Raw genomic sequence first — 288358 nt, 5'->3', positions numbered from 1 at the left:
GTTCTGATCCCCCTGCTATCTAACTACTAGAGGCCCTAGGCATGGAAACTTGGCTTTGGGACCAGACCCAGCCACCTCCAAGACCAAGGGCTGTCAGGGAGAGCTGAGCAGAAGGCAGGGCTGGCCCCCTCACCTTCTCTGTGTTTACCTTTTGAACTTTTATTGTGAGCTTATCTTTAAAGGGGAAAAATATTCCATAAACTTAAAATAGGCAAGACTTAATTAATAGCATGCTTTGTTCTTCTGATCCTTATCTATATAGGAAGAAACACCCCTTTTCAGTTTTGTGGGTCAAGGTGAAATTGCCCCTGGGGGCTTCCAAACAGCTCCTCCATTTTCTACTTTTTTTGAACTGTGGGACCCTTTGGCTTTTCCCTCCCTGGGGTGGAAAGGTTTTTCCCAACTCCTTAGCCTGAAGATTTCACCAAGGCCTTTTCTATTTACCAAACTACCAGTGTCACATGTTATAATTATTTCTTCTTAAATGATTCACAGCTACTATGCATTGAAGACCTACTCCATTAAGGGCTCCTAACACCCTTACGTGGTGGATCTTATTTCCACTTTACAGATGAGGAAACAGGCCCAAAGAGGAGAAATGACTTTCCCAAGGCTGCATAGCTCTAAGAAGTTGAGCTAGGCTTTGAATCAAGGGGTCCATGCCTCCATACACCCATGACTAATATTTATTGAGTACTTAGCTCTGGGCTCAAGGGTCCCATGATGCTAGCTTCTAAAACATGTCCTTATTTTCCTTGTTTAAAACATTTCTTTTTACTTCTTACAGTCCTACATGGCATGTATAATTATTCTCTCCATTTCACAGATGAGGAAACTGAGTCTCAGAGAGGTGAATTCATTTACCCAAAGTCACACAGCAATTAATGGTGGAGCTGTGATTTGCACCAATCTGTGTCTGATAGGTAGCCTGGCTCAGAGGAAAAGGAGTAGATTAGAAGCCAAAAAAGCCACAGCTTTTGCCTCTTCATTGTGTGGGCAATTCATCTAACCCTTCTGAACTTCATTTTCTTATCTGCATAATGGGGACATTCTATTTTCCCAACTTCTTGAGGTGAGAATCAAATGGCTGGGAAACAATGGTTCTTGAGAACCTGCTCTCTCAGGGCCTGAGTTTATGCCTTATGCCAGTTTTGGATGGAATTATGGTGAATTTTATCTTTGTAAAATTCTCTTCTGAGTTTTCCACAAAACATTTATCTTTCTTCCACAAACAGAGAAAAATAATTTAGGTACATTTTTAAACCATCTCATTTAATCCTTGCAACAACTATGAGATGGATGATCTTATTTGCACTTTAGGAGAGAAGTGATTAGAGAGAAAAGGAGTAACAGAGCTGGGGAGCCACTAAGAAAGAACCTGAACCCAGTTCTGTCTGACTCTCAAATCTCCATTCCTGTCACTCCATGGAGGCAGATCCTCCACCCTGAGAAGGTTCTGGAGGGTTTGAAGTAGGGTTTTTTTAGATGGACTTTATATTTTAGAGCAGTTTTAGGTTCACAGCAAAGCTGAGTAGAAAGCTTCAATACACAGAGTTCCCATATTACCACGTCCCCACTCCCCCGACCCCTACACCGCTGTCCCGCCATCAACATCCCCACCAGAGTGGTACATTTGTTACAATTGATGAACCTACATTGACATGCCATTATCACCCAAAGTCCAGTTTATACTAAGGTTCACTCTTAGTGTTGTACATTCTACGGCTTTGGACAAAAGTATAATGACATGTATCCACCACTATAATATCACACAGAGTAGTTTCGCTGCCCTAGAAATTCTCTGTGTTCTACCTATTCATCCCCCCACCCCCTGCAATAACCCCTGGCAACCGCTGATCTTAGTGTCTCCATAGTTTTGCTGCATATAGTTGGCGTCATACAGTATGTAGCCTTTTCAGATGGGCTTCTTTCACTTAGTATTATGCTTTTAAGATTCTTCCTTGTCTTTTCATGGTTTGATAGCTTATTTCTTTTTTAGCACTGAATAATATTAGACTATCCCATTGTCTGGATGTACCATCGTTTATTTATCCATTCACCTATTGAAGCGCATCTTGGTTGCCTCCTAGTTTTGGCAGTTATGAACAAAGCTGCTGTCAACATCCGTGTGCAGGTTTTTGTGTGGACGTGGGTATTCACTTCCTTTGGATAAATACACAGGAGTTTGATTGCTGGATCTCATGGTAAGAGTATGTTGAGTTTAGTAAGAAGCTGCCAGACTGTTTTCCAAAGTGGCTGACCATTCCCACCAGCAATGAATGAGAGTTTCTGCTCCTCTGAAGACTTGAAGTAATTTTTGGAGAAAACCAGCCCCAGCTGAAGGAGGTGGGGATGCAGCCACTCTGAGGGTCCTTGGGCTCTCAAATGGGGCTGACCTTCCACAGCAGGCAGGAGACACTGGAGGCTGGAGAGAAATGGCCTGGGCCCAGTGCCACCAGGGAACTGACACCCTTGCTTTCCTAGAGCTCACACTCTCTGCTGTGTGGACAGCCAGCCTTGAGAGCAGGCCTGGGGCTATTTGGGGACTCCTCTAGGTCAGTGACTTTTTTTTTTTTTGGCCACACCACGTGATCTTAGTTCCCTGACCAGAGAGCAAACCCATGCCCCTTGCAGTGGAAGCACGGAGTCCTAACCACTGGACTGCCAGGGAATTCCCTAGGTCAGGGACTTTGGATGTAATCCTGCCTTGGGGTCAGGACCTCCAGTCTGGCTTGGCAGCTGCAACCCTAATCCTTTTGTCTCCTGCCCCCACTGCCATCCCAGCCCTGAGTCCCACTCCTGATAACCCTTCAGCTGCTAGAAACTTGACTCCCTCCGCCCTAGTCAAGTCGCCTTGCCCCCAGGAGACTGCCCCTGAGCCAGAATCTCTCAGATGAGACCCCATTCTGTAGCAACCAACTTCTGCTTGCAGGAGCAACGCCCATCATTTGAAAACTGCTGGCCCCCATCCCTGCGGGCTTGTTTCCTCTATTATATACATGGGGATAGTAGGCTATGGGGCTTTCAAACACTGTAAGAATCTCATGAGATAAGAGAAAGAGCTTGAATTGCAGGGCCCAATTCTTCTGTTAGGAAATACCCTGTTAAATGGTACCACCAATTTCACCTGCCCCAGGGTGAGGGGGTGCTGCCTACAGAAGACATTGTCACCCTTAAGGGGCACAGAGTCTTCCAGCAGAAAGGAGTTTGAGGAGGCTGCAACCTCAGTGATTATACTTATCATGAGCTCTGGGCATTCCTAAAAAAGCCTAACTCTGGCAGTCTGTCACAGTGCAGGTGGGGTTACATTGCAGAAAGCAAAAACTCAGGGACCCTTTCATTCCAGGATAACGACTGGTTGAGTGCTTGGCTTGTGGCAGCCACTATTCTAATGTCTATTCTATTCTAACGTACATCGCCTTCTCCCCTCTCTCCTCCACCCACCTCCTTCTCTTCCTCTTCTTCCCTCTTCTTTTTGGTAACAGTTTTATTTAGATATAATTCACATACCATGCAATTCATCTATTTAACATGTACAAATCAGTGGTTTTTAGTATATTCACAGAATTGTGCAATCATACCATAATTGATTTTAGATATTTTCATTACCCCAAAAGGACACCCTATACCTTTTAGTTATCACGCCCCAATCTCCCTGCTTCCCCAGCCCCAGACAAACCATAAGCTACTTTCTGTCTCTATAGATTTGCCTATTCTGGACATTTTATATAAATGCAATAATAGACTTTGTGGCCTTTTTTTTTCTGGCTTCTTTCACTCAGTACAATGTTTTCAAGGTTCATCCATGTTGTAGTCTGTAGCAGTACTTTGTTACTTTTTCTGGCTGAATAGTCTATTGTATAGATATACCACATTTTAAAAACCCATTCATTAGTTGATGGGCATCTGGGTTACTTCTACTTTTTGGCCATTATGAATAATGCTGCTATGAACATTCATGTACAAGTGTCTGTGTGAACATATGTTTTTATTTCTCTTGGGTGAAATGGAGTGAAATTGCTGAGTCAAATGGTTGCATTACCTTCTCTAATTCTCACATCTACCCTTTGAAGTAGAAACTATTATTATGTCACAGTTGAGGAAACTTGAAACTCAGAGAGGTTGCCCAAGACCACATGGTGAGTGAATGGTGGAGCAGGGTTTGGAACCCAGGAAGTCTAACTCAGATCCCATGCTCATCCCGCCTCCAGGGTATCAGAACTTTTGTTTTACCTAAGAGGTAGCCTAATCGACAAGCATCTGAACCTCAAAAGCAGGGCCAGGCCCCTCGGTACAAGGATAGCCCAGCAAGGCATGGACTCTGAAGGGCCTAGTTTGGGGGAGGGGGGCTAGCCAGTTATCTTGTTTACCTCCTGGGGTGACCAAGGATCTAGGAGACTGGGAGAAGGCTTAAGGTTAGGGTTTCTGGGTCCTTTTCAAAAGTTTAATCGTTTCTGTGATAGTGCGTCCTAGACTAGACTGCCTTGAGGATAAACATGAGCTCCTGGAAGCAGTGTAGTAAATGGCCAGAACATAGGCTTTACAGGAGGGAGGAAGTCTCCATCACCTCTTTGTGCCTGTGTTTCCCCATTTGCACCACGCCCCTGCACTGAGGGCTCTTCAAGCTCTGACTTGTCAGGTTCCTCCAAAGATGACAGGTTTCAGAGGAAAGTAGGATTCGACACTCTAGGGCAGGGCCCCAAAGAGGCCTTGGGAGGGGAAACAAGTCTGTGGGAGGAAGCAAGTCCAGATTCTTGCAAAACAGGGGGAAAAAAGTGGGACCAGTAGAGGATACTACAGAAATTGTCTCTGTGGGAATCTGCTCTTGGGGTCTGGGGAAGGAATTCGGGTGCATTTAAATTCCCCACCTACACTCCTTTTCCGTACCTCACTTTGTTCCTTTATAGCATTCCTCATTGTTCTAACTAAATAATTGAGTCAGGACTGTGATTCTCATGCGAGATCCTGGGTGTAGTTTTGTTCACTGCTGCCCAAAACTAATTGCCTGCCAGGTAGTAGGCAGGGTTGTCAGATAAAATGCAAAAAAGCCCAGTTTAATTTGAATTTTAGACAAGCAATAAATTATTTTTAGTATGAGTATGTTCCATTTATTTGAAATTCAAATTTAACTGGGCTTCCTGTATTTTATCTGCTAAATCTGACAACCCTAGTAGTAGGGTCTTGATAAATAATGTGGAACAAATGGATAAATGGAGTTTTGCCTTGGCTCCGCCCTAAACTTGCGGTTTGACCGTTTGGGCAACGCTCCTCCCCTCTCTGGGCCTCAGTTTCTCTGAGAAGTGGGAGTTCGGGCAGCGACCACAGCGCAGGGATCGCCAAGGCAGGAGAGCGCTGGGTGAACTGCCAAAGAGCAGGGAGGAAGCTAGGGTCATGCCTGTACGGGACAGCCTGGACCTCCATACTGGGTACCTCCAAGTCCTTGCCGGAGCCGGCAAAGCCCCAGCCCCTCCCCTCCAAAGCTGGGGCCTGCCCTAGGCTGTCGCCATGGAGATATGGGTAGCCTGGAGCCCCTCCCCCCAAGCCACGCGTTTCCGCTGCGTTGGAGCCTTCTGATTGGGCGGCCGTCTGGACGCTACCACCAGCCCAGAGCCCGCTAAGGGGTGGGGGCGGGATCTTCGTGAGAACCTTGCCCTGAAAACCTGTGCCTGTGGCCTCTCTAGAGGAGGATGGGTTCTCTTCTCACGCGGGGAGAAAGGCCGAGTCTCAGGTCGGAAGAGTGATCATTGCTTCTCCTACTAGAGCGTATGCTCATGCTTCTCCCTGAGAAAGAAAGGGGGCGGGAAAGTCGGCAGCGCCCCCTAGGGAGCCTATTCGGTCCCCAAAACCTGGAACACCGGAAGTGCTGGCGACGTGTCAGTGCGCCCTATTCTAAACCTTCCCCGCTAGGCCCCCTTTCCTATTCAGCTGTGGGATTCCGGGGCCGCCTGGGCGCTTCCACCTCGCCACTTCCGCATTGAACCGCCGCTTCAACCCAACTCTGCGCGCGCTCCCTCACGTGCCTTGGTGGTTGGGCCAGCTCCTGGGAGTAGCCACGCCTTTTCCCGCGCCTGGCAGGCAATGGGCGGGCGCCTCCCGGCGGGGTGGTGGGTAGTTAATGAGGGCCGGGTGCTGATTGGCTGCAGGGTCGTGGCCGGGGCTGGGAGGTGGGGTAGGTTGTTCCTGAGGTGGGAGGTGGCACCCGTGGCTGAGAAGTAGGCCTGAGAGCGACATGTCTCCGGCGGCTGAGGCACAGCGGCCCGTGGCGCTGTTTTTCTGAGTCCGGGGCGGCCTGGCGGGGCTGAGGACAAGGCTCGGCGGAGGCTGCCCCCCGCTGTGGAGGCCGCCATGCTGGGCGCCCGGGCGGTTGAGGGAGCCGCCGTGGCGCTCCTGCGGCTGCTGCTGCTGCTGCTGCTGCTGCTGCCGGCGCTCCGGGGACCGGGGCTCGGCGTGGTGGGCTCGGCTGGGGCCGGGCTGCCCGAGAGCGTGATTTGGGCCGTCAACGCCGGCGGAGAGGCGCATGTGGACGTGCACGGCATCCACTTTCGCAAGGACCCTTTGGAAGGCCGGGTGGGCCGAGGTGAGAGCTCCTCGGCTGAGCCGCCGGATTCCGGGCCTGCCGTGCCCGGCGCAGCGCGCCGAGGGCTGCGGGCCCCGAGCCCCTTCCTCGACCCTGGGGCCACGTCTCTGGAGCGAAGTTTCTCTCTACGGTTTCCTCGGGAACCCGATCAGAGCCCAGAGCCTGGCATTGGCTCGAAGCTACCTAGAGCCGTCGAGGCAGAGAGTTGGCGAGAAGTGATATTTGGACCTCGCATCCTGCATTTCTTAACCCCTCACCTCCACCCAAGCTAGGAGAGTAAAGACGAGGGCGGCCTGTTGCCACTTTGAGGCCTCACGGGTTTTTCGGTTATCGCTGTCCCTGACCCGGAGGTTCTGCTCGCCTTTCAAGTCAGTTTCTGGTATATTCCTGCCGACCCAGAAATGGGCCGCTTTCTTTGCCCTCTCTGCAAGAGCGGGGCTTGATTCTTAGCCAGAATGGAAAGGAGTCTTCGAAGAGGATGGGCCAGGAAAGTTTGATTGTAGCCTCCTCCCCCAACCCCCTTTGGAGCGGGGCATGTGTGTGCATAAAAGTAGAAGCTGCAGGCCCTTTCCAGAGGGCGGTTATGTCGAAACCATACTGCACAGGGGGTGGTGGTGTGTCAGCTGGGTCAGCCAGCGTAAGGTCTGAATATTCCGTCTGCGAGTGCGGAGAACCTACCCTAAGTGGTCCTGAGAGGTGTGATTCCAGCTTATGGGAAAAATGATTTTGACTTAATTGATTGAGCAACAGTAGTTTTGACAGAGCTGCACAGTTCTCAAAGTTAGTGTAAGAACTGCCATGGGAGCTGGTTAAAAATACAAATTCCAGACCTGTAGATTAAACCCAGGTTTCTGCACCCAGGGCTTCTGATGTAGGACATCTGCAGACCACCCTTTGGGAAAATCTGCTCTAGACTCTGTTTCTTCTGTTAGTAGGATTGGAAAACAGGATTAAGAAGGAAGTTCGTCGCTTCATGTGTTGGAAAGAGATTTATGCCGTATGCTGGGTTCAGAGGCTGCCAGATTGGCAATATGCCATCTTCAGAAAAGTAGGAGACAGACTTTCTCACTCTTTTTTCCACAATGCCAGATTTGGCTCTTGCCTTTCCTAAAGGGTTTAACTTAGTTCTTCCAACCAAGTTAATTGCAGTGTCCTGGAGTTTGTTATATTGGGGAGTTTATTGCTTCCATACATGTCACGGTGTTGGGACACAGAGCTGTTTTCTGAAGCACTATGTTTGTCTTCAGTTTAGCTCTGGAATTTATTTAGCCCTGGCATGTAGGTCTCAGTAGCCTGGGTTCAGCTGAGTCAGGGCCCTGGTCTCTAGCAGCTGTAACAGCAGCCAAAGCCAGACTTAATAGCAGGAGGTCATTGCTATCTCCATCCTGGACCCTTCCTCTTTCTTCATGGGTGTGGGCAGGGAGGAAGGACACCGTTTATGGACTTTGCCTCTAGAGATAGCCATGGTGAGACAGTGTGCAGATGGTTCCTTTCACTTAACAGATACCAGGCTTTACATAGGTTACATTATCCTCTTTGGTCCGTTGTGCAGAGGAGGGAGCTAAGACCACACAGGTTTAGTCCCCAGCTACTCCCCTTATTCAGAAATCGTTGTTTTAATTTGCTGGTGCCGGTGGGTTTGGTTTTTTTTTTTGGTCTGGTCAGCACTCAGCCAGGCTCTCTGTCCTTGGGTTATTGACTCATGGTCGCAGTTCCTTTGGAAGAGTTTATTGTAGCAGGTAAAAGTATGCGACTTACCAAATTACCAAAGCTCATGTGTACTGGAGTCCTGTCTCAGACAGACCCTGCCACTCCATAAAGAGGTTCCCTGCTCCACTCTGGCGGTCCATTTGGGTATGAATTGTAGCAGTATTAAGGCGTGGATGGAGAGTAGAGGGCGGTCGTTGGCTTGTAGGCTGTTGTAGCTTGGACCAGCCAGTTGCAACATTGCACTTAGAGGGCTCCTGAGAGTAGCATTTTGTTGGCTTTAGGTCTGGGGCTGAGAAGTGATTTATCTTCCTCTCTCAGAAGGCAGCTCTTTAGTTTCTTTCTGTGTGAAGGAGTCAGCACCACCAAGGGTGGTGCAGCGGTTCCCTCTGCCTGCCCTTCTCTGGCACTGTTTGGGTAAGGGTTGCCAGGTATTTGGAGACCCTTGCCTCCTGCAGCTATTTATAGTAATTGCGGTAGGAGCTGTATGTCTGTCTTTCCCACATGCCTGTGATATTGTTTCCAGCACGCGAGGAAAGTCCATTTTTATGTTGAATGAATTCAGGTATTTGTTGCCAAGTTAATCCAGATAGGAGTTTGGCCTGCTTTTGAACTTGCTGTTTCTCTATAGCGTCTTTGTAGTTCAGCATTCTCGTAACCGTGAGTGGGCCAGGGCACCCAGTGGCTTTTGCTTTCAAAGGCACTTCATAATGTTTATTGAATTTCATTTCTGCCTTGAGGATAGCTAGTGCTCATAGAAGATGCTGACAGCCTGGGAAAGGCTTTTTTCAACCTGTGTGCTTCAGCAGATGGAGGTACAACTACCGAGAGTGATTCAGAAGCGCTCCGTGTGGGATTTTGGTGTGCTGTGCATTCCAGGTTCTTTTTTTTTTTTTTCAGGTTCTTTTTAACTTGCTCTTTCTGGGTTCCTCTTGACTCTGTGGTGGAAAAGACCTGGTTATTTGGCTTGAGGGCATTGAACTTGGCTTGGTTTTAGGAGATATTTCCTCTTCATAGAAGGATGCCCGCTAGTCATTTGTATGACCTTGAAGTATTCGCTTTCCCTCTCTTGAGCCTTCAGTTTTCCTTCATAAAACTTGTCATGCTTTTGAAATCAGTGACACGAGTCTGAAAGTTCTCCTGTCCAGAGTAGGTTAAAGTGTCTCTATCTTTTTCTTTGCTCAATGACCTTTTACATGGAATTAAAAGTGGAGCAGAATGTGGCTCTGGAGGGGAAAAAAGCTGGCCAGGGGCCTGAGCCCATCGGATGACTAATTCTGTAGACCTAACGAAGACCCTTTCCTTTTGGCTGGGGAAGGATTTGGCTTTGGGGAGATAAGAGCTTGAAAAGATAGTGTGAGAGAGACACTGCTACCTCTGATTTGCTTAAGACCAAGGGATTTGCTTAGAATTCTCTTCCTATACTGCCACATAAGGGGCAGACTTTGTTTGCAGGCCCTCCTAGAAGCAGTTCACTGGTAGAGAATTTAGGTAGGTGATACCCCATTTTCAAGGTGAGAAAACACCTAGAGAAGACAACTTGTTCCACATCACATAGTAGGTGGCAGAGCCAGGATTCAAATCCAGGCCCCTCTTACCTTCAAACCTGGGCTGAATTTTTCACGTAGCCTGCTGACTCCATTGTCTAGAGCTAAAAAGCTGGGGACATAGTGTGGGCCCTTTGGTCCCCCTCCTTTGGTTAACTATCTGAACCATGTCGTACCAGCTGCAGTGGTGTGCTGCATGTGTACACTGTATTTCAGAGAAACTTAGCTGTGAATGCATAAAGGCTGGGGTGGGGGCGGAGAAAAAGTCCTTCTTGCTATTGTCTCTTTTGGGACTTGGGCAAAACTTTGCCTGTGGCAAATCTCGTTGGAAAGCCACTTGGGAAAATATTTAAAGGTAATTCCAAGATTGTTAAGTAGTTTTTTGCTCACAGGGCTGAGTTTTCATAGCCGTGGGACTGAGAGTGCCACAGATTACATTACCGTCAGTTTCTCACTTTTTCCATGCTGGAAGGGGGGGAAAATGATTCTGTATACATGCACAACCTTTTCTGTGTCTCTGAAAAGCAAATCTAGTGACTGTTGCAAATTTGTAAGGATCACGGTCTTTGAGGAAGAGGGAGATTCTTAGAACTCAGGTGGAAGAGGACTGGCAATCTTTTAATCTTTACAGGTTTGTGGTCTGAGCCTGGAACAGAGCTGGGGCAGTTGGCAGTACATCCTTTGCAGTGCTACTCAGCCCCCACCTTCTTTGATTTCTTGAGGAGAAATAGGAAGAAAAAAATGTCTGGAGACAAAAGTGCAATGAGTTTCCTGTTCATTGTCTCATCGGTCCATCTGATCTCCTGGCTGCCATTCACTTACAGGAACTGTTAACACTTCTGTTTATTTTTCCGAGGGCTTGACCTTAGCCATTGGATCTTTTAGTTACTCTTTTACCTCCCTTAGAGATAAAAGATCCTCTCCCTTGGAGTTTCAGAAGATAAAGCTCCCGGGATGACCGCTCTCAAACGTCACCCAAAGGATCTAGGTGCCAGATGTCTTCAGAGTCACCATGTGAGATTGGAAGATGGTCTTAAAATCTTAATTCCAAGACTTCTCCAAGGAGGAGGAGAGACTAGGCCCATGTACTGAAATCACTGCTAAGTCTGTGGTTTGGAAAGTATCAATAGATTGATGGAGCCCTGGAAAGCATAGCTAGTCATCTCTGGGGCCGGAGTGTGGAATCTTATATTTGAGGAAAGACCTGGGTATGGTTTGTAACGTGGGGGAAAGAAAAACATGTACAGACCCGTCTCCTACTAAGATTGGGGGCAGGCTGAGGGCAACAGAGGTTTTTGGCTCTTCTAATACCCACCCAAGTAAGAACTTTTTACTATTACTCCACCTTATTCCTTGTCTGTCTGAAACGGGAAAGGTGGCTCCCTCTGGACCTGGGCATCTTAGGCCAGAGGTGCCAATAGGACCGTGGCACATTTTCTTTCCCTGCTAGGGTGGCTCTGGCCCTGTGGAGAGGAGTGCATGGCTTGACTGCTCTGCAGGCACCTCCTTTGTTACCATTTGTTCGTTCAGCGAATCATATTGAGTGCCTACGTATGTGCCAGGGCCTGTGTCAGGTGCTGGGGATATCGTAGGAGCTTGTTTTCCTTTCGGTTTGTCTGGGGAAAAGTTCAAGAGCCTGCGTGAGGTTGAGTTCTATGAGTCTGTGGGAAGTAAGGTGTTTGGACCCAAAGGAAATTAGAGAACATCACATCCTTTTTTTTTTTCTCCGGTACGCGGGCCTCTCACTGTTGTGGCCTCTCTCGTTGCGGAGCACAGGCTCCGGATGCGCAGGCTTAGTGGCCATGGCTCACGGGCCCAGCTGCCCTGCGGCATGTGGGATCTTCCCGGACCAGGGCACGAACCCGTGTCCCCTGCATCGGCAGGCGGACACTCTCAACCACTGCGCCACCAGGGAAGCCCATCACATCCTTTTTTTAATGAACATATTTCTTTTGACCATCCTTGGAACTTTTTGAATGAAATAATTATAAAAAGCAGCCAAAGCTGGTGTCTTAATTTGTAGTAAAGACAATGAAGAATGACTTTCCTAACAGATATCCTGTTTTTTATTTAGACTGAGCTTTTCTGAATGAGAAAAAAACAACATTCTTTGAACTTAATTGTCTTGCGGTGTTCCTGGCCCCTGGTTTTATGAGGTTTCTCTGAAGCTCTCCCTCACCAGGGAGCCCAGCAGCTGTAGCATAGTGCTTTGTTCTAGTAATGAGTTAGACTTGTTCCCTTCCCATCACTCTGGATATAGTTGGGGAAAAGTCATTTTCACATGCTTTCAAAAAGTTCCGCTGTGAGGGTTATGGGAGCTTCTTGGGGTGATTAGTGCTTGGTTTCTTTCATTTTACTCTTCCTTGGTAACGGGTTATCTGATTCTTGCCTTTGTGGCTGGTCTCTTGAGAGCCAGGTGCAATGGAGGTGGCCCCTTCCACTGGGAGGGTTATTAGCATTGCTCTGGAAATGCCTCTGGTGGTTCTGGGGTCTCCACTCTTCTTTTGTGTTCTGCCTCTGACATGGTTTCTCTTTGTCTTTTGTGCCCAGCCTCTGACTATGGCATGAAACTGCCAATTCTGCGTTCCAACCCCGAAGACCAGATCCTGTATCAAACAGAGCGGTACAATGAGGAGACCTTTGGCTACGAAGTGCCCATCAAGGAGGAGGGGGACTATGTACTGGTGTTGAAATTTGCCGAGGTCTACTTTGCACAGTCCCAGCAGAAGGTGAGGCCTGGTCAGGCCCCTGCTGGACCAGTGGGATGTTACCACTTTCGGATAGCCCTCTGCTAAGGGCCAGAGAGTGTGAGACGTGTTCCCAGAAGGGAGGAACAGATGAGCTTTGAGGAAAAGCTGGATTTTTTTTTTTTTTTTTTAAAGGCTGTACCATGCGGCCTGCAGGGTCTCAGTTCTGTGACCAGGGATCAAACCCAGGCCATGGCAGTGAAAGCCCAGGATCCTAACCACTAGGCAGCCAGGGAACTCCCAAAGCTGGATTCCTTTTGCCCAGCTGTGTCCCATTACTACACGACTGAACTTGCCTTGGGATTGGTGACAGAAGGCTACGCCAGAATCCTAGTTCTTGGCCACTAATCCTCTTAAGGCCCTCCTGGTTATAGCCTCTCCCTTCTTGGTTGTCAGCACCTTCTTGTTTTTAGCCCTGTTCTTTTCCTGTCCCTTCCTCTGAATTTCCTTCTTTCCATGTTGAGCTTTTTGTTTGTATTCTTTGTTCCCTACGGCCAGTGTGCGACCTTGACAGTGAAGGAACATGGCTTTGATTTAGCTCAGGTAAAGGACTCTAGCCACCCTGGAGTATATCCAGTCCTGTCATTCCTTGAATTACTTTTGAACTTGAAGCCCAGGCAGGTACCTCATGTCCAACTGGGGAAGGGGTGTGAAGCGGGTGGTTTTGACATTGTCTCCTTTTCTCATCTTGGCAGGTATTTGATGTGCGATTGAATGGCCATGTTGTGGTGAAGGACTTGGATATCTTTGATCGCGTTGGACACAGTACAGCTCATGATGAAATCATCCCGATGAGCATCAGAAAGGGGAAGCTGAGTGTCCAGGGGGAGGTGTCCACCTTCACAGGGAAACTCTACATCGAGTTTGTCAAGGTAACGCTCCTACTCTGCCCTCACAGCTGAGGATGAGCTCAAAAGAATGGGTGCAGGGGGGATGTTTGCTGCTGTGTGGGGTTGACCGCTGTTTCCCATTTCCTAGGGATACTATGACAATCCCAAAGTCTGTGCACTCTACATCATGGCTGGGACAGTGGACGGTAAGTTGTGTTTCTGATCTGCTTTTTGACGTGGTCTGAAGGATATGATTGAGGAAGCCCTTGGGGGGATGGTTTAGCTGATCGCTGTTTTGAAAACACTAATACTTAAAGCCAGATTGTGGGGAACCCAGAGTCCGGTGGCCGGGGGTGAAGTGTAGCATGGTGCTAGCCGTAAGCTTCTGAGTAAGATCTGTGTTCATATCTTGCTGCCGCCAATTAATCAGCGGATTGGTTTTGGACAAAATCCTTTAACCCTACTATAAATTGGGATTAATAATGTTACCCATGGTGTGCCCTGAGCCTTGTAGTCATTTGGAATTGCCTAAAACTCATCCTTATTCTGTTTCTTTGACATCTGTGTCCTGGGGGCAGAAAGAAGAAAAAGGCAGAAGGAAGGGTCCTTGAGTGTTTTGGTGTGCTCCAAGAGAGTGCAGCATTGCTGGGCTGCACTGAGCAAAACTTCATCTATTAATGTCTCCCTGTCCTTGGGATCCAGCCTGAGAGTACATCTCTTTCTCAGGGTTGAGGGTCCTGGCTGCCAGCTTTCCCAGGCTGATTTTTGCAGAGAAAGTTTCTGTCTTAGTGACTTTTCTCCCCCATCCCACCTCTGTACCTTTCCCCACCTCATCCTGGAAGCACCGAGGCTTGCATCCTTTTTTTTTTTTTTTTCCGCATCCTATTGTTTTGACATCCCAGAGGATGTCTTGCCACCAAACTGATTTGTAGCCAGAGTCCCTCAGGAGGGGACAGAAAACAGAGGGGTAGTGTGTGCTGAGAACCCACAACTCTGTGGATCAGCTTTTCCTTGATTGCTGTGTGAATCAAAAGGGAATGTGGGATTGTAGGAGGGAGGAGGAGAGGTTTGAAAAGGTTAATCTTTGGGTGTCGGGTCATTGTCCTTGTCCAGTCTGGTTCTTTCTGGGCTCTGAAGAAGTAGGACAGGAAGGGGAGATAGTGAACCTCTCCATGCTCAGGGCTTTTACTACGTTTTAGTTAAATCTAAAGAAGACAAATGTTTGCGCAGCAATCTGCTCTTCTCTAGGCTGGGAACTGTTTCTGCTCCTTCCTGTGGATCCTGCTTAGGTCACAGGGTCTCTTTACTGTGGCTCATTCACTGCCCTTAAGGGCCTCACGTAAATGCCATGGGTCCTACTTAAAAAGTGTTCTTCTTCTTGTGTCAGATGTACCAAAGCTGCAGCCTCATCCAGGACTGGAGAAGAAAGAAGAGGAGGAGGAGGAGGAAGAATACGATGAAGGGTCTAATCTCAAAAGACAGACCAATAAGAACCGGGTGCAGTCGGGCCCCCGCACGCCCAACCCCTATGCCTCGGACAACAGCAGCCTCATGTTTCCCATCCTGGTGGCCTTCGGAGTCTTCATTCCAACCCTCTTCTGCCTCTGCCGATTGTGAGAACAAATCACCATCCTGAACAGGTGGAGGGGTGTGGGAAAGAAACCAAACATGTTGGTTTGGGTTTCTGTATTTTTTACAGTGATTAACAAAAACAAACAAATGAAACACACACACACACACACACACACACACACACACACAATTAAAGGAGATGAAAAGAGGCGGAGTGAGTAGAGAGCAGCCCTCATCCACCACCTGGTCCTAGACCTGCTCCAGTCCTAGTTCTCTCTTTGTGGTGGCCCCCAGCCGTCTCTTTCCTCTCCAGGGTACAGAGGGTAAACTGGATCCTACCTGGTCCAGGGTGTTCGTCCGTAAACACAGTGGAAAGGACTCTGAACTCAGAGCAGACACGGTTCCTTTTTTTAGGTTAGAAATTAACAGCAGGGAAATGTCATCTTCTTACCTGAGAAGACTAGCGCTGGGAGTTGGGTATGTTCTGAAGTTATGTCCAGATAAGTTTTCAGATGTCCTGGGATTCAAAGTGTGTGTGTGTGTGTGTGTGTGTGTGTGTGTGTGTGTGTGTGAAGGTGTACAATTTGTATGATAAAGATGAAAACGGAAGGGGGATTAAAAAGAAGAAAGAAAAGTAGATACTTCCTTACTTGGAAGCCTTTCTGGTTTTAGCCCAATGATGGTTCCACCTTAAGTGTTTGAGCTTTGTCATTGCTTGTCTCCCTGACATGTGCCAGTTAGAGAACTGTCTGGTATCCGAGACGATTAGTTTATATCAGGTCCTCAAGTTGCCTCTGACTTCTTACCACAAACGAATCATTTTGATTTCAGTGCCTGTTGGGGACTTGATTTCCTCTCTCTCTCTCTTTTTTTCTGAACCTGGCTCATTTGAAATCTCTCTCTCAACCATCCCGCTAAGTTATTGCCAAGAAGGGAAGGAGACATAGGGATTTGGGGTTCCCTCTGCTTGAATGTCTTATCCTCTACCACCTCACCTTACTGGTACCTCCCTCCCTGGATCTCTGAGCCAGCAGCCAGGAGGACCTGACCCAGCAGTTCTTTTATTGGCCCCTTTGTAGGGTCTTGCTGCCAGGGGACAGGGATGCTTTCCAGCCTGCAGCAACAGAACACTTGACCTTAAAAGTCTCTTCTGGTCTTTGGATCAGAAAAGGCTTATGTTAGCGTAACTTAAGAGCAACCTCGGAGACTTGAGCCCTACTAAGTGACTGACCACTGTTGAGAGTATCTAGTACCTGATGTTCATTTATTTCCACATCCTTCCATGTCACGGTTCAACCAGTTTTGGTTTAAGCCTAGAGCTGCCCCAAGGAGCTAGACTGATTGTCTGTATCTGGCCCAGTGACGCCTCTCACTGACCTTAATAGCGTGCCCTTTTTGTCCTTTCATTTCCTTGTCCAAGTCTCAGCCAGGTTCTTGATGTGACGGGGCTGAAAGATTGCCAGTCAGCCATAGTCCTGGCAGCTCTGAAGCCACCCTTAGCCTCTAAGTGTTTGCCTTGAATTCCACGGGAAAATTTCTGCAGGAAGTGAGGCTTCCTTGTTCCTCTCCTTTCTGGTCCCTGTCATCCTTTTCCCAGTTAGGGGAGCAATGAGGGAGGACCCAGCCAAGCTACAAGGAATTTTGTGGATGGAAAGCCACAGGATTAGCTTATGCTTGGGCTGGAGCAGCATAGAATCTCAGGCCAGGCTCATCCTTTTACAATGCGTTTAATTTTGAGTTTGTCTCTTTGGATATGTTTTCCAAGAGCTCCATATATTTGAACTGCTCATTATGTGACAAAGTAAGTAGCCCTTGGGCTCATGTCCTGGGTTTTGGTTCTTAATGAGTTACTCCAAGTCAGCATTTAGTCCTTTGAGAGTCGTAGCCCTTTATTTCAGCTGTGACTTAGGCCTCGATACTTGGGTACTGAGTCAGGCAGCTGGACAGCTGCGGCCTGAAACTATAATCAGAGGAACACTTCTGGAGTGCTTCATGAAGCTCCTGCGTTACAGGATGATGTCCTGAAGCCTTGGTCCTGGGACCACCTGCCTGGGGCAGTGGACATCCTGACTATTAATTGGGCTTCTGACAGGGGCTTCGAGTCCCATTCCGTCACAGCTCTCCAAAGCCGTAGGCTACTGCCAGTAGAGTAAACAGGATGCGGGAGGACTTGCTGCCTCCATTTTGCCTTGTTCATTAGTTTGCCTGGGTCTCTCTGAGGAAGGAGGGCTCCCCGCCTCCTCACCTCAACCCTTCCCTTCGGTGACTCAGAGTCTCAGAAGGAAACCCTGGTTCCTGGGGCCATTTCCTAACGGTACTGTAAGCCAAGCAGCTTTGCTTCTGCCTCTGTTTCCAAGCCCACCCTTTCCCCCTGAGCTCAGGGATAGGGACGGGCACTTTCCTCTTTGGTTGTGCCTGAAAGGAAGGAACATCTTTCTGTGGCTCACAAAAACTAAAGGGGAAGTGAGGAAACAGGAAGAAGTATGGGGGGGGGGGGCTGGGGTAGAGTCCCCTGGAGCCAAGCACACCCAGATCACAGAGCTGCCCAGGGCTGGTTACGGTTGGCTTGTGATGCTGAACTTGAAAGTTTTTGGTTTTTTTTTTGGCTGTTTCAAGATGATATAGGTACATGAAGTTTGGGTTAAAGGGGTGGGGATGGGGTACTCTTTATTTTTATTTTTGTATTGTGTATGTCAAGAATCACTCTGTTGTTCATCTTTTGCTTTTTGCACTGTTTGTCCCCACGTCTGTATCCTGAGCTGGTGCTAGGGGCTGAGAGGCTGCGCTGTAGGGGAGTCTGGGTGGGGTTGGGGAGGTGAGAAGTCACGCCCATTAGGCATGGGGAAGGAGAGGCCTGGGCTCTTCTACTGGATCCATGCTTGTCCTAGGGTTTTAGATCTTCCTGAGCCCAGCTGGCCAAAGCCAAGAGCAGATAGCCAAGGTGAAACTCTTGTTGCCAGAAGTGTGGCTTGGGTTCAGTTTCCGGGTGGACTGGGCAAAGATGTCTGAGGGAGGTGGGCTGAGAGTCTGCAGTGTAGCCCTGATTTGGGTCAGGGACCAACTGGCCTCTAAACAGACTTTTTGGGGGCTTCACTCATTGCTGACGGGAACATCATGCCAGGAAACAACCTTTGGGACCCATGTCCCCTAAACCAGATACATTTTTCTAAAAAAGCCTCCACTATTGAGGAGAAGCTGCTCAGTGTTTACCTTGCATTCTGGTGACTTGAAAGGTGGTTCTTTTTGTGTCAGTGGTGTCAGATTGCAGGAGGACCACAGGGCCTGCAGGCCCACCTGTTGGTTTGAGAGTGTGATCTTGTTTTCTTGTTCCCACTGTTTGCCTAAGAGATACTGGCCTGAAATTGGAGGATCACAGTAGAGGTCACTTAGGCTTGGAAGAGATGGGGTGAAGTTTGAGTTAAGTTTACCGCCCCCTTTCTTTGCCTGGGAACTGTTTAATCCAGTTTTAGAATTGTGATTTGACTTCTTTTCTTTTTGGAGAAGCTTCTGTTTTAAGGAATTTCTCTTCCTCCATATCATGCCTCTGCCCTCTCCTGGGAAGGCCTGGCCATGGCTTCTAAAATCTCAGTTGAACTTCAGAAAACAGCAGCAGTATTTTCCCTTTCCTAGCACTTATATTCCTTTCCCTAGAAATTGGCTCACCTTGGGAAGCACAGGGGGAGAATCAGCAGGTTCTTGACCCTCCCAGGGGATTGGGGAAGGACCCACCCGGTCAGCACAGTGCCTTGTCCTCTCCTGCTCTGAGCCAGGGTGGGCGTTCCCTCTAGATTCAGGTCTGGGCAGGGGGTCTCACAGTCCCTTCCTCCCCCTCCCCTTTGCTGTCTGGCTCTGACCTAATTCAGGTGTCTTCTTGCCTCGAGGAGCCTTAATGGCATCAAGTGGCAACATTAATACTGTCCTCCATGCCTCTCCAAAAGGACCTAGAAGAGCAGGTGAGCTTTCCAGAGTGAGAGACGAATAGATGCTCCTGTTTTCAAAAAACAAGTTGGGGAGGGAGGGTAAGCTTTGGGCCTCCATCCACTGTGGCCCCTGGGGAAGGAGCCTGGGGCGAGGCTAAGTGCTGGTGCAGAAGCAGAACCAGAAACACCCAGGATCAGTTCAGAAACCAGAGAAGAAATCTGCTTTCTTCTATGGGAAGATGTAATTAGGGATCAAATGCTCTAAGAAAATTGCAAAGAAGCCTTCATGTTCAAGCTTAGGAGAGATCAGAGTAATTTTTCCCTTTCAGTCTGAGCTAGGACTCTCTGTATTTATATCTCTCCTGGGGCAAGAGGGCTAGATTTCCTCATTTTGTTACAAGACTAGGTTGGCACCAGTGGGTCCGCTTCCCAGCGAGGGCGGTTTCTTCCCTGTACATGGGTGGCTTGCTGCCGCTGATTTGTCCTTGCCCAGCTGCATTTGGCAAGCTGGCTGTAGGCTGCCAAATCATTTGGATAAGGGCAGATGATTTGGGGCCTGGCTGGGTTGGCAGGAAAAGAGCAGGATGGATCTCTTGGGACGGGTTCCCCCCTCCCCACCCCCCAGGAGTATAAAAACAAGGAGCCAGGATTGTGCTGGCAGCCTGGGAAACAGTAGTGCCTGCTGGAGTTGGCACAGAGGGCCCTGGCACCTCTCGCATCCAGGCAGTCTTGTGAGAGGGGAGCACGTAGCACCAGGAAAAGCAGAACTCCATTCTCACCTCTATTCTGAGCTTCGGGGCTTTATTTCAGTACGAGGAAAAACAACAACAATCTGAAGTGCGCTTTCCGTCCTTTCAAAGGACAACTGTCGGGAAAGGAGGGCTGAGTTGCCAGGTGGGAGGGGAGAGTTGGCAGGGAGAGGCATTATGGCAGAACCAGGAATGAGACATCCTTGACTCCTGTCTTCCCTGGTGTGTCATGATCCAGGGAATGAAGAGAAATTTGACCCTGGATTAGTTCCCTCCTTGGATTTTCCTTCCACCAAATTCTCCCACGCTTGGACCAGCTGCCCATTCACAGCTCAGGGCAGCCTCTTCAACCACTACTGGCCTAACCTGGCTCGTCAGGAAACCAACCCCACCCCTCTAGATCGGGCCTGGCTGCTCTATTCTGTACCCAAGTACTGGACGATAGTGTCAAGTTCTTAGTAGCCCCTGTAGCTCCAACTCTAGATTCCCATCCTCTCCCTGCAGAGGCCAAACCTACTCTCTGTCTGTAGCCACAACACGCATTTCCAGCGACACAGTGAGATGTGATTGAGGGGCTTTGAACCTGGCTGGCCCGGGAAAGCTGTAGGGGTGGATAGAGCTCTTTCCTTCTGGGCTGTCTCCATCTGTCCCTACCCCTTCCATGCCCCACCCTACTCCCACCAAAAAGTAAAAAAATCAGGATGTTTTTCACTGTCCATTGCTTTGTGTTTTAATAAACAATTTGCAGTGACACTCTGTGTTGGGATTGAGTTTGAACTTGATTGCAAAGAAGTGACGTGATGGGGTGGGAAGAGGGAAACCCAGGGGTTCTCTTGGCTGCTAAGGGTTCTTCCGTGATGAGTCTGGGAGCTTTCTTTTCTTTTCACCAGGATGTTTGGTTAAGGGAACGGAGTTTTGTTAAATGCTGCCTGGCCATTTCAACCAGCAGCTCATTCAAGGAAAAATAAACAGTTGTTATGTTTCCACTTTCACTGGAACACCAGGCCATGACACTTTCACTTCCAAGGCACACTGAGCCTGCTGCCTCCCCTCCCGTTTTCCCCTCAGCTTCCACAATAGCCTGTGGACAGACTAAGCCATGGGATGGTTTTCTCTGCTTTTTCCTTTTCTGATGTGTTGTCAGTGTTGACAAGGGAAGGGGCAGAAAGAGCAGGAAGGATTTTTTTTTCCCCTATAATTTATCCATCATGTTTTATAGCTGAGGAACATGAAGCTCAAAAAACTTTAGTAATTTACCCCAGGCTAGTCAGTAAATGATCAAGCCAGGATTCAAACCCAGTCTATTTGTCTGCAAAGCCCATGATCTTTCTAAGGCTATAAGAATAATAATTACAGATATCTTTTATTGAGCCTTTGAAATGGGCCAGGCACAAGGCCAAGCAGTTTTACAGATGTTATCTCTGTTTAATCTTCAACCAACCAGCTGGTACTTTTAAGAGGTGAGGTGACTTGCCGAAGACCACACAGCCAGCAAAAGGCAGAACTGAGGTTTTACACCAGGACTCTTGCTCTTAATCATTATTCTCTGCAGCCTTCCACTCCCCGCCTGATGCCATGTGCTGTGTTTCTCCAAGCAGGAATGGAGGCTGCTGGTTTGGGGAATGGGAGGGAGAGCTTGGCCTACCTCCCTCAGTTATCCCTTGAAGGGCAGAATTCAGTGCTCAGCTCTAAGAATGAAGCCTGTGTGGATGGAGTCTGTTCTCAGGGCCCAAATAAGCCAGGAGGCCCACAGAGCCTCATTCTTAGCTTGAACCCACCCATAACTGGAGTTCTTTACTAATTTAGACTTGGCTGTTACTATTTCAAGTAGCTTCGCATGAGCTGCCAAATGGGGAAGAGACCTGAAGAAGCCCTGCTCTAGGGACTCGCAGGGAGGGAAACTGTCTGACAGAAGATCTTGGGCCAAGTGGGGGGGGTTGGGTTAAACCACTCTTGGGTCCAGATCCTTTTTTTTTTTTTTTTTTTTGGGTCCAGATCTTAATCTCACTAAGGAAATCAGGCTCCCGGTTGGCTGGAGCCGGTGTGTCGGACCTTTCTCCATACTTAGTACCCCATGCCCCTCCACCCCCCATAGAGGAAGAGAGATGAGTTTTTCCAACATTTACTGGAAAGCCTGTTGCCATAGCAATGGTGAGGGGTCAACAGAGGTGAAGCACAGAGGTGTGGAGTGGGCAGGCCTCTGCTCTCTAGCAACCTGAGATGGTAGGCACCTCACCGCGGTACTCTGGCCCAAGAGTCTTAGTTTTGTTTGTTGCTAACCACTTATATTAGTGAAAAATAACCCCACTTAGTTTTTGGCTGGGGCCTTGTCCTAAGACTTCCTCTCCTGGGTTTTCTTACGGCTTCTACTTGACTCCGTCTGTTGCTTCCTCAAGCCTTTGTCCCCAGCTCATTTCCTCTCTGCTCTGACTTGACTGTTCTTTTTGGTCACCGCACTTTTCAATCCAGCTCCATGGCTTCTCCCTGCCCAGGGTGCCTGCCCTCAGCAGAGGGGTCCTGGAGAAAGAGGCCACTTAAATGTATTGTCATAGCGACCATTCATGAAACACTCTCCCTGGCGCCAGCAGAGTGCTTTTCGTTGCTGTTTTCATCTCCTTTTTTAAAAATTTATTTTATTTATTTATTTTTGGCTGTGTTGGGTCTTCGTTGCTGCGCACAGGCTTTCCATAGTTGTGGCGAGCAGGGGCTACTCTTCATTGCGGTGTGTGGGCTTCTCATTGCATTGGCTTCTCTTGTTGCAGAGCACGGGCTCTAGCTGCGTGTGCTTCAGTAGTTGTGACACACGGTCTCAGTAGTTGTGGCTCGTGGGCTCTAGAGCACAGGCTCAGTAGTTGGGGCGTACAGGCTTAGTTGCTCCACAGCATGTGGGATCTTCCTGGACCAGGACTCGCCACCAGGGAAGCCCTCATCTCCTCTTTACAACCCTAGGAAAGACCAGTGACTAGCCTGACTTATAAATAAGAAAACTTAGGCTCACAGGGCATAAATGACCTGCCCAAAGTCACATAACTGGTAGGTGGCAGAGTGAGGACTGGAACTTAGCTCTGTCTAACCGCAAAGCCTGTGCTCTTAACGTCATGATGTACTACTTTTAAGAAGGAACCTTTTGAATGTAGATAACTGAAGAAGCTGGGTGTTGGTTACGTGGAGGTTTATTATATTATTCTTTCTCTAAAAAGAAATTAGCCTTTTAAGACTTAGTGATACAAAGTGCGTAAGTACATTTTAAAAATCGGGGGACTTCCCTGGTGGCACAGTGGTTAAGAATCTGCCTGCCAATGCAGGGGACACGGGTTCAAGCCCTGGTCCAGCAAGATCCCACATGCCACGGAGCAACTAAGCCCGTGTGCCACAACTTCTAAGCTGCGCTCTAGAGCCCATGAGCCACAACTACTGAGCCTGCGTGCTACAACTACTGCAGTCCACGCACCTAGAGCCTATGCTCCGCAACAAGAGAAGCCACCGCAATGAGAAGCCTGCGCACTACAATGAAGAGTAGCCCCTGCTCACTGCAACTAGAGAAAGCCCGCACGCAGCAACGAAGACTCAACACAGCCAAAAACAAACAAATAAATAAATAAATAAAATATTAAAAAAAAATTTATATGGGGTGCAGAATGTGAAAACTCATCTTTCTTAGTCCTACCTCTTTAATCCCTAGAGGATATACAGGTGTATTATCTTTGGTGTATATCTTTCATTTTATATGTATTTATATATATTTATATGTACGTACACACATATTTACATAATATATTTGCACATGTGCAAGTGTGCCTTTAGAATTCCATTAAGGAATTACTGAATCAAACAGTATATGCACGGGACTTTCCTGGCAGTCTAGTGGTTAAGACTGCGCTTCCACTGCAGCGGACTCGGGTTCAATCCCTGGTCAGGGAACTAAGATCCCACATGCTGCGCAGCGCGGCCAAAAACAAAACAAAACAAAAAACGGTATATGCACTTAAAATTTTGAAAGTTCTGCCCTCAGCAAGGCTATGTGAATTTCCACCCACCAGTCTTGTGCTGTACGACTTTGGAATATGCCATGAATCCTTTTTGGAAACAGGTGGGATATAAATAATAAATTAATGCTTTTAAAGAACAGCCCTCAGCCAGGGAGAGAAGTGACTTGGGTACTATGGAAATCACTAGCTCTGTTTCCCAGACCACAAGGCCTGCCTGCAGTCCCAGCCACGACTTGCTGATTCGGTGGATGCCATCTTTAGGGAAGCAGCAGGAAGGAGGACTGAACTTCCCTGGCTCGGCAGAAAAAAGCCCTCTGATGTCCTGCTTACCTTGGCCTCATCAGCTCTGGGCCCCACCTGCCTGGCCTGATTTGAGGCAGACTGCCTGGCAACTCTGGAACTGCTCTGGAAAACAGCCACTGTCACACCTCTTACAGTGAGGAAAATAACCAGCTTAAGGAGAGGGACTTGAAGAGCACCAAGCTGCGGTGAAAGGGAGGCCAGCCTTTCCACTCCAGTCTTCCCACGTCTGGCCCAAGGAGACATTGGGGTTGCTATTTAATGCAGTCAATCTCTATTTTTCTTTTTCCACCCAACAGGGAATTAGTATATGTACTTTTCAGAAAACTTTTTTTTTTAAAGAGCCTTTTGACATACCTTAGAAAGATTTGGTGAGGAGAGACAGAGGCAGATTGGAGGTTATGGCCCTAATTTTTCCTACTGCCTCTTAAAAAGGAATATTTAAGGATTTTTTCCTTTCTTTCTGTGTGTTTTCTATTCTCCTAAAGACATAATCTTTTGCTTTTTAACCACAGTTTATAGGTAGTGATCAGAGAGAGTACAGGCCTCAACTCCCTTATATGGCAGTATTTATTTAAAAATTTTTGAGCAGAAAAAAGTGATCAAGTTTGAGGTGGCTTTTAAATTTTAAGAGATTATAATAAGTCTCCTTTGACTTAAGAGTCTGCCTTCCAGATGCAGATCCTAAGTTAGTTAGTTAGTTTTATTTATTTATTTATTTAAAGGTATACAAGCAGCCCATGATCATATGCTTGTTGTGATAAAATAGTATAGAAGTAGCTCTAAAGAGTGTCAAAAGTGAATATATCCCCCTTTAATCCCTTCCAATTCTCTCCTCCCCCAAGGGAACCTCACTTAACTGTAGTGTATATCCAAACCCCTTCCTGTGTAGTTACAGATAGAAATACTCATATACTTTCAATTTTTTTTTTTTTTTTTTTTTCAGTACGCGGGCCTCTCACTGTTGTGGCCTCTCCCATTGCGGAGCACGGGCTCCAGACACGCAGGCTCAGCGGCCATGGCTCACGGGCCTAGCCACTCTGCGGCATGTGGGATCTTCCTGGACCGGGGCACGAACCCATGTCCCCTGCATTGGCAGGCGGACTCTCAACCACTGCGCCACCAGGGAAGCCCTACTTTCAAATTTTAAACAAATGGGATTATGTGCTTTGCTCCCCCCACCTCAAACTATCTGAGATCTCTCCATACTAGTAAGTAGAGATGGACCTCATTCTTTTTAACAGCTTCATAACATGAATGGGTGCAACTATAACTTGTTGTAATTTTTCAGTTTTACAAATGGTCCTGCAGTAAACATCTTTGTGCATACATGTAGGCTAAGTTCCCGGATGTGGAATTGCAGGTAAACGCGTCAATACGTTTGTTATCATCCCTAAAAAGAGAAAAGCTGGGATCCAGGTAACTCTAGTCCTGTTGCTGAGGACAAATGTTTAGTCAGCAAGTGATTGTGTGAAATGGCTCCATGCTAAACTCCCTTCTTGGTGATTCACAATCAAGTAGCATATTAAGAGTTCTGGAAATTCTTCAGTAACCACTTACTGCTGAGTAGTTTAAAAAGAATTGTTTGCAAAGGGAAATTGCAATGTGCAAATGTGTAATTCTTGTACACATCTTAAAATTTCCCTGAACAGTTTGGGAAGTCTCCCCCCGGGTGGTAATCTCTCAAAGACAGGACAGCATTTAGATAGGAACTGGCCACATACTGTTCCACCAGGCTGGGCAGCTGAGGTGGAGTCAGGTTTGGATTTGGTCCAGGAACCAGGCGAGGCCTGTCAGCCACTCCCAAACCCCTCGGATGAGAGGGATCCAGCAAATCCTGCATAAATCAAGGCTTTGAGGCTGACCAGTGGGGAGACGGGTGGAGTTTCACTTCGGCCTGAGTCTAAGAGGTGACATCAACCTAACACACACACTTTGCATCAGTCAGGCCCAAGCCTCCAACAGAGAAGGGTGTGGATCCAGAACCTCTAGAGAAGGAGCCACTTGGGGTATAAGAGGGCAGTGTCCTCCCCCCTCCCACTCACCTCCTCCAGTCCTTGAAATCATGGTTAATTTCCATGGCTCAGTGCAGATGTCACCCCTGAAGCCTCTCCCCTAGCCCCTAGACCCCTCCTGTGTGCTCTGGTAGCACCTCTGCTTCAGCAATTAGCAGTCTGTTTTGTCTTCTGGTTCATTCATACTTATTGGGCTGATCTAGAGGAAGGGCCACATGATGAATTATGTACTTCACAGTCTTCCCCAACAAAGTGGGAGCTCCTCCGTAGCCCGGTGCTGTTCAGGCCTTCCTTCACTCATTCATTCATTCGATCATCATTGAGCACCTACCATGTGTCAGGCATTAGCTAGACTGCCTGAATACAGTGGTGAATACAGCAGACTCAATCCCTCCCTCTTTCGTATTCTTATATTCCCTGTAGCCCAGCCCAATGTCTAGCCCAAAGCCTGACACAGTACGGTTTAGAAATGGCAATCTAATTGGAAAGCTGCCTTTGCATAGCAAGAACTGTCTTACCTCCTAGACTACAGATGAAAAAACATTTTCTCAAGATGCCTCGTCTACATTTTATGTGATGGAAAGTCATTTGACTGTACGGGATATTTTTTTAGACATTTGGGGTGACCTCGGGGGCCTGATGGAGAATCTGGAGTGCTAAGGTGCCAGCCACCTGGCTGGACCAACGCTGGCGGGAGGGCGCTAGCGACGCGGCCCGCAGGTCCCGCCCCCACAGGCCCGGCCCCGCCCCCGCTCTCCATAGTTACGGCTGCGGAGGCGGCGGCCATCTTGGCGGCGGAGCGATGAGCGGGTCGAATTCTAAGGCTGCGGCCGTGGGGTCGGCGGCTGGGCCCGGGGGGCTGCTGACTGGCAAGGAGGAGAAGAAGAAGGCTGGCGGCGGCGTCCTGAACAGGCTTAAGGCGCGGCGGCAGGCGCCCCACCACGCGGCTGACGACGGCATCGGGGCAGCGGTTACGGAGCAGGAGCTGCTGGCTCTGGATACCATCCGGCCCGAGCACGTCCTGCGCCTCAGCCGGGTCACAGAGAGTAAGTGCGGGGCAGGCCGCGCCCTCCCCTCGCGCCGGTCCCTGGGTCCCTTGTAGCCTAAGCGGAGCCAGCCGGTTGCCGCTCGGCCGGCCCAGGGTGTCCACCTAGGCGCCTCCGGCCGGCCGGGCCGCGCTGCCCACCCTCACCTAGACCTGGTCGGGAGGGGTTCTCGTGGGCTTGACTGCCCTCCTCTGAGTCCGGCCACGCTAGGCTTCCTTGTGGCCCGTCCCCGCTGGGCCCTCAGGCCCGGCCGTTCTCCTCCTCAGCTGGATCTGTTTGGGTGGGGGCCCGCCTTGGCTTAACCGGATCCTCCTGACCCTGGGAAGTGGGCCGCTGCCCCCCAGCCATCAGTGAAGTTCCTGACGAGCTAGGCGCCCTCAACCTGTCTACAGCCAGCTTCTGCCGCCCTCTGCCAGCCCAGACCCCTACCCTAGCTGCTTTCTCTGCCTTTCCCTCCCCTCCGGCCCCTGACAGCCCCGCCCCCTTTCCAGCCTGCCTTGGCCCCCTACCTCTTTGGGTCCCTAGCTTGCCCCTTTGTGTGCAGGTGGACTCCTCCTTCCTCAAATACATTGCCGTGGCATTTCGTGCCGCATTAAAAAAATATTAATAAAGTTTCAGTTCACGTACAAAACCAAAACGTGAATCCTGCTTTTGACACTTGTTCCAGTGAATTAAGAATATGTCAGGGTGTCAGAGATGCATTTCTTGCATAAAATGCAACCGTCCTACACCTTTTCATTGATAGTACGAAGGGTGGGGAGAAATATATAGCTCACCCCCTGTCCTGGTTTTCCTCTTTTCTGTTCTCTTCCAGGCCAACCCCTGACTTGATGCCTTTTTTCTTGCTGCTGTTCCCCGCTAAGAGTTTGCAGTCAGTTGGTTAGACCCTGCTTGCCCAGCCGGCCCTGTCCTCCAGACTTCTAACGTTGAAGCACCAGCACTCCCTTGATGAATTAAAGGCTGCCGTCCTATTATCTGCTGAACTGCTTTAGTCGGCAGCCCAGGGGTGCTCAGGTGTCCCTCAGGGAGATGGAGGCCGCCCCCAGTGATTTGAGGATGACAGTTTGGGGGGATAGGCCTTGGTCCAGCCTGTATGAAAGGGAATTCCCATCTCCTAAAATAGCTTTAATTTGAGTCTGGGTATTTTCATATCCCCATTTTCCATCACTGTTTGGTTTGGGACTGTCCTTTGCATGCCTGAGTATATCTTTAGAAGGTCTTGCTATTCTGTTTCATAGAAACATTGTGAAAAAGCTGCTTCTGTTCTGACCCAGATTTCAGTTGGGGCTCTGAAGGTACGGAAATGCTCACCACCTCACCTTTCTCACCCCATGCTTTCTCCTGATACCAAAGGTGAATTAGGCCACTCTAATGCCTGGCCCTACGCGGCGTTCTAGGAGAGCACTCAGGTCCTGTGTAGGAGCTTAAGCGTGGTGCCATTGCCCAAACACACCTCAGCAGCTTATTGGAGAAAGTCACAAGTCAGCTTGGTGACCTCTGGATTCTTTACTCTTCTTAAAGTCTGTTCCGTTCAGCAGGTTATTTATTGAGTCCCCTCTAAAGGTGCAGAACCAATCTCAGCACTTTTGGGAGTTACAGAATAATCAGTAGCTCTCAAGTTTGCCATCTTATTGGAGAGTCAGCTCGTAAAACATGAAACAGCTAATGCAAACAGGCAGTACAAGATAAAGTGTCAAAGTGAGTTGTGGAGAAGATGCTCTCAGGAGTCATGAGAGAAAGAAATCAATGAAATTGTCTTTGATCAGTACTGTTTTGATTAGTTGATCAGGTTTCTGGGGGCTCTCCTTCACTTTGGCCTCACGCCCTCCACAGCAGATCCGTCCTGCTGCCTGGGTAGGTATGGCCCACCACCTGGTTTTGTGCAGCCCACAAGCTAAGAGTGGTTTTAACCTTTTCAAATGGTTGGAAAAAAAAAAAAATCTTGGGACACATGGTTATATAAAATTTGTATTTCGTGTCTATAAATAGTTTTATTAGAATACAGCCACGACATTCATTTCCATGTTCGTGGCTGCCTTTGTGCTACAGCGACACAGCTGAGTAGTTGTGATAGTGACTGTGTGGCCAAAAGCCTAAATTATTCATGATCTGACCCTTTACAGAAAAAGTTTGCTGATCTGTGCTTTGTGATACGTTCAGCAAACATGCACCATATTAGCCATTAGATCAGCATAAATGTTTTAAAATGGATTTCTAAAAAAAATTCTATCCTGCTGTGATATCCAATGAAAGGTTTATAGGCCATTTTTGAAGTGTTTCCAAAGAAATCCCCTTTTACCATCCCTATTTCTAAAGTGTTACAGTAATCTTTCATCCACACAAGCCCATGCACTTTTTTTCTTTCTTGGATCCCCTAATTCTCTCCACACAACTTTTGCTTATAACATAAAAGGAAGTTTTGGGGTGTATTTTAAGTGAATTGTGTAAGAAAAAAACCTGAGTTTGCTTCAAAACTTGAGAAAGAAATGGTGGATTTGGAGGATTGTTTAACGGCATTGGTCTCTCTCTCATTTTCAGATTATTTGTGTAAACCCGAAGACAACGTCTACAGTATTGATTTCACACGCTTCAAAATTCGAGATTTGGAGACCGGGACAGTGCTTTTTGAGATTGCCAAACCTTGTGTGTCAGGTAGGCCTTAGTATTGCAGTAGTCACTTGACAGTTGGAGCAAAAGGTCTTTCACGCTTGAGTTTTTGTGTGCCATTGCATCCTGTGTCACAGACTCCAGCGGCCTGCTTCCAGCCGCCTCCTGAAGCCTGCCTGTGGGCCTGTTGGCTTGAAGCTGTGCTGAGAGGCTGATGTTTGTTGAGTATCTACTCTGCGCTGGTCACTGTGTTCCACATCTTTCTGTTTACATCAGTTCATGTAATCCTCACACCTCCTTGGGGGGTTATTATCCTTATTTTACAGATAAGGGAACTGAGGCCCAGAATTTCCAGGTGACTTTTCTAAGGTCCTCTGCCCTTTGATCTTACCATGTTTCCTCCACTTAGGAAAGGAATCCTTGAAATTAAACTCCAGTGAGGAAGCCTACCTGAACCTTGAGTCCTGGGGACACTCTGGAAGGGTGATACGGAGGATTCTAGTCCAGATCATGAGGCAGTGTCTTCTCACGCCCTTTCCTTTAAATAGTGTCTCAGATTTCCCAGTAAGTCCTAGTTTGGACTTTAATGTCTGCCATTTTCTGGATGAACAGAAGGCCCAGACCTGTGAACTCATCTACTTGGGACCCCTTAAGGTAGCTTTGAATGGACACTTCCTGTGCTTGTGATGCAGTTCCAGGGTGATTCATTTCTGACCAGGGGACCACATGTAGGTCTTTGGAGCACATCACTGGAAATGGAGCACCCCCTGGAGTTAGTTACTAGAACACCAGCCTAGATAGTCCTTCAGAGTATCAGTCATGGTCTGTGTTGATGACTCTTTTTGCCAAGCTTTTCTCAGCTGATTTGCTATTCAGAAAGAGCCTGTAAATTTGGTAAGACAGCTGTTGGTAACCCAGGTAAGTCAAAAGGCTTTCATGAAAAAGTCTCAGCTCAGGTTAATTATACAGCCAAGGCTAGAGCACTGGTCTCCTCACCCCATCCAGTATTCTTTGTTTTTGAAATTAATTAATTAATTTTTGGGCTGCTTTGGGTCTTTGTTGCTGCACGTGGGCTTTTAGTTGCAGCGAGCAGGGGCTACTCTTCGTTGCGTTGTGCAGGCTTCTCATTGTGGTGGCTTCTCTTGTTGTGGAGCATGGGCTCTAGGCATGCGGGCTTCAGTAGTTGTGGCACATGGGCTCAGTAGATGTGGCTCGCAGGCTCTAGAGTGCGGGCTCGGTAGTTGTGGCGCACGGGCTTAGCTGCTCTGCGGCATGTGGGATCTTCCCGGACCAGAGATCGAACCCGTGTCCCCTGCATTGGCAGGTGGGTTCTTAACCACTGCACCAGCAGAGAAGTCTCACCACCCAGTATTCTTTATGCTGTCATAATCTAGTACTGACCAGGGCATCTAAAGGCTCAAGCTTGTGGGTACTTAAATCTTGTATTGGGAGGGTCAGGGCCAGCCAGCTTCCTGGGCCTGTGCTGTTCGTATCTCTAAGCCACAGGTCCTAGTACTTAAGATGTTCCCAGGACCCCAGGGCTACTTCAGGTGTATGGATTTGCATGAGACTGGGCTCAGAATAGTCATTTCAGTATAAAACTAAATCTCAAGAAGAAGGTCAGCTGCAGATACTGTAAAAATACCTTGATTTACGACCCATCCAGTCTTTACCTTTAAGGATCTTGATTCACTAAGAATATGCACGCACTGATTCAGTGCCCTCCTACAGCACTTGTTCGGATGAGTTCGAATCCCTGAGAAGGTTTGGTCTGATCCTTTTTGAATCCCATTGTTGGAGCCAGGGCTGTGGAGTCTCTGACTTTGAACCCCTACTCAGTCTGGTTGCCCAGCTCCTCTTGGGCTTGTCACAGGCAGAGATGTTTGATGCTAAAAAAGACTCCTCTTTTACTGCACCTATGTTCAGCCTGGAACTGGAAAAAATACCCTTGCTGGATACTGGGTGGCTGTAGCTATTAGAGAGGGAACTAACTCCTTGTTTACATTAGAATGTTCTCTGATTCATTTTACAAATCTTTCATTCCTGGGTTCAGGAGTGGACTAGACCAGAGCCCGTCGTTACTCTTGTGGACCCTCTCTCAGGTCTCACATGTTGGTTCATGGCCCATCTGCTTCACCTTTTCCCAGGTGCTTGGAGTGTTGGGCCTGGTATGGCCTGGAATAGGCATTAGTCCAAGGAAGTGCAGTACCCCAAGGCTATAGGTCAATGTCTTCCATTTAAATAGCACAATTATTTCTAGGGATTTGTCTTTGCTATGTCAGAAATTTTTGCATTTTTTGAAGGTGCCTTTTGAATAGTTTCAACTTTTATAGCCTCATTCTTTTGGTTAGCAGCAAGCACTTTAACTGGGTCAACAGCAGACCTAGTCTGTATAGCAGAGACCACGTCACAGCCACCCAGCTGGTGTTTCAGACTTCACCGTTAGGATATGGCCCAAGGCCCCAGATTATATAAAAGGCAAACAGCTTAGTGTTTAAGAACAGGCCTTGAGTCTGACGGACCCACATCCCTGCTCCCTCCATTTACTACAGGCGTACCTCATTTTATTGTGCTTCACTTTACTGTGCTTCACAGATATTGTGTTCTTTACAAACTGAGGGTTCGTGGCAACCTTTCATTGAATAAGTCTATTGACTCCATTTTTTTCAACAGCATTAAAAAAAATTTTTTTTTATTGAAGTATAGTTGATTTACAGTTTTTTTTTTTTTTAGTGTTGTGTTATTTTCTGGTGTACAGCCAAGTGATTCAGTTATACATATGTATATTTTTTCATATTCTTTTCCATTATGGTTTATTATAGGATATTGAATATAGCAGCACTTTTTTTTTTTTTTTTTTTGCGGTACGCAGGCCTCTCACTGTTGTGGCCTCTCCCGTTGTGGAGCACAGGCTCTGGACGTGCAGGCTCAGCGGGCATGGCTCACAGGCCCAGCTGCTCCACGGCATGTGGGATCCTCCCAGACCGGGGCACAAACCCGCGTCCCCTGCCTCTGCAGGCAGACTCTCAACCATTGCGCCACCGCGGAAGCCCCAGCAGCATTATTTTTAAATTAAGCCGTATGCATTGTTATTTTTGGACATAATGCTATTGCATACTTAATGGATTATAGTAAAGTGTAAACATAACTTTTGTATACACTGGGAAACCAGAAATTTCATGTGACTCTCTTTATCATGGTGGTCTGGAACTGAACCCGCAATCTCTCTGAGGTCTGCCTATATCTGGGTGACTTTGGACACGTTAGCTAATCTCTCTGAGTCTGAGCTTCCTGGTCTTTAAAGTGGAGATAAAATGAAGACAAAATCTACAGGATCACAGGATCCTGTGAAGCGTGCAGCACGGGGCCTGGAATTACAGCATGTGCTCAGTGAGTACTGGCTGCCCTGCCATATCGGTGTCGGTACTGCTGATCGGTCGTGCTCTTTGCCGAGATGGTGATTCAGCTTCTGTGTGCTCTTGCAGACCAGGAGGAGGAGGAGGAGGAGGCGGCGGCGGCGGCAGGCGGAGATGTGGATGTCAGTGCTGGCCGCTTCGTCCGCTATCAGTTCACGCCAGCATTTCTCCGCCTCCGCACCGTGGGCGCCACGTGAGTACCAGCATTTCCTGAAGGGGGGACGTTCTTCTGGTTCAGAGAAGAATGTTCTCCGTTAGGTTTGGGGTTGGCTTTAGAGGAGGGAGGAGGCAAAGTCAGGCTCACAGAGATTTATTCTGCAGGGTGGAGTTCACGGTGGGAGACAAACCTGTGTCAAACTTCCGGATGATCGAACGGCACTATTTCCGGGAACGCCTGCTGAAAAACTTTGACTTTGATTTCGGCTTCTGCATTCCCAGCAGTAGGAACACTTGTGAACATATCTATGAGTTTCCCCAGCTTTCTGAGGATGTCAGTACGTATCCCCTGACTTTCAGAACATCCTGGATTCTTCAGGCTAGAGGAACAGACCTTGAAATGAAATCCATCTAGTCCAACGACCTCATTTGCAGAGAAATAGGGACATGATGCGTCTCTAGTCTTTCGACCTCAGGCTTCTCGTTTCCTATTGCTCCTGTCTCATGTTTCAAACTCTGACTCTGCCTGCATGGGAACACTGAAGGTTTTAATACAGGCCATCCCTTTTAGATGCCTGCTGCGGGGAAGAGAGTGGCTGAGGGAGATAAGAGGAGGCCCCTGACAATCCCTGGGAGTCCAGTTCAATACACGGCCAGTCATGGTTTCACTGTGTTCTAGTCACCGGCTCCTGCTCGGCACTCCTTTTAGCCCTTTGCTTTTTCCCTAATCAGAACTACATGGGAAACTGTGAGCTAAGTAGAATTCTAGTCCTGAGGACTACCTCTTTCTCATTCTCTGCAGGTAGAAGGTTAATTAGATGAAACTGTTAGAATAGATCCAGCAGGCGCTAGGAAGCTGTTAGAGGTTCGGAGCAGAAGGAGTAACGTGAGGGAAGCCGTGTCTGAGGAAGAGTCACCCTGTAGTTCTGGGGAGGAAGAACTGGGGAAGGCGCCGGAGGGAGAAGGCTGGGCCGGGGAGGAGATGGACTGAATGACAGAGGAAGAACAGGCTGTGTATTCCCATGGCTTCGGTCTGGCCCTCTCACATTGGCATCCCCTGTGAGGAATTAGGGAAGGTTGTTCTAGAGCAGTCAGGATGTGAGTGGGATCCTGTGAGTAGTGGTGGAGTTTAGTTGGATTGTTGGCGAAGGTCTACATACACCGACCAATTTTCTCAGAATCCCAGGTCCTTAAAATTGTCATTTTCTGACAGGTATTCTTGACTGGTGCAGCAGTACTGTTCCCAGGTAAAGTGAGGATTGCTGAGGAGTGCGCAGGGCGTTGATGACCGCATCAACTGTTAGGATCCTCGTTTGAAGCCCGCTCCCCAGGCTGGGCTGGGATGTGTAGATGCTTGCGAGAAAAGATTATGTACAGTATTTCAAGTTTTTATCTAAGGCCATGTAACTTTTTCTTCTTGAAGCCAAGTAAGCTAAAAGAGCGTGGGGGTCAGTACTCTGGATATGAACTAAATAACTCTGGCCTGGCTGAGTCCAAAGAACTTGAAACAGTCAGCTCTCCTTTTGAGAACTGTGGTCAGCAACAGCATTTCCTCCAGAGGATTCAGAATAGCATGTGACCGTTGACTCAGAACCAACCAGAGGTAGTGACTTGCAGTTCTCTTGACCCTCCAGTTACGGTTAAAGAGGTCGGGGCAACTGCCAGAACAAACAGAAGATTTAAATCTGGATCCCAAGACAAGCTCACCCTTTGGTGGATTGTTGGCAAGTTAATACCCCGAGCCACCTCTGGAGAAGGCTCCTTGCCCTTTGTGCCCCTACATCCATGCGCATCTGGGATTCCTTTGTTGTCAGGGTTGCCTGCGGGACGTGAGCACAGTGAGGCGCAGCTTTCTGAATTTGGACCAGAGTGTCTAGAGGTGGGGACCAGAAGCACCAAGTCAACAGGCTGCTGTGGTGCCTGTTGGCAAATGGGCGGGCACCTCTCCCTGGGGTTCTGACGGAGCACCAGGCTGGCGATGGCCTCGGAGGGTCAGGTCCAGAGCTGGTTGCATCCTTCTGTTGAAGTGGACAGCATGCTCAGTTTGGGGGCCTCTGTGGTCCCCAGGTCTCCCCAGCTCTCAAGGCCTGGCTCCCTCTGTTCTGACTTCATTATTCTGACAGAGTGTGCTCACATTTTCAGGAAGGGCTGGTTTACGAATTTTAGAGGGAATGCTAAGTTTTATCCCACCTGGCCCATGGGGCAGACTCACACATAAGTCTTTGCTTTTTTCCTTTCCCTGACTTGCAGTTCGTCTGATGATTGAAAATCCCTATGAGACCCGTTCTGACAGCTTCTACTTTGTCGACAACAAGCTGATAATGCACAACAAGGCTGACTATGCCTATAACGGGGGCCAGTAGCTGTGGCAGGAGCGGACGGGGAGGTGCTTTGCTGTGGCCCAAGGTCCTGGTGCACGGAGGTGGCTGAAGCTGCGGTCTGTCAACACACATCTGGAACCTGGCCCCAGGAAGCCGAGGCTGGGGTGGCAGTTTCCTGTGCTCCAAGAGAGGTGCCAAGCAGTGCTGTGTTTCCTTCCCCAGTATTTTTTCTTCCTTTTTTCCCTGCCCCTTAGGTCACGGAGGTACTATAGTAAAACTTAGCATAAGCCTTCTGGAATCCAGATAAAAATAGAAAGTTTATTTTCATGTAGTCATGGCTCCTCTGGGTTGTCCTGTTGAGCCTGGGTCTCTCCAGGCAGAGCTGTGCCGGGGAGAGAAGGCTCTTCTGTAGGTTCAGGGGCGCTGTGGGAAGCTGAGACTCCTCTCTCGCCTGCGGGGTCGCCATCAGCACACTCTGACCTCAGCCTGTGCATCGTCCTAAACCAACTCGGGGGGCAGAGGGAAGGAGTGGTGCCAGGAGTTGAGGCACTGGGGTGGGCAAGGCTGCCAAACTGAAGGATCTGTCTTACGTAGGGGCCGCTTATCTGTCTGACTTCTGGATCCTCAGCCGGTCCTCCTGGGGCTCCACTGAGGTTTCAACCTGGCAGTGCCTTCCTGTTCTCCTTCCAGAGGAAAGATGAGCTTGCTCTGCTTCTCCTGGCTCCTAACTTTTGAGTTTCTCCTGAAATACAATGTGTCAGTTTTGCTCTTGGAACTGTAGTATCTCTGGAGGCCAGAGCAGGCCTTATTGTATTTTGTTTTTTTATTTCTAAGCTTCTTGTGGGGAGGCTTTATAAAATGTCAGTGGCATTCCCAGCATATAGGATGTGTGGCGAGACTTCTGATAGTATCAGTCAGGCTCCCGGGGCTAATCTGGGTCATGTCGTACCTGCTTTTGTACTGAAGTAGTTCCTGGAATCATCCTGGCTGGTCAGACCTAAGTAATGTGTATTCTGGTCCTTTGGAATGGTTTTGGAATGTCTGCCACTTGGAATGGCTTTGGGCGTTGGGAAAGGGGGAAATCAGCTGAGGTGGCCTATCAGAGAGACGTGTTCTCAAAAATCTTCCTCACACATCCCTCAGGCCTCACTGGATGGGCTGTCCGCGCTTCAGCTCCCTACTGTTGTCCGACAGTGCGGGCGATTTAAGTGCTCAGGCCCAACTCCTGACCCTCTGATAAGACTGTTGCTGCGGCCAGGGTTTAGCATTGCTAGAAAGGTCACAGTAGGAAGGGCCCAGGTACGTGGTATCTGTGACCAGAGAGCTGTCTCCCTAGGTGCTTGGGAGAAAGGCCAGGTGGAGCCAGGGAGAGAAGGGCCAGCGCTTTGCCACAGATGCTCCTGTGCTTTCACTGACCGGTGTTGCTCCCTGTTTGCATTCTAGAGCGTGAGTGGCCTTGAACCGTGGTCCAGTGCTTTTTGTCAGGCCAGAGTCTGGGCTGTGTCAGATGCTGGCAACTTCCTCACTGAGAAAACCCTGGTTAGCCCTGTGTGCTGGCACTGCACCTAACCCCCGAGGGAGGAAGAGACCGGGTTCCCTGCAGGGTGGGCTACTCATCCCCAGACCGGTGAATCCCAGAACTGGAGTTGGCTGCAAATCCAGGTGCCTTACGTGTGGCTCCATCCCATACACTGCCGGACAGACATCAGCACTGCCTCTTCACCTTCTGTTTCTCACTGGGGCTCCCTCAACAGATTTGTGTTCACTGAGCTTCGGAATAACCCCTTCTCTCTGTGACAGAACCCAGTCTGGAGAGTTTTTCTACTATTTGATGTTTAATTATTATCTAGGATGTGGTTTCTGGAGCTGCCCAGAACTCTGCTCAGTAGAGTGTGTCTTGGAAATGTGTCCCAGGCAGACCACGTCTTGTAGGCTAGTGGGCTGTCTCTTACCTGCAGTGTTAGCTTTTGCTGGGAAGAGGGCCGAGGAGGCAGGCATTCTGGCTTGAATAGTGCTGTATCCTCTTCCCAAGAGCTTGCTTTAGTCTCACTGGAGACCGTTTTGAGGCCATGCTTGATCTGTGCCCAACAGCACAGGGATTTGCTATCTTCTGCTCCTGAAGGTCTGGTGTTCTGTACCTGGGACTCTGGATTCTTGTGGCTAGCTACTCAGGAAACCTTGAGAAGCATTACCTCTCTGGGGTGTTAGCTAGGGTAAGTCTGAAATTCAAGCTTTTGTACCCGAACTGGGGAGAGAATTGGAAGTCATACCTTCTCTGAAAGTAGCCGAACTCATCAGAAGCTGAATCAGGAGGCCGTGTTGTTAAGGAGTCTGGGCTATTGATAGCAGTTACCTGTGGGCAATAAGATAGGAGGAAAAAACCTACCTGCCTGGGGAGACCATGCCCTCTGTTCAGAGCTGGTACCTGAGAGGAAGCGCCTAAAGGTAACACATTCCAGCAGACTGACAGGCCCAGCTGGCGCCTGGGGGCCTGCTGCCTGCACCCCTCCCTCTCGTGTCTTGCTCCTTCGTGTCCCTTTGGCCTGGAGTCTCCTGGGAGAGTGACTCTCTTTTCCTGTGGAGCTTTTGGGCTAAGATGCCCTTTCAGCTGCTGCAAAGAAGATCCTGGTTTATTTTATTCTATGTTTTAAAGAGTAAACAGAGGAAATAAGTAAAAGTAGTCCTGGGATAAAGTAGGTCATCCTCTCCTCGTGTGTTAGCTCAGAGCTGTCTTGCAAGGAAAGTACTTTTCAGGGCCTTGTCGGCCTTCCTGAAGACCTCACAGTCTTTGGGCCATCCAGTTCTCAAATAGGGGCGGTGATTTGGGGGCGTTGGGGCTATGCAGAGACTGGAGATTCTTGACGTGGCAGTAGCTGGGGGAATCTTCAGCTTGTTTCTTCAGTTGAAGTGGGACTCATTTCCGGAATGGACTTAATAGGCTGTGTCTAATGTACAGATTGGGTGAGTCTTGCTTTAGTGTGTCTTGCCACCCTCGATAGGCTCCCAGGGTACTCTCTTTTTTTTTCTGTAACGTCCCTTCCTTCTGGTGGCCATTGTCACTCTGACGTCAGTGAGGTTGGGGAATGGGGACAGTTCTCAGAATCATAGCACAGACTCGTCTGTGTGTGTGGACCCCTGATGCAGAGGGTGCTGCCGTGCCTGGCCCAATTGTCAGATCACCATGTTTCTCACATTCCGTGTCACAGGACATCTTAGGTACAAGAAGGGTCTGGTGGAGGTGGATTTACCCCTTGTTGCACAAAGGATCATGTAAAGTCACTGAACTTGTGAAAGTCTATTTTTTTCCCCTGTATATCTATTTTTCACAGAATGTAAGAAGCGTTAATGACCTGGTCTGTCCTTCTTCCCCTTTCCCCTTCACCTGAGGTCCTCATTCCAGTTTGTATTGTCTTTGTGTCCAAAGTAAACTAGGTGACTTATTTGTATAAAATGTTATTTTGCCACAAGAGACAGTAATAAAAGAAAGATTTTCACAGTATGCGCGTACCCTCTCTGGTCTCCTGACTGGGCCCCTTGAGTCACGGGGCGGGCAGGTATGGAGTGGGGGTGGGCTCTGAGTTTCTTTACGTGGCCTTTCTGTAAGTATTGGTTTAATGAGTAGAGCTGGTTTCTAGGGTGATTAGGGCACAGTATTGAGCTTTAGGCTTAGTATTTTTTGCTTTACATTTTGATGGAGTTCTTTGAGAATTAAAAATGTATATACATGTTTTTAAAACATGTTCATTAAGGTGTGTTTTAACTATACCTCATTTAAGAGTAAATTCACCTCATTTAAGAGTACAGTTTGGGGCTTCCCTGGTGGCGCAGTGGTTGAGTCCGCCTGCCGATGCAGGGGACACGGGTTCATGCCCCGGTCCGGGAAGGTCCCACATGCCGCAGAGCGGCTGGGCCCGTGAGCCATGGCCGCTGAGCCTGCGCATCCGGAGCCTGTGCTCCGCAACGGGAGAGGCCACAACAGTGAGAGGCCCGTGTACTGCAAAAAAAAAACAAACCAAAAAACAAAAACACCAAAAAAAAAGAGTACAGTTTGATGAGTTCTGACAAATGGATACATGATCACAATCATGATACAGGGGCATTTCCATCACCTCAGAAAGTTCCCTCAAGTGCCTGGTGTTTGCAGCCCGTTCCCTCCCTCTATCCAACCCCTTGCAACCATCTTCTGATTTGTGTCTCTTTTGGAAAACTTGTATACTTTTCATATAAAACTTACATCTATGTTTAAGCTCACAAACAATACAAGTTAAAAATAAGTCTGGTTTAGATGGTCTGTGGCACCTGAAGGCCTATTGGCCTCTGCCCACAAACATCACTCATTTCCCCCTTTCTCCTGCTTCTTGCTCTTTTCTTCCTGGTGCCCAGGTAGAGTGATGAAAGGTGAGGAAACTTCGGAGCATTTGCCAACGACAGTAAAAGTACTGTGGATTTAGAGGCTTTCTTTTGAATGCATTTCTTTTTTTTTTAATTTATTAATGAAGCTGAGATCTTGGCTCCATTAATTTACTTATATTTTAATTAATTAATTAATTATTATTAATTTTTTTTTGCGGTATGCGGGCCTCTCACTGTTTTGGCCTCTCCCGTTGCGGAGCACAGGCTCCGGACGCGCAGGCTCAGCGGCCATGGCTCACGGGCCCAGCCGCTCCGCGGCATGTGGGATCCTCCCGGACCGGGGCACGAACCCCTGTGCCCTGCATCGGCAGGCGGACTCTCAACCACTGCGCCACCAGGGAAGCCCCTGAATGCATTTCTTTTAAGTGCAAGGTAACATTTGAAAGACTTTGCCGCATCTTTTAATAGATCTGCAGGAAGCAGAGCAAGATCTTGAAGGAAGACAGAACTTTTGGCGTGTGGGTCAGTGCTGGGGACAGACGCCTGGCTGAGTTATGTGGGAAGAAAGGCAGCTGTAGAGACTGGGTTCCTGGGGGCGTGTGGGAGGTGTCTGGAGCCTGTGAAGTCTGACTCACACCTGTGCCCATGCAAGACCCTTGGCAGGCAAGTAAAATCGCCGTAGTTTTGGGGGCAGGGTGAAGGCGTCCTGACGGACGCTAAGGACCAGTGCCCCCTGATCCCGGTGGAGGGGTGGGGTGGGGGGCTCTGCCCCCCAGTTGGGAGTGAGACGGTGGGACCACAATGGAACAGGGAAGCAGCAGTGCCACCCCACCTGCACAGCCTCCCAGCAACCCAACTCCCCATGTCTACATAATGAGCACCAGCGCAAGACAAGACCCTTGTCCCTCTTGGCGCTCAGACTTACAGGGGGCTTGATAAGATTTCAGATGCTACGTGCCAGGAATAAATAAAACAACGGGATGGAGAGTGTGTGGGGGGAAACACTGGCCTCCTGCGGTCACGGCAGGCCTCAGCGAGTGAAGGGAAGGAGAGTTCCAGCTGAGGGAACGGTGACTGCAAAGGTTTGGAGGCAGGAACCAGCTACAAGTATTAGAGAAAAGCTGCCCTGTGAGGCTACAGCAAGAGCATGGTGGGCGTGGGGCCGGGGAGGGAGGCGGGGGAAGGCCAGATAGGGCTTTTTAGGCCACAGAATTGGATTTTAGGAGAGATAGGGCCCCCCCCTCGAAGAGCTTTAGGATCGGCCTGAAACCGATTTCGGAGACTTCCCCAAACACCGGACAGTTTGATTTATCTCTTGGGAGGGAGGCGGGGCTCAGGAGGAGCCGAGGCAGGCCCCGCCCCCGGAGAACGAGCGCGCGCCGGCCCCGCCCCGCAGGCCCCGCCCCCCGCCCCGCGCCGGAACCCGCGCTCGCGGTCCGAGGTCGCCTGGAAGAAGCCCAGTGCCATTGCCGGTCTCCGTCCTCCATGGCCGCCACACTGCTCGCCCGGGCCTGCGGCCCCGTCCGCGGAGGTGAGTGCGCTCCGGCCCGGGGCGGGCCGGGCGGGCGTGGGACCCGGAGGCCGATTCTCGCCTGACGCAGGCGGGCTGGCGGTGCCCCTCCGGCAACGCGCGGCCTTTGCTCCAGTTGGGCTGCTCCTTGCGCCTCCTTGGGGCCTGCCAGGCCCCGTGCTAAGTGCTACAGTCAGTATCTCATCCTCCCAGCCCAGGAGCTGAGTACTGCTGTCCTCCACATTTAGAGAAACCTGTGAAGTTAGGATCCTCGCCTAAGGTCACAGAGCTGTGCTCTTACTATTATTGGTGTTATACTGGTGATTGAGTGGGATTGTTGTACAAAGTGTTTAGCAAGCATAGTAAACATTCAGTGCTATTCCCAACAGCAGCGCTATCAACATTTTGGGCCTATAATTTTTTGTCATGGTGTCTGTCCTATACAATGTTTAGCAGTATTCCTGGCCTCTACCCACTCCATACTACCCTTCGGTTGAGACAACCAAAAATGTCTCCAGACATTGCCAGATGTCCCTTGGGGGACAAAGTCATCCGTGGTGGAGAACCACCCAGTTAGTGGATCACTATTATTATTATTATTATTATTACTACGCAAGACCTCTTACGTTCCCCTTCCACTGACTACTCTTCTCATTGGCAGCTCTCCGGCCTCGGGACTGGCGTTGCTTACATACCATCTACCAGTCTGTGGAACTGCCCGAGACACACCAGATGCTTCGTCAGACATGCCGGGACTTTGCTGAGAAGGAGCTCTTTCCCATCGCGGCCCAGGTGGACAAGGAACATCGCTTCCCGGCGGCTCAGGTGAGAGTTTAAGAGTACAGGTACCATCAGCTCCAGGATGATTGGTGACAGTGACATCCAGAGGCACGGAGACTGCAATCAAGGAACCCTAAGTGGGGGGTGGGGGGTGGTCCTGGGACCCAGAATATGCCCTGGAGGTTTCCCTTGTCCAGAATGAGGCCTATAGCCAGGATGTAACTTCTGGAATAACAGTAATAATGGTGGATGGTTGATATGCTTACTACGTACTGGGCGTTGTGTTGATAGTAATAGTTAATGCTTATAAAATGCTGACCACGTGCTCGGCATTGTCCTAAGTTCCGATGGGTTAGCTCACCTGTTTCTTTTCATTTGGCCACACCACGTGGCATGCGGGATCTTAGCTCCCCGACCAGGGAGAGAACCTGCGCCCCCCTGCAGTGGAAGCTCGGATTCTTAACCACTGGACCTCCAGAGAAGTCCCTAGCTTATCTGTTTCTTAAAACTGTCCTATGAGATGAAGGTGCCATTATTACATACCCTTTTGTACAGCTGATGAAACTCAGATTGATGAGAGGATTAAATGTGCCTAAGGTCATGGAGCTAATAAGTTACAGAGCTAAAGTTTGAACCCAAGTCTGTCTTCTGCCGGCTGCTGAGATCCCAGTCAGTCCCCTCCTCCCCGTGCCGTTGTATCACTCCATCTATAATGACAAGTTTGAGATGTTCCTGCTGTCTCCATCCCCTGGCTTGGCAAGATGTCTGGCACACAGTATACTCAATAGATATTTGTTGAGTACATAACTTGTGAAAGAGCCAATCTGTCTGGCCTCTTCTCCACGCCTGTTTTCCAGTCTGAGGAATTCAGGAGTTGTGATCACCATTCACATGCCTCATAGGCTCTGGGGCCACTTTTCCAGCTTAGTGAATGTTGTGTGTTCACAGTGTATCGGGCACTGTGCCTGGACTGTGGGAATACCCAAGGAGCTCAAAGTGGGGTGGGCAAGTGGCATTCTGAGCACCAAAATTAGTTGGGCAACGTTTAGGTGTTAAGCATTGAAATCATGTCATCTCATTTAGTCCTGAGGGCATCCCCAGCTGCACGTCTAATCTCCATTTGGCTTCCTGGAATGCTTGCAAGGATTGTGGGAGATCACATATGTCAAGTTCATGGTGCCTGGTACTTGAAAACCAGAAGCTATTAATACTATTATTATTTTTATTACAGTTGAGAAAATTGAGGCACAGAGAGGTGAAGTGATTTTCCAAGGCATACTGTCTATGGACCAGTAGACCTGGTGTGATTGGCTCCAAAACCCTGCTCCATCCCCTAGCCACGTGCTTGTCCCAGAAGCCCAGCTGGGAAGCCCTGTTCTAATCGGGAATATTATCGTCAAGGGCCTAAACTACCCCTGTATCCTCCATACCGCCACACTCTGGTGCTGCCCTCAGAGCAGTTGTCCAAGACATGGCTGTATATTGGGGCTTTTCTGGCCAAATGACAGACCACTTGATTTATTTTTCCTATATTCCCTCAAATTATAATACTTATTATATTACAGACATAGACTTGCTTTGTGCAAGAAAACTGGCAGTAGAAACAGGCTTTCTACCAACCAACTCTTCACCAGTCCTCTGGCTTTGTAATCTCTTACTTGCTTTATAAGGCGGGGAAGGTTGCAGATTGATCCTGCCACTAAATAGTGGCAGAAATGGATGTGGAAGGAAGAGATCAAAAGCATCAGCTTCCTACCTTCTGACACATTCTGGCACCCGGAGGCTGCACAGTCCAGACTTGCTGATGCATGACCTAGCTCAGAGTAGTGATAGCATTTATTTGGTTTGATCTTGGACAGGTGTTTTCATATCTGTAATCTGGTTAGGTTATCAGGAGTCCTGCTATTATTTCCTTTGTCTAGAGGATGTAGGAGCAGTTGTAGGAATTGCCTGAGGTCTTAGAACTTGGGGAGAACTAGATCTTCTGATCTTGCCCCTGCCCCACACAAACTGGACTCTGTCGTTTTGGTGGCTGATGGGATGCAGAGGTTGCTCAATGTTGCCCTTCGCTAAGGATTGAGGCCGGTTGGCTTTTTGCTTTTATCACTCTCTGTTATTGTGGGTAGTGCTCAGCTCCCCCCATTACAGAAGGGAATCCAGGGCTTAAACAGGCAGAAGGGTCAAAGCAGTAGACACAGGGATAATAGGGCAGGTTGCAAAATTAAAAATAATACCACTAGTGTTTTATTTTTTTTAATTTTTTTAACATCTTTATTAGAGTATAATTGCTTTACAATGGTGTGTTAGTTTCTGCTTTATAACAAAGTGAATCAGCTATACATAAACATATATCCCCATATCTCCTCCCTCTTGCGTCTCCCTTCCTCCCACCCTCCCTATCCCACCCCTCTAGGTGGACACAAAGCACCTAGCTGATCTCCCTGCGCTGTGTGTCCACTAGTGTTTTAAAATGACCATAGTAATAATAACAGGAGTAACTATCATTTGAGGGTTACTGTATTCCAGGTGCTTATCCATTAAATCTTCAACAAAACACCCTGAGGCAGTTACTTCATTGATCTCCAGTCTTCAGATGAGGAAACTGAAGCCAGGGGTTACATTTCTTGGTCAGCAGTCACACAGCTGGGATTGGAGGAGCCAGATGTAGACTCTGAGCTTCCCCCCGACCCCACCGGCCTACAGGAGATGCTTAGTTAGTGATATCTTGTGTTTTCGTTGCTGCGTGCGGTCCTTTCTCTGCTTGCGGTGAGCAGGGGCCACTCTTCATTTGCTGTGCTCAGGCTTCTCATTGCAGTGGCTTCTTGTGGAGCACGGGCTCTAGGCGTGTGGGCTTCAGTACTTGTGGCACGTGGGCTTCAGTAGTTGTGGCACACAGGCTCAGTAGTTGTGGCTCGCAGGTTTCAGTAGTTGTGGCACACAGGCTTCAGTAGTTGTGGCACACGGGCTTCAGTAGTTGTGGCACGTGGGCTCACTAGTTGTGGCTCACAGGCTCTAGAGCGCAGGCTCAGTAGTTGTGGTGCACGGGCTTAGTTGCTCTGTGGCGTGTGGGATCTTCCCAGACCAGGGCTCGAACCTGAGTCCCCTGCATCAGTAGGCGGACTCTTAACCACTGTGCCGCCAGGGAAGTCCCTTATTGAGTAACTTTAATATATCAGGTGCAAAACCTGCTTTTCGTCCTCTTGCCCTATCTCAGATGGTAGTTAACTGCATAGAAACCTCTCAAATCATAGTCCATTTTTCTTCTTCCTCATGTGCACAGACTTCTGTGAATTCCACCCTGGAAGTGTCCCCTGAATGGCACTGCCTCTCACCTCTCCCGGCAAGAATTCATCTCTGTGTTTCAGGAGTGTTCATTCATAATCCCTAATTCTCTGGGTGTGCTTGTCACGGGGTGGTGTGTATCCTGTGTCAACAGTTATTTCCCACAGTTGCCTCCCTGAAGGCCCGTATTGGTCTTGTTCACGCCCCGACCTCCTCGCCCTCCGTAAGTGCTTGGCATTCAGCAGATGTTTGCTGAACTTTATGGACTTGAATTTTATGGTTAAGTCATCCTGAGTGTCCTTATTGTCCCAGCACTTAGCACACACTGACCCAGCGTGGGAACTGGGGAGGTGGCTCCCGTGGCCCCTTCCCCTTGAATAAAGCAACAAATTTTCAACAAGTTAGGGAATTTGATTCTCTAAAAGGAGTCTGGGACTTCCCTGGTGGGAAGTCCCAGACTCCCTGGGACTTTGTCCTGGGACAAATTTGATTTTTTAAACATGTGAGCTTTTAGAAGTGACTTAAAAGCACTATTTTTATATGAAGTGTCCTCTAAATGTGTCCCAAATATGAAGGCAGCAGGTGCTGAAGGCTCACTCTGCTAGGAAAGGGGTCCTTCTCTTTCTCACATTTTCTCTTGGGAGTTTGGAGACCACCAGGCTTGGCCCAGTCAGGGATGCAGGTCTGGACTCCTGGTTCACAGACACAAGGGGCCGAGAGTAACCACCGTGGGTAGCAGCTCTGAGGGGTTCCCCTTGAGGTCGCTCTGAAGGTCAGGCTGCTAGGGGAAAATATTAGGGAGCCTGGCAGCTGTTAGCCAGTTACCATCAACATGCTTAGATCAGGAATGATTTATACAACTGAACATGCGGTCTTTTTGTGTGTGTGTGCTGCTGCTTTTTGTTTTGTTTCTGATTTCTTTTTTTAAAATATAAGTTTATTTATTTATTTATTCATTTTTGGCTGCATTGGGTCTTCGTTGCTGCATGCGGGCTTTCTCTAGTTGTGGCGAGTGGGGGCTACTCTTCGTTGCGGTGCGCGGGCTTCTCATTGCGGTGGCTTCTCTTGTTGCGGAGCACGGGCCCTAGGCATGTGGGCTCAGTAGTTGTGGCTCACGGGCTCTAGAGTGCAGGCTCAGTAGTTGTGGTGCACGGGCTTAGTTGCTCTGCAGCATGTGGGATCTTCTTCCTGGACCAAGGCCCGAACCCGTGTCCCCTGCGCTGGCAGGTGGATTCTTAACCACTGCGCCACCAGGGAAGTCCCTGATTTCTTCTTCTTTTTGATTGTACTGTCTCTCTCTCCACTGCCATTGTCTCCAATTTTTTTTTTTTTTTTTTGTGGCCACACCGTGCGGCATGTGGGATTTTAGTTCCCCAACCAGGAATCCAACCTGTGGCCCCTGCAGTGGAAGCATGGAGTCTTAACCACTGGACTGCCAGGGAAGTCCATGTTTCCAATTTTTTTCTAGAATGTTCCTGCAGCTGGCCATGGCATATTGCCAGAAATCTCGAGATCCACTTCAGAATGAGAAGGGTTGGGGGAAATAGCATGCTAGTGAAGTTGCTTGGGTGCAGTCATTGTGAACTCCTACAGCTTTTTATTCAGACAGAGAGAACTGTCAGGAGAGTCAGAGGACAGTGGTGTGGTGTAGAGACGAGTGCCGGGAGTTCTGGCTTCCCCATCCAGGTGTCCCGGGACTGGCACCATCTGCACGTGAGCCCCCTTCCGTAACAGGAAAATGGGATAATCCTTGTCCTGCCTACACTCCATCTGGGAATTTTGGTTCCCGTTCTGTTTCTTGGGGTGAAATGGCGTCATGGTGTGATCGGCTGATCTGTCGTTTATCCCAGGGTTGTGTACTGGAGATAGAGGCTGAAGAGGGGGTGGGTCTTAGTGTCCAGGGAAGCTGGGTGGCGCGTGTAGGGTGAGACAATTGGGGCTTTTTTTTTTTAGCTCAGTCTCTCTTGCTGTTTGGCCAGAGAAACCACTTCAGCGGGGTTCCTGTCCAGGCCTGAGCATGAATCTTGGGGACCCTGCGTATTTCTGGCACCTGGTAGAATATGACCCTGGCTCCTGACCCAGCACAGGCATTCCCCATAAAACACTATTCCACCCTGGAATAGGTTTGTTGCAGGCCCTAAGTGTGGGTTCAGAAGGGGCTCTGGGACTTCCCTGGCGGTCCAGTGGTTAAGACTCTGCGCTTCCAGTGCAGGGGCATGGGTTTGATCCCTGGTCAGGGGACGAAGATCCCACATTCTGTGCAGTGCAGCCAAAAACCAAAGAAAATTAAAAAAAAAAAGGGGGCTCTGTTCTGAGGCCACGCTTGTGCTGGCACAGGGCTTAGTGAGTCGCCGGGTCGTGTTCAGAGACAACCCTGCCTAAACCACTGTCTACTTTCCACTCCCGCCCCCTCCTTGATTCCCACCAGCTGCAATGATGCAGCTTTTCGAGCAGCATCACCCCCGCTGGCCCCAGGTGCGCGGTGACCACAGAATTTTTTTTAAGCGATTCTCGAAATGACACATCCCTGGGAGCTCTGAGTCCCACTTATCACTGTGTACTAGCTTCCCGTTGCTGTTGTAACAAATTACCACAGACTCAGTGGCTTAGAATAGTACACATTTAGTGTCTGACAGTTCCTGGAGGGCAGAAATCCAAAGTGGGTCTCTCTGGGCTTAAAATCAAGGTGTGGGCAGGCCTGCGTCCCTTCCAGTGGCTTCAGGGGAGAATCACTTCCTTGCCTTTCCCAGCGTCTAGTGGCCGCCTGCATTCCTTGGCTCATGACGCCCACCCCTCCAGCCAGCATCCCAGTCCCTCCAGCCTCTGCTTTCATTGTCCCATCTCCTTCTCTGCCCCTCCTGTCTCCGTCTTTCCCTTACAAGGACCCTGCGATGACATTAGCCCCCCTGGATCATCCAGGGAAGCCCCCCCACCTCACGATCCTTCTCTTAATCTCACCTGCAGAGTCCCTTTTGCCACGTGAGGAAACATATTCACAGGTCCCGGGGGTTAGGACGTGCTCGTCTTTGAGGGGCTGTCATTCTGCCTCCCACGCACTGGCCATCTCCTCCCCTGTGTTACACGGGAGACCCTGAGCACAGTCAGGCCCACCCCAAGCTTAGAGTCTTACAAGAGTTTCCCATGGGAACAACTCAAGGCAGAATCAAACAAGCAGTTTCGTGGAGGGACACAAATCATTATGGAAGTTCAGCAGATTCACCAGTGCCCCTCCTCCCAGACATCACTGTCAAGACAAGAACTTATCAGTCACTTAATGATAATAAATGCCATTCACTTGCTCATCATTGCTAATTCTTAGAGAACTGCCCATCAAAACTACAATGAGGTACCACCTCACACCGGTCAGAATGGCCATCATTAAGAAGTCTATGAATAATAAGTGCTGGAGAGCGTATGGAGAAAAGGGAGCCCTCCTACACTGTTGGTGGGAATGTAAATTGGTGAAGTCACTATGGAGAACAGTATGGAGGTTCCTTAAAAAACTAAAAATAGAGCTACCAGGTGATCCAACAATCCCACTCCTGGGCATATACCCAGACAAAACTATAATTTGAAAAGATACATGTAGCTCTGTGTTCATAGCAGCACTATTTACAATAGCCAAGACATGGAAACAACCTAAATGTCCATCGACCAATGAATAGATAAAGAAGATGTGGTACATATATACAATGGAATACTACTCAGCCATTAAAAAGAATGAAATAATGCCGTTTGCAGCAACATGGATGGACCTAGAGATTATCATACTAAGCGAAGTAAGTCAGAGGAAGACAAATACCATGTGATATCACTTATATGTGGAATCTAAAATACAACACACGTGGGGCTTCCCTGGTGGCGCAGTGGTTGAGAGTCCGCCTGCCGATGCAGGGGACACGGGTTTGTGCCCGGTCCGGGAAGATCCCACATGCCGTGGAGTGGCTGGGCCCGTAAGCCATGGCCACTGAGCCTGCACGTCCGGAGCCTGTGCTCCGCGACGGGAGAGGCCGCAGCAGTGAGAGGCCCGCGTACCGCAAAACAAAAAACAAAAAACAACACACATGAAGCCATCTACAAAACAGAAATAGACTCACAGACATAGAGAACAGACTTGTGGTTGCCAAGGGGAGGGAAGGATTGGGAGTTTGGAATTAGTATATCCAAACTATTATATATAGGATGGATAAACAATAAGGTCCTATTGTATAGCACAGGGAACTATATTCAACATCCTGTGATAAACCATAATGGAAAAGAATATGAAAAAGACTATATAGATGTATAACGGAGTCACTTTGCTGTATAGCAGAAATTAACTCAACATTGTAAATCAGCTATACTTCAATAAAATTTTTTAAACAGTGCCATTCACTGATCACTCACCTCGTGCCAGGTACTGGGCTCAGCATTTTATATATATATTGTCTCAGTTAGTCCTTAAAACAGTTCTATGAAGTAAGTACTGTTTGGGGAAGGGGGGAATCAAACTTATAATCACAGAAGTAATGTTAATTATAGACAAATGAGAAAATATGGCAGACATTCTTACTGATTTGCTTCATTGAAGTCAGCATAGTCTAAGAACACGGTTACAGGATACAAATGACAATGATTTTCTTTTTATGAATTTATTTATATTTTATTTTTGGGCACGTTGTGTCCTCATTGCTGCACGCAGGCTTTCTCTAGTTGCGGTGAGCGGGGGCTACTTTTCGTTGCGGTGCGCAGGCTTCTCATTGTGGTGGCTTCTCTTGTTGTGGAGCACGGGCTCTAGGCGTGTGGGCTTCAGTAGTTGCAGCACGTGGGCTCAGTAGTTGTGGCTCGTGGGCTTCAGAGCACAGGCTCAGTAGTTGTGGTGCACGGGCTTAGTTGCTCCGTGGCATGTGGGATCTTCCTGGACTAGGGATTGAACCCGTGTCCCCTGCATTGGCAGGTGGATTCTTTTTTTTTCTTTTTTATAAATTTATTTATTTTTGGCTATGTTGGGTCTTCGTTGCTGTGCGCGGGCTTTCTCTGATTGTGGCGAGCGGGGGCTACTCTTCGTTGTGGTTCTCGGGCTTCTCATTGTGGTGGCTTCTCTTGTTATGGAGCACAGGCTCTAGGCACGCGGACTTCAGTAGTTGCAGCACGTGGGCTCAGTAGTTGTGGCTCGTGGGCTCTAGAGCGCAGGCTCAGGAGTTGTGGCACACTGGGCTTAGTTGCTCCGCAGCATGTGGGATCTTCCCGGACCAGGGCTCGAACCCATGTGCCCTGCATTGGCAGGTGGATTCTTAACCACTGCGCCACCAGGGAAGTCCTAAAATGATTTTCTAATGAAAAGCAACGGTCCCTCTTCTACCCCAGCCTGCTCCGTAGAGGCCATTGGTTTTAGTTGTTTCTTCTCAAAGCTACGCAGGTTCTGTTGTGGTCCCTGTTTCCCAGGTGGGGAGCAGGCTGACAGAGGGTAAGGAATCTGTCCTAGGAACCTGCTGAAGGGTCTGAGCTGGTTGAGGTCCTGGAGTCAGTGCTGGGTTTCAGTCCCAGCCCCACCACTTACAAGCTCCGCCCCGAACTGGTTGCTTCACCTCCCTGAGCTCCGGTTTCCTCACCTGTGACATGAGGTTGACTCAGCATTGTCCTCACAGAGCTTCGGCGAGACTCAAATTGAAGAGTACACATAAAGCATTTTTCAGTGTTGGGCATTGATAATTAACGATGACCACCACTGGTATTCCAAGTCAAAAATTCCAAGCTTCTTCCCCTTTATTCATTCTTTCACTGGCATTGGAATATAGCAGTGGACAAAACTGCACTGTCTCTGCCCTCGTGGTCACAGAGAGAGACCTTAATCAGAACAAGCACGTGAATAGGTGTGAAATTACAGCTGCGCAAGCACCACTAAGGAGAGGCACAGATGCTGCAGGAGCGTGTGATTAAAGGATTTGACTCAGTGAGGTCAGAGATGGCCATGCAGCAGAAGCGATGCTTGAGCTGAGCCCCAAGGACGGGAGGAGATAATAACTAGTTGATAAAGGGTATCACTGGCAGGAAACAGCATGTGCAAAGGCCCTGTGGTGGGGAGGGGAAGTGTGGTACGTGTGAGGGACTGAAAGAAGGTCTGTGTGGCACTGTGCTGCCCTGCTCTGCTCCCTACCTCAGAGGCCCCTAAAGCCTTCTTGTGCCTTCTGCTTGCTCACTGGTTGTGTCTGTAGACACAGGGTAGAGTTGGGGCGGAATGTGGGGACAGGACGGCTTCAATGAATGGTGCTGTCTTGCAGACTCAGCCTCGGGGGTCCTGGGGTAGGTGGATGTGGCCATGTGACCTGAGTTTCTGCAGGCACTGGCTCAGGGGCAGGAGGGTTGGGGGTGGAGAGGGTGGGCACCGTCCCCTGGCAGCTGCCCTTGCCATGACATCCTTCCCTGGGGCCAGGTGAAGAAGATGGGTGAGCTGGGGCTCATGGCCATGGATGTGCCTGAGGAGTTTGGCGGTGCCGGCCTCGATTACCTGGCCTACGCCATTGCCATGGAGGAGATCAGCCGGGGCTGCGCCTCCACTGGAGTCATCATGAGCGTCAACAACGTGAGTCTCGCGCCTGGGCCCTGGATACACCGGTGGAGGGGAAGCTCCTGTGGGTGGGGGGCAGGCCCTCTGCCACACAGCCCCACATCCGGGGCACAGCCCGACCTTGGCTCCCTGCCCCTGACCACTTCTGGACCTGGTCCCTTGCGTGGGCCTCTGGAGAGAGGAGGCCTGGGGGTGGGTACGCGGGCGGGCAGGTGTTCTGGGCTGGAAGGCCTCCGACCGCTCTGCACTGTCCCCCCAGTCCCTCTACTTGGGGCCTATCCTGAAGTTTGGCTCCAAGGAGCAGAAGAAGCAGTGGGTCACTCCTTTCACCAGTGGTGACAAAATTGGCTGCTTTGCCCTCAGTGAACCAGGTATCACCGTGGGACAGTGGTCTGCCCCTGTCCCCTCCCCTCAGAATCGGGGTGACTCAGGCTGGGGCCGGTGCTGAGCTGGGTCAGCTGCTCGTTGCCTCCCGGGGCAGGAGGGCAGGAGTGAGGGCCTGGGGTGGAGCTCTGGCTGCTGGGATCGCCACAGAGCCCGAGCTCGCCTCGGCTGAGCTGGGAGGGAGGGACTTGGGCCCTGGGGTCCCTTTGGCTTGAAGACACCCAGCTGTCACATCCCCCCCCATCCCCCCACCCCGAGAGCTGTGGGAGCCGGTGCGGCCCTCGAGCCTTCTCTCAGGAGCCAGACCCTGATCCCTTGGACCCGGGTCTGGCTCACCAGCCAGGGGTGAGGCTGGGTTCCGGGTGAGTTGGTGGCGGTGCCCTCGGAGGGCGGAGGCGCCGGTGGACTCTGAGCCTGCGTGTGGGGCAGGGAACGGCAGCGACGCGGGGGCCGCCGCCACCACTGCCTGGGCAGACGGTGACTCGTGGGTCCTGAGTGGCACCAAAGCCTGGATCACCAACTCCTGGGAGGCCTCGGCCGCCGTGGTCTTCGCCAGCACGGACAGGTCCTTGCAGAACAAGGTGGGGACCCCAGAGAGAGGGTCAGTGAGACGTTCAGAGTTTCTAGATCCAAACCTCCTCGGTCCGATGGAGCTGTTCTTGCTCTGGGGCACGTGCCGCTGTCCCTGTCCCTCTCTCTCCCCGGGCGGCGCCTTCCCCAGAGGAGCCGGCAGAGGGCGTCACCGCGAGGTTCTGAGGGAGGTGGAGGGAAGGGACAGGAGCTGGTGGCTGTGGTGGTTTGTGTGAGGGGCGTGGCCTCGAGCAGGTGAAAAAGTCACTGGGCGCATCTGGCCTCCAGGGCATCAGTGCCTTCCTGGTTCCCATGCCAACGCCTGGGCTCACGCTAGGGAAGAAGGAAGACAAGCTGGGCATCCGGGCCTCATCTACTGCCAACCTCATCTTCGAGGACTGTCGCATCCCCAAGGACAACCTGCTGGGGGAACCGGGGATGGGCTTCAAGATTGCCATGGTGAGCCCAGCCGCGGGGGCGGGGGCCCTGGGGCCCTGCTGGCCGGCCACTGACAGGGCGGTCCTCACAGCAAACCCTGGACATGGGCCGCATCGGCATCGCCTCCCAGGCCCTGGGCATCGCCCAGGCTGCCCTCGACTGTGCTGTGAACTACGCCGAGAACCGCACGGCCTTCGGGGCGCCCCTCACCAAGCTGCAGGTCATCCAGGTAACGAGGCACGGTGCCGCGGAGGGAGAGAGTTTTGGCCTTTCCGCTCTGCCTCCCAGATGGCTTTCACCTGCTCCCGTGTCCTCTGCCCTCCTCCCTCCTATCTTGCAGGGAGAGGGGAGGGAGGGCAAACACCGACTGCCGGGGTGGGACTGGGTTGTTGCAGTTCAAGTTGGCGGACATGGCCCTGGCCCTGGAGAGTGCCCGGCTGCTGACCTGGCGCGCTGCGGTGCTGAAGGATAACAAGAGGCCTTTCATCAAGGTGCCCGTGGGGCTGGGGTCTCCCTGGGCACGGCCCAGAGCTTTGGTGGTGGAGGGACTGAGGGAAACATCTGGGCGGGGTCCTGGTTCCTTGGGCCCGTGGGTTTATTGCTACAAGGGGTGGCTCCCCCAGGCCCACCCTGCTGAGGGCCATGTGCTGGGCGCTCCGCCCAAGGTCGAGTTTCTGACGCCACCATCCCCTGTGGTTAGGAGGCCGCAATGGCCAAGCTGGCTGCATCGGAGGCCGCAACTGCCATCACCCACCAGGTGAGTGCCCCCGGTGCCTGGGCGAGGGAGGTCCCAAGGGTTGAGTAGCAGTGAGTGTGCTGGCTGCCCCTCCCCCGGCTGATCCTGTCCTGTTTTTCCCCTCGAGTGGGGGTCTTCTCCTCCTGAGCCCCTCCTTTCCGCCTTAGGCCATGCAGATCCTGGGTGGCATGGGCTACGTGACAGAGATGCCAGCCGAGCGGCACTACCGTGATGCTCGCATCACTGAGATTTATGAAGGCACCAGTGAGATCCAGAGGCTGGTGATCGCCGGGCACCTGCTCAGGAGCTACCGGAGCTGAACCCTCGGTAGGGCCGACAGTGCCCGCCGGGATCCGGGCTGGCCTGAGGACCAGGGGAAAGTGGGCAGGAGCCACGTGGCCTTCCCCCTGACTCGCTGTCAAGGCCTGTGGGGCAGAACGGCGGGGGCCACGCCTCCTCTCGCCAGGGTCCCCAGACCCAGTCTTCTGGGTGGACCTGCCGCCCTCAGCTCTATCCGCCCCAGACTGAGCTGCCTGGGAGAAAGGAAGAGCCGGGCTGTGGTCTGAGGATGCCCGTCCTCAGCTCAGGTTCTTGGCTTTGTTCCCTCTCCACCACCGACTGTGCCTTATTCTCTTCATCTGGAGGCTGGGCCGTGGGAAGGGAGAAATTACCACTTGGGGACTCCCCAGTTCTCTTCTGTGGGCCCTGGCGCTTAGCGTGAGACCCAGCGTCTCCTCTTTCCTCTGAGGTCAGGAGTCTGGAGGAGTGGGGTGCGGTGGGGGCCCGGAATGACCAGGCCTCGAAGCAGAAGTGTTCTCTCAGGCCCTGTAGCCTCGGGGCTGGGTCATTGTGGAAGCTGCCCTGCATCCCATTAACCTGTTCTTTGTAAAGTGTAAATGAGTGCAGGTGGGTGGTCTGATTCGTGCTGTGGGATGATCACCTGTGGGAACTAAGTAATAAAGCATACCTGTCCCCTGACCCTCATGTCCTTGCTTGGGTGCTGCTGGGGAGGGAAAGATGGTCCTTTAATCTGCTTTCCTGCAAACCCCCCCCTCTGTGTGAGTGAGTGAGTGAGTGAGTGAGAGAGAGAGAGAGAGAGAGAGTGTGTGTGTGTGTGTGTGTGTGTGTGTGTGTGTGTGCGCGTGTGCGTGCTTATGTGAAGCCGGCTGCAGCGGGAGGGTCCATTTCCACCCTGGGAGAGCTCCAGCACGAAGCAGGGTTGATGCAGTTCAGGAGAATAAGGGCTTGGGTGTCTAGGAGACCGACTGCTGAGCAGGGAGGGCCAGCCAGGTTAGGGCCGCGGGCGGGCAGGCAGGTGAGTGAGTGCCAGCCTCAGGGCAGGAGGAAGGAGGATGCAGAGGGGCTGGGGGAGAGGAGAGGGGAAGGAGCAAAGCCGAGGAAACGGAGACTTTGAAAGCGTCTGATTTGCTTACTATCTGTTCACTGAGGGCCAGCACTGAGCCTGTAGTGAGAGGGTCCTGTATCGAACCGAACTCAGGTCCACTCGTCCAACGTGCAGGAAAGCCAATCTGCTGACACCAGGTTGTGGTGAAGGAACTACAGTGTTTATTGCAGGCCCCAAGCAACGGAGTGGAGACAAGCCTCAGATCCACTCCAGGTGGTTTCTTAAGGGGAAGAACAGAGAGGCTGAGATTAATCATTTCTGTGATGAATGGTAGTTTCGGGAGTCAGGGTGTCTCTGGTTTAGGGTTCTCTGGCCGGGTGGCCCATGGCTCAGGGGTCTGTGAACTCATCTTGCCCTGGAGAAACACCCTGAGTTTGTGTGGTAATGGTATCTATGATAGCAATTTTAGCACATTAACAACGTTATTGACAACAGCTGTTGTAGTCATCTGACGCTGGTTGATTAGTGTGAAGTTAGCACAGGATTGAGGCCAGAGGGTATAAGAAAGGGGATAAAGTTTTGGATAGAGATTAATCACCAGCTCAGCAAGGGAGTTGGTTTAAGGAGGGCTCGGTTTGGGTCCTGGTGGTGCGGGGCCGGCTTTGGGCCGACGTGCCTCTGCGCGGGGAGCCCATGCTGTTAACCGTTGTGGCGCGGTGTGGAGAGCGGAGCTGCTGGGGGAGAAACGGAACAGAGGGGTGAGGGCGGCGGCAAGAGCCCGCAGACAGTTTCAGAAGAGGTGCGGACAGCCCTCCGCAGAACGGGAAGGGCCGGGAAGCTGACCTGCCACTGCTGTGAGGTCTCTGGAGGGAAGAGGGGACGGGAACCTGACCAGTTGGAGCCACCATCAAGTGGGCGCCCAACCGCGCGGGCTCTCGCGGCGCGCGGGTTCACGTGCAGGGGCGCGGGTGAGGGGCGCCGCGCGGCCGAGGGAGGCAGCCTCCAGCCTCCCCGCGCCAGCGCCGGCCTCGCCCTGGGCCCGCGGGCAGCGCCCCGGCGCCCGAGCAACGACTCCCTCGCCAGCGGCTCTCCGGGCGCACACGCCTCCACGGGCCGCTGTTGGCGGGGCGGGCCTCTCGGGTCTGGGCACCTGGCCCAGGTGTGCGGGGTGGAGGAGCCGGGCCCCGCAGGGCCGACAGGCGCAGCTGCGGCCCGCTTTCCCCCACTGCGCAGGCGGGCGGGGCGCGAGGGGCAACAGGAGAAGGATCCCGCTAACGAGACGCAGAGACCGCTTCCCTGCCGCCCTGGGGTCTGGTGGACGGCGCCGCCTCCTGCTCCAGGTAAGCAACTAGCTCACACCTCTGCGGGGCCCTGGGCTCGGGTGCAAGCCGAGGGTGCGGGGAGCAGGCTGGGATTCCAGGCTTCTCCCCCGGAGCAGCCGCGGTTGACCCATCCCACCTGGGAGGCAGGCGAAGGGCGGCCTCTCCTTGAGTCGCTGACCCCACGAACAGGGGCAGTGGCGTTCAGGTGGCTCCACGACGCCTCCAGCGAGGTAGCCCTGGCTGCTGGCCCAGGTGAGGGTGAGGGGACAGGCACGTGGTTGAAGCTGTCTCTGGGCCTTTCCTCTAGGCAGTGGGGGACGGGGTGGGGGAGGGAGCTTTGAGGCTCAGAGGAGCCCGACCTGAGCCCCAGTCCCAGGTTGGAACGCCAGGCTGGGAACCCAGCTCTCCTGCTCCGGACTCTGGCCCCTCCTGTCTTGGTCGGGCCAGTCTGCCCTACCTGTTGAAAAGCCTCTGGGCCTTGAAGGGCCAGGCGGCCAGCTAGGGCCACAGCGCTTCTCCAGGGCAAAGGGCTGGGCCATCAGAGCCCGCCCGGCCGGGGAACGGGACTGTTTTCCCAGCGGCCGCCCCAGCTGGGCGTCTGCTTAGATGGAGCTGGGAAGAACCTCAGCCTCGGGGTCATAGAGGGCCATACTGTCCTCCATTTCCGCTCAAGGTCCAGTCTGTGCGCTCCAGATCTTCTGGATGCTCTCATGGGTTGGGGGTCTCCCTCTCCTGTGGGGGGACAGGAGGTGGGGAGAGTCAACCACCAACCTTTTGGCTTTGACGGGGAGCAGGCCTTCCTTAGTTGAAGCTTCTCCAGCTCAGAACTGAATGCTGAACTCTGCCCTGGGTCTCCTTGAACTAGAACTATGCAAGTAGGTCGCAGACATCATGTCGCTTTGTGCCCAGTGTGTGTTTCCTACGAATAAGGACAGTCACATTCACTTACACATCAGGGGGACAGTTACCAAAGTTGGGAAGCTTAACCATGGTCTGCAGACGTCACTCACGATTTGCCAGTCCTCTCAATGCCCTTCACGGTGGTTTAAGGTCCAGGATCACACGCTGCATTTAGCTGAGGGGTCTCTTGTTTCTTTCATTCTAGGACGGTTTCTCATACTGAATTTATGGTGACATTGGCAGTTTTAAAGTGTCCAGCTGGTTAATTTTGTAGACTGTCCCTCTGTCCAGCTTTGTCTGATGGTTTCTCTGTGATAAAATGCGTGGTGTGTATTTTTGGGCGACGATAGTGTAGTGAAGTCCCTGTTTTATACCTGACTTCGACTGTTAGTGCTTTATCTTTTTCTTAATTAAGATGAGGTTTATCATCTTTCTAAAATACCAATTTTTAAAAAAATTTATTTTATTTATTTATTTTTGGCTGTGTTGGGTCTTCGTTGCTGCGCACGGGCTTTCTCTAGTTGCGGTGAGCGGGGGCTACTCTTCATTGCGGTGCGCAGGCTTCTCATTGCGGTGGCTTCTCTTCTAAAATACCAATTTTTGACTACTGACATTCAGTATTGTGGTTTTTAAATTAATTTGATAGTTTCCTTCTAATTTTTTTGGATTTAATTTGCTGTTTTTTCCCCCCAGCTTCCTGGGATGAATGTTCATTGGTTTTTTTCAGTCTTTTTTCTAAGGAATGAATTTAAAGTTATGCATTTCTCTCTAAGCATGGTTTTAGCTTCATTTTGTAAATTTCAGTCGATTGTATTTTCATTATTACTCAGTTTTCTGAGTTCCATTATGCTTTCTCCTTTGACTTATCAGTTGTTTCAAAGAGTATTATTTATTTATTTTTGGCTGCGTTGGGTCTTTGTTGCTGTGCACGGGCTTTCTCTAGTTGCAGTGAGCAGGGTCTACTCTTCGTTGTGGAGCACAGGCTTCTCACTGTGGTGGCTTCTCTTGTTGCAGAGCATGGGCTCTAGGCGTGCGGGCTCAGTAGTTGTGGAATGTGGGCTCAGTAGTTGTGGCTCGTGGGCTCTAGAGCGCAGGCTCAGTAGTTGTGGTGCACGGGCTTAGTTGCTCCGCAGCATGTGGGATCTTCCTGGACCAGGGCTCGAACCTGTGTCCCCTGCATTGGCAGGTGGATTCTTAACCACTGCGCCACCAGGGAAGTCCCGAAAGAGTATTATTTTATTAAGACGGGGTTTCTGCAGTATTTTTTGTTATTGATTTTTTAAAAAATAGTGGTAAGATACACATAACATAAAATTTACCATTTTAGATTGGCACAGCATTGTAAGTCTACTTCAATAAAAAAAAGTTATTAAAAAAAAAGATGAACTATCCTGTGCATGATGGCAAAGTGAGCTTTCTAAAATGCAGATCTGATCAGTACACCCACTTGCACACTCTGAATTCCAATTTTAATAAATGACTTGCTCTTCTGCCAAAAAAAGACCATTTTAACCATTTTTCCTAAAAAAAAATAGTACAATTCAGTGGCATTTAGTACATATACAGAGTTGTATAACTATCACTGCTATCTAGTTCCTGAACATTTTCATCACCCCAGAAGGCAACTCTATACCCATTGCTATTGATTTCTTTTTTCTTCTTTTTCTTTTTTTCTTTTTGGCCATGCTATGGTGTGGCATGTGGGATCTTAGTTCCCTGAGCAGGGATCGAACCCATGCCCCCCTGCAGTGGTAGCGGATCCTTAACCACTGGACCGCCAGGGAAGTCCCCCACCGCTATTGATTTTTGCCTTAATTGCATTGTAGTCTCAGAACATTGTCTGCATTATTTAAATTCTTTGAAATTGGTTGAGACTTGCATCATGGCCCCATGTCATTTTCTATAAAAACCGAATATTTTTTAAGAGATTCTTTTTTTCCCCATTGATACACATAGCTCTAGTTCATTTATTTTGATTGCTGTATGGTATTCCATTGTGTAAATATACTGTATTTAGGTAGTTTACAGTTTTTCTCTGTTATAAACCATGGTGCAGTGAACATTCTAGACTGTGTCTCCTTGTTAAAGTGTGAGATCTTCTGAGCATTTAAATGGAAGTGGACTTGTTGGCCTCAGGCTGTTTGTCGCTTCGGCTTTACAGATATTTGCCAGATCTCCACCGTGGTTCCATCAGCACATAGCCTCCTAGCAGGGGAGGAGTGTCCATCCCTTGGTACCATCAGATTTGACCATTTTTCTTCAACCTGATTGTGATTTTAACTTACACCCCTGGTTGCTAGAGGAGTTGCCCATCTTTTCACTGTTGATTGGCCATTCTGGTTCCTGCTGTGAATTGCCATTTATGTCCTTTGTTTCTTCTATGGGTTATTCTTTTCCTTATTGATTTGTAATCGTCCCACGGGCATAGTTTGGCTGCTAATCACTTGCCAGCTGTAGAGTTGCAAAAAGACTCATAGTGTGTGACCTTTCACTTTTTTTTTTTTTTTTTTTTTTGCGGTATGCGGGACTCTCACTGCTGTGGCCTCTCCCGTTGCGGAGCACAGGCTCCGGACGCGCAGGCTCAGCGGCCATGGCTCACGGGCCCAGCCGCTCCGCGGCATGTGGGATCTTCCCGGACCAGGGCACGAACCCGTGTCCCCTGCATCGGCAGGCGGACTCTCAACCACTGCACCACCAGGGAAGCCCGACTTTCACTTTTTAAAGTGGTTTTACATTTTAATGTCCACTTTGAAAATTAAAAAAAAAACTTTCAGAAGTTTTATCTATACTCTGTAAACGTTTCAAGTACACTTTTCATGATAAAAAGTGACAGTCCCCTCCTGGGGGGGTAGTTTGGGTACATCTTTCCGGACCTTTTCCTGTGCATCTGCAAATAGCTCAGTTATGTATTTTTCCCCCAGAAATGGGATGAATGCTCTATGTATTATGCGGCCTTTACATCAAGTGACCTCTCTATACCTCTCCTTAGCAGAAAGATTTCTCCCCCTACACATACATACATACACACACACACACACACACACACACATCCTAGAGTTGCCCAGCACCAGAGAGAGGAGAGGTTGCTCGTGGGCCAGCCAGCTTGTCTATATTCCCGTTTTTAAAAGTTGTAATATATGCATAAGACGAAATTTACCATTTTAACCATTTTTAAGCATACAGTTCAGTGACATTAAGTATATTTGAAACAGGAAGGAAGGGGGCAGGGCACCACCTTCAAAAGAATGACAGAGCCCTTGAAGATATGACATAAACTTGTCAGAATCAATTAGGTCCAAGATGGTGGAAGATTCGACTTCCGGTGGACCCTGAGCCTCATTACGCTCATTGTAATACATTAGCCTGTGCTAAACTACACACCCACTCGTGCCATGACAGTCCCGAGGCCCAGCATAAAAGGCCAAAAAGTGGGCAGTGGTGGTCCAGTTTCTGGACATCTCAACCCCTTCTCCAAAATAGTTGGAATAATCCTCCCACTCATTCGCCTATGAAATTACCCAGCCCATAAAAACTAACCACCCCATATTTTGGGCCCACACTCTGTCTGTGGAGTGTGTTTCTCCCAGGGCAGGTCTTGCCTTTTGAGACAGACCACATTCTGTCTATGAAATGTATATCTCTCTAAATAAATCCACTTCTTACCTATCACTTTGCCTCTTGCTGAATTCCTTCTATGCTGAGACATAAAGAACCTGAGCTTCATTAAGTCCTGAGACCAGGTGTGCGATCCTTTTTTTTTTTTTTGATTGTACGCGGGCCTCTCGCTGTTGTGGCCTCTCTCGCCGTGGAGCACAGGGTCTGGACGCGCAGGCTCAGCGGCCATGGCTCACGGGCCTAGCCGCTCTGAGGCATGTGGGATCTTCCAGGGCCGGGGCACGAACCCGCATCCCTTGCATCGGCAGGCGGACTCTCAACCTCTGCGCCACCAGGGAAGCTCCAGGTGTGCGATCTTAATTAAAAGACAGTGGGTTCACATGCCGTGGGGCAACTAAGCCCATGTGCCACAACTACTGAAGCCCGCGCGCCTAGAGCCTGTGCTCTGCAACAAGAGAAGCCACCGCAATGAGAAGCCCGCGCACTGCAACGAAGAGTAGCCCCCGCTTACTGCAACTAGAGAAAGCCCATGCGCGGCAACGAAGACCCAACGCAGCCAAAAATAAATTAATTAAAATTTAAAAAGGGCAGTGGGTTCAAGTTCCAGCCCATGGGTTCAAATCCCAATCTGGGTTTTGGCTGGGTATGAGATCTGAGTTGTGAGGTTTCATATTCACATTGTTGGGCAACCATCACCACTATCCATCTTCAGAACTCTCTCTTCTTCCCAAACTGAAACTTTGTACCCATTTAACAATAAGTCCCCGTTTCTCCCTCTTCCAGCCCCTGGCAATCACTGTTCTACTCTCTGTCTCTATTAACTTGACTACTTTGGGGACCTCATGTAATCAGATCATACAATATTTGTCCTTTTGTGACTGCCTTATTTCACTTAGCGTAATGTCTTCAGTGTTCACTCATGTTGTAGTGTGTGTCAGAATTGCCTTCCTTTTTGGGGCTAAATAATATTTCATTGTATGGGTAGACCACATTTTGTTCATTCATTCATTGATGGACTTTTGGATTGTTTCTACCTTTTAGCTATTGTGAATAATACTGCTATGAACATGGATTGTATAAATATCTGTTTGACTCCCTACTTTCAGTTCTTTTGGTTGTATACCCAGAAGTGGAACTGCTGGATCATATAGTAATTCTGTTTTTACTTTTTTTGTTGTTTGTTTTTACTTTTTTGAGGAATACTGTTTTCCATAGTGACTACACCATTTTACATTCCTACCAACAATGCACAAGAGCTCCAGTTTCTCTACATCCTTGTCCACACTTGGTATTTTCTGTTTCTTGTTCCTTTGTTTGATGATAGCCATCGAGATGGGTGTGGAGTGGTCTGTCACTGTGGTTTTGATTTGCATTTCCTTAATGACTAAGGATGTTGATCATCTTTCCATGTGCTTATTGCTTTTTTGCATATCTTCTTTGGAGAAATGTCTATTTCAGTTCCTTTGCCTATTTTCCAGTTGGGTTTTTTGTAGTTGAATTGTAGGAGTTCTTTTTATTAATCCCTTATTAGATATGTGATTTGCAAATGTTTTCTCCCTTTCTGTGGGTTGCCTTCTTACTCTGTTGATGGTGTCTTTTGATGTACAAAAGTTTTTAATTTTGATGAAGTCCAATTTGTGTATTCTTTCGTTGCCTGTGCTTTTGGTGTTAAATCCATGAAGTTGTTGCCAAATCCAATGTCATGAAGATTTTTCCCCTATGTTTTCTTCTAAGAGTTTTATGGTGTTGACTCTTACACTTAGGACTTTGATCCATTTGGGGTTAATTTTTGTATCTGGTGTAAGGTTGAGGGTCCAACTTCATTCTTTCACCTGTGGATATTTAGTTTTCCCAGCACCACTGTTGAAAAGACTGCCTTTTCCCCATCGAATGGCTAGTTCCCCCAAAATGGCAAGTGGGGCCACCCTGTTGCCACTCTCTGTTTCAATCAAGAGTCACGTGTCCTTCCTGGCACAGGATGTGACACAGCCAGCGGTTCCCATGATGGTGGATGCCCTCACACAATGCACCTCTTTCATGGCCATGTGCTGTGCTGTGCTGTGTGGGACTCCAGGCCTGTAACTGGCCAGAGCCAGAACCCAACTCAGGTTCGGCTGCTTGTTGCTCAAAAGTCAATGTTCGAGAGACAGGGTTGGTGGGAAAAGATGCTTTATTGAGGAAGCCGGCAACCTGGGGAGATGGGGAACTAGTGTCCCCCAGAACCTTCTCCCCACTGCAAATCGGGAGCAAGAGCTTTTTTTTTTTTTTTTTTCCCTCTCTCGGTACGCGGGACTCTCACTGCTATGGCCTCTCCCGTTGCGGAGCACAGGCTACGTACGCGCAGGCTCAGTGGCCATGGCTCATGGGCCCAGCCGCTCCACGGCATGTGGGATCTTCCCGGACCGGGGCACAAACCCGTGTCGCCTGCATCGGCAGGCGGACTCTCAACCGCTAGGCCACCAGGGAAGCCTGGAGCGAGAGCTTTTAAAGGAAAGCTTCCAGGGTGTGCGGGTGGGGACTGCGTTCAGAACAGCACTGTCAGCTCTGACGATCATCTTGAAATTGGTCATGCGGAGGTCTGGTCAGGGCCATCTTGATTGTTTCTTTGTTTTAATAGAATTATTTATTTATTTTAAAATTTATTTTTGGCTGCATTGGGTCTTTGTTGCTGTGCGTGGGCTTTCTCTAGTTGCAGCGAGCGGGGACTACTCTTCGTTGCGGTGCACAGGCTTCTCATTGCGGTGGCCTCTCTTGTTGTGGAGCACAGGCTCTAGGTGCGTGGGCTTCAGTAGTTGTGTCTCGCGGGCTCTAGAGCGCAGGCTCAGTAGTTGTGGCACACTGGCATTGTTGCTCCGCAGCATGTGGGATATTCCCAGACCAGGGCTTGAACCCGTGTCCCCTGCATTGGCAGGTGGATTCTTAACCACTGTGCCACCAGGGAAGCCCCATCTTGATTGTTTTAAGCTCACTTCGTCTTCAACTCCAGGGTTTGTTTGTTCCCATTTCCTTGAGACCAGTTCCTGGAATTGTGCAAGATGGAGCAACTTATGTCTTGGCTACAGTCTGATCATCATGCAGTTAGCTTTTTCCCTCTCGTGGCGGTTTTAGTATCTGCAAGACCACTCAGGAATGTTCATCAGACACTGTTGTTTATGTATTTCAGGGAGGAACTAAAGATTCTGTGACTCTGTTGTCCTAATCATTAACTGCTTGAGCCTGTTCTTTTCGTGCTGTAATGGGTTGAAACTTTTGGGGACTTTTGGATGGGATGGATGGATTTTGCATGTGGATGGAAGTGAATCTTTTGGGGCCGGAGGGATGACTGTGGCAGGCAGAATAATGGCCTCCCAAAGATGCCCACACCCTAATTCCTGGAATATGATACCTTACCTGAAAAAAGGGATTTTGCAGGTGTGATTAAGGGTATGGACCTTGAGAAGGGGAGAGTCCATACCTCCCCTTGTCCAGGTGGGCCAAATCTAACCACATAAATCCTTAAAGGCAGAGTATCTTTCCAGGCTGCAGGCGGAGGAGGGAGATGTGACTATGGAAGAATGGTCAGAGAGTTGCAGCATCACCGGCTTTGAAGATGGGGGAAGGGGGCCAGTAGCCAAGGAACGTGGGCAGCCTCTAGAAGTTAGAAAAGGCAGGGAAATGGATTGTCCCCTAGAGCCTCCAGAAAGGAACACAGCTCTACTGATGCCATGATTTTAGCCCAGTGAGACTAGTGTCGCACTCTGACCTCCAGAACTGTAGGATGATATTGGGTTGGCCACAGAGTTCGTTCAGGTTTTTTCATAAGCTGTTACGGAAAAACCTGAGTGAACTTTTTGGCCAACCCAATATATTTGTAGTGTCTTAAGCCACTAAGATTGTTGGAGCAGAAATAGAAAAATAATAGAGGCATGGGGACTTCCCTGCTGGCGCAGTGGTTAAGAATCCGCCTGCCAATATGGGGACACAGGTTCGAGCACTGGTCCGGGAAGATTCCACATGCCATGGAGCAACTAAGCCCGTGCGACACAACTACTGAGCCTGCGCTCTAGAGCCCGTGAGCCACAACTACTGAGCCCGTGCGCCTAGAGCCTGTGCACCGCAGTGAAGAGTAGCCCCCACTTGCTGCAACTAGAGAAAGCCCGCGCGCAGCAACAAAGACCCAACACAGCCAATAAATAAAAAATATAGAGGCATCATATTCTCTTAACCATCTCACACCTCCGAGCTCCCCTGACCAGCTCTCCGACCTTACTGGTGTTACAGCAATTGTGTTTTTCCAACTTTGTGCAGTCAGGGGCCAGCCCTGGACTACAGGACAGGTGACCAGTCCAGCTCTGTGGCCACTTCTGCCCCTGTCAACACCAGCCCACAGAAGAGAGCCACCAGTGAGCCGCTCAGCAGTCCTTGCCTCTCTCTCCAGTGATTCCCGATGGCCCTGGAGAGTGGCGTGTCCTCTGGGTCCCCGGAAGAACGTGATCCTCCGGTGGGTCTTCTGGCCAATATGAAATATCCCTTCCAGCACACCTGCTTCACTTAGCCTTTGTAGTCTTCTACTTAGTCACCTCTAATCTTTTCCAGGATGTTAAGAGCTACCAAGCAACCTGTTTGCTCCATTTTCCATCTCCTCCTTGGATGTTAAACCCCGTGTCCCAGGAAAGGGCCCCTACATCCAACCTCACCTTCCAGCCTCCTTGACCGAGTGCCTTCCAAGTCTACCCTAGGACCCCTCTCCCAGCTCCCGCTGGTGCATGCCCACTAGTTCTCTGGCTATGGGGGTGGGCATAATTCTGAAATGGTCCCCAAGGTTCCTGCCCCCCAGTGCATGGGCTCTGAATAGCCCCCTTGAGTGTGAGCAGGACCTGTGAATAGCTGTGGGATGGCACTCCAGTCAGTGGACGAAGGTGAAGGGTTTCTGCAGATGTAATTACGGTCCCAAATCAGTTTATTTTGGATTGATCAAAAGGGAGTTCCTCCTGGGTGGGCCTCACCTAATCAGGCGAGCCCTATAAAAGCTGCTCTAGAGTTCACGGGTGCGCCTCTGCTGCCATGCTGAGGGAGGAGAGCTTGTGAAAGGGCGATATGTCAGGGAACTGCAGGGGCCCCTAGGATCTGAGAGGGACCCCAGCTGTCAGCCAGCAAGGACGCAGGGACCTCAATCGTATAAGCGCAAGAAACTGAATTCTGCCACAACCCCAGGAGCTTGGGAGAGAACTCGGAGTCTCCGATGAGACCGTGGCCACAGCTACATCTTCTCTGCAGCTTTGTGAGACTCTGAGCGGAGGGTCCAGCTAAGCTGTACCCAGACTCCTGAACTGTGGGAACATGACATGATCAGTGGGTTCTTTTCTGAAGCCATTGAGTCCGTGGTAATTTGTTACATGGCAGTAGAAGACTAATACAGGATATAGTCTCTTCCCTTAGCAGGCCCCGTTATGCTGGGATTTAGTCGTAATTAGTGGCCGGGCAGCCTGGAGAGGCGAGGGCAGCTTCTGAGGGGGAACCTGTTGCCTTGTGGGGAAGGGGCTTCCGAAGCATCTTCCAACACAGCAGCAGTGCCAGCTCCCCTACGGGGCTGAGCCCCCTCTGCGTGCCCAGAGTCTGGGGGTGGAGGGTGTGGAATCCACATTCCTGAGGGCATCCATCCAGATGCCTCAGTTTTGAGGACCTTCTCCTCCCCACGCCCCTCGTTTGCATAACAGGTGTGCCTTGGATGAGCATTCAGTCTCTGGAGCTCTGATTCCTTCAATTAGGGCTTTAGCTTGTCATTCAACTGTGTCTGCCCTTTTGCTGCAGGTGTTAAGGGCCTCTTTGTCAGTGACTCAAATTGCAATACGTAAATGGATCAAATCAACACGTTGTCCACCTTAAACTTACACAGTGTTGTATGTCAGTTATATCTCAATTTTTAAAAAAAGATCCTTTTATTTCTACTCTACACCAAGGCCCTCAGGTGCCCCCACTTAGCCATTGACTGCATGTTAACAGCTCAGTTCCTCACTATCTTTCTGCAGGGCATCGGTACAATTATACAATTCTTAATAATATTAATAGTCAGCCCTATTTTTTGTAGGCATTGTCCCCTCAGGTTCCACCCCTGATTTTTTCAAATGCCTGCACCGTTAACACCCACCACAGCATTTCCCTCCACCGTGATATTCCCCAGGTCACAACTGGTGAGATCTTTAGTAATGGAGCCCTGAGTGTGCCAGGATCTATCCATGCCACCTGCCAGCCAGGACTGTATCCTCTTCCCATGCTGGTGGTGGGCAAGACAGTTCCAACGCCCTGTTTTCTCAGATCGCTCCTGGTTCCACTCGTGTTCCTCTGGGTCCTCTGAGAAGCAGAAAACAAGATGGGATTAAACATGCGAGAATTCGTTAAGAGCAACACGTCAGTGATGGGAAATAGGGAGGGAGCCGGCAAAGGCTGTGAGAGTCATTGGACCACAAGTGAAGGAGAGGAGGTTGGATGGAAGCATCCTAGACCTCTGTGCAGTCTAAGGAAACTTCAGCAAAGCCTCCAGGGTCTCCAGCCATCAGGGGAGTCCCATGTTTCCCAGGAATAGGCCTGCTTTAGTGTCCCTGTCGCACTTGGTCATTGACTAGGAATAATGTGTGGGAGGTGAGGTCTTGGTGCAAACCCTACCATGGATTTTCAGGGAGAGCTGCTGAGGCCTTGGTCAGTCGTGTTCCTGGGTGTGGAGGTCTGAGAGGTGCATTTTCACGGCTCCACACCATCTTCATGTCTATCTGTACTTACTTCCCACAGTGTCATTCTGGAACTTAACATCTTTCCTGGGTTAGATTCCTTGTTTCTTAGATTCTGGCTTTTTTTGTTTTATTACCTAGTTTTGGCAGAGTATTTCCTCCTATAATTTCCTGAGAAAAGGGGAATGACAGGCATTTTTAAAAAGACCTTGCAGAAATTCCTTGGTGGTCCAGTGGTTAGGATTCAGCCCTCTCACTGCCAGGAGCCCGGGTTCAATCCCTGGTCGGGGAACTAAGATACCACAAGCCATGTGGCCTGGCCAAAAAAAAAAAAAAAAAAACCTTGTGTATCTTAAATATTTTTATTCTATCCTTTATTAAATCCTTAATAGTTTGGCTGGGTGTAGAACTCTAGTTTGGAATTATATTTCTTCAGAATTTTGAAGGCATCATTGTTTTTTAGCCTCCAGTGCTACCGTTTAGAAGTCCAGAGCCATCCTGATTCTTGAATCTTTATAGGCAACCTGTATTTTCTCTATGAAAGCTTGTAGCATCTTTTCTTTGCTTCCGGTGTTCTGAAACGTTAAGGTGATGTGTGGTCATTTTGGGTGTGGGTGACTTTTTTTTTTTAAATTGATGTATATTTGATTGTGTGTTTCTGGTGTACAACACATTGATTCAGTTATACGTATATGTATGTGTGTATATATTCTTTTTCAGATTCTTTTCCATTCTAGGTAATTATGAAATATTGAATATAGTTCCCTGTGCTGTACAATAGGTCCTTGTTGTTTATTTGTTTTATATAGTGTGTATCTGTTAATTCCAAACTCTTAATTTATCTGCCCCTCTTCTTTGGTAACCGTAAGTTCGTTTTCTGTGTCTGTGAGTCTGTTTCTGTTTTGTAAATAAGTTCATTTGTCATATTTTAGATTCCACATATAAGTGATATCATACGATATTTTTCTCTGACTTAGTACAATATGATAATCTGTAGGTCCATTGATGTTGCTGCAAATAGCATTATTTCATTCTTTATGGCTGAGTAGTATTCCTGTGTGTGTGTGTGTGTGTGTGTGTGTGTAACACACACGCCATCTTTTTTTTCATCCATTTAGCTGGGTATTTGGTGGGCTCTTTCAATCTGGGGATCCATGTTCTCAATTTCTTGGAAAATTACATTATTTCTTTGATCATTTTAGTCTCTTTTGTTTTCTTTCTAAAATTCCTATTATTATTCCTTCTTGATTTTTTCTCTCCTATTTTCTTTGTCTCTCTGTCCTACTCTTTGGGGGTCGTCAATTTCGTCTTCCTATTTTTATTTGTTCATTTGACAAATACGTATCAAACACCTATTTAAAGTGCTGGAGATACAGCAGTGAATAAGATACTGCCCTTGCTGTTTTTAGTTTCTAGTTTTCATGTGTATTTCTAGTCATATTGTGCTTTGGTCAGAGAAAGCAATCAGTTGTTTCCACTTTTCAGAATATGAGACTTTGTGAGGGTGAAATTTATGGTCAGTTTCCACCGATATTCCATGAGAAACTAAAAAGGTTATGTTTTCTATGACAGTAAATAGAGATTAATAAGATTGATCTACTAATATTGATACTTTGATTCAGATTCATTCATGGATTCTCATGTTTATTGCAGCACCTACTATATTTGAGATACCGTGCAAGCCATTGCGGGAGATAGTGGGTGAGCAAAAACAGGATTCCTTTTCTCAGAGTCCTTTATAGGCTAGTGGTGGTGGTGGTGGTGGGGCAAACATTAATCAAGTAATAGCCTAAATGGGATAAGTACTATGCAGGAAAGGAACAGAGTTCTCTGAGAGCATAAGAAATAGCGGCATCTGAGCTAGGCCGGTGGGTCACGGAAGGCTGCCCTGACAAGGTGACAGTTGAGCTGAGATCTGAAGGATGAGTTGGCCTTAGTGAGACAAAGAGCCCCAGAGGTGAGCAGTCCAGGTCTAGGAGATGGCTTGGGCAGATAAATGCCCTGTGGTGGGAGAGAAACATGGTCTTTAATGAATGGAAGGACGTCTGGAGGACAGAGTGACGGAGCTTGGTGTGAGAGGAGCTGGAGAGGCAGGGAGTGCCGTGGTTGGCATGGCCCTGAGGGTCACGTAACGGATTTCTGCCGTATCCTGAGAGCAACAGGAAGCCCTTGGCTCATGGACCCAGAGGAGTGGTACGAGAATGTTTCCATTTTGAAAAGATCACTCTGGCTGTGATGTGCAGAGCAGGTGATGGGAGGTGGAAGGGAAGGTTTGTCAGGGTGAGTTAGGAGGCTCCTGTCATAGTCTAGGGGCAGGATGCTAGTATCTTGGATCAGGGTGGAGACAGAGGTGATGGAGAGAAATGGACAGAGTCCAAGGGCATTCAGGAGGTTAAATGGACAGGAGTCAGCGATCGATTGACTGGTCATGAGGGTACAGGGTCTTGTCCAGCTGCATGGATGGTGGTGTCATTTGTGCAGAAGAGGGACACCATTGTCGGAGGTGGTGCTGGGGAGAGCACAAGACCTGGCTTAGGCATCATGACCTTTTTTCTTTCTACACCCATTCTCCTCCCCCCTTCCCCTGCCGACTTGTGTTGTCCAGGACTGAAAGACATTATTGCAATTCTTCAACCACATTAAAAAAAATTATTTATTTAAATTTATTTATTTTTGGCTGCGTTGGGTCTTCATTGCTGCGCGCGGGCTTTCTCTAGTTGCGGCGAGCGGGGGCTACTCTTTGTTACATTGAGTGGGCTTCTCATTGCGGTGGCTTCTCTTGTGGAGCCCGGGCTCTAGGCGCGCGGGCTTCAGTGGTTGTGGCTCGTGGGCTCAGTAGTTGTGGTGCACGGGCTTAGTTGCTCTGCGGCATGTGGGATCTTCCCAGACCAGGGCTCAAACCCGTGTCCCCTGCATTGGCAGATGGAACCACTGTGCCACCAGGGAAGTCCCTTCAACCACATTTTAATGTCTATCAATTTCTTGTCTTGCATTTCTCTTACAGTTTGATATGTTTGACAGTAAAGTTTCATAACAATGTCAGATTTTAAGATTTCTATTTTTAATTATTGTAGTAGTAACTGAAAACGTTATCATTAAAGATTTGAAATTATGGACGGTCCATATTTATGACCCCCAGCCCCATTCCCCTCTGAAAGTAATGCTGGTTCACAGCTTGAGCTGAATAATGAAATACTGTGTGGATTATGGTCCTCACCTTAAGGAAACGTTTGTTGTGCTTCATACTTCTTAACAAAATTCAGCATTGCTGGATATGACTATCACGTCCTTGTTTTCTTTTCTTGTGTATTTATTTGCTTGGTGTATTTTGCTCAAACTTTTACTTTGGAACTGAGTCACAAATGGTTGGATTTATCTTTTTAGTCAAATATGAACTTTTGCTTCTAATAAATGACTTTATCCCACCTACATTAGTACCAGATTCTTGATCTTAACTTTCCCTTTTTTCATATTTCCCCTTTATTAAGGCTTCCATATTGCTTTCTTTGCTCTTCATCTTTTGCCATAATGTCTTCCCCTGGGTAATTTGGAAAATTAAGGCATTTTTAGTTTTTCTCGTTGCTGTCTTTATTTTTTTTTTTTGCGGTACGTGGGCCTCCCACTGTTGTGGCCTCTCCCGTTGCGGAGCACAGGCTCCGGACGCACAGGCTCAGTGACCATGGCTCACGGGCCTAGCCGCTCCGCAGCATGTGGGATCTTCCTGGACCAGGACATGAACCCGTGTCCCCTGCATCGGCAGGCAGACTCTCAACCACTGCGCCACCAGGGAAGCTCTTTTTAAAATATTTATTTATTTAGGCTGCGCCGGGTCTTAGTTGCTGCCTGTGGGCTCTAGTTCCCCGACCAGGGATCGAACCCGGGCCCCTTGCATTTAGGAGCATGGAGTCTTACCCACTGGACCACCAGGCAAGTCCCTAGTCTGTAGTTTTCTTATTTTGCAGTGTTTTTCTGGTTTTGGTATCAGGGGAAATGCTTCCCCAATAGAGGAAGCATTTCCTTCTCTTCAATTTTCTGGAAGAATTTGTGTAGAATTGGTAATATTTCTTTCTTAAATATTTGTTAGAATTCACCATTGAAGATATCTGGGCCTGGAGTTTCCTTTGTGGGAAGGTTTTTAACTATAAATTCAATTTAATAGATGTAGGGCTATTAAGGTTATCTATTACCTCTTCATTGAGCTTTGGTAGTTTTTTTTTTGTTTTTTTTTTTTTTTTTTTTTTTTTGCGGTACGCAGGCCTCTCACTGCTGTGGCCTCTCCCGTTGCAGAGCACAGGCTCCAGACGCGCAGGCTCCGCGGCATGTGGGATCTTCCTGGACCGGGGCACGAACCCGTGTCCCCTGCATCGGCAGGCAGACTCTCAACCACTGTGCCACTGGGGAAGCCCGAGCTTTGGTAGTTTTTATCTTTCAAGAAATTCAGCCATTTCAGGATGGGGCCAGAGGAGGAGGATGAGGAGGAAAAAAAAAAAAAAAAAGAAATTTGTCCATTTCAATTAAATGCTTGAATTTATTGCCATAAGGTTATCCATAACATTCTATTAATATCCTTTTAATGTCTACAGGATCTCTGGGGAGGGATGTTCCCATTCTCATTCTTGATGTTGGTAATTTGTGTCTCCCCACTGCCCCATCCATTTGGTTAAATTTTTTATGAATTTTATTGAACTTCTCGAAGAATCAGCTTTTGGTTTAACTGATTTCTCTGTTATTTTTCTGTATATGATTTGATTTTTGTGCCTTTATTATTTCCTCTGTGCTTACTTTGGTCTTCATATTCTATTTTCTTAAGATGGAAGCTTAGGTAATTTGAGATTTTTCTTCATTTAAATATGAGCATTTAAAGTATAAATTCTTGGGAATTCCCTGGCAGTCCAATGGTTAGGACTTGGAACATTCACTGCTGGGGCCTGGGTTCAATTCCTGGTCAGGGAAGTAAAAGACTCGCCCAAGCTGCGTGGCGTGGCGAAAAAAAAAAAATCTATATATATAGATATACATACATCTACACACACACAAATTCTAAGCATTGCTTTTGCAGTATCCCACAAGTTTGACATGTCATGTTTCCATTTCTTTCCAAAGTGTTTTTTCTAACTTTTCCTGTGATCTGCACCCCCCCGCTTTGATCCATGGGTTATTTAGAAGTGCATTATTCAGCTTTCAAATATTTGAGGATTTTCTAGATTTTTATTATTACTTTTGTTGTGGTGGAGGACATATTTTGTATTGTTTCAGTCCTTTCTCTTTATTATCTTACAGCTCAGAATATGGTCTCTCTTGGTAAATGTTCTTTGTGCACTTGGAAGGAATATGTATTCTGTTATCGTTGGGTGGAGTCTTCTATAAATGTTAATTAGGTTAAGGAGTTTGTGTTAAATTTTCTATGTCCTTCCTCATTTTCTATTTACTTGGTCTATAAGTTACTGAGGGAGGGATATAGAAACCTCAACTATACTTGTGGATTAGACTATTTTTCCTCTTATTTCTGTCAGTTTTTGCTTCATGTGTTTTGAAGTTCTACGATTAGCTGCATACACATTTAGGATTATTATGTACTTCAGATAAATTAACCACTTTATTATTATGGAATGATCTGCTTTAATAATGTTCCTTGTTCTGAAATCTATTTTGATATTAATGTAGCCACTCCGTCTTTCTAATGGTTGGTGTTAGCATTATATATTTTTTCCATGCTTTTTTTTTTTTTTTTTTTTGCGGTACGCAGGCCTCTCACTGTTGTGGTTTCTCCCGTTGCGGAGCACAGGCTCCGGACGCGCAGGCTCAGCAGCCATGGCTCACGGGCCCAGCCGCTCCGCGGCATGTGGGATCTTCCCAGACCGGGGCACGAACCGGTCTCCCCTGCATCGGCAGGTGGACTCTCAACCACCACCAGGGAAGCCCCTTTCCATCCTTTTAATCTATGTGTCTTTATACTTAAAGTTGGTTTCTCAAAGGTAGTATATAATTGGACCTTGCTTTCAAAATCCCATGAGAATTTCTGCCTTTTAATTGGGGTGTTTATACCATTTACATATAATGCGAATATTTATATGTTTGGTTTTATATCTAGCATCTTGCAATTTGTTTTCTATTCGCCTCATCTATTCTGTTTCCTTTTTTTCTTTCCTTCCTTCTTTTGGATTATTTTTGAGATTCCATTTTATCTCTTCATTGGCTTATTTTCTTATTTTATTGGTTACTCTAGGATTTACAGTATACCTCTTTAACTTAACCAGTTTATTTTCAAATAATATTGTACCACTTCATACGTAATACAAGAATGTTAAAACAGTATATTTGCGTTTCCTCTCTTCCAACCTTTGTGTGATACTGTCATACACTTTACTTCTATATATTATGAACCTCACATCTTACTACTTTTGCTTGAAGCGTCAATTATCTATCTTCCATAAAAATAACTGTATTTCTACTTCAGTAGTTAGGACAAAGGGAAATAAAACAAGTTAATTGTGGAAGATGATAAGGGGAGCATTTCAAGATCTTTAAAGGCTAATTTCTCTAGCACTCTCGTTTAATATTATACTTTATAAGGTCAGTGTGACCTACTGGCATTGGGAAGAAATGCTCATCCCCAAAGACTTACATTATAATCGGACAGAAGCTCCTGTGAATGTTCAAACTCATGATGATATTCCTCAGCCTGCACGTTACCCATTTGCCTGAGGTTCAAGATTAGCTAGCACCACAGGGAGCTGTCCTTCTCATGAATCTCAGCAGTCCAGGGAGATTTGGTTTAGTGTTCATAGGTGATTGTATTGTGTATTCCCTTCAAGGTCCATCCATCTTGTCACAGATGGCAGAATGCCATTCTTTTCTTATAGCCGAGTAGTATTCCATTGTGTGTGTGTGTCGCATTTTTAAATTCATTCACCCATCGATGGGCACAGGTTGTTACAGGCAGATGAACTCAGGAACAGCCAGATGGAAGAGATGCATAGGGCGAGGTATGGGGGAAGGGTACGCATTTTATGCAGTAGTTGTTACAGGTATTTCATCTTTATACACTATATAATACATACAATGTATACCATACAATGTTAAAATTTTTGCTCAGCTATATGTATTAAAGAAATTAAAAGCCTTTTATATTTAATCCACGTATTTACCATTGTCAGTTTTATTAGTTATCTATTGCTGTATAACAAATAACCCCGTACCTTAGTGACTGAACACAGTAAACATTTATCTTCCAGTTTCTGTGAGTCAGGGATTCAGAATCGGCTTAGTTGGGTGATCCTGGCTTGTGGTTTCTTGTGAGATTACAGTCAGAATATTGGCCAGGGCTGCAGTCATTTGAAGGCTTGACTCAGGTTGGAGGATCTGCTTCCAGAATTTCACATCACAGCACATTGATACTGGCCGTTGGCAAGAGACCTACCTCAGTTTCTTACATGTGGACCTCTTCATGCAGCTGCTTGAGTGTCCTCATGACATGGCACCTGACTTCCCCCATTATGAGTGATCCAGGAGAGTAAGATGGAAGTGGCCTTTTTTTGGGTAAGTTCAGATGTAATTATCATACCATAAAATTCACCCTTTTAAAAGTATACAGTTCAGTAGTTTTTTTAGGTATACTCACAAAGTTGTGGGATATTTCATATGATTGAAATGTTTCCCTATATAATGCTCCATTTCTATCTTGTTGCTTTCAGTATTTTCAATTTTTAGTTCCTAGCAGTTTGATTATGAAGTCCCTGGGTAGGGGTTTCTTTACACTTATTCTACTCGTGGTTTGCTGTGATTCTTGAACTTTCCCCTAATTTGGAAATATTCAGCCATTTGTTTTTTCAAAAAAATTTTTTCTGCCCTAATTCTCCCTCTCCTCTCATTCTGGGACTGCAGTTATGTGTATGTTAGATTGATGCTGTCCCACAGATCAACAAGACTGATTATATTTCTATCTTTTATCTTTTTTGCCACATTCAAACTTTTTTAAAATTAATTTTTATTGGAATATAGTTGATTTACAATGTTGTATTAGTTTTTGCTCTACAGCAAAATGAATCAGTTATACATATATCCACTCTTTTTTGGATTCTTTTCCCATATAGGCCATCACAGAGTATTGAGTAGAGTTCCCTGTGCTATACAGTCGGTTCTTACTAGTTATCTATTTTATATATAGTAGTGTGTATATGTCAATCCTAATCTCTCAATTTATCCCTCTCCCCACTTTCCCCCTTGGTGACCGTAAGTTTGTTCTCTACATCTGTGACTCTACAAAACAGAAATTAATAGGTTCATTTGTACCATTTAGATTCTACATGTAAGTGGTATCACATTTGTCTTCCTGTCTTCACTCAGTATGACAACCTCTAGGTCTATCCAGGTCACTGCAAATAGCTTATTTCATTCTTTTTTATGGCTGAGTAATATTCCATTGTATATATGTATCATATCTTCTTTATCCATTCCTCCATCGATAGACATTTAGGTTGCTTCCATGTCCTGGCTATTGTAAATAGTGTCGCAATGAACACTGAGGTACATGTATCTTTTTGAATTATGGTTTTCTCCAGATATATGCCCAGGAGTGGGACTGCTGGCTCATATGGTAGCTCTATTTTTAGGTTTTTTTTAAGGAAACTCCATAGTGGCTGCACCAATTTATATTCCCACCAACAGTGTGGGGGGGTTCCCTTTTCCACACCCTCTCCAGCATTTATTGTTTGTAGATTCTTTAATGATGGCCATTCTGACTGGTGTGAGGTGTGATACCTTGCTGTAGTTTTGATTTGCATTTCTCTAATAATTAGTGATGTTGAGCATCTTTTCATGTGCCTCTTGGCCATCTGTATGTCGTCTTTGGAGAAATGTCTATTTAGATCTTCCACCCATTTTTTGATTGGGTTTTTTTTTTTTTTTGATACTGAGCTGCATGAGCTGTTTGTATATTTTGGAGATTAATCCCTTGTCGTTGCTTTGTTTGCAAATATTTTCTCCCATTCTGTGGGTTGTCTTTTCCTTTTGTTTATCACTTCCTTTGCTGTACAAAAGCTTTTAAGTTTCATTAGGTCCCATTTGTTTATTCTGTCTTCCTCATTTTGGATGCCTATTTGCTGTCTGTAACTATGGACCACCCCAGGTTGAATCTGTTTATCCTCATTCATTTACTATAACTGTTTTCACACTAGAATGGCAGAGACGGGTATTTGTAATGGATCTTTGACCTTTAAAGCCCAAAGTATTTACTATTGATCCTTCACAGAAAAGGTTTACTAATCCTTGCTCTTTTTCTTTTTAATTAATTAATTAATTTATGGCTGTGTTGGGTCTTTGTTTCTGTGCGAGGGCTTTCTCTAGTTGTGGCAAGCGGGGGCCACTCTTCATCGCGGTGCGCAGGCCTCTCACGTTGCAGAGCACAGGCTCCAGACGCGCAGGCTCAGTAATTGTGGCTCACGGGCCCAGTTGCTCTGCAGTGTGTGGGATCTTCCCAGACCAGGGCACGAACCCACGTCCCCTGCATTGGCAGGCAGACTCCCAACCACTGTGCCACCAGGGAAGCCCCCTTGCTCTTTTTCAAGCTTAATGATTCTTTAACCTGTCATCTTCAATGTGCTGTTAATCCCATCTATTAAATTTACTTCAGGTATTGTATTTTTCAGTTCTACATTTTTTATTTGGTTTTGTTACTGTTTCCCTGTTCACAATTCCTATTTGTGCATTTATAATTCTCAGGCATGTTTATAATAGTTGATTTATTATTTTAAAAAATTTTAATTTTTATGGGGGTATAGTTGATTTACAATGTTGTGTTGGTTTCTGCTGTACAGCAAAGTGAATCAGTTATACATATATCCACTCTTTTTTAGGTTCTTTTCCCATTAGAGTATTGAGTTCCCTGTACTATATAGTAGGTTCTTATTAGTTATCTATTTTATATATTGTCGTGTGTGTATGTCAATCCCAATCTCCCAGTTTATCCCTCCCCTACTTGGTAACCATAAGTTTGTTCTCTACATCTATGACTCTATTTCTGTTGTGTAAATAGGTTCATTTGTACCATTTTTCAGGTTCCACATATAACTGGTATCATATGTCTTTCTCTGTCTTACTTCACTCAGTATGACAATCTCTAGGTCCATCCATGTTGCTGCAAATGGATAACAGTTGATTTAAAAATCTTGAGTGTTGGGCTTTCCTGGTTGCACAGTGGTTAAGAATCTGCCTGCCAACACAGGGGACACGGGTTCAAGCCCTGGTCCAGGAAGATCCCACATGCCACAGAGCAACTAAGCCCGTGCGCCACAACTACTGAGCCTGCACTCTAGAGCCCGCGTGCCACAACTACTGAAGCCCACACATCTAGAGCCCGTGCTCCGCAACAAGAGAAGCCACTGCAATGAGAAGCCCGCACACCGCAACAAAGAGTAGCCCCCGCTCGCCACAACTAGAGAAAGCCCGCACACAGCGACAAAGACCCAACGCGGCCAACTAAAAAAAAATTTGTTAATGTTAACATCTGGATCATCTCAAAGTCAGTTCTCATTAATTGCTTTTTCTCTCGTGTATCGATCATTCTCTTGCTTTTTCGTATGTACAGTAATTTTGAATTACATCCTGGATATTGTTAATAGCACACTGTAGAAATTCTGCTGATGACTATTTTTCAAGTAGGCAGTTAACTTGGCTGAACCCAGACTTAAAACTTGGGTTCCTCTTTGGTGAGCAGCAGCTGATATGTCTCTTTAGTTCTTTTAGCTGGCTGCTTGGAGTCTATATATATTTAGGGATCATAGAGTTGGGCATGTGGGACTCACTCTCTTGTTTCTGGGATTTACTCCCTCACAGTGCTGGGATCATTTCGAACCCTTTCCTTTGGCTGGTTATTGAAGGCAGGTTTCTATATAAGTTTTAACTACCCCACAGAGTGCCACTTGGGGCCTGTTACCAGGCAAAAAGCCATAAAAGTGGGAACTTACCCAGTGCAGTTCATTTCCAACTGTCAGCTCCCCTCCGGTTTCTCCTCAGTTTGGTTGCTCTACACTGCCTTAAGGTTGCTTTCTACATTTTGTTGAGAATTTATAGCTGTCATTTGTGGGAGGGTTGGGTGGAATAGGAGTTATTCCATCATTAGCAGAAGCAGAACCTTCTCCATTGCTTTTCAAAAGATATTGTCTGTATTTCATCTATATTTTAAAGTTATTTTTAGTAGGAGGATTGGTTTGAATTACAGTCCACCATTATTGGAGATCAGAACAGCAGTTGACAGTTGTTTTCATGGTTTGTTGTTTTGTTTTAATGACAGCGATGGGAGACGCATCCTTTTAACACTGAAGTCTGTTTGGTCGTCGCTTGCTAGGAGGCATGCGTTCTCGTCCCTGGGTGAGGCAGTAACCCTATTTTAGTGAGTAGTAGTCCATGTTGCTACAGCATTACTGGGAGGGAGGTCTGCACACCCCTCTGGGCAGCAGCCGGGTCACGTAGGGCTCAGGCAAGCAAACTCCAGCTCTTCCCTGCTTCCTAATAGGGTCAGTGGTCCCCCACTTCCAATAGGACGCTGTTTTCACACTCCTCCTCTGTTTAAGGAAGCTTCCCTGCTTTTGTTTAAGCCAAAAAAAAGAAAAACCTTCTGGAATTACCTTTTGAGAATGAACTCAGGCTCTGGAGGCAGGAAGACCTGGGGCAAAATTAGCTGAGCTTGAAACTCCCGGTCTGTAACACTGGTAATAAAATCTGCCCTGCCTATATTGTATCATGAGATTTTACAAGTCTGAGATGACTGCCCACCATTCTGGCCCACAATGTGGAACATACACTGGCCTTGGGAAGAACAGGGCAGAGGTGGCTGTAACAGTCCTCGTCTCCTCTGGGTAGTGGCTAGATTGAAGGCATTTCGGAGTGAGGCGTAGGCCACTGAGCCAGCAGTATTTAATGACCCAGCTGTATATTCTGAGGGTAAGGGCTATCAGCAATTCTGTGATGGGGAGAAATACAGTGGTTAAGGTCACAGGCCAGTGTTTAGGGCTTATTCTGCCACTTACCAGGTGGTGATCTCGGGGGCTGGGTGTGTTCCTCTGTAAAACTGGTGATAGTAGCACCTACCTCAGGGGATTCTTGTGGGCTGTCACTGATGTCCGGTGCGTGGCTATCATTTGCAGTAGCTCTCTCCATCAGACTTCCCCGTGTTTGGTTTGACCCCCTGTCCTAGTCCTCAGGGCTCTCTTTGGATCATGGTTAGGTTCCCTCTCCTTGCTTCACATCCTCCTCAAATTTGCTAAGCCTGGAAGTTGTGTCCTCAGACAAATTATCAAGAGAAATGTTGGGCAGGGCAGGGCTGAGGACAAAGGCAAGGACCTTTGGGATAACAGGGTCATTCAACTAGTTATTAATCTACTTCATCAATGATATTTTGATGCCCCAATTTCCCCACCTTGACCCAGAGAATCTCCCAAATGCTTTGTTGAAGTCTTTTAAGAGTAGACGTCAGGAGAAAAGATAGTCTGTTCAATAAGTGGTGCTGGGAAAACAGCTATAAGTAAAAGAATGAAATGAGAACACTCCCTAACACCATACATAAAAATAAACTCAGAATGACACAACATTGTAAAACAACTATACCTCAATATAAATAAACTCAAAATGGATTGAAGACCTAAATGTAAGGCCAGATACTATAAAACTCTTAAGAGGAAAACACAGGCAGAACACTCTTTGACATAAATCACAGCAAGATCTTTTTCGATCCACTGCCTAGAGTAATAAAAATAAAAACAAAAATAAACAAAATGGGGCCTAATTAAACTTAAAATCTTTTGCACAGCAAAGGAAACCATAAACAAAATGAAAAGACAACCCTCAGACTTGGAGAAAATATTTGTAAACGAAGCAACTGACATGGGATTAATCTCCAAAATATACAAACAGCTCATGCAGCTCACTATCAAAAAAAAACCCCACCACAATAAAAAAAATGGGTGGTAGACCTAAATATACATTTCTCCAAAGAAGACATACAGATGGGCCAAAAAAACACATGAAAAGATGCTCAACATCACTAATTATTAGAGAAATGCAAATCAAAACTATAATGAGGTATTCACACCAGTCAGAATGGCCATCATCAAAAAATCTACAAACAATAATGCTGGAGAGGGTGTGGAGAAAAGGGAACCCTCTTGCACTGTTGGTGGGAATGTAAATTGGTACAGCCACTATGGAGAACAGTATGGAGGTTCCTTAAAAAACTAAAAATAGAGCTACCGTATGACCCAGCAATCCCACTCCTGGGCATGTATTGGAGAAAACCATAATTCAAAAAGATGCACGCACCCTGCTGTTCACTGCAGCACTACTTACAATAGCCAAGTCATGGAAGCAACCTAAATGTCCATCGACGGAGGAATGGATGAAGATGTGATGCGTATATAAATGGAATATAACTCAGCCATAAAAAGGAACGAAATAATGCCATTTGCAGCGACATGGATGGACCTAGAGATTGTCATACAGAGTGAAGTAAGTCAGAAAGACAAATATCATATAATATCGCTTATATGTGGAATCTAGAAAAATGGTACAGATGAACTTATTTGCAGAGCAGAAACAGTCACAGATGTAGAAAACAAACTTACCAAGGAGGGAAGGGGGTGGGTGGGATGAATTGGGAGATTGGAATTGACATATACACACTACTATACATAAAACAGATAACTAATAAGGACCTACTGTATAGCACAGGGAACTCTACTTAATGCTCCATGGTGACCTAAAGATGGGAAGGAAATCTAAAAAAGAGTGGATATATATTTAACTGATTCACTTTGCTGTACAGTAGAAACTAATACAACACTGTAAAGCAACTATACGCCAATAAAAATTAAGAAAAGGAAAACAAAGAGTAGCCTTCACCCTCTACCTAGTCTGGCTCCTGTTCCTCTCCTGTCTTGTGGGCTGACTAGAGCCAAGAGGCTTAGAAAGATGCTGCTCTTTATGTGAAAGCAGGCTGGGAGTTTGGCCCATTGAGTCTTTTGTTCCAAGTGTGTTCAAGACAAGCCTTGAGATTTGAGAATACAGGCCCACAGTGACTGACCGGGTAGCTTTACAGTGTAGCAGTTACCTTTTCCCTCAAAACAAGCAGCAGAGCTGTAAAGTACAATAAAGTAAAAGAGGGCATAGGAAGCGTTTATTATGAAAAAGAAAATCAAAAGTATAGAAAAATAAAATTGTCAACATTGGACCAATGAAAGGTCAACGTTGGTTTGTTTGCAGAATCTGGTTAGAGGTTGATACTCTTGGCTTTAAGCAGCCAAAATATTAAGGATCCATTAGGCAGACTCTGTCCCAGCTGAGTTACTGCAAGAACAAGTCCAGGACCCTCTGCAGGCCCCCTCTGTGTTCTGTAGCCAGAACATTTCATGCTTCTGTTGCGAGCCTTCTGCTCGGACTGGGCTGCAAAATGATTAAGGCCTAAGCTGACCTCCTAAGGAATGGCTCCTAAGGGTCACTCCTGAAACCTGACCAGGGTGACCGGCTGGGCCCTTCCCCAGAGGAGCCGTGGCAGCAGAGGGACTGCCCAGACATCCTAGGACACACAGACCTGGACCACCTCTACTCAGGCTCACTCATCCCCCGCACTCCTTGTGCCAAGCCCTTCAGCGTGTCCAGGAAAATGTCAAGATCCTGGACTGGCCTAGGATGATGGTAGAGACCCTATTATCTATCCAGCAGCCACTCAATTTTGAAAGCCTAGACTAGGACTGAAGAGCCTTCACCCCTCAACAGTGGAAGGATAACTAGTTTCCTCAGTGATGAACTGAAAGTATTACAGAAGCTGTGGTCATTTGAATAAAGAAAGTGTGTGTATCTGTTTAAGTCTGATGTTTTTAATTGTATTTTAACTCCATGAAGACTGGTAAATTGTGGAGTACACGAAAACTCAGTAAACCTGAACAGTGCCTAATATTCACTTAATACTTTAAGTAAGGCGCACCTTTATTCCCATTCCAGATCGGGAAACTAAGGCTCAGAGGGACTCTGTCACCGAAGCAAGGCCCCATGTGGCTGTGAGGGATGTGTGCTGGCGGGTGCCTCGACGCACAGCACCTTGTAGGAGCCATTCTCCTACCTCTCACTGTTGAGAACAGCTTGTATATTCCCTAAGGCTTTAAATACCATTTCTATGCTTTCATCCCAACTTTTTAGCTTTACTCTACTGGCTAGAACAGGACTCACTCTCTTTTCCTTATCTCAGTTTTGGCAGTTAATTGTTCAGGTCAGAAGCCAGAGTCATCTTCTAATCGCCACATTCTGCATCCAATGTGGCACCAAGTTCTGTCTGTTCTTCCCACCCCACCCTAGCCCGGGGCAGCTCTCACGGGAAGGCCTATTGGCAAAACAGCTCAGTGAAGACCAAGGTGAAGGCCAGATGGAGGCAGGGAGACCCAGCAGTAGGTGACATCCAAGGGCGCAGGCCCCGAAAACACCAGTGGCTGCTGAACGGGCCAGGGCAATGGGAGGTGGTAGCAGGGTGTGTTAGGGTGTTTCTCCATTCACAGAGCTCTGGCTGGGGCCGGGGCCCGACCTGCTGACAGCGTTGGGGAGCGCAGCACTGTTTCCACCACTGTCCAGCTGGCAAGACCATGACTCATCTGCAGAGCGCTTCGTCATCTCAGAGGCCAAGGCTGGGCTGCTCCTCCCTGAACTACCAAGTCCTCAATCTCCTCTTTGAAGCCAGGATTCTGCCCTCCCCTTGTAAGCCTGCATAGCTGGGCATGGCTACTGTATACCCGGGGAAAAAACCTAAAATAATCAACCTACAACACTGACCGAAAGTGGGAAGAAATCCACTGTCTCCAATGGAAAAGGTTCAACTACTAGAAGTTAGGTGCACGAGCCTGCTGCACCCAGGAAGATCCAGCGGGCTGAGTGAACTCTCGTTAGAAAGCTGACGTGCAACCTGCCTGCAGGAGCAAGTCTGTGGCAAGGCAGAGGACTGGCCCCCAGAATCCTGAGGCTGGAATGCTGGCAGGCGGCCACCTTGCTGCCCTCCGCCTTTGTCCTCTGGACACCCACTTCCTGTCTTTCATTCCTCACAAGGCAGAAGTCTGCGGCCCACTGCCTGGCAGACCTCCCGACTCTCAGTTCCAACCCGTGTTTCCTCTCCCTAACAGGCTTCCCACTCCTCTGTCTTCCTGGGGTCTAGTGAGAACCCTAGGACGCAGTGGGCACTGGAGGAAGCCCAGGGGCTCCCCTATTTCAGGACCCTTCAGAGCTTCTGTTCACCTGCAAACCAGTGGCAGGATTTACAGGTTCCACCCAACAGGGGACCAACTTTTTGGAACTTAAGAATTTTGACTAGGCAGAATCCAAATGAAAGAAACCATAACTAAGCCTGAGCCTTCCACGTGAATCTTCAATAACTCAAATATCTAAGAGCTCTACATCACAGCAAAGGGATCACTGCTAAAGAGCACCGCATGAAGTTAGAATTTCCACAAAGGACCGCAGGACACTGAGATAAAGCGCCTGCTAGCCAACTGCTGGCTCTAAGTAGTGAGACTTCTGGACTGCACTTGCTGCTGCCTTCAGCTGTCAGGGATGCGTTTGGCTCAGCACTGGCCTGTGTCCCTCAGGAGCACTGGGCTTCACCTGCACCAATGGTACAGGAAAAAAGAGCACTTACAACCCTGCTTCCAACCTTCTCTTGGCCAGGTGCGCCCAGCCCTGTGAATCAGCATTCCCAGCCACGCCTTTGCCATTTACAGCTAAGCCCAGATTCGAGCACAGAAAGCTATGACTGCAGCTCTGTGCTGTGCCGCTGAGTAACCTCGTAGCGGGGGATGCTTGCCACCCCACTTTCCCCACACATCAAGCAAGTTGAAGCAAGGCCTGCGTTAGACCACGAGGGTAGGGATCAGGATGTCTGGTTCTGTTGAAGGAGCACCCAGTGACTAACACAGTTTAAGTGAAACATGACTGAATTACCTCAAATGGATGGCAAAGGGCTTTGAATTCCAAGGAAAAGCTTGGGGAGGAAACAAATTATGGCTTGCCATAGTCAAAAGAAGGACTGGGAAAAATACTGTCCTGGGAGAGACTCCGTACATGAGAAGCTGGATTCCGAACCTGAAGAAGTTAAGAGGCTTGCAGGTAGAAAGCAGTCTGTAAATTGCATAGGAATAGAAATAATTTCTGGATTAAAAAAACCCCAAAAAACCCCTCTTACCTGGCTTATCCCTCTGAGAAGAGGGGAGGGCCCGAGTTTTACTACTAGATTTGCAGCTTTTCAGTACAAACTCCTGTAGCAAGGTTGACACCTGTGTTAGGAGCCCTTGTTCTTGATTTCAGTGACGGAAATTGCCAAAAAAATGGGATTGAGTGAAGGAAGGAGGTTGTCCAGCCCAGTATGCACTGGAAGACCAGAAGCAGAATGGGCTGGTTTCCTTCTGATCCTGTGCTGTCTGACCTGTCTCTGTGGAGAAGAATTACACAGTTGACATTCACATATGTACAAAACTGCTACATTCCAAGGCTCTGACATAAATGTTAGGCTTTACAAAACACAAATGTCTACATACAACACTGGATCTGGTCAGCAGTAGTGTGAGAGCTGCTATGCAGACTCGGCAGATTCTATTTTTAACACTTCATTGGCAAAACTCCCTTCCCTCCATTCTTACAGAGAACTAGTCCTTTTGTTTTTCTTGTGGGTAACATAACTTACCTGCTTAACCAAGGCCTGTGTTGGCATGTTACAAAGGCAATTCAGATAGTAGCCTACCGCCCCCCAGCCCCCTGCAAAGCCCCCCTGCCCCAGTTTCAGTTTGAACTGTTCCTACACAGGGAGCTGTGCAGCTGTCTTATTCAGAAAAGGCATAAGTGGTAATAATAGTCATGGAACATGCTAGGCTTTGGATAAACTTTGCTGCCATATCTCCATTAGCTCAAATTAGAAAGAAGAAAGTTACTGTGAAAAAGTGAGAGTTCCAACATGCAGACTCTTTGGGGGAAGAAGATCCCCAGACCAGGGAGGGAGGGAGGAAGGGGGTCCATGCTGGAACTTTGTCAACATGCCTTGCCTAATGCAAGAAACTTCTTAGATACAAAACCCCAAAACTCAGTATCTGAGAAACCAGGAAAAATAAGACCAAGACATAAGTATATGAAGCAGGGGAGAGAGGGAGGCTGTAGGAGAAACTGAGAGCATGTGCTTTAACTGCACACCCCACCCTCAACCTCTCCCCGTTAGAAGAGCCTAACACTTCCAGAACCGGGCTAATTCTAGCATGTCTCCTGTGTTTAATTTAAAACAAAAGGAACATTTGCAGTTACTCTGCCAAAGTTTCAAGGGCTCTGAAGACTACAACTGGAATCCAAATTACATTCAGGAGTCCTGTATGGGTATTTTCCCCCGAAATCTGCACAAAAGCAATGACAAAAATTTACATTCTTTGTCTGGAATTTAGTTTTGTAATGAAAAGTTAGAAAAATTACAATGACAAACTGCCAGGATATTATTTTTAACTATTATTGGCACTTGCCGTTAATCAGTCATTCTGGAAGATTCCCCCCACCTCCTGCTCTGCTCCCTGTTTAAGCAGCCATTAGCATCCTTGAGGGCTAAGAAAGAAGTACAGCTGCTCAGCAGAGAGTATATGGGTGTACTTCTGGTCTTCACTAAACCCAGAGGCTGTTTTGAGTTCTGTGGACAGCAGAAGCCTCCGTTCTCTGATGTTTGTAGGCTGAACCAGAGCTGCAGGAGACCCCATCTGGAGACAGACAGGGGCTTCCTGAAGTCAATCTCCTGAACAGGCAGAGCAGGTGGGAGGGGACGGGAGCTCCATTTGGTACCAACAACCAAAAGTGAAGATGAGGTAACAAAGGCTAGAAAGGAGTCATTTATTTAAAAAAAAAAAAAAAAACCAACAAAACAACAAAAAACATACAGCCTTCAGCAGGATCTGAAGACATGACGGAGGAGCACACCATCCTTACTGCCACGTGCACCACCTGTGAGTGCCACCCACCGTGACCTCCAGCCATGGGGCCCACAGCGCCCCAGTTTATACACAGGTCACCTGCTTAAGGGAGAGCCCAGGAAACATGGGCCCTTCTCCAACCCCTGCTCTCAGGTGGGCAGGCCAATCCCCGGCTTCTCTCTGCCTCCAAACAACGGGCAATTTCCCCTCAGGCTGTGGACACCACTCCCACTAGTCACTGCTGGGACACTGGGTCTCCAGCCAAGGCCACAGCACACGGGCAGATTTAAGGGTCACAGCAGCTCATTCTTGCCACAATTCCTGGAACGTAGGGCCCATCTCCGGGGGTGTTTGACATTTGTCCCCAAAACCCAGTTGTCACAACAGGTAAACCAAGACTATAATCACAACAGCAAGGACAGGATCGTGTTGCTTTTTTCCTTTTTTTTTCTTAAAGGAGTGAGGGCATGGAAAATACAGCACACCAATGAAACAAAATGCCAAAAAAAAAAATACAAAAAAATAGAAAATAGAAAAATGTATTTACAAGTAGTACATTACTATGATCAGAAAGCACAAAGACACCTGCTGCTATAATACATGCACTGGTTCAAGAAGAAACTATCAAAAACCCTGCAAGGGAGAAGCCTGTAAAAATGAAAAAAGGGCCAAAAAGTTTTAACTTTTCATCCCTAATTTGCTACACTGATCAAAAACCAAATGAGCATCCCCTAAAGTCCATGAGTATATCAGTACAAATACTATACTGTTTTTTAACTGCACGTTCAGTTGTGGAGGGAAAGACAGCCGCTTATCCATATACAAGGAAGCCAGAGTGAACTGCTCTACATGCTAAAAATTACAGCAAGCCCCTGTCTGCTATACAGCATGATCTTAGCAGGTTTTAATTTTTGTTTATTCATATATATCCATGTGCATGTGTGTGTATGTATGTATTAAAAACCGTGCCCTCGTTCACTGCCAACACAACATCTGGGTGGACGTGAACTCATTACAACAAATTCTTACGTGTATGTTGTAAGAAGTCACTCAGTGTCTGTGGATTTAATAAGTCACTTCACACCACAGAAAATATTTAATAAATCCAAAAAACGGAAAGAAGAATATAATGACAGAAGAGTTTCTGTCTCAGTTCTCTGAAACTGAGTCCCCCATAGGAAACTGGTCCCAAAAGTTCTTGAGGGTTCACTGAGGAAACCAGTTCGCTAATGTTTTTCATCCTTTTAGTGTTCAAAGGTATAGAACAACTCCTTGCCCTTGTCAGTTTAAACAGTCACATCTCCGTCCCCCAAAGGTTAACAGTCTGGTGCAGATCCATAAAAACGGGGGAGGGAGGAGTGCTGGGGAAGGCCTGTCACTTCAGGAAGGGCTCCACCTCTCCAACGGCAGGAAGAGAAGGAACCACTCAGGCTCCAGCACCTCGCTCCTGCAAATGCATAATCCGGTCACATGGCAGTCCTTAGACAGGTAGATCTCCAAGTACCAGGCCAGCTCTAAGAGGAAACAAAACCACACGTGGACAGAAAAGGACTGAGAGGCCATTCTGGTCGCTCTCTGTGATCCATCATACTTCCAGGAATCGGGAGCTGCTGGACTTGGAGTGGAATGGCTCAGACCACATCCGCCGTAGGTCACCCTGGGAAAGAAGGAACTTCACTAAGTCACAGATTTCAACTCGAGGCATACATACCTACAAGTCCTTTCTGACTCCTGATCTCAGATCAGATTGCTTCTGTGGAGAATCAAAGAACATTCAAATTTTACTCACTGAAAAGTAACCCCTCATTCTTTGAAGAACTCCTAGAAGGGCTCTTAGGCCCCTTGAGTGGGTAAGGGCTTTTACCAACTCCGCCCTGGTGGCAGTTTATCACTTATGATTCAGATGATCTAGGCAAGATAATGAACCTCTGTGCCTGTTTCGTCATCTGTAAAATGTGGATGATAATATAAATCTTGTAAATCAGATAATGCCCTTAGTTTTTACAATGCATTTCTTAATTATTTCCAAACTTTAATGCAGAGTATTAAAGGGCTATTAGGTGGCAACAGGGTGCTTTTTTTTTTTTTTGCGGTACGCGGGCCTCTCACTGTTGTGGCCTCTCCCGTTGCGAAGCACAGGCTCCAGACGTGCAGGCCCAGCGGCCATGGCTCACGGGCCCAGACGCTCTGCGGCACGTGGGATCTTCCCGGACCGGGGCACGAACCCATGTCCCCTGCATCGGCAGGCGGACTCTCAACCACTGCGCCACCAGGGAGGCCCCAGGGTGCTGTTTTTTAAGAGAAGCAGGAAGTCTCTGTAGCGGGGCTTTAGGGATTTCAGTTAATTAATCCATGACCAGGTGGTAAGGGGTCTACTCATGAGTATTGTCAGCCAATGGCTGTAAGAACCTGGAAGAGGTTGCTACTATCAGGTTAGCAAAAAAAAGCAGGCAAACAAACAAAATCCTCCCCAAACAACAAAAACAAAAAGATCCCGCTCTCAAGATCAAGAGCTTAGGGTCTTAAGCAGAACCACCTCCAGCGAGGAGAATACATACCCAAGTCCAGGGTCAATGCCATGTTATTGCTTTCACTGGTTTATAACTGCCTCTCTCACCTTTAAATAGGCCATCGTGAGGAGTGGCAATAAGGTAAATGGCACCAAATAGAGAAGGGCGGGCTGGGCTGCTCGGTGAATTCGAGATGCCACAGTAGCAGTGAGTAGACCTGCCGGGAGACAGAAACATTCGTGAATAACTCCAAGGGGACAGCCCCGAGAGAGGAGAGCCGCTGTTACCTAGCTGCTGCTTGGCACAGTCCTGAGATTGTACAGCTGTAATGTGACACATTCCATCCAATGGTGGGGAGTGAAATGCCCAGCTTGAGCAGGTAAAGAAACAGGGAGCAGCACAGCTTTCAAAAGCGTAGAATTCTAAGGACCTGTGAGTAGCCCAAGTCCCACTCCATGCCCAGGTCCCTGGTTCCAGGCCTCATTTCAGCCCTGAGTGTGCCTGGTCTCCCTCTGTCTCCTGTGGTATATGATGACAGACTTGGAGGCAGAGACCTGGGTTCAAGTTTCAACTCTGCTGCTTATGACAGCCATATAACCTTGGCTAAGGCCTTTCACGTCTTGAGCCTCAGCCTGCTCATCCGTCAAATGGGGATACCACAGTTGCCCTGCCCCCCTCAGAGCCAGTGGAGTGGAGTGGCAATGAACCCACACCTATGAGAGCACCGTGGACTATGAGGTGCTCCTTCAGTAGGAGGCACAGAGGCAAGAAAGGTGCTCCTTTCCGTTCACTGTCGTAGCTGTTGGAGTACAAACAGGTTACTAGCCCAATTACAACCGTCTCTTCCTGTCTGCCCGAATCAGAGCTGGCTAGAGAAAAGCTGGCCGAGGGAGAGTCCGAGGTCAGAGGTGATGGAAATGTTAGAGCAGATGAAAGGAAGTATCTGTCTAATAAAGTAGGAAATAAACATGACATTCGTTAAACTCAAGCCGAAGATTTCATCGTGTGGTAGGTCTTCTCAACTTTGAGGCCTGACCACACTTTTCCTGCAATGTTCTTCAAACATATTATTGGATAGGGAACTAGGCTGCTGGCCAACACATAGAGCATCTTTCATCTCGTGGGTCAGTTTTTTTCCTTTGTGGTTGTTTATAACAGCAACCAGAGTCACTGCTTTCCTTTCATCTGGCATCTGCAGCTAGAAGACCTGATTTAATTCCAGGGGTTGGAGGACAGCCAGAGAGGGGACTGCATGCAGTCTCTCTGGTTCTCTTACCTACGAAGTATCCAATGAGGGTGCAGTGAAAGTAGGAAACCTTCTGCATGCGTCCGGAGATGTTGGCGGGTCCAGAGGCACTGCAGGAGTCACCGTTGGCTTGCTTTTTGTAGTTGTCGTAACGAAGGACAAAGCACAACAGGAGTCCAGGCATCACGATGTCTCCAATGCCCAACATAGAGAAGTGACTGCCAGTGGAGCTGGAACGTAGTGTCACATGTCAGGGGTGCCGCCTTCTACAACCCCATTTCTCCTCCTGCGCAAAGTCTGTTCACTTTCTAAGAAGTCAAAGAACTTATCTGAACGGTAGATGGCAATCTCTATGGGTTTAACAACACTAGTTTTTAAGAGTTCAGAGATTAAGAGCCACAAGAGTACTGGCGATTGAGGTCTTCAGCCCCACCCTAAGTGCTTCGGGAGAGCACCGCCTAAGTGACTGCTGGAGCCATCTGCTTGAGCGCTGCCACCTCTAGAAATGTCAAGCAGCTCACTATGTGTCACACATTCACTGCTAAGACTTCAAATAAGCACCTACTACTACCAGACATGGGAGATTAAAGCAGCACATTAATTTTTCCAAGATTATAGTTCCAGGAACTGTATAATTTTAGCATTAAGACATTTTTACAAATGTCTTAGAAGTAAAAAAGATCCAGATTCTCCCGTTAATTCCCTCTAGCCAACTTTAAACTATGGTAACAGGGGTAACATAGAGTTGTTTGATAACATTATTCAATATTAAAAAGCTGCACCTGTATCACTTAATGATCAGTCTTTGTAAGTTGATCAGTCTTTGCAAGTTAAGTCAGTATTCTTGACCCCATCTGTAAAATGGAGATGACTCACAACCCTTTTCCAGTCCAGCATCAGAATGCTGATGACAAAGACAGACAAACTGGGGAACAGAGGGGCAGAGGAAGGCAGTGTCCTCACCATCATGAGATGAGGCCGACACGCCAGTCTTACCTGGGGAAGACCAGTTTTCCAGGCAGAGACAGGCGAGGAACATCGCGCCCAACATTGGGCCCCAGGTGGAGCTTCCGGGATAGAACGTCAAGGGGATTGTCAGCCGGCTGTGTGGCCACCTTCACCATGACGTTGCTATTAAAGATGTAGGCAGAGAAAAACACCTGCCGAGGGGAGAGTCACCTTTACCAGAGGGAGCTGGAAGCACCCCGATCTCAGCACCAGCCCTCTTTGTTCTTAAGAGCAGAGTCTCAGTACTGCATCATCAAGCTTTTTAGACGGCACGCTTTGAGGAGAAAGAAAATCTTTGCTCCTGTGTGTACGTGCAGATTTTTTCTCTCCACACCCACAGAGGAAGCCCTTACAGCAGAGCTGCCAGTGCTCCAGGGCAGAGAACCTAGCCTGCCTGCTCCCTTTTCCACCCCGAGAGTCACACGTGTACCCTCTATGGTAACGAGTCTCGACAAACACAGGCACGGAAAGCTGCCTGCTCACCTTTTAACAGGTACAGTGCAGGCCGGAGTGGTCTCAGACAGGAGGTACTCTGGCAAGCAGACTTTGGATATTTAGAGTTAAAAATTTTCCGGAGTGAATGTTCCAATTAAACACAAAGGAGAGCAGCAGCTTTGGGGAAACAGACACTCACCCAAAAGACATCGTAGATTAAAAGCCCTGAGAGAAGCAGGCAGGAGACCTTGAGGCTGGGCAGGCGGACGAAGGCGATCATAGCGACACAGAGACCCATGGCCAGGGCTGGGGAGGAGACAGCAGTCAGTGTGGAGCACAGGCTCAGCTTCTCTCCACAAGCTATTCAGCTCATAAACCTAACAGAGTTTGTAAGTCCCTCAAAAAATCAGGCAGCCCTAAACCCCAGTCTAAGATGTTTACACCTTACTAGTGCAAAGTGCCCACCGTTAGCCAACTGTGACCTGCTCGTATTTGGGGAAATCCCTTTTCTCATGCTATATAGATGGTGCTCAACTAAGACCCAGGGGACTGTTCTGAATGCTAAAGCTCTAAGCCAAGCTCAGTTCCGGCCTCCCAGCTCTCATCTCCTGCCTCCCCCCATTACTTCAGATGCATCGCCCTTGCTCCTTTAAAGCCAATGCACACCCTGGATCACATCTTTTTCACTTACTTAAGGACACTGTTCCAGCCACTCATTTTATGCTCATCCTCCCCACCTGGGTCTAAACTAAACACAACAACTCAGAACTGCTCAATGACAGGATTCTCCATGACTCCACACAATGTCATTCTATCCCTAATCTTCCAAACAAGAAACTCCGGGTTCCTTTTCATCTTATCGTAACCTTCATCACGCACACTCAGGCTGCAACCACCTGGGGTGCTCCTCTTGACTGTCACGGCACACCTCGGTCATGATTCCCATACTTCCTAGTGTGATGTGTGTATCCTTTCCCATTTTCTGTCTCTCTCCCCCACTTACTCTTCACTGCCATTGTCAAAAATCAGTTCACATCATTCCCTGCCTTAAATCACAAGGTCCCCTACTCTCTGAAGAATCAAGTCCGACTGTAAAGGCATAACTCACACAGAATGGCGCTGCACCACACGCGCTTGGCCTCAAGCCTCTTCTTTTGCTCCTATGCCTCCACCTACTCCTTCTCTAAGTTGAGCGATAACCTCTTTCCAATCATGCCCACCAAGTCTCCCCACCGTACTCCATGTTTGAAGAGGCAGCATGCATCCCATCTGACTACTTCAGAGAAGGTTCTTAATACAAGCATGTTGAATGAGAATCACTCCCACCCCCAACTGAACAGTGCCACCAGCCATGTCACATCCCTGAAACACACGCTCAACTATTCATACAGTTTGCCTCTTTTTCTTCATTCATCAGCTTTTGCAAACATACCACACCACTTACTGGTCAAATTCTTTCAAGTCTTCCCAAATTTAAAAGATTAATTTGTAAGATGAAACTGAGTAGATAAAAAATTATAGATTTAGTTCAAAAAACTCTGAAGTACTTTCTTAATATTAATGCTTCTTGGTATAACTCTGAAAACATACTTCATGCCTCGCCCTTTAAAATAACCACATTTATCATTCTGTTTTCAGAAGAACATATTTCAGAATGTTACAGTCACGTGCTAGAAAGCTATCTTTTCTGTTAATAGCAGAAAACAAGTCAAACACACATCAAATACCAATCTGAGAAACAAACAACTAAAAAGCTCAAAGACTCTCTCCATTTTTTTTTTTTTTTTGAGGGAAAACTAAGCTTGGTCACAAGGGCAATGTAACTAGTGTAAACTGGTAAGAGATCCTTGGACAAGTAGATATTGGGAAGTAGCAACAATGACAGAAAACGATATAAAAGTTAAGGCCAGTAAGGGTTTGGGGAGCCTCCCTGAACACTCAATGACAGCACCACTGTAGCTGAGCCGTCCTCAGAGCTGCCAGGGACACAGTGCCTGGAGAGGAGAGGAGCCCCTCAGACGTGGCACTGCCTCCAAAGAGCTCCGTTCCAAGGTCTGGATTAGCTAGCCTCATGGTTGCTTGGAATGGATAACAGGAAAGAGTGTGATCCATACCCATAATCTCTGCTTTCCAAATTCCTCCCTTAAAAAAATTCTTTAGATAGTGTTACAAACAGTATAAAATTGACTTTTGTGTTTCAGCTTCCTTCCCTTCTGAAACACCAAGAAAGGAAAAGGTGAACAGACTTTTTGGAGCAGAGCAGTTAGATAAAATTTCATGAGATTAGTAAAGCAAACTATGAAAATAAGAGAAGTAATAAGGACTGAATGAAAAAAGAGGTGGAGATGGTTACAGGGTCTTAAATAAAAGTCTAACAATGTCTTAAGGGAGAGAACAGAAGAATAATGGCGGACTCTGAGAAATGTCCTTCTATCAAAACAACTATCAAGATGTTTTGATAGTACGTATGAAATATACACAGGAGTTCTGTGACTGTGGTTAGTCACTTCTCAGAACCTGTTTCCTCTTCTGTAAAATAAGAACAATACTAGTACCTACTTCAAAGAGCTGTATTCAGGATTACATGAGAAAGTCCATGTAAAACACCCAGCAGAGTGCCCAGTGCATAAAAAGCACTCAATAAATGTTAGCTATTAGTACCTTTATAAAATGATATAGACATGTATTTATATTATTACACAAAAGAAATCTCTATCATATACAACATATTACATGACATACATTATATATTCCACATATATTTATATATAATATGGATATTATATTACAGTATAATTCCATTTATATTAAGAAAGTATAGTCTACACAAAAATTTGTATTCCAGTTTTCACAGTAGCATTATTCACAATAGCCAAAAAAGTGGAAACAACTGATGAATGGATAAATAAAATTAATGCATCTATACAATTAAACAGTATTTGGCCATAAAAAGGAATGGAGTACTGATACAAGTTACAACATGGATGAACCTTGAAAACATTATGCTGAGTGAAAGAAGGCAGACACAAAAGGTCATATGTAATTTTATTTATGCAAAATGTCCACAAGAGGCAAATTCACAGAGATAGAAAGTAGATTAGTGGATGCCCGGGGCTGGGGTGGGGGGAATGGGGAAGTGACTGCTACTGGGTGTGGGTTTTGGAGGGTGGATGTGAAGATGCCCTAAAACTGATTGTAGGGGACCTCTCTGGTGGCGCAGAGGATAAGACTCCGTGTTCCCAATGTAGGGGGCCCAGGTTCAACTATATCCCACATGCATGCCGCAACTAAGAGTTCACATGCCACAACTGAGGCGCCAGTGAGCCGCAACTAAGACCGAGCGCAACCGAAATACATTTAAAAAACAAACAAACAACAAAACAAACCGGGGACTTCCCTGGGGGCACAGTGGTTAAGAAGCCACCTGCCAATGCACGGGACACGGGTTTGAGCCCTGGTCCAGGAAGATCCCACATGCCGCGGAGCAACTAAGCCCGTGTGCCACAACTACTTAGCCTGTGCTCTAGAGCCCATGAGCCACAACTACTGAGCCCACGTGCCACAACTACTGAAGCCCACGTGCCTAGAGCCTGTGTTCTGCAACAAGGGAAGCCACCGCAATGAGAAGCCTGCGCACTGCAATGAAGAGAAGCCCCCACTCAGCAACGAAGACCAGCCCCTGCTCAGCAACGAAGACCCAATGCAGCCAAAAATAAAAAAAAAATTAAAAAAACAAAAAAAACCCCAAACTGATTGTAGTGTAGGTTGCACAACTCTGCAAATATGCTAAAAACCACCGAATCGTACACTTCATTTTTTAAAATAAGTTAATTAATTAATTAATTAATTTTGGCTGCACTGGGTCTTCATTGCTGCATGCAGGCTTTCTCAAGTTGCAGTGAGTGGGAGCTACTCTTCGTTGCGGTGTGCAGGCTTCTCACTACGGTGGCTTCTCTTTGTTGCAGAGCACGGCCTCTAGGCACACGGGCTTCAGTAGCTGTGGCTCGCGGGCTTCCCTGCTCCATGACATGTGGGATCTTCCTGGACCAGGGCTCGAACAGGAGTCCCCTGCATTGGCAGGCGGATTCTTAACCACTGCACCACCAGGGAAGTCCCCCGAATTGTACACTTTAAATAGGTAAATTGTATGGTATGTGAATTACATCCCCAAAAAGCTGTTATTAAAAAAGATCTTAAGAATGTAGGTAAAAATAATGAAAAATCTGATACATAACGCCATCTGTGGACACCTAATTTTCATGGTAATCAGAGGTACCACTACTAAAACACAGAAAGTAGAGGAAGAGAGGACAAATTTAACCATAAATGATATTAAAATTTCAACTTGTCACATAGTAGTTACTTACCATCCATGAGAAGCCAATGGCCAGTGAGAACCCAGATGAGGACGAGCATGACAGACAGAGAGAATGATAGTAATTCAGCAGCAGTGAAACGCCCACAACAACCAAAGGAAATCCTGGAAAATACACAACATGTATTGGACTAATGGACAATAAATTATATTCAATAATCAAACTCTCCTTTGGTTCTTCATTATCAGAATTTGTGATGGCCAGATTAAAATAGTAGGCAATACCTAGATACCCAGAAATCCAAAATACCCAAATCTCTCTGGAAAAAACTACAGAAAGTTCAAAGGAATTATACTTCTGCATCCATTAGATAATGTACTTTTTATCCCAAGTTATCAACATGGGATGGGTATTGAGAAGTTTAAAGTGATAATATCTTTAGAAAATCTAAATGTAGGGGAAATTCTAATTCTTATGAGGAAAACAAAATGAAGAAAGTCAACAATTCAATTCATTAAGCAAAGATGAATAAAATTAAGATGGTACATCTATGGTTATCACTAATTCCTGGGAAAATCAGCCGCCCCAAGTGACTGATTTCCTAAGTGCATACAGCATTCTCCATTAGCACAGCATTTTGTTTCCATGGAGCAACGGCTTTAGGAGTTAAAGTGTGAACACTGGGATTAAACCCCAGTGGCTGGTATATATTCTAGGTCATCAAAGACAAAAGGCAAAGAATGTTTGAGTCAAGCACTATTTTCATATTCCATTAACTAGTAAAGGAATGAAAACGTTGCTTCAAAAGAAAACTCATCTTTCAATATAATCAAAGCAAGGAAGCATATTACAGTGACTCTGACTTCCTAAGATTTGTTTATATTTCCTCTGCTACGAAAAGGTGCAAAAAGAAGTACTATCTTACAGTTTTAAAAAAATCAAACATTTCACTTTCCAGTCTTCTGGCATTTGTGTGCTTTAGTCAATACCAAAAATTTAGACCCCTAATACTGCTATCAAGTATGAGACAAAAACATACATATACAAGTTTACAATTTAGAGGAAAATCCCAAGTCCTTACTTGTTCTGAGGTGAACAGGGTCTTGTTAAATACTGGCACATCGGGAGAAGAAGAAAAGCAAAAGCTATCGTTGCAAGAACTAGAGAAAGAAAACGTATGGTTAATTTTTTTGTTGTTTATTATTTTACTAAGCATAAGAAAAATGGCATGACTTATGGAAACAATCATTGCCCAGAATACTTTTCTCGACAAGTGCATACAATAGTATTAATTAACTAGAGAAGAAAAGTATCTTTCTTTAGCACCACACAGACAACCTCTTAAAAAAAGATTACCTGATTTGAAGTAGGGGTAGCATTGGTAGGTTTTCTCTTTCTCACCTATCTCAACAAGAAATGATAAACAGCGGGCCAGGGTATGATCTAACAAGTCTAGCATTTTGATGTTTCACACATGTCCATCGTCGCTCAGCTTGAAAACGGTCAGATAGCTGACAGTCGAATTGCTGTGATCAGCTATGAGTGTTTCTATCAGCAGAAACATGGGTAGGGGTTGCCAACGACTACTCTGCCAACTGGACTTTCTGGTAACCTAGCAGACAAGGAGCCACAGCCAAAGCAATTCTGCTCTGGTGCCACAAAGCTCATGAGTTTTCAACCCCTGGCCTTTCATTCAGATTGGGTTGGCAGGTCTGAATGGATGATACAGGTATCAAGTATCTTGCAGGACTGAACTGATGATACAGGTATCAAGTGGTTCAAGGAGGAGTTGGGGGAGAAAAAGCCAGACTTATGAAGAAAAACTTGCACAGTGCAGTGTATAAATCTTAATTTTTGAATGATGATTTTAAAAAAGTTTTAAAAATTTCCTTTCAGCTTAATGTTAAGATCAGATAGAGGAACTCATTTACCTGCTGTACATATTGTAAAAACTACTTGAACTGAGTCAAAGAAGAAGAACATTACTAGGAGAGAGACAGATGCTCCAATTGGAAGGAACAGGGCCTGGGTAGAGTCAATAGTTTGGATACCTGAAAGAGAAAAAGGGACATATCAACGACTTACCTAATAGACACTGTACCCATGTACTTCAGATACATTAACTCATAAAATGCAGACAGTTCTAGGGATTAGTATATAAAATATAGATTATCTAGGCCCTTGGATTCTCTCCTTCCCAGTGAAGACTGTGAGCTCCTTGCTGTCCTCATAGTGCCTTTATTATAGTAGGTGCCCAAGAAATACTTGTTGAATTGACTTACTACCTCCTGGTGCTACCATCTGGATGACAGGGTGCCAAAACAAACAAACAGCAAACAAGAACATTAAGAGGCAGTAAAAATTCATTTTAGTCAATTTGAGTACAGCTGTGGTCCTGTATATATAGGTTTGGTAAGAGAGGTGGTTTAAACCCCCTGACTAAAATAATTTCTCATCATCTGTGGATTTAATGTACTCATGTTCATTCTTTCCCATTGTTGCTAATAGTTGAGGACTGACTTTGGTGGGGGAGGGGGGGAGAACAAGATATATCTGGAAACAGTAAATCAAAAACATTTCTTTGTGGGAACATTTTAAAGAGTAAATAGGAGATAAATGGGGGAACCAGAAGCTCTTGGGATAGAGCAGGATTTAGCACAGTGGTTCTCAAATCTTGGCTGCTCATTAGAATCACCTGGACAGCTTTAAAAAAATCACAGTGCCCGGGCCCAACCCCAGAGCCAACTAAACTGAAATCTCAAGGGTTAGTAGGTCCAGGAAAAACTCCCCACAAGATTTTATTTTGGGGGCTTCCCTGGTGGCACAGTGGTTAAGAATCCACCTGCCAGTGCAGGGGACACAGGTTCGAGCTCTGGTCCGGGAAGATCCCACATGCCGCGGAGCAACTAAGACCGTGCACCACAACTACTGAGCCTGCACCCTAGAGCCTGTGAGCCACAGCTACTGAGCCCACGTGCCACAACTACTGAAGCCTGCACGCTTAGGGCCCATGCTTCCCAACAAGAGAAGCCACCACAATGAGAGGCCCGCACACTGAAACGAAGAATAGTCCCTGCTCGCCAGCTAGAGAAAGCCTGCGCACATCAACGAAGACCCAATGCAGCCAAAAATTAATAAATAAATTAAAAACAAAAACTGCTCATCAGTATTCAAATTTACCTGTCCTCAAGAAAGCTATTTAGGGATTTTTGTGAAATGAATATTAAATATTTCTACAAAACAAAATTGCTTCTTATTGGCTAGGTAGATGAGTCAAATAATTCACTAAGGAATAGGGCAATTCAACTTCAGAAGAGTGAGCCATGTGTCAAGACAAACAGAAATGATCTGGTGAAGAGTCTGACCTGAACTGCAGTCAAACCCATTCATCTTGGCCCATGGATAGGTTTTTTTTTTTTTTTTTTTTTGGGGGGGGACGCGTATCTTAAAGTATCTTATGGGCATTTGTAAGGCAAAACTCTATGAAATCTCTAACTAAATTTCACCTAGGTTTTTTTTTGAGTGCTCTACAATAGTTCAAAGAACTACTTGAGGAAGCTAGATTTCAGATGCCTTTCACAACAGAAAATAATGTTTTCTCAAATAAATGATTATTTGTTATATAAGAAACAAATCTTTTTAAAAAAATCTATAAATCTGAAAATACACACCCACACCCCCCTCCTTCTGTAAAACAAAGCATCATATAGTCTACAGATTAATTATACTGGTTTAAAATATGAGAAGAAAAAAATCAAATGGCTAGAACAAAGACTGTTTACTAAGGCAGGCATATGAGAAGTATTTGTTTATAATCAATCTAAATTTTACGAGTTCAGTCTGCAATTAAAATGCGAAACAGAATACAAAGAACCTTTCTAGAATATTAGATAGACTGCACAGATTTTTGTTTTTTGAAAGCACAGATTTTAAACCAGTAAGTATTAGACGTTATTTCCATTAGTTTTACAGAAGGACTGCCCAAGAGAGTCTATCAAACAGCAATGTCACAGGGCAAGTGAAGCTCCTTTAGTTGCTTACAATATGTTACCAAAAATAATGTACACAACTTTAATACTGCACTTCCTAAAGGTCTGGAAATAATGGTCCTGAAGGGGAAGGAGCTAATTAATTAGAAATTTTAGCCAAACTCCAGTGACAAAACAGAACAGAGCAAAAGCAAAAGAGAGCAGCCATAATTGGGCGGACTTACTCAACTGCAGTGGCTTTACCTTTAAAGGGAAAATCAACGTAAGAAATAGGCATGATGAGGGGATTAAAAATTATGTACAGAGACATTATTTTTTGTATTTAGTGAACAGGTTGCAGAGCAATACACCAATGTAGTACTGATAACTGTTTATGAAAGTTACTGATTTTGCACCTCCATGAGAGAAGCAAGGATGTTTTTTTTAAAACTCATTTCCAGAGCTTATGGGGTTTGCAGTCTAGGTGGGGAGATTAAGATGTGTTTCTCTATTAAGATGTGTTTCTCTATTAATGAAGAGAATTCAACTGTACATCTCCATCAGTCTTCACAGTTCAAATAAATTATAGGGGAAGCCTAGTAAAGAACTTCAAGGTATCAGATAATTGGAGGTGGGGGGGGGTTGTTTTTGTTGTTGTTGTTTAAACCCTCTTAATGCTAATTAGATGAAGGAGTGGTGTGCCAGAAGGGGAAAATTTCTATATAGGTTTCCTGGGGCAGATTCAGGGATAAGATGGGAGTTAGAACAAGGTTAGGGAAAATCAGAGAGGACCTGGAAGGAACTCCCTCCCCTCCACTTTCTAACCGTCTTTACTGTAAAACATACACACATACAGAAAAGTACATGAAACAAAGATGTAGAGTTCACTGAATCATCACATGGCTAATACCACCCAAGAAAGAGAACTTGCCAAGGCCAAAAGTCTTTCTTGTGTCCCTCCCAATCACTGCTCTTTCTCTTTCCCCCAAAGGGAAGTACTATTATATCCTGGCTTTTACGGTACTTTTTATTTGCTTTGTTTTCTACCAAGCATGCATCCTAAAATACTAATATTTATTTTGCCTGTTTCCTGAACTTACTATATACACTGAATTATGTAGTATGTATTTTTTTGTGTCTGGCTTCTTTCACTCAACATTGTTAGAAACATCCACGCTGTTATACATAGCTGTAGTTCATTAATTTTCATGTCTTTTTCACAAATTCCTTGATTCGTATTTTGGGAGTAGGCAACTGCAACTTTTAAAAAACATCTATCTACTTTCTTCTTCATTAATTAGTTTGTAACACTTGGCAAAATCTTAACACTAAAGTCATACCCTCCTTTTCTTAGAACTCCCCCCAATTCTTCTTGTTAATCTTCATTGTTAAGCATTTCAATCTCCTCAGCACCTACGCCATCTCATGTTTCTGTTCATTTTTCTGGCTATTATTATTTCTTTGATTTTTGATGACTGCATCCCGTTTTCCATGCCACCCCTTCAAACTGGAATGATACCATGTTCCATAATCAAGTACTGGCCTTCTCTGCAATGGCCATTTCTTTCATTATGTTTTTCCTGATTATGTGGAAGTGGACTGCATTCTGTCCTGGTCTGTGCTTATCCTTTTTGGTATCCATGGCCCAGATTAGGCACTGAAGAAATAACTTTTGTTGAGGATAATTTTAGCACAACACAAGAGGTAGATTCAAGGAAATTACCATTAAACAACCACCAACTACTCTTTAGATGCTGATTAATAATGAGAAATACAAAACTGATGTTACCAGGTAAATTCCTTCCACTGCACGGACTGACTTAACCATTTATTTGAGGATAAAATGGTACTTAGATACATACTACTGATTTCTTTTAGGTTTATGTGATGCAATGCACAACAGATTTGTAATCTGGTTTAAGTACATCATTTGTATATATGCTATATAACAGGAATTTAAAGGAGTTTCAAGTGTATGTAGTGATTTGGTTTAAACTACTGATAGAAGGTAAGCTGCTGTGTAATAATTTAACCCTAAAATTGGATACTGACACTGGGTTTTACCTGGTTCCTGTGAAGTTACTGGTATGGTATTTTACTTAATATAAGGATCTGTGTCATAAGTTTTTGTGTGTGTGTGTCATAAGTTTAAGAAAAGGCTCATTATATTTAAATGATTCTACTTACTGTATTTGTCATGCCCACTTTACATTGCTGGGGACAATGAAACACATTTAACTCAGTGAAAATTGGGCAAGTATAATTTAGTTGATGGGGTAGAAAATGAAATAGATATTAAGTGATCTCTTTTCAATTTAGTTTCTAAGATCCTCCATCAATATTCTATTAACTTTATGTTAGATCTCCAGTCTTTCCTCCCTATTAGGCAGTGACCTTGATTTGTCCTACAAGTCACTCTTATTCTCCTCCTCTGTGCCTGTATTATATGCTTTTCCCACCTGGAGGAACTTCTCCAGCAATCCAAGTTCACTGTTTCATGTCAAATTCACTTTCTCCAGGAGAGTCCCTTACTAAGTTGACCCACTGTTGCTCACTTTGGCTTGCCTTTCTCTTTTTTCTCTTTGTACATGGATGTCAAAATGACTTCCCTCTGGTGCTTACTCTGATCTATTGATAGTAGATTCTGAGGCTATGGTAAGGGTCCATAAGAAAAAGTACCTGCTCTAGGTATAGTGTGGAAAGTGGTATTTGCTCTGTCTTAGCACTTTATTAACACCTTGGGAAGTATTTTGGCCACACTGCCTGCGTGACAGCTTGAGTACCAGCTCTTGTACTTTCGCATCTTTCAAAATACCCAATAAATGCCAAGCGCATGGTAGGTACCCAATATCAATCTCTTAGTATTATCAAGTCAAGTCTCCTTACTTCTAAATTCAGTTCTCTTTCTATAATAAGCATTACCAATTTTCTAGTACAATTTACATACCATAAAATTTACCCAGTTTAAGTGTGTAATTCAATACTTTTTTTTTTGTAAGTTTACCAAGTGTGAAACCATCACTATAATCTAGTTTTAGAATATCTTCATCACCTCAAGAAGATTCCTCATGCCAGTTTACTGTTAATTCTCCTTCCCATCCCTTGCCCCAAGCAACCACGAATCTGTTTTCTGTCTCTATATAGTTGCCTTTTTGGAAATTTCATATAAATGGACTCATACAATATGTAGTTTTTCTATCTGACTATTTTTACTTAATTTTTTTTTACTTAATTTATTTAGTTAGTTATTTTTGGCTGCGTTGGGTCTTTGTTGCTGCACGCGGGCTTTCTTTTTTCTAGTTGCGGCGAGCAGGGGCTACTCTTCCTTGCACTGCACAGGTCTCTCATTGCGGTGGCTTCTCTTGTTGTGGAGCACGGGCTCTAGGCGCGCGGGCTTCATTAGTTGTGGCACGTGGGCTCAGTAGTTGTGGCTCACAGACTTTAGACCGCAGGCTCAGTAGTTGTGGCACACGGGCTTAGTTGCTCTGCAGCATGTGGGGTCTTCCTGGACCAGGGCTCGAACCCATGTCCCGTGCATTGGCAGGCGGATTCTTAACCACTGCGCCACCAGCGAAGCCCTACTTAACAATTTTTTAAAAAATTAATTTATTTTATTTTTGGTTGCACTGGGTGTTTGCTGCTGCGTGTGGGCTTTCTCTAGTTGCGGTACGCGGTCTTCTCATCGTGGTGGCTTCTCATCTCAGAGCACGGGCTCTAGGCACACAGGCTTCAGTAGTTGTTGCTTGCAGACTTAGTTGCTCCGCGGCACATGGGATCTTCCCGGACCAGGGCTCGAACCTGTGTCCCCTGCGTTGGCAGGCGGATTCTTAACCACTGCGCCACCAGGGAAGCCCTTAACAGTGTTCTGAGGTTCATCTATGTTGGAGCATATTTCAGTAATTAACTTTTTTTAATGCTGAATCGTATTCCATTGTATGGACATACCATCTTTTGTTTATCCATTAACTAGTTTATTGATCTTTCAGTTGCTTCTACTTTTTGGCTATGATGAATAATGCTGCTGAATACTTGCCATATAGCACACTTCTGTTTTTTCAAAGCAAACATTCTTTAAAATCTTAAGTATCAGAAAAGATACAATAGTTTTACAAGTACTTCAAGTAGCTATCTTTAAGAATCACTAAATGAATTTATGATCAACACCTACAAAATTATCAACCTCACCAAAGAATTTAAATGAAGTTATAAGCAGGCAGATACCCATCTATCCTGTTCGTCTTTAAGAAAATAAAGAGGGCTTCCCTGGTGGCGCAGTGGTTGGGAATCTGCCTGCCAATGCAGGGGACACAGGTTCAAGCCCTGGCCCGGGAAGATCCCACATGCCACGGAGCACCTAAGCCCGTGTGCCACAACTACTGAGCCTGTGCTCTAGAGCCCGTGAGCCACAACTACTGAAGCCTGTGTGCCTAGAGCCCACGCTCCGCAACAAGAGAAGCCACCGCAATGAGAAGCCCGCGCACCGCAACAAAGAGTAGCCCCTGCTCGCCACAACGAGAGAAAGCCCGCACACAGCAACGAAGACCCAACGCAGCCAAAAACAATAAATAAAGTAAAATAAATCAATTTATTTAAAAAAAGAAAATAGGGCTTCCCTGGTGACACAGTGGTTGAGAGTCTGCCTGCCGAAGCAGGGGACACGGGTTCGTGCCCCGTTCCGGGAGGATCCCACATGCCGCGGAGCGGCTTGGACCTGTGAGCCATGGCCGCTGAGCCTGCGCTCCGCAGTGGGAAAGGCCACAACAGTGAGAGGCCCGCGTACCGCAAAAAAAAAAAAAAAGAATCTTGGCAGCAAGCTTTTAGGCATGAATTAAAAGCAGTACACAAGAAATCCGTAATTCAGGTTCAGAACATAAGACTTTAACAAATTATACCATACAGATTTAATTTTATTATTATACCAAACATAATCCTTGAACCCAGTAAATTATCTACTGGGGTTATAGAAAGAATCAAATTAAGACAACTACATGTGAAAAGCTAATTGTCATAAAATGCCTTACTATTATTGGTGCTGTTGCCATTGAAAGACCCAGAAGAACTGTTACTGTCTTTCTCCTTATCTTGATTTTCAAAGTCCATATTAAGGGACCTGTGGGAAAAAATTGTATAAGTAAGTTTTAGTTTTACTTAAGCAGCAGACCAGAAAAGTCAGTAATGAGACATACTTTTAAATGCTAAAGCATTAGGAAAGGAAGGAAGATCTGTTTTGAACAGCTCTGCAAAACACTTCTCGATGCCACATTTAAAAAAACAATCTACATTCCTTACAGTGTCAGTTCAAGAGTTTTCTTGACTGCAGGTAAAAGCATTCCATTGTGGCTGAATATTCCAGCCGTATCTCTGTGTACAGCTTTAATTACTTCCTTATGCTAAATACCTAGAAGGAGAAATATTGGGTCAAAAGGCAAGCACAATTTTGAGACTTTTACATACCACACAATTGCTTCCAAAAAGGGTGGCCCAGTTCACTCTCTGAGAACAGTGTATAAGAGCACTTGTTTCTCTACACATTGCCAGCTCTCATTCAACAACACGGATTTGAGTTTTTGCCATATCTGGGAATATCCAAGGTATTGGAGAGACAATAGTGAGTAAAATAGGCTCTCATGGATTTTACATTCGAAGAGGGGGGAAACTGACAATAAACAAGAAAAATAAGTTAAATATAGGGTAAGCTAATGGTAAGAGCTAAGGAGAAAAGGCAGGAAATGGAGAGGGTAGATCTGAAATTTTAAACAGGGTAGGCAAGGGAAGGCCGCACTGGTGTGATTTCTGAGTCAAGACCTGAAGGAAGTAGACACAGTCAATCTGGGGGACTAAAAATGCTGTCTCTGTCCTAATTTAGAATTCTTTAACTATTAAACAATTTTATGTACCTGAGCTTGCCCATTTCTCTTTCTGTGAACTAACTGTTCAAGTCCTTAGCTCACTTTCTACTACTGCGTTCCTTTAAAGTGTTTGTGTGTCCAAAAGAACTTCCTGTGATGGTGGAAATGTTCTGTACCTGCACTGACTTATTTGGTAGATATTAGCCACGTGAACACTTGAAGTGTGGGAGCACAACTGAGGAACTGAATTCTACATTTTATTTCATTTTAATTAATTTAAATTTAAATAATTGGAGAGCTAAAACTATAAAACTTTAGACAATATATTTGTGACCTTGGATTTGGCAGTGGATTCTTACATATGACACCAAACACACAAGTGAAAATTTGATAAACTGGACTTCATCAAAATTAAAACCTTGTGTGCTGCAAAGAACACTTTCAAAAAAATGAAAACACAACCCCAAAGGATGGGAGAAAATACGTGCTATTATGTATCTGATAAGGGCCTTACATTTAGAATACAGAAAGAACTCCTCCAATTCAATAAAAAAAAGACAACCCAATTAAAAAGTGGGCAGACTCTGAATAAATATTTCTCCAAAGAAGATAAACAAATAGCCAATGAGCACATGAAAAGTTCTTTTTTTTGTTTTTTACACATATATACATGTACATGAAATATTTTTATTGTTGTTTTACAAAAACAGGGTCATACTATTCACATTTTCTGCATCTTGCTTTTTTTGTATTTTATTTTACTTACTTTTTTATACAGCAGGTTCTCATTAGTCATCCATTTTATACACATCAGTGTATACATGTCAATCCCAATCTCCCAATTCAGCATACCACCACACTCACCCCCTGCTGCTTTCCCCCCTTGGTGTCCATACGTTTGTCCTCTACATCTGCGTCTCTATTTCTGCCCTGCAAACCAATTCATCTGTACCATTTTTCTAGGTTCCACATATGTATGTTAATATACGATATTTGTTTTCCTCTTTCTGACTTACTTCACTCTGTATGACAGTCTCTAGATTCATCCACGTCTCTACAAATGACCCAATTTCGTTCCTTTTTATGGCTGAGTAATATTCGACTGTATATTGTACCACAACTTCTTTATCCATTCGTCTGTCGATGGGCATTTAGGTTGCTTCCATGACCTGGCTATTGTAAATAGCGCAGCAATGAACATAGGGGTGCATGTGTCTCTTTGAATTATGGTTTTCCCTGGGTATGTGCCCAGTAGCGGGATTGCTGGGTCATATAGTAATTCTATTTTTAGTTTTTTAAGCAACCTCCCTACTGTTCTCCATAGTGGCTGTATCAATTTACATTCCCACCAACAGTGCAAGAGGGTTCCCTTTTCTCCTCCACACCCTCTCCAGCATTTGTTGTTTGTAAATTTTCTGATGATGCCCATTCTAACTGGTGTGAGGTGATACCTCATTTTAGTTTTGATTTACATTTCTCTAATAATTAGTGATGTTGAGCAGTTTTTCATGTGCTTCTTGGCCAGCTGTATGTCCTCTCTTTGGAGAAATGTCTATTTAGGTCTTCCGCCCATTTTTGGATTGGGTTGTTTGTTTTTTTAATATTGAGCTGCATGAGCTGTTTATATATTTTGGAGATTAATCCTTTATCCGTCGATTCATTTGCAAGTATTTTTTCCCATTCTGAGGGTTGTCTTTTTTTTTTTTTTTGGCGGTACGTGGGCCTCTCACTGTTGTGGCCTCTCCCGTTGCGGAGCACAGGCTCCGGACACGCAGGCCCAGCGGCCATGGCTCACGGGCCCAGCCGCTCCGCAGCATGTGGGATCCTCCCGGACAGGGGCACGAACCCGTGTCCCCTGCATCGGCAGGCGGACTCTCAACCACTGCGCCACCAGGGAAGCCCCTGAGGGTTATCTTTTTGTCTTGTTTGTAGTTTCCTTTGCTTTGCAAAAGCTTTTAAGTTTCATTAGGTCCTATTTGTTTATTTTTGTTTTTATTTCCATTACTCTATGAGGTGGATCAGAAAACATCTTGCTGTGATTTATGTTCAAGAGTGTTCTTCCTATGTTTTCCTCAAGAGTTTTATAGTGTCCGGTCTTACATTTAGGTTTCTAATCCATTTTGAGTTTATTTTTGTGTATGGTGTTAGGGAGTGTTCTAATTTCATTCTTTTACATGTAGCTGTCCATTCTTCCCAGCACCACTTATTGAAGAGACTGTCTTTTCTCCATTGTATATCCTTTCCTCCTTCGTCATAGATTAGTTGATCATAGGTGCGTGGGTTTATCTCTGGGCTTTCTATCCTGTTCCATTGATCTACATTTCTGTTTTTGTGCCAGTACCATATTGTCTTGATTACTGTACCTTTGTAGTATAGTCGGAAGTCAGGGAGTCTGATTCCTCCAGCTCTGTTTTTTTCCCTCAAGACTGCTTTGGCTATTCGGGGTCTTTTGTGTCTCCATACAAATTTTAAGATTTTTTATTCTAGTTCTGTAAAAAATGCCATTGGCAATTTGATAGGGATTGCACTGAATCTGTAGATTGCTTGGGGTAGTCTAGTCATTTTCACAATATTGATTCTTCCAATCCAAGAACATGGTATATCTCTACATCTGCTGGTATCATCTTTAATTTCTTTCAACAGTGTCTTATAGTTTTCTGCATACAGGTCTTTTGTCTCCCTAGGTAGGTTTATTCCTAGGTATTTTTTTCTTTTTGTTGCAGTGGTAAATGGGAGTGTTTCCTTAATTTCTTTCAGATATTTCATCATTAGTGTATAGGAATGCAAGAGATTTCTGTGCATTAATTTTGTATCTGCAACTTCACCAAATTCATTGATTAGCTCTAGTAGTTTTCTGATGGCATCTTTAGGATTCTCTATATATAGTATCATGTCATCTGCAAACAGTGACAGTTTTACTTCTTCTTCTCCAAATTGTATTCCTTCTCTTTTTCTTCTCCGATTGCCATGGCTAGGACTTCCAAAACTATGTTGAACAACAGTGGCGAGAGTGGACATCCTTGTCTTGTTCCTGATCTTAGAGGAACTGCTTTCAGTTTTTTACCACTGAGAATGATGTTTGCTGTGGGTTTGTCATATATGGACTTTATTATGTTGAGGTAGGTTCCCTCTATGCCCACTTTCTGGAGAGTTTTTATCATAAATGTGTGTTGAATTTTGTCAAAAGGTTTTTCTGCATCTATTGAGATGATCATATGGTTTTCATTCTTCAATTTGTTAATATGGTGTATCACACTGATTGATTTGCATATACTGAAGAATCCTTGCATCCCTGGGATAAATCCCACTTGATCATGGTGTATGATCCTTTTAATGTGTTGTTGGATTCTGTTTGCTAGTATTTTGTTGAGGATTTTTGCATCAATATTCATCAGTGATATTGGTCTGTAATTTTCTTTTTTTGTAGTATCTTTGTCTGGTTTTGGTGTCAGGGTGATGGTGGCCTCACAGAATGAGTTTGGGAGTGTTCCTTCCTCTGCAATTTTTTGGAAGAGCTTGAGAAGGATGGGTGTTAGCTCTTTTCTAAATGTTAATTCACCTGTGAAGTCATCCGGTCCTGGACTTTTGTTTGTTGGAAGATTTTTAATCACAGTTTCAATTTCATTACTTGTGACTGGTCTGTTCATATTTTCTATTTCTTCCTGGTTCAGTCTTGGAGGGTTATACCTTTCTAAGAATTTGTCCACTTCTTCCAGGTTGTCCATTTTATTGGCACAGAGTTGCTTGTAGTAGTCTCTTAGGATGCTTTGTATTTCTGCGGTGTCTGTTGTAACTTTTCCTTTTTCATTTCTAATTTTATTGATTTGAGTCCTCTCCCTCTTTTTTTTTTTTTTTGCGGTACACAGGGCTCTTACTGTTGTGGCCTCTCCCTTTGCGGAGCACAGGCTCCGGACGCGCAGGCTCAGCGGCCATGGCTCATGAGCCTAGCCGTTCCGTGGCATGTGGGATCTTCCCGGACCGGGGCACGAACCCATGTCCCCTGCATCGGCAGGCGGACTCTCAACCACTGAGCCACCAGGGAAGCCCTTCCTCTTTTTCTTAATGAGTCTGGCTAATGGTTTATCAATTTTGTTTATCTTCTCAAAGAACCAGCTTTTAGTTTTATTGATCTTTGCTATTGTTTTCTTTGTTTCTATTTCATTTATTTCTGCTGTGATCTCTTTCCTTTTGCTAACTTTGGGTTTTGTTTGTTCTTCTTTCTCTAGTTCCTTTATGTGTAAGGTTAGATTGTTTATTCGAGATTTTTCTTGCTTCTTGAGGTAGGCTTGTGTAGCTATAAACTTCCCTCTTAGAACTGCTTTTGCTGCATCCCACAGGTTTTGGATCGTCGTGTTTTCATTGTCATTTGTCTCTAGGTATTTTTTTATTTCCTCTTTGATTTCTTCAGTGATCTCTTGGTTATTTAGTAACGTATTGTTTAGCCTCCATGTGTTTGTGTTTTTTTTTCCCCTTGTAATTGATTTCTAATCTCATAGCACTGTGGTCAGAAAAGATGCTTGATATGATTTCAATTTTCTTAAATTTACTGAGGCTTGATTTGTGACCCAAGATGTGATCTATCCTGGAGAATGTTCCATGCACACTTGAGAAGAAAGTGTAATCTGCTGTTTTTGGATGGAACGTCCTATAAATATCAATTAAATCTATCTGGTCTACTTTGTGTCATTTAAAGCTTGTGTTTCCTTGTTAATTTTCGTTTTGCATGATCTGTCCATTGGTGTAAGTGAGGTGTTAAGGTCCCCCACTATTGTGTTACTATCAATTTCCTATTTTATAGCTGTTAGCAGTTGCCTTATATATTGAGGTGCTCCTATGTTGGGTGCATATATAATTGTTATATCTTCTTGGATTGATCCCTTGATCATTATGTAGTGTTCCTTCTTTGTCTCTTGTAACATTCTTTATTTTAAAGTCTCTTTTATCTGATATGAGTATTGCTACTCCAGCTTTCTTTTGATTTGCATTTGCATGGAATATCTTTTTCCATCCCCTCACTTTCTGTCTAAATGTGTCCCTAGGTCTGAAGTGGGTCTCTTGTAGACAGCATATATATGGGTCATGTTTTTGTATTCATTCAGCAAGCCTGTGTCTTTTGGTTGGAGCATTTAATCCATTCACGTTTAAGGTAATTATCGATATGTATGTTCCTATGACCATTTTCTGAATTGTTTTGGGTTTGTTTTTGTAGGTCCTTTTCTTCTCTTTTGTTTCCCACTTAGAGAAGTTCCTTTAGCATTTGTTGTAGAGCTGGTTTGGTGGTGCTGAATTCTCTAAGCATTTGCTTGTCTGCAAAGCTTTTTTGATTTCTCCATCGAATCTGAATGAGATCCTTGCCGGGTAGAGTAATCTTCGTTGTAGGTTCTTCCCTTTCATCACTTTATCATGCCACTCCCTTCTGGCTTGTAGAGTTTCTGCTGAGAAACTCTGTTAACCTTATGTGAGTTCCCTTGTATGTTGTCATTTTTCCCTTGCTGCTTTCAATAATTTGTCTTTAATTTTTGCCAATTTGATTACTATGTGTCTCAGCGTGTTTCTCCTTGGGTTTATCCTGTATAGGACTCTCTGCGCTTCCTGGACTTGGGTGGCTATTTCCTTTCCCATGTTAGGGAAGTTTTCGACTATAATCTCTTGAAATATTTTCTCGGGTCCTTTCTCTCTTCTCTTTCTGGGACCCCTGTAATGCGAATGTTGTTGTGTTTAATGTTGTCCCAGAGGTCTCTTAGGCTGCCTTCATTCCTTTTCATTCTTTTTTCTTTATTCTGTTCCACAGCAGTGAATTCCACCGTTCTGTCTTCCAGGTCACTTACCTGTTCTTCTGCCTCAGTGATTCTGTTATTGATTTCTTCTAGTGTATTTTTCATTTCAGTTATTGTACTGTTCACCTCTGTATGTTCTTTAATTCTTCTAGATCTTTGTTAAACATTTCTTGCATCTTCTTGATCTTTGCCTCCATTCTTTTTCCAAGGTCCTGGATCATCTTCACCATCATTATTCTGAATATTTTTTTTCTGGAAGGTTGCCTATCTCCACTTCATTCAGTTGTTTTTCTGGGGTTTTATCTTGTTCCTTCATCTGGTACATAGCCCTCTGCCTTTTCATCTTGTCTTTCTGTGAATGTGGGTTTTGTTCCATAGGCTGCAGGATTGTAGTTCTTCTTGCTTGTACTGTCTGCCCTCTGGTGGATGAGGCTATCTAAGAGGCTTGTGCAAGTTTCCTGATGGGAGGGACTGGTGATGAGTAGAGCTGGCTGTTGCTTTGGTGGGCAGAGCTCAGTGAAAAGTTCTTAACAACACTAGTCATCGGGGAAATACAAATGAAAACCACAGTGACGTATCACTTCGTACCCACTAGGATGGCTGTAACCAAAAAGTCAGATAATAACCAAGTGTTAGGAAGGCTGTAAAACTGAGACCATTACACGTTGCTGGTGGGAAATGTAAACTGGTGCAGCCACTTCAGAAAACAGTCTGGCAATTTTCAATTTCTTTAATAAGTATAGGGCTATTTGGGTTACCTATTTCTTCTTTTTTTAAAAATTAATTAATTAATTTTTGGCTGTGTTAGATCTTCATTGCTGTGCACGGGCTTTTCTCTAGTTGCAGCCAGCGGGGGCTACTCTTCGTTGCGGTGTGTGGGCTTCTCATTGCAGTGGCTTCTCTTGTTGTGGAGCACGGGCTCTAGGAGCATGGGCTTCAGTAGTTGTGGCGCACGGGCTTAGTTGCTCCGTGGCATGTGGGATCTTTCCCGACCAGGGCTCGAACCCGTGTCCCCTGAATTGGCAGGCGGATTCTCAACCACTGTGCCACAAGGGTAGCCCTACCTATTTCTTCTTGAGTGAGCTTTGGTAGATTGTACCATTCATAAAAATCTGTCCATTTCACCTAAGTTGTCAAATTTATTGGCATAAAGTTGTTTATAGTAGTCCCTTATTATCCTTTTAATATCTGTAGGCTCTAGTAATATCACCTCTCTTACCCCTGATATTAGGTTTGTGTCTTCTCTTTTTTTCCCCAGATTAGTCTGGCTAGTAGTGGGTTACCAATTTTATTGATTCTTTAAAAAAATCAGCTTTTAGTTTCACTGATTTTTCTCCAGTAGAGGAAATCTATTTGATTTACTTTGGTTTTGATCTTTATTCTTTCCTTTTGTCTACTGAATTGGGTTTCATCTGCTCCTTTTTTCTAGTTTATTAAGAAAGGTAAAAGCTTAGATCATTGATACTTTTTGCTCTATTCTAATCCAGGCATTTGGAGCTACAGTTCCCTAAGTATTGCTTTTGCAGCATTCCATAAATTTGGTGTGTTGTGTTTTCACTTTGTTTTAATTCAAAGTATTTTCTAATTTCCTTCTTGATTTCTTATTTGATACATGGAAGTGTGTTACTTTTGTTTCCAAACATCCGGGAATTTTCCAAAGCTCTTTCTGCTCAATTCAATCGTGATTTGTTAGGAATTAAATGTTTGTGTCCCCCAGAAAGTTCATTTGTTGAAGCCCTAACCCTCAATGTGATGGATGGTATCTGGTGATGGGGCCTTTGGGAGGTAATTTGGCTGAGGTCCTGAGGGAGGGGCCCTCACGATGGGATTAGTATCCTAAGAAGAGAAAGCAGAGAGTTTGCGTGTGCACTCTCGCACTCTCTCCTTCTCTCTCCTGGAGCATGCACACACTGAAGAAAGACCATGTATGTGAGCACACAGTAAGAAGCAGGTCATCTGCAAGCCAGGAAGAGAGTGCTCAACAGAACCCACCCATGCTGGCACCCTGACCTTGGGTTTCCAGCCTCCAGAACTTGAGAAAACAAATTTCTGTTGTTTAAGCCACCCAATCTGTGGTATTTTGTTATGGCAGCCCCAGCTGACTAAAAGAGATCAGAGATCATACTTTGTATGCCTTGAATCCATTTACTGAGAATTTTTTTTTATGTCCCAAAATACATTCTATCTTGGTAAATGTTCCACATGCACTTGAGAAGAATGTGTCTTCCACTGTTGAATGGAGTGTTCTATAAATGTCAATCAGGTCAAGCTGGTTGAGAATATTGTTTAAGCCACTATATCCTTACTGATTTTCTGCCTACTTTGTTCTATCGATTACTGAGAGAGAGGTACTAAAATCTTCAGCTACATTTGTGGATTTGTTTTACTTTTTCCTTGAACTTACATCAGTTTTTGCTGCATGTATTTTGAAAATCTCCTATTAGATGCACAAACATTAAGGATTATTATGTCTTACTGCTTAACTGACCCCTTTATCATTATGAAATATGGGTTTTTGGCTGTGGTAATATTCCTTGCTCTGAAAGTTGCTTTGTCTGAATCAATATAGCCACTCCAGCTTTCTTTTGATGAGTATAAGGTGTATCTTCTCCCAACCTTTTACTTTAAATTTTTTCTGGCTTTATATCTATAGTGTGTTTTTTGTAAGCATCATGTAATTGGATCTTGCTTTTTAATTCAATCTGACGACTGCTGTCTTCTAACTGGAGTTTTTAGACCAGTTTCATTTAATGTGACTATTGTTACGATCAGGTCTGAGACTATCATGTTTGTCCTATCTCTTCTGTTGTTGCTCCCCTTTACCTGCCCTCTTTTGGATTAACACAGTACTTTTTATGATTCTGTATTATTTCCTCTGTTGTCTTATTAGCTGTCTCTGCTCTTTTGTTTTAGTGGCTGTTGTACAGTTTATAGTATACATCTTTAATCAGCACAGCCTACCTTCAAGTTATATGGCAGTACTGCATATATAATATTAAAACCTGATAACAGTGTACATTTATTCCCCCTCAACCTTTGTACTATTATTACCATGCATTTTATTTTTACATGTTATGCTATGAATGCCATACTATATTATTATTTTTGTTCATACAATTATCTTTTAAGGAGTTTTAAATAATAAGGGGGAAAAAACCCTTTTATATTTATCACTGTAGTCACCATTTCTTTTTCTTTTCTTTTTTTTTTTTTTGGCTATGTCCTGCACGGCTTGCAGGATCTTAGTTCCCTGGCCAGGGACTGAACCCAGGCCAGAGCAGTGAAAGCACTGAGCAAGCCCTAACCTCTGGACTGCCAGGGAGCTCCCATGTAGGCGTCATTTCTGGTGATCTTCATTCCTTTGTGTAGACCCAGACTTCCAACTGGTACCACTTTTAATCTGCTTGAAGTACTTCCTTTAACACTTCTTGTGGTGCAAGTTGGTTGGTGAAGAATTCTTTCAGGTTTTGTGTGTCTTAAAACATCTTTATTTTTTCTTTTCTTTTGGAAGATACATTTGCCATAGAATTCTATGTTGACAGTTTTTCTTTCTGTACTTTAAAGCTGTTGTTCCACTGTCTTCTCACTTATATTGTTTTCAGTGAGAAATCGGATTCCCTCCCACCTCCCATCCCCTCACCCCCTCAGCTGCTTTTTGGATTTTTTTAATCACTGGTTTTGAGCAATTTGATTATGATGTGCCTTGGTGTAGTTTTCTTCACGGTTCCTGTGCTATGGGTTTACTGAATCTGTGGGTTATAGTTTTCTTCAAGTTTGGAAAAATTTTGGCCATTCATTCTTCAAGCATTTTTCAGTCCCCCTCTTTCTTCTCTTCCTTTCAAGGATCCCAATTACCATATTAGGCCACTGGAGATTGCTCTTTGATTTCCAATGATAGCTCAATGACACTTTTCATTAAAAAAATTATTTTTTCTTCTCTAATTCTCTTTGGATAGTTTTTATTGCTGTGCCTTCAAGTTCATTAATCTTTTCTTCTGTAATGTCTAACTGCTCTTAATCTAACCCTACGTATTTTTGATCTCAGACATTGTTGTCTTCATGTCCAGAAGTTTGATTTGGGTATTTAAAAATATCTTCTATGTACCTACCTAACTTCTTGTACATATGGAATATATTACCATGGGTCACTATTACACAAAACAGAAATCTGGCTAAATGAGGTTGTGAGGCCCCATATATTTGCTCAAACATGGAAGATACATGCATTCCAGCTTTATAAAATGACATCCTGGACCTAAGTTTAGCAGATCCCAGGCTTCTATGACTGTGGTCTAGTAATGGTTACCCACACTGCATAGCTGACAGCAAACTTAAGCTGTTAAACAGAGCCTCCGTAGAAGACCCTGCCTCCTGAGCTATCCAGGGACCATTGTGAGTTATGGGCCTTTATCCCAACTTACTTGGCAATCTTTATTAACTCTCCAGATATGAAATTGCTTGGCTGGACCTAGAACAGTCTGTTCCATCTTCATAGAAGACTACCCTTCAATGCCCCAACCCCTGCCATCACAACCCTATTGTTATTACTATGCAATAACATACAATATGATATTTATACATCATAATGTTATTACTAGATATTCCATCCAGATTGTATCTTAGCTATCTGCTTAACAAACAGCAAGTCTAGGTTACTGAAATCAATGTTTATATGGTAACAAAAAGATTGAGCTATGGCTGTTCCATCACAGACAACCATTTACCTTACGGAAAAAGCCATCTAAATTATAGCATATTATTTGCTATTTTCAGTTTGTCTTTTCACCAACTATAACTAAACAGGAAAAAGTTACGGGTGTCAGTTGTAGGAGGCAGACAAATTTCCAATTATCGATGCTCATACAGACCTACATTAAGAACCTACTACTAAGAATCCAAGTAGAAGAGATGGTCTTCTGACTATGCAGCCGTGGATTAAAATATTTTTAATAGTTAACCTTTATTGAGCTTATACTTTCAGGCACTATGCTAGGAGCTCTGCAATCAATATTTCTTTTGATTCATAGAATAACTATAATTAAAAATGTGACTGCATTTGGAGACAGAGTCTTCAGAGAGAGAATTAAATTAAAATGGGGTTGTTAAGGTGGACCCTAATCCAATATGACTGCTGTCCTTATAAGAAGAGGAGATTAAGACAGAGAGAGAGACAGATACACTAGACACATGCACACACAGAGAAAAGACCACAGGAAGGGCACCATCTACATGTGAAGATGGTCATCTATAAGCCATTTCAGAATGAAACCAACTCTGCCAATACCTCAGTCTTGGACTTCTAGCCTCCAGAACTGTGAGGAAGTAAATTTCTGCTGTTTAAGTCACCCAGTCTGTGGCACTTTGTTATGGTAGCCCTCGCAAACTATACAGAGATGCTCTATTATTATCCCTATAGTAAGGAAACCAAGGTTCTTATTATACCATTCTGCCTTGGCTGTATCATCTCCCCTTACAAAACAACCAAAGTTCTATATTTTTTATGAAAAAGTAATATATATGATTATTAAAAACTCAAACAATACAGAATGGTACAAAAGACTCCTATAATCGGGACTTCCCTGGTGGCGCAGTGGTTGAGAGTCCGCCTGCCGATGCAGGGGACACGGGTTCGTGCCCCTGTCCGGGAGGATCCCACATGCCGCGGAGCGGCTGGGCCCGTGAGCCATGGCCGCTGGGCCTGCGTGTCCGGAGCCTGTGCTCCGCAACGGGAGAGGCCACAACAGTGAGAGGCCCACGTACCGCCAAAAAAAAAAAAAAAAAAAAAAAGACTCCTATAATCCCTATCTCCAGAGATATATATGTTTGGTATATATTTTGCCTTTTAAAAAAATGAGGATTAATATGTCATCTCACAAGTTAATTTTCATTCAGTAGTATGCCAAGACTACCTTTCCACATCAATACATACAACTCCTTTTCATTTAAAAACAACAAAAAAAGCTAAGACTATTTCTCCTTGGGTTAACTTGATCTGACATTATTTTTGGATGAACTGCATATATCCTGCCTTATTAGAAAGAAACAGTAAGAAAAGCAACCTTTTACAAGCAGATGATATGGTTTGATCTTGATGGGTGGGGTATAACCCGACAACTGAGCCTGCTAGATAAGTAGTGTCAGAAAGAATGACAACTGATCAACATTTTTCAAATTTAAGTTGATGTATAAGTATAAACCCCAGGGTGCGTTTTTTGGTCACTTTGATGTACATTTAACAAGTAGTTTATCACAGACAGTACATCAGGAAGTAGTTTAACATTCTCTGAGTGCTTTAATAAGGTTTTATTGTGGCTGAGATCTGGTTATATTTGCTCCAAATTTTTTTCAGGCTAAAACTAATTCAGTTGTATTGTAAGGAACAGAACTTTAGGAAATCAACTATTAGTATCTTTAGGTACTAGACTGGATTATACAGGGTTTTCTGAGAAAGTCCTAGGCCCATGAGAACTTCCACTGCTTGCTGAGGACAAGGGGAAATATGGGCTTATAGTTAGGCCATTTTACGTTCCTTGGTTGTGATAAAAATGCAAATGTGCTGTAAGAACTGTTAAGACAAAGAGGTCTGTATTCAGCCAGCCACGGAGTACACATCTGGACCGCTGCCCACATTTATCAAGAAATCAATATTCAGGAATAATCAGTTGAAGAATTAATAACCCATTAATTTCTCCAGGTATTGTACAATGTAACATTAGAGTAAGCTAGCAATCTAGACCACAGCTTTCTGTTGCTGGCTGTGTCTCCCCAGTTTTGGCAAAATTGCTTTTGCTGAAATCTATTTTCACAAAATGCTACCAGTTTATATTGAAGGGTACTATAATTCATTCAACAAACAATGAATGCCTATTATGGATGCTGTGAAATTCAATGTTGCATCCTCTTTCTGAGGGTCTTTGGGATAAAGGTCTGTCTGATCTTAAGACCAAGAATAATTGCAATTCACCTGAACAACTGGGTTCTTTTTATTCAAGGATATTGTAAAGTTTTTCTTTCTTTCTACTGAAGGTTGGCTGCTAGAAAGCTTACTGTGGTGTCCGTAGACCACCAGTAGTAAGGGTGCTGGCCAATATGGTATACATTTTTAGACTTATTTTTGGCTCTACTTTGTCTCCACCCATACTTTTCTTTGGCCCCATTTTAATTTACCTTATCTCATCACAACTTGTAAAACTTAATAAATGGTCTGAAATCCTTTTGGACAGGGCAGAGCAAAAATAAACAACTGCAGGAAGCAAAATGGAGCTGAGAACACATTTACTGAAAGTTATACTTGTTCATCTGTTTGAATTCTGATAACGGAGTACAACTGTGAATACTGGAGGAGAAAGGAAAATTTAAATTTTTTATTTTAATATTTTAATTTAAGAGTACCATGTTTTTTGATCATTTCAGTTTTGGAAGCAAGCACAATGAAGGGGGAGAATTCACTTGGTCAAGATAAACACTATATGGCTGAACTTGGCTTTACACTAAATGTGTGTTCCTAGAAAAGTTACAGTGATTTTTATAAATGGAACATTGAAAAAGGAACTGATAAAACTGTTAAATATATCAAGGAACTTATCCATATACATATTTACAATGTACATAACCATTCCCTACATTATCTAATAAATTCAGATCTGTATGTTTTCTTAAAGTAGGACAGGTTATGAGAGGGCAAAAAGAACAATTCAAAAGATAAGCATATCACATCAGTGTGTGATAAACACATCATGACATTCGTGAACTATAGTCAGACTTATTTTGGTTAACCTGATCTAACTTAATTACATGCATTTAGTATGAAGGGCAACACAATCATATGAAGTGCATTTCTTATCATCTCTGCGGTCTTATTAACCTGATGACTTTGTCTTCCTAGAGTAGGTTTGCGTATAAGCAAATAAACTATCCTCACCATTAAAGAAAGCACAGGTAGGTGCTTGCCTTAAAAAAAAGGTAGCAGTTACTCTATAAAAGTTCCATTATTCCTTTATATAGCAACTTCACATATACAAAGATATATGTATTATAATTATATATTATCTATTTGTCTATTGATCATAAAGTATATCTTCCTTTTGATTTCCTTTTACATCTACGTCATTTTTAAAAATTTTAATTTATTTATTTTTGGCTGCATTGGGTCTTCGTTGCTACGTGTGGGCTTTCTCTACTTGTGGCAAGGGGGGGGCTACTCTTCATTGCGGTGCACGGGCTTCTCATTGTGGTGGCTTCTCTAGTTGCGGAGCATGGGCTCTAGGCACGCGGGCTTCAGTAGCTGTGGCACCCCGGCTCAGTAGTTGTGGTTCGCAGGCTCTAGAGCGCAGGCTCAGTAGTTGTGGTGCACGGGCTTAGTTGCTCTGCAGCATGTGGGATCTTCCCAGACCAGGGCTCGAACCCGTGTCCCCTGCATTGGCAGGCGGATTCTAAACCACTGCGCCACCAGGGAAGTCCCTACATCTACTTCCAAACTGTTATTTTTTTGTCTATGATTCCTGATGGGACAGAACTTAAGTGTCCTGACAGTAATAAGCTGCCTAAGAAATTCTAAACCATCCTCACATTGTGATTCTTGGGTCCATATGCCCATCAGGACAGTCCCTTTCTCCTCCTCTCTCCCCTCCATTAATGTTCTCCTGTTGATTTGTCAAAGGCTTTGGGGACATACATATTAGATGAGTAATTATGCTATTTTTTTCCTGAGCAGCTGGAAAGATTAAGGAGAGACAGGTGTCATCTTTAAGTAATATAGGAAGTCCAGCTAGCAAAGCTCAGCCAAGGGATGGCGAACGTTAAGGGTTCCTAAATCAAGGATTTGTTCTGGGCTTTAGAATCTCATTTTGTTTGGCACAGTTTTCCCCTCTGTACTTTGAAATGTGAAAGCCTGGGGGTAAATAATCAGTACAATTCACAAATCTTTTATCCTGTATTTTATGATTTTCTCCATGTCATCCCAGCTCTAAACAAATGGAATAATTTAAATGAGCAAATAATATATTTTTATGGTCCCAAATCAGAGGAGATAAGAACATATTAATATTTGGCTAGGCATTTGGAGGGGCAATAGGGATAGGGCTAAGCAAATTCAAGAAGCATTTTTTTGTGCATGTCCTATATGGAATGGAGCATGAAAGTGAATCATGGAAGCCAAGGGAGGAGAAATTTGCAATAGTAAGTGGTGGTAAACCATCAAGGTTTATCAAGGATGAGGATTGAGGGGAAACTTTTTTGATTTAGCAAAAAGGGAAACTCTGAGAACTTCAGGAGAACTTCAACAGAGTTGTAAAAGTTAAATAACATATCAGTGAATGGGTCCGTAAAATGCTACCAGCAATGAAGAACCAACAACTGAGTGTTAGGTAAGAGTTTATCAAAGTGTGTTGTGTAGGTCACCTGAATGAGGTGCTGGGCCCCCATCCTAAGCCTACTGAACAATCTTCCCCAGGTGATTTTTATGCACAATAAGGTCTGAGAACCACTGATGAAGAAAAAAAATCATCAAAAAGGGGTTTTAAAGAAAGCTTCTCATTCCTTCTGACTTTACTACCAGATCAATTTATTTGCTTCATATTTAAAATTTTATTATTGTTCTCAATAGCCAGCAGCAGTAAAGTACTGCTTGAGTTTGAATCCCAGCTCCATCACTTATTACTTGGGTAAGCTACTTAACATTTCTGGGCCCTAGTTTCCTCATTTATAAAATGGGAATAACAATACCTATCCTGTTGAATTGATGTGAGGATTAGTGAGACTTTATGTAAAACACTTAGCACTGTACTTGGTACATAAATGTTCAGTAAAATGTCAGCTATTTTCTTCATCAGGTTTCTTTAATATAGTCAAGGTCTGAGTAAAAAAAAATTAAAATAGCCAATAAAAATCATACATCTCTACCCAATCCCCTCAGAGTAAGAAACAGAAGTCACTCACAACAATTGAGAGGCATCTAAGCTGGTAGAAGTGGTAGAAGTCAGAGAGCAAGATAGATTGGGAAGCATCATTCAGCACCCTAGGGTACCCAACTGGCTGTGTCTTAATGAAGAACTCCCTTAAGTATTTTCATCAAGGAATCCACAACCAAATAAGTAACAGGTCAGTTCTTCATCTAGCTATCCCTTGTTTACATTAAAGCAAGAATCAAGGAAATTAACCTGATACCAGTTTTACCTCACTGAGTACTGCAATTTTCGTTTTGTTACCACAAAGAGATATTTTTGATAAGAGGCATTCCTAAAAGCCCCCACGTGATCACAGGTCAATGAGTAAAAAGAAACTATCAGCTGAACTACAATATTTGACAAGTTTTGACCTATCAAAACAGTAATTTCAGTATGGTTTGTTTATTAAATACTTAGATGTGAAAATCTGTTGTAAAACTATTTGGTTAAGTACTACTAAAACAATACACTTACAAATCACTCTGGAAAACTTAAAGAGAGAGTGTATTACAAATCAGAATATAGTTAACACTATGCCACTACTGTTATAAATTATAGTTAAAGTACTCATAATTAATGAAATACCAACTTTCAAGGTATGGGTTCACAGAGGTTAAGTTACTTGCCCCAAATTAAACAGTGGCAAGAGCCAAACTAGAACCAATATCAGTCTCTTAACAAATTGTGTCTGCTTTGTGTATCAAGTTTCCATGAAAAATCTGCTTTTCTTAGAGCTTCCCATCTCAAAAATGGCACCATCACTGGGGGTCCAGCTGTTTCAGGCCATAAACCTTGGAGTCAGCCTTGACTCTTCTCTCTCACACGCTATATCCATTCCATCAGCAATCCTGTCCTAAATCCGCTGATATCTCACTCCACCATTATTAGCTTAGTTAAAGCACCATCATTTTTTGCCTATACTAGGGCAGCAGTCTCCCATGTTTCCCTTATTTCACTCTTCCCTCTTACTCAACAATCTATTTCCCATACAGAACCTAGACCAACCTTTCTAAAACACAAACCAGATAATATCACTCCCTGCTCTCAACACGCTGTTGTAGGTTGATTTTTCCAACTGCATATGGAACATTCTCCAGGACACATCATATGCTAGGCCATAAAACAAGTCGCAAATATTTAAAAGGATTGAAGCCATAAAAAGTATGTCTCTGAGCACAGCAGAACTGAGGCTGATGAAATTCTTTTAAATAACAGAGAGAATTTTGACAAATTCCAATTATTAGGAAAGTAAGCCACACACTTAAAAAGAACCCATAGGTCAAGGAAAAAAATCACCAGGAAAAATATCTTGAATTGAATGAAATGAAAATACAACATAACAAAATTTATGGGTTGCAGTTAAAGCAGTGTTTAGAGGGAAATTTGTAGCTTTAAAATGCCTATGTTAAAAAAGAAGAAAGGAGGCTTCCCTGGTGGCACAGTGGTTGAGAGTCCGCCTGCCGATACAGGGGGACATGGGTTTGTGCCCCAGTCTGGGAAGATCCCACATGCTGCGGAGTGGCTGGGCCTGTGAGCCATGGCTGCTGAGCCTGCGCGTCCAGAGCCTGTGCTCTGCAACGGGAGAGGCCACAGCAGTGAGAGGCCCGCGTACCGCAAAAATAAATAAATTTAAAAAAGAAGAAAGGTTTCAAATCAGAAACTTGAGCTTCTACCTTAAGGATTTAGAAAAAGAAGCAAAAATAAACTCAAAGCAAGCCGAAAGAAGGAAATGACAGACTGGAGTGGAAATCAATGAAAAGCGAAAATAGAAAAAAGAAAAATCAATGAAATCAAAAGTTGGTTCTTTGAAAAGATGAACAAAATTGACAAACCTTTAGCTAGACTAACAAAGAAAAAAAATACAGAAAACAAATGACTAAAATAGAAAATGGAAGAGGGAACATCACTACTGACGAACAGAAATTAGGAGGCGAAGGAAGGGGGGAGATGGCGTAAGAGTAAGACGCGGAGATCACCTTCCTCCCCACAGATACAACAGAAATACATCTACACGTGGAACAACTCCTACAGAAAACCTACTGAACGCTGGCAGAAGACCTCAGACTTCCCAAAAGGCAAGAAACTCCTCACGTACCTGGGTAGGACAAAAGAAAAAACAGAGACAAAAGAATAGGGACGGGACCTGCACCAGTGGGAGGGAGCTGTGAAGGAGGAAAAGTTTCCACACACTGGGAAGCCCCTTCGTGGGCGGAGACTGCGGGTGGCGGAGCGGGGAAGCTTCGGAGCCACGGAGGAGAGCGCAGCCACCGGGGTGCAGAGGGCAAAGCGGAGAGATTCCCGCACAGAGGATCGGTGCTGACTGGCACTCACCAGCCCGAGAGGCTTGTCTGCTCACCCGCCAGGGCGGTCGGGGCTGGGAGCTAGGGCTTCCGTCGGAGTGCAGGGAGAGGACTGGGGTTGGCAGCGTGAACACAGCCTGCAGGGGGTTAGTGCACCACGGCTAGCCAGGAGGGAGTCCTGGGAAAAGTCTGGAGCTGCCGAAGAGGCAAGAGACTTTTTCTTCCCTCTTTGTTTCCTGGTGCGCTAGGACAGGGGATTAAGAGCGCTGCTTAAAGGAGCTCCAGAGACGGGCGCGAGCCGCGGCTAACAGTGCGGACCCCAGAGACGGGCATGAGACACTAAGGCTGCTGCTGCTGCCACCAAGAAGCCTGTGTGTGAGCACAGGTCACTATCCACACCTCCCTTCCGGGGAGCCTGTGCAGCCGCCACTGCCAGGTTCCCGGGATCCAGGGACAACTTCCCCGGGAAAACACACGGCGCACCTCAGGCTGGTGCAATGTCCCGCCGGCCTCTGCTGCCGCAGGCTCACCCCGCATCCGCACCCCTCCCTCCCCCAGGTCTGAGTGAGCCAGAGTCCCCTAAGCAGCAGCTCCTTTAACCCCGTCCTGTCTGAGCGAAGAACAGACGCCCTCCGGTGACCTACACGCAGAGGCAGGGCCAAATCCAAAGCTGAGCCAAGGGAGCTGTGCGAACAAAGAAGAGAAAGGGAAATCTCTCCCAGCAACCTCAGAAGCAGAGGATTAAAGTTCCACAATCAACCTGATGTACCCTGCATCTGTGGAATACATGAATAGACAACGAATCATCCCAAATTGAGGAGGTGGACTTTGAGAGCAAGATTTATTATTTTTTCCCTTTTTCCTCTTTTTGTGTGTATGTGTATGCTTCTGTGTGAGATTTTGTCTGTATAGCTTTGCTGTCACCATTTGTCCTAGGGTTCTAGATCTGTTTTTGTTTTTTTTCTTAAAAAATTTTTTTTCTTAATAATTCTTTTTTACTTTAATAACTTTTTAATTTTATCTTAGTTTTTATTTTATCCTGTTTCCTCTTTCTTTCATTTCCTCCTTCCTCCCTCCCTCCCTCCCTTTCTTTCCTTCTACTTTTTTGCCCTTTTATTCTGAGCCGTGTGGATGAAAGGCTCTTGGTGCTGCAGCCAGCAGTCAGTGCTGTGCCTCTGAGGTGGGAGAGCCAACTTCAGGACACTGGTCCACAAGAGACCTCCCAGCTCCACATAATATCAAACGGCAAAAATCTCCCAGAGATCTCCATCTGAACACCAGCACCCAGCTTCACTCAACACCAGCAAGCTACAGTGCTGGACACCCTATGCCAAACAACTAGCAAGACAGGAACACAACCCCACCCATTAGCAGAGAGGCTGCCTAAAATCATAATAAGTCCACAGACACCCCAAAACACACCACCAGACGTGGACCTGCCCACCAGAAAGACAAGATCCAGTCCCCTCCACCAGGAAGCCTACACAACCCATTGAAACAACTTTAGCCACTGAGGACAGACACCAAAAACAACGGGAACTACGAACCTGCAGCCTGCAAAAAGAAGACCCCAAACACAGTAAGATAAGCAAAATGAGGAGACAGAAAAACACACAGCAGATGAAGGAGCAAGATAAAAACCCACCAGACCTAACAAATGAAGAGGAAATAGGCAGTCTACATGAAAAAGAATTCAGAATAATGATAGTAAAGATGATCCAAAATCTTGGAAATAGAATAGAGAAAATGCAAGAAACATTTAACAAGGACCTAGAAGAACTAAAGATGAAACAAGCAATGATGAACAACACAATAAATGAAATTAAAAATTCTCTAGATGGGATCAATAGCAGAATAACTGAGGCAGAAGAACGGATAAGTGACCTGGAAGATTAAATAGTGGAAATAACTTCTGCAGAGCAGAATAAAGAAAAAAGAATGAAAAGAACTGAGGACAGTCTCAGAGACCTCTGGGACAACATTAAACGCACCAACATTCGAATTACAGGGGTTCCAGAAGAAGAAGAGAAAAAGAAAGGGACTGAGAAGATATTTGAAGAGATTATAGTTGAAAACTTCCCTAATATGGGAAAGGAAATAATTCATCAAGTCCAGGAAGCACAGAGAGTCCCATACAGGATAAATCCAAGGAGAAACGCGCCAAGACACATATTAATCAAACTGTCAAAAATTAAATACAAAGAAAACATATTAAAAGCAGCAAGGGAAAAATAACACACAAGGGAATCCCCATAAGGTTAACAGCTGATCTTTCAGCAGAAACTCTGCAAGCCAGAAGGGACTGGCAGGACATATTTAAAGTGATGAAGGAGAAAAACCTACAACCAAGATTACTCTACCCAGCAAGGATCTCATTCAGATTTGATGGAGAAATTAAAACCTTTACAGACAAGCAAAAGCTGAGAGAGTTCAGCACCACCAAACCAGCTTTACAACAAATGCTAAAGGACCTTCTCTAGGCAAGAAACACAAGAGAAGGAAAAGACCTACAATAACAAACCCAAAACAAAATGGGAATAGAACATACATATCGATAATTACCTTAAATGTAAATGAATTAAATGCTCCCACCAAAAGACACAGACTGGCTGAAGGGATACAAAAACAAAACCCATATATATTCTGTCTACAAGAGACCCACTTCAGACCTAGCGACACATACAGACTGAAAGTGAGGGGATGGAAAAAGATATCCCATGCAAATGGAAACCAAAAGAAAGCTGGAGTAGCAATTCTCATATCAGACAAAATAGACTTTAAAATAAAGACTATTAGAAGAGACAAAGAAGGACACTACATAATGATCAAGGGATCGATCCAAGAAGAAGATATAACAATTGTAAATATTTATGCACCCAACATAGGAGCACCTCAATACATAAGGCAAATACTAACAGCCATAGAAGGGGAAATTGACAGTAACACATTCATAGTAGGGGACTTTAACAACCCACTTTCACCAATAGACAGATCATCCAAAATGAAAATAAATAAGGAAACACAAGCTTTAAATGATACATTAAACAAGATGGAGTTAACTGATATTTATAGGACATTCCATCCAAAAACAACAGAAAACACATTCTTCTCAAGTGCTCATGGAACATTCTCCAGGATAGATCATATCTTGGGTCATAAATCAAGCCTTGGTAAATTTAAGAAAATTGAAATTGTATCAAGTATCTTTTCCAACCATGACGCTATGAGACTAGGTATCAATTACAAGAAAAGATCTGTAAAAAAATACAAACACATGGAGGCTAAACAATACACTACTTAATAACGAAGTGATCACTGAAGAAATCAAAGAGAAAATCAAAAAATACCTAGAAACAAATGACAATGGAGACAAGACGACCCAAAACCTATGGGATGCAGCAAAAGCAGTTCTAAGAGGGAAGTTAATAGCAATACAATCCTACCTCAAGAAACAGGAAACATCTTGAATAAACAACCTAACCTTGCACCTAAAGCAATTAGAGAAAGAAGAACAGAAAAACACCAAAGTTAGCAGAAGGAAAGAAATCATAAAGATCATATCAGAAATAAATGAAAAAGAAATGAAGGAAATGAGAGCAAAGATCAATAAAACTAAAAGCTGGTTCTTTGAGAAGATAAACAAAATTGATTAACCATTAGCCAGACTCATCAAGAAAAAAAGGGAGAAGACTCAAATCAACAGAATTAGAAATGAAAAAGGAGAAGTAACAACTGACACTGCAGAAATACAAAAGATCATGCGAGATTACTATAAGCAACTCTATGCCAATAAAATGGACAACCTGGAAGAAATGGACAAATTCTTAGAAATGCACAACCTGCCAAGACTGAATCAGGAAGAAGTAGAAAATATGAACAGACCAATCACAAGCACTGAAATTGAAACTGTGATTAAAAATCTTCCAACAAACAAAAGCCCAGGACCAGATGGCTTCACAGGCGAATTCTATCAAACATTTAGCGAAGAGCTAACATCTATCCTTCTCAAACTCTTCCAAAATATAGCAGAGGGAGGAACACTCCCAAACTCATTCTACGAGGCCACCATCACCCTGATACCAGAACCAGACAAGGATGTCACAAAGAAAGAAAACTACAGGCCAATATCACTGATGAACATAGATGCAAAAATCCTCAACAAAATACTAGCAAACAGAATCCAACAGCACATTAAAAGGATCATATACCATGATCAAGTGGGGTTTATCCTAGGAATGCAAGGATTCTTCAATATATGCAAATCAATCAATGTGATAAACCTTGTTAACAAATTGAAGGAGAAAAACCATATGATCATCTCAATAAATGCAGAAGGAGCTTTTGACAAAATTCAGCATCCATTTATGATAAAAACCCTCCAGAAAGTAGGCATAGAGGGAACTTACCTCAACATAGTGAAGGCCATATATGACAAACCCACAGCCAACATCGTCCTCAATGGTGAAAAACTGAAAGCATTTCCACTAAGATCAGGAACAAGACTCTCACCACTCTTATTCAACATAGTTTTGGAAGTTTTAGCCACATCAATCCGAGAAGAAAAGGAAATAAAAGGAATCCAAATCGGAAAAGAAGAAGTAAAGCTGTCACTGTTTGCAGATGACATGATACTATACATAGAGAATCCTAAAGATGCTACCAGAAAACTACCAGAGCTAATCAATGAATCTGGTAAAGTAGCAGGATACAAAATTAATGCACAGAAATCTCTGGCATTCCTATAAACTAATGATGAAAAATCTGAAAGTGAAATCAAGAAAACACTCCCATTTACCATTGCAACAAAAAGAATAAAATACCTAGGAATAAACCTACCTAAGGAGACAAAAGACCTGTATGCAGAAAATTATAAGACACTGATGAAAGAAATTAAAGATGATATAAGCAGGTGGAGAGATATACCATGTTCTTGGATTGGAAGAATCAACATTGTGAAAATGACTCTACTACCCAAAGCAACCTACAGATTCAATGCAATCCCTATCAAACTACCACTGGCATTTTTCACAGAACTAGAACAAAAAATTTCACAATTTGTATGGAAACACAAAAGACCCCGAATGGCCAAAGCAATCTTGAGAAAGAGAAACGGAGCTGGAGGAATCAGGCTCCCTGACTTCAGACTATACTACAGAACTACAGTAATCAAGACAGTATGTTACTGGTACAAAAACAGAAATATAGATCAATGGAACAAGATAGAAAGCCCAGAGATAAACCCACACACATACAGACACCTTATTTTTGATAAAGGAGGCAGGAATGTACAGTGGAGAAAAGACAGCCTCTTCAATAAGTGGTGCTGGGAAAACTGGACAGCTACATGTAAAGGAATGAAATTAGAACACTCCCTAACACCATACACAAAAATAAACTCAAAATGGATTAAAGACCTAAATGTAAGGCCAGACACTATCAGACTCTTAGAGGAAAACATAGGCAGAACACTCTATGACATAAATCACAGCAAGATCCTTTTTGACCCACCTCCTAGAGAAATGGAAATAAAAACAAAAATAAACAAATGGGACCTAATGAAACTTCAAAGCTTTTGCACAGCAAAGGAAGCCATAAACAAGACCAAAAGATAACCCACAGAATGGGAGAAAATATTTGCAAATGAAGCAACTGACAAAGGATTAATCTCCAAAATTTACAAGCAGCTCATGCAGCTCAATAACAAAAACACAAACAACCCAATCCAAAAATGGGCAGAAGACCTAAATAGACATTTCTCCAAAGAAGATATACAGACTGCCAACAAACACATGAAAGAATGCTCAACATCATTAATCATTAGAGAAATGCAAATCAAAACTACAATGAGATATCATCTCACACCAGTCAGAATAGCCATCATCAAAAAATCTAGAAACAATAAATGCTGGAGAGGGTGTGGAGAAAAGGGAACACTCTTGCACTGCTGGTGGGAATGTGAATTGGTACAGCCACTATGGAGAACAGTATGGAGGTTCCTTAAAAATCTACAAATAGAACTACCATATGACCCAGCAATCCCACTACTGGGCACATACCCTGAGAAAACCAAAATTCAGAAAGAGTCATGTACCAAAATGTTCACTGCAGCTCTATTTACAATAGCTAGGAGATGGAAACACTCTAAGTGCCCATCGTCGGATGAATGGATAAAGAAGATGTGGCACATATATACAATGGAATATTACTCAGCCATAAAAAGAAACGAAATTGAGCTATTTGTAATGAGGTGGATGGACCCAGACTCTGTCATACAGAGTGAAGTAAGTCAGAAAGAGAAAGACAAATACCATATGCTAACACATATATATGGAATTTAAGAAAAAAAAATGTCATGAAGAACTCAAGGGTAAGACAAGAATAAAGACACAGACCTACTAGAGAATGGACTTGAGGATATGGGGAGGGGGAAGGGTAAGCTGTGACAGAGCGAGAGTGGCATGGACATATATACACTACCAAATGTAAAATAGATAGCTAGTGGGAAGCAGACGCATAGCACAGGGAGATCAGCTCGGTGCTTTGTGACCACCTAAAGGGGTGGGATAGGGAGGGTGGGAGGGAGGGAGATGCAAGAGGGAAGAGACATGGGAACATATGTATATGTAGAACTGATTCACTTTGTTATAAAGCAGAAACTAGCACACCACCGTAAAGCAATTATACTCCAATAAAGATGTAAAAAAAAAAAAAAAAGAGGAGGAGAAGGAGGAGGAAAGATTAAAGGCAGTCAATTTTTTTTTCCCAGAAAAAAAAATGTACTTTATCACACACAAAGAATGACAGAAAGCAACGGTAAAATGCTAACATTTGAGGAATCTGGGTAAAGAGTATATGAGAATTTTTTGTACTAATTTTAGAACTTTTATGTCTGAAACTGTTTCAAAATAAATGTTTTAAAGAAATTAAAAATTAAATACGATCAAAAGAAAGCAGGTATAGCAATATTAATGTCAGACAAAATAAAACTCAAAGCAAAAAGCATAAAACAGAAGAAAAAGGGCTACTGGATAATAATTTGAAAATACAGTCTACCAAGATATAATATCATAAACCTTTTTGTACTTAACAAAATAACTTTAAAAATGAATCAACAAAAATGTAAGGGAAAACAGACAAATTCCAATCACTGTTGAATACTTTTAACTATCCTAGAAATTAACAGATAAAATAAAAGGCATTCAGATTTGAAAGGAAGAAGCAAAGCTGTCTTTACTTGCAGGCTGCATTATCCTGCATGTAGGGAACTCCAAGAAATCCATACACAAAAAACTACTAGCACTAATAAATGAGTTCAGCAAAGCTATAGGATACCAGGTTAATATTTTAAAATCATTCATAGTTCTATATACTTAGCAATGAAAAATCTAAAAATAAATCAAGGAAAAATTCCATCAACAATAACATCGAAAATAATAAAATACTTAGGAATAAGTTTAACAGAAGTGGTGCAAACCTTGTACACTGAAAATTACAAAACATTACTAAGAAAAATTAAAGATTATCTAAATAAATGGAGAGACATTCCAGGTCCCTGGATTGAAAGACTCAATATTATTACGATAGCAATTCTCCCCAAACTGTGATCTATAGATACACAATACCTATCAAAATCTCAGAAGAATTTTTGTAGAAACAGACCAGCTGAACCTAAACTTAATATGGAAATACAAAGGATCCATAATAGCCATTATAACCATGTAAATGTAGAGCCATATAAGTGTTATCCATAATAACACTTCTGAAAAAGAAAAGAGCTGTAGGACTTACACTACTATATTTCAACATTTACTATAAAAGCAGTAGCAATTGGACTTCCCTGGTGGCGCACTGGTTAAGAATCCACCTGCCAATGCAGTGGACATGGGCTCGACCCCTGGTCCAGGAAGATCCCACATGCCACGGATCAACTAAGTCTGTATGCCACAACTACTGAGCCTGTGATCTAGAGCCTGCGAGCCACAACTACTGAAGCCCATGCACCTAGAGCCCATGCTCCTCAACAAGAGAAGCCACCGCAATGAGAAGCCTGTGCACCACAACAAAGAGTAGCCCCCACTCACCACAACTAGAGAAAGCCCGCGTGCAGCAATGAGACCCAACACAGCTGAAAATAAATAACTAAAATAAATAAATTTATTAAAAAAATAAAAAAAGAAATGGGGAGTCCCATGACAAATCTTTACACTTATGGAGAACTGATTTTTGACAATGGGTGAAGGACTGTCTTTTCACCAAATGGTGCTGGGACAACTGGATAGTCATATTCATAAAGACGAATTTAGATTTGTACTTCATTTGTATTTCACAAAAATCAACTCAAAATGAATTATAGACTTAAATGTAAAACATAAAAATATAGGAGAAAAACTGTGCTCATGGATAAGGCAAAGAGTTCTCTGGTACACCACCAAAAGCATACTCCACAAGACAAAGAGTTGGTAAGCTGGACTTTATCAAAATAAAATATGTTTACACTTTGAAAGACACTGTTAAGAAAATGAAAAGGCAAGCTAGATACTGGAAGAAAATATCTGCAAATCATGTGACTGAGAGAGAACCTGGATCTAGAATATTTAAAGAACTGTTACAATTTGGTATAAGACAACCCAATTTTATAATGGGCAAAGATCTGAATAGACATTTCACCAAAGAAGAAAAACACATGCCTAACAAGTACATTAAATGATGCTCAACATCTTTTCAACCTGATCTCAGTTATCAGGCAAATGCAATCAAAGCACAATGAGATATTTCATACCCTAGCACTAGAATGGCTATAATAAAAAGATAGTGGGCTTCCCTGGTGGCACAGTGGTTAAGAATCCTCCTGCCAATGCAGGGGACACGGGTTCGAGCCCTGGTCCGGGAAGATCCCACATGCTGCAGAGCAACTAAGCCCATGAGCCACAACTACTGAGGATGCGCTCCAGAGCCCACGAGCCACAACTACTGAGCCCGCATGCCGCAACTACTGAGGCCCATGTGCCTAGAGCCCGTGCTCCACAACAAGAGAAGCCACTGCAGTGAAAAGCCCACGCACCACAATGAAGAGTAGCCCCTGCTTACAGCAACTAGAGAAAGCCCGTGTGCAGCAATGAAGACCCAATGCAGCCAAAAATAATAAATAAAATAAAATTTAAAAATAAAAATAGATAGTAACATGTGTTTTAAAAAGCCCTTACCAGCTACTGAACTGTATGCTTAGAAATGGGTTAAAATATTAAATTTTATGTTATGTATATTTTGCCGCACACACACACAAAGCCTTTACCAATTCTTTAAAAAAAAAAAAAAGATGAATAAAGCAGGAAAAACCAAAGCCAAACCCCCCCAAATCTTCCATCTTTAGATGGCTTCTCTGGTGATTTCTATCAAATATTTAAAAAAGAAGTAACACAATTTCACGTAATCTTTTCCAGAAAACAGAAGAGGAGGAAATACTTGCAAATTTACTTAAAATGAGGTAAATTTAAATGTATAATTAAAGGCATCATGATTTACTTTTTGCAGAAAGTGCATTACTAAAGTATAAAAGACAAAGTATTGGACCACAAGTCTTAAGAACTGGGTTCCAATCCAGATTTTGTTACCAACTAGTTGTATAATCTTTAGCAAGTTACCTCATCTTGTTGGGCCTCGGTTTCCTCATTTGTAAAATAAGGAGAAGTACCAGAGAAATCCTTTCCATCCACATAATATAATTCTATGGTATATTTATTACATAAAATTTTGTTTAAAACTTGCCCAATTCTAAGTTGGTATAACCCTTCTGGAAAACAACATGGCAATATGTAGTAAGAGCCAGTTCATACACTTTGGAGAAGTTTTTCAATTTCTGGATATTTATCTTAGGGATATTTTTCAGCCAAAGCAAAAGAATACATAAAAAGATGGTCACTTTAACAACTCACATGTCCAAAAAGAGTGGAATAAGATAGTAATACAAAGAAATATCAAATTACTAAAAATTAGTATGAAGATAATGAAAAATATTTTTGTTAGATAATAATCAGAATATAAATGATTTAAAATATAAAAATGTACACAGTATATAAGTATGTGCCAAAGAAAATGTCATATGAGCTAATGAAAGGAGTATTAGAGTTGTGAGTCCGAAGGTTTTTTTTTAATCATAAAGAGTTGTTTTTTTTTTTTTTCTTTTTGCGTTACGCGGGCCTCTCACTGTTGTGGCCTCTCCCATCGTGGAGCACAGGCTCTGGACGCGCAGGCTCAGCGGCCATGGCTCACAGGCCCAGCCACTCCGCAGCATGTGGGATCTTCCCAGACTGGGGCATGAACCCATGTCCCCTGCATCGGCAGGCGGACTCTCAACCACTGCGTCACCAGGGAAGCCCTAAAGACTTTTGAAATGTTGAAACATTATATACTCAAAAAGAAAAAAACAAAAACTTGTCCAAAGGATAGAGATACAAAATATCAGGATTATGTTGATGAGGTTCTAAATTGCCCTGGCTTGACTAATGCTTCCTAAGAGTGGTTATGAACCTAGGGCTCCCAGCTGAAGTCTCAATGATTAAAACTTTTATCAACTGATACTGGAATTATCAACAGTATTTTACTTGTCCTACTCAGTGTTGAGATAAAGCCTGGAAGTCTTATGATTTTACCAAATACCCATTAAAATCCAGATATAATACTGGAGAGTTCAAAATCCTTATGCCTGATTATTTCGTTTATCACTGTTGCTCCCTTTCAAGTTCTCAATTTAAAATTTCTCAGGCAGCCTTCATTTTTAAATGTATCAGCCACAAAACTATTTGAGTTATACAACCACCAAATTTCCTCTAAAGTAAGAATAGTGAAAAGAAGGGAGTATCTAGCTTCCTGATTTTCCTTTGTATTTCTATAGCTGTTTGCTAGGATGGGAACTTCGAGAAGGTCAGCAGAGAGAATACTTGGTAAATGCTACCGTGCACAATCCTCATAAAAGTAGGTGGAACCATATGAAATTATTTGTGTAGATCAAAAATTTGACTATCAGCAGTCTCATATGGCTCAACGTAGGTCAGTGCCTTTTTTTTAATTAAGAAAAACTTTATGTCCCCTTTGAGACTCTGTAGAATCACTGTCAAGGACTCTCCTTAACCCTCTCAATGAGTGTATTTACGTGAATCCTTTTTTTCAGAACCAGAATTTAAGCAATTAGTTTTTGCTTGTTTGCATTAAAATGCCAAAGCCATAAGCAAAACCAAGAAGTGTTTTAACAGAAGCCAACCAAAGAATAAATATCAGAATTATCCTATTCAACTCAATTCCTGTCAAAGTCATGTTTTTCCTCACAAAAGCAATAAGTTTTGGTGCCAACATTTTCAGAGCAACGCTTCTTCCACTTCCAACAGAAATCAATCCCATTTTGAGAGCAGCTTACCTGAAACTACCATAGACTATAAGTAGAATGGAAATCAGAAATGTAGACACTTGACTGGAATCCACCAGGGAATAGGCCCTAGAGAAATAAGAGGAAAAAAATTTTAATCACATGGCAGCAAGTCCTCATGGAGTTTACAGTCTGATGGATTTTTATAAACCCCACTAAGTTTTATTTTTGTCTTTAGGAAGGAAAACAGGTATAAATTAGCATTAACAAAATACATAATTAAAACACAGATCTGCTAGCTTAACATAAAGAGTAAACGCATAGCTTCACAGCTATTATTAGTTAACATTCACAGGATGTTAAATGACATTAATGTAAAAAATGCCATCCCCATATGATAGGCAATATGTGCTTCCACTCCCAAGTTAAAAAGTACCAAAACATCTACCAACTCTGTACACTTGAATTATCAATAGTATTTTACTGGTTTTGCTCAGTGATGGAGTAAAGCCTGTGTCTCTCTCCTGGATTCTAGTTTTATTTTTATAACTGCCTATTGGTTCTCTCCATCTAGGTGTCCCACAGAAGGTTCTTTCAAGTCAACACGTCCAAAACTAAAGTCATTAGTCTTCCCTTCATACCCAAATGTCTTAAGGAATGATATCATGATTCCCTCAGCATTCTCGACACCCTGTTCTCTTACTTCCCAAATGTGACGACAGTCAGTAAGTCTCACAACTTCCACTTCTGCAAATACCCTACTTCTCTCAATCCTACTGCCAATTACTTAGCTCCCTTCTATGGCTTGACTATCAGAGATCTTTTTTTGGGGGGGGCGCACATCACTCGGCTTGTGGGATCTTAGTTTCCGGACCAAGGATCGAACCCAGGCCCCCTGCAGTAGAAGCACAGAGTCCCAGGGAATTCCCAGCACCAAGGAATTCCCAATGTTTGCAAGTCTGTCTTCAGGAATTCACCGTTCACACTATCCATTCATGTTATGGATTTTCCTAAAACAAATTTCTCTTCATTTTTTCCCTCAATAAATATTTAATGATGCTTCTGTGCCTGGCACTCTGCTAGCCCCCAGGGACGTAATAAAAACCAAGACTGTCTTTGTCTTCTCCCTGAATGTCTTTTCTAAAGGAATTTAAAAATTAAGTTTTGTTCTAAAGCAACGAAAACAAAAAGTTAACATAAGCAAGTGAATATAATTGTTGAAAATGTTATAAATTTTCAACAAGTACAGGGTACCTTGAGAATGTATAATTCTCAAATCTTAGGATTCTACCTAAGAACTAGGGGTGGGGGGGCTTCCTTAGGGGGGCAGATGAATGAGAGAGATACAAGACTCAACAAAATAGGATTTGGTGATTGTTTATGAGGCTAAGAGAGGATCCCCAGGTTTCTGCTAAGCAGCTGGTGGATGGCTACACCATTTGGCAAAAAAACAGGAGGAGGAGATTTGAAGTTTTGGATGTGCTGAGGAAACAGCTGGCTATCTGGGTCTAGAGTTCAGAAGCAGCTCTAAGCTAAGGATACATATTGGGAGCTCATAACCTTCCACATGGTAATTGAAGCCACGGGTGTGGGTGAGAAGAGGACCCAGGATGAAAGCCTGAAAATTCAGAAATTTAAAGATCAGAAAGAAGGAGGAGCTGCAAAGAAAACAAAATGAAACAAAGAGGAAGAAAACCCAGGATAGCAGGTAACTGATGAAGTGTCTTCAAAGAGAGCAGCAGGATCACATGAGATGCTGCTTGAACTTAAACTGCTCTACCCCTTACCAGCAGTTAGTTTTCATTTGCGTTAATTACTTTTCTGATGTAATTAATTTTAAAGTGAATTACAGTGAGATTCAGCAGCTTTTCATATAATTAAGGGCCAATAGGCATTTTTTTAAAAAAGCAATTTAAAAGTTTTTCAGACTCCTGATCTATAAAATATGAAGGGAGCCTGTTTTTGTGGGGGGGGGGGCACTTTTCTTTTGATGGTGTTTTATTTAAATGACTTAGCTTTTCTATACCTTTCATGTTCTGAAGCATATTGCCATTCCCTAAAAAGTAGATTAAACATTTAAACTTCCCAAACTCAGTGTCTTAAGGTTTGGTACTATTGTTTTTTTCTTTTGCTATAACTCTCAAATCAATGGAGACCCTCCAGAGACATCACTTAAGACTTCTAGAAGTCTGGGTTGAATTTTGGTTAAACCAGCTCTTCCTCCTCCACAGTTTCTCTATGCTGTGCTCTACTCTGTGTGACTAACCATACTTAGTCACTGACTTTCCTCACAATCTGTTTTTCAAGGTGCAGTCTTGGCCATGTGTTAAATACCTTACGAAGAGGCTGATTAGCACTACCTGTTCTCATCTCCATTTTCTGGCGATAAGCATACTACCCACCCACTGCAGAGCAAAATGCATGGTTTCAGAAAAAATGTTCTGATGTTTCATTTAATGGTTTCTTCTATACTGGACCAGTTTATTTTTCAAATAAATCTGTATCAAGAAAATCTGGTTAAAACTGACTCCTAATATAGTTCATGGTATTTTATAATTTACAGTAAAACTTTTAAAAAAGTTTGAACAACTTTGAAAACTACCAAATATCCCATAATTAGAAGTTCTAATTTATTTCACAGTGTTATTTGAAATTTCATATATTTCAACTCAAACTACCATTATGGAAGTTTTACAAAAAGCCTTTTAACAAAAAGAATTTATTATAAACTACAGAACATGGATTAAAATCAAAGGCCAGGGGCTTCCCTGGTGGCGCAGTGGTTGAGAATCCGCCTGCCGATGCAGGGGACACGGGTTCGTGCCCCGGTCCGGGAAGATCCCACATGCCGCGGAGCGGCTGGGCCCGTGAGCCATGGCCGCCGAGCCTGCGCGTCTGGAGCCTGTGCTCCCGAACAGGAGAGGCCACAACAGTGAGAGGCCTGCGTACCACAAACAACAACAACAAAAAATTAAAGGCCAGCAATCTTATTTTACAGCCCCTCTGTATCCTATACTTCAGACTCTACCAAAGCATCAACAGAAATGTATCATCCCTCAGGCCCTCCCATTGAGGTGACTGTTTCCAGAGACGCTGGATTCACGATAAAGAAAGGAGGAATTACTCTACACTCTGAAGTAAAGAATTCTTACAGAAATGCAAAAAGAAACTACATACATGCATTTGAGACATGCTGAAAGCAGGTTAGCCAAACGCACTAAAAACAGACTTGAAGACTGCCAAATAATGTATTAGTATAGGTCAGCTGTTGAGTTGAAACATTTTATATGGTCATTATGAAAACCATTAATTCTTTAACTACATTCCCCCATGTCTTAATAGACAAAGAGCTACCAGAAAGTTCTCTCATATATAAGGTTATATTTCACACCCTAAGATTTTTAGAACCATGATGGATTTTAAGAGCTGCTCTACAGTCAAGCATCTATTTCTAGCTGCTTTACCAGCAAGTGCTTAGACACATCCTGCTAAAAATCATGCCAAACTGAGACACAGAGAGTTCTGTTCTATAACGTGTTCTATGTGTCAGCCTGCCAGCTATACAATGAAAGCATTCTTGTCCACCCAACAAACCAAGCAGCTACTATTCCAACCCTGCACACTGACCTAGAATAGCACTTGGCAAACTTTCTGGTCTTGAGACCATCTATACTCTCAAGGACCCTGAGGGCTTTTTTCCTGTGGGTTACAGCTATTGATATTTACAATACTAGAAATTAAAAGTGAGAAAAAATTTAAATGCTTATTTACTAATTCATTTAAATATAATAAAACCATTACACTAGCACATAAATTACATTTTTAAAGGAAAGGTAACTGTTTTCCAAAACAAAAAATTTAGATGAGGGGCATCCTTCTACATTTTTGCAAACCTCTTTAATTTCTGGCTTAAACAGAAGATAGCCAGATTCTCATAATTCAATGCAGAATTCTCCTGCATTCAATCTGTTGCTGTATGTTACTTTAGTTGAACTTTGTGGGGGGAAAAATATGTGGCCTTACACAGATTTGTAGCTGGAAAAGGGAGGAATATTTCAATAACCTTTTCAGATAACTGAGGATATTCTTCTTTGATACTACACTAAAATTCAACAAGTGGCAATTTCTTAAAGGTTACTTGCAGTGTGGAATCTGAAACTTTATCAGTGAATTTAAAAAAAACTATATTACATTAAAATCCCACGGACTATATTATAGTTGAATGGATCTTTTACCCATGGATGATTTTGTAACATCATGCATTGGTCACCTGGAAGACACTGGTCACTGAGTTATGCAGCTCTTCCAGATGTTGTTACATTTCATTACACAATATCTGAAAAACCACATTTGTTAAACTTTTTTTTAAAATTTTATTTTATTTATTTATTTTTGGCTGCATTGGGTCTTCGTTGCTGTGCATGGGCTTTCTCTAGTTGTGGCGAGCGGGGGCTACTCTTCGTTGCAGTGTGCGGTCTTCTCATTGTGGTGGCTTCTCTTGTTGCGGAGCACAGGCTCTAGGCATGCAGGCTTCAGTAGCTGTGGCACGTGGGCTCAATAGTTGCAGCTCATGGGCTCCAGAGCGCAGGCTCAGTAGTTGTGGCACATGGGCTTAGTTGCTCTGCAGCATGTGGGATCTTCCTGGACCGGGGCTCGAACCCATGCCCCCTGCATTGGCAGGCAGATTCTTAACCACTGAGCCGCCAGGGAAGCCCTGTTAATTTCACTTTTGAGGCTAATGATAATGGGCACAAAATTCCTATTTTCATGCAAATTTTATCACTGGCAAATATAACTTTTTTCCCCCTTGAAGTAACAGGCTCACTTCATTCATTTTTGAGAAACTGTCTGCCACACACCCAAGTGTGAATAACTCCATAGTTTGTCCACTAGTCATCCTTCAAGTAAAAATGGAAGGTTCCAAGAAAGAAGTAGCTAGTTCAGCTAGCATTTTAAATGACTGCACAAGTGTTTTTCTTAAGAAAACCAATGGTATTTTATTATATAGCAGAAGTGCTTAATAAGAACTTTTTAAAAGTTAATTGAAGTATAGTTGACTTACAATATATTGGTTTCAGGTGTACAACATAGTGATTCAGTATTTTTATAGATTACACACCATACAAAGTTATAAAATACTGACTATACTCCCTTTGCTATACATTACATCTCTGTGACTTATTTATAACTGCCGGTTTGTACATCTTAATTCCCTTCACCTATTTCGCCCTTTTCTCCCCTGTGGTAACCACTAGTTTGTTCTCTGTATCTGTTTGTTTTGTTATATTCATTTGTTTGTTTGGTTTTTTAGATGCCACATACAGTATTTGTCTTCCTCTGTCTCACTTATTTTACTAAGCAAAACACCCCCAGCAGGTCCATCCTTGTTGTCACAAATGGCAAGATTTCATTCTTTTTTATGGCTGAGTAATATTCCACAGTGTGTGTGTCTATGCATACATACACATGCCCCCACATCTTCTTTATCCATTCATCTGTCAGTGGGCACTTCGGTTACTTCACGTCTTGGCTATTGTAAATAATGCTGCTATGACATTAGGGTGCATTACCTTGTCGAATTAGTGTTTTTGTTTTCTTCAGATAAATACCCAGAAGTGGAACTGCTGGATCATATGATAGTTCTATTTTTAATTTTTTGAGGAACTTCCATACTGTTTTCCACAGTGGCTGCATCAATTTACATTCCCACTGACAGTGCACAAGGGTTCCTTTTTCGCCACATCCTCACCAACTTGTTATTTCTTGTCTTTTTGATGATAGCCACTCTGACAGGGGTGAGTGATACCTCACTGTGGTTTTGATTTGTATTTTCCTGATGATTAATGACACTGAGCATCTTTTCATGTGCCTGTTGGCCATCTGTATATCTTCTTTGGAAAAGAAGGTCCTCTGCCCATTTTTATTTTTATTTTTTTTATTGGTGGTACGCGGGCCTCTCACTGTTGTGGCCTCTCCCGTTGCGGAGCACAGGCTCTGGACGCGCAGGCTCAGCGGCCATGGCTCACAGGCCCAGCCGCTCTGCGGCATGTGGGATCTTCCCGGACCGGGGCACGAACCCGTGTCCCCTGCATCGGCAGGCAGACTCCCAACCACTGCGCCACCAGGGAAGCCCTCCTCTGCCCATTTTTTAATCGGGGGCAGAGGACTTTCATTTTATTAGAAAAAAACAAGTGCGCTCAAGGATTGAGATTTAATAAAAGCAATTTTCACTGCTTTGCTCTAAGTGAAACTGCCTTTCTTTTTTTTTAAGCAGTGTGTGCATGGTGGTGAAGAATACAATGATTATTAGTTCAAGTGTGGTGCCACTGCGTTGATTCATGTTACAGCAGCACAGCAATGGTTTTTTTAAATGCGCCACTGCTTTTCACTGCAAGAAAAAAAATGTCAAAATGAAAAAGGCAAACAACTTTATTAGCATTATGAAAATAGTATGACCTTGTAGACTCCCTGAAAGGGTCTGAGTAAACCCCAGTGATCCACAGGCCACAATTTGAGAACTGCTGCCTTATACATTTCCCCACAAGCCCTGGCTATATAAACTGCTAGTATTTTCTCACATGCAATTCTAACACATCACAAACCACCAAGTGTAGCTACAATTTTTTTGTGCTTTGCAAAATACTTGGCTTCAAATACAATATGCAGAAAATGACATATTCCAGGCCTAAGAAATGTTACAATCTTTCTCTTCATGGTGGAATATATTGAAACAGAATTTAATTTGTATTTTTATCAAAAATATTGTCTATCATAAGGTCCACAATAATTCTCTTCCACATTTTTTCTTATTTTAAGGGAAAAAAACAAGTATGTATTCTAAGCATAGTAATGGAACAGGTGTCTCATCAAATAAAATTTTAATAAATTAAATCCATGTTTAAGATACAAAAAGACAGACATTTAAGAAGGTTACAATCTAGTAAAGACACACTGTACAAGGCGGCAGAATGTAATGTTTAATAGAGAAACAAAGTGCTATGGGACCTAATCAAACTTATAAGCTTTTGCACAGAAAAGGAAACCATAAATAAAACGAAAAGCTAACCTATGGACTAAGTCCCCAGTACAATCAAGGCAGCTATGAAGCAAACACTGCATTTCTTCCTACAAGAGATTACGCGGTGCAAGCTCAGGAGCAGACGTTGGGTTGCTTTCCAAATGAGGGTGGGATGGGGTTCGGGGAACCTGGAATTTAAATATGACCTGTGTTATAGTAGCTGCTTAAAATTTTTTTAGCTGCCTTTTGATGAATTAAGGTATGGAAGTTTGCTGCTGTTTCCTACGTGAAAAGCTGTATCAGTAATCAGAATAGCAATATTTACCTGCAACAGTATACCTGCAATATGATGCACTATGTATGTACTATGTATGGATGAATCTCAAATGCATTATGCTCAGAGAAAGAAGGCAGACTCAAAACACTACAAATATATCCCATTTATATGACATTCTAGGAAAGACAAAACTAAAGGGAGAAAAAAGAGACTAATTGCCAGGGGTTGGGGGTGGGAGGAGGGATGATTACAAAAGGGCATAAGGGAACTTTGGGGGGCAATGGAAATGTTCTATTTCTTGACTAAGATGGTCGGTCCAAGACTATGTGTGTTGTCAAAATTCACAGAACTCTACTCCTAAAAAGAGTGAATTTTACTGTTTGTAAATTATACCTTAAGAAATCTGACTTTTAGAAAAGTAGGGGGAAAAGGGATGACTGGCTGATGTATTAAGAACATATTCTGACTTCCCTGGCAGTCCAGCGGTTAAGACTTCACCTTCCAATGCAGGGGGTGAGGGTTCGATCCCTGGTTGGGGAGCTAAGATCCCATGTGCCTCGCGGCCAAAAAACCAGAACATAGAACAGAAGCAATGTTGTAACAAATTCAATAAAGACATTAAAAATGGTCCACATCAAAAAAAAATCTTAAAAAAAGAGAACAGATTATAGAAGCAACGTAAGTGTTCAATGACAGATGAATGGATAAAGAAAATGTGGAACATATATATAAAATATATTTCATATAAAAATATATAAAAATAAAATGGACTACTCAGCCATAAAAAAAGAATGAAATTTTGCCATTTGCAACAACATGGATGGACTTGAAGGGTATTATGCTAAGTAAAATAAGTCAGACAGAGAAAGACAAATATTGTATGATACCACTTATATGTGGAATCTAAAAAATACAACTAGTGAATATAACAAAAAAGAAACACAGATATAGAGAACAAACTAGTGGTTAACAGTGGGGAGAGGGAAGGGGAAGAAGGCAGAGGATTAAGAGGTACAAACTACTATGTGTAATGTAACTAAGCTACAAGGATATATAGTACAACACGGAATATAGGAATACAGTCAAAAATTTATACTAATTATAAGTGGAATATAACCTTTAAAACTGTGAATCACTATGTTGTACACCTAAAACTTATGTAATATTATACATCAACTATACTAAATAAGTAAATAAATATCAACCTTGGAGTGGGGGGAAAGAACAGATTATAGTGTGGTAACACAGAAGCAGAGAGAACAGGCTACTGTGATAATTCAGGCACAAGATGACAGATGACAGATGACAGATGATGGCTGGCACTGGGGTAAAAGTCATGGTAACGTTGAGAAGTAATCTGATTCTAGTTATATTTTGAAGATAAAGCTCTGCAGAATTTCCTGATAGATTGACCATGGAGCACGAGAGAAAGAGGAGCAAAGGATGACTACCATGGTTTTAGCCCAATCAAGTGGAAAGATGGAGCCACCACCAACAGAGACGGGAAGGCTACAGATGGAACAAGTGGGGGGCGGGGAGGAAGGGGGTTGGGGAGTGGGGATCAGGAACTCAGTTCTAAGTTCTAGTCTGCTGTAAAATAGAGATTATGCCATTACTTAACTCATAGTTTGTTTCGTTTCAGTAAACATCACTGCATTCTCCATTTCAGTTGGAAGTCCTACTATGCAGACTTTGCTGTGACCCTAGAAGGAAGCCCAGGCATCATATAGTTCTGCTCACTGCAGCTTGATGGGTCTACCAGCTCTCACCCCCAAGTTAAACATGTTCCTCTTTTACAAAAGGGAAAAATGTGTTCACTATCTTTGGCTCCTTTAATCAGGTTCCACTTACACCCCTCTTGAAGAAATTCCTCCATGTTACTATTTCTATATTTCACTCCTTATGTTCAATGTTTATCCCGAAGGAGAGGTTGTATACTTTGGGAATTCATGTCTGAATCACTTATATTTCTGATACAGGTTTTCCTTCCTATTATGGAGTTTTTCATTTCTACTAGTAAAGTGCGTGCTTAATAGAAAAAAAAACAAAACCATTTTGTTCTCATTTCTCCCATCTGTTAGCAGTTCCTCCTAAGTTCTGTAGCTCCTGATCCTTTTTGCGGAGTCTCTCTATTCTCTCCTTTACATTGACTATCATTTTAATCTGAGAGTTGAGAAGAAAGAAAAAGGTACTATACATTCCCACTGAAAGGTTTTCTTCTCTTAAGAGAATGCCAGTGCTGTTTCCTACGGTAGCACTGTCACCTAGAAACCAAAATTCTCAGCTGACATAACATTTCAGGGCTAATCTAATTCCTAGGAAACTACTTGGCACAGTTCAATACACAAGAACCAGCAGTACACTTGCCTTTATACCACCAACAATCTTAACTCTCAAATTGTAAATTCCTAATAGTAATTATAACTCCTTGGCTTTATTGACCATTTAATATGTGTGGGGTGCTGTGCTATGTGCTTTATTTATTTAACAACTTCATTGGAGTACAATTGCTTTACAATGATGTGTTAGTTTCTGCTTTATAACAGAGTGAATCAGCTATACATATACATATATCCCCATATCTCCTCCCTCTTGCGTCTCCCTCCCACCCTCCCTATCCCACCCTCCCTATCCCACCCCTCCAGGTGCTCAAAAAGCACAGCGCTAATCGCCCTGTGCTATGTGGCTGCTTCCCACTAGATATCGATTTTACATTAGGTGGTGTATATATGTCCATGCCACTCTCTCACTTCGTCCCAGCTTACCCTTCCCCCTCCCCGTGTCCTCAAGTCCATTCTCTACATCTGCATCTTTATTCCTGTCCTGCCCCTAGGTTCTTCAGAACCTTTTTTTTTAGATTCCACATATACGTGTTAGCATACGGTATCTGTTTTTCTGACTTACTTGCTGTATGACAGACTCTAGGTGCATCCACCTCACTACAAATGACTCAGTTTCGTTTCTTTTTATAGCTGAGTAATATTCCACTGTATATATGTGCCACATCTTCTTTATCCATTCATCTGTTGATGGACACTTAGGTTGCTTCCATGTCCTGGCTATTGTAAATAGAGCTGCAATGAACATTGTGGTACATGACTCTTTTTGAATTATGGTTTTCTCAGGGTATATGCCCAGTAGTGGGATTGCTGGGTCATATGGTTAGTTTTATTTTTAGTTTTTAGTGATGTTGAGCATCCTTTCATGTGTTTGTTGGCAATCTGTATATGTTCTTTGGAGAAATGTCTATTTAGGTCTTCTGCCCATTTTTGGATTGGGTTGTTTGGTTTTTTTTGATATTGAGCTGCATGAGCTGCTTGTATATTTTGAAGATTAATCCTCTGTCAGTTGCTTCATTTGCAAATATTTTCTCCCATTCTGAGGGTTGTTTTTTCATCTTGTTTTCCTTTGCTGTGCAAAACCTTTTAAGTTTCATTAAGTCCCATTTGTTTATTTTTGTTTTTATTTCCACTTCTCTAGGAGGTGGGTCAAAAGGATCTTGCTGTGATTTATGTCATAGAGTGTTCTGCCTATGTTTTCCTCTAAGAGTCTGATAGTGTCTGGCCTTACATTTAGGTCTTTAATCCATTTTGAGTTTATTTTTGTGTATGGTGTTAGGGAGTGTTCTAATTTCATTCCTTTACATGTAGCTGTCCAGTTTTCCCAGCACCACTTATTGAAGAGGCTGTCTTTTCTCCACTGTACATTCCTGCCTCCTTTATCAAAAATAGGGTGTCTGTATGTGTGTGGGTTTATCTCTGGGCTTTCTATCTTGTTCCATTGATCTGTACTTCTGTTTTTGTACCAGTAACATACTGTCTTGATTACTGTAGTTCTGTAGTATAGTCTGAAGTCCAGGAGCCTGATTTCTCCAGCTCCGTTTTTCTTTCTCAAGATTGCTTTGGCTATTCAGGGTCTTTTGTGTTTCCATACAAATTGTGAAATTTTTTGTTCTAGTTCTGTGAAAAATGCCACTGGTAGTTTGACAGGGATTGCACTGAATCTCTAGACTGCTTTGGGTAGTAGAGTCATTTTCAGAATGTTGATTCTTCCAATCCAAGAACATGGTATATCTCTCCACCTGCTTATATCATCTTTAATTTCTTTTATCAGTGTCTTACAGTTTTCTGCATACATACTTTTGTCTCCTTAGATAGGTTTACTCCTAGGTATTTCATTCTTTTTGTTGCAATGGTAAATGGGAGTGTTTCCTTAATTTCTCCTTCAGATTTTTCATTAGTGTATAGGAATGCAAGAGACTTCTGTGCATTAATTTTGTATCCTGCCACTTTACCAAATTCATTGATTAGCTCTAGCAGTTTTCTGGTAGCATCTTTAGGATTCTCCATGTATAGTATCATGTCATCTGCAAACAGTGACAGCTTTACTTCTTCTTTTCCGATTTGGATTCCTTTTATTTCTTTTTCTTCTCTGATTGATGTGGCTAAAACTTCCAAAACTATGTTGAATAACAGTGGTGAGAGTGGAAAACCTTGTCTTTTTTCTGATCTTAGAGGAAACAGTTTCAGTTTTTCACCATTGAGAACAATGTTGGCTGTGGGTTTGTCATATATGGCCTTCACTATGTTGAGGTAAGTTCCCTCTATGCCTACTTTCTGGAGGGTTTTTATCATAAATGGATGCTGAATTTTGTCAAAAGCTCCTTCTGCATTTATTGAGATGATCATATGGTTTTTCTCCTTCAATCTGCTAACATGGTTTATCACACTGATTGATTTGCATATATTGAAGAATCCTTGCATTCCTAGGATAAACCCCACTTGATCATGGTATATGATCCTTTTAATGTGCTGTTGGATTCTGTTTGCTAGTATTTTGTTGAGGATTTTTACATCTATGTTCATCAGTGATATTGGCCTGTAGTTTTCTTTCTTTGTGACATCCTTGTCTGGTTCTGGTATCAGGGTGATGGTGGCCTCGTAGAATGAGTTTGGGAGTGTTCCTCCCTCTGCTATATTTTGGAAGAGTTTGAGAAGGATAGATGTTAGCTCTTCGCTAAATGTTTGATAGAATTCGCCTGTGAAGCCATCTGGTCCTGGGCTTTTGTCTGTTGGAAGATTTTTATTCACAGTTTCAATTTCAGTGCTTGTGATTGGTCTGTTCATATTTTCTATTTCTTCCTGATTCAGTCTTGGCAGGTTGTGTTTTTCTAAGAATTTGTCCATTTCTTCCAAGTTGTCCATTTTATTGGCATAGAGTTGCTTGTAGTAATCTCTCATGATCTTTTGTATTTCTGCAGTGTCAGTTGTTACTTCTCCTTTTTCATTTCTAATTCTGTTGATTTGAGTCTTCTCCCTTTTTTTCTTCATGCGTCTGGCTAATGGTTAATCAATTTTGTTTATCTTCTCAAAGAACCAGCTTTTAGTTTTATTGGATCTTTGCTATCATTTCTTTCATTTCTTTTTCACTTATTTCTGATCTGATCTTTATGATTTCTTTCCCTGTGCTAACTTTGGGGGGGTTTTGTTCTTCTTTCTCTATTGCTTTAGGTGTAAGGTTAGGTTGTTTGAGATTTTTCTTTTCTTGAGGTAGGATTGTATTGCTATTAACTTCCCTCTTAGAACTGCTTTTGCTGCGTCCCATAGGTTTTGAGTCGTCGTATTTTCATTGTCATTTGTTTCTAGGTATTTTTTTTATTTCCTCTTTGATTTCTTCAGTGATCTCTTGGTTACATAGTAGCGTAGTTTAGCCTCCATGTGTTTGTACTTTTTACAGTTTTTTTCCTGTAACTGATATCTAGTCTCATAGTGTTGTGGTCGGAAAAGATACTTGATAAGATCTCAATTTTCTTAAATTTACCAAGGCTTGATTTGTGACCCAAGGTATGATCTATCCTGGAGAAGGTTGCATGAGCACTGAGAAGAAAGTGTATTCTGTTGTTTCTGGATGGAATGTCCTATAAATATCAATTAAGTCCATCTTGTTAAATGTATCATTTAAAGCTTGTGTTTCCTTATTAATTTTCATTTTGGATGATCTGTCTATTGGTGAAAGTGGGGTGTTAAAGTCTCCTACTATGATTGTGTTACTGTCAATTTCCCCTTTTATGGCTGTTAGCATTTGCCTTATGTATTGAGGTACTCCTATGTTGGATGCATAAATATATACAATTGTTATATCTTCTTCTTGGATTGATCCCTTGATCATCATGTAGTGTCCTTCTTTGTCTCTTCTAATAGTCTTTATTTTAAAGTCTATTTTGTCTGATATGAGAATTGCTACTCCAGCTTTCTTTTGATTTCCATTTGCATGGAATATCTTTTTCCATCCCCTCACTTTCAGTCTGTATGTGTCCCTAGGTCTGAAGTGGGTCTCTTTAGACACTGTATATATGGGTCTTGTTTTTGTATCCATTCAGCCAGTCTATGTCTTTTGGTTGGAGCATTTTATCCATTTATGTTAAAGGTAGTTATCGATATGTATGTTCCTATTACCATTTTCTTAATTGTTTTGGGTTTGTTATTATAGGTCTTTTCCTTCTCTTGTGTTCTTGCCTAGAGAAGTTCCTTTAGCATTTGCTGTAAAGCTGGTTTGGTGGTGCTGAACTCTCTCAGCTTTTGCTTGTCTGTAAAGGTTTTAATTTCTCCGTCATATCTGAATGAGATCCTGGCTGGGTAGAGTAATCTTGGTTGTAGGTTTTTCCCTTTTAACACAGTTTAAATATGTCCTGCCAGTCCCTTCTGGCTTGCAGAGTTTCTGCTGAAAGATCAGCTGTTAACCTTACGGGGATTCCCTTGTATGTTATTTGTTGTTTTTCCCTTGCTGCTTTTAATATTTTTTCTTTAATTTTTGATAGTTTGATTAATATGTTTCTTGGCATGTTTTTCCTTGGATTTATCCTCTATGGGACTCTCTGTGCTTCCTGGACTTGATTAACTATTTCCTTTCCCATATTAGGGAAGTTTTCAACTATAATCTCTTCAAATATTTCCTCATTCCCTTTCTTTTTCTCTTCTTCTGGGACCCCTATAATTCGAATGTTGGTGCGTTTAATGTTGTCCCAGAGTCTCTGAGACTGTCCTCAATTCTTTTCATTCTTTTTTCTTTGTTTTGCTCTAGAGTAGTTATTTCCACTATTTAATCTTCCAGGTCACTTATACGTTCTTCTGCCTCAGTTATTCTGGTCTTGATTCCTTCTACAGAATTTTTAATTTCATTTATCGTGTTGCTCATAATTGCCTGCTTGCTCTTTAGTTCTTCTAGGTCCTTGTTAAATGTTTCTTGTATTTCCTCCATTCTATTTCCAAGATTCTGGATCATCTTTACTATCATTACTCTGAATTCTTTTTCAGGTAGACTGCCTATTTCCTCTTCATTTGTTAGGTCTGGTGGGTTTTTACCTTGCTCCTTTATCTGCTGTGTGTTTCTCTGTCTTCTCATTTTGCTTATCTTACTGTGTTTGGGGTCTCCTTTTTGCAGGCTGCAGTTTCATCGTTCCCATTGTTTTTGGTGTCTGCCTCCAGTGGCTAAGCTTGGTTCAGGGGGTTGTGTAGGCTTCCTGGTGGAGGGGACCAGTGCCTGTGTTCTGGTGCATGAGGCTGGATCTTGTCTTTCTGAAGGCCAGGACCACATCTGGTGGTATGTTTTGGGGTGTCTGTGACCTTATTATGATTTTAGGTAGCCTCTGTGCTAATGGGTGGGGTTGTGTTCCTGTCTTGCTAGTTGTTTGGCATAGGGTGTCCAGCAGTGGAGCTTGCTGGTCATTGAGTGGAGGTGGGTCTTAGCGTTGAGATGGAGTTCTCTGGGAGAGCTTTCGCCATTTGATATTATGTGGTAACAGGAGGTCTCTGGTGGACCACTGTCCTGAACTCGGCTCTCCCACCTCAGAGGCACAGGTCTGACACCTGGCCAGAGCACCAAGACCCTGTCAGCCACACGGCTCAGAAGAAAAGGGAGAAAAAAAAGAAAGAAAGAAAAAAAAAAGAAAAGAAAAGGAAGTTATTAAAATCAAAAAATTTAAAAATCATTAAAAAAAATAAAGAAAGAGAGCAACCAAACCAAAAAACAAATCTACCAATGATATCAAGCACTAAAAACTATACAAAAAAAAAAAAGACAGCCAGAACCCTAGGACAAATGGTAAAAGCAAAGCTATACAGACAAAATCACACAAAGAAGCATACACATACACACTCACAAAAAGAGAAAAAGGAAAAAATATCTATATAAAAAAAAAGTGAGCAACCAAATCAATAAACAAATCTACCAATGATAATAAACTCCAAATACTAAACTAAGATAAACATAAAACCAGAACCAAATTAGATGCAGAAAGCAAACCCCAAGTCCACAGTTGCTCCCAAAGTCCACTGCCTCTATTTTGGGATGATTCGTTGTCTACTCAGGTATTCCAGAGATGCAGCGTACATCAAGTTGATTGCTGAGATTTAATCTGCTGCTCCTGAGGCTGCTGGGAGAGATTTCCCTTTCTCTTCTTTGTTCGCACAGCTCCTGGGGTTCAGCTTTGGATTTGGCCCCACCTCTGTGTGTAGGTGGTCGCCTTTTGCCATCTGTTCTTCGCTCACACAGGATGGGGTTAAAGGAGCAGCTGATTAAGCGGCTCTGGCTCACTCAGGCGGGGGGAGGGAGGGGTACGGAATGCGGGGGGAGCCTGCAGCAGCAGAGGCCAGCTTGACGTTGCAACAGCCTGAGGCATACCATGTGTTCTCCTGGGGAAGCTGTCCCTGGATCACGGGACCCTGGCAGTGGCGGGCTGCACAGGCTCCCAGGAGGGGAGGTGTGGATAGTGACCTGTGCATGCACACAGGCTTCTTGGTGGCTGCAGTAGCAGCCTTAGCGTCTCATGCCCGTCTCTGGGGTCCGCGCTGATAGCCACGGCTCGCGCCCGTCTCTGAATTCTCTCTCCTCACACACCCAGAAACAACATTCTCTTGCCTCTTGGGTAGGTCCAGACTTTTTCCCGGACTCCCTCCCGGCTAGCTGTGGTGCACTAGGCCCCTTCAGGCTGTGTTCACACAGCCAACCCCAGTCCTCTCCCTGAGGTCTGACCTCCGAAGCCTGAGCCTCAACTCCCAGCCCCCACCCATCCCGGCAGGTGAGTAGACAAGCCTCTCAGGCTGGTGAGAGCTGGTTGGCAGCGATCCTCTGTGCAGGAATCTCTCCGCTTTGCCCTCTGCACCCCGGTGGCTGCGCTCTCCTCTGTGACTCCGAAGCTTCCCCCCCTCCGCACCCACACCCCCGCCCCTGTCTCCGCCAGTGAAGGGGCTTCCTAGTGTGTGGAGACCTTTCCTCCTTCACAGCTCCCTCCCACTGGTGCAGGTCCCGTCCCTATTCTTTTGTCTCTGTTTTTTCTTTTTTCTTTTGCCCTACCCAGGTACGTGGGGAGTTTCTTGCCTTTTGGGAAGTCTGAGGTCTTCTGCCAGCGTTCAGTAGGTGTTCTGTAGGAGTTGTTCCACATGTAGATGTATTTCTGATGCATTTGTGGGGAGGAAGGTGATCTCCATGTCTTACTACTCCGTCATCTTGAAGGTCTCCCCTGTGCTATGTGCTTTAAATAAATCAGCCCATTTAATACTCAAAATAATCCTGTGACAAAGTTATCATTACTGTTATTCCTATTTTACACATGCAAAGATAGCATTCAATTTAAGGTAACATTCATAAAAACGGGAGGTATTATGTCAACCTTAGAAATAAAATAAGCAAGCACCAAGTACCTAAAATTTGGTTTGAATGTCCAATATTTAGGCAGTATACTAAGGAGTATGGCATTTAATTAATCCCCAAAGGATCATGAGAGATCGGTTTCTGCCTTATACTATTATTTCCTGGCTCTAACATTAAAAAAAAAAAAAGAAAAAAAAATAGAGGCATGCCCCTCTTAAAGTGGATCATATGAAAATGTCAAGTTGCTCTCATAGCAGTTCAGAGCTCACTATACTATACAGGCAACTTGTTGCCACGCTGTTGTTTAACATTAGATATCTGAACTACAAGGAAGACTCTTTTAAAAGTGTTTGGGACAGATGTTTCACTGAGCCCTTCCGAAGTATAAGGAATGCTTTATGCACTACATCAGCCCTATGGGGATATGGTGATAACTCACAGCTCCTGACCTCAAGATTACAATCTAAGCGGGAAGAGAAAACACACATAAACAACTCTAAATGAACCAGAAAGACAACTAAAATTCAGTAAAAGGAACAGACAGCTACAGGAGAGGAGGAAGAGACTACTTCCAATTGCAGAGTTCAAATTAGCCTCTTCTGAAGACGTGACATTTGAGTTGTTCTTGAAAGATGAGTAGGATCTGGATATGTGGAATCCAACAGGGAGAACATTCACAAGCAAAGGATACAAGACGAATGATGGCATAATGACAAAGAAGTATGGGGTGTGCTAAGTACTTGGAGGTTACTTGGAGCACGGGGACCAGAAAGGAAATAGAGGAAAAGAAGCCTGGTCAGGTTGGTTAGGCTGGGCGCAGACAGGCCTTAAAAAAGGGAGAGAGACTAGGAGAGAGTCTAGACAGGAAGAATATCCGAATCATTTTAAGAGGTAGAAGAGAAGTAGAATGGACAACATTTGGCAGCTGACTTGGTATAGCAGAGCAAGAGAGAAATAGGAGTGAAGCTGGGTAAATAAGAAGGTGGTAGTACAGTAACATAAATAATAAGAGTGTGGTGCAAAGGAGGAGAAACGAATGCATGCGAGAAGGGACAGGGAAGAGAGTTGCTCTTTATATACTGAGCTTCAAGTGATAGAGAGATCTATAAGCGGTGAGATCCACTTTTGTTTTATACAACTAAAGTGGGCTGCAAACGTGGGGCCAGAGCTCAGGATTGAGATTTCATTTTAACATACACACAAATATGAAAGGTGACTGTAAATTTGCACAGCACTGACCTTCAAAGACTCAGAATAAATGTGTCAAGGATCAGACACTTTCACTTATATTCTCCTTTAATCCTAATGAGATAATACTTATTTCACAAGATTACTTATCACCATTTCCTGAAATTTTAATATTTGGCCTATAAATTCTTCCTAGCTAATGAGTTCACTAGTTGTGATTAACATAACCAGTTTATGTTAATCACAATCTGGAATGCAGAAACAAAGGAAACTTCACGAGACTGAGTTTTAAAAGTCTTCAGTTCATAACAGGCAACCAAGCTAGCATGAGAATCTTTCTGTTCATTTTCAGCACAATCACCTGTGCTAACCAATTTCAAGGCAACTGTGCCAACGTTAATAAGGGGGCCACAGAGTAGTGAGAGGGGCTCAGTGGTCCAGAAGTCTTCTCAGTCATCTCCAACAGGGGTTGTGAGTGGGGTGGTGGGTGAGGATCCTGCCCTCTGAAGCACCCTTTGAGAGACTGCCTGAAAGACGGACAGATGGGCCATGACAGCTTCCTCCTGGACACCTAACATTCAGGAGGTGGGAAGCAAAAGAGGACCATGGATGTTGCCTAAGAAGGAGAAGTTAGAAATGTCTACTAAAACAAGGAAAGACATTTTCCCCCATTGTCTATGTCTTGATACTTCTTTCTGCAATTTTAAATTCATTCTCCTTTCCTATCACAGTGAATATGGATCAGCTGAGCTATTCTCACCGTTATGAATGGTATGAAAAGCACTAAATGAAGGTCTTGAACCACTCTGGTTTAACCAAAGATAAAAACAACCTTTGTGCTTCCCTTTCTGTAATTCTATATTTCATTAACAAATAATAAAACAAGTGTTCACCTGTGTGCACCGTGGGTAAAATGTGCCAAAAATACGCAGTAATAAATCTTCCACACCATCACATGGAATCTGATGCATCTTATTAAAAAAGTGTAAGCCTCTAATTACTGAAACCTATGTTTCAGAATCACAATACTTTAGAGATGGAAGAGAACCCATCCACATGCATTTTACAGCTATAGAAAAATGAGGTTCGGGAAACCTATGTTTCAGAATCACAATACTTTTGAGATGGAAGAGAACCCATCCACATTTATTTTTTATTTATTTATTTATTTATTTATTTATTTACTTATGGCTGCATTGGGTCTTCGTTGTTGGGTCTTAGTTGCTGGGCATGGGCTTTCTCTAGTTGCGGCGAGTGGGGGCTACTCTTCATTGCAATGCGCTGCCTTTTTCACTGCGGTAGCTTCTCCTGTTTTTTTTGGCTGTGTTGGGTCTTCGTTGCTGCACAGGCTTCTCATTGCAGTGGCATCTCTTGTTGTGGAGCACAGGCTCTAGGCGCGCGGGCTTCAGTAGTTGTGACACGTGGGCTCAGTGGTTGTGGCTCACGGGCTCCAGAGCGCAGGCTCGGTAGCTGTGGCACACGGGCTTAGTTGCTCCGCGGCATGTGGGATCTTCCCGGACCAGGGCTCAAACCCATGTCCCCTGCATTGGCAGGCAGATTCTTAACCACTGCACCACCAGGGAAGCCCCATCCACATTTATTTTACAGCTATAGAAAAATGAGGTTCGGGCAGCTTACCTAGCTTGCTGTCTGTAACATTCTCTCCTTGTTTTGAACTTCTGTGTTATCACCTTGGTATTACATAACAGCTATTTGTGAACATCTTATTAGCCCCGTGGGACCACAATCTCCTGGAAAATAGGGACCCTGTTCTAACTTTCTTTTAATGATGTCTAACAGAGTGTCCCATGTATAGAGAGTGCATAGTAAATGTCTATGAAATCAGTTACCACTCAGAAAGGAAGGAGGAAAGGAAACTCTCAGCCAAATAACATATTGTTCTAAAGCTCAGAGTGAAAGGTCATTTCTATATTGGCAACCACACTATACCTAATCATCCCCATGATTTATTAAAGGCTCTCTAAGCATGTAGCCCTCACTGAGCACTAGCTCTTGAGTTACCTCTCATTCCACAAATTCTATGAAAGCTCATTCCTTACAATATAATAGATGATCAAGAATTTTTCCGGCAAAGTTCAGAATCTCTAACCTTTAACCCATTCTACTGCCACTCTCAAACAAAACAAAGGAAATGTAACATTTGATAGTCAAAAAAGTCTTAAGAGAAAAATGCTCTTCTGGTTTCAAATCCTTAGCTGAAATGAGTATCTCCTTCCTTCTACAATCTTATTCCCTCTTAAGAGATCTTTTCTATGAAGTTGAAAATATCTTGAAAAACAATATCCTTACACCCTACCTAAAAAAGCTTAATGAAAGGAGGAAAATCTGTACGGTCTCTTAAACTTAGTAATATAGAAAGCTGGAACTATGTATACAAAGCCCCTGCTATTGTAAGATCACGAGAAAACAGCTAGCCTGGGAAAATAAAAGAGAGGTGAACCATTCCTAACATCTTAACAGACACTTCAAGCAACCACTTGTTCTACAAATACCACAGGCCCCTTGGGAATCCTCAGATCTGGTTGCTAACTTGAACTCAGCAACTTGCCTTGCAAAGGAACTGTTCTCTGCACACACCTGCTGCTCCTCCCATCAAGACGCAGAGTCTGTTTCCCCTCTCCCTCGAACCTTGGTTACCCCTGTGATTGCTCCAACCAACAGACTACTACAGGAGTAAGACTGTGCCAGTTCTGGGCCTAGGTCAAAAGAGACTCGGCAGCTTCCATTTGTGCCTTCTTGGAACCCTGAGCTGGCATGTAAAAAAAAGAGAAGTCCAGGCTCTACTGCTAGAAGCAAGAGGCCACGTGGAGAGAGAGGCCCTGGAGGAGGAGCACTTCGACACCCTAACGGAAAGCCAGCACCGAGGCTCCAGACATGCGACGTGAGACTACACTGGATTCTCCAGTCCCAGTAGAGTCCAGCAGATACCACATGGAGCAAAGATAAACAATCCCAACTGAGCCTTGCCCCAACTGCAGATCCACAGACAAATACACATGAGCAAATACACTATTTCTGAAAGGAGAGAATTTAGAAATGGCAGGCAGTGGCTGCCTGTGGTTAGGAATGAGACTGAGAGTGGCAGCTCAGCATGGAGAGGAAGGTGGGTATGGGGTATGCTCATAAAAGGGCAATATGAGGGGTACTTTTAGTGTTAGTCCTGCTCACTACCTTGACTTGGTGGTGGATGCAAACACCCACAGGTGATAAAACTGTACACACCTTAACACACACACGTGCACACACACCCGTGCAAGTAAAATTGGTGAAATCTGAATAAGATCAGTGGATTATATCAATGCCAATATCCTGTGATATTACACTAGAGTTTTGCAAACCTTACCAGTGGGCAAAGGATACACAGCAATCTCTCCATATAACTTTCTTTTCTTTCTTTCTTTTTTTTTTTAACCGCTGCATGCGAATCTACAATTATCTCAATTAAATTTAATGTCAATTAAAAATGGTTATTTTAAGCTATGAGATTTTGAGGTAGGCTGTTATACAGTAATAGATGTGACACAAAGTAGTAATACTTTAATGTAACTAACAGCTCAGCTTCATAAGAGAAGACTTATTGGGTATATAATTAATGTTAACAAGTGCTATTAGTAGTGGTATGGTGCATTATTTTTACCTAGTTTATTTGCATGTGAACAAACAGCTCTCAATTACACACAGTAAAGACACCTCCAACAGGCTAGTTAGAGAGAAATGGGAGGAGACAAAAGCCAGACATGAAAATGTTTAATACTGTCAATAACACACTTTCCCACATTTTAACATCTCTGAAATTGAAGTGTGTTTTACAATTGACAGTATATTTTTTTCTTTTTTAGTGGCACAAAATAATGAGCCATTTTAAATTAGCAGTCTAGGTTAGCTGAAATACATTATATTAAAATATGAGCTTTTTCAAGTAAGTCCAAATATTTATTTAGCTGCATTTTAAAAACAAAACATTTGTGTTTTTTTATATTTGTTTTCTGTATAAGCCTCTATTACCTTGAGTTTTTATTACATATAGTTAAACCTAATCCTAATAAATAAATATGGCCTACAACAGTATTATTCAAAATGTACCTCATGGAAGCTTAGTTTTTCAAAATATCCTTTTCTTGTGGAAAAGAGTTCCATAGTTCAATTAGTAGGGAAAATACTGTCCTAGCCATTAAAACCTAGATTCCTCAAAGTCTACAAAAGCCATTTCTCTGCCAGCACTGGAAACTCTCAAAAAAGACAAAAACAAATTTATAATTCTTTCTATGGGAACTACATACAACGTTCCTGAAATGTTCCTTAGATGACCTAGATGTTTCTAAATATAATTTTAAATGCCTCAACTTTTCACTGCTTCTATATTCTAGCTGTTATGAAAGTCTTGTAACAGCTGATGTAAAAACTGACCAATTAGTAGTTTGCTAAGTTTTAGAGAAAGAATGGGAATAAGAATTGGTTAATAATTTAAGACTGACCACAGGCTGGCATTTCAGGCCCTATTACAATTTACACAAGAGGGGACTTCCCTGGTGGCACAGTGGTTAAGAATCCGCCTGCCAATGCAGGGGACACGGGTTCGAACCCTGGTCTGGGAAAGATCCGACATGCCGCAGAGCAACTAAGCCCGTGCGCCACAACTACTGAGCCTGCGCTCTAGAGCCCATGAGCCACAACTACTGAGCCCACAAACCACAACTACTGAGCCCACAAGCCACAACTACTGAAGTCCACACACCTAGAGCCCGTGCACCGCAACGAAAAGTAGCCCTCTCTCGCCGCAACTAGAGAAAGCCTGCGTGCAGCAATGAAGACCCAACACAGCCAAAAATAAAATAAATTAAAAAAAAAATTTACGCAAGAGGCTAGTATTAAAAATTGCTAAGCAATTTAGCAAGGGTCTTCAGACAGTGAGGTGAGGAATTGAACACGGTACCACCATGGTTGCTTTCTCAGACATAGCAGTAAACAAAGCATCATTTATTAATTTATTGTGAACATTACTAATCATTTTAATCAGATTATTAAAATGTACCCAAGTATATTCTTACATAATCCTAATCTCCTCACTCTACAGAGAAATCTGCTTTTGTCATACATAGTTTTATGCACCTTTATTCCTAGGATAATACCTATGGCTAAGTAGATTATCATTCCCAATTCTTCACTCCATCCTTATTAGAATTATACACCCGTGTTGTGCAACTTTGCAGTCTCCCACTGTGGGAGCAGTATTTTCCTGGCTCCATTGATACTGGGCTTAGCCATATAATTTACTTTGTCTATTAAAACTGGGAGAAAGTTATCAATATGCTAGTTCCCAGATGAAGCCTTAAGAGACAATGCATGTTTCTACTCACCCTTCTTAAACTCCTGCAAATCTATATGAGATCATGTAGCCACATGCCCAGGGAGCCACTGCTTCTCAGCCTAGGCTCCAGAATACAAACTCATGAAAGAGAACTGAACCTGGCCAGAAGTTTAAGCCCAGCCTGGCCTAGACTAGAAAAGCCTCGATCAGCAGAACTACACCAACCTGAATACCCATAAACAAAAATAAATGTTGTTGGTTCTAATTCACTGTGAGGTTTTTGAGGTTGTTACCCAGCAGGGGGAAAAAAAGGCCAACAGAGCTATACAAGGAAAGTTATTAAACTGGATACAATTCACATGATATGCCGAAACTCACCTAATGCTCATCTCATTCTCCTCACTGATGCCCAGAGGGGGATGTTTAAAGCCACCTAATTCCGTATTATTATTATTATTTTTTACTTCTTTACAAGGTATTTTCACACATAAAACCTTTGAGCCTCACAAATCTCTTACAAGATTGATGGAACAGCGGGTATTATCCTCATTTTACAGCTAGAACAATTAAAGCTGAGAGACACTGTTCTGTCAGCCAACTCAACCAGTAATGACAAATCTGTTAATAAAATCAGGAAACCGGGGCTTAGACTTGAGGTATCCTAGGATAGGGGGCAATCAGATGGGCTGGTAGGGCAGTGACAAGACCTGGCTGGGCACAATAAAAACTAGGGCCAGGGCCAGGAAGTAGATTAGAATTGCAGGTGATCAGGCTCTGAGATTCCGGATCCCAGGCAGGAAAGCAACACAGGTCAGGAAACCTAGAAGGGGTCCTCAGCACAGGTGGAGACCACAGCTGTACTTCCGGTCAAGAGCAAGGTGGTAGTTAATACCTAAAAGCCAAATAACACTGTGGTACTCTTTCTACAGTGGGGGTGAAAATAGAACTACCACTACAACACAAAAAAATCAGCACCTAGTCGGTCACTGACATGTGATAACCAAAGTACAACTAGTACTGTGCATCCTATCTTAAGACCGCACTTTACTGTAAATTAGCATTGCTTAATCATTTGTAATCCACCCACTTCTTTGTCCTGTTACTTATTAGAATTAACTGGAAGGGTCATGTAGAAAAGCTGCTTCAGATAAAACTCAAGTTGCACCGGTCACTAAAAGCCCAACCCTTGTATCAAACAAGACTATCGCTGAGCAAAAGTAATAAAAACATTCTTCACTGTCTCTTTAGAATTAAATCTCAGACACAGTGATTATGAATACAGCCCACACTTACCACTTAAAACAAAGGAACCAGTTTTGTTTAACAAAGCTATAAAATACTTTACCAAACAAATACTTAAGAATAAAACGGCATAGACATCCAAAGGATCTGCAGGAGACCCTAGAAAAAGAAAAGGGTTGGTCTTTTGATCAAAGATGGGCTTTCTGAACTCAGTAGGTTATCAGATACAGACTCAGGTGCAGTGAATACGTACTTATTTTTTCCTTATCAGCTCTACAGAAAAAGAGGTGTGACTCTGCAGTGCACACTTGTTGGTATTTTTCCAGCACACATTCCTCCTTCCTTTCCTAACAGAACACTGACATGGATTGTACCCATTCCCGGCTCTAGCTTACTCCAAATCCTGACCAAAGATAAGCACACAACCCAGGATAGATCAACAGGGCGAATAAGATTCAACTGGGCCTTCTGTTTAAGCCACCAGGGAACTCTAAGAGTGAAGGAACAAGTCTTGCCCGAAGCCAGCGCTACCTGGACTTTTCAGTTATTGTTCTAGAAAAGCCTCATTACTGCTTAAGCCATTGGGCTTTCTATTTTATTATTTGCTTCCAAACATTCAACTGATAAAATTTTTAGAGTTACCAAGGAGCAAATGTGAAATGAGAATTAGAGTACCAAAGTACTATACATAAGCTATCATTCCAAGAAAGCGGGCAGACTCGAAAAACCCAATGAGCTACCTTCAACTCACCTTTAATTTAAGTCTTTCTCTTTAAATAACCAAAGATGGAAAATAGTATAATAATACCCCTAGCCCCAGGGTTAAATTATTTTTTCACTATGTAGATACATCTGATAATTTAATTCAATGGACTAGTCGACAACTATATTACTTAACAATAAGATAGACTATAAAATGGAGCAATTCTATTCCCAGGTATATACTCAAGAGAATTGAAAACACATGTTCACACACAGAAAAAACATGTACATAGATATTCACTATCACTCAAAAGTGGAAACAAAGTCCACCACTGAGGAATGGATAAACAAATTGTGGTGAAGGATAATGTGGGCCATAAAATGGAATGAAGTACTGACACATGCTACAACGTGGATGAATCCTGAGAACACTATGCTAAGTGAAAGAAGTCAGACACATAAGGCCACATATTGTATGATTCCAATTACATGACATGTCAGAAGAGGCAAATCAACAGAGACAGAAAGTAGATTAGTGGTTGCTTAGGGCTGGGGTGGGGGACGGGGGATAGGAGAATGGAGAGTGATTGTACATACGAGTTTCTTATGGGGGGAATAAAAGTAAGATCATGATGATGGCGACACAACTAAAAACCACAGAACTGTGTACTATGAAAGGATGAATTTTATGATATGTTAATTACATCTCGATAAAGCTGTTATTTTAAAAAAGAAACAATAAAAGCTTTGAATTGTTCATATATTTATTATCCACTGGTTTTCTCTGCTATGCACTTTTTTTTTTTTTTTTTGCGGTACACGGGCCTCTCACTGTTGTGGCCTCTCCTGTTGCGGAGCACAGGCTCCAGATGCGCAGGCTCAGTGGCCATGGCTCACGGGCCTAGCCACTCCGCGGCATGTGGGATCTTCCCGGACCAGGGCACGAACGCGCGTCCCCTGCATTGGCAGGCGGACTCTCAACCACTGCACCACCAGGGAAGCCCTCTGCTATGCACTTTTAAGTGAAAAGAATACTTATATGCAAAACATCTGGGTTGTCTCCTTCCTGCAACTCAGTTTTTCATTATTATAGATTTCTGAAACCTTCATGTTGTAAGAGGATGGAAAATAAAAGGCTAAGTTACATATTTTCCTTAGAAGAGTGAAAAGAGAAAACTGCCTCAGTTTGTTCCTTCATGTGAATTAGGTTAAATTACTTGACTGTATAAGTCAGAAGTTCTGGAATATGAAACAAAATGTGTTAACTGGGCAAGTCCCAGTCTGTGCTTTATACAATTAGCCCAATGTTACAGAAACAACTACGCTTTGTTATCCAAATCTATTCAGTTTCTGAGTTTGGAAAGTGAAAGGTCAGACACAAGAGTGATAACTGAATTTTCCTTCCGTTAGACAGTCTCAGTACCTGACTACCTCGCAATTACAACTTCTTTCTTCAAAGCAAAATAAGCATCAACATAACTTATCTTTCTCCTATTACTACTAATCAATAGCCTGAATCACAGAACTACTGGCTTGCACATTTAAATGTGCACCAGTACTGTTAGGGATTTAAGGCAAAATAAGACATAATAACTATTACATTCTAAGCTTCTTTCACACCACAATACTAGCTTACTATCTGGAATAGCAAATCTAAGGATCTGCAGGCTGAATTTATTTTGATCACCAACACAGACTGTCTTGTATCTCTTCTGTTGGACTATCTCAGTACAGATAGAAAATAAAAGTGCAGCTATAAGCTGTGATGGCAAACAGAAAAGAATAGCTCAATTTTTGAAATGATGGGTCAGAAGCACACACAAGAAGTTGATACTTTTTAGGTAGAGTAATAAGAGAAAATAGTCATAAAAGTTCTCTGATGGTCTAATTGATTGATAAAAGTAATAATGCCAACGGGCACCACAAAGTTAAAGACATCTACAAACAAATATCAGAAACTCTTGTTCCTCAACCTAAGATAGTGGCAGAGCATTACACTACTCTCCAAGTTACAGAGAGTGGGGGGAACCTTACCAATAGCTTAGAAGATGTTCCTATGTAAAAAGGTCCCTGAACAAATTATTTTTCAAAAATACTGGAAAAGAAAAAATATAGTATTAAAGACAGAGCTCTAACAAACATTCAGTTAATGGAAAAAACACCAAGAAGGCATTTTTTAAAATGCAAAACAGGACCTGATCAGTGATCTGGAAGCTGCAGGAGGCAGTACACACAGACACACACAGACACACACAGACACACACACACACACACACACACACACACACACACACACACACACACACACACACACACACACACCTTCCAACTATGCATTCTGCACTATTTCTAGTGTGAAATATATTGAACTACAGCCTCAAACTAGTAGAGTGAGTTCCTTAGCACATCCCCAGGAGTGCAGCTACATGAAGGACCACTGTGCCGGTGCTCCATTCAATAGCATTCACACCATGAGAGTTCTAATCTGTGTCTGGGTCCCCAGGTGGCGGATACACATGTATAAATTATATAGTGATATTTCTGTTGATTCGCATTAGGAACACAGTATATGTTTGCTATCCCTGTTCTCTCTTAGAAAACATAATTACCTGTTATATCTACTCTTGATATAATCCTTTGTGATTCAAGAGTTGTGTATAATCACTGTCTCCTTCCTTACATCTATTCTCTCCTTGACTCCACTGAGAATGCTGTTGTCAAGATCATGAGTGATTCTCAAAACCAATGTCTCTGTCGTTCTTATTTAACTTGATCTCAGAGTAGCATGTTGGTTTCTAGGCCTCCTTCTTGAAACTTTCAACTTTTGGTTTCTCTGATGCCACAATCCACTGGCTTCCTCCCACCTCAATGGTCATTCCTCCTCAGTCACCTTTGCTGGCTCTTTCTCCTGAAGTCCCCAGGGTCACCTACAAACTGGCGCTGGCCATTTACCTCTACAGGGATTAAATTATGAGCCGCTGCAGCTGCTGACCTTCAACAACCAACCCCTGAAAGGAGTTCAGGGCAGAGATCAGAAATGAGGCCCTCTGTGCTCTGCGAAAAACCGGCAGAACAGGTCTTCAAACAGGTATTTTCAGGAGACTATTTTAGGAGCCCAATTCTTGCATCTCCTCATATCTAGAAAAGCACTAAAATCCTTCATGGTGGCATCTGCTCCTCGTGACTACCAGAAAACTTCTCCACAACTATGTGCTTGATTACATATACTACACCCTTCACCAAAATCACATACATACCGACCTTCTCCCCTACCTTTTTGGAGCATGGAGCAGTTTCTCAGAGCTATCTGAAATTCTGTCTCCCGGGCTACAGTCCTCATTTTGCTCCAAATAAAACTTAACTCACAACTCTCACGTTGTGCGTTTTTTGTTTTTTGTTTTTAGTCGGCAGTACTAGGTCTTCTCCTCTTCTCAATCTACACGATTGCCCTCATGATTTATAAAGTCCAACAGTTTTCAATAGTACCTGCTCTCTACTGCTTAATTCTAAATCTATACCCATAGACCTGGCCTCTCCTGGGAACTCCTGAGTTCAAATTAGCAATATTCAATTGCTAATTTGAGATCTCCAGTTGCCTATCTAATAATAGGTATCTTGAGCTTAAAATGGACAAAACAGAAACTCTTGATTTTTCCCAAAAAGCTGCTCTTCCCCCCGTTTTACCATATCAGTAAAGACACCAGCCATCCTGGTACTCAGGTCAAAATCTACAACACAAGTAAATCAACCGTACCTCCAAAACCTATCCCAAATCCAGTTCAATCTCCAATATAAGCATCCTAATTCAAGTCACCACCATCTCTACCCTAAACTACTGCAATGGCCTCCAAACTGGTCTTACTTCCATTCTTTATGCCTCTGTTAAAATCCTCCAATGGCATCTCACTGTACCAATAAAATCCTAGCTCCTGTCTGCCTACCTGACATCAAACTTACCCTTATTCCCTAAAAACATCCCCTCCCTCACCCCATGCTATACACAAACACTTTCAGCCTCAGCGACCATATTTCTGTTTTGAATACCCAACTCATTTCCACCGTAGGACTAGGCCCTCTGCTTAGAATATGGCTGCCTCTGATCTTTGCATGGCTGGCTCTTGCTAATAAGACATCAGTTTAAATGTCACCTTCTCAGACAGGCACTTCCTGCCCACCCAATTTCAGGGCCATCCCAATCACTATATATCATTCTCTATTCATGCTCTGCTTAGAATTCCTTCCTGGTACCTTCTTTACTTGTTTACTGCTCCCCATGAGACAGTAAACTCCACTAGAGCAGGGGCTTTGACACCTTGGTCACTGCTGTAACCCTACCACCTACAACAGTGCCTGGCACATAACTGGAGTTCAGTAAATATTTTACATGACTGAAAAACTGAAAAGTAGGGCCACACTAAGGGAACTGATAAAATAATTTTATAATTTCATAACGCCATTTGCAGCAACATGGATGGACCTAGCGATTGTCATACTGAGTGAAGTTAAGTCAGACAGAGACTAATATCATATATTGCTTATATGTGGAATCTAAAAAAAACAGAACAAATGAACTTATTTACAGAACAGAAATAGAGTCACAGATGTAGAAAACAAACTTATGGTTACTGGGGGGAAAGCGGAGGGGGTGGGGGATAAACTGGGAAAGTGGGATTGACATATACACACTATATATAAAATAGATAACTAATAACGGTCTACTGTACAGCACAGGGAACTCTTCTCAATACTTTGTAATGACCTATATGGGAAAATAATCTAAAAAAGAGTGGATATATAAATGTGTTAACTGATACACTTTGCTGTACAGCAGAAACTAATGCAACATTGTAAATCAACTATACTCTAATAAAAATTTAAAAACAAAAAACTAAAGCATTTGAAGTGAAAAAATTTCTAATTTCATGAATTCATTTCAAACGCATGCACAGTATGGCACATTTGTTTAGTGTGTCACTTAATTTTATCAAAGGTATATGTCGAGCTCTTCAAATAGATTTTTAATTATAGTAAAAGCAAAATTTTACTGTTTTGGGACTTCCCTGGTGGCTCAGTGGTTAAGAATCCGCCTGCCAATGCAGGGATTGAACCCATGTTCAATCCCTGGTCCGGGAAGATCCTACATGCCACAGAGCAACTAGCCCACGTGCCACAACTACTGAAGCCCACGCACCTAGAGCCCTAGCTCCGCAACAAGAGAAGTCCCCGCTTGCCGCAACTAGAGAAAGCCTGCACGCAGCAATGAAGACCCAACACAGCCAAAAACAAATAAATAATAAATTTATTTTTTAAAAAAATTTACTGTTTTAAGATGATGAAATATCCTAGTTTCTGGTTTACTCACACAGCTGCTATTTCACTTTAAAGTAGTTGTGTGAGAATCCTAAAGACTGAACATGTTTTATCCTATAAAGGCTTTGGAGAGTAAAATAGTGAGCCAGGGCTGTTTTGCTTATTTAGTGTATGCTACTTAAGACCAAAAAGAGAAACAAGTTTTAAAACTGGAGTTTCAAAAACTTGCAGCAGGGACTTCCCTGGTGGTGCAGTGGTTAAGACTTCGCAATCCCAGTGCAGTGTGCTGGGGTTCGATCGCTGGTCCGGGAACTAGATCCCATATGCATGCCGCAACTAAGAGTTCATGTGCCACAACTAAGGAGCCAGTGAGCCACAACTAAGGAGCCCACAAGCCACAACTAAGGAGCCTGCCTGCTGCAACTAAGACCCAATGCAACCAAATAAATAAGTAAATATTTTTTTAAAATCCTTGCAGCAAATTAGGTAAAATACAGTAGGTTTTCAAGAAAAATAACCATTTTTTAAAAAATAAAACAAAATGGCTTGGAGAAAGCTGGCAAAACAGAAAGGAAGTAGTAGAGTTTTGAGCATTTAGTTGAGCCATTTATAAGGCTTCTAAACCAGCTTCACAGAAGCTCTTGGATTGGATTTCATATTTTTGTTTGCCAGACAGAGGGCAGGATTAGAAAACCCACCAGAGTTCACGGGGGTGGAAGTGTGGAGGCTTTTCTCAGGCTTTCATCTGGGTATTTATATTGTGACAGCAAACTCTGTGGTTAAGCTTGTGCAGTAATTAAGCAGTGTGTTTATAACTTAAATCTCAATGGACTTTTCTAAGATTTCCCCTCAGGCTCAGGAATAAGTGAAATAGGATTCTGACTTATAAACACAAATAAATTGAAGTTTTATGTCACTGAATACCCACACCAACAGCCTCAAGCTTCACTATGCACAGAACCAAACATCAGGAAAAAGGAGATTCAAATAAACAAAGGAGATCCTCCACCAAAAAAAAAAAAAAAAAAAAAAGATATAACACTGATTTCAACACTAACCAGAGAGAAAGAAAACAAGAAAAAAGAGGCAGGGGGAACTAGTTAGTCTCTCTGGGGAGGCTGGAAATACAGATTAGGTTTATTTTTAAAGCAGCCATTTGACCGGCTTTTAAACTAATTTAAAAAATAATGCCAATATTCATAATTAATGTTCCATAGCGAAGCATTGGTTTTCCTGTTCTTCTGTACCTACATACCATAATCAGCTTGGGTGTGTACCCCTACTTTATAAATGCCACAGTGAATATGAACCTGTGTTCACCTGAACTGCTCAGAAAAAGGGGAAAACCTCTATTTGGACAGAGTCAAAATTTTTATAAGCAGTTGAACATCTGGTGACAGAAAAGGAGAAGTACGGCATTATGCAACAAAACAAAACTAGTCTTTTTCACCAACACTGGAGTGGGATGAGAAGGTGGTATATGTGTACAAGAGTAGATTCTGACCTAGACTATAAACCACCTCCTGATGAAAAGAACAGCCAGAATCCATTAGAGAGAAGGAACAATTAAAGAACAGAGAAACTCAAGGCTGTTCTAGTTGGTACTGTAAGCAAAGTCGTACTTGCAATGTCTAACCTCATTTTCTCCAATGGCTTCTTTCTAATATACCAGGATCAGGACGTAAATCTCAAGGAAAGAGTCTCAGAAAACAGGCCAAACCACAGCCACTGGATCCTAAAACCCTGGAGCGGGCTGAGGACTACAGGGATGCATATGGGTCTAGAATTATTGTCATATGCACAGAACCTCAAATTAAATTCTCTCAACAGGAGGGGCGCAAGGAAGGTGGGACATGAGCACTGCTACTTCTTGTCCAGTCTGAATGACTGAGAGTAGTGGTACCATTGAGAGAATGGCAAGAGTTTAACTAATTTACCTGCCCCCACTCCCCCCACCCAAGTGAGCTAGCTTAACAAGTATTATTTTAGAATTGCTATACTACTTTAATCATCTGCACATCTCACATACAGATTAGTTGTGGAATTAATCTATATATTTAAGATAAAAGGAAGCCAAATTTATAATTTTTATAACTACTTTCTAATGGTTTCATTTCCAAACATCAACCTTTAACCCAGAAGGCTACAAAGGGAAAGGCTAGGTTTTTCACAGGTATTTTAAGATACTGCTCTTGTAGCGTATCTTATTATATCTAAAGAATAAGGAAATAATGAAGAAAGTAAGCAAACAGTCAGGAAAAGAATTCCAAAAAAATCTGCATATAAACTATTATTTATCACCTCTGTGATATATAACACCAATGACAAAAAAATGAGCATGCTGGAGATGGTCTGTATGACATTCAATTATTTATTTATTTATGACCATCTTTCGGGGCCCAGGATGTAATGCAAACTTGATTAGTGTATGTAAATATTTTTACATTAATGAAAGTGGAATTAAACTTACACATACCACCCCCGCAATACTCTCCCTTCCCTCTAACAAAGTTACCAGAGATGGGATCATCAACTCTAAAAAGCTTTCTTGTATATCAAACCATCTAAGTCAGTTTTCTAAAGGTAAAAAAAATTCATGTAATTTGTACCAACTTCTACAAAGTTGTAGCCAACTGGCAGAACATTTCCTAAACTATTGTTTAAGTAGCTACTAATGGATTAATGGGTCACCACAGAGGCAGATGAAATGGGTGGTCTGTTTACAACGGTAACTGTTTAAAAAATCATGAGTTTTACTTAGAAAATCAAAGCTGCTCTAAAAAACAGCAACCAACATATTCTGTGATTTTTGCATGTGCCATCTGAGAGTATCTCCAAGAAAATGTCTGGCTTTGTCCCAGGCATTCTAGTTAGCTGTGAGTAATACATGTGGTCTATACCTTTTAGGACTGGGCAAATCCTATTTAGCTGAGATTCCTGAAAACAACTCTGGGTTATAGGCTCCTAATCTTCTCACACATACCCTCCCCCTAAAGTTTTCATGTCCTCAAGCCTCACCACTTCTTTATGATAGCCTCTGCTTTATAAATCCATAACTCTAGTGTAAAATATTTTCATTGGAAAAGTTAAGACTGAAAAAATGTGGACAAGGATTCAGTAAAAATAACCATTCCTAACAGTGTAACAGATACATTTAGGCAGATGCTGGTCAGAGGCTTCCCTCAGCTGAATCACCAGGCCATGCAAAACCCCAAGTTTGCACTCAGAGAGGTTCTGAAATACTACCCTCTGGTGTGCAAACTTAAAGTATATTAAGCTTGGAGAAACTGTTCTAAAGTAAGTTGCTGGACCAAGCTAGATTTGGAAATATGATGGATGATCAGTAAAGGATCAGCTCTAGAAGCTACCAAGGAAACTCAGTTCTTAGAACCTTTTCCATTAAATTAAAGCCTTCTGGAGACACTCTTTATCTCAGATGTACCAGAGGCTAATGCGTCCTCCCCACTGCCCCTTTCAAATCTACTTACTTACTCAGTCTCTAGAGCCACCTGAGTGTTAAGGCCAAAGGAAATCACCAACATGCCCACACCATGGAAGTTTATGCCATAGTGCAGGGAAGTCTAAAAAGCCAACTGCTGCTATTCCAGACTTCACACTATGAAAAAGAATGTTGGATAATGAACTAATGGTTTCTTAAAGAAAATTTCCCCGTTTCAACTTGAGTAATACCCTATTTTAGTTTTCTATTACTCCTGTAACAAACTACCACAAACTAAGTGACTTAAAACAACACAAACTTATTCTAGAGGTCATAAACCTACAACAAGCCTTACGGGGCTAAAAATCAAGGTGCTGGCAGGGCTGGTTCCTTCTGGAGGCTCTGAGGGGAAAATTAGTTTCCTTGCCTTCTTCAGCTTCTAGAGGCCTGCCTGTACTCTTTAGGTCACCTACTCTTCATCACATCACTCCAACCTCTCGCTTCCATCATCAAATCTACTATGCACTCTGATCTCCTGCCTCCCTTTTCTAAGGACCCTTGTGATTATATTGGGCCCACCTGGATAATCCAGGCTCATTCTCCCATCCCAAGATCCTTAACTTAATTATACCTGCAAAATCTCTTTTTACCATATTCACAAGTAACAGAAATTAGGATATGGACATCTTTGAGGGGCCATTATTCAGGCTACCACACACCTGTATAGAGATTTTAAATTCTATAAAGCATATTTATCTATCTCATTTAAACCTCATGCAGTATTATCATTACTTTTTTATTAATGATCAAGTAGGTCTAGAAAAGTTAATTTCTCAGGCATCATAAAGTTAGCCAAAGAACTAAGACTCAAAACCAGAACCACATACTGCCTTCTCCTCCACAGTGCTGTTTGTAATTCCCTGGCCTTTCTCCCTTGCTTTTTTCTTGAACAACTTCTTAACACACTGGAAGTCCAAAATTCAAGTCACCAAAAAAATTTAGACCACACCAGAGGTTCCTAAACCTTCTCAGGTCACTGCTCTCTTAGAATGTAGGTCACTTCCTCATGGCACGCCCTAGGCCAAAAGGAATGCCTAATAGTCTGTTAGGTCCAAACTTAATAGGCATTTATGGCCTAACAACTTAACTTCGCACCTTTTGGGTACTCCACAGCTTCTCAACTTCTGATTCTAATAACTTATGAAGTAGACTTTCCCAGTAGAAGAGCTTCCAGATATCACAATAAATGAACAGAAATAACACAGATTAATGGTATTTTTCAACCACCCAACTAGAAACTGGCAAACATATATAAACAAATTTTTATCAAGTACATCATAGGTCCCTGCTATTTAGCATTATGACTTAAAAGCTTTATTTTCTTTTTCTATAAATTTTTTTAAAATTTATTTTTGGCTGCATTGGGTCTTTGTTGCTGTGCCCGGGTTTTCTCTAGTTGTGGCGAGCAGGAGCTACTCTTCGTTGCAGTGCGCGGGCTTCTCATTGCGGTGGCTTCTCTTGTTGCGGAGCATGGGCTCTAGGCACGCGGGCTTCAGCAGTTGTGGCACATGGGCATAGTTGCTCTGCGACATGTGGGATCTTCCCAAACCAGGGCTTGAACCTGTGTTCCCTGCATTGGCAGGCAGATTCTTAACCACTGTGCCACGAGGAAAGTCCAAGGCTTTATTTTCAAAAAAAGTTATTGGTCTCAAGTAAAATAATACTTGCTTCAGAAATGTGCTGTCTTCTTTCCAGCAGTAAAACAACCTTACTCTTTTTCATACATGGAGAAAATATGTCACTCCTCCAAGGAGTGGAGGTGTACCTGAAGCCCAAGAGCCACACCAGGATGTTATCATTGTCAGATACTGTGCCTATCCACCACATAGATGTCCCTGGAAGGCAGCTGAGAGAATTCCAGTCTTAAGAGTGAGTGGAATTCTGAAAGGCCCAAAGGGTGACTCATGATTAATGTAATCCAGCACTGTCTAACAGAACTTTCTGTGATGATGAAAACATTCTATATCTGCACTGTCCAATAAGTCAGCACTTGAAAAGTGGTGAGTGCGACTGAGGACCTGAAACTGTAATTTTATTTTAATGAATTTAAATTTAAATAGCCATGTGCAGCTAGTGGCTACCTTACTGGACAGCACAGACCTAAGAAAATCCTGGGGATTCCAGTCCCCTTGGCAGTGATCTGGCTTAGGCGTTTGATGCAATTCTGACCAATGAGATAAGGGGAAAAGGTTTCTCTTGTACCAGGAAAAAAAAAAAAAAGGACACACCACAAGGCAGAGAAGTTTCTTTTTTCTGCCTCTGGATGTGGTCTTGAGATGTAATGTCTAGGAAATGCTGCAGCCATCTTGCAAATAGTAGCACAGCAAACCTACAGATGAGACAAACACACTGAAGAGAGCAGAACAGAAGAAGGCAAAGAACACGACCCCTTGAAACTATCAATGAGCTAGCTGCCTGACCACTGCTGAAGAAATAACATTTTAATCTATTTATTTAAGATATTTTAGATATTTCCATTTATTCAGATATTTCCTAAGCACTGACTAGAGATACAGCAATGAGCCTAATAGATAAAAATTCCTGTCCATAAGAATTAAACAAATTCTTACTGTTTAAGTCAGCCAAATCAGGATTTTTTTGGTTAACCATAGCTGAAGATATACTAATTCACAAGACACACAAAGTAAAAGTAGATGAAGTAAACTGTCCTCCTTGGAGCAGTAGTGAAATAAACCTAGGTATTTAAAGATCAGATACTGATGTCAATTCCAAAGAGAGTAATTCTAGAACAAATATATCCCAAATAATGGATCATAAGTACTTTGCCAAAGATCATTTGTTAGCAAATATTAAGGCCAGACTACTAAGGAACATAAATAAATAAATATGGTTAACAGTAAACTAACCACCTGTACACTACCATCCAAGGACTCATTTAAAGTTATCACTATTAAGATGTAGGTACAGGGCTTCCCTGGTGGCACAGTGGTTAAGAATCCGCCTTCCAATGCAGGGGGCACGTGTTCGAGCCCTGGGCCGGGAAGATCCCACATGCCGCGGAGCATCTAAGCCCATGCACCACAACTACTGAGCCTGCGCTCTAGAGCCCGTGAGCCACAACTACTGAGCCTGCGTGCCACAACTACTGAAGCCCACATGCCTAGAGCACATGCTGTGCAACAAAAGAAGCCACCGCAGTGAGAAGCCCGTGCACCAAAACAAAGAGTAGCCCCCACTCGCCCCAACTAGAGAAAGACTGCACAGCTACGAAGACCCAGAGCAGCCAAAAATAAATAAAAATTTATTAAAAAAAAAGATGTAGGTACAAAACAGAAAAATTTTCTAACTTACTTTCTCCTCCATTCAACTCCCTCTCTACCGTTTTAAACAATTACAAAACACGCATTATTTAAATTTTCTAACTGTTCTCAAACCAAATAATAGTCCAATAACACATTATGAATTTTACTAATCATGTAAACACAGACTAAATCATGTTTTCAAAGTGAAATAATTGAAATCTGTTTGGTACCCCTAATGGATCAAGTAAGTGTATCACACCAGAGCTTTTCCACCATATTGTGTTAAACAGACTACACACACATTTGAAATTAAAAAACAAGACCAAAACACTACTGTCCTCAATTTTTGCCACTTTTCTGCTTAAAAATAAAAATTAAAGAAATTTAATTATGGGACAGGATTCTAGAATGATGGCAGCAGCCAGGGCACAGTTGTTTTTGAATCCTCCTGAATTCTCCCATAAAAAACACATGGAGCAATCTGGATAGCAAAACTGAAAGCCTGCATTTACAACAATACTAAGTGATAAGGTATTCTCATGAAACCCAGAATACAACTGGGTAGGGACAAACTACTGACTGCTAAAGACTCATGTGGAACTACCATCTGTGTGAGAAAAAGCAGAGGAAAGCAACAGGGTATTTGATGAACCTGAACTTAGGAAAACCCCGAAGAGACAACAGACACTCACTGGAAAGTGCACTGGGCCAAACTGAGAACAGCAGTTGAAAAGGAAAGGAGTTTTGCACATTTCAACTTATGCGTGAGCACAAGGAGACTGGCAGTCTGAAGGGGATGAAGTAATCTGGGCCCTATAAACTCAAAGTTAACCATCTGAAGCTCCTTTCAGAACAGTCTTGTGCTGAGGAAAAACTACTGGGAACAGAATCCAAATTAAGCAGAATAGAGACAAGAGCGGTAAAGCAAGAAGGCAGCCCAGATACGGAACTGGGAGGAGAAAGGGCCAGGAAATGTATGAAAGTACAAGGTTCCCACAAAAAAACTCAGAAGAGGGAGCTCTAGAACCATGAAGCTAGAAAAACTTTCACGACTCACCTCTTTTTTCTAATAGTTTAGAAAAATTAATCTAACTTTGAAATGAGCACGGGAAAGCAGTGTGGTTACACCTAAAAGTCATTATAAAGAAAACAAAAAAGGGGGATGAGGGGTACAGACAGTATTCCTAAAAACAATGAAAGCATACTAGAAAAACAATACTTTAAAACAGATGAATATAATTTTATATTTCAAAATCAGCTTTAAAAATTTAAGAAAATGACATAATAATGCCAATAATGCCCCAAAGGGGGGGGGAAAAAATCAAAGCAATGCGACGTAAGAAATACTAAAAAATCACAATTTAAGAAAAATTTCACGAAAAAATATTCTATATTGAATCAATCAATCCCTAATGACCAACTCTGAGAAACAGTCTAGTATAATTACTGGATCTTTTAAAAAGCAGAAGTCCCGGCATCCTGGCAAAAAATCCAAGTCACTTGTAATGTTAAGACTATCAGAATATCATTAGTCTTTGACAGCAATGCTACATGGCAGAAGACAACAGAGGAAACCACACGTGAGCCAAGAACTTACAGGCAGTCAAACTAGTAGGAGTGAAATTGTAGGGTCATATGGTGAATTTGTTTAACTTCTTAGAGTCAGTTTCTTTTTAGAATCTATTAGTGTTCCCCTTATTTATTAACTGTATTTAGGATCCTTATAGTACAGAGTTATATTTTCATTTTTTATTCTGTCTCATCATGTTTCTCAGAGACACAGTAAAACAACTTTCCAATGGGGAGATTTTATGTATAAATTTATAGCGTGCTACAAGCAAAATATAAAGATAAGTGCTAACATGTCACCTAAATAAGATAAAGACTGCTGAATCTAAATGTTTTTATAAAGCAGTAACTGAGGTTAAAATTGTGATAGTATAGTATACATACTATATATAATATTGTGTGTGTGTATGTAGTTTACTTTGCCCTCCCGCCAAAAAAAAACAAAAAAACCAAAACAAAAAAAACAAAACAGGGGCTTCCCTGGTGGCACAGTGGTTAAGAATTGGCCTGCCAATGCAGGGGACACGGGTTCGAGCCCTGGTCCTGGAAGATCCCACATGCCGTGGAGCCGCTAAGCCCGTGCGCCACAACTACTGAACCTGCGCTCTAGAGCCTGTGAGCCACAACTACTGAGCCCACATGCCACAACTACCGAAGCCCATGCGCCTAGAGCCCATGCTCCACAACAAGAGAAGCCACTGCAAATGAGAAGCCCGCGCACAAGGAAGAGTAGCCCCCACTCACCGCAACTAGAGAAAGCCCACGTGCAGCAACAAAGACCCAACTCAGCCAAAAATAAATAAATAAATTTTTAAAAAATTAAAAAAAAAGAACCTACTAAATTCTTTAAAAAAAAAAAAACCCACCAACAGTACCTGAAACAGAAATTCTTTAAGTATTCAACTCAGCCAAAAATAAATAAATAAATTTTTAAAAAATTAAAAAAAAAGAACCTACTAAATTCTTTAAAAAAAAAAAAACCCACCAACAGTACCTGAAACAGAAATTCTTTAAGAACCACTGATTTAAAAGAATTTTTTGAACACTTATGCCTACAGTCATATTGTCCCTATTAATAAGGAAGCTATGTTAAGTTTCAACATAATAGAAAAACATATAGAGTCCAAAAGTCCTCTCAATCACTGAGGTGATAAAAGTATACATCAAATGACCTAGGAAGGATCTGGCTCACCACTGAAAGAGTCACATCACTTTCATGATATATATTCATCATACTTAACCACAAGTGTATATAACATATAATATACCTGGTCTACAAAAATACTTGCATGAAAAGGGTGAATAAATTGTATAAATGTCAAAGTTTTCTAGTAATACACTGACTACTAAAACAGGACTATTCAAAGGGTGGTTCAGCCCTGGTGTTGGTCCACGAACCATTGGTAACCAATCCACTTCAAGTTAAGTTAAAAAAAAAAAAAAGAAAAACAATAAATGTTTCAAAACCTTTACAGCAATTTGGTAATTTTATGCCTGTTGACCCTAATAATGAAAATTTGGGGCATGCGTTTTGTAATGTTTTTTAATCTGGTAATTTATTTTTAGTGTATTTTAACAAAAAAATCTGTCTGTGACAAACTGGGAGGAGGGAAGAAGGAGGAACTGGTACATTACCAGAAATAGTTTGAGAAGCAGAAGCCAGCAAACTTTTTCTGTAAAGGGCCAGATAGTAAATATTTTAGGTGTTACAAGCCGTACAGTCTCTGCTGCAACTACTCTACTCTGCCATTACAGCATGAAAGAAGCCATAGATGACATGTAAACAAAATGGGTATGGCTGTGTTAAAAGAAAACTTTACAAAAACAGGCGGTGGGTCAGATTTGGCTTGCAGGTCACAGTTTGCTGATTCCCGTACTGTAACATTCAAGAAAAAAAGAATAAGAAAGGAGACAAAGCACAGAATGTTCCAAAAGGACAGAACCTTGGAAAGGGTTTTGGCAATAAAGTAAAAGGAAAAGAGTAAGATTTTTGGAAACCAATCCTGAAGAGACTGCTATCAATGTGGTCTAGATCTCATTTAGCTATGCGATCAGCCATGTTTCTAGTCATATGTTAAACAGGTTGTGGTGGATTCTTGCTTTGTTATAATAAACTACAGTGCCCTATGATGATACTACACAGGTAAGATGTCTTTGTTTATATACTTCTTAGCAAAGGACTGAATCCTGGTTTAACTGGCAGGGAAGAACACTGTCTGACATTACACTTATATAATCAAATCTCTGGTTGATTAAAAAAAAATCACATCCTTGAAATCATAACATATAAAACAATCCAATCTCCTAACAGATTAGTTCTGTCCCTCATTATTTGTGTTTTGAAATAGCTTTTGTGCCTAAGAGTTGCAAAGCTCTGCTGGTGGTATGCATTATTAAGGGTATAAAAATAAGATTTTGCCTTCAAAAAAGTTATATTCTAGTGATTAAAGTAAGATACATCATAAATACCCAAAATGCAATGCAAAAATGACACTACTTTTCCTACTAGACCCTAAGTTACTCGAGAGCAGGATTCATGCCCGAGTCTTCTTTCCATCTCTTCTAACAAGCACATAAAATCAACCAACCAACCAACCAACCAACCATTTGCTGAATGAGTAAGGTGTGAGTAAGGGTGAGTAATTGCTACCTGCCTTTCACAGATGAGGAAGCTAAGGGAACAAAAATTTTATAGCTGGTTAAAAGCAGATTCAAGACCACAATCCAGATTTCCTAACCCCTATTATTCAGTTTCCCACCAGACCCTGATTGCCTTAATATATGTAAAGAACAAAATCCCACCAGCAGCAGATTTCCAACCATCTTAAATAAAATTATGAAACTTAAAAGATACCTAAAATATCTCTGAAGAACAATCTCTCAACTGTAAACTGTAGGCCAATAACTATACTACAGGAGTAACACAGGTAATTGATGTGGCAGAGAAGGAGGGAAGAGCAGAAAGTACCCTTCAAAATATGACCTGGATCCCTGATACCCAAGAGTTCCGAGATACCAAAGAACAAGAGGGCTACAAGAGAGTTAGGGGTAAGAGATAACTCTTAAAAACATTTTCATGTTTTCCTCATGGTTTCAATTCTAGAATTTTGGGCAACGTACTTGAAGGGACTAAGACTCAAAAACAACAATGATTTAATCAACAATAAGTATAATGCAATCAGTACTACTGTAAAATAATGTCCATAATGTCTAAAGTAGCTAGCTGTTCTCAAACTTTTGTTTATGTACATTATATCTATGGATATTTATGTTAGAATTAAAACCGTGAACGTTAAAAATATTTATTTTGAAACTAAGTATTACATATTACATAAATCACATGTTTTAATGAAACATAACTTTTCCAAGACAAACAAAAAATAGAAGAATGGCACTGTTTTACATTTTCGCAAATATCTTTAATGCCTACTTTAACAGAAGTCCATTCTCATATCTACTTCTGCATTTAATCTGACGTGATCATTTGTTTTGGTTGAAGTATATGAAGAAGATCCAGCCTCACCCAAATCTGTAGTTTAAAAGGGGAGTATTGGGACTTCCCTGGTGATCCAGTGGTAAAGAATCTGTCTTACAGTGCAGGGAACGTGGGTTTGATTCCTGGTCAGGGAACTAAGATCCCACGTGCCGCAGGGCAAGTAAGCCGCGCGCCACAATTACTGAGCTCGCCCGCCTCAACTACAGCCCACGTGCCCTGGAGCCTGTGTGCCACAACTAGAGAAGAGAAAACCCGCAGGCTGCAACTAGAAAGAAGCCCATGCGCCACATAGAAAGATCCCGCATGCCTCAATGAAGATCCTGCGGGCCGCAACTAAGACCCGACACAGCCAAAAATAAAATAAAAGAAAGAAAGAAAGGGGAATTTTTTGTGTGTGTGTGTGGTACGCAGGCCTCTCACTGTTGTGGCCTCTCCCGTTGCGGAGCACAGGCTCTGGACGCGCAGGCTCAGCGGCCATGGCTCACGGGCCCAGCTGCTCCGCGGCATGTGGGATCTTCCCTGACCGGGGCACAAACCCGTGTCCCCTGCATCGGCAGGCGGACTCTCAACCACTGAGCCACCAAGGAAGCCCTGAAAGGGAAGTATTTTAATAGCCTTTCAGATAACTGGATATTCTTCAATACTGCAACAAAACTCAACAGATGGGGACTTCCCTGGTGGCGCAGTCGTTAGGAATCCACCTGCCAATGCAGGGGACACGGGTTCAAGCCCTGGTCCGGGAAGACCCCACATGTCGCGGAGCAACTAAGCCCGTGTGCCACAACTACTGAGTCTGCGCTCTGGAGCCCGCAAGCCACAACTACTGAGCCCACATGCTGCAACTACTGAAGCCCACATGCCTACAGCCCGTGCTCCGCAACAAGAGAAGCCACCGCAATGAGAAGTCCGCGCACCACAATGAAGAGTAGCCCCCGCTGCTGCAACCAGAGAAAGCCCTCGCGCAGCAACGAAGACCCAAAACAGCCAAAAATAAATATATATTAAAATAATAATTAAAAAATTAAAAAAAAAACTCAACAGATGGTAGTTTCTTAAAGGTTACAGGCAGTGTGGAATCTGAAACCCTACCAATGAACTTTTTGTACTCTGTTACATTAAAAACCATCAGTCTATTTTGCACTTTGCATGAATCTTTCCTCAGCAAATAGTTCACTAGTGTTGTGTGACTCCTAAAACATTGATACACTTCATTATTCAATACCAAAAATCCATATTTAACATCACCACTGATCTCATCAGAGAAGTCTTTAAATAGTGGTAATTTGTCAAACTCAAATTTTATCATTGGCAACAAATACTCCCAGCTCCTTCATTTTTGAGAAAATGTTGCCAAATATTCAAATCTGAATAACAACAGTTTTTCTGTCAATTATTCTCTCAAGTAAAAATGGTATCCCATGAAAAATGTTGCTAGGTCAGCATGCAACTCAAACAATCCTCCATGTTAAAACCACCACGGAACTTCAACTTGCAGAAGAAGTAAGTGCCTTATAATTTAAGGTACTTATAAGAAGTTATAAGTGCCTTATAACTTCCCATTACATCACACAGACTATTAAAAAGATGTGTGCTCTAGTATCCACCTGTTAGTCACTTACTAGCCAGCCATCTAGCTCTGTCGAGGTATCACAGTGCTTGTATTTAAGTAACCCTTATTTTACTTAATAATAGCTCCAAAGCACAGGAGTAGTGATGTTGGCAATACGGACACGTCAAAGACAAGCTGCAAACTGCTTCCTTTAAGTGAAAAGGTGAAAGTTTTCAACTTCATAAGAAAAGCAATCATATGCTGAGGTTGCTAAGATCTACAGTAAGAATGAATTTTTGAAATTGTACAGAAAGAAAAAGAAATTCATGCTCATTTTGACATCACACCTCAAACTGCAAAAGTTACAGCTACAGGGAATGGTAAGTGCTTAGCTAAGGTGGAAAAAACATTAAATTTATACAATAAGGTATTTTGAGAGAGGGACCACATTCACATAACTTTTATTACAATAATCTCTTACGGTGCCTAATTTATAAACTTTATCATGGGTATGTACGTATAGGAAAAAACATTTTAAAAAAAGTATATACAGGTTTCGGTACTACCATGGTTTCAGGCATCCACTGGGGATCTTGGAACAGATAAAAGGAGACTACACTATATCTCTACAACAAAAGTAGACTTTGGAACAAGGAATATTAGGAGAGATATTACATAATGAAGGAAGGGTCGATTCATCAAAAGGACATAATCTTAAATATGTATATACCTAATAAGGGGTTCAATACTCACAGAACTGAAAGGAGAAACATGCAAAGCTGGGAACTTCAACGCACCTTTCTCAGTAATTGATAGAATTTTTAAAAATCACGAACGATCTGAACATTATCAATCAACTTGACCTAATAGATATTTATATAGCATTTCAACACATGTAAAGATGCTCAATATAATCGGTCACCATGGAAATACAAATTTAAACCAACAATGAGATGCCATTACACACCACTAGAATGGCTAGAAAATGAAGCAACTAAAACTCTCCACTATGAGAATGGAGCAACTGGAACTTACACATTGCAGGTGGGAATGCAAAATGCTACAGGCTTTGAAGAACAGTTTGACAGTTTCTTTAAAACTTCAACATATGCTTACAATATGACCCAATATTCCCACTGTCAGGTTTTATACAAGAGAAATAAAATCATGTGTCCAGAGAAAGACCTGTATTTGAATATTCATAGCAGATTTATTTATAATAGCCAAAAAAAAAAAAATGAGAAACAGCGTCCATCAACTAACTGGTGAATGGTAAACAAATTGTGATATATCCACACAGCAATTAAGAACAAACTTCTGGGGAATTTCCTGCAGGTCCAGTGGTTAGGACTCAGCGCTTTCACTGAAGACCTGGGTTCAATCCCTGGTAGGGGAACTAAGATCCTGCCAGGCTTGAGGCAGGGGGGAAAAAAAAAAAACACAAGAAACTTCTGATACACCCAACAAAATACATGATTTCAAAAACATTATCCTAAGTGAAAGAAGCCAGAATCAAAAGACTATTGCTGGGCTTCTCTGGTGGCGCAGTGGTTGAGAGTCCGCCTGCCGATGCAGGGGACACGGGTTCGTGCCCCGGTCCGGGAGGATCCCACATGCTGCAGAGCGGCTGGGCCCGTGAGCCATGGCCGCTGAGCCTGCACGTCCGGAGCCTGTGCTCCGCAACGGGAGAGGCCACAACAGTGAGAGGCCCACGTACCGCAAAAAAAAAAAAAGACTATTGCTGTATGGCTCCAGTTATATGAAATACTAGAGAAAGCAAAATTATATATAGAGAGAGAGACAAAATGCAATCAGTGGTTGCTAAGGGCCTAGGAGTGAGAGGAGAAAATTAACTGTAAAGGGGCACAAGGGAATTGTTTGGAGTGATGGAAAGAATTGTCCTATTCTTGACTGGGATTGTAGTCTCACAATAATAGCATGTATTTGTCCAAAACTCACAAATTATTACTTTAAAATGAGTGAATTTTACTGTAGGCAAATATACCTCAGAAAGTTGATTAAAATTTTAAAACTTAAATGGGAAAAGAAAAATCTCAAAGCTGGAAGTGGGAAAGAAATCATAAGAGCCAAAATAAAAGAGCTCAGAATTATTGGAGAATACCATACACATTTACATGCTAATAAATTTTAAAACTTAAGTTCAATGAGTAGTATGCTAGTAAAATGTTAAATACCAAAACTGATACAAGAAAACATGAAACAAATCCATAACAGAAGACGCTGACCAATGTAACAAAAAGTTACACAATCATCCCTTCTTTACCCCCACGAGAGCACTAAAACCCAACAGCATTACACGAAAATTTAAAGATTTCTAACAAAAATGTGGCAGGTATATTCACCTCCAAGTGCTGTGGAGGAAACAGGTCCTTAAATTGATAAGATAAAATGAAAAAAGAAAACTATATGACAATCTTGTTTACAAATAATGATGTGAAAATCTTAGATAAAACTCAAACAATTAAAGCAATACCTCAAGAGATTTACTAAATACTACTAAACAGGTTTTGTTCTAAGAATGCAAGGGTTTTAAATAAGTATAACTATTGATATCATACAAGCAAAAGATTCATGCAAAATGTCATGACAGGACTTCCCTGGTGGAAGAAGAGAAGAAGTAGATAAGAATCCGCCTGCCAATGCAGGGAACACGGGTTCAATCCCTGGTCTGGGAAGATCCCACATGCCATGAGCAACTGAGCCCATGTGTCACAACTACTGAGACTGCGCTCTAGAGCCTGTGAGCCACAACTACTGAGCCCGTGTGCCACAACTACTGAAGCCCACGCACCTAGAGCCCATGCCCTGCAACAAGAGAAGCCACCACAATGAGAAGCCCGTGCACCGCAACAAGATAAAGCCCACGTGGCAGCAACGAAGACCCGTCGCAGCCAAAAATAAATAAATAAATTTATTAAAAAAAAAGTCATGACAGCAAGACTTTTAGGGACTTCCCTGGGGGCACAGTGGTTAAGAATCCGCCTGCCAATGCAGGGGACACGGGTTTGATACCTGGTCCAGGAAGATCCCACATGCCCCAGAGCAACTAAGGCCGTGACCCATAACTACTGAGCCTGTGCTCTAGAGCCTGCGAGCCACAACTACTGAAGCCCGTGCGCCTAGAGCCCCTGCTCCGCAATGAGAAGCCACCACAATGAGAAGCCTGCGCACCGCAACGAAGAGTAGCCCCCGCTCGCCGCAACTAGAGAAAGCCCACGTGCAGCAACAACAACCCAACGCAGCCATAAAAAAATAAATTTATTTTTAAAGAAGACTAACTTTTATAAAATTCAATGAATCCCACACTTTTTAAATTTATTTTTATTTATTTTTTTGCGGTACATGGGCCTCTCACTGTTGTGGCCTCTCCCGTTGCGGAGCACAGACTCCGGACGCGCAGGCCCAGCGGCCATGGCTCACGGGCCCAGCCGCTCCGCGGCATGTGGGATCTTCCCGGACTGGGGCACGAACCCGTGTCTCCTGCATCGGCAGGCAGACTCTCAACCACTGCGCCACCAGGGAAGCCCCCACACTTTTTTTAGAAAAAAAAATGTGATTCATAATTTTTATTGGCTCCTCTCCCTTTTTAAAAAAAAATTATTTATTTATTTATTTATGGCTGTGTTGGATCGTTTCTGTGCGTGGGCTTTCTCTAGTTGCGGCGAGCGGGGGCCACTCTTCATCGCAGTGCGCGGGCCTCTCACTGTCGCGGTCTCTCTTGTTGCAGAGCACAAGCTCCAGACGCGCAGGCTCAGAAGTTGTGGCTCACGGGCCTAGTTGCTCCGCGGCATTTGGGATCTTCCCAGACCAGGGCTCGAACCCGTGTCCGCTGCATTGGCAGGCAGATTCTCAACCACTGCGTCACCAGGCAAGCCCCTCCTCTCCCTTTTTATAAAAAGCAATAAAAAACTTTTCTTTTTAAATATAATTAAAACAATCCACATTACAAATATGATGGTTAAACATTAGGGGTCTTCCACTTAAAAGACCAAGGGACACCTGATTCAATTAGTTATAACAGTATATTACAGATTTTTTACTCCAGAGTAATTTTTTTTGAAGGGACAGATAAAACAAGAGAATTACAAAAATTACTGAAAAATATATATCACTACTTGATTCTATATAAAATTTAAGCAAAGAACCATTAGAATAATTTCTCTACTATAGTTGTTGGATATAAAGCAAATCTGCAAAAATCAATGCTATTTCTATACAGCAGTAATAACCACCTAGAAAAAGAATGGGGAAATGTCTCCATTAAAACAGCAACAAAGGGTCTTCCCTGGTGGCGCAGTGGTTGAGAGTCCACCTGCCGATGCAGGGGACACGGGTTCGTGCCCCGGTCTGGGAAGATCCCACGTGCCGCAGAGCAGCTAGGCCCGTGAGCCACGGCCGCTGGGCCTGCGCGTCCGGAGCCTGTGCTCCGCAACGGGAGAGGCCACAACAGTGAGAGGCCCGCGTACCGGAAAAAAAAAACAAAAAAACCCAGCAATAAAAAGTATAAAATACTTGGTAATTAGTGTAGTGAATGTAAATTTAGTGTAGTAAACTTTAACGGGAGAAAAACTTGGTTAGTTGCAGAGAAGAAACATACCATAACATCATGAAGGAGACAATTTTGCACAAGTTAAAAAACAGATGTGCGGCGGAGCAATAAATTAGGAATTTGGAATTAATAGATACAAACCACTGTATATAAAATAGGTAAACAACAAGGATCTACGACAGCAGAAGGAACTAAATTCAGTATCTTGTAATAACCTATAATGGAAAAGAATCTGAAAAAATACATATAACTGAATCACTTTGCTGTACACCTGAAACATTGTAAATCAACTATACTTCAATAAATAAATACACAAAACTTAGAAAAACAGATGTAATGTACTCCCAATTAAAAACACTAACAAGGGACTTCCCTGGTGGTCCAGTGGGTGAGACTCCGTGCTCCCAAAACGGGGGACCCAGGTTCAGTCCCTAGTCAGGGAACTAGATCTCGCATGCTGCATCTAGGAGTCCGCATGCTGCAACTGAGAGGTCCACGTGCCAAAGCTGAGAAGTCCGCTTGCTGAAACCAGGAAGCCCACATGCTGCAGTTAGGACCCGGTGCAGCAAAAATAAATAAATGTTCTTTTTAAAAATAAATAAATAAATAAATATAAAAACACTAACAAGGGAATTCCCTGGCAGTCTAGTGGTTAGGACTCCACACTCTCACTGCCGAAGGCCCAGGTTCAATCCCTGGCCGGGGAACTAAGATTCACAAGCATGGTGAGGCAAAAAACACAAAAAGCAAAAACAACAAACATTAACAAGATACTTTACAGAGCTTGAGAACTTGGAAAAATAAATGGGAAAAAAAATCAAAGAGCAATCAGTGAAAAAAAATAGGATTAGCCCTTTGGAATACTAAAAGCAATGCCTAATCGAGGGGTTGGGTCTCAAACTCATAAATGACTTTCTCTTACAAAATAAATGCAAATAGATGGCTGATTCATTCATTTGCTGACCATCTCTAACACTAGCTTCTGTCCAGTGTTTAAATGTTACCCTCATAATAGACACAATCTTTCATTTCCTAAATCATAGCTTATGCTACCTGTGGTACAGCTAAAATGAACAATTCATGACCAAGACAGAATCTTTAACACAAAGCTCATGTGTAAGAAGTACTGCAGGTCAAATGTTATTTTTTCTTAAATATCTCTAAATGAATGTCTTAGATCCTTTTGTTGTATTATAGTTTTATCATATCATACACACTGAAATAAAGCTAGAACTTAATACTTGTCATGTGGACAAGAAAAGTTGTAGTCACATGCAATTCACCTCTGGAAGAGCACCTGTCCTTCTGAGTTACCTCACAGTAGACTCTGGGGTATAAGCTGACCCTCACTCTCCAAAAAGCTTATAAGCCTGGTCTGTGTTTGGTAATTCTATAGGCTGTTCCTTTTCACCAAGTTAGGATTTAATTTCCTGTCCTTAGCCTTTGAGATTTGATACAAGAGAACACAACTGTGAGTGGCACTTCCCAAAATAGTGTTAAGGGAGAACTGTTCCAGGTACTGTTAAGATGCCAAGCAAACCCCTCCCTTGAGCAAGTGTCTTTTAACATTTAAAATAAAATTAAACAGGTTTCTTTTTTACTATCCAACTTACCAGAGCTCATAATATGCTAATTCAAACTATGAATTTCCAAAAGAGGGATTTAACAAGCAGCCTTTCTCAAGCTTACTTGATTAAAGGTTCCCTTTATTCTCAGAGAATCACTAATGGCAAAGAGCCCTGGCTTTGGAGTTAAAAATACTTGTGTTCAGATTCTAGCTCTGCCACCCAGTAACTATATAATCTTGAGTAATCATTTTTTTCAACTGTAAAATGGGGGAAACAATACTTAAACTTCAGAGGACTTGACTTAAGGGTAGGTTATACACACAGAGAGTGTTAACAAATGTACATGATAAATTTTCAACAACACTGCAATTTGTCCTCCTGAGAACAAAAGTTGATGATACTTATTCCCATACACTCCCTCTCTCCTCACTTTTGTCTTTTCCTTTCAGTGGTCATTCCTGGGCTTAACATTCCTATTTGATTTTCTTTTAATTTAACTATTAAAGTCATACCCAAAAGCTCTCCTATGTATTGACTCACACCTTTCAACTGAATACTAGAGTATAGAACAAAAGGAAACAAGTTAGTGGGGCTGAGATTCACTATTAAGTGGAAAAAACAAGATACAGCATCATAGTGTATAGTATGCTATCATTCTGTTAAAAAGGCATTACACAAAAGAATGAAGGTGAACGCTTACTACCATCTACAAAAACGGACTCAAAACAGATCAAAGTGTAAAAAGCCAAAACAATAAAACTCTTAGAAGAAAACATACGAAAAAGCTTCATGGCTTTGGATTTAGCAAGATTTCTTAGATATGATAACAAAAGCACAGGAAACAAAAGGAAAAATAAATTGAGACCTCATCAAAATTCAAAACTTTTGTGCACCAATGGATACTATTAACAGAATGAAAAGGCAACCTATGGAATGGGAAAAAATATTTGCAAATGATACAACTGAGAAGGGATTGATATCCAGAATATGTAAAGAACTCCCACAACTCAACAACAAAACTAAACAACCTGAATAAAAAATGGACAAAGAACTTGAATACACACTTCTCCAAATATATACAAATAGCCAAATAAGCACATAAAAAGATGCTCAACATCAAGAGTCATCAGGAGAATGCAAATCAAAACCACAGTAGATACCACTTCACACCCATCTGGACAGCTATTATTTTTAAAAAAACAACCAAACAAACAAACAAAAAACCAGAAAATAACAAGTGTTAGAGAAGATATGGAGAAACTGGAACACTTGTGCATTGCTGGTGGGACTGTAAAATGGTACAGCTACTATGAAAAATGGTGTAACTTCTCAAAAAATTAAACAGAGAATTACCATACGACCTAGCAATCCCACTTGAGTATGCATCCAAAAAATTTGAAAGCAAAGTCTTTAAGAGGGCTTCCCTGGTGGCGCAGTGGTTGAGAGTCTGCCTGCCAATGCAGGGGACACGGGTTCGTGCCCTGGTCCAGGAAGATCCCACATGCCGCGGAGCAACTAAGCCCGTGCGCCACAACTACTGGGCCTGCGCTCTAGAGCCCACGAGCCACAACTACTGAAGCCCACACACCTAGAGCCCGTGCTCCGCAACAGCAGAAGCCACCACAATGAGAAGCCCGCGCACCACAAAGGAGAGCAGCCCCCACTCGCTGCAACTAGAGAAAGCCCGCATGCAGCAGCCCGATGCAGCCAAAAATAAAATAAATTTATTTTAAAAAATGGTTAAAATGAAAAACTATGTTTTGTATATTTTACAATAATAAAAAAACAGGGTTATACACATACATGCCCATATGCATATATTTCTAGAAGAATGGAGAGAAAACACATGTTATAAATTTTCTTGTAGAGGGAGGCTGTAGGATCAGGAATGAACACAATAAAGAGGGGTTGAATACAGTGGTCTACTCTGTATGCACTAAAAACCGATCTATAAAATATTAATGGTATGAAAAGATGCTCATGATATATTAAGCAGATAACAAAATACTATTTACCATTTAACCTTACACTTACATACACACACACACACACACACCTGCCCAGAAAGAGTCTAAGAAGTGACATTAAAGATCATTAGGGAAAGATGGGACTATTCAGTAAATGGTGCTGGGACAACCGGATTCCTAACTCACCACAGACAAATTAAACTTTATTCTAGACATCTTAATTTAGTCTTATCTAAAGCCATCTCAATTTAGACTAAATTCTAAGTTTGTGAAAGGCAAAGTATTAACCCTAACCCATTCCTACTTAAAGAAAAATATAGGAGAATATCTTTAAGACCCCAGGCCAGAAAAGGATTTCTTATGACACAAAAGCACTTGCCATAAAAGAGACTGATAAATTCTAGCCCTAGGTATAAACCCATGAACACAAACACCAGGAATACATACAAGAATGCTCACAGCAGAACTCTTTGCAATAGCCCCAAACTAGAGGCCTAAATATCCATCAACAGAAGAATAGATAAATAAAGTATGGGATATGCACAGGATGGAACAATATACAGCAGTGGAAATGAGTACTGTAACTCAGACAAGTCTTGGGAACAATATTTATTGAAAAAAGCAAATTATAAAAGATAATATATATCTTTATAATACTCAAGTTTATAAAAACAGAGCAAAACTAAACATTATGTTGTACAGTAAAACATAAAAACACAGTAAATGTAAAACTCATTTTTTTAAAAAGCAAAGAAATGGTAAACACAAAATCACAACAGAGGTTACCCTGCAGGGGTAGGGGACAGAGGCAGGAGGAGGGACCAAGGAGTACATAGAGAACTTCAAGAGTATTCGTAATCCGATAGTTATTTAGTTATTTGGTGATGTTCCTGAGTGTTGATTATGCTTCATAACTTACATACACAGAACACATTCTTCTGTAGATAATAAACATCACATAAAAATGAAAACACAGTATGAAGCTGTTCCTATTTTTGTGTAAAAAATGATCTACCCCAGGGGCTTCCCTGGTGGCACAGTGGCTGAGAGTCTGCCTGCCAATGCAGGGGACATGGGTTCGTGCCCCGGTCCGGGAAGATCCCACATACTGCGGAGCGGCTGGGCCCGTGAGCCATGGCCGCTGAGCCTGTGTGTCCGGAGCCTGTGCTCTGCAACGGGAGAGGCCACAACAGTGAGAGGCCCGCGTACCGCAAAAAAAAAAAGATCTACCCCAAAGGATAATATGAAATGTTACCATGAGTTTTCTAGGCAATTTAAATTTTAGGTAGCTATAATTTTTAAATTACTCCTTATCTGAGATTTCTGATTGTCAGTGAACTTTTGTGTAAATTTTTAAAAAGGGGGGGGAGTCACAAGCATATGCATTTTTTTTACAGAACTGAAAGACAAGCAACAAATTTAATGAAGGATTTCTGTGGGTTGGTGGGACTCTGAGTAGTGTTCTTACCGTTTTCTGTTTATCTACATTTTTCAAATCTGTACCAATAAAATACGTATTACAGTTCCAAAATTCCTTATCTGATATTCCTGCAACTAAAGATGTCTCAGAATCCTGATTTTTTCACTTTAAGAAAGGCAACACAGTACATACATTAGCATTGCCCAACATCCCGAGAAGGGTTTCAGGCAGTACTCCACAATCAAACACAAACATTCCTGGGAATTCCCTGGCGATCCAGCAGTCAGGACTCGGTGCTTTCACTACCAGGGCCGGTTCAATCCCTGGTGGGGGAACTAAGATCCTGCAAGCCGCGCGGCATGGCGAAAAAAAGCAAAAACAAAAACATTCCTGCAGCAAAGTGAAGAGTTACACTAAGTGTGATAAATAGGTCACATAACTAACTTCACATCAGTTAAGGTCTTGTGTTTTTACTACCAGAAGAGATCTAAATTAGGTTTTACTACCAGAGGAGTGGAATTATTTAGTATACAAGACCAGAGAAGAAGTAAGCCTTCCAATTCTGTCCACACTGGCCCAACAAACTGGAAGCTTAGCCACTTGCATACTGTGCATTCAGCTGAGAACAAGTAAAATAGCCCTTAAATTAATATTTCATCCCTCCAACAAACCAAAGCATTTAAAACTCAACAACTAAAAAACATTATTATTTCTCTCTTTGGCTAAAGCTTTCAAGTCCATTTCAAAAAATGAAGTTAACGAACAAGAGACAAACTTTATTTGGAAATTATCAAAATCATAATGTATATCAAAAACACAACAAAGCCACCAAATAAACTGTTGACCAAAAAAAATAGTACCACTCACAGTATTCTTTAATCCCACAATTGTGCACTGAGGACGTACAATACACAAGGATTTCACGTGGCCTTCAAATTCAAATCCATAAACTCACAAACGGGCCCTGGGTCCACACTATCAAAAATGCCAAGAGCTCAAAGATGAGTGCATTAGGCTATTCCATGTAAATTAAGTACTGATCTTTGTTTTCTTGGTCAGGATACCATTCATAGACCCCAATCCAAAGGCATGTGAATTCCACTTAGAATAACTGCATTATTAACACTTAGAAAACCAGAACAATGGCCGATGGAACATTTGTTAGAACATTAAGGTATCCGACTGTCAGTGATACTTAATGCAGTGGTCAAATTTGGTGAAAGTATTTGTGTCTTCAATATGCAAGTGCCCATATCCAGAGTCACTGGGGTACTGATCGCTATCTCCTTATCCCTAGCCCATCCTTGAGGCAACGAACTGATCACAGGGGGCCACAACCTGATTGTCTTTAGGGGCCAGGTAAATAATATAAACTAGTGATGTAGAGACTCAGTGTACAGGAACAGAATGTGGTAGGGACTGAGGCAAATTAGAAAATGTACTCCATGGGGGACTTCTCCGGTGGTCCAGTGGTTAAGACTCTGCAGTTCCACCACAGGGGGCGCAGGTTCGATCCCTGGTCAGGGAACTAAGATCCTACAGGCTGCAAGGTGCAGCCAAAAAAAAAAAAAAAGAAGAAAGAAAATGTACACTATGAGTAAGGCACTCAAATATTAAGACACTTTTGACCAAATTCAGTCCTTCCAGTAATCAAATGATTGGGACACACAGTCTATATAATGGCCCACCCTGAAATCTCCTTTCTCTCAAAACTGTCTTAATTACATTTGCTGGCATTTAACCCAGCAAATGCCAAACAGTCTCTAACAACACCGCAAACTCATGGAAGAGAGAGGATCCTGTTTATTCTGCTTTAGTTACTATGCTGGAGTCCCAGCAGACATAAACTCATTCATTAATTATAGAAATCAAATCTACAACTTTTTCTGTCTAACCAAGTGAGTTATGTGGTCAAACAGTACAAGTAGTGCATAACTATCTAAAGAACAGGCCAAAGCAGACCCTGAACATACAGAACAATTAGAATTACGACCAAACAACAGCAGATCCAACAGATTTCTTTCATTTGCTAAGAACAATGGAACCTCATACATCCTTAATGATGAGGGAGACCAATGTTTTTCTTCCTCTTGCTAACTAATCTCTACTCACCATAAAAATGTGACCTGTAAGGAGCTTGCCTCTCTGTACCCTTCTAAAGACTGTCTTCCACATTAAAAAAAAAAGGGGGGGGAGGGGTCAGTAACAACATAAAATTAAAGAACCAGAAATACAGGCTGATAAAGCACTCATCTGTTTTTCCTAACGATACACAATCATCATACATGTGAGCAGAAATCTAGATCATAAACTCTTAGACCTCCAGGACTGTATTGTAAAATATGGTAGCTGCCAGCCACATGTAGCTACTGAGCTCTTGAAATGTGGCTAGTCTGAACTGAGAAGACTTTGTGCTAAAAATATAACATAAAATATTTTGTTAATAATTTTTGTATTGATTATATACAATAAATGATATGATAAATATTTCTGATATACTGAGTTAAATGACATTATTAAAATTAATTTCACTTGCTGCTTTTAATGTGGCTACTAGAAAACTTTAAATTATATATATGTTCCTCACATTATATTTCTACTGGACAGTGCTTCCCCAGAGAAGGTCATATTTTACAACTAATTCCTCTAGTGAGTACCTTCCTGGCAAAAAGAGATATGGAGCCCCCCCCCGCCCCCGCAACAAAACCACAACAACTTCAGTCATTAAACCAGTCCCAGGACTACTGATGATGCAGCAGGTTGCCAGAGCAATCTGGTCATTCACTTACCCAAAGGGAAGTAACAGTCATCTGAGTCTAATTTCTTCCTAAATGATTCTAGCACGTAAAAAATACAAGGAGTAGTCTGAAGAAAAATCTGTGAGCCAAAAGATTATATTTTTTCCCTCAATGCTGGATTTTTAGGTAACTAAAACTGAGGTTCAACTTTGGTACTACACTGTTAAGAACAAACAGATCTAACCTTCTAAAACCACTGCTTTTTTCCTCTTTTATAAACTCTAAGATATAAATATTACACAAAAACTACTCACACCCACTAGGATGTCTATAATTAAAAAGATGGACAATGACAAGAATTGGTGGGCATTTGGAGAGATCAGAACCCTCAGACATTGCTGTGGGAATACAAAATGGTGCAGCCATTCTGGAAAACAGCTTGGCAGTTCTTCAAAATGTTAAACACAGAAACCCTAAGAGCCAGCAATTCCATTCCTAGGTATCTACCCAAGAGAAATGTAAACATATCTGCACAAAAACTTTTACATAAATGTTCATAGCAACATTATTATACATAATAGCCCAAAAGTGAAAACCCAAACAACCATGGACAAATGTGTATAAATAGACTAATGTGGTATATACATACAACTGAATATTTGGCAATAAAAAGGAATGAAGCACTAATACATGCTACAACATGATGGACCCTGAAAACATGCGAAGTGAAATAAGTCAAAAGACCACATATTTTATTACTCCATTTATATGAAATAGACAAGTCCACAGAAACCATAAGCACATTAGCAGCTGCCAGGGCTGGGGAAAAGGGGGAAATGAAACAGGTACAGGGTTTCCTTTGGGATGAAAAAAATGCTCTAAAATTGACTGTAGTGATAGTTGCACAACTTTGTGAATGTACTAAAAACCACTGGATTGTATATTTTAAATTAGTGAGTTGTACAGTATGTGAATTATATCTCAAAAAAGCTATTTTAAAAACATAAACCTGGGCTTCCCTGGTGGTGCAGTGGTTGAGAGTCTGCCTGCCGATGCAGGGGACACGGGTTCGCGCCCCGGTCCGGGAAGATCCCACATACCGCGGAGCGGCTGAGCCTGTGAGCCATGGCCGCTGAGCCTGCGCATCCGGAGCCTGTGCTCCGCCACGGGAGAGGCTGCAACAGTGAGAGGCCCGCGTACCGCAAAAAAAAAAAAAAAAAACATAAACCATTAGAATGAAAACCATAATGTTACAGAAAGGGACCTATATGAAATCCTTCATTTTAGATAGAACAGAATGAACAAGTGAAAGCTAGCCATATGAAAAGGAAGAGAGAATTTCAACTATGGTTGTCTGCATTACTGGCCCGAATTCCTCACCCCTCCCCAAATCTGCTCCTTAGCCCTGTGATTCTGCAGCTCCTCCCACAAAAATGGCAAGGTTTAGTTTTGTGGCTCCTTGTCTTTGGGTTCCACCACATGACTTCTTTTGGCCGAAAGAACGAAGCAGAAATGGTAGTGTGCCAGTTCTGAGCCTGAGCTTCAAGAAGTCTTGCATGTTCCCACTTGCCCTCTTGTGCTTCTACCACTGTCATGAGAAGAACTTCCCTTGGGTAGCTGCTGCCCATTCAGCCTGGGCTCCAAAATGCACACACATGAAGCAGTCACCCAGCTGACTTATAGATCTGAAGCAAGAAGCAAAGTTGTCCCAGCCAACGTGAAGATCAATTGATATTTTAAGCATTGAGTTATGGGGCAATTTGTTATGCAGTATTATGGTGGCAATAGTTAACCAATACAGTAGCCAATTCTCCCACTGTATTTTGAAAAGGTTCCAAGAATGAAAGTGATTATCAAGGTAAGTCCAGCTTAGCACCTTGAATAAAAAGTTTCATTTACTCAGCTTAAGAGAGCGATCTATGTATCTCAAAAGATATTTAATGCTTGTCCCTTTAAGCTCTTAAACTAAAGGTTGAGAGCAATTTAAGATATTACATACTCTTCCATCTTACTAATTTTACTATTTTAAGATTATTATTTTAAAAAATTAAAGACAGAATAATACTAATTTAAATAAACTAGGTACCAAACCACTGAAGATAAAGACATGAACAAACTATAACTCATGTCCTCAAAACTTTACGGGGAGATAAACAAGGAAACAAACAACTGAAAAGAGGCAAGTGCAGTGTACTAAGAGAACACAAAGAAGGGTCATCCAGGAGCAAAGATGAGAAGGAATGAAGAGGTTACCTGTTATTCCCTTTTTTCTAAGTTGGTTGATAACCTTTAGTTTGGCTTTTAGAATTTCTGCTATCCATGAATACCAGCCTAATACATCATCCTTAGGCCTGCAGGTTATTTTCACCATCGTGCAGCATGCAAAGGTTCAAAAACAAACTCCTAATTCCCCAAACTTCTGGTTTATGCCTATTCCAGATGACTAGGTTATTTAATTTATTTATTTATTTATTTATTTGGCTGTGTTGGGTCTTCGTTGCTGCATGTGGGCTTTCTCTAGTTGCAGCGAGTGGGGGCTTCTCTTGTTGCGGAGCACTGGCTCTAGGCACGCGGGCTTCAGGAGTTGCAGCACTCGGGCTCAGTAGTTGTGGCTCATGGGCTCTAGAGCACAGGCTCAGTAGTTGCGGCGCACGGGCTTAGCTGCTCTGCGGCAAGTGGGATCTTCCCGGACCAGGGCTTGAACCTGTGTCCCCTGCATTGGCAGGCAGATTCTTAACCACTGCGCCACCAGGGAAGTCCCAACTAGGTTACTTAATTCTGACCTAAGATTGAATCACTACTGTATCTATGAAATTTAAAATATGCACACACCAGGGCTTCCGTGGTGGCACAGTGGTTGAGAGTCCGCCTGCCGATGCAGGGTACACGCGTTCGTGCCCCGGTCCGGGAAGATCCCACATGCCGCGGAGCGGCTGGGCCCGTGAGCCATGGCCGCTGAGCCTGCGTGTCCGGAGCCTGTGCTCCGCAACGGGAGAGGCCACAACAGTGAGAGGCCGCGTACCGCAAAAACAAAACAAACAAACAAACAAAAATAATATGTACACACCAAGCCATATATTTTTAAATTGCCCTTTCTGACAAATATCATATGATATCGCTTGTACATGGAATCTAAAAAAATGGTACAAATGAACTTATTTACAAAATAGAAATAGAGTCACAAATATAGAAAACAAACTTACGGTTACCAGAGGGGAAGTGGGGGAGGGATAAACTGGGAGATTGGGATTGACATATACACAATAATATATATATAAAATAGATAACTAATAAGGATCTATTGCATAGCACAGGGAACTCTTCTCAAAACTCTGTAATGACTTATATGGGAAAAGAACCTAAAAAAGAGTGAATATATGTATACGTATAACTGATTCACTTTGCTGTACAGCAGAAACTAACACAACATTTTCAATCAACTATGCTCCAATAAAAATTTTAAAAATTTAAATTTAAATTAAAAAAAATTTAATTTCCCTTTCTGAATATTAATTATTAAACAAGAGACCAAAAAAATGAGTCAAAAGAGAAAACAGTCTTTTAGAAACAGGAAAAAAATGAAATGTAAGTTTCTACTTTTAAAAATGTTAACTTTTTAAACAGAAGCTTAAATACAAAAAAATATGAATTTCTTAAATAGAAGCAAAAGAGAGAAAATGTTAAATTCTTCAGAAGTTAGTTTCCATATAGCTTATAGCTCTCCTCACACCTCAAAGGAAGTTTCCTGCAAAATATTTTCATTTGAAAAAAATTTCCCTAAAACTGTTTTGCTAATTGCAGAAACAAAATAGCAGAGCTTCTCCACTTACATAGGTGTCATATATGTCACATATTAACCAGTACCTGTTTGGGAGATAAATTATAAATAGTTAGCAGTCAGTCTGTGGGCAGTTGAAGAAGACTGGAGATAAATGGAGATGACTACTCTAAAGGGCCTGTGGTCCTTTGTAAATGTCTCCCTTAGGAGTTCAGTTCCCAGGCTGAGCCACTTTCATTCTCTAGGTGCTGTATGGATATTAAGAAGTTAGGGGAATCTGGCCACAACACATGACCCAATTTAACAGCAACAATTTTACTTTTGTATTTTCTTCAAAGAGGAATGAGACGTTATGCAAGTTATTATTTTCTCTCTTCTATGTGCCCTGTCATTTTATTTTTAAGGAGACATTCTATTCTAAAATCCTGCACCTGACAAACTTCACCTCTAAAGTATTCATTCTATAAAAGAAAAAAAAAAAGGGACTTCCCTGGTGGCACAGTGGTTAAGAATCCGCCTGCCAATGCAGGGGACATGGGTTTAAGCCCTGGTCCGGGAAGATCCCACATGCCACGGAGCAACTAAGCCCGTGCACCACAACTAATGAGCCTGCGAGCCACAACTACTGAGCCTGTGCTCTGGAGCCTGCAAGCCACAATTACTGAAGCCCATGCGCCTAGAGCCCGTGCTCCACAAGAGAAGCCACTGCAATGAAAAGCCCATGCACTGCAACGAAGAGTAGCCCCCGCTCACCGCCACTACAGAAAGCTCGCACTCAGCAACGAAGACCCAATGCAGCCAAAAATAAATAAATAAATAAATAAAATTAAAAAAAAATCTGAGTCTCTATTATGCATATAGGTCCTTAAACCATGAAATTAATGCCTTTGATCCTACCTTTACAGAGTTCACTGCCAACATGGGAAACGAGCCACATAAATACATTCAATACAAGGTCAGAAAACCGTAAAAGCACTGCCATCTGACAGGATCAGATAAAGAACTACAGGCATCAGAAGAATATTTCTCCTGGGCCAATCAGAAGGCTCTGTAACAAGAGGACAGCATTTCAGCTGGACCTTGAAAAGACAGGTAGGACTCACATATTTCAGAGGCTTGGGAGAAAGGCTAACCAGGTATACCAGCCAGCTTAAAGAAAAGGGGAAACAGCGAGTAATCCAGTTTGGCTGAAATAACAAATTTTTAAAGAAAAGTAGGGTTACAAGGCCAGATTATTTTGAAAAGCAGACCGAAGATTGGATTTTACACTGTAGGCAATTAAAAAAGCCCTAGGAATGCAAATGTAATACAATCCAAACTAGTGACAATGTAAAGATCAAAAGAAACAAGACTGAATGTACACTACATAGCATTCATTCCCCATTAAGTCCTCTTCACAACTCCTAACTGAAATCCAGGACTTAAAAAAAAAAAAACTAGAAATCTCTAAAACTTAAACTACAGTAAAAAACCAATTTCTTTCCAAGATCAATTTCTCCTCCTTGGCTTCAAATACACAGTTCTCTCCCTTATATAAAATAAATAAAAACAAAAGATCCTTATGACTCTGCTGTCTATATCAACCATCCTCCTTCCTTATGTCTTTCACATCCCATCTCTCAAACAAATGGCCAGTACCCAAAGCCCAAAGGACACCTTTATTTCTTCACTACCCATCCCTAATTTCCGTTTCACCCTCACTCCTCTGATCTTTATTAGAGCACTTTCAGTAACAACTTCCTTTGCAAAGTCAATAGCCTGTTTTTTCTTCATTCTCTTTGAATCCTGAAGCTTTTTACACTACTGCCCCTAAAAATTCTCTGTGCCTTTTCTTTAATCACCATTGATTGCACTTTCCTAATTATCCTACCTCTGATGGAGCTTCCCTTGACTCCTCCTCTTCCTCCCATTTCTCAACTATGAGTTTCCCAGGCCTCAACTCTAGTCCTCCATTCTGTCCTCTCTACACTCTCCCTCTTGGTTAACTGACCTCATCTCAAATCTTTAACTAACTTTAGCTAACCTAGCTGTGGTCCCAGGATGTATTCCTGTAATAAGACTAGATTGAACCCTATGAAGTTAGGTTTGAAAATGCTTTTTAAGATATTAGGCCTTAATATTTTTAATGTATCAGTGCTTGTGCTAATCAGTAGCATAAGTAAGAGCATTCACTCTCTAAAACTAGCTTTTACTTCTAACAGTAGTATTTTTGCAAGCACTTTCGAGAAATGAATGTAAATTTCTGGGCATTTATAAAATCAGAGTGTACAGTCAAAGGTTTAAAAGTTAAGGCTGTCAGGCAAGGCGTGAAGATTTAGTCAAGTTTGGAAGGTCAAGCTAGACAATTCTGGGCAAAAATTAAGACAAGGAAATAACAAAAGGTCAAGCACTGTACTTAGGCCAAAATGTGTGTATAACCAGGTTGAAGAAACAATTAACAAAACTTTGCTACACATGTCTTATTTAGGTCAAGAGTGAAGCCCAAGCCTGAAGCCCTCAGATAAAGGGAAGTGAGCGTGCCTGGCAGACTTGGTGTGCAGTAAGAAAAACAGATAACCCACCACTAACAGCCCTTCCTCAGGCATTTTAAGGTAGAAAATTTTCCTGTGCATTTAAAAACAAAACAAAAACGAGACAATGACTAGGATTATCCACGATTATGAGGGAAACTGCCTTCAAAAGATTAAAATACAGTTATTACGAAAAATTTTAGCCTTTATTCAAGTCACAATTTTTCTTGTTTTGTGGTAAGCAGCACTGGACTATGAAACTTGTGACTAAACGGAGATGACCTTATAACACATTTCAAAGGCAACAATAGAAATCAATGACAACTTGCAAACTAATATTTCTATTTCTTTTTATATGGCATTATTCAAACATCTCCATAGAATTCTTACTAGGATATCTCAAAGTTTAAATGCTGTTTAAATCATGAAACAAGAAAAATCTTTTTTGTGGGGGAGGGGAAAGATAGGGATGGGGGATTAAGAAGTACAAGCTACTATGCATAAAATAAATAAGCTACAAGGATATACTGCACAGCACAGGGAATAAAGCCAATATTTTGCAACAACTTTAAATGGAATATAATCTCTAAAAAATACTGAATCACTATGTTGTAGAGCGGAAACTAACATAATGTTGTAAATCAACTACACTTCAATTTTTTAAAATATTAAAAAAAAAGAAGAAAAATCTTATCTGCAGTGACGAACTCTGCCTGGAACTGGTCTGGGTCTAAAAATTTAGAGAACAAATAACTTGCTTCTATATTGCATGTAGCAATTTTCAAAGCATTTTCACATATATTACCTCACTGAATCCTTAGAGCAACCCTGTGGAGTATGACAGGCATAATAACCATTGTACAAAATTCAACACTGGGACTAAGACAAGACTAGGTCACAGTTAATCAGAGATGAAAATCACCTTCAAACTAAAGACTTCTCAATTTAAAGAAACCAGAACATGGGACTTCGCTGGTGGTACAGTGGTTAAGAATCCACCTGCCAATGCAGGGGACACGGGTTCGATCCCTCGTCCATGAAGATCCCACAGGCCGCGGAGCAACTAAGCCCGTGTGCCACAACTACTGAGCCTATGCTCTAGAACCTGTGAGCCACAACTAATGAGCTCACGTGCTGCAACTACTGAAGTCCACGCACCTAAAGCCCGTGCTCCACAACAAGAGAAGCCACTGCAAGGAGAAGCCCATGCACTGCAACGAAGAGTAGCCCCCGCTCGCCGCAACTAGAGGAAGCCCGCGCACAGCAACGAAGACCCAACACAGCCAAAAATAAATTAATTTAAAAAATAGAAAGGAAAAGAAAAAAAATAAATCAGAACAGAATCAGATCCTATCTTAGGATTTCAAATAAAATTTAATGAGTGGTACTGACAGAACTGAATACTTTGAGTGATCACTTATATTCAGTATAATTTATAAACATGTAAAAAGCAATTAAAACACACCTCTACTTTAGTGCATTTTTTAAAAATCCTTTAGTGGTTCTTCATTATCAAACCTGGAACTCCAAAACAGAGATTATCAAGTTTTCTTACCAAGTTAGGGTGAACCGGACCAATCAAGAAATGGGATTCTCTCTTAGGTCTCTATTTGGCTGCTACATATTCATCGGTCTAATGTCTTAAAAGTATTTTCAAACCTAACTTTTTCATAGGAGCTCAATCTAGTCTTATCACAGCAAATGAGTGGGTCTGATTTATTTTAAGCTGTGGCCCTAATGAGATCTACTAACAAAATCTGAGAGGTAATTCATTGTGAGCATCATGGGAACTAACTGTAGATTTTCCCTGTAAAACTGAATTTGGTCACATGGAGCCCCTCTAGACATCTAAGAGGTTAAAATTCCAGAAAAGGAGCACTCTGCCTCTAACTCTTTAAGTGAGGATTAGAAAATATGCTATAGAAACTCAAAGTTGCAAGCGTTTCTTGATTTATACATACAACAAATAAAACCACTCTTTTCCTTTAACTCCTAAGAAGGAACCATTAAACTCCAGAAAATATATTATAGAATTTTGAAAATAAAATTATACTTATGGCTCTATTGTCAAGGACAGCAATCACATAAAGTTTCAGGTACTAAATGTAGCCAACTAAAACAGCACTTCATTAGACGTTTTCTTCTTAGGGCATCCTTGATTTTTCATGAGATGCTTTGATGAAACAGGTAAGAATGATGATAACTAAATAAGTTATTAATGTTGAAGTAAAATACAATTATACAGAACTACATGACACCTCAATTCAGTGGCATTTATCATCTCTAAAATAAATGACCACAGAAATCTATTTTGAGAAATGCATGAACATTAGGCATTTTAATTCGTAGTACTACTTGATAAATTACAGGCTGATATGGTTACCAAGTCCCCAGATCCCCAACACTGAGGAAACATAAGAAACATTGAGGAAGGTTATTTCAAAACAAATTCATGGTCTTATCTTTGGCTAATTTTAGCTTGAATCATGTATCACCAAAACATTATTATCTTTTTTTTCAAATTTACTTATTTTGGTTGCGCCAGGTCTTAGTTGTGGCAGAAGGACTCCTTAGTTGCAGCATGCAAACTCTTAGTTGTGGCATGCATGTGGGATCTAGTTCCCCGACCAGGGATCGAACCCATGTCCCCTGCATTGGAAAGCGGATTCTTAACGACGCCACCAGGAAGTCCCCAAAACATTACTATCATAGCACTTTACAGGCAAAACATGTTTTAAAAATAATAAGCAAATCTAAAGTCTATAATGCTAGACACACATTTTCAAGTAAATAGTTTCTCTCTGAAAAACTTTCACCAGATGCAATGATCACAAGACAATCAGATATGATCATAACAGATACAGTGATACATAACAGAAATCCAAAACCAGATATAACTTCCATTCATTCTAGAGATCTGCTTTGCTTTTCATTCTCCAGTTTAGCATTATTTGCAAATATCTGACATTGACAATGTTCACTGTCACACAACATATCACCTCAATATAATGCAGTCCTTAGAACAGATCTTCAGACAGGCAGCCCAGGGGGAGGCATGTTCATTCACTGTTCAGTAAATATTTGCCAAACCACCTATTATATGCCAAGCACTGGACAGAGCACCAAAAGAGAAAAACTTTTACCTCTGTGTAACCTGTAGTTTGTTTACTATCTGTCATCCCTCAAAAACACATACAAAATGAGGCCATGAAGAGCCCCACTAATGAATTTGGATTTTATTCTAAATGTGGCCAAAAGCCATTAAAGAGTTTTAAACAGAGGACTGACATGACCTGAGTTAGGCTATCAGAAGACTACTCAGGAGAATAGATGGCCACTGTGCGGAGAATGGAGGGAACCAGTGAGGAGGCTAACAAGGAACTCAAGCAAAAGAGGGCTGGCTTAGAGTAGTGACTGTGGACAAGGAAGCAGATAGATTCAGTGTTGGAATCTTCGTGTGCAACGGTCTTGACTTAGAACCGTTTTTCTATTTATATCCTTGGGCAAGTCACTTACACTCTCTGAGCCTCAGTTTCCTTACTGAGCAATGATTGTAAAGCCCCAGCACACAGAAAACACACGATAAATTATGATGATACTACTTTGGTAATGAAATTCATGTGAATGAGGTTCACATGGACTGACTTCCTTTTCCCCCTACACAGAAACATTCACCCTAATATAAGTAATTTTTACCAAGATTCAAGTGCAGGTATATACAAGTACTGCACTGACTCCAAGAAGAGAGAAGGTACTATTTCTCACAGAACTTACGCTAAAACAACTGCTCATAAACATACATTGAGCAAGGTGTTTCTCTCAAATTAATAAAAGTCTAGTTTGCACCTTCAATGTGTGTTTTCATATGCATGCTTTTATTTCCTCAGTCTTTATGAATAAAAAGGATACAAGCAGAATCTTGTGGTTAATCGTGACCCGTGATAAAGACTGTGGTGTTACTACCAATTATTTTAATTTCTTCTGTCAATCGTTTTTATTTAAAACTTAAGGGATGGTACCCTTCACTCTTACAACACTGAGACACCAGGAAACTAAGTTACCAAAAGCTCTCTTTTGTAAGTATATGTATTACAAACACTCATCTATCTGTAGCTTCCTCTTACATTTAATATTCTTTCAACAAAGGACGAACCACACTGAAAACCTATCATATTCAATTGTTCAGTATTTACTAAGCAGGAGCTATGGGCAAGACAATGTGCTAGGCACTAGAGGAGGACAAAGGTTAGTGTAACTGCATCCTTACCCTCAAAACACTTACCATCCAGTGAGGAGACTAGGTATTTACACTTGAAAAGGAAGACGTGAGGCAGACAAAACAAGTGTCAAAAACAAAGAGCTGGGACTTCCCTGGTGGTGCAGTGGTTAAGAATCCGCCTGCCAATGAAGGGGACGCGGGTTCAATCTCTGGTCCGGGAAGATCCCACAGGCCGCGGAGCAACTAAGCCCGTGCGCCACAACTACCGAGCCTATGCTCTAGAGTCCTCGAGCCACAACTACTGAAGCCTGCGCACCTAGAGTCCCAGGCTCTGCAACAAGAGAAACCACCGCAATGAGAAGCCCGCGCACCACAACAAAGAGTAGCCCCGTCTCGCCGCAACTAGAGAAAGCCCATGCACCGCAATGAAGGCCCAACGCAGCCAAAAATAAATAAATTTAAAAAAAAACAACAAAGAGCTTACTTTCAGTTGGGGTGGTCAGAAAATGCTTCACAGCTGGGTAACAGAACTTTGATAGAATTTGCTAGGAAAAAAGCAGGCACAAGAAACCAGAGAACAGCATGAACTTCTGTGTAGCGGCTTTTTTTTTAATCTATCTATTATGAAAATGTTTAACATGTAAAAGTATACAGAATAAATGGACTCACCACTGAGATTCAACAATAATCAACTCATGGCCAATCCTGTTTTATAATTTACATGTCTTACTCCACAAAAATCCTAAAGGAACCTATTTTCATATGTTCCTACCTTCTTCACTGACTCCATGTCAGACATATCCATACCACCACAGTAGTCTCCACAAGGTTGATTTTCCTAAAGACCACATACAAATAAAGTGCAAACCTATTTTCAAAAAAATCAACTCTTGATTGTTGATCAAACCAAGGGAACAGTGACAAAGATACTGCAAAATGACAGACAATCCAAAACCGTTTACATGTACTTTGGGCATACCTTTTCCATACTTATATTTCAATGAGAATGAATAAAATCATGGAGAATTCATGCCAAACAACAACAAGAAGAAAAAGCACCACAGTTGAAGTATCTTGGACAAATCATTTGGGCGCCTGAGCCTAAGTTTCCTCCTCTGTAAAATAGGGAAAGATCACCTACCCCAGGGACTTGTGAGAAACAAGTAGGTGTATATATTAAATGTCACATGGATAGTTCTTTATATTATTGCCTGGTTGACCTGGGAAGAACTACTCAGGAAGAAAGCTGCCTGGCTTCCCAATCCTTTCCCTCCATACACCACCCTCTTCCAAGATGCTGTAAAAACTCTCTCCATCTCAAAACATGCTAAAGGTGAGGAGCTAAGCATTCTGATTTCAAGAAGCTTCTTTCTTTACCTGTAAAGCAAACTAAGGGACCTGAGATTGAAGGAAGTATTTCAGGAGGATAAATCTTATAAACTGTCAAACTTCACTAAACAATCCTCCTTTAAGTAGCAGAGCCATCCAACATCACACAGTGTGTCGCCAACCTACCTAGTAAAACACTCTCATTATCCCCAATTCTTGGCCACTGTGCTTACTCTTTGAACCATCCACAGCCTCTCTACAGCACAGTACAAACAGAAGGATCGTCATCAGGACTCTCAGCTGGGCCAGAGTGTTAAGACGCTCAAGATGAGTGAGTTAGCACAAGGCACGCAGGGGCCCCTTCACTTCCTTTCTTATTCTGTCCATAAGAAAGCTCTAATTCTTTAGAAACATTCTAATCCTGTGTTCCGAATCCCCTGCTACAGAGAGGCAGCTCACTGTTGCTCAAAACAAAGTAGTTTAAACGTCTTTTAAAAATACATATGTTGTCACAACTTTTCACTAAGATTTTAATTCTTGCTTTAGCATTGCTTTCTCTCAATCTCTCAGTTTTCTTCTTTTTGAGATTGTATGTACATCACTGAAGTTCCCTTTTGAATTATCGTCTTCAATCACCAATCCTCTTCCCCTATGTGAAGACACAATGAGTTCCTGACTTCTCATAACCCCAACCACCACAAATCATCCACTCAGTTAAAGCCTTCTACCCAAGGCCATTCCTTATTTTCAGATATTACCCATTTCTTTGCTGTTTCCCTAAGATAATTATAATATACTAAAACATGGCACCTTACAGTTTACCCTGTGCTTTGTAAAGTTATTCATTTAATCCTTACAGCTTATGAAAAAGGTAATCCCCCTATTTTATAGGTAAGGAAAAAGAATGGAAAACTTACTATCTTGTCTAGTTGTAAAGCGAGTTAAGTGGTGAACCCGACATCCAAACCAACTCTAAACGCCATGCTCTTCCCACTCTACTATGCTCTTTTCTAAGAAGGGAAAGCCTCTAGTTCTATCCCAAACCACATTGGCTTCACAGAGTAAACCATCTTCGAACAATCGCTCTAGACTGCAACCAGATTTTCCATCCCTGCACCTACCATCATCCCATTTCTTGCTTCCTCCCCACTCCACTCCTCAACGATACTATCGCCATTCCTTCAACTCCCTCCTGCAAATATTCCACCTCTGCCTGCTAAAGGGAGGTGTCTCATCCCCCTTTCCCCAAACCACAGCACTCCCTTCTCAAGATAGGTATGTTCTCATTCCATAAACTACATAGTACGCTTCTCAGTCCTTAACAAGATATGTTATAACTTTAAAAAGTCCCATTAAAATGGACATAACTTGTAGATTCTCCATCCCCATATGTGACCCAGGGCACCGGGCCACTTCATATTCTACAAAACAGGATACCAACCCTTACAAAGATTCTGCCCAGGCCCCACTGTCACCAATGACTTCCTGTCCAGAATCTAGTTATCCAAACAGTCTCCCCTTCCAACCTCTTCACCAGGGTGTCCCTCCAGGGTTCCCAAGACTCTCTCCTTCCGTAGCTTTCCTCCGCTCACACCTGGGCCTCTGCCCACCTTACCAACTCTCCATTCACTCCCCATCCCAAGGCAGTCCCAGTAGAGGTGGCTCCTCCTCTCTCACAACTTCCAAGTTCGGCCTCTTATCACCTGTTCTCAGAAGATGCCTCTCAGCTGCGTGGCCCACCTTTGCCCCAGCCCACCCCTCTCCACCTTTTCCATTGCTCCTGCCCATCAGCCACCCCCTCAGGCCAGTTCCGGGGTGCCCGCGGAAATCCACTTCCCTTCCGTGGGCTTCCCACCCCGGAGTCAAGCTCCCCTTCTCCATCACCTGCTCCGCCCATGACCAGATGACATCCGCCGCAGAGGCCTTCTCCTCCTCCAACCCCCTCCTCAGACGCTGGGTCCCCGGCCGCTCAACGCCTTCCCCGAGCGCCTGCCGCCCCCTCCGGTGGGGGTGAGGGGGGCGTGCACCCCTATCCCGCGGCCCCCCCAACAGGCACCTGTTCCTTCTCCTCTTCCCCCCGGGCTGGCCTCGCCGGCGCCCCGACCTCCACCCTCGCCGCGCCCCGGTCTCCCGGAGCCCCGCACTCACCACGAGTAGGTCTGCTCCGCCATGGCGCTGACTCTGGAGGGCTCCGCTGCAGGATATGACCGGGCCCGGCGGCGGGGGAACGAACGGACGGCGGGCTCGCTCAGGCCGGGAACGGAAGGCGCGGCCCGGCGCTCGCTCGCTCACACCGCGGGCGGGCGGGCGGGCCGGGAAGGCGGCTGGCGGGGAGAGGCCGGGCTCCGAGGCGGCCCCGCTCCCTGGGCCCCGGGGCGGGGCGGGCTCCGCTCTCGGCCTCCCTCACCGGCGGCGGCGGCGGCGGCTCCGCTGCGGCTCTGAACCCAACATGGCGGCGGCGGCGGCGCTGAGAACAAGGGGGCCCCGGGGCGGGCGAACGGCAAGAGGGCCCCGCTCTCACTGCGCGCTGGGCCGCGGGAGCCCCGCGCTCGTGCGGCGGCGGCGGCGGCCGGAGGACATGGCCAGCGGGCGGAGGCGGAGGCGGCGGCGGCAGCGGCGGCAGCGGCTGAGGGGGGCGCTAAGCGGTGAGCCGAGGCCGCTCGCTCACACCCGCGAAGGGGAGGTGAGGAGGGGGCGGGGGCGAGCCTTGGCCCTGCGCGGGTCACGTGTCCAAAACACGCTCACGTGATGCGCGCGCCCCGCCCCTCGCGCCGGGCCCATGCGCGGAGACGTCGGTTCCTTAGTTGGAAGCGACAGTTGCTCTCTCGGCTTCTGACTGTTCGGCCGCCTCTCGCCGCTTGGTGCCGCACCCTCCCAACGCGGAGCGGTCGCCTGGGACCCCCCCCTTACCCTTTCTGAGGGGCTGCTGCAGCCAGCTATTCAGGGGCCCCGATGCGCGTCTGTTGGCTGCCACTCAGCTGTCACCCATCAATCAAGAGTCTGCTGGCCGTGGGTTCCCAGCTGTCAGTCAACTTGTCAGTCAGCAGGCGGAACGCTGCATGCCTTCGTTCGTATGTTCGTTGGTTCATTCATTCGTTTAGCAAATATTCCACGCAGCCAGCTTTTATTGCGCCCAGAATCTGTGCCAAGTCCTCTGGGGCCAAGTCGAATACACCACACTTGCCTTCATGTAATCAGTCAGCAGATATTTACTGGGTGCCAACTATGTATCAATTCATTCTGCTGGGTCTCTGCCCTCTGAGAGCTTACGTTCTAGAGGAAATGACATAGATAACCCAAGCCGACAAATAAGTGAAGGTCATTTCAGATGCTGCTAAGTTTTATGAAGATTATAACACAAGGTAATGGGACAAAGAGTGTGTAGGGGTGGGGCCTAGTTTCTATAGGATGGTGAAGGAAGACCTGGTGGAGGAGGTGACATCTGAGGATGAGGAGGAGCTGACCACGCAAGAGCAAATCTCAGGGAACAGCCCATCTGGAGGACTGGAGGCAGGCAAAGAAGTAAACTTAATAGAGCTAGACCCAGAGACCGACAGAGTGAATCTGGGGCTTAGGAGGAGAGAGGAGGCAGAGATGAATTGAGCCCAGGGGCACTGCGGAATACTTTTCCAGGAGCTGATGAGGCAGTCTGAAAGAGTGAGCGGCTTACTAGGAGAAATGACATTATAGAAAAAGAATGACATGAGGAAAGGCCCAAAGATGTGAAGGCTTGGAGTGAGCTTGGGTCCAGGAGAGGGATGGATGATTCCTGCTGGAGAGTGTTGAGAGACTGAAAAAGTGCTCTGAGGCCAGAATTTGAAGGGCCTAGCTAAGCCTCCCTGCCACTTACTATGTTCACGAATGAAAATGAGCAGTGCAGCTCCAGGTTTTAGAAGCATGCCTGGGCAGCAGACACACTAGACTTCCCAGACCCCCGTTCTCCACAGGGAGCAGAGCTGGCACACCTGAAACCAGCATACTCAAGATCCTCTGCAGCTGGACCAATTTCAGGCCAGGATCTAGCACTGCTCCAGTTTCCCAAGACCTGCCCAGCCTTACACCACGGAACACCAGGGAACACCACGCCCTGAATCTATCTCCAAATGGATCAGTTAGCCATTGCCCATACATCTGCCACTTGCCCATTCCCCAGGGGGAACCCCTTCATGAGAAAACCAAGTATACTTTTCCTTCAGAAGCCATCTCTCCTTCTTCCTCCTTCCCCCACTGCCAGGGGCTAGGACCAGCCAGGTTCAATGTGTTTCCTGAAGCTCCACCAGAGAGCCCTGGAAAAGGGCAAGATGATAAGATCAAGGTTTCCCCAGAGGGTTAGAGGCAGGGCCCCAAGAATATACCAGATCACCAAGGGCCACTCCCCTGACCATTCACAGAAAGGTACCAGCCTGCAAATATCTGCCCAGCTCTAAATGGCGCTGGATGTGGAGATATCATGGGAGACAGGAAAGCAAAGAGCCTAAATTTTTTTATTTCATTTAGTTCTTACAGCTTTTCCAGGTGCTCTTACAGAATGTCAGCTGTACGCGTGAATGTGATATACAGTCATTCTGAGTCTCAAATGGGTGAGGCTTCAGGCCCCATGAGAAAGGCCAGAAACTATTGGCACAAATGGCTTTGGGAGGTGCAGAGTCTCCTTCCCTGGAGAGCTAAGAACAAAACAGACCAGACATGTCACTAATGAAACAAAAAGACACACTGAGGCCCTGGGCAATTCACCTGGGCTTTCGTTCCCAGTGAGTCAGAGAAGGCAAAGCCAAGTGCAAACTTGGTATTGGAGGGATGGAACAGGAGGTGCTGAGGGAAGAAAGTCAAGGCCTTCCCAGAAGCAAAGGGACCATTTTTTTGCACTGAGAAAAATATGGTGGAAGAAAGGAGGGAGAAGGGGTCTGGGTGAAGGTATGGGGTCCGAAATGAGAAGTAAGGTTTTCTTCTCTCCGTGTAAACCAGAGGCCCTCCAAGCATCTCTTGGGAAGACATGTGAACACAGACCGTATAAGAAGCCAAACAGCATTTGGCAGAGCTGGGAGGTATCCAGGCCATGGAAAGCCTGTGTGCGTGGTCCAGGCAGATGGAGTGTGAGCCCAGAAACTGGTGGCTTAAGTGTCTCAGGCTAAGGTTGCCCAGATGTAGAAGGCACCTCCAGGTCCTGGTCAGGACCTCTGCAGGCTTGAAGTCCCCTGGAGAAGGCCAGGCTGAAATAAATCTCAAGTCTGTCCATTGGCTGGAGGCCACCCAGCCTGGGGTACTTGGGGAGTGACTTTCAGTCCCTCTGCCAGCAGCACTCAGCTCCAGGCTGGAGCGGTCCCAGGTGCTATCTGTGGCACCTCTGGGCCTCAGCCGGGGAGTCAGGTGTGCTTGGCAGGAGACACAGGCACAGGCTCCCCCCGGGAGGGGTGCCTGGCTCCCCCCATTGACCCCCAACCGCCACACAGGTGGGAGGGCCACTGCTTGTGAAATATTTGTTGAAAGCGGCAATGGAAGTTCCTCTAATTATCACCACGGTAATTATAGGACTGCTCCTTCTACCAAGTGTGTTCAAAAGAGACTTGGTGAGTCTCCCCAGGACATGTCATCTGCCTCAGGTCCAGGCTCCAGGGAGGAGGCATTGCCAGGTTTGAGTGGGCTGCTTAGGTGCTGCTTCTGAGAGGGTCAAAGGCTCAGGTCTGACTGGTCCCCACCTGCCTCTGCAGCCCATTTCTCACCTCTATGCAATACTCCCAATACACACACACACACACACACACACACACACACACACACACACACACACAAAAACACACGCACTGAGCCGCTTGCAGCTTCCAATGGGCTATGCTCTTCTTTGCTTCAAAATCTCTGCTTCTCAACTGCTGCTCATTAAGTTTGAAGCTTGGCTTCTATGTCCCCTCCTTCAGGAAGTCTCACTTGACCAAACCTAGGCTGGGTTAGGTACTCCTCCCCCACGCTCCCACAGACCCCTGAATTTCCCAGTGTCTTAGCACTCAGCACAGAGAATGGTCACTGCCTGTTTACTTGTCATCTTCTCCCTCTGGATTGCGAATGCCTTGTGGGAAGGGACTGTGGCTTGTTGCCAGTTCCATCTTCTGTGTCCAGCGCAGAACTCAGCTCAGAGAAGCTCAAAGTTTGTGGAATGAATGCTTGAGTGAGCGAGAAGGCAAACCAGGTTTCGGAACAACTGGTTCTGCCTGATAGTCCCATGATTCTGTCCATGATCTCAAATTCAGCACCCTCTCCCATCCCCCACGGCCTCCTCCCGGCTGAGAAAGAGAATCCTTAGGGGCAGAGAAATCTCTGTTAGAGACATTATAGGAAGAAAGATGATTGGAGGTAAGGTACATGGTAAGCTTATCAGGTATCAGCTCACTTGCAGTCTTTGATCATGAGGGTTTTTTTTTCCAAAAAAAATACTTTACTTTTTAAGAGCAGTTTTTTTTAAAATATTTATTTATTTTGGCTGCACCTGGTCTTCATTGTGGCATGTGGGCTTCTTAGTTGCGGCATGTGGGATATAGTTCCCCGACCAGGGATGGAACTCAGGCCCCCTGCGTTGGGAGTGCAGAGTCTTACCCACTGGACCACCAGGGAAGTCCCTTAAGAGCAGTTTTAGGTTTACAGAAAAATTGATGGGAAAGTACAGAGAGTTCCCACATACTCCCTCTTCCCCAACAAGGTTTCCCTTATTATTTACATCTTGCATTAGTATGGTACATTCCGTACAATTGATGAGCCAATAATGGTATATTCTTATTAACTAAAGTCCATAGTTTACATTAGGGTTCACTCTTCGTGTTGTACATTCTATGGGTTTTGACAAATGTATGATATGTATCTACTTCCACAGTGTCATGCAGAATAGTTTCACTGCCCTAAAATTCCCCTTTGTTCCCCCTATTCATCCCTCCCTCCCTCCCTCCCTCCCACTAAACCTCTGGCAACCACCAGTCTTTTCACTGTCTCCATAGGCTTGCCTTTTCTAGAATGTCATATAGTTGGAATCATACAATATGTAGACTTTTCAGATTGGCTTTTTTTTCACTTAGCAATATGCTTTTAAGTCTTCTCTGTGGGACTTCCCTGGTGGTCCAGTGGTAAAGAATCTACCTTGCAATGCAGGGGACACGGGTTCTATCCCTGGTTAGGGAACTAAGATCTCACATGCCGCGGGGCAACTAGGCCCACATGCCACAACTACTGAGCTCACGCGCCTCAACTAGAGCCTGCGTGCCGCAAACTACAGAGCCCATGCACCCTGGAGCCTGTGTGCCACAACTAGAGAAGAGAAAACCCACAGGCCACAACTAGAGAGAAGCCTGTACACCACAACGGAGAGCTCGCGTGCCGCAATGAAAGATCCTGCATGCCTCAACGAAGATCCCGCGTGCCACAACTAAGACCCAATGCAGCCAAAGGAAAAAAAAAAATCTGTCTTTTCGTGGCTTGATACCTTGTTGTTGTTGTTTTTTAATCACTGAATTATATTCCATTGTATGAATGTACCAGAGTTTGCTTATCCATTCACCTATTGAAGGACAGCTTGGATGCTTCCAGGTTTTGGCAAGTGTGAATAAAACAGCTATAAATATTCATGTGCAAGTTTTTGCATGGACATAACTTTCAATTTATTTTGGAATACCATGGGATTTTTTTTTTTTTTTTGGTCTGTTTTGGGTCTTCGTTGCTGCGCATTGGCTTTCTCTAGTTGCAGCGAGTGGAGGCTACTCTTCGTTGTGGTGTGTGGGCTTCTCATTGCGGTGGCTTCTCTTGTTGCGGAGCACAGGCTCTAGGAGCATGGGCTTCAGTAGTTGTGGCATGCAGCCTCAGTAGTTGTGGCGCATGGGCTTGGTTCCTCCATGATATGGGATCTTCCCGGAATAGGGATCGAACCCATGTCCCCTACATTGGCAGGCGGATTCTTAACCACTGAGCCACGAGGGAAGTCCCACCATGGGATTTTTAGAAGAGTGTTGTTTAATTTCCAAATATTTGGGGCTTTCCCAGCTATCTTATTGTTATTAATTTCTAATTTAATTCTGCTGTGGTCAGAGAACATATTGTGTAAGATTTCAACCTTCTGAAATTTGTTAAACTTGTTTATGGCCCAGCATATGACTTATTTTGGTGAATATTCTATGTATACCTGACAAGGATTTGTATTGCATTATTTTGGGATGTAGTGTTTTATAAATGTCAATTAAGTCAAGTTGGTTGCTAATGTTGTTTAGGTCTTCTATGTCCTTACTTTTTCTTTTTTTTATATACAGCAGGTTCTTATTAGTTATCCATTTTATACATATTAGTGTATATATGTCAATCCCAATCTCCCAATTCATCCCACCACCACCACCCCTGCCATGGGTTTTTTATCTAATAGTTGTATCAAATATTGAGAGAAAGGTATTAAAATCTCTAATCAGGATTGTGAGTTTGTTACTTCTTCCTTTAATTCTATCTGGATTTCATGTGTGAAGCTCTATGATTAGGTTAATACACACCTAAAACTGTTATATCTTCCTGACGAATTGCCTCTTCTATTGTTGTAAAATACCTCTGTTACAGTCTTTATTTTGAAGTCTACTTTATTGGATATTAATAGAATCACTCCGGCTTTCTTATGATTTGTGGTTTTATTTTTCTATTCCTTTACTTTCAACCTAAACGTGGCTTTGTATTTAAGGTATATGTCTTGGTTGGACCTAGACATTATCATACTAAGCGATTATCATACTAAGGAAAGTAAGTCACAAAGGGGAAGATAAATACCATATGATATTGATATCACTTACATGTGGAATATAAAATACGACACAAATGAACATATCTACGAAACAGAAACAGACTCACAGACATAGAGAGCAGACTTGTGGTTGCCAAGCGGGAGGGGAAGTAGGGGTGGGAAGGATTAGGAGTGAGAAGGATTAGGAGTTTGGGATTAGCAGATGCAAACTATTATATATATAATGGTTAAACAACAAGGTCCTACTGTATAGCACAGGGAACTATATTCAATATCCTGTGACAAACCATAATGGAAAAGAATGTGAAAAAGAATATATATATGGGGACTTCCCTGGTGGTCCAGTGGGTAAGACTCCGTGCTCCCTACGCATGCCGCAACTAAGAGTATGCATGCCGCAACAAGGATCCCACATGCCACAATGAAGACCCAGCGTGGCGAAAATAAATAAATACTTTTTTAAAAAAGAATATATATATATATATATGTGTGTAACTGAATCACTTTGCTGTATAGCAGAAATTAACACTATATTGTAAATCAACTATACTTCAATAAAATTAAAAAATAAATAAATAAATAAAGTGTGTGTCTTGTGGACAGCATATTTGGGGATCTCGCTTCTCTGCCTTGTCTGACAATTTCAGTTATTGTAATTAGAATGCTTAGCTCACTTACCTTTGATGTAATTATTGATATGTTTAGGTTTAGTTCTACCATTTTACTATTTGCTTTTTACTTCTTCCATCTTTTTTTTGTTGTTGTTCCTCTGTTCCACCTTTCCTGCCTTCTTTTGGGTGAATTGAATACTTTTTAATAGTGTTTTTTTGTTTGTTTTTTTAAATTTTTATTTATTTATTTATTTTTGGCTGCGTTGGGTCTTTGTTGCTGTGCACGGGCTTTCTCTAGTTGTGGCGAATGGGGGCTACTCTTGGTTGCAGTGCACGGGCTTCTCATTGAGGTGGCTTCTCTCGTTGCGGAACACGGACTCTAGGCACGTGGGCTTCGGTAGTTGTGGAACGTGGGCTCAGTAGTTGTGGCTTGTGGGCTCTAGAGCACAGGCTCAGTAGTTGTGGCGCATGGTCTTAGCTGCTCCACGGCATGTGGGATCTTCCCAGACCAGGGCTTGAACCCGTCTCCCCTGCATTGGCAGGCAGATTCTTAACCACTGCACCACCAGGGAAGCCCCGAATTGAATACTTTTTAGTATTGCATTTTAATTCCTCTCCTGGCTTTTTTAGCTCTACCTTCTTTGAATTGTATTTGTGATGGTTGATCTAGTGATTACAACATGAGTCTTTAACTTATCACAATCTACTTAAAATTAGTATTTTACTACTTCACATAAGATGTAGGAACTTCACAACAATATAGCTCCACTTATCCCCACTCTCACCCTGTATGCTACTGTTATTATAGAAATTACATCTCTCTATGTTATAAAGCCCACAATACAAAGTCATAATTTTAGCTTTTAAACAGTCCTATGGGGACTTCCCTGGTGGTCCGGTGGCTAAGACTCCACGCACCCAATGCAGGGGGGCCCAGGTTTGATCCCTGGTCAGGGAACTAGATCCCATATGCCACAACTAAAGATCCCGCACGTGGCAACGAAGATCCCACGTGCCACAACTAAGACCCGGCACAGCCAAATAAATAAATAAATATTAAAAATAAACAGTCCTATGTCTCTTAAAGGAATCAAGAGAAGAAAAGAAGATAAACAACAAGGACCTACTGCATAGCACAAGGAACTATATTCAATATCTTGTAATAACCTATAAAGGAAAAGAATCATATATATATATATTCATACATATATGAATCACTTTGCCGTATATCTGAAACTAACACATTATAAATCAACTATACTTCAATTTAAAAAATTAAAATTAAAAAAAGAGAAGAAAAAAATAAAGTGTTTTATATTCACTCACATATTTACCATTTCAAGTCCTTTTTATTCCTTTCGATAGATCTGAGTGTCCATCTGGTGTCATTTCCCTTCAGCCAGATAAACTTTCTTTGGCATTTCTCATAATACAAGGTTGTTGGTGACAAATTTAGTTTTTGTTTATCTGAAAATGTGTCTAGTTTGCCTTCATGTTTAAAACATATCTTCACTGGATGCAGAAATCTGGTTTGAGAGGGTCTTTTTTCTCTTTCAGTACGTTAAAGATGTTGGTCTATTAGGCTCTATCCTCTGTTGTTTGCAATGAGAAGTCAGCTGTCATTTGTATCATAGTTCTCCTGTTTATAATGTGCCATTTTTCTCTAGCTGTTTCCAAGATTCTTCTCTTTATCTTTGGATTTCAGTAGTTTGACTACACCATGCGTAGGCCTGGTTTTCTTTGCATTTATCCTGCTTGGACTTCACGGAGCTTTTTGAATCTGTAAATTTATCTTGGATTAAATTTGAGAAATCATCAGGAAATATATCTTCGATTTTTTTTTTTTTTTTTTTTGGCTGTGCCACATGGCTTGCTCCATCTCAGTTCCCCGACCAGGGATTGAACCCAGGCCATGGAAATGAAAGCTTGGAATCCTAACCACCAGGCCAGCAGGGAACTCCCTATCTTCGAATATTTTTATGTCCCATTCTCCCGTTTTTCTTTTTCTGAAATTTGAATTGCATGTGGTGTGTAAATCTTTGAATGTTGTCCCACTGGTCCATGAAGCTCTGCTTAACTTTTTCCAGTTATTTCTTTTTCTCTCTGGTCTTAAGGATAGATAATTTCTATTGATTGATCTTCAAATTCAGTATTTCCTTTGTCATCTTCATTCTGCTATTGAACCTATCAAGTTAATTCTTCATTTCAGTTATTGTACTTTTTAGTTCTAGAATTTCCATTTGACTTTTTTTTTTTTTTAAAGAACAGATTTATTTATTTATTTTTGCTGTGTTGGGTCTTCATTTCTGTGCGAGGGCTTTCTCCAGTGTGGCAAGCGGGGGCCATTCTTCATCACGGTGCATGGGCCTCTCACTATCGCGGCCTCTCTTGTTGTGCAGCACAGGCTCCAGATGCACAGGCTCAGTAGTTGTGGCTCACGGGCCTAGTTGCTCCGCGGCATGTGGGATCCTCCCAGACCAGGGCTCGAACCTGTGTCCCCTGCATTAGCAGGCAGATTCTCAACCACTGCGCCACCAGGGAAGCCCTCCATTTGACTTTTTTTTTATAGTTTCAGTTTTCTGCTGAGGTTCCCCATCTGTTCCTTCATTATGACTATATTTGCAGGGAGGGGCCTTGAAAATATTTATGAGTTCCTTTTAAATTCTTGATGCTAATTCCAACATCTGGGTAATCACTTTTTCTCTTTGAAATTCAGTCAGTTTTCTGTCTCTTCCTATGTCTAGCACTTGATTTTTGTGTGCTGGTCATTGTCAATGATACATTGTAGAGACCCTGGATTCTATTATGTTTCTCTCAAGAGTGTTAATCTTATTCTAGCAGTCAATTAACTTGGCTGGATTCAAACTCCAAACTTTGTATCGCTTGTAAAGGGCAGCAGCTGAAATTTCCACTCAGTTCTTTCAGCTTCCAGCCACTGATTTCACTGGGATCCCTGGAGCTTCCTGTGCATATGTGTAGTTCCGTGTACAGGGAAGGATTTAGACAGAGTTTATATACAGATTTTGGTGTTCCTCTACAGCTAAGTTTTTCCCCTGGGATTTCCTGCTTAATTTTCCAGCAATTAGCTTGGAATTCTGTACTCTTGACACCTCAAACCAGTAAGATCAAAGCTTTCTACACATCCCCACCTCCCACACAGATTAGAGAGTGCCAGAGGTAAGAGGCCACAAAAACTCAAATCTCATCCAATGCAGCTCTTATCTTTCAAGTGTTGGCTTCCTTCACATTTGTGCCTCCTATTGGATGTTGTCTCAATGCCTTCAAACAATTGGGGTTTTCTGGTACATATTTTGTTCAGATTTTATCATTATTTGAGGGAAGCTTAATTCTGCTATTACCACCCCTTATATTCTTTAACCCTTTATTCATCAGGGTACCCCCTTAAGGGCAGTATAATTAGCCCCCATTATTAAGTGGAGGAAACTGAGGCTTTGTAAAAAGTGAAGCCATTTGCCCAAGGTCACATACCTAGTTCATGGCAGAGTCACAATTTGAAACCAACCAAATGACATAACCGTATCCTTGCTGCACTTCATAACCATTCCCAAACATCTTCAAGGTGGTTTGGATTCTAGCCTAGAGCCCACTGGAAAATATCCAAGGATGGGAAGAGGTGAGATCCCTCAAAACCCCTATTCAGGCTAGGGCAGTAGTTTTCAACCCACATCATCAGAATCATTTGCAAAACTATGCAAAATAGAGATGCTAGGCCCCATTTAGTGGATTAGTATCTCTAACAGTAGGGACTAGGGATCTACATTTTATACTGTTTCCTGATGATTCTAATGCCCAGTCAGGGTTAAAAATCCCTCTGGTAAAGGCAAAGTACCTCCCACCAGTATTCCTCTGTCTACTGTAGCTCAGGACTCTCGCTTTTCCATCATGCTTCACCTAGGTAGTGATACCAGTGCTGGGGTTAAGGCTGAAGGTTCTAAAGTCACTCCACTTAGATCCACATCCTGGCTCTATCACTTGTTAGCTAGGTGGCCTTGGGCAGGTGACCAGACCTCTCTGAACCTTTTGTCTTCTTTCCTCTTAAATGGAGATAATAATAGCAGTAACCTCACAGGGCTGTTGTAAAGATTCCATGAGATAACGCACATGATGCATTTTGTACAGCACCTGACACCTGTAAGCACTCCACAGACAGTAGCTATTACTATTAACACATCCTCAGCTTTTCTGCCGCCTTGAACTCTGCTCCGTCTCCTACCTAAATCTGACTTGCAGAATTAAACCAGACCTACGTTTTCTAAGGTATCTCAAAATCCCTCTCTCCCAAAAGTTATCCCAACCTCTATCTTTGCCACTGACCCATCCCCACCAACCCCCTCTGCCCTGGAGCAAGAAGCATTTATAATTGAGCCCAGAGCCTGGAAGAGCTTCTTAGAAGTGACTCAGATGCCCTTGGCCTCAGCTTGTGCTCCTTCTTGCCTATGTTTGGGACCTTCTAGGCCACACCCTCAGTGAAGCCCTGAGTGGCAACTCTGAATACCAGAATGGGGTGTGAAAATCACAAAACCAGACTTAAATTGTCGAAACTAACCACCTCTGTTGCTGATAGTCAGGCCTGAGTCAGACTCAGGGGAACCTGGGCCCAACTAAGAGAACCCACAGAAGGGATTTCTCTGGCGGTCCAGTGGTTAAGACTCGTGCTCCCAATGAAGGGGGCACGGGTTCAATCCCTGATCAGGGAACTAAGATTCCCGCATGCCACACAGTATGGCCAAAAATTTTTTAAAAAGGACCCACGGAAGGCAAGCTCCTAACACCTCATTTCTAGAAGCCGGACAGGCAGCTCGGGGGATATGAAAGGACTCACCACCACCCTCGGAGCTGGCCCTCCATCTGCCAGACTTCTCCTCAGGACTCCTCCCCAGGGAAACCTTTACTGGGTGGCACATGGCCCGCCCCGAGGTGACTAGACCCTCCTGGGACTCTACTGCCAGCCAGAAGCATCCCTCAGCCTCCATCCCGTGTCAGGTCTATAGGTTTTGGTGAACACTGAGGACCAGAGGCATGCTCAGAGCTGGGAATTCTCCTGGGAAAGAAGGCAGGAGGATCCCCCTATTTATTGGGGGTCCTCTATGCGTCAGATCCTGCACATCCTTTATCGTACCTCAGCCACTGTAATGTTGGCTGTTTTCCTCACCACTGAATCCCCAACACCTAGCAGAAGAGATACTTGCTAGTTAATTACGATAATAGTGAAATAGCTACCATTTATTGAACGCTTATTACATGCCAGGCACTGTTCAAAGTGCTTTGGGTCTCTTAACTCACACGATAGTTGCTGGATGAAAAATCTGATAACTACCCTATGAGGCTAGATTCTTTCTTCCTATTTTACAGAAGAGGAAACTGAAAATGCAGAGGGAAATAAGATGTGGTCGAAGGGCAGACAGGTAATAATTGGACAGGGGCCAGGATCTGAATCCAAGGAAAGGTGATGACCTGGGAAGTGAAAGATCTGGAGGTGGGGGGCGTATGGTCTGGCTTTGAGGAAAGAGATGGGGGTGCAAAGGCAGAAACAGAGTGGACTTTGGAGGAGGCGCTTCTGAGGGAGAAGGAGCAAGCAGGGGGCAGGTGGGCGCTGTGTGGGACAGCCGGCTGGCCGCCTCCTAGAGCAAGTGCTCTGAATGCTGCAAGACAGCCCAGTCCACTCCCCTAAGAAATGCTGACATCATGTCCTCAAGGACCACACGCCCTGCCCACAGGAAGGGGTGGAAATGAACTTCAAATTTCATCATGGCCACTATGGGGTCTGCAGGGCTGTAGGGTACGGCTGCTGTCCCAGCGATCATAAACCCCTATTGCCGCAAGCATCTCTGGTCACATCCTCTCCTAGAAGCCCAAAGCCGGGGCAGAGTTTCTGTGTGTGTGTGTGTGTGTGTGTGTGTGTGTGTGTGTGTGTGTGTGTGTTTGGTGGGCAGGCAGTGGGGGTGCAGCAGGCGGCTCCGCAAGTGCCACCTGAGATGAGTCACAGGTGACGCCCCAGCCCTGGAGCCTGAGCCTACCTGGGCAGGTAGGAGCATATTGCCAACCCCACCAGTGGTTCTGAGGACACCCACCCAGTTGGTCTCATTCCTAAAATGAGACAGCCGGGGTTGGCTTGTTGAGAAGGCTGCAGGGTTGACCTGCCCTCCTGGGCAGGTCATTCCATGGACCTGAGTTCTCAGGAGAGATAGGGGCCCCTGCAATGCAGGACCTGGGAGGAAACAGTGGTGGCCCCTCTGCCCCTACCTAGTTCATCCCACGGTGACACAAAGGATCAAGTCTGCCCTGGACACTCAGCCCCACCTACCTCAGCCACTGGGACGCATCACAACACATATCACTTCCATGTTTCCTTGACTCATCTGGTCACTTGCTTGTTATCTCCCCCACTGCCCTGAAGCTCTCGCCCATTGCTCCCACTGTACACCTGGGACGGAGCCTAACACAGAGCAGGTGGTGAATAGGTGGAGATGAGCCGCAAATATAATAGGGACCACGGGTACAGCCACACCTCTACCTATAGTCTTGGTACTCCAAGGCCCCCCAAACCCCCCGCACCCCACCCCCCCACCCCCCCTGAGCTGGGCCAGCAGGAAGTCCTGTCCTGGACATGGGTCCCCTTCACCAAGCATCCCAGTGTTGCTCCGGGTTCTGACAGGCGCTGTGGTTCTTTCCGAGGTCCCGGAAGGGAGGAGTTGCCTCAGGTGTGACTCAAGCTGCTGTTTGCTGTCTGGGGTTCTCAGGCCCTGCCCCCCTTGCCGGCCTCCCCGGCCTGTCGACGGAGGAGGCTATTTGCTGACCCTGCAATGTTTCCTGTGGAGCTTCGACAGGGAGGGGGGTCCCTTGGCAGAGCTGTTTGGGCTCCACGTGAGCCCCCTCTAGCCTTCATACCACAGGCTTCTCCATCCGGAGCAAGCAAGGACCACGTGGGCATGAAGGAGGGCAAACACAGCCTCAGATTGTTCCTTGAACATCTGTTCTCTCCAATCTCAGGCCCAGCCCGCTGTCAGGCCCTCTCTGCCAGTTATCTTCCTCCTGTGATTTTCCCTTGGGCCCCATTCCTCCCTCTATCCAGCTTCCTTCTGCCCTGCCAAGACGGTTGGGCTGGTTTGAACCTGTCTGAATCCCAGGTTCACACACCTGGACAGGATATCAGTTCTTTCCCAAGAAGCCCTCGGGTCCCATGCAAATCAGGGGGTGTGGCTGGCCGTACCTCATACCTAATGTCCCAAAGTTATTCAGGGACTGGTCTATTTCCAGCCCACAAGACTCCACTGGAGGGCACCGTGGCCTGATTGCCCAAGTCTCTCTCAGCCAAAACATCCTTACCAGTGTCTCTGCCCAGCAATCAGGAAGCTGGGGGAAGAGAAAGCACATTTTCAAAGCACCCACTCTAAGTCTGGGCCCTACTGGACCCTTCCAAATTTAAGATCTCAGAATCCCCTAACTCTTCCATAAACTTTTTTTTAAAAATAATTTATTTATTTATGTTTGGCTGTGTTGGGTCTTCGTTGCTGCGTGCGGGCTTTCTCTGGTTGCAGCAAACGGGGGCTACTCTTCTTTGTGGTGCGCGGGCTTCTCACTGCGGTGGCTTCTCTTGTTGTGGAGCACAGGCTGTAGGCGTGCGGGCTTCAGTAGTTGTGGCACGTGAGCTCAGTAGTTGTGGCTCGCAGGCTCTAGAGCACAGGCTCAGTAGTTGTGGCACACGGGCTTAGTTGCTCTGCGGCATGTGGGATCTTCCCAGGCCAGGGTTCGAACCCGTGTCCCCTGAATTGGCAGGCGGATTCTTAACCACTGCACCACGACGGAAGTCCCTCTTCCATAAACTTTAAATGAACACGTCCTCTGTGTCAGGCTTTATCATTTATCTTTTTTACAACATTCTTGTGAACTATTATTTCCATTTGAGAGTTGAAGGGACTGAGGGTCAGAGAGGTTAAGGGACTTTCCCAGGGTTATACAGCTAGTAAATGACTCCAAGGTCTGTGCTGATCTCACACCGCCACATCTTATCCCCAGCTGTGGCCTTAAAGACATGCTCAAGGAAAACAAGGTAGGAATTACAGCATTCTACCCACCTAAATAAGGGATGCAAACTCCAGTGCCTCCTGGACTCCAATAGATCATTTAAATGAGTGAAGCCGTCCAGGTGTAACACAAAAGGGATGAGTGGAGACTGTGGATAACTGGAGAAGTCACACTCCATCCAAAGGGGGTAGGTGCTACTCAGCTCTAATCAAATGCTGCCATGTGGGACTTTGGGTCAGTGTGGACAGATCTTCTGATTTTCTGAGAAAATCCGGAAATCTGAAACTTTTGTGTGAAATTTGCAAACAAAGGGTACGCACATGCTGGCTGTATCGGGTTGACAATTTGGTCCCCTAGAAGATGCTCCACGATCTTTGGAAGGATTCTATGTCTCTGAACCACCTGGTTTTGAGTTTTGCACTACTTTGGGACCCTCAAGATACCCCTCTATCTGGGGAGGGGAAGCTGGGGGCGGTGAGATGTAAATCATACACATTCAAAAGGCAAGATACTTGGGGCTTCCCTGGTGGCGCAGTGGTTGAGGATCCGCCTGCCGATGCAGGGGACGCGGGTTCGTGCCCCGGTCCGGGAAGATCCCACATGCCACGGAGCGGCTGGGCCCATGAGCCATGACCACTGAGCCTGCGCATCCGGAGCCTGTGCTGCACAACGGGAGAGGCCACAGCAGTGAGAGGCCCGCGTACCGCAAAATAAAAATAAAATAAAATTTTAAAAATGGCGAGACACTTAAGAAAATACACATGGGGGAATTCCCTGGTGGTCCGGTGGTTAGGACTCGGTGCTTTCACTACTGGGGCCCAGGTTCGATCCCTGGTCAGGGAACTAAGATCCTGCAAGCTGCCCAGTGTGGCCAACAAATACGTTAATTAATTAATTAAAATGATTGGTTTTTTTTTTAAAGACATATGCTTATGTCACAGGATCACTTGAAGGTCTGAGCCCAACAGTTGCCAACAACAGCATCCAATTCTAGGTAACTTAGGCAGAAAGGAGTTTGTTGGAAGGATGTCTGGAGGCTTAGAGAATTGATGGGTGGGACAGGATCTGAGAATTGGCAGAAACCCTCAGGAGCAGGATGGCTGGAACCACAGCTAAGGATTTCCCCACAAACAGCCTGCTGCCTCTTCTGGACACTGGCGGCCACCTGAAGTCCAGACCACCTCTCCTCCTGTGTAGCCTTTAGCCTGTGCTTCGAGGGGTTCCCTCCAAATGATCCAGCTTGGTGAGAACAGTATTTGATATTTTTGTTCCACACAAAATCTGATTTGATCTACAAGTTGGATCCTCCAAACACAGGAATGAGGTTCCCGTGCTGGAAAGACAAAGACACACACACACACACACACACACACACACAAGGTCCAATCCATGGTCTAAGCTGGAAGGGGTCTTGAAGAGCCTCTTATCTTTCAGTTTCAGAATGGAGAAACTGAGGCACAGGCCAATGACTTGCTCAAGGTCACAGAGAGAGCTTGTGGTCAATCCACATGTTGAACACAGACCTCCTGACTCAGGTTTTCCAACTGAGCTGTAAAGCACTTCAGAACTCATGAGAAAGGAGACAAATGTGCGGTATGGCAGACAGGAAGCCCTCTTGACAGAGAAGGATGGAGAAAGATGGAGCGATCTCTCTCTCTCTCTCTCTTTTTTTTTTTTTTTTCAGGCTGCACCTTGCGGCACGCAGGATCTTATTTCCCTGACCAGGGATTGAACCTGCACCCCCTGCAGTGGAAGCGCGAAGTCTTAACCACTGGACCACCAGGGAAGTCCAGGAGAGACCTCTTAAGATGGCTAAAGCTGGGGTAGGCCATAATAAAGAAATGAAAATAATAAGATGAAAGCCATATCTTTGTTGTTGGAAATGCAGAGCCTGAGGCCTGGCTTCCATTTCGACCAGATTACCAGCGGATTCCAGAGCACGTTAAAGTTTGAAAAGCAATGTCTATTCAGTGTGGGGAAAGCAATGCAAAAAAAATAAAAACAAAAATAATAGCTTCACAAGAGATAATGTTCTAGGTCATAAATTAGGAGGTGGGTTCCCGGAAGATGTTTATTTTGTGATTAAGTTTTATAACATATTTCAGGGTTTTGCTCAAAAATTACCTCCTCAGTGAAGCTTTTAAAGGTCATGCTCTGTAAAATTATACCCCCTATCGCCCGCTCTGTGCTCCTTTACTTCGTCCCTACTTAATATTTTTCTGGAACGCTTATTACCATGTGAGAGATGAAAATGTTAGTTGTTGTTTGTATATCATCTATAGCTCTTCCTACAAAGTAAGCTCTGCAAAAGCAGCAATGAAATCTCAGTCCCTGCTGTACCCCCGGCATCTACAACAGGGTCTGGTACCCAGCAGGTCCTTCATAAATGGTTTCGGAATAAATATGTTATATGGTATGTGTTGAATATTATATAGTAAACAGTTACTGGGGTTGCTGTGTACCATGTTGTGTGTTGAACACTTTATGTACAGTAAGATCTCCTTGAATCCTCACACGTCCTCGTTATGCAGATGGTGAAACCGGGGTTCGAGAGCCTGGTCTTTGCCCAAGCTCATAGCTAGGACGCGGCAGAAGTGGGATTTGAACACAGCAACAAAGACAAGGGCCTGGAGTAATCTGGAGGTGGACTGGGGACAAGCCTGGGCTCAAGAAGCTGTGGAACTGAGGTGAGGTCCTGGAGGGGGAAAGCGCTCTCCTAATGCGAGCTCTGTTGTTTAAGAGCTGGGGTTGGCCAGGCGAGCTCAGGTATTTACCTGGGGACTCTGAAGCCACTCGGAGGAGGCAGGCGGTGGCGTGGGGACTCCTGCCATTGTCAGCACAGCCTGGGGCTTGTCATGATGCGCTCAGAGTACAACGTGCTGCGTAATGCTGAGAAGGCAGCTCAGAGCCTCACAGCCTCATCTCCTGCAGTCCATCCAGAGGCTCAGAGGCCCAGAGAGGGCAAGCTATATGCAGAAGGATACACAGCCAATAAGCCATTGAGGGGAGGCATCAAAATCTGAGTCCCAACGCTGCAAGGTCTCTCCATACCCCAAGCAGCTCACACTGGGGAGCGAGCGACTCTGCTACAGGCTCTACAGTTGCGGCTGCTTCTGCTTTGCTCCCAATAACAGTTTTTTTTTAATAAATAAATTTATTTATTTATTTATGGCTGCATTGGGTCTTCACTGCTGCGTGCGGGCTTTCTCTAGTTGCGGAGAGCGGGGGCTACTCTTCGTTGCGGTGCACGGGCTTCTCACTGCGGTGGCTTCTCTTGTTGTGGAGCACAGGCTCCAGGTGCACAGGCTTCAGTAGTTGTAGCGCATGGGCTCAGTAGTTGTGGCACACGGGCTCTAGAGTGCAGGCTCAGTAGTTGTGGCGCACAGGCTTAGTTGCTCCACGGCATGTGGGATCTTCCCAGACCAGGGCCTGAACCCGTGTCCCCTGCATTGGCAGGCGGATTCTTAACCACTGCACCACCAGGGAAGCCCCCCAATAACAGTTTGAGGGAAGCAGGGACTCATACAGGGCCATCCCCTGCTCTTCCCTGTCCCCCTAAGTTACCTATCTTCAAAATACAACCCCAATTCAACCACTGTCCTCTGTTGGGTCCTCCATTAGCTTTCTGCATCATGTCCACAGTTCTTTGGTTTCTAGAATGTGCCTTGCTCCTGTGTGCCTCTGGGTTTTCCACTCTGCCTTCCACTCCACCGCCCCACCCCCTTCCTTTGCTCACCAGCACTTCCTCAGGAAAGTCCCTTTCTCTGACTCCCCAAACGTAGACAGGGTTCCACTTCCCTAGGTTTGCATAACTCCCCAAGCTTTTCCTCCACGGAGATGATAGAAATTTGTAATTTGATATCAGTCTCTCTCACCAGACTGTCAGCTCAGGAGGGTTGCTTTATTTTTCTCATCTGTAAAATGCAGATGGGAACTGCTACGGGCCGAATGTTTGTGCTCCCCCCCACCACTACCACCAAATTCACTTGTTGAAGCCTTAACTCCCAATGGATGGTATTTGGAGATAGGGCCTTTATGGAAATAATTAAGGTTAAACCAGGTCATGAGGGTGGGGCTCTGATCCAATAGGATTAGTGACCTTAAAAGGAGAGACAACTGAGAGCTCACCTTCTCTGTCTCCCAGAACACGAAGAGGTCCTATGCGCACACAGTAAGAAGGCAGCCACCTCTAAGCCAAGAAAAGGGATCTGAGAATGAAATCTACCTTGTTGACACCTTGATCTTGGACTCCCAGCCTCCAGAACTGTGAGAAATAAAATTCCTGTTGTTTAAGTCACTCAGTCAATGGTTATTTTGTTATGGAAGGCCAAACGGACTAAGGCATAACAGAATCCAGCAAAATAATTGTTTTTTCAGGACTAATTTTTTTTTTTTTTTTTGCGGTACGTGGGCCTCTCACTGTTGTGGCCTCTCCCGTTGCGGAGCACAGGCTCCAGACGCGCAGGCTCAGCGGCCATGGCTCACGGGCCTAGCCTCTCCACGGCATGTGGGATCTTCCCAGACTGGGGCACGAACCCGTGTCCCCTGCATCGGCAGGCGGACTCTCAACCACTGCGCCACCAGGGAAGCCCCCAGGACTAATTTTTAACACCTGTAAAGCACTTAAAACTGAGCCTGGCACGTAGTTAGCCCATCAGCTGTTAAGATTGTCACACACCAGGTGTATTTGCAGAATGAATAAACAAGTCTATTTTGCAGTTTACATTCTTACATAATGGTTTTGGGTTTTTTTGGGGGGGAATCCTACCCTTTTGTGTGATGAATGGTGCTATAATCTGTATGTTCGTGGGCCCCTCAAATGCACATGTTGGAAATCCTAACATCCAATAGGATGATGTTAGGAGATGGGGCCTTTGGGAGGCAGAGCTCTCATGAGTAGGATTAATACCCTTAAGTTTCTCCTTCCAGTTTTCTTGAGATATAATTGACACACAGCACTGTACAAGTTTAAGGTGTACAGCACAATGATTTGACTTACATACATCATGAAATGATGACCACAATAAGTACAGTGAACATCCATCATCTCCTATAGATACAAGAGTAAAGAAATAGAAAAAGGGACTTCCCTGGTGGCACAGTGGTTAAGAATCCGCCTGCCAAGGCAAGGGGCACGGGTTCGAGCCCTGGTCAGGGAAGATCCCACATGCCACGGAGCAACTAAGTCTGTGTGCCAAACTACTGAACCTGTGCTCTAGAGCCCACGAGCCACAACTACTGAGCCCATGTGCCACAACTACTGAAGCCCGCGCGCCTGGAGCCTATGCTCCGCAGCAAGAGAAGCCACCACAATGAGAAGCCTGCACACCGCAGCAAAGAGTAGCCCCTGCTCACCGCAACTAGAGAAAGCCCGCACGCAGCAATGAAGACCCATCACAGCCAAAAATAAATAAATTAAATAAAAAGAAATAAATTTAAAAAAAGAAATAGAAAAAAAAATTTTTTTATTGTGATGAGAACTCTTAGGACGTACTCTCTTAACAACTTTCATATGTAACATACAGCAGTGTTAATCATATTTATTGTATTGTACATTATATCCCTAGTACTTATTTATCTTATAACTGAGGTTTGCACCTCTTTTTTTTTTTTTTTTTGGCCACGCCCTGCGACTTGAGGGATCCTAGTTCTGCCACCAGGGTTCTGGGTCCTCAGCAGTGAAAGCGTGGAGTCCTAACCACTGAACCGCCAGGGAATTCCCTGAGGTTTGTACCTTATAACTGCCTTCATCCAACTCCTCCTCTCCCTACCCCCAGCTCTGATAACCACAAATATTATCTCTTTTTCTATGAGTTTGTTTTTGCAGTGTAATTGACCTACAACACTATGTTAGTTCCTGTTACACAACTTAGTGATTCAATGTTTCTATACATTTAAAAATGATCACAATGATAAGTCTGGGTACCTGGCTCCATATAAAGATATTACATAATTACTGACCATATATAATAGTTTTCTTAAAGTGAACTTACCTGCATTATATCCTAGGATATTCACAGATGAACTCCTTATAAAAAGAGTTTATTTAAAAAAAAAAAAATTGGAGTCGTAACAGGCAGTGCGTTTTCAACTCTTTTTTTCCTGGAACGTCCACCAGAGGGCTTCTTGAGCTCTTTCTCCTTCCAAAATATCCTCAGCCCCTGAGGTGACCACCATGGGAAGGAAGAGACAGTGGAGTTTTATCCACAGGAATAAACAAAGCTAATACAATCATAGTTGTAGCTGGGTGGGGAAAAAACTCAAGCTGGGGTGAGACGCATCAAGGGGGTGTCTTAGTTTCACTGGCCCTGGGTGGGAGTCTTGGTGACTTCTCTGAACATCAGTTTCCTCACCTAGAAGTGGAGATAATCCTCTCGAACATACAGCGTTGTCGGGAGGACCAAATATTGATAAAAGCATTTTGTAAGATGTCACCTGTTGCTATGGAATCACTAAATTTCATGGACCTACTGGACCTGAGGTATCTTGTCTTAGGGATAGTGCAGGGACCGCCCCCCCAACCCCAAACTTGCCCAGTTCAGCCCACCAATGTCTGTTGTTTAACACTTAGAACTTGGATGCATTTGGACTGGACATAAATTATTTTTGCCATGGTCTCTGCCATATACGCTTGTCTCACTCTTGCTTTAACTCACCTGCCTGGCCCCTAAGGTTCTCTGAGCGTGCAACTTCTGGTCTAAATAGAGAATTCTGTGCCGGTCAGATGATACCTGGAATGCTGCATTAATAATTCCAATCACTGCTATTTATTGAGCCAGGAACCAGGCTTTCTGCGTAATATATGTAAACCAAATATACCCAGGGCTTCTGGTGGCCTTGTCTCTGCATGGTGACTTATTTGTCAGAAAAATGGAATTAAAATCTTCTCCCAATCTCTCAAAGAATGCAAAGGGGTGAGTACATTTTAACAAAAGCTTTGTTGCAGTATAATTGACATACAATAAACTGCATATATTTAAAGTGTATAATTTGACGTTTTGACATAAGTATACACCTGTGAAATATACACAATCAAGATAATGAATATACCTGTAACATCCAAAAGTTTCCTCCTGTGCTTTGTAATCCTTTCCTCCTGCCTCTGCCACCCTCCCTCCATACCCAATAACCACTAGATTGTCTTCTATCACTGTGGATTACCTTGCATTTTCTAGACTTTTATCTAAGTGAAATCACACAGTATGTTCTCTCTTTTTTTTTTTTTGGCCGTGCTGTGCAGCATGCAGGATCTTAGTTCCCCAATCAGGGATCGAACCTGTGGCCCCTGCATTGGGTTCGATCCCTAGTCGGGGAACTAAGATCCTGCATGCCCCACAGCCAAAAAAAGAAAGAAAGAAAAGAAACTACAAACTCCCAAGTATTTGCACCACTTTACATTTCGTGTGTGTGTGTGTGTGTGTGTGTGTGTGTATGTGTGTGTGTGTGTGTTTGGCCGCGCAGGGTCCCTGGCAGTGGAAGCACAAATCCCTAACTACAGGACACCAGGGAATTCTCTCACTTTACATTTCTAACAGCAGGGCATAAGAGTTCCACTTGCTTCACATCCTTGCCAGGGCTTGATTAGGTCAGTCTTTTTCATTGTAGCCATTCTTATAGGTGTGGTTTTGGAGGGAGCTCATTTTCGATGCAGAGTAAGACTTCTCCAAAACACTCCTTCTTCCCTTACAGAGGTCTCCCTGGGAAAAGCAGTCCCTTGGACCCATACTCAGATCTCAAACTCCCTGACCACTTTTCTCCCAGGCTGTAAACCGTGGCTGGGATCTTGCAAAACAAAGGGAAGGTATCATGGAGCTGAGTTGGCAAGAATCCTCTCCCCTTAGAGGGTAGGGAGGGAAAGAGTATGAATAATCACACCTAGATAAAAATAAGTTAGCTCATCTGATCCTCATATTAATCCCAAGAGATTATAAAGATCCTTAATCAAACTGTAGAGATGAGGAAACAGGCTCAGAGAGAAAATGACCTGCCCGAGGTCACATGGCCACATCCTGGATTTGCATCCTGGCACACCTGATTCTAAAACTTGTGTTCGCTCTCCTCTCCTGCAGAATCCTCCATTCTGGATGCCACAATCTTAGAAGATCTCCTCTAGGCTCCAGGAGTAACACTGGGCAAGTGGACTGTCTGAAATGCGTCAGCTGAGGAGTGGACAAAGGAATTAGGGCCATTTAGCCAGGAAGAGAGAACTCTCAGCAGTGGCATGAAATAGTCTTCAGACATTTGAATAATTGTACTCGACCCAGAATAGACCGTCTTTAACACTCTCCTCCTCTAGGTGATAAAAATATTTTTCAATATTAATCATGTAACAATCAATCATCATCATCATTTTCTTGATTCATTCTTTCATTTTAAAACCACTAACAATTAGGAAGTAGGTATATATTTCAATTTTAAAGATATTATTGATGGGCTTCCCTGGTGGTGCAGTTGTTGAGAGTCCGCCTGCCGATGCAGGGGACACGGGTTCGTGCCCCGGTCTGGGAAGATCCCACATGCCGCAGAGCGGCTGGGCCCGTGAGCCATGGCTGCTGAGCCTGCGCGTCCGGAACCTGTGCTCCGTAACGAGAGGCCACAGCAGTGAGAGGCCCGCGTACCGCAAAAAAACAAACAAAACAAACAAACAAAAAGGTATTATTGAAATTCAGTAAAATATTTCATGCATGAACCACAATTAGCATTGACTGACCGAAAGTATGACACTTTGTCACTTACATGCTGTTTCACTGTTTTAAATTTTAAACACAAATAAAAACTCCAAGTGGCCATATAGATTGATAGAACTGAAGTAGGCTAGGTTCTGTTTCTTCATCTTTACAATCACTGTATTATTATTTGTTTTTAATCTACTGTTTAAATGAGGAATATGAAGTACCATAGGGGTTGGAGTCATAAACCAGGTCCAGTGATTTCATATTATTATAAACTTACTTTTGAAACCAAGATAATTGAGACCAGCTGTGTCAGGAACCAGCTGTATAACTGGGAATTCTCTGAATTAACTTCTTACATGGAGACTACAATGTTTATTAAAAGAGGAGTTATTAAAAAGTGCTCGTTTTTAATTTGTATTATTTGTATTATATTTTAACTTCTATCATTATATCATCTTTTTTTCTTCTTTCTTTCTTTCTTTTTTTCTTGCCACGTGGCTTGTGGGATCTTAGTTCCCCGACCGGGGATTGGACCCCGGCCCTAGGAAGTGAGATTGTGGAGTCCTAATCACTGGACCACCAGGGAATTCCCTATATCATCATTTCTATTATTAAAACTCAACAGCAACCACAGAAATTGTTTAGAACCCAAATTGTTTAGAACCCAAACCAACTCAGGGGAGAGAGTCTTGTCACTGTCATTGTTTAGAATTGCTATTGCATTTTTTTTGCTTTTATTATTTTTCCCCAGTTTTATTGAGAAATAATTAGAATTGCTATTGCATTTTGATCTTTAAAATTGCCATTACACTTTCACAATAAAGGACTTTTAGCCTGTTTTATTACTGTTTTAAAATTCTCTACACAAAATATTCCCCTTTGCTGCCTGACCGCTCCCACTGCCCCGCCATTGTTATATCACACGGACAAGAGATTAGACATCTCACGTGGAATGAGTGGCTGTGTGTAGCCATGTAGCAGCGACTTCCCTGAACCTCAATTTCCTCATCACTAAAATGAGAATTTAATAATATCCCTTCTAGAGGATAGCAGAGAGGTCAAATGACATAATATGCATGTAGATTTTGGGGGTTTTTTTCCTGTCCGTTGGGCTTTTCCTTTTCCTCTGGGGTGGGGGGTGGTGGTCTTAAGTGCAGACTTTAGTCTTGCTGTCTCCTTACTGCAGATGAGGACTCCTGGGTCCACTTTGTCCCTGTCATCACACTGTCGACAGCGGGAGCTGCACTGCCCACTGAAGAGGGTATTCTTCCCATCCCCCACCCTCAGCCCTCCTCACCTACCTTCGTCCAAAGTCATCCTCACGCACAGACCTTGAGAGCAGTTTAAGAAGACCTTTACCTAAGGCAGGGGTTCGTGCATCAGAATCCCCGGAGAGCTTGTGAAAATCCAGCCCGCTGGGTCCCCCCCCTAGCGTTTGTGATCCAGCACGTGTGAGATGAAGCTGAAGGACCTGCATTTCTAACAAGTTCCCAGGTGACGCTGATGCTGCTGGTCCCGGGACCACACTGAGAACAGCTGGCCTAACTTAACCACGGCAATTCCATCTTGCTTTGCTAGTGAGTGATTCAGAGTGGGCCTGAACTGGTGGACCAATGAGATACAAGGAGGGGCGTGGTCTGAGCTAATGGGCGTGAGCAGCTCCTCCCTCTCCTCCCCGCCACCCTCCGCAAAACCAAGATGCCTCAGTGAGTGGTGGCAGCCACTCTGCGACCATCAGGGGAGTTGGCCTTCAGGGAAGCTGATGCTGTGGACTGCTGAGAGGGAGGATGGAGAGAACCTGGGATCCTAATGTTATCTCAAGCCCACCCAACTTTGTGATTGATGATGATGATGATTGGAATCTGTGAACATCACTTAAGTTTTCTGAAATCAAATTATTCCTGACCCAAGACTTCCACGTGTTAGGGGGGTGGTATTTAGGCTTAGTTGTAACTCAGGGCTTCCTATTTCTTGTCTTGTACAGGGGTGGTAGGATTCCTATCCAGGCAAAAAGATTTGGGGGAAGCCTTCTGGCCTTTGGTCTACACTGGTTACCCTGATGTGCTCTCTGATCAAGCCTGTGGATCCCCTGGAGGCTGGTAACATCGCTATTTCTGTGCCAAGTGTTGGCACAGGGGTCTTCGTTCAGACTGACTACTCGTATTTCAGATCCAGTCTCCCCAGATGCTCAGGAACCCCAAACCTGTCTCTAGTCCTGGGGTATCTCCCACTACTTCAGCCTCTAACCCTCCAACTGTTCTTCTAAGTCCCTGCCCCCACCCCCTAGGTCCTGTGGAGGAATCTCCTTTCAATAAGCCTTTAGAACCACTGTCGTCCTCTCTTCTCTGTGGGTGGGTGTTACCCTGGAGTTGTGCAAAATGGCAGCCCTGTGATGCTCCCTTCCTCTCTGAACTGCCTACTTCTGTCTCTGACCTTTTCACTACTCGTGAAACATCACCCTTCTCTGTAAAAATGTCAAAGTCCCCATGAAGCCCCTTTTTGTAAATTGCTAAGTACACAGTTCCCGGAGTCTGCTGACTGTTAAAAGTCTTTCTTCTCCGAGTTTCTGCTGACGCGCAGAGGGGGACAGAGGGACTTTGGTCTCATCGTTTGTTGACTCCTCTGGGGGCAGGTGTGGGGAGGATGGGCTGGGCTGGAGGAGAGGGGGTTTCCATTGCCGGGTAGTGGCTGGTTCTCTCTCGATGTATTTAAAATCAAACACGTCTCAAACCACAAAGATTAATTTCCTTTTGAAAACATCCCTCCCCCCTATCTTTTACATGGAACACTCATATTCTTCCTGGTACAGATTTTGATTTAATTTCATGAGAACCAGTAATCCTGACCTTATTATGCTAAGGGAATATTACCCCTCCCTCTCTGCTGGGTCACAAAGACTTCTCACATCAATGGCTCACAGTGAAGGGGCCATGTCCAAGAGGCGTGTGTGTGTGTGTGTGTGTGTGTGTGTGTGTGTGTGTGTGTGTGTGTGTGTGTGTGTGTGTGTGTGTGTGTGTGTGTGTGTGTCTTCCTGGCTACAAGAGGGCAATCTTGTTTGACCAGACCACACTTATTAAGTGCTCAGCACTGGGTCTGCCACATAGTAAGTGCTCAATGAGATGCTATTATTATCATTTGTAGCCAGTTACATTCCTAATATACATTCTTCCCATGTTTTCTTTAGTAGAACCCAGCTCTCATTGCCTAGAATAAAGACACTTCCCAGCCTCTCTCAAACCTAGGCAAGGCCATGTGACTGCACTTAGTTCAATGAACCGTAGGTAGAAGTATTGCATGAGACTTTTTTTTTGGCTGCGCTGTGCAGCTTGTGGGATCTTAGTTCCCCGACCAGGGATCGAACCCAGGCCACAGCAGTGAAAGCGCCGATTCCTAACCATTGGACAGCCAGGGAATACCCTGCATGAGACTTTTAGAAGCCTCAGCCTTTAATTCAGTTCTGACACTAACCCCCGGGGTTCACGCAGACCCAACAGGTTCGGGGTTTCATATCACAAGATGGTCCCCAGCTCAGACGCCAGTCACAAGTGTTGGGTTCACAGGTACTGGGGCATTGATGCTTCTGTGCAACTTGGCTACAAATCAGGGTCTCCCCTGACCCCCTCCTCACATTGGATGATCTGCTATAACAGCTCACAGAACTCAGGGAAACACTTTACGTACTGTTACCGGTTTATTGTTGTTGTCGTTATTTTTGGCTGCATCTCGCGGCATGCAGGATCTTAGTTGCCTGACCAGGGATCGAACCCGCTCCCTCTGCAACAGAAGTGAGGAGTCTTAACCACTGGACTGCCAGGGAAGTCCCAATTACCAGTTTATTATAAAGGATATTATAAAGGGCACAAATGACCAGCCAGAGGAAGGGGTACATAGGTGAGTTCCAGAAGAGTTCCACGTGCAGGAGTTTCTATCCCCGTGGAGTAGGGGTGTACCACCCTCCGGGCTCATGAATATATTCCCAAGTGCAAGGAATGCCAACCCTTTCATTTAGGATTTTCATGGAGATTTCATTACATAGGCATGATTGATTAAATCACTGGCAATAGGTGATTAACTCAACCTCTAGCCCCTCTACCCTCCCCAGAGGTCGTAGAGGATAGAGGTTCTAACACTCTAATCATGCCTCAGTCTTTCTGGTTCTGGTGAGGACTCCCTGCAGCCCCCAGTCATCAATGGCCTCCTTAACAAACAGAAAGACACTCTTAATCACTCTGGGGGTTCGAAGGTCTTAGGAGCTCTATGTGAGGAATGGTGACTGAGATCAAATGGTATAACAGAAGAGGCTCTGCTCACCCCATCACTCAATTTTACAAGAGTTTAGGAGCTCTATGAAGACCAAATATATATTTCTCATTACATCCCCATATCTCCATAACTATGCCTACTGCTCAGTGGTCTGGTCTGCTCCACAGAGGTGCTCTCTGCCCGTCTCCACCCTGCTCCGTGCCCGCGGAGTCTCCCCCCCGCCCCCCCCCCCGTCTCTGCCTGGTGGTTGGGTTCAGCAAGTGGAGAGGCCAGTAGGAGACTGGAGGGTTGGACTGGAGCGAGGCAGAGGTGGAGGTGTGTATTGCCCTTCCCCGCCTCCAGGCTTTGAGTCACCTGTCCTCCCAGGGCAGCCCTTTTCACGGCACTGGTGGCCATCCCAGCCCTCACCCAGCCAGGCCCAGGCCTGCCAAGAGTTCCCCATTGTTACTGGCCCCAGCCCCACCCCGGACACTCCATCCCTTGGGTCTCCCTACATCTGTTCCCACTTTGGTAAAGAGCCCCGGCAGGAAAGCTTGGCTGCATCATTTCATTTGAGAGAGTGCCAGCTGTATCCTGCCAGGACCCTGACCAACTCGCTCAGGGTGTAAAAACGAAGCTGCACAAAAGCGAAGCCTTCATCCCACCCTGTCCTCCAGGCTCTGGTTTCCCATCCCCAGAAAGTGTTCCCAGGCTCCTTTGCATCTCTCCATCCAGAAACATGATTGCCTGGTTTCTGTTAGCTTGTTTGGGATTATCAATAACTTGTGAGTCAAGCCACGCACGTGAGTGGACATGACCCCAATGCCAGGTACCGAGGACACTAGTTCAGCTTGATTTCCCTCTTGTCCCTTTGTATCCTCACAAAAGCCTTGTTTCCAGTGGGTGGTGTCCAGAAGCCACAACTTTCTGGAATTACCCATGTCCTATGTTGAGGCTACAACTGATTGACACTAGTCCAGGAGTGAGTCGGAAGTCCTCCAACGGGGACCAGCTTTAGCAAGACCAAGCACTTCCTGGTCCCATGAATTCAGATGTGCGTAAGCCAATCTGAGAAAAGTTGTAGGACTAGGAATCCCAGCCGGCAGCCTGCACCTGTATTTGGCCCCTCAGCTAATTTTTGGACTCACTCATCTGGGTGGTCTACTTTTCCCCAAGGAAGCCAAGGGTCAATTTTCATGATTCCTAAAAGATGTTGTCGGGACTTCCCTGGTGGTCCAGTGGTTAAGACTCTGCCCTTCAAATGCAGGGGTCGCAGGTTCGACCCCTGGTCGGGGAACTAAGATCCTGTGTGCCACATGGCACGGCCACAAACAACAAAAACAAACAAAAAAACCAAAGATGTTATAGTTTTGTTCCCATGGGGCTAGTTCATCCTGCGGCTTGGAACCAGGCTTCTTGGGTTCAAATTCCAGTTCTGTCACTTCCTAGCTGGGAGACAATGGGCAAGTTGCTTAACCTCTCTGTGCCTCAGTTTCCTCATCTGTGAAATGGGGAGAATAACAGACCTTTCCTCATAGGGTTCCTGCAAGGGTTAAAGGAGCAAATAAATGTAAAACACTTATGTAGGGCTTGGCAGGTAGTAGGTGCTCAAAAACTAGCTATTTTCACTAACTATTTTCACATTTATCCAAATGCCTGCTTTCTGTACACAACTGCAGTTTATCTCACTGAATTCTCACAACAACCCATTCAGGCCCACGTTGTCCCTACTTTACAAATGAGGAACCAGGTTTAAAGTGGTTATGGGACTTGTTCAGAGTCAACAGCAAAGCTTGTAATAGTTTGCCTTCTGGGCAGCACCATCACCTAGCCCTGGGGCGGAAGTGTGACATCCTGGCTAAAGAATTTGTTTGCTCACTTTGATTCACACCCTTGTAAGTCTCTCTGGGCTTCCTGCTTATCAAAACCACAAAACCACATTTTTTAATCCTGTAAACACCTAGAGGGCTGTGTGAGACAGAGTTTCTGCAACTTGCTTGATCCTGAGAAAACTGCCTGAGGTGTTTGTTCAAAGGAGGGATCCTCCGGTATTTCTGCTAAGGAGGCAGATTCAGAAAATGGGGGTGGGGCCTTGGATTTGTTTTTTGTTTGTTTTTTTTTGGTGGTGGTGTTTGTTTGTTTGCCCTGGTGACCCGGAGTTCTAAAGATAAGTCAGATTTGGAAACTTTTGCTGCGTGGAATTAGAGTGCCCTCTGCTGTCGATGAAGAGGATGACAATAAAACGGACGAAGGCACTCCCAGGCTGTCTGGTCCCTTCCTCCTTCAGGTGTTTTTCCTGCCTCGAGTCTTTGTTCTACCCTTCGGGGTCACTATGTGCCCAGATCAGAGCTGGGCAGGGCCAAGGGGAGTAAAAGGAAGGCCAAGGCTCTCCATGATCTCACAGAATTTACAATCTAATTGAACTGACAAGACATCTTCAGGAAATCATGAGAAATGCATTCAGAAACACTGGATGGGGCTCCATCCGGCAACTATTTCCTGAGCATGAGCTGTGTCTGGAGCTCCACTAGCATAGGTAATAGCACTTGGGAGCCCTGGGCGCCCAGGGATAGAGATACCATGGTTCTTGCCATCTGTGGCTCACAGCCAGGTGGGGGTCCAGGGACAAACACCTGAGATGGGGGACAGAACTGTGGGCATCACGATAGCCTGGGGAATCTGGCTCATTGGGGGGGTGGGGAGGAGGTACCATTCAAATAAAAATAATGTTATTGTTTTTCTATTTTATATCTATGAAAATAAATATTCATGTTAAACTATTCAAATAATACAGACAAGGATAATCAAGAAAGTAAAAATCACCTGAAATCTTACCACCTAGCAATAACTGCAAATATACCTTTGAAGATCATCTTTCCACATGGCTCACTGTGGTTTATACTGATACACGTATACACACCCAGTCATTTCATTATACATGCAATATTTTATCGAGGTTTCTTTTCTTTCTTTCTTTTTTTTAAGCTTGGGAAGGTCCATTGTTTTTTAGTGTTTTTTTTTATTAATATATCTATTTATTTATTTAGGCTGCGCCGGGTCTTAGTTGCGGTATCTTTAGCTGTGCCATGTGGACTTCTTAGTTGCAGCACGCATGAGGGATCTATTTCCCCGACCAGGGGTGGAACCCGGGCCCCCTGCATTGGGAGCATGGAGTCTTACCCACTGGACCACCGGGGAAGTCCCCTTTTCTTTTTTATTAAGATCTTTACTGAGATATAATACATACACCATATGGCACCCATTTAAAGTGTCAGTTCAATGGTTTTAGTATATTATCATAGTTGGGCAACCATCATCATAAACTAATTTTTTCCCAATTTTATTGAGATATAGTTGACTTATAACATCGTATTAGTTTAAGGTGTACAACATGATTTGATATACATCCATATATACTGTGAAATGATTACCACAATAAGTTTAGTTAATATCTATTACCTTGTAGATATTGTAGAGTTACAATTTTTTTGAGGTTTCTTTTCTTTATTTCTCTTCCTCTCCTCCTGCTATTGTTTTTGTTTTTCTTTATGCATTCCTCTCTGCCAAAGAGAACTGATGTTGACAGCTTGGAGTATGTCCTTTCACATCTTTCTCAAACACATACATACAACCACACTTATTGTTGATTTGCAGAGAACACTATTCAGTTCTTGCCCTTTGATGCAAGGAGTGTGCACACTTTGGGCTTCACCCCAGATCTACTAAAGGAACCCTTTGAGTGTGGAGTCAGGAATCTGAGTTTCTAATCCTCAACCCAAGGCTTTCTGTTGCTGCTGGTCCTGCTCCAGTGAGTTAGGGAAGGCTGGCTAGTGAAGGTTCATGTTGCTGTGAGAAGGAGAAGGGATCAGGAGACCCAGGAGGATCTTGAGGTTCACAGGTGAGGGTCTCCAGAAAAACAGCTTGTGCAAAAGTCATAGATGGGACACAGTTTCAGGTATGCTCTGGAGATGGCAAATAGTGTGACTGGATAGAGAGTAGGCGGGGCTTAAGAGTCAAATAAAGTGGGTGGCAGGGACTCTTATGTGGAGAACTTTTGCAAACGAAGAAAACTCAGCCTGGGTAATGGGAGTGGAACGGCTGTTTTAGTAATCAGGTAATGATTATCATTCAGTAGTGGGGAGTGCTTATAATGTGCCAGGCACAGTGCTTTCTGTGTATTACTTCATTAATCCTCCTAACAACTCATGAGGCAGATAGCATTTTCATTATCATTGTACAGAAGAGCAAACTGAGGCACAGAGAGGTTAAGCAAGTTGCCCAAGGTCACAAAGCTGGTAAATGTCAGAGCCAGGCTCAAACCCAGGCAGTCTGGCTTTTAATCACTCTTTTATTCCCTCAGCACCTCAGTCTCCTCATCTGTAAAACCAACACAAAGGTGACAAGTCCAATGAGCAGAGTTACGCTTAACCAGAACAACAAAACAACGATGACAACAAAATAATAGTAACAAGTATTTAGTGAGAGTGAACTGCCTCCCCAAAAGAGGTAGTGTGGAATAGTGGTCAAGGGCTTGGATTCTGGCATCAGGGAGATCGGGATTCAAATCCTAGCTCTGCCAAGCACTAGCTGAGCAGTTTACATAGCCTCCTAGAGCCTCAGTTTCCTCATCTGTAAAATGGGGATAAAAGTACCTACCTCATGAGGCTGTTGAGATGTTAAATGAGAAAAAGCATGAAAATTGCATATACCAGCGACTGCTCAATAAATGTTAAACGGTTAAAAGGTTAAAGGTAGTGGGGCTGGGAGGAAGAATAGTCCAAGTATGAATACCGGTGAGCCCCGAGGTGGGGGTGGTGGGGTGGTAAGGTTGGCGATTAAATTCCAAGAGAGCCCTGAGATTGGCTGACAGGGCACCCCTCTTGCACCGCTTCCTAAGGCCAAGGAGAAGACTTGTGCCTTGCCAGAACTTCGGTTTTGCAAACATTTGCTCACTCAGTAGGCGAGAATGGTGATAAAGTTCACAACTACGTTTTACTGAACACCCTCTGTGTCCAAGACCATCCCTTAGGTCCGCAGTTCCCAAACTACGCCTCGAGGAGCCGCAGAATATTTTAGAGGATTTTTGAAAGGAACACAGCGACATCTGTCGGCCACCTTGCGCTAGCTCAAGGTAGTTTGCAGTTTGAATGTTAGATGATGTCATAACTTTGTGAAGCTGGATTTATGGCAGTTGTTCTAATAAAAAAAAAAAGTGGTATCATGCAAAAATGATTGTGGAACAGGAAATGAAGGTGGTCATGTCCAATCTAATTCCAAAGTTTGAGCAGTTGTGTAGAGCCCAACAAATCTCTGCATCAGGTGTACAAAGTTGTCTCAAGCAACCCTAGGAGATCTACACCTCTGTTTTATAAATAAGTCATGAAAGGCGAACTCAGTGCCTGAGGCCACCCAGTGCGGGGTTGGAGTGTGTTTGCGGGGGGGCCCGTGAAACGCACACTAGGTCCTGAGTGATTCTCAAGAAGGCAAAATGCCTCTCCCAACCTCTGAGTCTGTTTAGTTGTGTCCCCTGATTGTGGGGACGGGCAGGCTGGGGGCTGGAATTGCCGTTTCCATTGTCTGTTGCCAAGTATCAATAACCGACACCCTTCTCATTTTCAGAGGGAGCCCTAGTCGGGGTGGGGGTGGGGGCCAGGACAATAGCCTCTGTGTGTACTGGAGCTGAAGTTGGACCCTGAGGGTCTCTCTCCTTAGACACCCTAGAGGCTCCCCCCGCCCCACATCACTGTTCTCCTCCCAACTAAATCCACCTTCAGTCCCGGAGTCACCAGTTCAACCACCTGGCTGCCGGGGCGGGGGAGGGGGGACCCAGCAGTCAATGAGCCCAAAAGTTGTGCAAAGTACCCAGGCCCCACCCTGTCTGGCTCCGTCTTCTAGAGGAAAGTCTCCGAGGGCAGCTGCAGGCAGCAAGCAGTCTCCTGGACAGGGTAGCAAGGAGGAGAGCCATGAAACTGCGAAGGGACAGCATGCAGCATCTTCCCTGTCCTTTAGCTGGACTTGAGAATTCTGCCCCCAGTAGTGAGCTGCCTGACCCCAAAGCTACTTGTGCTAGAGGAGAAGGGAAGCACTGAGAGCAATGTGGGGGGCCCACTTCCTCATGGGGCAACTGCCAGCATCATCCTGTGCAGAGGGCCGGGCTCTGGGAATAACAGTGCCTACTTCATAGAGTGGTTCTGAGCATTTCATACATTACTAAAGCCTGGTGTGGAGCTAAGTATACGTTGGGCGGTGTGCAATGAAATTTATTCATTCCACAAGTATTACTGAGCACCTACTAAGTACGGATGAGGCAACATACTAAGCACTGCGAATACAGCAGTGAACAAGACAGACAAAAGCCCTGCCCTGGAGCGGGGGTGGGGGACCCGACACTCTAGCAGAGGCAGACAGACCATAAATAATAAACATCATACGTGTAAGTAAATTACAGAGCAGTGCTGTCCAATAGAGATAGAATGTGAGGCGCAAATGTAATTCAAAAGTTTCCAGTGGTACCATTATAAAAGTAAAAAGAAACAGGTGAAATTAAGTTTTCTAATTTTTAAAGTATTTAGTTTTAAAATTAAAAACTTTCACTCAATAGATCTAAAATATTATCATTTCAGCCAGAGGCATCAGCCACATTTCAAGTGCTCAGTGGCCGCACGGGCCTCACAGCTGCTGAGTGTGTCAGGTGAGTGCAAAAATGAAGAAGCCCCTTTCCCCCTGCTGGCCTAGCCTGGCCTGCAGGGAGGGCCTTCTGGCCAAGGGCACCTTCTCCCTTCCACCATTGCCAAGCATGACCCTGCCTCTGCAGACCCCTGAGAGATGCCCCAGCCTGGGGGCAGCCCCTCGGCACCACCCTGCCTACTCCAGGCAATGGTGTACACCCCTTGTTCTGGGAGCTTAGGGCCACCCCAGGGGACAGACAGCAGGAATTTTTGTCCAGGCTCTTACCGGAAGAGGGAAGGGTGGGGGTTAGGGATGAGTTTTTGCCTAGGACTGGCATTAGTAGGAGGTGAGTGAGGGTTGGAACCTGCCTTTATTTAACATTTTGATATTTTTTGTTCATCACAGATTTTTGGCATTAATTTTTCAAACTAATAAAAAGTATATTTTATTGATTCATAGATCATAAAATTTGCCCTTTTAAACTGCAAATTTCAGTGGTTTTTAGTAAATTCACAGAGTTGTGTAACATCACCCCATCAATATTAGAACATTTCCATCATCTCCAAAGAAACCCTGACCCATTAAGCAGCCATTCCCTGTGCCCACCCCCACCTCCCCAGCCCCCAGCAACCACGCATCTACTTTCTGTCTGTATGGATTTGCCTGCTCTGGACGTTTCCTACACATGGAATCATACAATAGGTGGCCTTTTGTGTCTGGCTTCTTTCACTTAGCATGATGTCTTCAAGATTCATGCCTACTGTAGCATGAATCAGGTCTTCATTCCTTTTTATGGCCAAATAACATGCCATTGCACGGAGAGACCACATTTCTTCTATCCATTCATCCACTGATGGATATTTATGTTTTTTCTATTTTTTAGCTCTTGTGAATCACGCTGCTGAGAACATTCGCAGGCAAATTTTTGTGTGGATATTTCTTTTAAGTTCTTCTGGGTTTTGCATTAATTTTGAATTTTTAATAGAGTATATAAAAATATTTTTTCATCTTGATTTCATCTTGAGTTTTTTGACATCCCCTTAAAATTTGCACCTGCACCAAGTGCTTGACTGGCCACACCCTGCTCCCACTCCACAAATCTTGTCCCTGCTAGCTGTGTGACTTTGAGCGAGTTGCTTACCCTCTCAGAGCCTCAGTTTCCTCCTCTGTAAAATGGGCACAATCCCTGTACCTACTCTGTTAGGGGGCTACACTGAGGTAATGACGCACGTTACAGACCCAGCCCACAGTAGACTTAGTCGACGCGTTTTCCCTCCTGGGAGGCCAGACTTTGGGGCTGGCAGTGGGGGGTCCTCAGATGGATGTGTCCTAGCCTTGCCCTTGAGGAGAGTTGACCCGACAGCCTAGAACTCTGCTGCTTCTGTTCCCAAGGCTGTTGTTGTTCTCTTGCCTCAGCCTGGCCCCCTACGAGGTCGCTGGGGGAGGGACCCAATGCTGGTCACCCGAAGGCCTCCCTGGCTCCCAGTACCTTCCATCCCAGCTGTCCTGGGCCCCCCACCGCTGCCTCCCCCGCCCTCCGCTCTGCCCACTCCCATGGAAGGCCACGGCTCCCTGTCCCTCTGTGCTGCCATGAGGCCTGCACTTTGCAGGGTGAAGTCCAAAGTTCAGTCCCTTCGCTAAGCACATGGATAAATATGAACCTTGGAGAATTTCCCCAGCTCCAATGTAAACAGAGCGGGCAGGGGCCCTGATTCACTGGCCACTGGGGCCAGGGTTGGGGGTTGGGGGTGCCCACAGGGCTTGGCTAGTGGGGTTTGGGGGGGCAGCGGGCGCAAGGAGCCTGGTTTGGGCCTGCCTGCTGGCCGGCCAGCACGGAGCCAGCCCACGCCGGGGGGGCGGGAGGCGGCCGGCTCAGTGGCCCTGGGCCGCGTGGCCCGCGCTAGTGGAGCCATGGTTTCTAAACTGAGCCAGCTGCAGACGGAGCTCCTGGCGGCCTTGCTCGAGTCGGGCCTGAGCAAAGAGGCGCTGATCCAGGCGTTGGGTGAGCCGGGGCCCTACCTGCTGGCCGGAGACGGTCCCCCGGACAAGGGGGAGTCCTGCGGTGGCGGCGGTCGAGGGGAGCTGGCTGAGTTGCCCAACGGGCTGGGGGAGACGAGGGGCTCCGAGGACGAGACGGACGACGAGGGGGAAGACTTCACGCCGCCCATTCTCAGAGAGCTGGAGAACCTCAGCCCCGAGGAGGCAGCCCACCAGAAAGCCGTGGTGGAGACCCTGCTGCAGTAAGGACCCCTCCCCTGTCCCCAGCTCCCAAGGAGCCCAGAGGGGCCCAGCCTCGGCTCCTGACCAGCCCTTGCCAGTCCAGAGTCCCATGGGCTGGTTGTCGGCAAGGGGGACAGGGCCCATTAGAGCTTGGAAGCGGGGGTGGGGTGGGGTCCTAGCTCGGAGGTTGGAGCCTGCAGCCCCTGACCCGGCCCTCTGCGGGGTCCCGAGTCTCCATGAGCCAAGGCTTTCAGCCCGGTGCTTGGGAAGTGGGGCATGCCCCAGGGGAGCCCCAAGATGGGGACAAAGCAGGAGAGTCCACGATTCTAGTCCCTGGACAACGGAGGTGGGGAGGCAGGGAATTTTTAGCTACCATGCCCATTTCTACTCCCCCAATCCTAACTTATCTGCTAGGCACCCAGATGCACCAGTGGGGAGGGGGAGCCCAGGCTGGGGTTTTGGGGGCCCCGCTTGGCCTCCCCGGAACTTAAGCATTCAGTCAGCAGAACCCAGGTCTTTCTTACCTGAGGGAAATGGAGCCTTAGGAAGGGAGCTGCTCCCCTTTCCGGCACAGCCTCAGGCCATGCCCCTCACCAGTGGGTACCGTTAGAAGCCTCCCCACTCTGTACCCCACCCACTGGCTGGCTCCCCATCTCCCGGAGAACTGGGTGGGTCTGAGCCCGATGCCTCCCCTCTCCTCAGCAGAGCTGACCTGGTTACTAATTACCCACGGGCTTTATTATTTCTCTTTTGTTTTATAAATTTATAAATGGCAAAAGGCTCTGATAAGGCCTGTGATCATTAACTTGGAGGGCTGGTAGCCTGGGAAAGCCTGAGCCAACCAACTTCACACGGAACAGGGGTGGGGGAGGTTGGAGGTGAGGGAAGGGGAACCTGGGGGCTGCAGGGACTGCCCCTCCCCTAAGGCTCTGTAACGTCTATCCTAACAGCCAGATGGGCACGTGCTGAGGTTTCACAGGTATCATTTCGGGTACTGTTGAGATGAACTCTGGAGGCACCTGGGGACAACTGCTCCCCAGATGAGGGAACTGAGGCTCAGAGGGGGACAGAGCTGGACTAAGGCCACCCAGCTGGGGCTCCACACCCACTCTCTTTGGTGCCCTCAGTCACCATGACCGGGGCCAGGGGCCAGCTGGGGGTGGCTGGGGGTTCTGAGCAAGAGTCCCAAAGACCACCTCTTTTCTGTCCAAGGTCCTGATCCCAGCTTGGGGTTGGGGAGGGCTGGATCCCTGCCTCAGGGAGCTCTCAGGGCCTGCCAGGCCTTGTGAGGGCCTGGGCAGGAGGCAGGGGAGTAGCCAGGGCCCCCTGACTTGGCAGGAAGAGGAGGGCAAAGGGCCCTGCCGCGTTGCAGGGGAGGGGCAGAGTCTGGCATCTCCAGACCCAGGGCGAGGGCAACCCGGACAAGGGTGGGGCAGGGCCAGACCTGCTCAGCGCCCCAGATGGGACTGGGGGCTTTCGGGGGGGAGTGGGGGCAGGGAGTGCCAAAGGCCTTACCTGGCTGGGTGGGGCCTCTTGATCAGCAGCCCCTTTGGTGGGATGATGGGTGGAGGGAAAGGCTTGATCCACAGCACTCGAGCGGGAAGCAGGGGTCAAAGTGCTCCCTGGGGACCAGCAGAGACCTGGAAGCTGAGGGAGAGAGGGGAGACATGGAGGAAGAGACAGGGCGTCAGGGGAGATGGAGAGAGAGGCCTGGAGAAGCAGAGTGGAGCAGACCAGCAGAGCCAGGAGGGAAGAGGGGCTGACACGCAGCTGGGAGAATGGGCTGGGGAGAGAGCGAGGCGCCCCAAGCTGCAAGGAGGCTGGAGTGCTTGCCTCCCGCCCCGATTGGGTTTTCTTTAATGCTAACAGCATGCTATTTACTTTCCATTTAAATTTGAGATGTTGCTATAAATTATCAACCAGCTCCTTGTTCCTGCGGGGTTTATAACTAACTACCTGGGTTACTTATTGTTCAGGTAACAAAAGGGATCTGAAAACGCCCCAAGGGGAAAAAGTGGGGCCTTGAGCCTCAGGGCACAGGCTGCAGAGGGGTGGGGGACCCCCATGAAGCCCTGGCCAGTGGGGGAGGTTGAGGCTGGAAAGGATGGTGAAGAGGCAGGGCTTCCCGTGGAAGCCAAGTGTGACCAAGTGTGACCTTGGGCAAGTCTCTTCTCCTCCTGCCTCCGTTTCCCTACCCGGACAATGAGTACAATTCAAACTCCCTGCCTTGATCCCCTGATCTCTTCCTGAGGGACCTCCCTCCCTCCCTCACTTTCCTCCAGTTACACTACACTTTCCTGATTCCCACCTCAGGGCCTTTGCATGTGTTGTACCTTCTCCCCGAAACCCTCTTTCCAGATCTTCCTACGGTCAAGTCCTTCTCTTTTTGCTCAAATGCCACCACAGTCACTCCCTCTTCCACTACTTCCATTGACTTTCCCCTGAAGCTTATCATTACCTATTATTACCTTATTTGTCTGTTTTCTATCTCCTGCTATGACAACAGAAGCTCTTCCAGAGGCTTGTTCACCACTCAGACCCCTGATATACACCCCAGTGCTGACACACAGCATGAATGAATGAGGGACTAGGCTTCTCTGAGCCCCGGGGATGTCTGCTGTAATGGCCAAGGGAGTAACACGTTCCCAGGGCTCCTTCCTCAGTGTCCTCCTGGGCCCTCCTGTCCCTGAGCAGCTCAAACTCAATCTTGAGGGTCTCTGGTCCTCTCCATTGGGCAGCACCAAGGCACTGAGACCCAGGAAGACAGTGGCCAAGGTGGGGCAATCTGACATCCCTAACTGAGGCCAGCCTGCCTGGGCTTGAACCCCAGCTCTGCTCAGGCAGGCAATTTCACTTTTCTGAGTCCCAGTGTTCTCTGCAAGGCAGAGCTGATCATAACGCCTACCCACAGGGTAAGCATGTGAGTGCAACGAACAGTTGCTATTATCAGTGGTCCCATTTTATAGATGAGCAAACTAAAGCTCAGAGAGGCAAAGTGACCTGCCCAAAGTAACTCTTACAAAGCAGTAAGGCCAGGACTTGGACCCAGGTCCTCCTAATCCCACACTTTGCACAGCACCCTGAGGTGGCATGCCTGTCCTTGATACATTTATCTCCCTCTTTACCCTCCTGGGTCATTCTTGCTGTTAATGTCACCATCGACCACTTCCGCGTAGTGCTCGAGGACTCACGAAGCGCTTACAAGTGCATTAAGCTTGTTTTCTCCTCCTGACAACCTATGAAATATTATTAGCTCCCTATCACAGTTGAGGAAGCTGAGGCACAGAAGTTAAGAAACTTCCCAGGGCCACCCGGAGAGTGAGTGGCAGAGCTGGGATTCACACTGAGAACTCAGCTCCCCCTCCGGATGAGTGGCCTTCAGGCTGGTCTCCCAGCTCTGAAGCCTTGGATCCACTGAAACCCCACGGGCCAGGGAGCAAGAGGCCCAAAGCCTCGAACCTCTGATTGACCCTAGAACTGGCAGGAGGCGGGAGGAGGGGGTTGTGGGCAGACCTTCACCTTTCCCGGGCCCTCTTCCCTCTGCTGTGGGGCTGGAGGTCCCAGGACTAGGTCGCTGATGATGATGATGATGGTAACAATATTGTTCCACTTACTGAGCACTTACTGTGTGCCTGGCCCTGTCCTCAGCATTTCACTCCTATTAGACACTCATTCAGTTCTCCCAATAGAGAACAGGGAGGCAGGCGTGAATTTCCCGCTGTGTTACAGGGGAGATGCGGGCCACATGCACATTGGGTGCGAGGCCGCAGTGGTGGGATTTGAACCCAGGTTGGTTCGACTCTCAAACCCATTAGAGTGAAAGCAGGAGATGCCTGGAGACCTGGCCTCTTAGTTCTGCGTTGGGGAAAATGTCCTACAAAGAGCCATATTCTTGGAGACTGTGCGTGTGTGGGGGGAGGGGGGGAGAGAAAGAGAGCAGAAAACAGAGAGACACAGAGACAGAAGGAGAGAGAGTGAGAGAAACAGAGACAGATAGAGACACATGGGGTCAGAAGGACAGAGACAGACAGTAAATCTTTAGTTTGAGCCAGGAGAGGCCCTGTTGAAGGAAGACTGGGCTCCTTCTCTCTGGAGAACAGACAGAGGGAGGGAGGATCTCTCAGGAGGGTGATGACTGCAGTTGGGGGAGGAGAGAGGCCATCGGGCAGCCCAGCCCTGGAGTCAGATAAACATGTTTGCCATGGAGCACAAGGCTGGACTTTGTCCTGCCCTTCCCTCCCAGCTCTGACTGGCACCCGGGGACCGGGGGAGGTGAGGCTCCTACGAAAGCAGGGAGATAGGGCTTGGGGAGAGTTTGGGGGGTTCAGGAAAGTGAAATATTCTTGAGTCCCAGCGAAGTCACCTTGGACAAGTGTTCACCTTTCTGAGCCTCGGTCTTCTCACCTGTGAAATGGGCATACTTCCTAGGGTTATTGTAAGATTTAAATGACCAGCCCTTACCTGGCTCACCATAAGTACTCAAGAAACATGAATTCTCACGGCTATCATTTCTACACAAATGGGACTTTGCTGGACCGACTGCTGATCAACTATATCTGTCCCCACCTTCCATTCCTCCCTGCCTGTATGGGAACCGCTGATAAAAAAAGGAGGAAGTCAGAGGGCCAAAGTGGATGAAAGGCGCTGTGCCCTCATGTCTCGGAAGGGCATTGCCAAGGACGCAGGCGAGACTGGTTCTTTGAGGAAAGAGAGAAGGGCCAGGGGAGAAGGCAGTGTGGGGTGGGCTTCAGAGCACTGGGGGGTTTCTTTTCTTTTCTTTTTTTCACAATTCACTTTTAAACATTATATATGCATATGTGGCATATTATATGATACTATATTATTGATACATAATTTATGAAGTACAGAAGAGTAACAGAGAAAACCCTCCCCTCTCACCCTGTCCCCAGCAACCAATCCGTGACTCCAGTTCATTCTGTATACTTCTGGTATTTCATGTGAACAAAGCAAATATGTAGAAATCTTCTTTTATCCCACTTAAAATTTTACACACATAGCACAACAGGCCTACCACACAAACTGTTCCTTCTGGGCTTGTACAGAGCTTTCTCAGTGGGTTTTTATGGCTGCATTGTACAGAGGCATGCAATTTGGTTAATCAGCATCCTTTTGCTGGACGCTTAGGTTGTTTCCAATCTTTGTCTGTGGCAAACGACATGGACATGAATCACTTCCTACACATGCCATTTGTCACATATGCCTCAATTCTAGAAGCAAACTGCTGCATCAAGGCTGTGGGGACACAGGCTTAGGATCACACAGACCTGGGTTTAAATCCCAGCTCTGCCTGTTTCAGCACTGTTGTATCTGACACATGGTTGTAATAGAAGCTCAAGAGAGGATGAAGGGAAGAGAGGAGGGTTGAGACAGAGCAGAAGAGGGAGAGAGAAGAATTTCTATCGTACAGGCAACCTGACCCCTTCCATTCCCCACAGTGAGCGGAGAACAGGAGATTGAGCCACAGGTGGCCTCAGGTCCCCTTGAATCCCTCGAGTGAGAGAACTGAGCCCACAGAGTGGGATTCCGTGCTCAGACATGCTCATTTTTCTTACAAGGCCTTGGGATGCCAGCCCCTAACCGCTTCACCTGGGACTCTGTTGAGAAATTAGCCACCCGCCTCAGTGCTGTGGGGAGACTGGCTGCGCCACCATCTAGGGTTTAGTGCAGATTTTCAGGAGGCGTTTTGACGCTATGTGATTTTTATCTGACAGACTGACTTAGAACCAAATCCTTTAAGCTGGGGTGGGACTCTACTGGGCTAACCCTGTGACCTTCGGCAAGAGATACAAGTGACACAGTGCTCTGAGCCTCAGTGGCCCAGGATGTAAAGTGGGAGAATCATGTTTCTCTCATTTTCAGACCCAAATTTTTTTCCAGTAGATCTCTCTCATCTATCCATCCATCCACCCACCCATCCACCCATCCATCTAACATCTACCCATCAACATCCCATCTATCCATCCATCCATCCATCCTCTCACCCACCATCCACCATCAATGCACTGACCATCCCATTACCCACCCATCCACCCATCCATCCACACATCCACTCATTCATTCATGCATTCACCAAGGGCACACTCTATGTCAGGCCTATTTTGGGTGCTGAGAACCAGACAGTTCCTGCCCTCCAGGTGTTTATAGTCTATCACAGTGGTTAAGACACAGCCACAAATAACATTTCTAGGTAGAATTGCGGGGGGGAATCTTTAAAGGAGGCACGAAGATGAGTGCCCTCCCCATCTGGCTTGTGCAGCTTCCCGGGGGAGTCTGTTTTTGTCTACATCTGTATCCATGTCTCTGTGTGTCTGTGTTTCGAAACCTTTATCTGTTCCTATGTCTGTGTGGGACTGGTTGGGGCCTGTGTCCACATGTCTGCCGTGTGTATGTGCCTGCAAGTCTCTGTCCCCATGTCCTTGTGTCCTGGCATGAGTGCCCATACCTCCTGTCCCTGAGTCTAGGTACAGGCTCCTGGGCTCCGCGCCTGCTTCCATCTACCATCCTCACCCCCGGGGCGGACAGGGCTCCCAGCACCCACCCTGGGCTGAGCAGCCTGTCCTTGTCCCCCCGCCTCCACCCCCAGGGAGGACCCATGGCGTGTGGCTAAGATGGTCAAGTCCTACCTGCAGCAGCACAACATCCCGCAGCGGGAGGTGGTCGACACCACCGGCCTCAACCAATCTCACCTGTCCCAGCACCTCAACAAGGGCACCCCCATGAAGACACAGAAGCGAGCCGCCCTGTACACCTGGTACGTCCGCAAGCAGCGAGAGGTGGCCCAGCGTAAGTAATAACCGACTGCAGCCCTGTCTTCCCGGCAGGGCCTGGGACTACCCGCAGCTCGAGGGTGGGAGCTGGAAGCCTCCCACCCCATTCCTCGGACAGGCAGACTGAGAGGAAGTCGGGAGGATTCAACCAGCATGTATCAGCTGTTCTGCGCAAGGCGCTCTGGGGGAGGGGAGAAGGGTTGGTCTTGGGCATCCTCTTTGGGTGGGTGAACTGGGCCCCTGCCTTCCAAGAGCTCCCTGTGTAGAGGGGAAGCAGGAGTACAAATCATTATGATTCGGTGAGACAAGTATTATAATGTGATAACGCCAACAACAAAAGCTAGTGTTTATGGAGCAGTCACCGTGCGCCAGGCCCAGGGCAGGGCACTACAGAAAGTGCTTCCAAGGTTGAGCTGGTGGAGGAGGAGAGAATAATCTCTTCCTCAGGGAGGCAGGGGCATCAGGAAGGATCAACTAGAAGTATGATCTTTTGACTAAGTCTTAAAGTGTGAATTGAATTTTGACCCATGAAGATGCAGGGATGGGGTTTCAGGCAGAAGGAAGGGCAGTAGAGGCTCCGAGGTGAGGTGTGTGCTTAGGGAACCCGGGCCTCATACCCCACAAAATCCTAAGTGCACTTCCACACTTTTGAGCCTAAGTGTAAAAAAAAAATCTTTTTGATGTTTCTTTTATAATTATCCAGGTTTTCAAGGTAATACACACTGAATTTATAAAAAATAGAAGTAAAGATCTTACAATAAAAATTAGGTGTCCTTCTCCTAAGGCAGCCACTGGCATTCCTGGTCTCATACGTACCCTTCCAGGGGTACTGTATGTACATACTGGCCATGTACATATTTCCCCTGCTCTTTGAAGGGCTACTAGCTGTTCTGTTATTTGGAGGTGCCATTAACTGGCCTCCTGCCAAAGAACCAGCTGAGAAAGTGTCTGGGTCTCTTCTCTCCTGGCTAATACTTATACTTTAAGCTTGATTTTCAAGTCTGCAATGTTGAAAATAGCGTGGAATCTACTTGGGAGATACAGTTCAAGTTTCTGCTCTACTGTGCGGCCCTGGAAAAATATTTAACCTCCCTGATCCTCAGATGCCTCATCTATAAAATGGGATGGCATATGTGTCAACTGTGAACAAATGCTGATGCTTACCTGGAGCCTTGTATTGAGGACTGTGAGATTATATCTTGGCCCGGTAGCAAAGTACGCAGGGGTTGATTAGTGATGTCTCCCTTGGACACAGGTTAGGAAAGGGGTGGTGTGTGTGCTGTGTGTCTGTCATCACTGGATTAGATGATTTCTAAGTTCTAGCTGTAAGCTCCTCTGGCTCAGCATCCTAGGAATGAGAAAGAACCACGGGCATGGTTAGGTGAACCAATTCCAGCATGGTGAACCAATGCTGGAAGGTGGGATTGGCCAGTGTTTTGCTAATGGCTCTCTGTGCCCACAGAGTTCACCCACGCAGGGCAGGGTGGGCTGATTGAAGAGCCCACGGGCGATGAGCTACCAACCAAGAAGGGTCGGAGAAACCGTTTCAAATGGGGCCCAGCATCCCAGCAGATCCTGTTCCAGGCCTATGAGAGGCAGAAGAACCCCAGCAAGGAGGAGCGGGAGGCGCTGGTGGAGGAGTGTAACAGGTAGAATGGCTGGTGGTCAGCAGGGCTGGTTTGGTCTGGGCTGGGGGAAGGCGAGGGGGGCTCTGGGTCCTGAGGGAGGCTCCCCAGGTTTTGAGAGCTCCTGCTGTTGGCCCAGGAGTTCTCAGCTCCTGTTCAGTGTCTGACACCTAGCTCCATTCCTGGCACCCCCCCCCCCCCCACCGACCCAAGCAGCCCTTGAGTGGCTGCTCGTCTCACTCATCCTCACTACAACCCTACACTTACTGGGCTCACTCTATAACTGAAGAGATTAAGAGAGGCTAAGTCACTTGCTCAAGGTTGCACAGCAGACTGGGCTCGGAACCCAGGTCTGCCAGCCTCAGCAAACACTCAGGTAGAGCCCTACTTCTCAGAACTCTCCCCCCAGCCCCAGGGGAGGGTTCTTCTGTGCCTGATCCAGAGGCTCATGAGTGGCCATTTCTGCAGGGCGGAGTGCATCCAGAGGGGGGTGTCACCCTCACAGGCGCAGGGGCTGGGCTCCAACCTCGTCACAGAGGTGCGCGTCTACAACTGGTTTGCCAATCGGCGCAAGGAAGAAGCCTTTCGGCACAAGCTGGCTATGGACACGTACAGCGGGCCGCCACCAGGGCCAGGCCCAGGCCCTGCGCTGCCTGCCCACGGCTCCCCTGGCCTGCCCCCACCAGCCCTCTCCCCTGGTAAGGTCCACGGTGAGTGCCATGTGGGCAGGGGGATTGGGACGGTGGGTAGAGGGAATATGGGGGTGGGTGGGAGAGTTGGGGAGCACCACCCCAGTGGCAGCAGCCACCCAAACCTCTTAGCACTTCCTTACAGCTCCAACTCCACTCTATTTGCACTGTTCTCTCCACTCCACTCCTCTCTATTCCATTGACCACTCAGCTTCGCCCACTGTACTCCATTCCATCCACTCCACCCTCACTTGCTTTCAGTTACTTCAACTCATTCCAGATCAAACCAACTCAATTCATTTCAGCTCAGTTCAATTCAATTCAATTCAGTTCAACTCATTATAATCTAATTTAGTTCATTTAAATTTGGAATAGTTTGATCCAATCCAATTCCCAATTGATTCAGTTTAACTAAATGCATTTCAAGGAAATTCAGTTAATTTTCTATCAGTTCAATTTCAATCCAATTCGATTCAATTCGACTCAATCAAACTCAATTCATTTCTGGTTTGATTCAATGATACTCAGTTTCATTCAACTAATTCCAAATCATTCTATTCAACTCAAGTTTGCTGTGGTTTAATTTCATTACCGTCAATTCAGTTTGGCTCAGTTGTCTTTTTTTTTTGGCCACACTGCACTGCACGGCACGCGGGATCTTACCCCGACCAGGGATCAAACCCCGTGACCCCTGCAGTGGGAGCGCAGAGTCTTAACCACTGGACTGCCAGGAAAGTCCCTGGCTCAGTTGTCTTTTATTGAGCACCTACTTGTGTTCAAGGAGTTGGAAGCAACCAGCACAGGGCCTGGCAGGAAGTGGACACTCAAGCAAAGTCTGCTGGCTGCATAAAGATGGGGTGGGGGGTCTGCGCAAACCAATGCAGTTTGGAATGATGGGGGCCATGGAGGCGGGCAGGGAAGTGGGGTGCTGAGGCTGGACACTGCTCCCGCTCCAGGAGTGCGCTATGGACAGCCTGCAACCAGTGAGGGGGCGGAAGTGCCCTCAAGCAGTGGTGGTCCCTTGGTGACAGTGTCTGCACCCCTGCATCAAGTGTCCCCCACGGGTCTGGAGCCCAGTCACAGTCTGCTGAGCACAGAAGCCAAATTGGTGAGTGTCCCGCCCCATCTCTCCCCCACCCCCACCCCCCCGCCAATCTCCCCTTGGCTGGAAGATTCTGGAGCAGTCCCCAGGGAGGTAGGGTGGGACCCCACCTGACTCAGTTTGGCTTCCCCTCCAAGGTCTCGGCCACTGGGGGCCCCCTGCCCCCTGTCAGCACCCTGACAGCACTGCACAGCTTGGAGCAGACATCCCCGGGCCTCAACCAGCAGCCCCAGAACCTCATCATGGCCTCGCTTCCCGGGGTCATGGCCATAGGGCCTGGTGAGCCTGCCTCCCTGGGCCCCACGTTTACCAACACGGGCGCCTCCACCCTGGTCATTGGTAAGCTGGTGGGGTGGACGGGGGCATCTGGGTGAGGGGCTCATGGGGCTCCCACAGAATCCAGGAGCAGGATGAACCACTGGGACTCATTCCTTCATGTATTTATTGAGTGCCCACTCCGTGCTCCACCGGTGATACACAAGTGGACCGAACAGCCCCAAATCTCAGCCACCCAAGTGGGGAGGCAGACAATAAGCAGAATATGGGTTGGCCAAAAAGTTGGTTCAGGTTTTCCCAACAGCTTACAGAAAGCCCCGAACGAACTTTTTGGCCAATCCAATACATAAGTTATATAGTACCTTAAAAGGGAAAACAGCTATGGGAAAACAGAGCAGAGCAAGGGGGACTGAAGTTTTCTAGGTTTTAGGTTTTAGTTTGTTTTAAAAAAGCCCAGAAAAACTTTATTCAGAACTATTATGCAGAAACTCAATATATAAGACAGACAGGGAGCTGCTGGGAGCCGGGTACAGAGAGTTAAGCCCCAGGGCCTTTGCATCGTTGTGGAACCCCAGGGCTCCAGGGACCCTAGTTTGACACACTCCCTGCCCTTATGACGAGCTAGCAGCTCAGAGAGGGAGTTAACTTGCCAGGGCTGTAACTTAGTGAAGGTTCCTAGTACAAGGCTGTTACCTGGTTACCTTGTCCCCCCCTCCTACCCACTGGCCCTAGGAGGGAGAGATGGTGCCCCTGGGGGTCAGGGCTGGGCCTGGGGAGGCCATGGAGGCGGCAGGAGGTCTGGCTGACTCCTGCCCCTCCCGCTCCAGGCCTGGCCTCCACGCAGGCACAGAGCGTGCCGGTCATCAACAGCATGGGCAGCAGCCTGACTACCCTGCAGCCCGTCCAGTTCTCGCAGCCTCTGCACCCTTCCTACCAGCAGCCGCTCATGCCCTCCGTGCAGAGCCACGTGGCCCAGAGCCCCTTCATGGCCACCATGGCCCAGCTGCAGAGCCCCCATGGTGAGCACCCCTCAGCCCCCCTGCTGGTGGAGGTGGTGGGAGAGACTGGCTGTCGTTGAGCCCAGGGGAAGAGGGCGTCTTAGCAGATGCTGTGGTCTGTGTGTGTGTCTGATTCAAGTGTGAGTGCTTCTGTGACGGGGGTTCTGCGGGTGCTCAGGTGAGCGTCTGTGGGCTGGAATACGTTTCAGTGTGTGAACCCATGTGGCTGCGTGTGCACGCACATGGGTTTGTGTGAGTGGGTGTTTGTATGTGCACACGCACGTGTGCCCTTGGGGCCATATGTATTTCTCAGCTTTTAGAAAGGTGCATACACCATGAATGACACAACACTCCCAGCAGGGCTTGGGGCAACACCCTGTCATCAAACACCTTGATTCCTGCAGCAAAAGGTAGAATTCCACGAAGTGGGTTAATAAAGACTCAGCCTCACATCAGGTTCAGGTCAGATTTTGCCACCAAATGAGCTCTAGTGCCAACCAGACAAAAACCTGTTGGCTCTCAGACCTTTCTGGAACTTGGACTCTTGGATAAGGGCCTGTGGACTTGAACATCTGTGTATTTGGTTGAGGGCACCATTTATGCGTGTATATGGGTGGTTGTGTTTTCATCTGAGTCCATGTGAGAATACGTGATTTATGTTGTTTTCTACTGGCATGTGTGTGTGTATTTGTGGGGCTGGAGACTGCAGGTGAAATTCTGGGTTAGACTGTGGAGAGGGGTCCTGGAGATGCAGAAATGCTGCCCCCTCCTCAACCCCTAACAGGAGCCCTGGCCTTTCCCTCCAAGGCCGGTACTTAGTGCCCTAACAGCACCTGTGCCTCCCGTTGCCCTTCACACCTGTCCTCTCGAGGTGACCGCAGGAGCTGGGTTTGGGTTCCCGGCCTCGCCCAGGCTCCTCTCCACCGAGACAGGTGGAGCAGGCCCCTGCGGTTGGGGAGAACGTCCAACCCCTCTACCTGGAGCTCCCAGTTTTGGAAATCAGCCCTGAGTCCCCAGCCACTGCCCCACTGGGCTGCTCACCAGGCCCACACCCCAATTTCCCCGAGCCCCCCACCTTGAGGCCCTCCTGGGAGGGGTCCAGCCCAGCCCAGGTGCCAAGTCTGTGTCCTCCTCTCTTCTCCCTCCCTCCCGGCCAGCCCTCTACAGCCACAAGCCCGAGGTGGCCCAGTACACCCACACGGGCCTGCTTCCGCAGACCATGCTCATCACCGACACCACCAACCTGAGCGCCCTGGCCAGCCTCACGCCCACCAAGCAGGTAAGGCCCAGGCCTGCCCCGGCCCCTCCCTGGGTCCTGCCCCAGCGCACACCCTGGGGGCTCAAGAGCTGCCCTTCTGCCAGGTCTTCACTTCAGACGCTGAGGCCTCCAGTGAGTCCGGGCTTCACACACCAGCGTCCCAGGCTGCCACCATCCACATCCCCAGCCAGGACCCTGCTGGCATCCAGCACCTGCAGCCCACCCATCGGCTCAGCGCCAGCCCCACTGGTGAGTGGCCTTTCCCTGCCCCCCCACCGCCGTCCCCATAGCTGGGGAGGAAGTCGTGGGCAGCAGATGGGGGGCAGGGAAGGGGTAAATGCGAGGGGGCACCTGTGCTCCCCTGAAGTGAGCCGAGGGGGGTGTGAAACCACAGGAAATGGGCCTGTCTCACAAGAACATCTATTAACTCAGTTGAGGAAAAAGATAACCGGAAGAGGTGGTAGGGGGTAATCAGGAGGTAAGAACTGGGCTTGCTGGGGACCAGAAGTGACTCATGGATGTGTTGCTTTAGCTCAGGGTTTAGCATTTTTTTGAATTCGTTGCCAACAGCTAAAAATTAAGAGCTTTCATAGACTTCTGGCTCCTCTTGCAAAGTCAGAAGGACTCGTGTTGCCCCGTGGCAACCACAGAGTGCGGGCTCTCCAGCCCACCACGTCCCACCCAACCCACACATTTCCATTCCCTGAAGACCTGAGTCTGCAGCCCACAACGTCAGGGTGAAGAGCAGGCACTTTGGAGTCAGGCTGCCGGGCTTTGAGACCCAGGGCAGCCACTTGCTAAGTGTGAGCTTCAGCATCCTCCATCCAGCCCTGGTGGCTATAGGGACAGTCACTGAGGGCTCCACGGTCCAGGCTCTGTGCTCTACCCATGAGATGTGTGTTGGCATCCCCATTTTACAGATGAGAAAGCACTCAAGGAGGAGAGGGACTTGGTAGCGCTTCCAACAGCCACTAGGTAGTGGGGCCAGGACCTGAACCCAGGTCCAAACTCAAAGCCCATTCATGCTCTCTTGAGGGTTCTCCTGAGACACAGAACCAATAGGAATACACACACACACACACATATATTTAAGGAACTGGCTGATACGACTGTGAGGGCTGGCGAGCCTGAGAGCTGCAGGGTAGGAAGTGATGCTGCAGTCTCCTTCTCCAGGAAACCTCAGCCTTTGCTCTTGAGGCCTTCAACTGATTGGATGAGGGCCACCCACATTATCAAGGGAACTCTCCTTTACTTAAAGTCAACTGACGTAGGAGTTAACCACATTACAAAATACCTGCACAGCAACGCCTGCGCTGGGGTTTGGCTCAATGACTGGGTACTAAAAGGCAGGCGAGCTAACGCATAAAACTAACCACAACACCAGCTCACCAGCGCTTCTGTGATGTTCCCACTAAAATGTGCTGGGAAGGCCACTCCCTCGCGGCCCTGGAGCCTGGCAGGGGGTTAACAAGGCCCGGGGGCAGAGGTGTGACTCTGGGGTCCGGTCACCTGCTGAGATTCAGGAGGTGGTGAGGTGCCACTTTCCCATCCCGAGCACCCCTTAGGGATGGTGGGCGGGGAGGGGTCGGGACGGGCGTGGCAGGCAGCCAGCGGCCTCCTCTGCTTCTGCAGTGTCCTCCAGCAGCCTGGTGTTGTACCAGAGCTCCGACTCCACCAACGGCCATAGCCACCTGCTGCCATCCAACCACAGCGTCATTGAGACCTTCATCTCCACGCAGATGGCCTCTTCCTCCCAGTAACCATGGACACGGCCTCCCAGGGGATGGGCCCTGGAGCCTACACAGCCTGCTGGAGGGGTGACCAAGACATTTGAGCCTGCAAAACTTTCACTGCCCCCAGGCTGCTGCTCTTCCCTGGAAAACTGTGCCTCAGTCCCCACCCTGTTCCCCTCAGAAAAGGGGGGTGCTCCGAGGCGCCCCAACCCGAGGAGGGCTGCTTCAGTGCACAAGAGGGAACCGTGCAGAGCTTGGAAGCAGAGCTTGTTCCTGGTGGGACTCGGGAGGGACTGTCCCTGCTGCTCAGGGTAAATCTTGTCACTTGGAACGGAAGGGGGCAGCCTTGGACGCTGGTACCCCCAGGCCGGGCCTGTGGAGATCCCTGGCACCCCGCAGGGAACTGCCGGCCACACTTCTCAGGACACCAGCCTGTGTAGCTGGGAGAGAGGTCACAGGTCAAAGTGGCCCCATTCTGTCACCTGTGCCCCAATCAGGCCACTCCACCCAGCCCCCCTTCCTGCTTTTAACCCGCACACTCATTTGGACCCACCTGTCCCCCCTCACATAAGCATCGCCTGAGTGGCTCCTCTGTGCCAGGGCCTGGGGCAAGCAGGCCTCCCCAGCTTCCCTCATCCTGAGCCATCCCTCTCCCCGGCTGCCATGACCTCCCGTTTTCTTGGACATCTGTCCCCCTGCGCATCACACCTTCTGATGTCAGCCTGACATCTCACCTCTACTGGAAAGCCCCCCACTCCCGCAGGCCTAGGTGTTGTCCCTGCTCCTATGGGAGACTCATGACTCTGTGCCTGGTGCCAAGTCAAGGTCGGGGGGCAGCAGACCCTTCCCTGCTTTGGGGGAGAAGCTGCTGAGCTCAGAAGGCGGTAAGGCCGGGGCAGCTGGCAGAGCTGAGGGGCCCAGAGGGAGAAGAGAGGCGAGACCAGAGGAGAGGTTGCCGCCTGGAAGCTTGGCGCCCAGCTGAGGGGAGGCGTTCACAGCCCCCCACCCCGGGGAGGCTGAGGTCCTGAGGGACAAGGGAGCCATGCCAACCCAGGGCTCATCTCCCTGGGGCTGCTGCAGAGAACCCAGCCCTAGTGGCCTGCCTCCATCCTGGATTGAGGAAGGAGCCGGTGGGAACTGGCGTCCCCTGCAGCTTGCAGCTGGCTAAGGGCGAGCCTGTGCATTTATGTAACTCTTAGTAAAGTAAATGAGGAACACGTTGAAACGTCTTGCTTGTCCACACATCGCCCAGATGGGATTGGGCAGGCTCGGGGGGGCGGAAGGGGACCAGGAGCCCAAGGAGGGATGGGGCCGGCACACACGCTCTCACATCCCACCTCTGTCTTCCTTGCTTTGCCGAATCTCCAAGGCCAGGCAACGAAGCCAGCACTTCACCTTCACCTTGAACTTCTGCTCCTTCTTGCAGGATACATGGGTCCACGAATCCCCCAGGCCACGAGTGCTGTGACACTTCCTGAAGTCTTGACGCTGGGGTAGGGGAACACTTCTGGGGGTGTAGGCAGGACCCCTCCTGTGTGATGCTTACTTATAGTGGCTCATCAGGATTCAGCACAGACACGAGGGCGGCACCCAAATCCCTCTGTTACATTCTGGGTCCCTCGACAATTTATTTTCAATTATCCAGTTGGCTCAGAGACATGATCATGCATGGTGTATTCACAATGTGAAGAAAGAAAATTCTGGAAAACCAGGTGGAGGCAGGGATCTCTCTCCTTTTCCAGACAATGTTATATCAGGTCTGTGTGGCTTGGAGGGAGATGCACAAAACTCCTCCTGGGGCTTGGCATCTCGGGGACACCCTCCCTCATTTTCTTCAGATCATGTCCCACACCAGGCTGAGGAGGCGGAAGCTCTACCACTTGGCCATCAGCCTTCAATGACTGGGAGGCTCCTCCTTCTTCCTGAGACCACAGAATGTTCTGGTACCACGGGTCTGCCCCAGCCCCAGTGGGAGCACAGAAGGGCAGGCCTTGCTCGCCCTACAACCGCTTCTTTGCCCCGACCCTTGGGCCAGCCCCAGTCATGGGCGACGTCTAGACTTGCTAGCCAAGTCCTTGCACTTGGAGAGGGAGGCGGAGCTTGGACATGCCTTGTCCCCCGTAGCTGCCTGAGCTGGGCCCCGTGCTCACAGGCGGGGCTCAGTTTGCAGGCACAGCTGCTGCGCTTTTTGCTGGCGGGGACGGGGAGGTCTCACTGGCCCTCTTTGCCTTTTTCTTCCTTTTCTTCTTTTTGGTCCCAAACAGTGCCTGGTCTCCGTTGAGCCCGGCGGACTCCCTTCCCTGCTCCCCAGATGTGGTCTTGCTTGCGGTGGTGGCCGCTGGGGCGAGGTTGGTGTTGTCCTCCTTGGCTTTCTTTTTCCACTTCCTTTTCTTCTTCTTTGCCTTTTTCTCCATGTTGCCAGGGCCGTGGATGGCGGACTCCTGGATGATGTCAGAGGCTGACACAGCCGCCTCCCGGCAGCGCTGCAACTCGTCGCCGTCCTCGCTGCTGCAACGGGAGTGCAGGCCGGGTCAGCTGGAGTCGGGACGGGGCCCCAAAGCCACCTCTCGCTGCCTCTGTCCAAGCCACCAGAGAGCGGCCACAGACAGAGGGTGGCAGTTGGAGAACTCAGGCTTGGCAGTGAGGCAGAGCTGGGTTCCAATACTGGCTTCTCTGCTTCACGGCTGTGTGACCTCACATTGTGACTTAACCTCTCTGACCCTCAGTGTCTTCATCTATAAATTGGGGATCTTAACAGAGCCCAGGCCTCACAGGGATGTCCCAGGAGTGCAGTGTCCGGCACAAGACGGGTGCTCGAAAAGCAGTAAACATCCAAAGCCAACGGCCAGTGGAAACTCTTCCCCCGCCCACTGAGGTACTATTTCCCCAGCTACTGACAGGGCTCCTTCTGGGCCTGGACCTTACTGGAGTTGGCCTGGTTATTTCGGGGGCAGGGGGACTGGCCAAGACAGAACACAGGCAACAACGAGGGAACTGGAGGAGTGGGTGTGCCATCTCACCTGGAGCTGGAAGGCAACCGTTTCCGGCGGGGCTGGGGAGGAGCTTCCTTCTCAGGGCCTCCAGGGATGGACGTGAAGAAAAGGCGGAAGCCTGCAACCGACAGGGGCGGAGTCAGCACCGCCCGGGGCACCCCAGGGGCCGAGGCTGCCCCGTCTCTGCCCTCAAGGAGCTCCCAGTCCAGCGGGCATCGCTCCTGTCTACAAAACGGTGCCTCGTGGGATGAGAGGCACACTTGCTACCTGCTGCAGTGAGAGGATGGGGTGCTTGAGGGGATGCCGGCTGCCGAATCAAGTCAGCAAGCCCTCAGAGGCTTCAGGGAATCAGCAGCTGAGCCTCCCGCCTAAGGCAGCTCGCAGAGTGGCTAATGAGCTGGGCAGGGGACAGAGACCCATGTGGGAGAGGCTGCAGGGTGCAGTGGCTAGGCGCTCCTGCTTAGGGTCACCTCGGGCCAGCGTCTGCATTCCTCAGAGATCCAGTCCCCTCACGATTCCCCCCTGTGAACAGGATCACCATAATACATGCCTCGGACAGGGGCTGCAGGGATGAAAGAAGATAAAATGCCAAAAACGTATTTCCCAGCTCCAGACTCACGGGAGGCACTTAATAAAGGAAAGCATAACTGCTCACCATCATCCTCCAGGACGCCTCTCGGTACCTCAGCCTTTCTTGGCTCCTTCACTACTTCTGAGATGGTAATGGAGCTAAGGGAAGAGATGGTGGATTTAAGATGAGATTCTAGGTAACAATGAAAATTCTTTTTAATTAATACTTGCCTTTCTCCCTTTAAGTGGAGGGAGTAGGGTAATGTGATACTAAGTGCAAAGGCGGAGAGCACCCCGGCCTGATGGGGACGCAAATGTCCATAGTGCCAGCTCAAACTGCGGTGCCTCACTGGTTTAAACCCTACTTTATTCCAGAAAGTGCTGAAGAAGTTTTGAAGATACTCACAGTACAACAAAATGAGGGCAATTTCAAATAAGGCAAAGAGAAAACAAGAGCAGGAAGGACAGAAAGAGCCAGACGTGTGGCCAGGAAGCCCTACACAGAGGGTACACATTTTGTTCTGAACTTCCTGGCAGCAAGCACGAAAAGGGAAATATGACCAGTCTAGAAAAAAACAGTTCAGAGGTCAGCTCCTAGAGCAGGGCAGACCTGGTTTTTTTGTTGTTGTTTGTTTGTTTTAAATTTTTAAAAACTTGAGCTAATTGTAGATTGACTTACAGTGCCAAGAAATAATACGGGGAGATCCACGGACTCCCCCCCATCCCGTTTCTCCCTCTGGTGACACTGCGTGTAACTAGGGTCCATTATCACAACTGGGAAACTGACTTTGCTACAACCCACCGACCTTTTTCAGACTTCAGACCTGGGTTTTGAATCCTGATTTTGTCACTTACTAACAAGGGACTTCATCTCTCTGAGCCTTTGTTACCCGTCTCTACACTGCGAGTAATAAGAGTCCCCGCCTCCGAGGGCTGTCACAAGAATTAAATGAGACAGTGGATACCAAGCCCTGAGCACAGAGCCTGGCTGCAAGCCAGTGCTCAGTAAACAGCAGCTACAACGATGCTGAAGATGACTACTGTTGTCAAGATAAGCAATGAGCTTCACAGGACCCCCTTTCTCTAGAAGCACAGAGAGAGTGGGAAGAACTGACGAGACCAGGAAGCAGGTCTTGGGGGAAGGCTGTCGGGGCAGTCACCTCACACGCACCGCAGAGACCAACGCTCTCAGCAACATCCTCGCAGCGAACACAGCAATGCACTGGGTGCTTCTCCTAACTGCCTTCTGTAGGTGCCAGAGGCCTCCCCGATGTCCTGTGTGGGACGTAGTCTGGGGAGAGGGAGCGGAGACGCGGTCTGGCCCAACTGGGCGCCGCCCCTGACCTGGGTAGTATCTAACCCAGTGGTTCAACGTTGGTCCGCAGGGGACACCAGGCAATGACTGGAGACACAGTTGGTTGTCACAGCTGGTGGAGAGATGCTACTAGGATCACGTGGGTAGAGGCCAAGGATGCTGCGAACCATCCTACATGCACGGTATAGCCCCGCACAACCACGGACGATCCAGTCCAAAATGTCCATAGTGCCAAGATGAGAAACCCTGATCTAACACAAGGGACCAAGTGGAGTATCATTTCTTTGGAGAGAAATACAGGAACACTGCAGGGAATATCCTGACCGCGTGTAACCCGCATCCTGTTGGATTTCCACCTAGGGAAGCATCCATTGTGGATCACTGCAATGCCAGGCAGGCCCTGGTCACCCTGAATCCGAACCATCATGGAGAAAAACCGCTCTCATGGGTTGAGATGTTAATTGACCTTCCTAAACATGTTTAACACATTCCCAGGTTGGGGGACTGGCACTAACGCCATGAGGGTGCAGGCTGCTGAGGCCTGGCCCAACATTCTGTCTGGGAAGAGCAGCTGGTGTGCACTTTAGGAAGGCTTATTTTCCTTTTTCAATGACTACTTCAAATTGAAGCACTATGGCCTGAACACCCTCAATCTCCTTTTCAAAACCTGCTAGGCTGGGGACTTCACTGGTGGCACAGTGGATAAGACGTCGCGTTCCCAATGAAGGGGGCCCGGGTTCGATCCCTGGTCAGGAAACTAGATCCCGCATGCATGCTGCAACTAAGAGTTTGCATGTCACAACTAAGGAGCCCTGGAGTGGCAACTAAGACCCGGTGCCACCAAATAAATAAATAAATATTAAACAACAACAACAACAACAACAAAAACCCTGCTAGGGCTCTGTCAAGTGGGGATGGATGTAGACCAGCGTATCCCGGAACACGTCCCATGACACGCCATCAGTCATCCATGGAACAGAGGCATTGTGGCCAAATGAATTCACAAGATGCTGGGCTAAACAAAGTTACACAGGTCTCTTTACTGCAGGACTTCTCAGGGCCTTGAACACACTATTAGGAATCTAAATCTCCCAGGCACGGGGGTATGCAGAGTGCAGTGTTTCTCCACCTCTTTGCTGTTGGACCCCTTTTGTCAAGAGCCACACTCTGGACTCGCATTTCTAGGCACCTATTTTGGGAATGCTGCCCTGGATCTTTACAGATTGTATTCTCACAGTGCCTGGCATACAGAAAGCACCCAAGAAATAGGAATTCAGTCGGTCCCTTGCCCTCTTGCAGAGGGAATGAGCTCGGGTTCCCCTCTTCCTCTCGTGGTAGCAGGATTGCACAGTGGTTAAGAGCAGGGCCTTTGGAGTCAAAGCCACTCTGCTCCTTCCTCCCTGTGACTTCAAGCAAATGCTTCCACTCACAGAGGGAAGCCTGTTGCCACATCTAGAGAAGAAGGAAAACGACAGGACCTGCGTGGTAGAGTGATTATGAAGCGATGAGGTGACAGATGCCACATGCTTGCCGCGATGCCGACTTACACACTCTGAGCTTCCAGGCCATGGGAGCCCTTACTCTTCGTATTAATGAATAAGGGCAGGTTACCTGTCCAGCAGGGCTCCCAGCATCTTAGCTACGTGCGCTCGGAATTCAGGGGTGGTCTGCAGCTCGTTGCCATCTTGTTCGTGCTCATCCACCTTGTGCCTACAACACACACGAAAAGGACCTCACTTCCTGCCAGCTCAGAAGCTGCCCCCATGAGGGCGGGGAAGACATGTGTCTGGTTCGCACTGACATCCCAGGGTCTAATAGCCTCTGGCACACAGCAGGGGAGCAATATCAATGAATGAATGCGTGAAACGTGAACCCAAAATGCACAGTACCTGAGGCTCGGTTGGGTGGTTGGCAACTGAGTATTTGCAGCACCTGTAAAAATAACGAACACCAAAGCATTTATAGAAGAAACGACTATAGCATCAGTTGTGTGCCGAGCACTATTTTATGTGATTTACATGTATAACTCATTGAATCTTTCCAATGACCCCCATGGGGTGGGGGTTACCATTATCCCCATTTTGCAGAAGAGGAAACTGAGGCAAGGAGATGTAAAATAGCTTAGCCAGGGTCAAACAGCTAATAAGCGACAGAGTTGGGATGAGGACCCAGGCCATCTGGCTCCAGAGGCCCCCCCTTAACCACCATGCTGGACAAGCAAGTGTAATTTGATTCCAGCATTTATTGAGTGCCTACCATGTGCTTGGCTGTGTGCTAAGTGCTGTGGAAGAGAGAGAAGAAGGGGGCTCAGTTATGTTGATCACTGGACTGGGAGTCTTGCTGGGGTCTCAGCCTCCACATTCATTAGAGGTGCCTTTCCGGCAAGTTCATTTATTTAAGAACTATTTTCCTGACCCCTGTGTAGGCCCTGGAGATACCATGGTGAAGGGATACCAGCCCTCGTGAAGTTCACATCATGTAACCTCTCGCTCAATAAATATTTGTGGATCAAGTACAGGCCAGAGTTGACTCTAGGTGCTGGGGATGCAGGGATGAGAGGAAAAAAGACAGGATAAATAAAGAGGCAATTGTAGAAGAAAGGAAAGCATTATATACGAAGGGAATCACACAAATTATGACGATGGTGGAGAGAAGGCATGTAACCCAGCTTTCCCGAAGAGATGGTGTCTCAGCTGTATTATTAAAGGATGAGTGGGAGTCAGACAGGAGGGGGAAAGCAGTCCATGAAAAGAGACCGATCACATAATTGCTGCTATTTATTGGGACTTTAATGTGCGCCAAGCACTGCACATACATCATCTCAGTTCCTTCTCAACCTTACGGGGTAGGTACTACCATTACCCCCACTTTACAGATGAGGAAATTTAAGTACAGTGAGATTTAAGTACCTTGCCCAAATTTCTTACTGCTAGTAAGTGGTGGGGATGGAAAGGCATTTCTGCCTATAGCAAATGAAGAGAAAACTGCAGAGTTGTGGTGCCCACAGTATGGTCTGGAGCCTACCTACGGGAAGTGTGCAGTATGGCAGGAAGGCAAAAAGGGACAGGCAGGCAGGGAATGGATTACCGAAGGGCTTGTAAGTCCTTTTCAACAAAAGCAGGGGCTCTTTGCCATGGCCTGCTCTGGCAGTCTGGTAAAGCCTGGATCCCTTCTCAGAATGTTTTAGATGCAAAAAATGTCACACATAGGATTACAAAGAAAACCAATGATACTGAAATTCAGTTATCATTGATAGTAAAAAGCCAAATTTGGGATAGTATTAATATATGTGCTTCTTCGTTAATGTATTAAATAAGATCTACTGATGGGTCTAAAAATTACTGTAATTTTAAAAGCAGGGATGAGTGGAAATAATTTTTTTCAACATTTTATTATGAATAAAATATTTCTGATGTATCTGCAAAGACTGTAATGGGATGTGAAAATCTGCGACTTTTGTTAAGACAAAGTAACAGGTATTCCCAAAACTACTGTGGCTTGTTGTTCACATGCATGATGGAAAGAGATGCTAAATTTCAAACAGAGATTAATGAAAGTAAAGATGAAATATTTTTCCCATTCAGATTCACGGACCCTCTGGATTTTGTCTGGGATTAGGTACCCTTAAGTTAAGGGGTTTGGGATTTATTTCCAAGGCACTAGGGAGTCACGGTCAGAGAGACGTGTAGGACACAGCTCGCTGGCAGCCCCAGGGAGTGAGAAAGTGTTGGAGGCGGGGAAAGGCTGGACGCGAAAACCCAGTAAGGGTCGCAGGCACCTCGGAGAGGTGGTGGGCTGCCCAGAGTGCGACAGTTAGGATGGACCCAGGGAAGCAAAGTCAAGAGACATTCAGGTGACTTGGTTTCTCTGACGGGGATAATGGAACAACCCTCCCTGCTGAACTTGTCCGCGCTTTGACTCTGAACCCCACCCAGGCCCTGGAGCCTCCTCGCGGAAAGAAGTCTAATTCCAGGGACTCCCTCTTCACCATCCATCCTCAGGCCGCAGGGGAAGGTCCTGCGCCCTTCGGCCAGACTCCCCGAACATAGTCCCCTACCGGCTCTTGGCTTCTCCGGGCCCCTCGGGCGCTGCTCCAAGCCCCAGGCCGGCATCGCCGCCTCGCGGCACCGGTCCAGCTCCTCCTCATCGCTGCTGCTGCTGCTGCTCTCCAGATGGCTCATGGCGCCACTGGACGCCGCCACCTTGAAACACCGCAAAGGATTGTGGGGAGTGCCTCCAGGAGCGATGCTCTTTCAAGATCCCACAAGGGAGCGGAGCAGCACAGCGCATTGTGGGGATTGTAGTTCTCAGACTCAGGCCGCCATTGGTCCTAAACTGTTATGGAGGTTTCCTTAAACGTGAGAGCTGGAAGGGCCTAAGAAATCAACTTATCTATCCTTGAGGAGGAAAATGAGACCTATAGAGAGGAAAGAATTGCTTAAGGTCACACAAGGGGTTAATGAGCCAGGATTGGTTCCCAGGTTTTGGTAAATCCGTCTGGGCATCAAGAGCACCTTAGGGAACTTTTTAAAATGCAGATTGTTGAGTCTCACTAAAAACTAGGCGAATCAGACCCCCCCGAGAGTGGGACTCAGGAATCTGTATTTCCTCCAACATCCTAGGGCCTTGCTGCTACTCAGTGTATAATCCGTGAACCAGCAGCACCGGCAAACTCCAGAGCCTGTTAGAAAATGCAGAATCTTGGCTTCAGCCCAGACCTCCTGAATCAGAACTTGCATTTAAACAGGATCTCCAAGTGATTTGTGTGCACATTAAAGTTTGAGAGGCACTATCCTAGGTGATTCTGTTGCACAATATGGTTTGGGAAACATTCTGCGTTTTTCTAGCTCAGGACTTCACTCAACCTGCACATCGGAAACATTTGGGAAACTTTAAAATACTGACTCCTAAGATCCCCCCAGGACCGACACATTAGAATCTCCACAGTTAAGATACTCCAATATAAAATATGAACAAAATCACTTTTGTCTTTGGAATGCTTTTCTTTGTGTTTTATCTTTGAAGCTAAGTGTGTCAAAATTTTTTAAAAATAAACTCTCTGGCCTCAGCTTTCCTATCATGAAAGAGAGGAAGGTAACTTATTCATCATTCTATTAAACAAGAATTGGTCCACTACCTACAATGTGGGCTATACTGGGCTTTATAAAGGATACAGAGGGTGTGGGATGGACTCACCTGTCTGCTCCATGGAAAGGAGGCACTCTTTCCGCCCCTGAAGGCAAAAAGAGGTGGGAAACAGGCTGCTATTGATAAATTGCCCAGAGACTATTGAGAACCAATTATAAAGTACATTTTTCCCCCCTACAGTGAGTAGTCCCTTAGAAAGTGGGGCAAAGGGGAGGGGGGAAAAAGCAAACTTTTTAATGGGTTGATTGGAGTAAACCTGATCACATGATGTCCTTTGATGCTAAAGATGCTATTACTTTCCTTACATCCTTGGACAATTAGGTACTGTTTGTGTGTGTATTGCAGGAGTTGAGGGAATTTGTTTGTTTGTTTTTATATTGGAGTATAGTTGATTTATAATGTTGTGTTAGTTTCAGGTGTATAGCAAAGTGAATCAGTTATACATATACATATATGCACTCTTTTTTTTTTCATTTTAGATTATTTTCCCATATAGGCCATTACAGAGTATTGAGAAGAATTCCCTGTGCTATACAGCAGGTTCTTATTAGTCATCTATTTTATATATAGTAGTGTGTATATGTCAGTCCCAATCTCCCAATTTATCCCTCACCACCCTACCTGCCTTCCTCTGGTAACCATAAGTTTGTTTTCTACATCCGTGACTCTACTTCTGTTTTGTAAATAAGTTGAGGGGATTTTTAAAAATTTATTATATTTTTACTTTTGGTTGTGTTGGGTCTTTGTTGCGGTGTGCAGGCTTCTCATCGTGGTGGCTTCTCTTGTTGTGGCACACGGGTTTAGGTGCTCCGTGGCATGTGGGATCTTCCCAGACCAGAGCTCAAACCCGTGTCCCCTGCATTGGCAGACAGATTCTTAACCACCGTGCCACCAGGGAAGTCCAAGGGGACTTTTAACACCACATCATCCTCGCTCTCCCAGACTTTGCTTTTCTTCATCTCAGTTTCCCTACAGTCCTCACTTTCCAGAGTTGAGAGGCTCAAATGTTTAAGCAATAATGCCAGGACAGCCTTAGCATCTGTGGAAAGAAATGAAGACCATCCGAAAGAGAACAAACAAAGATTATTTATTCCCAACTTGCTATAGCCAGGGAATCAGCCACCATCTGTTGCCTTTGGCAGAGACTCCAATGCAAGCAGGGCGGTGGGACAGCTTTATAGTGGGAAAAAGGGAAGGCTTCAGGCATACCCTGACTGAGGCTGTTTGCACGGGGAAGCTGGAGGCGGGCTAAGCAGAAGCAGGCTGTCCTATGTGATTGGTTAGGGAGCTTGTTTGGCTTTCTTTCATCGATCCTAAATTGGAAGGGAGGGAATAAGGAAGCTGGCAGTTATTGACCAAATCCTGATGGTTTGGGCTTGATTGATGCAGGCATTGTGGTTTGGCTTCGGGCTGGTGGCTGCAGACCTTGTGGGTCAGAGTTCTATTGTCGAATATGGTCTGGCCATTGTTCGTTTGTATATCTAGTCTCTCATGTCCCTCGTCATCCGTCTACTGGCAAGGTTAGGTGGAACTGATGGGGTCTGGATTAAATGGCAGAAATGCACAGAGAGGTCTTTCAGAGGAACTAGCTGGGTTCTTCTTTCCTTCTTTCTTCAGCGTGAGGGTGGTGCTGTCTTGGACACCATAGCTCATCAAACTCCACCCATCCTGCAGGACTTGGCCTTGGAACTCTAGCTGTTGCTTCTCTCTGAGCAGCCCCTCCTTGACTTCAATCTGCAGCTTCAGGCTCAGGACAAGGCTATTAGGGTAAATGGCATAGGCGTGGCTCCCACCACTGGGATTCTTCACAAAGACCTGGATCTCAGGGGAGATGGTCTGCAGCAGACAGATGCGAGTGTCGGAGAAAACCCCGTAATCGGCCAAGGAGTACTGGCTACTGAGGAGCTGTCGCTCCCCACCGGGCTCCTGGAAGGACAGACGCTGTAGGGATGTGGAGCCCAGGTTCCACTGGATCTTCCTTTTAACCTTCTTTATGGAGTCATAAGGGTTCACCATGATGATGAAATCCGAGGAACCCCACTCCTCCACTGTCAGTTGGATGTCTCGTGCCCCCTGGAAGGGAGAGGACAAAGAGGGGTTAAGTCCACACCCCTCTGTCTGAGTACAAAAGTGCCCTTTACCTGTCCTCATCTTTACAACGACAGCAGCAGCTGCAAACATTTAGGGGGTTCCAATCACCTTCCAGGCCCTGTGCTGGGTGCCGTTCATCCTCTTCTTAATGTATTTTATTCTCACAGCAGCCCTATGAGGTTGGTTCTGCTATTAGCCCATTTTACAGATGAGGAAACTGTGGCTGAGCAGGGTTATGCCATTTATTGACCATCACAAAAGTAGTGAGGAGCAGAGCAGGTATTTGTTTGTTTGTTTTTCTTCCACATCTTTATTGGAGTATAATTGCTTTACAATGTTGTGTTAGTTTCCGCTGTACAACAAAGTGAATCAGCTATATGTATACATATATCCCCATATCCCCTCCCTCTTGAGCCTCTCTCCCACCCTCCCTATCCCACCCCTCTAGGTGGTCACAAAGCATCGAGTTGATCTCCCTTTGCTATGCAGCAGCTTCCCACTAGCCATCCATTTTACATTTGGTAGTGAATATATGTCAATGCTACTCTCTCGCTTCATCCCAGCTTCCCCTTCCCCACCCCCCATGTCCTCAAGTCCGTTTTCTACGTCTGCGTCTTTATTCCTGCCCTGCCACTAGGTTCATCAATACTGCTTTTTCATATTCCATATATATGCGTTAGCATACAGTATTTGTTTTTCTCTTTCTGACTTACTTCACTCTGTATGACGGACTCTAGGTCCATCCGCCTCACTACAAATAACTCGATTTCGTTCCTTTTTATGGCTTAGCAATATTCCACTGTACATATGTGACACATCTTCTTTATGCACTCATCTGTTGGTGGACATTTAGGTTGCTTCCATGTCCTGGCTATTGTAAATAGTGCTGCAGTGAACATTATAGTACATGTATCTTTTTGAATTATGGTTTTCTCAGGGCATATGCCCAGTAGTGGGATTGCTGGGTCATAGGGTAGTTCTATTTTTAGTTTTTTAAGGAACTTCCATACAGTTCTCCATAGTAGCTGTATCAATTCACCTTCCCACCGACAGTGCAGGAGGGTTCCCTTTTCTCCACACCCTCTCCAGCATCTATTGTTTCTAGATTTTTTGATGATGGCCATTCTGACTGGCGTGAGGTTTGTGGTTTTGATTTGCATTTCTCTAATGATTAGTGATGTTGAGCATCTTTTCATGTATTTGTTGGCCATCTGTATGTCTTCTTTGGAGAAATGTCTATTTAGGTCTTCTGCCCACACGAGCGGGTATTTGAACTGAGGTCAGCCAGACTCCAAAGTCTGTTCTTCACCACCGGAGGCCACACTCAAGGGCCTGAGAGCCCCAGATGTCTGAAGAGCAACATCTGGAAGGTGCTGGGGGAGGGGAATGGTGGGCCGACCTCTAGCTGATCCTTTTAAGAAGGAATATAGGCCCAGCATTGCCAAGTCTTCTGATTTGTCAAGATAAAAATCTTTTCGTGATGGTTTTTATATTCAGGAAAAATCCAAAAGCATATACTTTTCAGCCCATCTGTGGGCCTCATATGGCTGGTGGGCCCCCAGTTTGTAATCTCTGCTCCTTATTAGGGAGCCCCTGATTCTGCTTCTGCCTTCTGCTCTAAGCACCTCAGTCTTTTGCACACAACTGTAGTCCTTTGCCCCTCATCCCCTACCCTGACCCTCTCCCTGGATGGAGTACCCTTTGTTCTGAGTGTCTACATCCGTCCTTGGCTTTTAGGGCCCACCTCATGCCTTAATTTCTTCAAGGAATCTTCCTTGGTGACTTATGATGATGACATTTATTTTCCGATTCCACAGCCCCACAAAGACCTGGGTGTGAGTTCTGGCTCTGCTGCTTCTTAGCAGTGTGACCTTGGTTAATTCACTTTACCTCTCTGAGCCTCAATCTCCTCATCTGTAAAATGGGGATAGTAACGATAAAGATAATACTACGACTTGACCTTTCTATTTTATAGACTTGTCCCTGAACAAGTGCTATGCAAATCATAAAGCACAAAGCATAATAGATTATTATGTTCTTTATCTGTACTGTGGGTTTGGCATCACATTATAATATTATATGGCAGTTTTTTGTTTTCTGAGTATCTTCTCTGGTGATTCTATTTAGCAGTTTTGTGCAAGTTTGCTTCCATCTGGCAAGTTTCTTAAGGGTTGTGGCCATGTCTTATTTCTGAACCATTGTTGCCCCCGTGGTCACCCCCCATCAACCCCAAGCCTGGTGCTGGCACAAAACACCTGATTGAATTGACTTGCCTGGGCTCAGCTTATGCAGAGAATGACTGAGAGCAAAGAATCCCAGTGATTCTTTGGTAGGTTATGGGAAGAAGAAAAAACAGGAAAACAAGAATTTGAAGATAAAGAACCTGAAGCTCAGACAGTTGAATAATTTCCCCAAGTTCACAGAGCTGGTAGGTGGTGCAGCTAGGCCTCAAACTGATACAAAGTCCTCTTGGCTCCATCGGCACAGAATTAAATACTATGCAGTTATCTCATTCTGAGCTTCAAGCTCCTGGCATCCCAGAGAGGAGCCATTACCTTCACGTTCCATCTGGCGACTGGGTTATCGTAGTTGTCATAGCAACAGTCCTGTTTCAGGCACTGGCAGGCCCTCTGAGCGACTATGTCCCATCTGTAGCCTTTTGCCACATTGTGGGTGGGGTCAGCCGGATCCAGGATGATAGGCCTGCAACACAGAGAGAAGGCGCCCAGGTTCTTTCTGGTTTGGAGGCCCACAAGCCAGAAAGAAACCTTCTTGGCAATCATCTGAGCATCTGCTATGTCCAGAGCCCAGGATTGTCAGTCTAGGAGGGCCGAAAAACATTGCCGGAGAGTAACAGAATGGAGAGGATTCTGTTTCCAAGAATTCCTCTTGGGCAGAGTACTTTAGGTGTTTGCAAGGAATTTTTGAGGTGTACGGAGGGTGGGAGCTCCAAAGGCATGCTGGAACAGTAACAGTGGCCCACTCAGGCAGGTGGGCCTCAAGTTCAGAGCCTTCATTTTGCTGAACAGGCTACATAAGTGAGTTCAAGGCTAGAGCTGCTGAATTGCTTTGGATGACAGTAACACCACCACCACTATTTACTGATGTTTATTGAGGCATGGGCTCAAACCCTATGTGAATTAACCTATTTTAATCCCTACAGCAATTCTATAAGGTAGGGCCTATGATGATGATGATGGTGATGATGATTTTCCCCCATTTTACAGATGAGGAAACTGAGGCACAGACCTCCCTAGGTTATCCCTAGGGATTCTTACCCATCTCCTCTGCCTCAACAGAGGAGAGGTTGGGCTGTCTCCAAGCATCTCTCCTCTAGGTAAATGTTGAATAAATACTTTAAAGAATATTGGCTTGAAGGGGGTCTAATAGCCTATTTGGGTTGCTTGGGGTGACCACATGTGCTGGATGGCAAGCCCATGATCAAGACCTGGCCCTTGTACTCCAGGAGCTTTTGACTTAGGTGGGAGCTGAGATTTTTATCTAAGTGACACAATGTGATAGCAGGCTACTGACATGAACAAGACACCTTAGGCTCCATGCTCTCAACTCCCAACATCCCTGACTCCCTGAATGGTCCTGCCTCATTTAGAGTAATAACACGCTGACCTATGGGGTGGGGTCACCTGACCCAAAGTGACCCACCAGGTGACCTGATATGCAGGCCCTGTGCCCAGAGATCAGACTTGTTCCCTCTGGAGTTTGGACCAGGAATGATGGAGGTTCCTCATCAACTAGGAGTAAGAGGGGAGCCGAACAGGTGTGGAGAGAGAAGCAGTGAGAGGAAAGGGAGCACGTGGGCAATAAGAGTGAGCAACAGAGAGAAGGGGAGTCTATAGATTTGCCTCAGGTCCCAGTGGTTTTCCAAGGTCAATTTTCTGGGCATCCTTACAATAAATCCTCTTTTCATTAGGAGGCCAGGTTTTTCTCCGTTGTAAAAAAAGACCCGACACTCACATAAGGGAATAATAAACAACCTTGCGATATTGCTTGCATTGACCTAAAACTTCTAATGTAAAGAGATGTCCCAGGCTGGGTTCCCCCAGAAGCAGATCCTAAGATCAGGATTTGAGTGCAAGTCATTTATTTGGAAGGAGATACCAGGAAGCACCAATAAGAGAGTGGGAAAGTGAGACAGGGAAGGGAAGGATGCCAGTAAAGGGTATGTGTCAAGGTGATTACCACTGTGAGCAACTGGGGGCTAGTCCCCCAGGCTGGACTCTGGGAAGTAGTAGAGAACATGTGTCCCAAAGAGAGTCCCTCCATCTGAGATGGGAGGGAGCTGGGGTATTTATACACCAACTTCCACCAGTCACTGGGGGAAGCTGAAAACCCACAGGCCAAGGGACGCAGGTGCTGACAGCTGGAGGTTGAACCAGCCTTCCTGGAAACAGTAAAGGCCCAGGGGATACGAATGGGTACAGGCAGCATGTGCTACAACATTTATCTGGCATCTACCATAGGCTAGATACTGTAGGCCCTTTACAAATATTTTGTCTGACTCTCCCAACAGTCCTGCATGTTTGGTGCCAATTACTCCTGTTTTACAGATGAGGAATAGAGATGAGAAAATGGTGGAGCTGGGCTTACACTTGGGTCTCCCTGGTTCTTTCCAGTTTCCCGTGCTGTCACTAAAAAGCTAAGGTAGCTTAGCTTTTCTGAAATGTTTTTCTGAAATGGTCTTCTGAGGGCAAGAGGGCTAAGGTAGGGTGGGGTGGTGGCTCGAGGAACAAGGAAAAGGCTTATAGCCCCTAAGGTCCTTGCAATTTTGAAAGGCAGTCAACTTGAGATGTCAAGTGTGTCAGGGTGAGATATCAGCTTTCCTACTTAATAAAGCCCACCCAGAAAACTCGATACCACCTTTCCCTTAATTCTCTTTCTTTTCTCTTTGAGATGTGGTTGGCATGCAGTGATCTAGTACCTCTCTTTTTTGAGCTGTTTTCTGACAAAGTCCTCAATGATCGGGTTCTGGAACGTGTAGTAGTTGGTCCAGTAGATACAGAGTAACTTATACTGCTGAAGCAGTCTCATCACGGTGGCCAGGCCGTTGTCCAACCCGAAACATGCCTCCTCCTGAGTACCCACTTCCCAGGCGTAGATGGTCAGTAGCTCAAGGGCATAGAGAGGGGGTAGCTCGGCCCTAAGGCACCAGGATTTCACGCACTGTTGAAAGACATGGGAAGAGAGAGCGAGACCCCAAGATTCCTTATAAGGATGACATTGAGCCAGAAACTAGAAAAATCCAAGTTGTGGTCCCGGCTCTGCTACCTAATGGCTGCGTAGTCTTGGCCAAGTCACTTTCCCTCTCTGGCCCTAAATGGGTTTCTCCATTTTAGAATTAAGGAGCTAGGTTACTCCAGTTGGTTTCAAACTGTGCTTGACATAACTCCCGGAAATTGAGTGATAAAGGGGTGTCCCAAGGAGTGAGCAGGTTGGGCTCTGTCATCAGCACCCCAGCCTAAGCAGCTCCATTTTAATCTATTTAGGCTTCTGAAAGATTTCTTTTTTTTTTTTTTTTTGCAGTACGCGAGCCTCTCACTGTTGTGGCCTCTCCCGCTGAGGAACACAGGCCCCGGATGCGCAGGCTCGGCGGCCATGGCCCACGGGCCCAGCCGCTCCGCGGCACGTGGGATCCTCCCAGACCGGGACACGAACCCGCGTCCCCTGTATCGGCAGGCGGACTCCCAACCACTGTGCCACCAGGGAAGCCCCCTGAAAGATTTCTTTTAAAGAAGAAAAAGTCTTATATAAAGTCTTAGCTAAAGAGAAAAAAAATAGTATGCGTGTGTTGGGGGACTATAGGACTAGGTAACAGCTGAGAATCCATGGTGAACATTGGGGTTGCCTCTCTAACAGGCGTTTCTTCCTTCCCCATTGTATAGTAGCCATGCTGTTTGGATGGGATTGACCCAATCCTCCTCTCTAGGGTTGGCCCTGACTGGATAGGCTCACCAGTATAAACCTATTCCCCTTGCCAAGTGATTGGTTCAAGAGAAGCTTTGTAATCTAAGTTGGCTTAATTTGAGTCAAGCCTAGTTCTTTTGTTCAGTGGTTGAAAGAAGAGAAGTCCTCTCTTGTATGTGGATGTGAGGGCAGGAACAGATGTGGCCATTCTGCCACCATGAGGGAAGCCAGCCTGTGGACCAAGGTGACATATAGAATTGAGAGACGCTGAGAGTATTATAAAGAAACTGAGCTGGAGCATTCATCAAACAGTGCCTGAAGCCTCCTCTCCACTGCTGTGGGTTTTCACACATAAGCTGATAATTCTCTTTATTGGTTAAGCCAGTTTGAATTGGTTTTTCTGTTTTTCTGTTACTTGAAAAAGAAAGCATCTTAACGGAGAGCAGTCACCTCCTGTCTAAAGAACCTCTCTAACATTGAGTTAGGAAATGAAAATTTCTGTCAAACATCCAGCTATTTGGTTTGTGGAAGCAAAATTGACATCTTGTCCTGTGGCCATTATAAATAAGTTTTATATCACACCCCTCAAAAAGACAAAAACCCACTTTGACCTTGAAACAAACAGAAACAAGGCCATCTGGTCTAGTTCCAGTCCCCAAAATAAATGAAACCTGTGCCTTTCCTGTAACTAACAAAAACAACTTTATTCTTGACTTTAAAATGTTTTTAATTGATTTCAAACTTATTTATACATTAATGAATTTGTTTTTGTAACATTTTGTGAATTCACATCTCACAAAGCTGTAAATCTTAACTAATAAAATTATAATTTTGTTAAGAATGTAAACTCATGACAAGACAATTTATTTTCTCCAATACTAGTGAAATTTTACTAGCGAGATTCTTAAAATTTACATGACAAAGAAAATGCAGAATGCCTGTAATCATAAGATGTAAGCCTTAGGAAAAATGAGCCGTTCATTTCTTTTAGGACTTTTGATAGACTATTTAATGGTACATTAAAAAAAAAAAAAGAGCAAACCAGAAGAAAGGATGTATGTTCCCTTCCAGTGCTGATTTATGTTAGCGATGCTCTGATTTCTTCATATTTTGGATTTCTCTGACTTTTGCGAAGTTGCAATACTTCATGACCTTTCTAGATCTGATAAGCATGTGAGAAATTTGCTATTTTTCCACCATCAACAGAGATGAACTATAAACCTAGTAATCTTGGTAATCGTTTTTTCTTTAAACGCCTATTATATATTTTTTTATTCGATTAAGCCTTTCCTTCTGCAGTCTGATTCCCTTGCAACTTCTCTGCAAGTTCTTATTTAATGAATGACTTTTTACCTCTTGTTTCTGGTTGCAGCTGGAGGTTCCACTGAGACTGTTCCAAAGCTGAGTAAACTGTGTTGCCTGAGAAATGCTCCCCATGGGCTGTTTACATTCATATGTGCCCCTTTTTTCAATTCTGAGGGTGAATCTTGTATGACAATAGCTTTTATTCTTCTGACGTTTCTCTCCTCCCTCCCCACCTCTACTCTGTTTTTATTTCTGATTCTAGATTGTCTGATTCTTGGACAAGTCTGATTCTGGTTCTTGTACCTATTTGCATGGGGCCACTTATGTCCTCACTGATGACTACAATTGGTGACTCTGCTTTTATGGTTTGACCATCTGGTGGTCTCTGTCAGGAGACGGATGATAGGAATTTATTCTCTGCTGAGTGGCAGTCGATGAGAGTTTGATTGTATTTTGTGTTTCTCTCTCTCTCTCTCTCTCTCTCTCTCTCTCTCGCTCGCTCGCTCTCGCTCTCGCTCTCTCTCGCTCTCTTTTGGTCTGTTTGTCTTGAGTATTCAGATATCTCCTGGGAGCCCTGTTATTGTTGTCTTGTATGCCATTATGAATTTAAATCACTCAAAAATTGGGGGGTAGGGGTGCGGTGTGTGCACGCACACACATATGATTCCTGGAAAACAGCCCTGTAAAATTAGGAGCTGATGGACTGTTAGATTTTATGCTGTGTTTATTTTGGACCCGTAATTAAAATAGTAAATCACAGCTGCCAATTCTTTTTGTTTTTATGTATGTAAATGAAAAAAAAAAAGGATTTCATAAAAGAATGGTCTGATTACAATATAATCTATCTGCCAGCAAATCTCTTCCCCCCAACTCCACTATGGGAAATTTATGAAGTGTAATAAATTCGTGGATAAAGACTCATGGCCACCAAAGGGGACTGAGTCAGAATTTCACCAGAATCTTTTATTTCAGAAGTAGGCAACTTCATAAGAGCAGATTGCTTAACAAAATGAGAATTAATTACTCAGGTTAATGTTCTATTGATGACTATGTGAGAGAGAGAAAAAAAAACAAAAAACCCTTTCTTTCTTACTCTCCTACCCTCAATATACGGAAATACATGTGCAAACTAAGATACGTTCTGTAAATGATATATTATTCCAACTGACACCTCAGAATAAAAAAAATCCCTATAAAAATTCCTATTATAGGGCTTCCCTGGTGGCGCAGTGGTTGGGAGTCCGCCTGCCGATGCAGGGGACACGGGTTCGTGCCCCGGTCCGGGAGGATCCCACATGCTGTGGAGTGGCTGGGTCCGTGAGCCACGGCCACTGAGCCTGCGCGTCCAGAGCCTGTGCTCCGCGGCGGGAGAGGCCGCGGCGGTTAGAGGCCTGCGTACCGCAAAAAAAAAAAAAAAAAAAAAAAAAAAAACCTATTATAGATTATGAACTAACTAATCCTCAGGAAAACAAAGATAATTATTCTGTAAAATAATAGCATATGTAAATTGGCCTTGCTTATAAAACTATTCAGAATGATGGCTTAATATTCACAAAGTGTCTTTATTAAGTTCCTTTTCAGGAATATGTAGCGTTTACATACGTTCAAAAAATCTGTCCTCCTTCCTACCAGGATAGAATTAGATAAATCAAGAATAAATCGGAACTTTCCTGGTGGCTCAGTGGTTAAGAATCCGCCTGCCAATGCAGGGGACATGCGTAGGAGCCCTGGTCCAGGAAGATCCCACATGCCACATAGCAACTAAGCCTGTGCGCCACAACTACTGAGCCTGCGCCCTGGAGCCTGCGAGCCACAACTACTGAAGCCCGCGCGCCTAGAGCCCGTGCTCCGCAATAAGAGAGGCCACCGCAATGAGAAGACCGCGCACCGCAACGAAGAGTAGCCCCAGCTCGCCGCAACTAGAGAAAGCCCACGGGTAGCAACGAAGACCCAACGCAGCCAAAAATAAATAAATAAATTTAGTTTTTTTAAAAAAAGAATAAATCAAATGTATAAGTAAACTTGTATTCATGTCAGAAATTTCATCCAATTAGGTATGATAATCCCACGGTTAAGAATCAGACACAGGGAATTCCCTGGTGGGCCAGTGGGTAGGACTCATCCTTTCACTGCAGGGGGCACGGTTCCATCCCTGTCAGGGGAACTAAGATCCCGCATGCCGCGTGGCACGGCCAAAAAGGAAAAAAAGGATCAGACAGAAAAGGACAAATATTGTATGACTCCACTTATAAGAGGTCCCTAGAGCGGTCAAGTTCATAGAGATAGAAAGTAGAATAGAGATTACAGGGCTGGAGGGAGGGTAGAATGGGAGGTTATTGTTTAATGGGTATAGTTTCTGTTTTGGATGATAAAAAAAAGTTCTGGAAATAATGGTGATATTTACACAACATTGTGAATGTAATTAATGCCACTGACTTGTACACTTAAAATGGCAAAAGACAAAAAACCCTCCAAAACAAAACAAAAAAACAACCAAACAAAACACTTATGTCAGAATCTCAGCCAAAACACTGGGGAAAGCCCCACCTTTTTCCCAAAATGGAACTGAATTAAATACTTCAAAAGATAGAACATAAACATCAGCTTGTTGGTAAATTAAAACACAAAAGAAATCAAGGACAGCTCTTCACATGCGGAAATGATGCTCAAAAGTCCCTCTTGGAAACTGATACTGTTGCAAGGCTTATGAAAGCCCAGAATTATAGATAGTCAAAGTAACACTTTTTGGTTTGTCATGAGCATGCACAAACTTGGGCATCTCTGAGATCAGTGATATTCTTACAGTTAAGATGGTGAATAGAACCCAGAGAAGCTCACTTACATGTTCCTTGGTCCCTGACCCCAGTAGATGAGTTGGTAAGAATCATAAAATAATTTTGAACCATGAAAGTGAACGACAACTCCTGTGATGTTACGTTTCCAGACAAAAATGAACTATCAACCTTTTTAGCATCACGGGATTCTAGTTTTGTTTAACATACAATATGAACTCTTTGTGTCCTTAAGTATTGATCAACAAACACATCTTGTAACACTTAGCTAAATAAAAGTTCTCAAATAAAATAAAACATCAAATTAATAATACTGAATCAGGGACTTTCCTGGTGGCACAGTGGTTAAGAATCCACCTGCCAATGCAGGGGACACAGGTTCGAGCCCTGGTCAGGGAAGATCCCACATGCCGCGGAGCAACTAAGCCCATGCGCCACAACTATTGAGCCTGCGCTCTAGAGCCCATGAGCCACAACTACTGAAGCCCGCGCGCCTAGAGCCCGTGCTCGGCAACAAGAGAAGCCACTGCAATGAGAAGCCCGCGCACCGCGACAAAGAGTAGCCCCCGCTCGTCTGCAACTAGAGAAAGCCTGGGCGCAGCAACAAAGAACCAACACAGCCAAAAATAAATAAATAAATAAATAATAATACTGGATCAAAAAACTGCTTCAAAAAACCATATGCAGACAAATTCTTGTCTTAGAGGCAGAAACTTTTGGGGTTTTTTTGTTTGCTTGTTTGTTTGTTTTTGGCCACATGGGGATCTTGGTTCCCTGACTAGGAATCAAACCTGTGCCTCCTGCAGTGGAAGCATGGAGTCTTAACTACTGGGTCGCCAGGGAAGTCCCTTAGTGGCAGAGACTTGAACAAAGAAAGGGCTATAGAAGTAAAGCTGATACGTTGTTCTGTGGACATTACAATAAATGTGCAAGTCATATACAGGAAGAAAACACTTTGTACACTTAGACAGACAGACAAACAAAGCAAACAGATCATTTTGTTGAGTTCTAGCTCTCCAAATCCACAAAACCTTGGATCAATCCCTCTTAAGTGACTGACTGACCAAAAAAACCAATTTCATTCTTGGCTTCGGTGATGCTAACATCTGAAGATACATCACAACCTTGGTAGAAGTGATAATCATGTAAGAAAATGACTGCTTTTCCACCATAAACATACCAACTATAAACTAACTTTGGTAATATTCTGATTTTTATCTTTAAATACTTTTTTTTTTTTCTTTTTGGACTGGACTGGTCTTTCTAAAAGCTGACCCTTACCATTTTTTTAAAAATAAGAAAGCATCTTTTTTCTTTCTTTCTCATTTTTTGTTTCTGAGTCTTCCTTTCATAAGTTCAGATGACATGTTCATCTGGGTAGTTTGAAATATACCTGGTACCATGCAGACATCATATGTGAAATCTAAAAAGTAGCTGCTGTGGATGTGCTCACTCAGTAATGATCACGAGACTCAGGAACTCCATCATTTGGAGGGGTAATTGGTGCAGTGTGGAATTAAACGAATTTTTCCGCTTGTTAGTCCTTAATCAGCTGAGATTAATGTCCAGAGAGCCCAGAGAAGTTGGCCTTAGCCAGCACTGGACTTTAGCTGGACCATTACAAGCACTCGTTCTTCGAAATACAGTATGTTTCTTATTTCTCTCCTTTCTCCTCTGTTTCTTTCTCCTCCCCCTCCTCTCCTTCCTCCTTCTTCATCTGCATCTTCTGCCATGTTCACATTTTAAAAGGTGAGCCTTGGGCTTCCCTGGTGGCGCAGTGGTTGAGAGTCCGCCTGCCGATTCAGGGGACATGGGTTCGTGCCCCGGTCTGGGAAGATCCCACATGCCGCGGAGCGGCTGGGCCCGTGAGCCATGGCCGCTGAGCCTGCGCGTCCGGAGCCTGTGCTCCGAACGGGAGAGGCCGCAACAGTGAGAGGCCCGCGTACCGAAAAAAAAAAAAAAAAAAAAAAAAAGGTGAGCCTTCTCTCGCACCCCACCTCCATTGCCTCTTGGTGCAGTTTCCCGAGATGACAGACATGGTTCCTGCCTTTTTCTTCCCCTCCCTCCTCCATCTTCCGCTCCTGCCCCCAGCCTGGCAGCCTCCTCACCTCCAGGTACCAGTGTTTTACCAGCCGCAGGAGGCTCTTCAGCTTGGCGGGCCGGTGTTTCACGAAGTTTCTCTGCAGCTCGCTGAAGGATGGGGAGAAATGTCCAGGGGAACCGCAGGCCTTAATCAGACTCACATAGACCTCTGGGGAGGGATGAGAGTTGGGAACAGATGGCCCTGAAGAGAGAGGAGGCGAAGGGGAGAGAGTGAGGGCTCAGGAAGCCCCAGGTTGCTGACTACTCCATGGGGGAGAGACTGGTAATTATTGGAGTATCTCTCCAGGGAGACCTGGGACCACATAGCTTAAGAGACTAACAGTTTGCCTTCTTGGTTGTCCTTCCGGAGAATCAAAAGTGAGTTTTCCAGAAACAGACTCACAGTCATAGAGAACAGACTTATGGTTACCAAAGGGGGAGGGTGGGTGGGGGAGGGATGGATTGGGAGTTTGGGATCAGTAGATGCAAACTATTATGCATAGGATGGAGAAACAACAAGGTCCTACTGTACAGCACAGGGAACTAGATTCAATATGCTGTGATAAAACATAATGGTGTATATTATGGATAACTTACTCACTTTGCTGTACAGCAGAAATTAACACAACATTGTAAATCAACTAGACTTCAATAAAATACATTTTTTTAAAGTGGGTTTTCTATTCCTCAGACTACTCAAGGACTACTGTCCTCTCTTGATGTGCCCAACACCCTCAGTTTCCCTTAATGTCTGTTTTGGATCTCTCAGCGATTTATATGAAGCTTCCATCACCATAGGGAAGGACTAATTCCATATAAGAAAGCTGGGCTCAGAGAGCACGTTTGCTGAAGGGTGGGGCGTACATCACTAACACTAATGCCTCCCACTGTCTCTTTCTGGCTCAGATGGGACCCCAATTCTGACACTTTCTCCATGGAGCAACTCCCAGCAGCCACTCTAGTTAAGAGGAGCCAGTGCACCAGATGAAAGCTGGATCATCTGAGCTTGTAGCTGATACCGTTACTAGTGCCATCGGTGCTCCTGGGAAGCAGCTCTCAGCCAATGGCTGATGGGAAGCAGAAGCTGGTGGATGAAACACTCAACAACCCACTGGGGAGACGTGCTCTGCATTTTTCCCAGAGCTCTGCAGGGCACAAGCCCAGCTGCTCAGCACGGTGACTAGTTCAACCTGCATCTTGTCGTGCTCCCCGCCTTCCGTCTCACTCCCCTGCTTCCCCACCAGCATCTCCTGGGACTGCTTATCCTCACATGCCTGTCTCAGGCTCTGCTTCCGGGAAAGCACAGACAATGACAGGCCCCGCCCCCGGGGTAAATGTTTCAGAAGCTCCCAGGGTTGCTCTTACTCCTTCCCCTCCATGGCTCTCACTTCCTCTCCAATCATATATTTATCTGTGTGATTCTTTGATAAATCTGTTTCCTAAGTTGAGCCACAGGACAGCCAGAGTTGAGTCAGTCCCAGGCACTGTGGTCACCCAGCACCCAGCACAGGACATGGGTTGAATGGGTGAATACAGGTGTCTGCACGTGGCCACGAAGGAGAGGTGAGGAAGCTGCGGGTCCCTCGGGAGGGTGGTCGTGTGAGTCTGGTGGGCTTCCGCTTACCCAGGACCCTGTAGGCCGGCACGATGGTGACAGTGATGGGCTCCGCAGTCTCCCAGGACTGGATGGTGAAGGCGACAGCAGAGTGGACTCCCTGGACCAGCCTCAGGTCCTGGAGCTGGAGGCTAAGGAGGTCCTGGCAATACCTGAGCTTTTCACATAGCAGGCTCAGAACGGCGTCGTGGTGCCTGGCCTCCTCCTGGAAGCTGTGGAAACCACTCAGGAGCATCACCAGCTCCACCTCTGAGTTGTCCCTGAGCACTGTGCCATTCCCGAAGGAGCCCACCTGCAGAACACAGAGTCCCGTCACCCCGAGGCCACTGCCTGGACCAGGCAATCCCTGATGCTCTTTCCACGGATGATCGCCACCGCCCTGAGGGATGGGCGGGGAGTATTTCCTTTTTTAAAAATTATTTATTTATTTATTTTTGGCTGCATTGGGTCTTCTTTGCTGCGTGTGCGGGCTTTCTCTAGCTGTGGTGAGCGGGGGCTACTCTTCATTGCGGTGCACGGGCTTCTCATTGCGGTGGCTTCTCTTGTTGCAGAGCACGGGCTCTAGGCATGCTGGTTTCAGTAGTTGTAGCACGCAGGCTCAGTAGTTGTGGCTCGGTGCCTCTAGAGCGCAGGCTCAGTAGCTGTGGCGTACGGGCTTAGTTGCTCCGCAGCACGTGGGATCTTCCCTGACCAGAGATCGAACCCGTGTCCCCTGCATTGGCAGGCAGATTCTTAACCACTGTGCCACCAGGGAAGTCCGGGTGGGGAGTATTAACATCCCTTCTTTACAGGAGACAAAGCGGGGATGTGGAGAGGCAAGCCTCTCGTCCAGGGTCACACAGTGGGTGCTTCCAACCAGGCAGCCAGACTCCACAGCCCACGCTTCTTATTTACTCCACTGCCTCGCTTCCAAGACTCAGCCTTATCTGCAGAGTGATCCCCACTCCAAGGGAACAGTCATCCTCCACAGGGTGGTGGTTGGAGAATTCTGGCGGGGGCGGATGTCTGAATAATTTCATGACATTAAAAAGGGGGGCACAGGGGGCTTCCCTGGTGGCGCAGTGGTTGAGAGTCCGCCTGCCGATGCAGGCGACACGGGTTCGTGCCCCGGTCCGGGAAGATCCCACATGCCGCGGAGCGTCTGCGCCCGTGAGCCACGGCCGCTGAGCCTGCGCGTCCGGAGCCTGTGCTCCGCAACGGGAGAGGCCACAACAGTGAGAGGCCCGCGTACCGCAAAAAAAAAAAAAAAAGAGAGAGAGATAATTAATGAGAACCTGCTGTATAGCACAGGGAACTCTACTCAATGCTCTGTGGTGACCTAAATGAGAAAGAAATCTAAAAAGGAGGGGATATATGTATACGTATAACTGATTCACTTTGCTGTACAGCAGAAACTAACACAACATTGTAAAGCAGCTATACTCCAACCAAAATTAATTAAAAAAAATTTTTTTAATGATTTATTACTCACAGATCCCAGAAGCAAGGGGACACAGTGAGCCGGGGGAAGGGCAGTCTTCCACCCCAGGTCACAAGCCAGCAGGAGATAGAGCAGGGTAGCAAGCACCTAGTACTTACAAGGTGATTGGGGGCAGAGGTTACTAACTTTTCACAGGCTTAACTCGAAGTGGTTTTTTTTTTTAACACCTCTATTGGAGTATAATTGCTTTACAATGGTGTGTTTCTGCTTTATAACAAAGTGAATCAGTTATACATATACATATGTTCCCATATCTCTTCCCTCTTGCGTCTCCCTCCCTCCCACCCTCCCTATCCCACCCCTCTAGGTGGTCACAAAGCACCAAGCTGATCTTCCTGTGCTATGCGGCTGCTTCCCACTAGCTATCTATTTTATGTTTGGTAGTGTATATATGTCCACGCCACTCTCTCACTTTGTCACAGCTTACCCTTCCCCCTCCCCATATCCTCAAGTCCATTCTCTAGTAGGTCTGTGTCTCTATTCCCGTCTTACCCCTACGTTCTTCATGACCTCCTTTTTTTTTTATTTCTTAGATTCCATATATATGTGTTAGCATATGGTATTTGTGTTTCTCTTTTTGACTTACTTTACTCCGTATGACAGACTCTAGGTCCATCCACCTCGCTACAAATAACTCAATTTCATTTCTTTTTATGGCTGAGTAATATTCCATTGTATATATGTGCCACATCTTCTTTATCCATTCACCCGATGATGGACACTTAGGTTGCTTCCATGTCCTGGCTATTGTAAATAGAGCTGCAATGAACATTTTGGTACATGACTCTTTTTGAATTATGGTTTTCTCAGGGTATATGCCCAGTAGTGGGATTGCTGGGTCGTATGGTAATTCTATCTGTAGTTTTTTAAGGAACCTCCATACTGTTCTCCATAGTGGCTGTATCCATTTACATTAAAAAAAATTTTTTTTAAAACCCTCTTAGCTCTACATTTAAAAAAAGTTTTATTTATTTATGTTTTTTGGCCACACAGTGCGGCATGCAGAACTTCCCTGACCAGGGATCGAAACTGTGCCCGCTGCAGTGGAAGCTCAGAGTCTTAACCACTGGACCACCAGGGAAGCCCACTCAGTGGTTATATTAAAAGGTTCCACCGTGGAAGGCAAAGCAGGAACCTGTGGGGATACCCTAAACCTACCTAAAAGTCCAGACTCTGAACATTTGGTGTTAGTCGGGTCACCATACTGTAAAATGCCTAGGCAGCCACTCAGAAAAACAAAATCGTTTTCCTCAAAATTTGTTTTCTTCATCACACCTTTCTAGTTTTGACCTTCTTGCATTATTATCCTAGCTAGGACAGGAGGTGACATGATGCAGCTGCAGGAAGGGCTTGGGGAAAAAAAGCTCAGTGAGGGCAGCCTGGAGTGGAGTAAGATAGATCCTGGTTGAAATCCCAGCTTCACTACTAGCTGTGTGACCTTGGGCAAGTGACCTCACCTCTCTGAGCTTCCATTAAAAAAAATTTCCATTATCAAAAACTTTAAACAGAAAAATAGAAAGAGCATACAATGAACACTTATACATCCACCCAGATTCAACAAGTCTAAACTCTGCCATATTTCCTTCAGCTAAGCCACTTTAAAGTAAATTACAGACGCTAAGGACCATCGTCCCTAAGTACTTTAGCATTTGTGTCCAACAAAAGAGAACATTTTTCCCCATAACCACAAAACTATTTTGCCTCAAAGAAAAACAGTTCCCTGGGACTTCCCTGGTGGTCCGGTGGTAAAGAATCAACTTTCCAATGCAGGGAACTCGGGTTCGATCCCTGGTCAGGGAACGAAGATCCTTCATGCTGCAGGGCAACTAAGCCCGCGTGCCACAACTACTGAGCTCCCACGCCTCAACGAGAGAGCCCGTGTGCCGCAAACTACAAAGCCCACACACCCTGGAGCCCACGCGCCACAACTAGAAAGAGAAAACCCGCACGCCACAACTAGAGAGAAGCCCGAGCCTGCACGCTGCAACAAAAGATCCCGCATTGCCACAACTAAGACCTGACGCAGCCAAGAAAATAAATAAAATAAATAAATATTAAAAAAACAATTCCCTTATATATATTATTTAACATTCTGGCCATATTGAAATTTCCCCAATTGTTCCCAAATTATATTTTACAGATGGTCCATTCACACCAAGATCCAATCAGAGACCTTGCATTGCATTTGGTCATTATGGATCTTAAATCACTGAGTTTCCATTCTGCTCATCTGTAAAATGGGAAAAGAACAGTACATACCTCACAGGGTACACAAATTAGACATAATACATGTTAAGGGGTTAGGCTAGTGCATCCAAAAAAGTACACTATTATTATTAGCTTCCTTACTGGACTTGCTCTGCTCAAGGCAGCAGTGCATTGGGATGGAGTGTCTTGAGATGTCAGTAGCATGGGCTAGAGATAATGAGGCAACAGGTCCCAGCATCCTCAGGGATGTAGACCCACAAGCTGCATTTTGCCCAGCCCTGGCCTGGGGATGGAGGGAACCAGTCTCACCTTGACCACCTTCAGCACCCCCAATTCCTGGTCCAGCCCATGCTCCCCTTGGAAGCTCTGCTCCCTCAGGAACTGCTCCACGGTCTGCACAGTCTCCAGCACCTCTTTTTTCCACTTCTGGCTGGGATGCAGGCAGTCAGTTACGAAGGAGTTCAGCCTGGAAGCTGGGGTGACAAACAGCTCCGGGAGCACTGCCATCTCTGTCTTGAGAGTACCACTGGTGGCTAGATCTATACCCACACACCTACCCAGCTCCTGGCACACACACTCTTCTTTAAGGGGACTCCTCCTCAGCTGACCTCCAGCACCCTGTGGAACAAAGGACCAGAGTGGAGAGGAAACAAGGGGCGTCTGGCTGACCAGGGGATCCTCTTCCTGGAGGCCGTTCACTGCAGCTGGGGTACTGAGGGACACTGTGTGAAACCACCTTCACAGGCGGGGCTTTTAATCACCCTTTCTGCTGTAGGTTTCGTTTCTCACCTCTTAGTTTCCCTTTTACAATTTGGAAACTGAAACTGGCTTGAGGATGGCCCTGGGAAAGGCAACTCCCCCAGGAGATGGGAGTTGGATGGTATCCACCAATCCCATCCCCACAACCTTGTCACCCGAAACAGGCTCAGCAAGAGCAGTGACTCACTCGAGGTTGGGCTGAACAGTGGGAATTCTAGGGTTCCGCAGAACGAACTCTGGAATTCCCGTCTGCCCTTTGCCAGACTCGTAACCTCTCTGACCCTCACATAAATAATCCTTAAAATGGGTTTAAGAATAATACCTACCCCATAGGTTGTGTGGATTAAGCGTGAGAACATTTAGCAGAGAAAACATTAAGTAAATGCAAGTATTGTTATTCCTTCATTGTACATCTAGTGAGTGCTGGCTGGGTGCCAGACATTGTGCTAAGAAGACAAGGTAAGACGTGGTTCCTGCCCCAGGGGCTCCCAGAGCAGTGGGGGAGACAGAGGAGACACAGAGAGTCCAGTGTCCTGTGTACTAGGA

At 44.9% G+C, this 288358-nt stretch overlaps 7 protein-coding genes across 9 annotated transcripts; 4 read left to right on the top strand and 3 right to left on the bottom strand.

Annotated features, from left to right (window-relative positions):
* The first annotated feature begins 5616 nt into the window (after positions 1-5616).
* On the top strand, positions 5617-20500 carry MLEC (malectin). 3 transcript variants are annotated; one of them, XM_030860564.3, is made up of 5 exons: positions 5617-5728; positions 12382-12560; positions 13274-13450; positions 13557-13614; positions 14796-20486. In XM_030860564.3, exons 2-5 carry the CDS (start codon positions 12396-12398, stop codon positions 15023-15025), a joined length of 630 nt encoding a protein of 209 aa, XP_030716424.1. In that variant the 5' UTR covers positions 5617-5728; positions 12382-12395; the 3' UTR covers positions 15026-20486. The 3 variants fall into 3 exon arrangements, with proteins under 3 accessions (XP_030716424.1, XP_069903096.1, XP_030716423.1); XM_030860563.3 differs by lacking the exon at positions 5617-5728 and adding an exon at positions 5971-6577; XM_070046995.1 differs by lacking the exons at positions 5617-5728; positions 13274-13450; positions 13557-13614 and adding an exon at positions 5950-6577 and having other exon boundaries at positions 14796-20500.
* A 6185-nt stretch (positions 20501-26685) lies between these two features.
* Positions 26686-38998, top strand: UNC119B (unc-119 lipid binding chaperone B). The gene is made up of 5 exons (XM_030860565.3): positions 26686-26999; positions 29538-29651; positions 33092-33215; positions 33344-33516; positions 35429-38998. The coding sequence occupies exons 1-5, from the start codon at positions 26756-26758 to the stop codon at positions 35539-35541; spliced, it is 768 nt and encodes a 255-aa protein (XP_030716425.1). The 5' UTR covers positions 26686-26755; the 3' UTR covers positions 35542-38998.
* Positions 38999-41266: 2268 nt separating this feature from the next.
* On the top strand, positions 41267-55067 carry ACADS (acyl-CoA dehydrogenase short chain). Its single transcript, XM_030860566.2, has 10 exons — positions 41267-41383; positions 42024-42187; positions 51837-51986; positions 52231-52342; positions 52785-52936; positions 53214-53384; positions 53455-53592; positions 53759-53854; positions 54064-54120; positions 54267-55067. Exons 1-10 carry the CDS (start codon positions 41338-41340, stop codon positions 54417-54419), a joined length of 1239 nt encoding a protein of 412 aa, XP_030716426.1. The 5' UTR covers positions 41267-41337; the 3' UTR covers positions 54420-55067.
* Positions 55068-87470: 32403 nt separating this feature from the next.
* On the bottom strand, positions 87471-206455 carry SPPL3 (signal peptide peptidase like 3). Its single transcript, XM_060310726.2, has 11 exons — positions 205997-206455; positions 135711-135788; positions 105452-105540; positions 98394-98513; positions 97544-97622; positions 96514-96626; positions 92346-92452; positions 91700-91863; positions 90734-90933; positions 89565-89674; positions 87471-88604 (listed from the first exon to the last, which is right to left on the bottom strand). Exons 1-11 carry the CDS (start codon positions 206017-206019, stop codon positions 88533-88535), a joined length of 1155 nt encoding a protein of 384 aa, XP_060166709.1. The 5' UTR covers positions 206020-206455; the 3' UTR covers positions 87471-88532.
* Positions 206456-242754: 36299 nt separating this feature from the next.
* Positions 242755-257559, top strand: HNF1A (HNF1 homeobox A). Its single transcript, XM_030860571.2, is given in 10 exon segments — positions 242755-243083; positions 249668-249867; positions 251314-251500; positions 251945-252186; positions 253122-253273; positions 253405-253606; positions 254371-254562; positions 255699-255848; positions 255851-256048; positions 257432-257559. Coding segments are annotated over 10 exon segments (1980 nt in total).
* Positions 253339-266623, bottom strand: C13H12orf43 (chromosome 13 C12orf43 homolog). The gene is made up of 6 exons (XM_030860570.2): positions 266468-266623; positions 264300-264342; positions 264022-264120; positions 261181-261254; positions 260553-260643; positions 253339-260040 (listed from the first exon to the last, which is right to left on the bottom strand). The coding sequence occupies exons 1-6, from the start codon at positions 266589-266591 to the stop codon at positions 259692-259694; spliced, it is 780 nt and encodes a 259-aa protein (XP_030716430.1). The 5' UTR covers positions 266592-266623; the 3' UTR covers positions 253339-259691.
* A 2006-nt stretch (positions 266624-268629) lies between these two features.
* OASL (2'-5'-oligoadenylate synthetase like) lies at positions 268630-287844 on the bottom strand. The gene is made up of 6 exons (XM_030860572.3): positions 287363-287844; positions 283375-283657; positions 281777-281952; positions 274589-274830; positions 272205-272352; positions 268630-269631 (listed from the first exon to the last, which is right to left on the bottom strand). Exons 1-6 carry the CDS (start codon positions 287558-287560, stop codon positions 269080-269082), a joined length of 1599 nt encoding a protein of 532 aa, XP_030716432.1. The 5' UTR covers positions 287561-287844; the 3' UTR covers positions 268630-269079.
* Between the last annotated feature and the right edge of the window lie 514 nt (positions 287845-288358).

The sequence above is a fragment of the Globicephala melas genome, chromosome 13 (genome assembly GCF_963455315.2).
Source record: "Globicephala melas chromosome 13, mGloMel1.2, whole genome shotgun sequence".
Taxonomy (NCBI): domain Eukaryota; kingdom Metazoa; phylum Chordata; class Mammalia; order Artiodactyla; family Delphinidae; genus Globicephala; species Globicephala melas.
The sequence above is the reverse complement of the archived record's forward strand: the minus strand, read 5'-3'. Positions and strand labels throughout refer to the sequence as shown.

Bases quoted from the DNA above. Each gene is read 5' to 3' on its own strand.
- UNC119B (XM_030860565.3), top strand. From the start codon at position 26,756: ATGAGCGGGTCGAATTCTAAGGCTGCGGCCGTGGGGTCGGCGGCTGGG. The intron at 33,216-33,343 runs GTGAGTACCAGC...TTTATTCTGCAG, and splicing joins CTCCGCACCGTGGGCGCCAC to GGTGGAGTTCACGGTGGGAG. The intron at 33,517-35,428 runs GTACGTATCCCC...CCTGACTTGCAG, and splicing joins CCAGCTTTCTGAGGATGTCA to TTCGTCTGATGATTGAAAAT.
- OASL (XM_030860572.3), bottom strand. From the start codon at position 287,560: ATGGCAGTGCTCCCGGAGCTGTTTGTCACCCCAGCTTCCAGGCTGAAC. The intron at 281,953-283,374 runs GTAAGCGGAAGC...CTCTCTCTTCAG, and splicing joins GCCGGCCTACAGGGTCCTGG to GGCCATCTGTTCCCAACTCT. The intron at 269,632-272,204 runs GTAATGGCTCCT...TCTCCCTTCCAG, and splicing joins TCGCCAGATGGAACGTGAAG to GGGGCACGAGACATCCAACT.
- C13H12orf43 (XM_030860570.2), bottom strand. From the start codon at position 266,591: ATGAGCCATCTGGAGAGCAGCAGCAGCAGCAGCGATGAGGAGGAGCTG. The intron at 264,121-264,299 runs GTACTGTGCATT...TGTGTGTTGTAG, and splicing joins ACCACCCAACCGAGCCTCAG to GCACAAGGTGGATGAGCACG. The intron at 260,041-260,552 runs GTGAGATGGCAC...CTCCCGTTGCAG, and splicing joins CGGTTGCCTTCCAGCTCCAG to CAGCGAGGACGGCGACGAGT.
- ACADS (XM_030860566.2), top strand. From the start codon at position 41,338: ATGGCCGCCACACTGCTCGCCCGGGCCTGCGGCCCCGTCCGCGGAG. The intron at 51,987-52,230 runs GTGAGTCTCGCG...CTGTCCCCCCAG, and splicing joins TCATCATGAGCGTCAACAAC to TCCCTCTACTTGGGGCCTAT. The intron at 54,121-54,266 runs GTGAGTGCCCCC...TTTCCGCCTTAG, and splicing joins CAACTGCCATCACCCACCAG to GCCATGCAGATCCTGGGTGG.
- MLEC (XM_030860563.3), top strand. From the start codon at position 6,346: ATGCTGGGCGCCCGGGCGGTTGAGGGAGCCGCCGTGGCGCTCCTGCGG. The intron at 6,578-12,381 runs GTGAGAGCTCCT...TTTTGTGCCCAG, and splicing joins GGAAGGCCGGGTGGGCCGAG to CCTCTGACTATGGCATGAAA. The intron at 13,615-14,795 runs GTAAGTTGTGTT...TTCTTGTGTCAG, and splicing joins CATGGCTGGGACAGTGGACG to ATGTACCAAAGCTGCAGCCT.
- SPPL3 (XM_060310726.2), bottom strand. From the start codon at position 206,019: ATGGCGGAGCAGACCTACTCGTG. The intron at 91,864-92,345 runs GTGAGTGTCTGT...TCCCCTCGGCAG, and splicing joins TAATCTACGATGTCTTTTGG to GTGTTTTTCTCTGCCTACAT. The intron at 89,675-90,733 runs GTAAGAGAACCA...GTCTCCCGGCAG, and splicing joins CCTCATTGGATACTTCGTAG to GTCTACTCACTGCTACTGTG.